We start from the raw sequence: 286,831 nt of genomic DNA, 5'->3' as shown, positions 1-286,831 counted from the left end.
CAGGAATGAACATACTTTTATTTGTTTGTTTTTCCTTTTTGGTGGGGGGTATTTGTTTGCTGTTTTTTTTTTTTTTTTTTTTTTTTTGTCTGAGACTGAGTTTCTCTGTGTAACAGCCTTGGCTGTCCTGGAATTCTGGAGACGAGGGTGGCCTCAAAGTCACAGAGATCCACCTGCCTTTGCCTCCCCAGCGTTGGGACTAAAAGCGTGAGCCATCACTACCCAGCAAATACACTTATTTTTAAGGAACATCTGCACCCATTCTTTTCACTATCAGCTATTGCAACAGCAAACCTCACCCAACTGCCTGCCTAGTTATGCATACTTCTTGCCTTTTGTTCAAACCTTCAGGTTCAAATCTAGAACCTGAAGATGGACTGAGAGTAGGAGGGATGTCACTAAGTCTCTATGTCCCTCTTCCCAACGTGTCCACCCTAAATAAATCGTTCTCTGTTTCTCTCTAATACTTTTTCTGTTTACTTTGCCCCTTGTGGACAAGTGTCTGGTTTGTTAGAACTGCCCGAGTTCAAGCTCTTACCCTAACTCTAGTAACAAACGTAAGACTTCCATTGTTGCCCTTGAGCTGCATCCAGAATCTCAAGCTAAAGCTAAAGCCCAGCAAGTACCCCACATTTTAAATTCCAAGATCTGCCATACCCCGGAGCCAAGCACGTGTTCCCAGGCTACCGTAGCTGAACGGTTCCTTCTACCTATGCTGCAGCCACCCCACTTCCTGCCACCAATAGGACTGAGAGGGAAAGTAGGGCAACTTCCCCTCCAGAGCCACAGGAAGGAAAACATTGCAGTTTCTCTGCCTCCAAGAAGAGACCAGCATTCCCATCCCTGTGGTGGAGATTTGCTTCCCAGAGGATCTTGCTACTTAATCCACGAGATGAAATGGGGGCAGAGACAGCATCTTAAGGTCCAAGGGCCATGCTGTTCTTCATTTGTCATTTTCTAAACTGGAACATGGATTCTTGTGCCTGTTGTCTTGGCTGCTGATGGATGAGGGTGGGATTGCCTTATTGGGTGCTGTCCACAATGCACGGCTGTGTACAGTGGGAAGAAGGAAGGAGGATGCTGACAGTGAGACATGCGCATGGCAGGCTCAGTACCACCAACTGGGAGACACCAAGGTTAAACGGCCAAACCTCACTAAGTGAAGTCACTACTGAAATAACTTAAATAAGCCCTCATTCGCGAAGGGCATTGAAACTCCTCATCAGCCTATGCAGACAACAAATGGAAGCCATAGTCAGTCAAGAAGAAGTCTAGATATTCAGCCTCCCAGGCATTGGGACCCCCAAAGCTGATCAGAAGGGGTATCTATTCCCCATTACCCCCAGCATGTTCCCTCGTTTGTACATCCATCCTCCCCTTGGCCTCATGTGATGGGAAAGTTCATGGCTTATTCTATTTATTACAGTTCTGAGATGGAGGGAGAGGGCTCAATGGATCAAACTTTTTTCTTTTGGTTTTTTTTTTTCAAAACAGGATTTCTCTGTGTAGTTTTGTAGACCATGCTAGCCTCAAACTCACAGAGATCTACCTGCCTCTGCCTCCCAAGTGCTGAGATTAAAGGCGTGCGCCACCACCTCCTGGTGGATCAAAAATTCAAAATCTGCGCACTTCTGGGTCAGCAGAAGCAAGCTCTGTCTCTAGTCACGCAGTTGCATGGGCATTAGCTCTCCAGTCAGTCAGAGTAGACGGTGCCGATGCGGTGAGAGGCTGGCTTCTGCTGTGTGGACACAGCTCAGCCTCCCTGCTGTGGGAGAGCGGCAGGGACAAGGGAAGGGAAGAACACAGCAGAATCTTATTGTGGCTGTACAACCCCAGCGCTCTGAGCACTGAGGCAGGAGGCTGGCCTAGGATGCACAGCCACGCACTGTTCAAGAGCTCAGGGGCTGGTGGTGAAGCTCTTGCCGAGTGTGTGAGAAGTGTTGCGTTTGATCCCCAGTGTCACAGGAAGTAGACAGAGAGAGACTGGGGTGGGGCATGGATCTTAGCGAGTGTGGTTGTAACAGAAATACTCAGCACATCACAGAGAGCTCACTTGCATTGTCTTATAGAAATTGCTATTCAGTTTTTGCATAGGAACTGTTAATCAATAAATATTTCCATTAAACTAAGTCTTTCTTATGATTATCAACAAACAGTTGCAAACACTAGGAAAACTAGTCAAATATTTGACATTTGAGTTTCAAAAAGCAGAAAACATGTGCCCAAGTAAGTAAAACAACACGGAGAAACATGGGATAAACACAGGTTGTTTCGGCAATATGTGTGTGTATACATAGGCACACACACATACATGCCAATATGTACACTAATAATCAAAACATACCAGGAGGATGAGATCTATAGACACACAATTCCATTTTAGTGACTGTATTCATTTCTTTTCTCATCAGCTTGGCCACATTCTTGACAAGAAGGAACTTAAGCAAGGGGTTGGGGTATTTTGGCTCATGGCTTGAGGGTACAGTTCATCATGGCCAGGAAGTCATGGGGGCAGAAGAAGCTCACAGTTGTGGCTGCAGGACCATGAGTGTGGCATCTCAAGCCTCAGAGAGCTCAGAGGGACAAGGAGCAGGGCCTGGCTACAAATCTCAAGGTGGGGGGAGGATTCCCCAGAAACCCACTTCCTCCAGGAAGGTTCCACCTCCAGAAGTCCCACAACCTTCAAAGACAGAGCCACTAGCTGGGGACCAAGTGCTCAATGCGTGATCATGTGGAAACAGTTTGTGTCTGACACGACAGTGATTTAGCATTTAAGAAAAATGTATCTACCAACTTAACTGCTTCATAACTTTGGGGAAGAATTTCCCCTACTTATGGGCATAATTTTGGTTCATTTATGTAGGAACCTCCCTTTGGGACTTAAAAAGGAAATTTATTCAGTGTTTCTAGAAAATTATCATAAACTAAGAAATGACATTAAGAGATGTAGTCAGTTTGTTCTAAAGCAGTAACAGATATAGGCTAAAGCATGTGTTAGTAACCAGCTGTGGAGGGAGAATCCACAAGCCTGCTTAGATCAATTAAGTCCAAGCAGAACAAGATGGAGACAGACACGCCCACCCACAACTGTTTGTCCTGGGGAAAAAGAAACCATGGGACCACTTGGTGCCACAAGGCAGCAGGCTGTTAGGTACCATGGTAAGCAAATATATGGTGGGGTATAAGAGAGAGAGAGACAGCATGTCCTGTAGGGAGAAACATATCTGAAGAGGTGGTGAGGAACAGGCTAATGTGGGAGATCTGCTTGCCACCTGGGGCCACAGTGACATCCTGGGCTGCTGCCAAGGCCTATGTCTGGGTCTGTGGCCCTACCACAGCCAAGGTCTGTGTTGATATCCATGGCTCCTGGTACCATTGAAGGCTGTGCAGATCCCGGAGGTCTGGGCTGCCACCTGGGGCCATGTTTTTGTCTGAGGGCCACCTTGCAGCTGTGCTGATGCTGATCTGAGTGGCCTGCAAGTGTCTGGGTCTGGGAACCTACTTGCGTGTGTTGTGGGGGCAGGGGGGAGAGGGGGAAGTGCCATCTGTGTTGATGTCCATGTCCATGGCCTGTGTTGCCTCCAGAGGGCTTCTGGGCTGCTGCCTGTGGCCAAGCTGGGGTCTGAGGGATATGCTGCTGCCTGAGTGGCCTGCACTGCCACCCAAGGCCATGGTGTCATCCAGGCCTGAGATCCTGCTGAGGGCCATGTCTGGGTCTGTAGCCCTACTGTGGCCAGGGTCTGTGTCAATGTCCATGACTCCAGTTACCACCAAAGGCAGGGCAGATGCCCAGGGTCTAGGACAACATCTAAGGCCATGCTGGTGCCCAGGGTCATGCTGCCACCAGAGCCATACAGATGGGGGTTACCTTTGCTACCACCCAGGGCCATGTTGAATTCTGGGCCAAAGCTGTGGCCAGGGGCTATGTCTGGGTCTGTGGCCCTACCACAGTGAGGGTCTGTGTTGAGGTCCATGGCTCCTATTACCATTGAGGGCTGTGTGACTGCCTTGGATTTGGGCTGCCACTTGGGGCCATATTGAAGTCCAGGGACCATGTTGCTGCTGGGCCCAGTCTGATCTGAGAGGCCTGCACTGCCATCTGGGTCCATGGTAACAACCAGACACAAACCACACTGTTGATGGCCATGTCTGTGTCCATGGTCCTGCTGCAGCTTGGATCTATGTTGATGTCTATTGCCTGTGTTACCACAGGGGCCCCTGCAAACCACGCATTGAAGCACCAGGGTCCTGCTGTGCTGGTCTCATCCTGCACTGGCCCAGGGACAGCTGGCCACTGCCCCCTCGCTGGAGAACTGACCCATCCCTTCAAGGGCCCTGGGATAATGACCAGATGACACAGGTACAGGAAAGCTGTATAGGAGAGCCACACCCCGACACTTGGGAAAGCTGGCCCTACCCCTTACCACAGGTGTGGGAGAGTGAGAGAGCTGACTCAGCCCCTCACCTGAAGTGGGTGGTCCCAGCGGCTGGGTCAGAATAGCCCAGCTACCAGCCAGACACACATCCAGGGCTTAGACACACATCCAGGGCTTAGACACACATCCAGGGCTTAGACACACATCCAGGGCTTTGAGTTGGCATTCCCACCATTTACCCCATCTGTGACCTACTGGAACGCATGATGGGATTGGCCTACAGAACTGTAGCCACAGGATCTCCTCACAGCAGGATAGCTGTGAGGTGTTTTGGTGAGTGTCCAGTATTGATGACGTACCAGAAGTCAGAGGCCTGGAACCTGACCCACAACTCACTACATCATGAACACTTACAGCTAAGCTGTGTGTTTACTTTTATCTTATTAGTATTATTTCTTTTTTAGTTTTCCTTTTGGGGGGTGACACTACCAAAGTGAAGCGCTGATACAGGGAGGGACTGGGAAATAAGTGGGATTTAGATGCATGATGTAAAATTTCTGAAGACTCAATTAAAATTATCTTAATAAAAAAATCAACTCTGTTGCAATAATAAGTAACTTCACTCTCTATCTCTCTGACCTTCCCCTTGATAAAGAAAATGAGGACGGTCCCAGATTTCAACAGACTTCTTGGATACTTCAAATAAATGTCTTAATCACGATTGTAACAAAAATACCATATGCATTTTTTATGTTTAAATTTTCTTCAAAGCTTTGAGATCTAACAACCAAACACCTAGATTCTAAAAATGGTCCTGTTGACCAGTTTTCCTCTGAGGTACAACAGCCTAAATCCAAGTCTTTTTGCCAGCGCTACACATATTTGCCTGACAGTTTGGAGCATGGCTTCTCTCCCCCCGGAGAAGGGCATTGTGGTGACACAGATTCTTCATGCCTAGCATGATGGTGGGCTCTCCAGAAGGGCACTATTTGATTTATTAACATGGTTCAGCTGTGTTTGAGTATGACAGAAGTACGTGGACATCTGGTCAGAGCCAGTGATTAAATCATAGAACCTTACGGAGGAACTGGAAAGAGGCTGAGTTCCCGGTGCCAGCTATGATGCAGAACTGTTTCCCAGTTTCCCCCAGGAAGCTGCAAAGTGGAACTTAGCAGCATTTGTTGGTCCCTCACTAAGATCAAACATATGTGTGTCACCCCAAACCAGCCTTACCTTTAGTTGACAGATGTTGAACCTGTTCCTGCCAACCCAGAAAAATGTCACAATGAGTGTAAAGAAAAGGGACAGTGGGCTGGCAGGTATGACAGAGACAGGAAGAGGGGAAGAGAGAGGAAATAAATCCACTGTGACACACAACTGTAAAATTCCCTCCTTAAGAACACTCAGAGCCTTTTTTTCCTTCACATAAAGGTACTATTGGGTACTTTTCCATTAAATTTTCAGAGGGCTTGGCCTCCTCAAGAAAAGTTTCTGACTAAAAGGGGTTTTCCTCAACCACTTGGTTCCTTCTCTGCCTGGTCCCACATGAATCAGTGATCCTGTATTTGGCCCCTCAGATAGTTGCCATGGACACGGGAGCAACACTTTCAGCTTTCAGCTTTCTAGCCTGGCTGTGGGAGAGCCTGCACAGAGTCAGACCGCTGGCAGAGAACCTCTCTAAGTAAAGTGTCACCTAGCAAGTAAGAGTTTCCAGGAAAATGGTGACACATGGGAATGAAAATAGATAGTTCAACTCATCTTTAAAAAATCCATTTTGATTCATAGACTGTCTGCATGATTGAAACATGAGAAACCATCTTGTCTTGATTCATACACAAACACCTCAGACGGCAAATAAACCCTCCCATTGTCACAAGGAGAAATCATGTTAACCAAAGGAAAACAAGGCTCTTGAGACCTAACAAAATGTAGACCAAAGAAAGGGGGTCAGATGGCGTTAAGTGAGCCATTGTGGTTTAAATTCTGAACAGCAGTTTAGAGGAACTCTAATAGCACATATCCTTGTAAAGAAATCCTGAAACTACAAAATCAAGAAAAAGTAAAATGCAGGGGATTCTGAGATATGATGTTGTGTAAAATGTGACATGAATAAAATGAGTTTATACTTTCTAGACATATACTTGTATAGGCAAAAAAATCTACAAGCAGTTTAAATACACTTACTAGTATACTTGCCAATTATGTCTGACTCAGTTAACACAGCAGGATTTTGCTGCTAATTAGAATCAGCCATGTAAGATATCTGGTGGGATTCTTTAACTCAACTTCATGAAGTGAAGGAGGCCTCAAAGGATGACTAATTATGCCAAGAGATTACATATAAATGTAATGTAGATTATGTGTAAGTTCATACTACAAATCTACTGAGAACATAGCACTGAGAAGATGATGTTAGATGTTATTATCTGTCACACAATAATAGATGCCTACCCAATGAGGATTTTAATGGGCTCTTGCTCAAGTTATATTCTTATCTTTTTCCATTGTCCATATTTGACTGATTTTCTAATATGTCCAAAACTGTTATCATAGGTTGCTTCCATCATCAGAACTTTTATTTATGGGGGAAGAATAAAGTTTGTTTTCCTGCTTATCTGACTACTTATTCAGACTTCATTTTAAAATCCCATCGTGGTAAGTAGATGTTCTGAAGGCACATTCTTGTCCCAAGACTCCCTATGTTTTCCAGTCAGATGCTGCCATGATAATTCCCTTCTAGCAAAGATGGTTTAACTCCATTTCTTTGGGAAGAAGGTATGTCATTGGGTTTAACAGTAATGTCAGTCAGGTAATATTACTTCTTGTACTCACATTAAATGCTGCTGTTGGATGTCTGTGGGTAGTACTATGGGGTAGCTATTTTCATTTGTAGATATTTTCTTCATCATTTTTATATGATTTGGCATTAATATATTCATGACACATGTCTAAGAGAAGTTTAAAAGTGCTTATAGGTTTCTAATAAAAAGCAATATAATGTCTGGCAGTGGTGATTCATACCTTTCATCCCCAGCACAGAGGCAAGAGGAGCTCTGTGAGTTAGAGGCCAGCCTGGTCTACAGAGCTAGTTCCAGGACAGCTAGGATTGTTACACAGAGAAACCCTGTCTCAAAACAAGTAATATAGCATATGTATGTATTTTTCTACCAGCTTAAAATTAATATAAAGAACCTTATGTTGGACATAATGTTATGAGTATATTTTTTATTTCTATATTGTTATTTCTTTTGTATATGTTAGATTTTTCCAAATTTACTTGTATATCCTCTCTCTCTCTGAGTCTGTCTCTCTATCTCTCTCTCTCGACAGGGTTTCTCTGTGTAACAGCCCTACCTGCCTACCTGTCCTGGAATGCACTTTGTAGACCACAGAGATCCACCTGCTTCTGCCTCCCAAGTTCTGGGATTAAAGGTATATGAGGTATATGCCACCATACCCAGCTCTAACTCTTTCATTAAATGTCGAAAAATATGTTTAATTGTCAACCAAAGTGGTATATTTGGAATAACACCAAATCAAATATATGCCTTTTGAAATTTATACTAAATAATAGCTTATTTATTCAAATAGTTCTCATCTTACTCCCCATTTCAAAATTAGAATAAAAAATGAACAGATTCTATTCTTTAAGCTTTGTCATATACAGTAAGAGAAAAGCCCTCTGTGAAGATGTGGTGTTAACACTTGCTTTTTGGGGACTGAATGTTGAATACCTACTAATGACATGTTGAGGCTATATTTCTCTATATCCAGGCAGATTATATGTTTAGACATTTAAATTTTACTTTAATAAGTATTGCTTTTTCTTTTTAACTTACAGTTTTAAAAATTATGTTCATAAAAATTCAAATAAAACAGAGGTGTGGCAAATAACGCTCAGACATTTCCCTTCTTTCTCAAATCACGTTCTTGTCAACTATTTGATATGACTCTTTAAAAGCTATATTTATATCAAATAGTTCGGTTCCTCCTACTTAGTCTGACGAAACATCAGCCATCTTTATAAGTGTGTTAGGAGGGAAAGCCTTCCTCAAACTTTCAAGTATTTTTCCCTGAAAATTCCGTGACTATAATTACAGGATAGGATTTGAAGAGAAACGGTTGACTTACATTTGCATAACTGATCAGTTATCAAGGACGTAGGTTAAAGGATAATACAAGTTACTAAATAAGTTATAGTTTTTGCTCTGGTCTGTCTCTAAAACCTTCATTGCTTTATGTAAAAGTATCCCAATGAACATAAATCAGACCACACCCTCGTTTGGCAAACTGAGACAGGACCTCACCGCCCTCTAGTGGGAGAGTCTGTTCCCCTCCATGCACGACAGAGCCACCAATTGCAGTGATGAAACTTGTGAGCATCTCATTGCTGTTGGCATCACTCTCTGTGGCTCGTTCTGACACATGATATCAAGTAACTCATATCCTTAAGAGTGTGAATCACTGGCCTTCATCTGTCCTGACGATTACTGGCCACATCACACCTCCCTACCACTGAATTTAGGAGTGCTTTTAAAAACTGCTTAGTTTCATTTTTTTCCACTAGTACTTTTCTGAAGTCTACCTTCCTTTATTGCTCCAAATAACAAAAACTCCGTTTTTTCTTCCCTTGAAAATGTAAACTATCAGCATTTTTCATTTGAAAAAAAAACTATTTTAGTAGAGTTAGGAGCCTGAAGGCAACAAGCTTGCCCGGTTCCCCACCCCCAGCATTCTCCTCCTAAACTTAGAATGAAAACAGCATCCAAATGGGATCGCCTCCAGTAAGACCTGAAAGGAGTGAAACTTCTGCAACACTGTCAGCACTCATGACGGGACTTTTCCTCAGAGTAAATGAAAACAAGGCAATGCGAGGGAAACTTTGAATGCAAACTCGTTCTCTAAACAGACATGGCGGATTCCTGCCTTCCTCGCTTGTTGGAACACAGTCCAAGAATGGGATCATGCAAGAATTCTGAGTGCTTCTGAGAAAACTCCAAGGAAACAGGCGTCTTGTGACCTCAGTTTCTTCAAAACATGGAATTGTTCTTGGCATGTGTTTTCGTGCTCCTCCCAGGTAAAGCAGATAGGAGTGAGTCTACTTCAAATCTTTCATTACAACTGGCTATTATTTGTTTATACGCCTCTATGGAAAACGTTTCACCATTGTGGCCTACCCATAATGCTCAGCTTGCTCTGGTGATTGCACACTCTACTCAGGGGACTCTTCTTTTTTTAATGTTATTTAATTTTTTTCATGTATTTTACATACTGACCTCAATCCATCTGTTCTGTGCCCCCCACCTCCCGTCTACCCCTCCCCCATCTCCCTATTCACTCCTACTCTGTCTCCATTCAGAAAGGGACAGGCCTCTCATGAGCTTGAATAAAACATAGCACATCGATTTCTGGGCTCCTTCCCCTGCATCAAGGCTGGGTGAGGTAATGCAGCATGGGAAACAGGCTCCCAAAAGCCAGCTCAGTGCCAGTGACAGATCCTGATTTCACTGCTAGGAGCCTTACAAACAAAAAAAGCTACACAACTGTCACATACATACAGAGGGCCTTGGTCAGTTCCATGTAGGCCCCCTAACTGTTGGTCCAGAGTCCATGAGATCCCATGAGCTCAGGTCATTTGTCTCTGTGGGAGCCCCAATCATGATCTTGACCCACCCCCCTGGCTTGTACAATCCCGCCTCTCTTTTTTCAGGAGGACTCCTGGAGCTTGGCCAGTGTTTGGCTGTGGATCTCTGCATCTGCTTCAATCAGTTACTGGATAAAGGCCCTCTGAAGATAATTAGGGTAGTCATCAATCTGATTACAGGAGATGGCCAGTTCAGGCACATTCTCCATTATTGCTAGGAGTCTTAGCTGGGGTCTTCCTCATGGATTCCTGAGGGTTTCTCTGGTACCAGGTTTCTCCCTAACCCTGAAATGCCCCCCTAACAAGACATCTCTTTCATTGCTCTCCGCCTTCCCCAACCTACCTCTGGCAACCAGCCTTACCAACTGGCTCCCTCAAGTTCTCCTCCCCGCATCATCCCCACCCCCTCTCCAGGAGATCTCTTTTATTTCCCCTTCCCAGGGAAATCCATGCATCCCTCTTTGGACACTCTTTTTATCTGGCCTCTCTGGGTCCTCTTTGTTATCTGGCCTCTCTGGGGCTGTGGATTGTAGGCTGGTTGTCCTATACTCTTAATATCCACTTATGAGTACATACTGTGTTCGTCTTTCTGGGACTGGGTTACCTCACTCAGAATGCTTATTTTTTTCTAGTTCCATCCATTTGCCTGCAATTTTCATGAGGTCATTATTTTTTACAGCTGAGAAATACTTCATTGTATAAATATACCACATTTTCTTTATCCATTCTTCAGTTGAGGGGTATCCAGGTTTCCAGATTCTGGCTATTACAAATAATGTGACTGTGAGCATAGTTGAGCAAGTATCCTTGTAGTATGATTGAGCATCCTTTGGGTGTATGCCCAAGATAGCTGGGTCTTGAGGTAGATGGATTCCCAATTTCCTGAAAAGCACCATATTGATTTCCAAAGTGGCTGCTCAAGTTTGCACTCCCACCAGCAGTGGAGGAATGTTCCCCTCACTCCACATCCTCTCCAGCATAAGCGTTCATTAGTGTTTTGATCTTAGCCTTTCTGACAGGTGTAAGATGTTATCTCAGAGTCGTTTTTATTTGCATTTCCCTTATGACTAAGGATGTTCAACAATTCTTTAAATATATTTCAGTCATTTGAGATTCTTATGTTGAGAATTCTTGGTTTAGATCTGCAAAATCTACTAAAACTGATTTGAAAAACACCCGAGGAAGGGGATAAGTGAGCTCCCACTGCGGCAGCATGGGGAAGGAAAGGCTGGGACTGGAGAATTTCCCCATGAAGGAAGCAGATTGGAAATTAGAGCAGACAAAGTGGCTTGATTTGAGAGGACAAACTGTAGAGACCAGGGACTAAGGGGAAGCAGAATAAAAACCAATTGTACTCATTTCTGGAGCTCTTGTCTTGCGGGTCCTATTTTCCAGAGTCCCATCCTAGGCATGTCTAATTAGCCAGCAACCAGAAGTGGGATGGAGAGGATCAGGCATGAGGAGACCATGAGCCCAAGGCTAAACTAGGCTAAATAATAAGAAAAAAAAAGATGGTGTTATATCCCAGACTTTGAAAAGAATGACATGAATCTAATTTAAGTTGGCTGGTAGGTGAGCCCAGTTAAAAAAAATTTAGACTGAACTCTACTGTGGGGTCCTTCTGTACACTGTGGATATGTATTACTCTGGTTGTTTAATAAAGAAACTGACTGGCCCATAGCTGAACAGGATGATAAGGTTAGGTGGGAAAGCCAAACTGAGAATGTTGGATGGAAGAAGGGCAGAGTCAGAAGAGATGCCAGAAGACACAGAGAAAGCAGGATATGTAGAAAATGAGATAACAAGCAGAAGATGAGCTGCATGGTAGGAGGTAGATAAGAAATATGGGTTAATTCAAATGTAGGGGTTAGCTAGTAACAAGCCTGAGCTATCAGCCAAGCATTTGCAATTAATTTAAGCCTCAGTGTGTTAGAAACTTCCCCCTACAAATGGCATTTCAACATGACCAGAATTTCCACATAAGACCTGAAAAATCTTAAAAAGGAATTCCAAACACACAAAAAATGGAGTCAAGTGTGGCTTCTCAGAAACTGGCTTTTCTCAGATAGACTCTGTTTGCTAAGGGAAGCAAAGACACAGCTCCTTTAAGAGACTACATCTGGTTTCCAGGCCACCTTCCTGTGCCCTGTGTACAACCAGGAGAGGCCTGAGGATTGCCACTGTGGCCCCCATCACAGCTGGAGCCAACCCACCCAGAGACTGCCAGTATCATAGCCTCTTTATCCAGCCACAGGACTAGGTAAGCCTGAACCCTGTTTCTGGGCCACCTTCCTGTGCCCAGCATGAAACCAGCTGAGGCCCTGGGGACTGCGGACAGCAGCAGATATCAGAGTATTGGACCTGCTTGCACCCACCAGAAGAGAACCTTGATCCTGTACCCAACAGGAGAGGAAGAGACTTCTTCTGGGCCCACTGGAAGAAGGCATGGGAAGGAAACAATATAAAAACACACCCAGCAACAGAAAAACAAATACGACACTGCCAGAGTCTAGAGACTCTACCCTAGCAAAACCTGAACATCCCAGTATAGATGAAGCAGAAGAGAATGACCATAAAAACAACTTCATGAAAATGATAGAGGCCCTGAACAAGGAAATGAGAAAATCCCTTAAAGAGATGGAAGAAAAAACATACCAAAAATGCAAAAAATGGAGGAAAAGACAAAGAAAAAATGCAAGAAACAATTCAAACAGTGCAAGGGTTGAAAGATGAAATAGAGACAATAATAAAAAACACGGTCTGAGGGAATGCTGGAAATAGAAAAGCTGGACAAATGGTCAGGTACTACAGATGCAAGCATAGTCAACAGAATACAAGAGATGGAAGAGAGACTCTCAGGAGCTGACGATAAACTAGAGGAAATAGGTTTACTGACCAAAGAAAATCTTAAATGCAACAAATCCTTAACACAAAATATCCAGGAAATATGGGACACCATGAAAAGACAAAACCTAAGAATAATAGATATAGAAGAAGGTGAAGAACCCCACCTCAAAGGCGCAGAAAACATATTCAACAAAATCATAGAAGAAAACTTTCCTAATGAAAGTACAAGAAGCTTACAAACACCACACAGAGTGGACCACAAAGAATAGTTCCCTGGCCACATAAAAATAAAGATCCCAAACATACAGAATAAAGAAAGAATGTTAAGAACAGCTGAGGAAGAAGGTCAAGTAACATATAAAAGCAAACCTATCAGAATTACACCTGGTTTCTCCATGGAAACTCTGAAAGCCAGAAAGTCCTGGATGGATATTCTACCAACACTAAGAGACCATGGAAGACAGCCCAGACTACTATACTCAGCAAAGGTTTCAATCACTATAGATGGAGAAAACAAGATATTACATGATAAAACCAGATTTATACAATACATATCCACTAACCAAGCCATACAGAAGATTCTGGAAGGAAAACTCCACCCCAAGGAAGTTAACTAAAACCAGAAAAACAAAGGCAATAAATAATCCCACTTTACCAACAGCCAAAAAAAGGGGGGGGTGGAAATCCACATACAATTCCACCACCACCAATTCCAAAACAAACAAGAATGAGCAATCAATGGTCATTAATATCCCTCAATATCAATGGTCTTAACTCGCCCATAAAAAGACACAGGCTAACAGAATGGATTCAAAGACAGAACCCATCCTTCTGCTGCATACAAGAAACACACCTCAGCTTCAAAGACAGATGTTACCTCAGAGTTAAGTGTTGGGAAAAGATTTTCCAATCAAATGGACCCAAGAAACAAGTGGGGGTAGCCACCCTAATATCTAACAAATTAGACTTTAAAATAAAATCAATCAAAAAAGATGAAGGAGGTCATTTCATACTCATCACAGGAGAAATTTGCCAAGATGAACTCTCAATTCTGAACATCCATGCCCCAAATATGAAGGCATTCACATTCATTAAAGAAACATTACTAAAACTCAAAACACACACTTATAGTGGGAGATTTCAATACCCCACTCTCAACACTAGACTGGACTATCAGACAGAAACTCAACAAAGAAGCAAAGGAAATAATAGAAGTTATAACCCTATTGGGTTTAACAGGCATTTATAGAACATTCCATCCTAACACAAAAGAATATACCTTCTTCTCAGTGTCACATCGAACTTTCTCAAAAATCGACCACATACTTGGCAACATAGCAAAACTCAACAGGTACAAAAAATTGGAAAAACTCCATGTATCTTATCAGATCACCATGCTTTAAAGTTACAATTCTACAACAACACAAATTGCAGAAACCCTGCAAACTCAGGGAAATTGAATAATGTGCAATCGCACCATTCCAGGGTCAAAGAAGAAATAAAAACAGAAATTGAAGACTTCCTAGAATGCGATGAGAATGAAGGCACAGCATACCCAAACTTAAGGGACACTTTGAAAGCAGTATTAAGAGGAAATTTCCTAGCACTAAGTGCCCACATGAAGAAACTGGAGAATAGTAACACTAGAAAATTAACAGCACAATTGAAAGCTCTAGAACAAAAAGAAGCAAACTCACCCTGGAGGAATAGATGCCAGGAAATAATCAAATTGAGGACTGGAATCAATAAAGTAGAAAGTAGGAAAACAATAAAAAGAATCAATGTAACGAAGAGTTGGTACTTCGAGAAAATCAACAAGACAGACAAATCTTTATCCAAACTTACCAAACGCAGAGTGTGAACATGCAAATTAACAAAATCAGAAATGAAAAGAGAAACAAAACAACGGACACTGAAGAAATCCAGAGAATCATCAGGTCATATTTTGAAAACCTGTACTCCACAAAATTTGAAAATTTAAAGGAAATGGACAATTTCCTGGATAGATATCACTTGCCAAAATTAAATCAAGAACAGATTAGCAATTTAAACAGACCCCTAAGGAAATAGAAGCAGTCATCAAAAGTCTCCCAACCAAAAAAAGCCCAGTGCCAAATGGCCTCAGTGCAGAATTCTACCAGAAATTCAAAGAACAGCTAATACCAATTCTCCTCAAAGTATTCCATGCAATAGGAGCAGACAGGTCATTGCCAAACTCTTTTTACGAGGTTTCAATAACCTTGATACACAAAGACACAACTAAGAAAGAGAAACTTCAGACCAATATCCCTTATGAACATTAATGCAAAAATACTCAATAAAATATTGGCAAATAGAATCCAAGAACACATCAGAAAACTCATCCACCATGGTCAAGTAGGCTTCATCCCAGGGATGCAGGGATGGTTTAACATACTAAAATCCACCAATGTAATCAGCCATATAAACAAGCTGAGAAACAAAAATCGCATGATCATCTCATTAGATGCTGAAAAAGCCTTTGACAAAGTCCAACACCATTTCATGATAAAGGTCTTGGAGAGATCTGGGATAACAGATACTTACCTTAATATAATAAAATCTATATAGAGCAAACCAACAGCCAACATCAAACTAAAGGAGAGAAAATCAATATGATTCCTCTAAATTTAGGAACAAGAAAAGGTTGTCCCCTCTCTCCATACCTCTTCAATATTGTACTTGAAGTTCTAGCTAGAGCAACAAGACAACAAAAGGAGATCAAGGGGATACAAATTGGAAAAGAAGGCAAACCCTCACTATTTGCAGATGATATGATAGTTTACATAAGTGACCCGGAAAACTCTACCAGGCAACTCCTGCAGCTGATAAACAACTTCAGCAAAGTGTCAGAATACAAGATCAACTCAAGAAAATCAGTAGCCCTACTATATACAGACAATAAAAGGGCTGAGAAAGAAATCAGAGAAACATCACCCTTTACAATTGCCACAAACAACATAAAATACTGTGGGGTAACCCTAACCAAACAAGTAAAAGACTCATATCACAAGAACTTTGAGTCTTTAAAGAAAGAAATTAAAGAAGATACCAGAAAATGGAAAGATTCCCCCCACCTCCATGCTCTTGACTAGGTAGGATCAATGTAGTAAAAATGGCAGTCTTGCCAAAAGCAATCTACAGATTCAATACAGTCCCCATCAAAATACCAGCACAATTCTTCATAGACCTTGAAAGAACAATTCTTTCAAGCCAAAACAACCCTGTTCAACAAAGCAATGTCAGGAGGCATCACCATTCCTGACTTCAAGCTCTATTATAGAGCTATAGTCCTGAAAACAGCTTGGTATTGGCATAAAAATAGACAAATAGACCAATGGAATTGAATTGAACACCCTGATATTAACCCACACACCTACAAACACCTGATTTTTGACAAAGCTAAAATTATACAATGGAAAAAAGAAAGCATCTTCAACAAATGGTGCTGGCATAACTGGATGCTGGCATGTGGAAGACTGCAGATAGATCTATGTCTATTGCCATGCACAAAGTTAAGTACAAATGGATCAAAGACCTCAACATAAATCCAGCCACACTGAACTTCTTAGAAGAGAAAGTGGGAGGTACCCTTGAATTGGTACTGGAGACTACTTCCTGAACATAACACCAGTATCACAGACACTGAGATTGACAGTTAATAAATGGGACCTCCTGAAACTGAGAAGCTTCTGTAAGGTAATGGACACAGTCAACAAGACAAAAAGGGAAAAGATATTCACCAACCCCACATATGACAGAGGGTTGATTTCCAAAATTTACAAAGAACTCAAGAAGCAAGTCTCCAAAACACCAAAGGATCCAATAAAAAAGTGGGCTACAGAAGTAAATAGAGAATTCTCAATAGAGGACCCTAAAATTGTTGAGAAACACTTAAGAAAGTGCTCAACATCCTTAGCCATTTGGGGAATGCAAATCAAAACAACTCTGAGGTACTATCTTACTCCTGTCAGAATGGCTAAAATTAAAGACACCAAAGACAATTTATGCTGGAGAGGATGTGGAGAAAGGGGAACACTCCTCCCCTGCTGGTGGGAGTGCCAACTCATACAACCACTTTGGAAATCAGTATGGAGATTCCTCAGGAAAATAGGAATCAGTCTACCACAAGATCCAGCAGTTCCACCCAAATACAACAAGGATGTCTGTTCCACTATGTTCATAGCAGCATTATTTGTAATAGCCAGAACCTGGAAGCAGCCTAGATGCCCCTCAACTGAAAGGTAGATAGAGAAAATGTGGTATATTTACACAATGGAGTATTACTCAGCAGAAAAAAATGGAATCTTGAAATTCGCAGGCAAATGGATGGCACTAGAAGAAACCATACTGAGCAAGGTAACCCAGTCATAAAAAGACAAGCATGGTATGTACTCACTTATATATGGATTTTAGACATGGATCAGGGGATTGCCAGCCTACAATCCCACTGCCAGAAAGTCTGGGAAACAGGGAGGACCCTAAGAGAAATATGCATGGTACCTCAGAGAATGGGAATTAGGCAGGATCTCCTCTGGGGATTGGGAGCATGGGGGAGGGGAGAGGGAACTAGGAAAAAGAGAGGGGGAGAAGAAAAGGGGAGAAGAGGACATGAGGGAGCAAAAAGGTTGATCAGGGGAAGAATAGATAGAGTAGGAAGAGAGATACCATAATAGAGGGAGTCATCATAGGTTTGAAGAGAGATCTGGCACTACTGTGATTTCCCAGAGATCTACAAGGATAATACCAATTGGCAAACTAAGCAATAGCGTAGAGGCTACCTTAAAAGCCCTTCCCCAATAATGAGATTGATAACTACCTTATATGCCATCCTAGAGCCTTCATCTAGTGGCTGATAGATAGAGAGGCAGATACCCACAGGTAAACAGTGAACTGAACTCCTGGAACCCAGTTGCAGAGAGGGAGGAATGATGAGAAAAAGGGTCAAGACCAGGCTTGTGAAGCCTACAGAAACAGTTGACCTGAACAAGGGGGAGCTCATGGACCCCAGACTGATGGCTGAGAGGCCAGCATGGGACTTATTGATACCCCCTAAATTTGGGTGTCAGTGAGAAGGCCTTGGCAATCTGTGGGGCCTCAGATAGTAGATCAGTATTTATCCCTGGCATCCATATGGACTTTGAGAGCCCATTCCACAAAGAGGGATGCTCTCTCAGCCTGGACACATGGGGGAGGGCCAAGGCCCTACCCTAGAAGAAATGATAGACTCTGGAGATCCCCCATGGAGGACCTTACCCTCCCTGTGGAGCTAAGTTGGGATTGGTTGGGGAGGTTGTGAAGTTGGAGGGGGGCAGGGGATGAGGGGAGGAAGAGGGAACTGGGATTGACATGTGAAACAAGCTTGTTTCTAATTTAAATTTTAAAAAAAGAAGAGAGAGACTACTTCCTGGCACAGCTCTTTTAAGAGACCCTGCTATTGAACAATTAAATGGGATTTATGAGCAGCAGGTAGCACACTACTTGGTGACAGCATGGACCCAAAAACTCCCCAGAGTTGGGGTGGTAAATGTGGCTCACTCCCTCCAGTACCTCCACCATGGAGGTAGGTTCTGAGGGAACCAAGCAGAGTGGAGCCAGTTGCCAAAGCAGAGGCTTTGGTCCTAGCTATGCCCATTAATTGTTTAAAGGTTCATGTAGCCAGAAAAAGATTATAGATTGCAATAAACAGCGATTTAGACAGAAAAAAAGAGCCCTGTAAATGGGTTACAGATACATAGGCCTGGGAGAGAAAAAAGAAGGTATAGACAGTCATAAAAAGAAATATATAGCCGGGCGGTGGTGGCGCACGTCTTTAATCCCAGCACTCGGGAGGCAGACGCAGGCAGATCTCTGTGAGTTCGAGGCCAGGCTGGATTGACAGCCTCCAAAACAATACAGAGAAACCCTGTCTCGTAAAACCAAAAAAAAAAAAAGAAATATATAGTTTTAAAATTATAGTAAAGTCCTTAAAGGGGGAATAAAGAAATTTAGAAGAAATAAGCCACATAAAGATGAAAAATACACAGAAAGTCTGGATCCTATATGTCATTGTGTTCTCTTTAAATTCTTTGACTGCTAAGAGAACTGGATTATAAAAAGTACTAGATTAAGCCAACCTATATATTTTAAAAATATCTTGACTTAAATATTTAAGTAAAAGTTTGTTGCTTTCAGGGTGAGGTTATGCTTTTATTTCCACGAAAAAAATAAAATACTGTGGATTCTTTCAAAGTTGAAGATAATCAGATTTGATCGATGAAGACCCCTGAAAATCCTGACTACAAACAAAGAAATAAACCTAGAAAAACTACAAAACATGTGATGCATATTTTACCCACTCAAACACATAACAAAAAATCATCTTTGGTTGACTCATGTACAATGCACAGTCTACACTTGTATTAATGAAGACATATATGTTACCTTTAAATTTTTATGTACTTTCAGAATGAGGAGACCAGACATCGATAAAAATGGATGGTCTCTGTAATCCATCATTCAAAACAGCTTCAAGTCAGCTGACTGAGATGATCTAGCCTCACAGAGTACTACAGCCAAGACTTAACCATTATCCTAAATTTTCTCAGGGTCAAAGATTACCAGTGCCCTCAGACAAGAGGAAGTAGTTTGGAGAACAATGCACACATTTCCAAAAATAGGTTATGGATATTTACCATTCAAGGGAGTGGGCTACAAGTTGTTATTGGTTATAGCCAAAAAGAAAAGGAAAAAAGCTAAACAAATGAGATGAAATTCAGAGATCTCATTCTAAAAAGAAAAGGAGGGCATAGAAATGATAGGATGAAAGGGTAGACTATTGATCTACTTTTAAACTAAAAAAGCAACTACTAATCTTAAATATTTTATACTGGAATGGATTTTGGTTTATTGATACAAACTTAAGTTTAAATTTTAAGTATGTATATTTCTACTCTTGTTTAGGGTTTTATGTTTATGCACGTCATTTAAAATGTATTGTATAATCAAGAAATACATATTAATAGTCATGTATATTAGTCGTGTTGGGTATGTTTTCAAGGTCATAACATAGATATATTTAGATAGATAGATAGATAGATAGATAGATAGATAGATAGATAGACATACAGATGGATGGTCTTCAAACACTTCAGAGACCTACAGAATATGGCATTTAATATTTTAATAACCTAAGGCTTTTCATGACAGTTGAGACATGTCTGCTCTTGGCAAAACCAATCTACTTCAGAGAATATGACAGGCATTGAAGAAACTCCGTATGGAGTTGCAAAAGCTAGCCATTTAGGAAAGAAAACTGCCCTTGTCTCAATTACTGACAGTATACTGTTCAAACTGGACCAGCAAGAAGCAAAAGAAAGTGATTGCTAAACTTTGCTAAGACAAGGTAGGACAGTCCTTCAAAGTTTCCTGCTTCTCAGAAATGTCTGTCCTTTGGCCAAAGTTGGATGCCCCAACATTATAGAAAAGCCTAGAGTGACTGTCTAGGCAGCCAGATGTCCCTGTCATTAGGTAACATTCTACCCTCTGGGGTCTTTGACAGAGTTGAAGACTAGATACCATAGTCAAAGTTTTCCTTAGTTATGATGAAAGGTAAATTAGGTATAAAACTTTAGACTCACAAAGATAATAGAGTATTTTCTCTAATTTTGCCAAATAAAAATGGTCTGGGTGTTGTAACTAATTCTTACTTAATAATTGTTTTGTTATTAATGATATAACTATGTTAATATTAAAACCTTTATTTTTAGTTAGACAAAAGGGAAAAACACTGTGGAATAATCCATCCATATACTGTGAATATGCATTATTCTGATTGTTTCAATAAAGAAGCTGACTGGCCAATAGCTGAACCCTGTAAGGTTAGGCAGGAGAGCCAAACTGAGAATGCTGGGAGAAAGAAGGGTGGAGTCAAAGAGATGCCAGCTGATACAGGGAAAGCAGGATGTATAGAAAATGAGGTAACAAGCCATGAACCACATGACAGAGGGTAGATAAGGAATATGTTCATTTAAATGTAAGAGTTAGCTGGTAACAAGCCTGAACATTTGTAATTAATATAAGCCCTAGTGTATTTATTTGGGAACTGCTGGCAGTAACTTCTGCCTATAGAACTCACCTGAGGAGTTTTCAAAATAGTTCTTAAGTGATCCTAACTATGCTTGTTCTTCAATTTTGTTCCCATAGCACACTATAAAAGCTGCACAGTCTTGTGTCATGGAAGCCCCTGATAAAAGGACTACGGTTATTCTGTGAAGATCTCACTGTGAGCACTCATGCAAGCCCCTCCCCCTTTAAGTAGGCTTAATTTTTAAAACTGCATTTATGGGGATTGGATAGATGACTCAGCAGTTAAGAGCACAGGCTGTTCTTCCAGGGACCTGGGGTTCAGTTCTCAGCACCCATGTAACAGCTCACGATTTTCTGTAGTTCCAAAGCCATCTTCTGGCCTCTGTGGGCACCAGACACTCATGTGGCACACAGACATACATGCAGGTAAAATACCCATACACATAATAATAAATTTAAATTACATGTATGTATGTGTGTGAGCCCACATACTGTAACAATCATGTAGAGATCAAGGACATGTGGGAGCTGGTTCTCTGTTCTCACCACGTGGAAGGTTGCCAGGCATGGTGACAAGTGCCTGGCCTGCTGAGTCCATGAGTCTTGAAGACTCTTTAAAGAGGTCTTAACCTCATTAATAAAGGAAGAACTCTAATGGCCTTATCTCTTAGAGAATCCTTTACCATATTGCCCGAACAAGGTTAGGGAGTCCTTCAAAGCACAGCAGTAACTACCAGAAGAAAATTAGAAACACTGAATGTCAGTCAGCTTTATTAATACTTTATATATTTGAAGAAATGATTAACAAAACAAGTTTATCCATTTTTTAAAGTCATACAAAAGGAAATAATGAAAAAATACTGTTCTCAGACTTTTTACAAACAATTTCATTTGAATGTGGGAGCCAAGTTTATTAAATTGAAAAAGAAATTTAAAATGTCTTTGGAATGTAGAGCCTTAAACTTAGCACAGGAAAATACTTTTTTGGAGTTCAAGGTTCAAATAAGCCATGCTTTTTAAATTCTTGCTATTACAGATTTAATAACACTGGTAGGGACACATAACTTCTTACATGGATTAGACCAAGGGTAACCTTAGTGTATAAACTAAAAATGGAAATGCATGAGCTGAAGTATTACATTATTGAACTGCTTAACAGGCAAGCTGTCAAAACTTCCTAGAAGGCAGGAAGCAGAGCTAATAAAGACTGGTCTTCCTCATCATCCTCAAAAACTCTTCCTCGTTGATCTCTCCATCCCCATCACGATCTGCTTCATCGAGCATTTCCTGTAACACAAACGTAACATGATAGACTGAAACCATTAAAAATGTGTAATGGTGGAAACCCAACAGGAATTTTTGTTTTTACTGTGTAAATACAGCAGTTACATAAACCATGTAAAATCACATGCACGTTGTAATTTTAAAATAAACACGATTTACCTGCAATTCATCTTCTGTTAAGTTTTCCCCTAGTTCCTTGGCAACCCTCTTGATATTATTTAGTGATATGCTGCCAGTAGCATCGTCATCAAATAATTTAAAAGCCTTCAGTATTTCTTCCTTCTCATCTTTTTCACTCTTAGAAAAGAAAATGTCACTGGTTATTTATTTGTTCTATCAAGCTGGACTTAGTAGGTCTATTAATTCTAGAGCTCTGTGTGCATACTTGCAGTAGGAGGCTGAGTTCTCAGCCTAGTGCCCTTTTAACAACTATTTCAACATGCTCCCACCTGCCCTTGAGGTACATAAGACAGCAAGCTCCAAGAGCCAGGGGTATTCTCAGGGACAGTGGCAAAGCAGGCACTCTGATTGTTAGGCACAGGACCTCGGGTTTGGGCTCCTTCCACCCTGCCAGATGTCAGTATGTCCTGACAACACGTCCCTACAGTCTTTACCACTCTGAAGACATCTGTTCTTTCCGTGCTATCATATCCCAGACACCCTTAGCTATTCCTCCATGAAATTCCTCCAGTTCTTCCATGAAATCTCTACCCACCCCCCCAGGCCTGATTACGTCCAAGGCTCTGACGGCATTTTTTTGAGAAGTGGAGTGACTATACCATTTTCACACTCATAATGGCAAGAAAGTCTTCAAAGCCAATGGTGCCAGTTCCTTGTTTGTCGATTTCCACTATCATTTGTTTAATTTCTTCTTTCTTTGGCTCAAATCCTAAGGCCCGCATTGCGATCTGCAACAAGAAGGGAATGTATTTTAATATGCCATGATCTCATCTTGAACTGTTAAATCACTAATAGCTTCTTTGTTCTCTAACATGATCTGAGTATAGAGTCAATCCTATTTGACAGAGTATGATCTTCATAATTCTGGGTCTTGACTTAGCTGTCAACCAAGGGCACAATTAAAACGTTAAAAGATAGTGTATTGTTTACTCAGGGTGGTATATGTACACACACACACACACACACACACACACACGCAGAGAGGGGGGTTTCAAATGTCTTTGAGATAATTTCAGACAGAACCTTCAATTCTTTCACATCTATGGTTCCAGACCCATCAACATCGAACAAGTCAAAGGCCTCTTTTATTTCTTGTTTTTTGACATCATTCAATTCAACTTTTGCTGCTTTCTTCTTCCATTGGTCTAAAGTTGTTCGATGGCTGGATGCCTGCAATAAGTATACATGTGGGTGAGAACTATATTACTAGAATTCACAAATGCAAGGATCCCGTTTCCTTCTATAGGATGAGCTCATTCCCTGCAATAAGTATACATGTGGGTGAGAACTATATTACTAGAATTCACAAATGCAAGGATCCCGTTTCCTTCTATAGGATGAGCTCATTCCCTCTCGTTAATGGTTTTGGTTACTAATATCCCCCCACCCTACTCTTTTGAGACAGGGTCTTCCTAAGGAGCTCTGACTGGCCTGCAACTCTGAATCCTCCTGCCTCAGCCTCCTGAGTATGATTATTAATCTCTTGATTGGAAGCGTGGTGTTATTTTTTTCTGCTTCTATTTTCCTCATAAAACCAGTGCCTTTGAAGAGAGAAGCAGTTAATGGCGTAGAACTGTGTGTTGTATCAGAATGCGGCTAGTCTGTGTAGGTAGTCTTGGTTTACCAGAGAAGTGTAAGCTTAAGGAATGTGTGCTTTTCATAAGTCTAACACGATGCATGCTGGGGGAATGCCTACTAGAACACAACTGTTCCTTCCCACTCTCCACAAGCAAGTCCTACACTACAGAAGCACTAAAGTGAGAAACCACGGTCTTGGTGAACAGCTTCCCCACAGATCTAGATGAGAATGTTTGGCTTAATGTGTGGAAGATAAAGATCCTCTCTGCTGTTTGCTTCTGTCTGTCACCAAGTTGAGCCAGAGAAGCACTATACATTCTTCTTCTCTCTGCAGTTAGAAGTCAGGAAGCCCTGGAGGTAGCTGTGGAGCTAAGTGGCCTGCTTTATATTAGTTATTGGCTGAGGTCGCTATGGATTCTTGGCTCTAGAGCTGCTAATTTTGATGCGTGGTCTTCCTAGACCCTAGGGCAGCCATCTGAGTCTGCATTTTCTCAGCAAGAAGAAGGCGGTTCCTTAGCTGTGAGTGGCCTGAGTTGGTGGACCCCTGACCATCAGGACTGAGTCAGTGGCCCTTCCAGTGAAAGAGTTACTGACTCTCTCTCTCATCATCAGTGGCTAAACAGGCGCCCAGCTTCCTGTCAGCGGCTGAGTTGGTGGCCAGCTGGCTGTACGCAGCCCGCAGTTGAAGGCCTCTGTCTCCTTCTTGCATCCCTGTCTTGAAGATCCTGCGGCTCCAGGGCGGTATCTTTACATTCCTCATAGACCGCTGGCGTCGATGGACAAAGGGAAAGGGAGACCCATCTTTGTCCCCTGGCTTAGTCACTAAGGGTATCCAAGGATCCTGGCACGAAAGTCAGCATACTGGGGCAAACACCCGGGTCCCGCAGCACTCACCATGTCCCCAACCCGCTCCCCCGCGCCTCGCAACAGCTGCCCTCCCCTTCCCGGCTGCGGGCGCTCGGGGCGGGCCGTTGCTAAGGCCACGCTCGGAGAGCAAGCCCGCCCACCAGCTTCTGTGATGGACGGCCATTTCACCCAATGGGAAGAAAGGACTGCTCGGACCGGGCGCGAGCTGCGGCCGGGCTGGCTGGGTTCCGGCGCTGCGTGGAGCGGCGCGCGGTGAGGAGGTTCGAGGGCCCCGCAGGCCGGAAGTGCGGCGAGGGTGGGATAGAGAGCTGCGTCTCGCGGGTCCTCAGACCGTCCACACACTGAACCAACCGTCCTGCGGCCTTCCCGCCTCACAGCCGCCCGAGGTGCTGCGTCGGGGTGGGGGGCGGCTGCTCGGCTCACCGCACGGCGTCCTCGCGGGGCGCAAGGTCCCCGTGGACCGTGGATGGCTTGAGCCGCAGGCTTTCTCCTAGGCAGGAAAAATGCAAAGCAGTCGCTTCCTACTGTACTGAGTAAAGCGCTGCACAGTTTCCCAAAGGCGCCGCCTCACCTCGCAGGCACACGTTGTAGTCCTTAAATCTCCTTAGGCTCCTGGAATAGGTAAGTTTATCCTTGCATTAGAAGCCATTTTTCCTGTCTTCAGTTTCCCAATGGGAATTCACATGATGCAGATTCAAAATATTTTGTGAATGAAGTAGTGTTAAATCATTTAGGTATGATCTGTTTGTTTTTCAGGCAGCTCTGGCTGTCCTGGAACCCCCTATGTAGGCCAGTTCCTCAGTTTGAGCACCGATCCCTGCGGGTCTAACTCAGAGAACCATCTGCCACCAAGACCAGCGTAAAAAGAAAATAATGGCAAATTCAGATTCTAATATCTAGATCTTGATTAGGATACCCCAGTCTTGAAAAGTGACTGTTGCTATTCTGTACATAAAACTTTAATAATAGCTGGCAAAATAGTGAAGCCGTACACATTATTAAATTACCAATTTTATCCAGCGCACTCTCCATGTCACAGACCGCGTCAGCTAGTGGCTGAAAGAAACTTAGTAAAAAGTAAATGTTTGATTTGGGGCACTTGATCATTTAGTTACGTTTCTGTTTTTTTCACAGCTAATTTAAGTATCATTTGAAGGAGGAGCTATTAAAATTTTAAAAGCAATTAAAGGGACCCAACTAAGGAGTCCAACGGTACTTGAAAGAGGAATACTAACAATACCATGTCTCTACTTCTTTAATGTTTGTACTTAAATTTGGAATAAGGTGGCCCTTAACAGGTATCTGTTGAATGCCTATAAGGTGTCAGACAGTGTTCTAGATACTTGGGATATTTCAGTGACTAAAATTGTCATCTGGAAAGTTTTTTTCAACAGAAAATGATGGTCTGTGCATAATAAATGTACTGAGCTCATTTTGTGAAGTTTCAGGGGATTAAAATAAAGTGGAGCAGATAAACAGTATCTGGCATCTGGAAGGAAAAAGGGTTTGTGGTTTGCAATAGGTTGAGCAGGGTGGACCTCCCTGAACAGGAAATTTGGGGAAGGATCTAAAGATTGTTAAGGCAGTAGATTTCTTGGAGAAGAGCATCCTAGAAAGAGGGCCACTCAGAAGTGCTGAGGTAGGGAGCACGCCTTGCCTATTCTAAAAGCGCTAGGGAGGCCTGCACAGCAAAGCAGAATAGACAAGTCAGGAAGGAAGAGGTGTGGGTTGTAGTGTATGTGAGCGAGTTCGGGATACTGTCAGATTCTGAGACACGAGAGGGTGTGACTCTCTTGTGAGAGCTCCTGCTGCCAGACAAAGGAGGGAAGACTTCTGAGAGGCTTCCGAGCAGTAGAATGGTGCAGTTAGGTATTCTTGTCAGAAGTAAACTGGAGGTGAACAGACATGGTGCTGAGGATAAAAATTCTAGGTATGTCCATCAAGAAATAAAATATAACTGCTGAAAAGCGTATCTAAGTGTTCTAACCTGGATATTTCACTGCCGTTGCCTTTTTCATACCCAGCCTCTTAGAAATCCAAGCATTCCTATTTTGAGTTTGTGTTAGTGACTAACCCATTGCAACCTCTTCAAAACCATTTAGGAATTCTTCCGAAGTTAGGGATGCTAAGACAGTTATTACTCAGACTTGAAATAGATTCTTCAGCTGTTATAAGATCTGAGTATTAATTTTGATATCTGCTACATATGACTTTTTCCTTGTAGATGGCTGAAATCCGTCCTTTGTCTAGAAAACCCTTTTGTAATATAATTCAATACAGACTGAATTTGAAATACCTGTGGGTTTTTCCTATTGTTCCAGGTTGTGTTTCACTCAGAGAGTGGTGCCTTTTAGTTTAACTGTGGTCTAGGAAGGAGACGATAAGCAGAACTCTTATCACAGCCCCCACCCCCTGTAAAAGAGATGCCTGCAAGTCAAGGGTCCCAGCAGGGCTTGGAAGAAGGCAGAGGGTCTGGGGAAATGAAGATGCTAAGGGAGAGGGCATAAGTCAGGGCGGGAGGGAAGCAAAATGTGGTCCAAGATCAACACCAGAAACTTGGGCAGGGTTATACGGGGCTTTACCTTTCTATTTAAGCTTAGGGGATTTTGTAATTACTTTTTCTTTTTTTTTCATTTTGAGACGGTTTCTCTGTGTGGCCTAGCTGTCCTGGAATTAGCTCTGTAAGCCAGGCTAGCTTTGCACTCACAGAGATCCATCTGCCTCCTCCTGAGTGCTGGGATTAAAGGCATGTGTCACCACCGCCTGGCTAATGTTAGGAGATTTTGTACGTGTTAACTGTCATGCTTGATTTTCCACAAATAGGTTAATTATTTTAGTTTCGGCCTTGTATTTTTGTTGTTATTGCATTTGGGATATATGTCAAGCATCTCATACAAGGTAAACTCTAATTTTGCTAGCCATGAAAAATAGCCAGACTTTTAAACTTGTCCTTTCAACAATTATTTCTCCATCAACTAGATTTTCATGAAGTGAGAAATAGACTGTCTCCAAAAATCAGCCTGTGGCAAATTATAAATGTAAAGAAGAGAACAGTATTTAAAGCAGAAATTTCATGGCTTCAGAACTTAACAGGCAGTTATAGTTTTGCAACAATATGGTGTTGGCATAAAATGATTACATCCTCTAAGGCAGTTACATTGGCAGCCCAGAAATAAACCCTTGTATGTATAGCAAGTTCATTTTTGATAAAGGTACTGAGAACATACAAGTGAAAGACTAGTTCATTTAACAGGAGGTACAGAGACAGCTGGATAGTCACATGCAAAAGGACCTCCCCCTCATACCATATATAAAAGTTAGTCTCAAATCAATCAGTAGAATAAATAATGTATAGAATTCTGAAGAAAACACTGGGTTATATATGTATGATTTAGCGATGCATTCTATATATACCACCAAGAGCATGAGCAACAGCACCAACAAATAAATGTTAAATTTTGCCAAAACTAAAAATTTTTATGAGTCAAAATGCCTTATCAAAACAGAAAAGACATCCTATAGAACAATAGATTGTACTTGCAAATCCAATAGGGTAACCCCTCAGTGTCCATAGGGGAATGGTTTGAGACTCCACTATGGAAAGTAACATCTACACATACATAAGTGCTTTACATAAAATGGTGGAGTATTTAAATCTAGCATATACACATGCTTAGATATATATTGTCCTTAAGATTACTATAATAGTAAACTAAGAAAATAAATGCTAGATTCATAGATGATACATTGCTTAAGGAATGATGACAGAATATGTGTTACATGTTCAAAACAGATGCAGAGTTCATTTTTGTGTTTTTCAAATATTGTCTTATCAGTGGTTGGTTGGATCTGTGAGTGTGAGATTGGCTGTTGTTTCATAAGGATTTACTATCTAACGTGTGTAAAGAATATGTACAACTCAACAACACAAACCTTTAATAACGTACTCTTAAAATAAGCAGAAAACTTCAATAGACATTTCTCCAAAGAAGATATACAAATGTCCAGTAGGCCTGTGAAAACATGTTTAGGTCATTAGTCATTAGGAAAATGGAAGTCAAAACACGATGAACTATCTTTTTACATCTGCTAGGGTGTTTATAATTTTACAAAAGCAAAACATTAATTGTTGAATATACTAGTGACTGAATAGCATGCTCTGTCTCTGTCTCTCTCTCTCTCTCTCTCTCTCTCTCTCTCACACACACACACACACACACACACACACACACACACACACACACAAGTCATATCCACCCAGGATATAGTCTTTGTAGATGGAATTAGTTAAGATGAAGTCATACTGGATTAGGGTAGGCCGTAAGTCCAATAACTGGGGGTGTAATTAACAAAAAGGACAATTGAAACAGGCAGAGACTAAAGTTATGCAACTAAAAGCCAAAGAATGCCAGGAGCAACTAGGAGTTGGAAGAGAAAAAAGGATCCTTCCTTAGAGTTATGAGAGGAAGCACTGCCCTGCAATGTCATCATCTCGGGAATATGAATGTGTATTGTTTGAGCCTCCTGACGATTTTAATTTTGAATAGCAGTCCTGGAAAACTAATGCAGTAAAAAATGTGGAGAAATCAAAACCTTTGTTCATTGCTACTGGCAATGCTCTACTGTTTGGGAAGACATCTGGGCAGTTCTCTAAGCTAAACATAGAATACCATATGGCCCAGGAATTTCACTTCTAGATTTATAGCTAAAAGATGTGGAAGCGGGTTCAGAAATGCACTTTTACAGAAATGTTCACAGCACCAACACAAAAGTTCAGTAGCTAAAAGGTGGAAACAACCTAAAAGTCTAGCAGTGGATAAATAGATGTATAAAATGTAGTACCTACCAAGGAATATTATTCTACTAAGAAAAGCAGTGAATTATTGTTAAATAATAAGTGTGGGAGAACTCTTTAAAAAGTACTAAATAAAATGTAGAAAGGTCATATATTTCATAACTCCATTTATATGAAATACCAAGAATAGGTCAAAACAGATTAAAAGCAAATTAGCAGTTACCATTTACAGAAGGAAACAGGGTTACTGCTTAGTAGAGTAGCTTTCAGGTTTTCTTTTGTGACTGTTAAATCTTTTGGAGCAAGGTAGAGGCAGTAGTTATATAACATTGTGAAAGTATTAAATCTAAGTTGTATTCTTTAAATTAAAATCACTTTATTTCATCAAGGTTATTAGTCTTACAAGGTAAGTAAGATAAAGTCAAAGAGAGGCAGAGTATTTGAGGATATGATGTATGGAATGATTGGAACCATTGATAAATAGAACTTAAAATTTAGTGGGGAGATGGTATTGCAGAAGGAGGTGAAGGACAGAAACAGTAAGACCAGACAGATGTCGCCTCTCAAGGCGGTAGTTTCATTATAGATGGTTTTTCAGTTAAAAACCTAGCTCCGATCCCAGTACTTAGGAGGCAGAGGCAGGAAGATCTCTATAAATTCAAGGCCAGCCTGGTCTTCCAAGACAGCCAGGGCTACACAGAGAAACCTGGTCTCCAAAAACCAAAAAAAAAAAAAAAAAAAAAAAAAAAAAAGAACAAGAAAGTACCATTATTTGAAAACTTTTTAGTATTGAACTAATAGTCTTTCTCTTGGTGGTATTCATTTTGATGTGACTTCTAAAATATTTTCTTGAATAATTTTAATTGCCCTTTAAATAGCACCCTTTTTTCCTTCATAATGTAATCAGTACCCAAATCTTTGTCCCCATTGTCTGACTTCATTTTTCTTAGGATGAAGTGGTCAGTCCAAACTCACCAGAATGGTAGTATATCTGAACACACATAAAACTGTGCTAGGCACTGTTCTGAGCACCGTCTTCCCCACACTAGCCGTGAAGTAGCTTGTGTATTAGTTGCATTTTCCAGATGTGCAAAGTGAAGGGCTACCCACCTGTTAGCTGTGGACCAAAGTTGAAGCCCGGGCTTCTAGACTCAGAAGTACAAGCTTTCAAACACTACAAGTCGTTCTTAATCTCAACACGAGTGGTTCCCATTGTCGGATAGCATGAGATGTCCTCATAATCCAACTCCTCTTCTGCTGGAGCCTCAGGTCCTTCAGCTCCTTGTCAAGTATGCTATATTCCCATAATACCAGGCTTCTTGAATAACTCCTATTTTTGCTTTTCTTTTTTTTAACATATTTGTACATTCACTGCCACTCCTTCGGCTTGCTGGCTCAGCTTGCACAGTTACTCTGCAAGATGACATGATGGAGCACTCCTGTAATTCCAGCACTCTCAAGGTGAAGACAGGGTGATCACAGATTTAAGATTATCCTGAGCTACATAGGAAGATCCTGTCTCAAAAAATCACAGTACAAGTATGTTCCAGGTCTCTTTCTTCAGATTGCCTTCTGGAAGCCTTCCTTGCCTGTCTTGTGCTCCTCTCCATTTCCTCTGCCATGTGGAGTGGTCAACCCTCTCTACACCACCCTGCCCCCATGCCCTTATGTTCCTCCTCTGCATCTCACGCTGATCATAGCAATTGGAACTTTATCCAAAACTGTTTTCTTCACTTTATGTAGCACTTGTCGTCATCAATCACCCAGTAAAGTTTCAAGTGTTCATTTATTTGCAGATAATTACCCGTGATGGCTCACAGAGTCATAAACAAAAGAAGACACGTGGGACTTCAACAACTTTCATCATTTGCACAAACCGGAAGGAGTTTCCTAGGCCCAGTAAAAGCCACCAAGTTTATTACAGATTCTGAGTGTCATGAAAGTGTGTTAATCAGCTCAACAGTCAGGCTTCTTGAAGGTTTGGATTTAACCTGTGCAGTGGGGCAGCTTCTCAATGAAGCAGTTCAAGCACAGAATGGCACATACAGAATTGGAACCAGCACTCTCTTGTTTCTTGTTGGTGCGTGGAGCAGAGCTGTTGAAGAATGTCTCCATCTGGGTGTTCCCACTCCAGTAATAGTGTCAGTAATGACCGAAGGCTTGACTTCGTGCATTGAAGCAGTAGTTCCCCTTCAAGTACCCGTATACAATGTATTTGACCACATGGACAGCACAAGTATAGTTGATGTCAGCTTGTGTCCTTTTCCTTCAGATCCTGGGTTGTTAAAGGAAAAGCGTGATTTCAAAGATGCTATATCTCAGTTATTATCCACTTACAGTCTTTCTGGGAGGCATGCAGAATCACCCAAATTCTTCAGAACTCAGGCTAAGGTTGAAACAGAAAAAAACACACCACAAGCTCTGCAAAACGGCCTATCTACAGATTCCTTCTGCAGAAAGTCAGCATTAACTCACAGTAGGCATTTTAGCAGGACAGATAATAGCCACTGGATAAACAGACCTGATGGATTTCTAGAACAATGTGGATTGACTCCCAGAACTTCTAGATGTAATGATTTGGTGGAGTTAGCAGTTGGCTTGAGCCATGGAGACCACAGCAGCATGACATTGGCAGAGGCCGCTGTGCGGCTGCAGTGGCAGAGTGTGTCCCTGCGGCAAGCCAACTCTAAGACACCGTTTATGTTTGATATGTCAAGAATCCTCACTTGCTGTCTCCCGGGCTTACCCGAAACCTCTTCTTGCGTTTCTTTAGGATATGTCACTGTTGTACCCATGTCTAGTATTGCTCTAATAAAGGAATTGCAGGGTCAGCCTTTCCGGGTGATTCTCATCGAGGGTGACCTCACAGAGAGTTACCGCCACCTGGGATTTAATAAGTCTGTAAATATTAAGACCAAGTTAGATAGTGGGAAGCTTCCGGAAGATAGTGCAGAAGAACTGTGGACTACAAGTGTGTTGCAGGTGTTAATCCAGTTCGATGTGAATCTCATCCTGGTACAAGGAAATGTATCTGAACACCTAACTGAAAGATGCATGCAGAGTAAGCGACTGGTAATTGGTTCAGTGAATGGCAGTGTGTTACAAGCGTTTGCAGAGGCTACAAGAGCAGTGCCAGTAGCCTATGTTACACAAGTGAATGAAGACTGTGTGGGCAGCCAGGTCTCTGTGACTGTCTGGACAAGTCCTCATGATATAAACAGGGCCAACAGAATGGCAATCATGTTAAAAACAGAAGGAATTAATTTGATTACAGCAGTACTCACTAGCCCAGTAAGTACTCAGATGGAAACCAAGAAAGACAGGTTTTGGTCTTGTGTGTATCGCTTATATCATGCCCTAAAAGAGGAGAAGGTCTTCCTTGGAGGTGGTGCTGTTGAATTTTTATGTCTTAGCCATCTTCAAATTCTAGCTGAGCAATCTTTAAATAAAGAAAATCGTGCTTGTTCAGGATGGCTTCCTGATTCTTCCTCTTGGATGGCCTCATCTCTGTCAGTCTACAGACCTACTGTGTTGAAGTGCCTGGCAAGTGGGTGGCATGAATACCTGTCAGCTGTCATGTTTAACACTGCCACTCACCCATCAGCAGTGGAAGCCAGCACGTTCATTCAGCATCATGTACAAAATGCTACCAACTCTGGTTCTCCTTCATCTTACATCTTGAGTAGATGTAGTAAACTAAGCAGTGGACTTTTTCATTCAAGTATTTCAGATAACCTGGAGGTAGTTCAAAAAGTTTATGATACTGTTACACCAAAGACTGAAGCATGGCGCCGAGCATTGGATTTAGTGCTCTTAGTACTTCAGACAGACAGTGAAATAATTACTGGACTTGCCCACACACAGATAAATTCACAGGAATTAGATGGAGTTTTATTTTTGTAAGGTTAGTTAAATCTTTGGGAAATAAACTATATTAATACATTTTCAAGTATGTGTGTGTGTGTGTGTGTGTGTGTGTACATATGCCCAAGGAGGTGGATCCCTTAGAGCTGTAATTATAGGTTTATAGATAGGCCACCCATTGTGGGTGCTGAGAACCCACTATGCAAGAGCAGCAAACACTCTTAATCTTTTAGCCATTTCTCCAGCCCTAATAAATGTTTATAGTGAAATTATAATTTGTAAATTACTAATGATTGCCAAGAATGAGTTGATATCTATCAATAACTGCAGTTCTGGATTTTACCCTATATAAGCTAACAAATTAGCCTGTTACTGTTTTCACAGGTGCTATAGGATACAGGTGCTATAGGCAGAGAGCTATTGCTGTTTGCAGCAGAATCTGCATTCAAAGTGTTGTATTTTTTTTTGTCATTTCCTTGATCTGTCTGTCCCACAAGAACAGCACAGAGGGCCAGTGGCAAACACTGAACTTGTGATATTTACTGCTTAAGCAAAAACAAACCCACTTATTTGTTCAACAGGAGTGATTACATCCTTCAACATTGCTTAAGTCAAACCAGCCATGGACAGGGGCTAGATAAAGATTGTCCAAGGCCTTATATTCTTTGCATGTACAATAAGTATAGAGATGTTGTCTCAGTTACTTCTCTGTTGCTGTGATAAGATTGTGACCAAGGCAACTCACAGAAGAGTGTTTAATTTGGGTTTATGGTTTCAGAGGTTTAGAGCCCGTGATGACACAGCAAAGGCATGGTGGCAGTAATATCTGAGAGCTCACATCTTGATCCACTAGTAGGAGGTGGGGAGTTGTGGCGGGGGAATGATACAAGTCTTGAAACCTCAAAGACCTCACTCAATGTAACACACCTCCAACAAGGCCGGCCACACCTCCTAGACCATCCCAAACAGTTCCACCATGCCTGCCTTCTTTCCATTAATTCTTCAAGCACATCTTTACAGGAATTTTTGTCTTTCCTTTTCAATCCCTACAACCAGTATAGTCATTATTAACGTTTAGGGGATGGTTTTCCAAGGCTTCTTAAATGTATATGCCTGTGTAAATACATTTTGACCCCAAAGAGGCATCACTGGGCATACCACCAAATTGTCTACTGTGGATTAATCTATTCAGCAATTTACCTAATATTCTTAAGAAGAGTTCAGTGGCGTCACTATCACTCCTCACCATTACCTGTTTATGTGAGGTTCTCTACCTTAAACAGCCAGTTCCCATTTGGAAGAACAAGTCTTTCTGTCCCACCAGCCTGCTCCCAGATGAAGACATGAGACTTCTTATTAGTTGTAAAAGCTGAGCCTATAGCTGAGGCTTCTTCCTAACTCTTATAATTTAAATTGACCCATGTACATTGATCTGTTCTATCACGTGGCATTGCCTCTCTGCCATCTTGCACCCCATTTCCTCTGTGCCCCTGGCTTCTGTGTGCCTAGACTCCTCCTCTTCCTTTCCCTGGAAATGCCACCTATACCTCTTGCCTAGCTGTTGGCTGGCCAGCATTTTATTATACCAATCATAGCAAATACTTTCACACAGTGTACAAATATCCCACAGCAGAGGATGAAGAAAGATCTTTGCAACTTTAAGACTTTGTTACAGTCTCGTAAAAGCTGTTAATTCACCTAGGCTTGTATATATGTAACTCATGTGGACTTTATCTTGGTAGACCATATGAATTAAGAACCTAAACGTTTGCTAAGTGTTTACCTACAGTATTAAGTTTTATCGCCCATTCAGATAATTTTTAGCAATGAGACGGAAATACTAGGGGCATGGAAGCTCACATTCTCATTTTTATCCTTTTTAGCTGGGGAGTCATAATGTTCAGCTACCTATTTGTTTATGGCCACCACAAATGCAGTACAGCACAAAACAGAGCAGTGTGTTAATGAAATGTTAACATAGCAGAAACATGAAGGCAGCCTCTCTTGTTACTCTCCTGAAGCTGTACTTAGAACACTTGATTCCATTGGTCCTTTGCTCTAACAAAAAACAAAACAAAACAAAACCCTAGTGAGGCCTTCTTTCCTTGGACCTGCAGGTGGCAGGCTTTCTCTCCAGTGGTCCCCAAATTTGCAGATCATGTTTAAAACCCTCAAAATGAAAGACTGTTTCAGAGCAGGGTAACACCAGTCTGCAGGACATTTCCTGCACAGGGGGCCCTGTGGGCAGTTCTTTCTTTGTTCCTGCACAGGGGGCCCTGTGGGCAGTTCTTTCTTTGTTCCTGCTCTAGAGACCTTCCTCGCTGTTAGCAAGGGTTGACTTGGGAAAGTGATTCAAGTTCTCTCAAACTACTCCCAGGCCTTTAAATGACAGTTGATTTGGCATCATTCTTAGAGTGATCCCCAGCTCTAATGTTGATTTAGTTATAGTAAAGCTCATTTAAAAGGATAAAAATGTAGCTTTGTTTTCCTTAAATAAAGCCAGACTTGAAAATGTGAGTGAACTTAATGCTGCAATATTTGGAGGCTAGGAGCTGAACTTGGGACTTCTGGAGAGTCAGAAGTACTCTTAACTGTTGAGCCCTGTGTGCCCCTCCAGCAGGTATTGGATAATTGCATGATATATTCTTACTATAAAATGGTCTTTTGTGTTAAAAGGTTTTGTCTAGCTGTAAGGTAATGCATACCTTCTGAGCATGGTTAGGCAGAGCTCAGTTATGGTTGCTAGCAGGTTAGATTTTTCAATGCATACAAAGCTGCCAGTTGCTGTAATTCATTAAGATGGAACCCATTGTAAGTAAAGGACATCCATCCTGTGTAAAGAGCTAAACCTTCCCTTTACTCCCATAGCAGCAAATGACAGGAACATTTCCTAAGGGCCGAATGCCAGCTCTGACTTCCACGTCTGTATTTGTCAAATGTGAAGTTGTGCCTATTAGTCTGCAATACCTCACTTAGTCTATTTCAGACTATCCTGACATTTGTTTGACTTTTCTGGATTTTTCCCCATCTTTCTTGGTAATTGCTTTAGAAAAAAATTACAGTGTGTATAAAGAAGAATGTCTATGAATTAAAGAAAACTGAGATGTCCCTGACCTAGTACAGTGTGACTTGTTGCCCCAAAGAGGGTAGGACTGTTTCCTGTGTTGACCTCTTGAGCAGGGGGTGGGAAAAGCTACTTCCTAATATGTTTCTACTTTGGAATTAATGTCAGATTAGAACTAAGACAAGCTAGGTGTAATAGTACAATTCCAGCCCTCAGGAGGCTGAGGCAGGGGGCACATGGGCTACATGAAAGATCTTGTCTCCAGGAAAAAAAAAGGATATAATACATTTCCTTTATCTCTTGGTCAAATAAAATAATCACAAGTTTCCTAAAGTGTCTCAAGAACAAGGCACTGGAGAGGCATCTGTCTCACTATAGATCTCCAGACCCAGAACCTGACTCTTGACAGGAGCCTCCTGGTCAGGTAGGGTTTCTGCAGCAGCTCAGGCATGGCTGCAGCAGGGTTACCTGGGGAGCTCTGACAGCTGCCCATGCACCATTGCCTTTCTTATTCTAGGGAGGGAGTGCACACCATTGATTTGGGGGGTTTGTTTCTGTTTGCTTTTAAGACAGAGTCTTGGGTATCCTAAGCTTCTTAAACTTTGATGAGTAGGTAAGGATGACCTTAAACTAATCTTGTCTCCCCCTCCCACCAAGTGCTGGGAATGTAGATTAAGTCTCAAATTTATCTGACCAGCTGCCATAAGGTCCTAAAAGAGAACTGATTTCAGAGTCGGCCCTTTATCTGAGTTCCAAGAGACATTCTGCAACCTTCTCGGTCAAACATTCTGATATTACATGTTATATACTATGAAAAGTTGCCCTCATGTCTCAGGAAACTTTGCTGTGTTATGCGTTAAGGTGGAATCTTGGTCAGTCTCTCCTTCGTTATCAGAGGAAGGTTGAATTTGTTTTAACTGTCTGTCTTTCCAAAGCACAAATCATGAATATTTGGGCAAGGTGATCTCAAAGTTAGTTCATCTTGTACCCAACACCCGGTAAGGACTTAGACCAGGCAGCTCCTAGAATTTGTCTTACTTTACTAGTTTCCTCCCACCCCAAGACAGCTACTAACACGGGCTAGCCCTTTGGCTCAGAAATAAAATTATAGAAATGGTCTCAGTGTGTTTATTAAGATATATTATATACTGTAGCATTCTCCACTTTAAATGCACAGTTGAGTGATTTTTAGCACCATTGAACAACCACCATTAATCCTAGAATGTTTCCATCTCCCTCCTCACCCGATGGAAGCTTGTATTTATTAACAGGTAGGCCATCATTATGGGGCAGGGCACTCTTCTGGGTGTTTTTGCCCAGCCTGAGGCTCCTGCACTCCACATGCTGTGTCAGCAGCCAACGTGTTTCAAAGAAAGCCCACAGAGCCCAGTGAAGCTTTTTCTAATTGTGTTTCCAAACAAAGTGCCAGTGGTTTTTGGTTGGTTGATTGGTTTTGTTGTTGTTTGGGTTTGTTTAAATGGTTTTTTTCTTCTTTTTGTTACACACTAGTATTAGCCACAGACAGGAAAAAAAAGTACTACTGTGAGATTATGTATATGGCTTAGTTGGCAGAGTGCTTATCTGGTATATATGAAGCTCTGGTTTCCATTTCTGCTTGTATCTATTTTTTCAACTCTATAAATCAAAACAAGAACAAGATAAAACTTGGGGATCCTTGGATTCCCACATCAAGTATATGGTTTATTTCTCTCATTGTTGTGACCAAAAGGCCTTACAAGAAGTATTTTGACGGAGGGTTTGATTCGGCTCTACCAAGGTGGAGAAAATACAGTGGAGTTCATGGTGTAGATGGTTGGAACTCATACCTTGCTGACTAACAGCCAGAGATACTGGCTAGTGGTGGGGTGAAGCTGTAACCCAGCAGGCTGGCTTCCCAACCAACTTGCTTCCTCCAGATGCGTTCTGTGTCCTAAAGGTTCCACAGCCTCTCAAAGAGCACTACCACCAGGGACCAAGGGTTAACCGACAAGCCTCACATCCATAAAGCATGGATTCTTGCTGTAAAAACTCTCAGCAAACTTTGTTGTGATTTAGTAGTACTAAACCACAAACTAATTCCCCATAAGTGTGCTTTATTTTTGTTTCTTTTATCTTATTGCCAATACCTTTTTCCACTACTGCTAGTACAACAGTCCTACACTCTGTGCGCTTCTTTCTTCACCGATTGCTTTTCCAGACGGTGTGACTGGTTCTTTCTACTTCCTTTCTTCCATGCCTCAGGATTTCCCAATTTAATACCGACCTTTTATATTTCTCTAGCTCTCCTTACATTTCCAGAAATGACTATATACTGAGTTCTGGAAAATAACTTCCTTCTACAGTATTTGTGAGCTAACAGTATGCTTCAGCATTGTTCAGTATCAACTCCTGCTTACATCTGTGGAGCTGACTCTACTTAGCATTGCCACTGATTTCATAATCTGTCTTAAATGCGATCCATTCCCTTTGAAATGTCATGAATTTCCAGAACTCTTCATCCTGTCAACAACTTGTGTTCTATACCTTTATATTGTTATATGTAAGTTTTTATTTATTTTATTAAAAAGCATGGTAATTTAAAACTTGCTCTGTTCCCACTGGCCAGGATTTCAACATACAAACTCATGATACTAACATTTTCTACCTGTTATTAACTTTTCCTACCTGTTAATTGTTTCAGTAGTTTTACCATTGATTGACAAAACTGTCAAATCTTTTATTAATGATACATTTTATTTTCACTTAAGGAAAACAAGATCACATAGGGAAGAGTACATCTTGTTTCTCAGATGCATGTAATGGATCAGATTGCCTCTGGCAGCCATATTTTTCTAGCTAGAAGAAACTAGATTTCCTTCTTTAATCTCCCCACTTTACAGATAAGAAAACTCAGGCTAGAGAAATCTGTAATTCCTAGTCAGGTCATTTTTATCCACATTTTTGTATTCCTTAATTGTATCTTTATCTTTTCCTCTAAGGAATATTAACATGTTAACAATATATCTAGCATGAGTAATCGGAAGTTTTCTTAAGGTTTACTGTTATTTAAAACTTGTTAGCAAAGTGCTTCTCTTTTGGTACCAGTTGTTCAAGCTAAGCACTTAAGTACCCTGTAATACAATATCAGCACAACTTTAGGAATGTTCTGTATTTAAACACAGATCTTTGGTGTATGTGAGTGAAAGAAGCTAGCAAAATCCAGAGCATGTCAGATGACCACAAACACAGAGTAATAGCTTGTGTCTAATGTGTAGAGCCCTGGTTTTCATCCTCCCTTTAGGAGTCTCAAATCACATATCCTGCACATCATGTATGTAAGTTATTTGTAACGGTAGCAAAATAACAGTTATGGAGTAGCAACAAAAATAATTGTATGGTTGGGGGGGTCACCACAGCATGAGGAACCTAGGAAGGTTCAGAACCACTGACTAGAGGATTCTTAGAAGTAATTCCAGAAAACACACACATTTTGTATATTAAACATGCATAAGGAGAAAGCCAGCATCTGAAATTGGCCTATTTCTATATTACTGAACTATTTCAGTAATCTCAGGTTTATGCTTTTCGTTCTGGTTCACAGAAAGAAAGCTGTTTTACATTCTACTGGAGATTGGCCTCTCTCTGACTGCTTTCTTGGTGTATATTGCTTTGAGAGCATTGAACAGGGCAGAGTTTGAAAGCTGTTGTTTGGTTGGGAAATATGCATTAAAAAAGACCCAGGGCCTCAGCTCATCTACACCCATTTTCTCTTTAAGCATGGAAAAACAATGCCAGTGTTCTCTTGCTTGTAATACTCTTTCCTGTAAAAGTCCTTTGGTTTTGTTTTACTGTTGTTTTCCTCAAGTCTGGTCATTTTGATCTCTTCAACTTCAAAAATCCACCAATGTAGACTTACACAGAGTCCACACTGGAGCAATCCTTGACACGATACGATGGCTCATATATAAGGCATTAGGCATTTTTGCTTATGCTTTGCCGTTTCTTAAGCCATCAGGAAGGCATTCTGGAAAGATTGGGGTTGTTGTCATCAAGATCTCACCTTCTAATGGTTCTGCTTTCTACTCTTAGGGTTTTTTCTTTTTTTTTCTTTTTTTTTTTGCTTTACTGTCTGCCTGGGATGGGAAGTAAAGGGGGAGGGACTCACCAGGAAATGAGATAAAGATGTTTAAAGACCACATAACAATAAAATGAAGTACACATTTTCCATCTGGATATTATATTTTCTGATAGCCAGATTTTCTGTTAGTAAGCCATGCTCATCTGCTTAATATTTCCTATGCGACAATCAATACTCTTGAAAAATGATTGGCAACATTCAAATAAAATGGAAAATGCATACTATTCTTGTATTTTAAACAAAAAATTATGAGCAGTTTACCAGTACTTCTCTCTCTTTTGGAAATTCTCATTAAAAGAACAGTTTGGGACGGGGGAGATGGCTCCTTGGGTAAAGTATTTGCTGTGCAAGCAGGAGGACCTGAGTTTGGATCCTTGGCGCCTACATAAAAGTTGAGCATGGTGTACATCTAACCGCAGTGCTGTGCTGGGGAGAGGGGAGGGATCACAGAGAGGGGCCTGGGACTCTGTGGCCACGCAGCCTAGCTAATCAGTGAATTCCAGATTCAATGAAAGGCCCTGTCTCAAAAAATAAGGTAGAGAGGAGTAGAGGAAGGGACCATATGACCTTCCAGCCTCCACATACTCAAACACACAGGGACTTGTACACATGAAATAGAAATCACAAAACAAAGGGCCAGTTTATCTTGAAATATGCTACATAGGAGAGAGAGAAAATCAGCATTATATGAGTGATATAAAACCTCTGCATTCCTGTTCATCAGTTGTTGAACCGAATGTGTGCCAGGGATGCTAACAGGAAATAGTCTAGAAGTTTGGGGTTTTTAAATAGATTTTTACTGAAAGCACAATTTGTTCCTATTATTAAGGATTGTACATAATGAGCTAGAAAATATGCTATACGTTACTTTTTAAAGCAGGGGTTTGAACTTTAAAGTTACAATACTTGATAAAAATAAAACTCAGATACCTGGAGGACAACTAAATTTGAGCTAAAGTAAAAAAAAATTCAGTCAGTTTCTTCTAGTGATAAAAAAGGAGCAGCTCGAGGCTAAACTGGTATTGATAGTCAGCCTCCATCTTCAAATAATGTGTGGTGTGGATGTTAATTCAGTTCTCCAAATATGTGTGAAGGTGTCTGTGAGAATATGAATCTTGCCCCTGTGTACTTGATATTTCCTGATTAAATTACCTTCAATCAGTGTATTGTGCCGTGGCCTGAGTAGCCAGTTATATAGAGGAAAAGGGTTATCAAGTTAATCAAGATACTGTTTCCAAGAACTTGCAGGGTAGTGATGGAAATGAGTAACTGAAACAGAAAGCTAGAATAGAATAGAAACCGCAAGACCTTGGTGTGGGAGCTCAAGGTGATGTCATTTTGTTGGGGAAGCAGAAAAACTCCAACAGATAAAGTATTGTTTAGTGTGGACTCTGCAGGAGGCAGAAGTTGGGATACAAGTGGCAGAAAAATTATGAGGCTTGGTGTGAGATCTGTATCATGGGCAATGACTCAGGCTCCCATGCATAGAAAAGCTACAAATGGTTCCTCTGTTCAGCTGCAGTGTTAAAAGTGGCAAGCAGCCGGTGGGCAGGAAAGGAGGGAGGAGTTAGAGATGTAGTGAAGTCCACTGTAGAGAGTCCTTCCTTTACTCGGAGACAGTGCAGATCCCTTGGAGATCCTCCAGCAGACACATTCTTTGAAGCGATTACTGCTTAGACATCATTTGACTACAGACTGGCTAGCAAGTACATATGTGCCTCACCTCACCCAGAGAGTCAGGGCAGGGAATAGAAAGCTAAAAGGGCCCTCCAGCTAGAGAAGCCCGCTCGCACACCCTGAGAGTGTGTTCCTAAGTACTTTTCTTCCTCTTCACCCTTTCTCTGTAATGAAAGTCTCTGCTTTATACTGGCTTGTCTTGAAATAGTTTCCTACACCGAAGCCAATGACTTGGTTCTGCCTGAACGGAGGTCCCTAAAAACATTGCGGAAGCCCTCAGGCTGCTCTAAGTCACGATGTAGAGCTGTGTCCCGTTACCTGCCCCTGACAGCTCCATGTGTGTTTTCTCCTCCCTATGGCTTTCTCCTAGGCGCACAGCATACGTGGGGCTCCAGTATTGCAAGCCACCTTCTTCCTCTCCAGTTCTCCAGTTATTGATCATATTAGCATTTAGAGGGGTTATAATGCTGACTGTGAATGTGGTCATTCATGTAGTGTAGCATTCCCATTTTTTTTTTTTTTTGGTTTTTACGAGACAGGGTTTCTCTGTATTGTTTTCAAGGCTGTCGGTCTGAAACTCAGAGATCCGACTGCCTCTGCCTCCCGAGTGCTGGGATTAAAGGCATGCGCCACCACCGCCCGGCTGTAGCATTCCCATTTTACAATGAGAAAAGTATGGAAGTTTAAACACTGCACTCAGGTACCAGGTGCCTTATTTGCAGCGTCTGTTATGATATATCCATATTATGCTGAAGATATACTGCTACATAAAAATATAAGCAAAAAAGACAAGTAGCATGCCTATTTTCTTAGGAAGGAACATAGAAGCAAACTTAAAATACGCTCTTGCTCAAAAATTAATTCCTAGGTGGTGACAAGAAGCCAGTATTTAGTGTGATCGCAGAGTCCTGCGAGGCTGTCTGTGTCTAAATAACTGCTCATGTTCTTCTTTTGTCTGTCCCTATTACGTAAATTGTGTTTCTTGCTCAGGTAACAACAAAGCAATGGAATAAACGTTGTCAGGCACGGTGGGAGCTGTGTCCGCAGGTGTCCACATGAGCACTGTTTCTTTCTTCATCGCCTGCCTCCTTTCTCCTTCCTTTCCTGCCTGTCCTCGTGTGAATACTGCCAGCTCCCCCAGGTCCGTATGCGGAGGACTTGGTCCCAACGAAAGGGTGGAAGCCTTAAGACCCAGTGGGAGGAGGTTGTGTTACCTTGGGAGAGATGAATGTACTTGTGAGGACACCAGTTCTTCTGGGACTGGACTGCTTAGGCGAGAGCAGGCCGCTGTACAGAGGTGTGACTTTCTCACCCAATAAACTGCTGCTTCTTTCCAGACGACCTCTTTGTCTCACGTACACAATTTGCCATGTGGTACCGTCTGCCATGAAGCTCTCACAAAACACTGATATCAGTGTGATTAACTGTGAGCTTTACAAATTATCCAGCCTTAGGTGTTTTGTGACAGTATCACAAGGCAGACTAAAGCACTGCTAAATATGCTCCCCCAGACTTTCTGGTGTGTGGGGGGGTCACAGTCAACCAGGAGCACCCCCACCCCCACCATGGCCCTAAATCAGCAGAGGACACAGATGGGGCTCCCACAGACTTTTTGGCCTGGGGGTGGGGGTCACCATTAACTAGGAACCGTCATTCCAAGGTTCCATCATACTAAGTGCTGCCTGGGGTCTCGAGACCCAGGCATGGGAGAGAGGAAAGGAAACAGCTCTTGCCGTCTCTCATGGAGAGAGGAAAGGAAACAGCTCCTTGCCGTCTCTCATGGAGAGAGGAAAGGAAACAGCTCCTTGCCGTCTCTCATGGTTGGGGCAGGAAGTACTCAGCCAGGCGCCACCTATGACCCAATCTAAAGCCCTGGTGCTGGGCTGTTGGGCACCATTGTGGTGAGACAGTACAGGGTGGGGAGGTGGAAGAGAGATGGAGGTGGAATGGTTTGTAGGCTAGGGAGAGAGGCAGATCTGGAGAGGTGAGGGTGGTGAGGAACAGGCTGACATGAATTGCCAGCTGGCCACCTGAGTCCAGGGGGATATCCCAGAGCAACTGAAGGGGCCTGCACTGATGTCTGTGGCTCCTGTCATCACTGGGAGCCACGCAGGGGCCTGTGGTCTGGGCCAACACATCTGAGGGCTGTGCTGCCACCAGGCCAATTTGGGTGGCCAGGGCTGTTATCTGGGGTCATGGTATTGTCCAGACCAGAGCTGTAGCCAAGGGTCATGTCTGTGTGGTCTTGCTGAGACAGGGTCTGTGTTGATGTCTGTGGCTTCTGAGACGTTGGAGGCAGGTCTGAGCCTCCACCTGGGGCCATGTTGGTGTCTGAGGGCCATGCTGGGCCACGGGAAGGGTTACACTCTGCACTGCCACCTGGAACCATGGTAACAACCAAACCTGGGCTGCCACCTGGGATCGTGTCTGGGTCCATGGTCCTACCACAGCCAGGGTCTGTATTGATGTTTGTGGCCCATATGGCCACCAAAGACCACATAGATGCCCAGTATCTGGACTGTAACCAGCGGCCACAAGGGTGTCCAAGGACCATGATGCCACCAGGGACACTGTCGCCTGGGGCTATGGTGTCATCTGGGCCAAGGCTACTGCAGAGGGTCTGTGACCCTACATTAGCCAGGGTCTGAGTTGTTGTCCAGGGTTCCTGTTGTCACCAAGGGTCATGTGAATGACTGGGGTCTGGTCGGCCATTTCAGACCATGAGTATCCAAGGACTGTGCCACACCCGTGGCCATGTTGCTCTGGGTAGCTGGTGTTACCTCGTGGAGCCATGGAGATGTTCGGGTATGGGTCACTGCCTAGTGCTATGTCTGGATCTGTGGCCCTTCAGCGGCTGGGGTCTGGGGTAGTATCCATGGCTCTAGTTGCCACCAAGGGCTCTACAGATGCTTGGGGTCTGGTCAGCCACCTGGGATCGTGTTGGTGCTTGGGGGCCATGCTGATATTGGTGGCCTGTGCTGCCACTGGGCTGTGGTGGTGTCTGGTATCTGGGTCCATGGTCCTGCTGCAGCTTTGGTCTGTGGTAATTTCCATGGCCCGTGTTAGCATGAGGGTCACTGGAACCATGCTGTGCTGAGTCAGCCCCACACTTCACTATCTCTGGGATGGCTGACTCCCATCCTTGCCAGATACTGCAGCAGGAGAGCTGCCCCTGCCCCTCAGGGGAGAACTTGACCAGGCACTTTGGAAAGATGGCCCCACCCTCACCAGAGAAACATATTAGAACTGACCCTGTGGCTGGGGACACAGGTGAGCCAACCCTTAAGAGCTAGAGAGCTGAGGCACCCCCACCTCTACCATGTGGTGGCATGGGAAAGGGAGATAACCTCCCCCCATTTTCACCTGGGGCATGTGAGAGATAGTTAGCCTTGGGATCATAGGAGTGGAAGAGTTAGCCCTGACCCTCACTGGCTGCAGCACAGGAGAAAGCAGACTCTGTTCCCCATCTGGGCAGCACACTAGAACTGACCCTGTTTGGGGGATGCAGGTAAGGCAGCCCAGAGGACATGAGGGCATAGAGCTGACCACCCCCATTCATCTGCCATGCAGTGGCAAGGGTGAGGGAAAGATTGTCCGCTGGTCCAGCAGACGAGTCTGTCCGTTGGTGCTTTAGAGGAGGAGTAAGGATTGAGGAAAGTAGTGGACAAGATAGAGTCGGGAGGGCATCCAGTGGATACTGTGATCAGCCCCAAGGTTATTACTCAACGTGATAGAGGCAAACGACTTCCTTACCATGATACAAAGAACAAACATAATCACCTCCTTAATACCCAAAATCACCAGGTAACTACACCCTAAACTAAATATACTATCTAGGCAAGACGCCCAGTAGCCACACCTTAGGCCAAACATCTGCTGTTTAATGTTGAAGGAATAAGAATAGGCCTAAACTCTCTGACCCCAAGTTGAGATGGAATAGAGCCACTTCTGTGGGTCTCCACAAAAGATGTCCTCCATGCTCTGCCCATTGCTACCTGTAACAGACAAGAGAGCTATTCCTGGGGTCACAAGAATTCGAGAACCAGCCCTGCCCCACCCCAGCTGCAGCACACAGGAGAGCAGGCCCTCGACCCTGCCTGGACACCACACCAGAGCTGACCCTGTTATGGTGGGGGTGTGCAGATGAGTCAGCCCTGAGGGCATGAGAGCAGGAGAGCCATCCCTTCATAGTCCCCCTACAGCAATCTGGGCAGAGGACCCTCCACGTTGCCTGGGCAAAACAGTAGAGCTAGCTGGGGGACCTGGATCTAAGGACCCGAGAACAGGAGAACTGGCCCCGCTCCTTGCTGCAGGCTGCATTGGGTGGGCTGTCTGAGGCAGTGCTGAAGAGCTCACCCAGATGGTGACAGCTGCAGAAAGCTGTCGAGGTGACAAACACAGCTAGCACCCAGGCCCAGAACCAGGGCTGAGTTAATCCACCCCATATCCACCTCATCTATGTGAAGAGGTCAAACCTATGGAGCCAAAAGAGCAGGATCTCCAAGACACGGGTCAACAGCAAAATATCTAAAAGGAGCCCCAGTGAGAGCCCATTGTCAGTGGTGTAGCAGAAGCCGGAGGCCTGGAGTCAGACCAGTGACTTGAGTTGAGGAACACTTACAAGTAAAGATGAATGGACAAAAGGGTAAACTGTGTGACTCAATGGCCACGCTATAGCCTCCACGACAAGATTCTTTTTGTTTTGTTTGGTTTCCGGTATTTCTTTTAAATTTGGTTTTGATTTGGAAGCGAGGTTGCAAAGGGCAGATGTGAGGAGACAGGAGATAAGTGGGATTAGAATGCTGATGTGAAAGCCACAAAAATAATAATAATAAATAATAATAATAAATAATAAATAAATTTTATGATAAGAAAGATGAAAAGTTCCCAAAACACTAGTGAACAATGAAGCTTGCAATGCTCTAAGTGGATAATGTGAATTACGCTCTGACTTTCTGTGAAATCCTGTAATTGTGTCTGGGATTGACGTCCTGTAATCAGCTCCTGATTTGGTCAATCGAGAGGGAAAGCGGGAAGTTCTGAGGTCTTGTTTCAGCAGAAGTGAACAAAGAAGCACAGAATGAGAAATACAGTCAAACCCAAAGTGTACAACGTTGTTCCTTTAGCCAGAAGTACACGGATATCATCATGATTAGAACTGGAAGACACTGTTGGTAGAACTCACCAGCATGTCAGATTTGTCCTATTAGCCAAAAGTCATGGAATTTGTGTTGGGGGTGATGTTACTGAATATCCATTCACAAAAGAACCTCCTCAGATGGCTAGAATCTAGCAGCTAGACTGTTTTGGGCACATTACCCAATACCCATTGCCCAAGTCCATATGAAAGGAAAAGTAGGGACATGATTTGTGGGGCTTGGTTAAATGGGTGCTTTGGGTGAGAGGCCCTTGAAGGAGTTCAGAAGTACCTGGAAGGTAGGACTTGTATTGCTTTATGGCTGCATGGTTGTTGAGGTAAGAATATACAGGTTCAACCAAGTGCTGCTTGCAAAGCAATGCTGGCCAGAGAGCTCTTGGGAGAGGAGTGTGGTCTCCTGAAGTGTGGGCCATGCAGGACCATGGACGTGGTGACTGCCTCTGGTCTAGAGGCTCTTAAGGCAGAGACAGCAAGAAGAACCATGGTAGCAAGCCTGGGGCAAGAGAAAGTATGTAAGAATTCAGGGCAGTGCTTCTCCTGGTGCTGGCTCCAGCTGCCTATGATACTACACAGGGTCCTTAAGTGAACTTTGGCTCTTACAGCTTAGGTGCAAACCACTGTTTGAAAGACTCTAGGCTGGAGATGTAGCTCCAGTGCCATGCACAAAGCCCTAGGTTTGATTCGCCAGTACTGCATAGATCAGGCGTGATAGAGCATCCTGTAACCCCAGTTACAGGGGACAAAGGCAGGAGGATCACAAGTTCAAGGCTACCCTGGGTCTATGTAGCATGTTTGAGGCCAGTCTGGGACACATGAGGCCCTATCTAAAAAAGAATCTAAAATCAGTAAGACTCTGCTAATATATGTGTGAAAAAGCAAATGCCATTTTACAAATTATGTACCTAAAGTACATAAACATTGGGAAAAATAACTTAAATGGCCAAAAATATCAAGGTGGGGAAATGAATTATACACATATTCATTTGATGAAATTTAATGCTTAACAAAAAGTTCTACCAAAAATCTACTGTCTTCATTGTGCACAGTACTGGGATAAATTAGGACATTTCCCCACAAATACTCTGTGCTTTGCACATTCCCCCATTCGCGGCTACCCCGGCCTTTATCCCCACCTCCTGTTGGTTCCCTTTCTTCTCCTAGAGCCGCTGTTCTCAACCTGTGGGGGTTTAACAGGGGTTGCCAAAGACAAACATTTACATTACGATTCGTAACAGTAGCAAAATTACAGCTATGAAGTTGCAACGAAAATAATTTTATGGTTGGGGTCTCCACAACATGAGGAACTATATTAAGGATCCCAGCATTACTTTAGACAATCTCACTTACTCTTTCATATGATATGTACATATATAATCTCACACTTTCATATGATTTGTGTATATATGGTTTTATATATTTGTATAAAGTCTAGAGACCATAAATGAGAGGCAACATGAGCTATTCATCTTTCTGAGACTCACTTAATTCATTTAATAGCAATATCTCCAGTTGTATCCATTTTCCTGTAAACAACATAACTTAAAATTTGATTCTTAAAATACTAATTCTACAAATTATGTAGCAAGCTAGGAAACTATAAGGCTAAGTAGGAGGAATACCAAAATATTTGTATAAAAATAACCTTAACCTTGGTTGCAGCAGTGTACAAACAAACAAACAAAAAAAAGGAGTAATTGGTGTCTTAGACCAGTGAACTCTGAGTGAAGTATTTATTGTATTCATTATTTTGTTCTCATGAAGTTGCTTAAGCACTAAATGAAATCAAACACTTAAAAGTAGGAAACAAGTGGGTGGAAGCCGCAAGAGCTATTAGAGAATGCTTAAGGAATTTTGCTGGAGAAGGAACCAGAAAACCTGGTCTTGTCTGGAAAGGGGAGTGGGCTGCCGGAAGGGAAAGGCTGTTTTGCGATTAGCAACTTGGATGCCTTTTGAATGCTGATGAGAATAGCCTGCTAGGAGAGAAACCTGCTGTTAGAGAAAGCAGGAGCCAAGGGCTCCAGGAATGGACAGGGACAGCGCAGTTGCAGGGTCGGCCCCTGGGTACTGAAGGGATCCAAGGGGGTTGGGTCCTTGACAGCAGAAAGATGAGGCAACTCTGCCCTGGCTGGTTCCATTGTCTCAGTGGCAGAAGCGGAGTAAGAACTTGACTGGGGTTGTAGCTGCTGGAAGTCACAGGCTGAGGCAGGTGGGGTGGGTTCCAGAGAGAACCAAGCAGCCTACCATCGCTGCTGTGCTGGGTTATGTCCTCTTGAACTGGAAGCCAGAATGATTCCTTCCTCCCTTAAGTGGTTACAGGAATGAAAAAAGAACCAATACAGTTCTCCTTTGGGTTTCCTTGCTGTTCTTGACTATCCATCTCAGGACCCATCTCTCTGCAGAATTGCCAGTCTTTCCCTTCCAGACTTCAAGTTAACCCTGAATGGTTTTAGAAGCGGTGCCTGTCTCTGAATGATTTTAGCCTGAAGCGATGCCTGTCCCTGGTGACTTGCTTCAGACAGCACTGCTTTGCCCTTCTGGGGGTAACAGAACAGTTTCCTAGAACTAGCCAGACTTAAACCTAGTAAATGACAAAACAAACATACATATATGTACAAGAAAAATGTTTGATTTGTTTCTGTGGTAATTTAAAAACCCGTATGAAAGCAATAAAGAACTGTCTCTGCTTGTGCGTGAAGCTATTCAAAGACAGCCTCTGGAACAGCATGAATGTCAAAGGAACATAGGAAGGCAACTCCACACTATGCTTTTGAACAAGACTTGAGGATACAGATTGCTACTAACTCAGTCAATGAATCCAAAGGCTTAAAGCATTCATTTCTTTAATCAAAAGTATTTATTGAGGGCCGGGGAGAAGGCCTAGTGTGTAAAAGTGCTTGGTGCACAAGCCTGATGATCTGTATTTGGACCCCAGGATCATGTAAAAAGCCAGGCGTGGTACCAGGCATTTATAACCTCAGTACCTGTTTGGTGAGATGGAGGTAGAGATAGAGTCATCTAGAAACTCACAGACCAGATAGCCTGGAGTATGCAGCAGCAGAAACAATGAGAGACCCTGTACAAACTCCATGGAAACCAAAACCAGCTTGTAAAAAAAACTGTTCTTGATCTCCACACAGGCATATGCTCACACTCACTCACTCACACACACACACACACACACACACACACACACACACGAAATATACATATTTATTTAATCAATGAAACTGAGTAGAAGCAAAGATTCAATAGTAAAGTTACCCAAAATGGTTTTTTAAAAAAATATATTTATTTTTAATTATGTTTAAGTGTGTGTATGTTAAGTGAGTGCAGGTACCCTCAGAGGCCAAAAGAGGGTATCAGATTGTTAGCTGTCTAATTTTACGCCGGGAATCAAACTCTAGTCCTCTGAGACTGGAAGAACATCATGTGCTTTAACCAATGAACATCTCCCCAACCCAGAAAACTATTCTATAATATATAGGATATATTCTCTTCCTAGTATATTGATCAATGGAAAATAAAAGTGATTCGTATGACTAAATTTTGTAGAAATAAAGCAAAATAAAATATACATGTATAGTTCTGTAATTTCCTATTCATCTAGCTATGATGGGTTGCCAGCAAAATGTATCAATGACAATTTAAGGCTAGAGATGTTTAACTTATTTTCATGATCAACTCATTTATCAGGATAAAATGCCTATAACTGGACATAAGAGAACCGGCAGTGACAGGAACTGAGAGACACATTAATAACCCTCCCCTTTAAAGTTATCTGAAGTCTGTCTTCTTAGATTAGATCAACAGAAAGTAATGTTCTTCAAACATCATTTTAATCCCCTGAAGTAATGCCGTTGCATAGCTATGAGTAAATATTGAACCCTTGGATTTTATTAAGATGAAATGAAGAACATTTTCTTTCTCTTTTGCAAAATCATAGTTATCACTGGCCTTTCCAGCACTCACTACTCTTGTACAGAGCTGCTAGCCAGGGTTTCAGGAGCACTGACATAAGAGATAACGGTTTAGTGAGCATTCACTGTAGAGCACAATCTTAGCGCACATCTTACATCCTTCATTGCCCGCCCTGCCTGCATTAATAATTGTAAAGAGCTGGTTACAGATATTGCATAATTAGGTACTACCCTTTTAGCTGATGAATTATCCTCACTCTTAATTTTACTTAACATTAAACTGTGCGAGTGCATGCACACACGTGTGTATGCATGTTGTGTGTGGCTACATGGGAGGGCATATGCATATTTGGGCATGTGAAAGTCCAAGGCTAATGTTGAAAGTCTTCATACTCACCTAGAGCTCACTAATGTGGCTGATGTAGCTAGCCACCCTGCTCCAGGGGTCCTCGTTTCCCCTCTTCAACCACCTCACGTTCACGCAGGTGATGGGAATCAAACTCCAGTCCTCACACTTGGATGTGCATGACAAGCAATTTATCCAGTTTGCCATTTCTCTAGTCCCTTGCTTCAAAATTATTTCTCTCAAATTATTTCTCAGATTAGAAGGTAAGTTCTGAGACTTCCAAAAGCCCTATAATAAATAATAAAATTGGGAAATTAACGCTTTTTAGCTGTTCACACGTATTTCTAAGATCTGGGTTTAAACAGTTGTCCTTGTGACCACCAGAATTTCCTGTATATTTATTATATTTATTCTCTTATGTGCATGAGCCTGGCCTATGACTTTCATTGAACTTTTCCTATACTCACTGCTGGAAACAGTAACTTTCCAAACAGTGTATTGTTTTGGGCACTTAAGTGACATGTATTTTCCTACCTAAGAGGAATGTTCTAAAAGGATGAAATTTTCAAATCTAGCCAAATCTCATTCCAACTTTTAGAAAACTACCACTCATTTCTTCTGAGGGAAGACATGGCCTCTGAGAACACTGAACTGAGTTGGAAATCTGTATTCTCCCGAGGACTGCAGGCTAAGGTGACTAAATGACCTTTTCCATTCCGGTGGGGAGTGGGTGACTGCTGTAGGTCAGGATTGAGGTCACTGGCTGGAAAGTTACAAACAAAGTCATAATTTTGGCTGAGGGAAAGTAAACTTGGACTACAGACAAAGCCAATGCTTCCTCAGTGATGAAAGAAAAAGTTCCCGTTTCCCTTGTGTCAATGCAAACACTGGGCATGCTCTCCTGTCTGGATGGTCAGGGTTTGTCGTCTTCCTGAGCCTGGTGTGCATCACTGATTGCCCATGTGTGGCCAGGGTGAAGCTACTGATGTCTGGGATATGTCTGGAAAAGCAGGCATATTCCTCAGAGCAGAACTTTGAGCTGTAGAGATGGAAGAAGCCTGTGGTGGCGAGGACCCTTGTGTCCAGGAAGGTCCAGCTCTGTAAGGGTCATGGTGACTGCTCATCCTACTTGGTGACCTGCAGGAGTGTTCCTTTCTCTTGCTCTGTGCAGCATCACTCAGTCTCTGAAGGAGACCCTGCTGGTACATAGGAGCCCGTGCACGCTCTTCATCCTGCATGGTGACAGTGTGGCTCCTCTCTGTTTAAAGCCATCTGTATTCCTGTACTGGCCGGGGATGTTCCTCGGCTGGTAGAGTGCTCATGGAGCATGCCAGAAGCCATGAGTTCATCCCCTAGCACCACATCAATCTAAGAGTGGTAGCTTATGCCTATAATCTCAGCACGTGGGAGGTGGAAACAGCAGGATCAGGAATGTAAGGTCATCTTCAGCAAGTTCATAATCAGTTCTAGAAACACGTGATCTTGTCTGAAAACAACGGTAATGAAGCTAGTTCATGTTAGCACTTTGTACAGTTAGGTGTGGCAGTTACTCCTGGTCTCTGTGTACCAGGAGTCTGCCATGTTCCTCTGGCCAATTGTCTTTTAACCTTAAATGTACAGCCTTTCTTAGCTCTACACTGTTAATTTTATTTTAACTTTCAATTTGTAGAACAGCCTTTTCAACTTTTTGTCATCTGTCTACTTAATAACCTTCTGAGCTTCCTAGTGTGGATGCTTGGGCAAGAATGGCATAGTTGCCTTCACTGTTGGTGGGTCTATGGATCAGTACAGATGTCTCAGGGCTGGACTTGACAGTGTTCTTAAGACTGAATGACTCTGCTGAGCAAAGTTTGGGGAAGAATATTCCACATATGTACACCTGGAGACTAGTACCAAGAACATGTGTAGCCTGCATGGGCATTAGCACTGGATCCTCAGTGTGTGGCCATGCTGTGTCCTAAGTACCTGGCAGGTAAAATGAGCCAAGTGGAGCCATAGGACCACGATAGAACATCTAGGTCAAGCTAGAGTGATGACAGCTGCTAAGAGATGCCACCAGCACTGGCCCGTATCCTTCTGAACACACACAGTGCTGCTTCTTTCCTGTGGGAGCAGGCACATTTGCAAACACGCAAAGGTGTGAGGTGAGCTTGAAAACTGGGCTCAACCAAAGAGAAGAGATGGATTTGAATGGAGTCCAAGGGCATCCTCATTATTTGTTAACTCTTGGGTTTTTGTTATTTGTTTTGTTTTGTTTTTGTTTGTTTCACCTGTGCAGATTTTAAGCAAAAATATTGTATCTTAAGTAACTAAAAGCTGGTTTAAAAGACAAAAATAAATCTACTCCAAGTTATCAACAAAGTTTTTAAACGGTTCCTTTAATAAAATACTAAATTCCTGGGATGCTGGAGAGCACTCAGTGGCTAAGCACTTCTCTTGCAGAGGACTCGTTTGGTTCCAAGCACCCACATACAGTGGCTCACAACTGACCATCTGGATACACATCTTGCGTAGACAGACATTCAGGCAAAGCACACATATACACAAAATAAAAGTAAATAAATCTTTCTAAAAAATAAATACAATACTAAATTCAAAAACAAAAAACCCATGTTAGAATACCAGGGACATGCAAAGGGCTGGGACACTGCCCACTTGAAGAGTCCCATGTGCCCTTGTGAAGGTTTTAGGCTGGGCACTAAGCCACCACACATTGTTTATTGTCAATGAGTCTTCCTTGTATTGACTGAGTTCTGGATCCATGTGCATTTCTGTTTCACCTCTAATTGTGGAACTGAAATCTGAACACACGAACCTCAGATAAGCAAGGCAAAACCCAAATCAAGAGATACACAAGTCTCTTGGAATATAAGGGAACTTTTTTGTTTTGCTATTTGAAGGATAAGGCAAAGTGCAGAAGTGACAAGTAACGAGAGAGAGGGGGAGGGAGGGAAGGAGAGAGAGAGAGACATAGACAGAGAGAGAGGAGGGGGAGGGAGGGAGGGAGAGCCCCTGGCAATTTATAGGACATAGCTAGAGTGACTCATGGAATGTGTTTTCTGGACCATCTGCTTATGCCCTTTTTCTCTCTCTAACACACACACACACACACACACACACACACACACACACACACACACACACACACACATTTCCTTATTTCCTTTGCTATCCTTCCAAAGCTTCATTTCCTAATTTAGTCTTAGATGACAGTGGTTGTGCCACCACACTCACATAGAGTATGCTGGATTCTGACGTACATACAGTCAGCCCACACAGGCTTCCCTCTGTAAAGGGAAGCCTTCCCGCCAGCCTGGTTCCAGAGGCACATCAGTCCCAAATAAACACACAGGAGGCTATATTAATTATGAAGCTGTTGGCCTTGCTTGTTTTTTACTGGCTAGCTCTGACTTAAGTAATTACCCCATAATTGTTAATCTAAGTATGTCTCTTACCGGAGAATAGTTCCAGGCTTCCTACCCCCATGGCGTTACATGTTGACTCTCTGTGTTTCTCCTTCCCAGAGTTCTCCTGGACTCCTAGTCCCTCCTATCTTGGTTCCCTATAGGCTCAACAGTACTTTATTGACAAATGCACAGGACTTCCCCCAACATCCCTCTACAATGCTGCTATGTTTTTCTTTTCTTTTTAGACAACCCCATAAGTACATTAGGGCTCTTGGTAGACTCCCTCCAGCTTTTCCTGAGCCCAGGATATTTGAGGGTCCTAGTACTCTCTAACCTTCCTGTGTATAATAAAGATTCCTGTAGCCAATCCATCCACTTGGCTTTTGCCGGAAGTCGTATTGTGTGGAGGTCTAGACTGGTCCTTTCTGAGTGTCTCTGTACACTGTCCCCTGGGTTGGGGGCTTTATCTTTTTCTTGAGGGTTTCATATCAGATTATGCTATATGTGCCCATGGGAGTATACAACAAAATTATATTTCTTTATTATTTGTATTTTAAAATCAGCTGTGGAAGTAGAAAGCAATTGTATATGTATTCAGTGCAGCTTTAAAAAGTCAAACAGTATAAACTCTGTTTGATGAGACCTCTTCCTCTGACTGCAGATGTCTAGAGGCAGGCATTCCTGGAATACAGTGTGGCTGTGTCTGTTGAAGGAAAATGGTCACTTCAAAACACAATTGCAGGATACCTTATATTTCCACTTGTTTCCCAGTTTCTCAGTACATATAGAAAATCATTTATTTTAAAAAACCAATAATTCATTGTAGAATTATATATGGTGATGACAGGCTAACAAATCTTCAAGTGAATTACTATACTCACTAATTAATATTTATTAAACGTGCTCTTATTGATAACCACTCATGCTTTACTTTTGATTTGTTTTCAACTATAAGCAATTTATCTTGGAAATATGAATTTTCATAGAATTAGTTTAACCATTTTCTACAATATGGTTGGGATTTTTAGGATATGGAAAGATTTGAATAGATAGCCTCCCTCCTGGCTTATGAGGGAACTAGGTGTGGAATGGAATGTAGTTCTGTAAATCCCCGGCCACTGCCAGCCAGTTAACTACTCATCATTGATGCTCCTCAAATTTTTGTAGTAGTTGCTATGCCTTATCTTGTATGTCCTGCAGATGTGGTGCTGGGTGGAGTCCTACTACACCTTCCCTAGGCCATTCTCAACATCTGGAAGGTACTGGGTGGAGTCCTACTACACTTTCCCTAGGCCATTCTCAACATCTGGAAAGGAACTGCTTGGCTCAGTGGATCCTCAATGAAGATGAGAGTAATGTATTCTGGAGACTCGTGGCAGAGAACTGATGGGGTTGAGGGGATGTTGTCCCCAAATGGTACCTCAACATTTAAAAAATAAAAGCAAGGCCATGCAGTGGTGGTGCAGGCCTTTAATCACAGCACTCAGAAGGCAGAGGTGTGAGGATCTCTAAGTTCAAGGCTAGCCTGGTCTGCAGAGTGAGTTCCGGGACAGCCAGGGCTACACAGAAACCCTGTCTTGAAAAACAAAAGGAAAGAAAAGAAAAGAAAAAGACAGAACAAGTGCTCTCAAAACCCCTAAGTCTTCTCTTACTCAGGTCGTAAAATCCGCATTTGAGAGGTGCCCATCCTATACCTACAGGTCAGGGAGTTCCCATCTCTGAGGGCAGGGACACAGAATCAGAACCACCAAGACTAATATTCCAAGATGTGTTCCATTCGTTTATGCTGTGGAACATTTGTTTAATGATGCAAGGATGTGTTTCATTCTTTAATGTTGCATTGGTTTACCCCTGTGAACCTGTGTTGCTTTACCTGTCTAAAACACCTGATTGGCCCAATAAAGAGCTAAAGGGCCAGTAGCTTAGCAGGAGAGAGGAATAGGCAGGGCTGCCAAGCAGAGAGAATAAATAGAAGAAAGAGAAGAGGCACGAGAAAAAGAGGAGGACATCAGGTGTCAGCCACCCAGTCACCTAGCCAGTCACAGCATAAGAAGGAAAGCAAGATATATAGAATAAAGAGAGGTAAAATGCAGTTAAAGGGAAATGGGATAATTTAAGTTAATCTAGAAAAGTTGGCTAGAAACAAACCAAGCTAAGGCTGGGCATTCTTAGTAAGAACAAGTCTCCTTGTGATTATTTGGGAGCTAGGTTGCAGGACCTGTAAAGAGTAGCAAACAAACAAAAACCCAACTACATCATCTTATGCCCCTTAGATGGCACACTCTCCAATCTCTCTTCTCACCAATTATACACAACTTCACCCAACCGAAAGACACACAGGCTCCTGTGTAGCTTCGTGCCGGGCCCTTGTTTCTTTCCAAGATTCCAGATTTACGTAAACTAAGTTAACATTTTTCTCATGTTAATTTTGGCATGCCATCGGGGCTTCAGCCATGAGCCTAGCAGGAGGCAAGGGATAAATGAACATGCACAGGCTCCTCTGATTGCTGGGGAAGAGGCTTGGTCTTAAAGCTTTGGGGAATTTACTAAATCCCGTCACACTCGGAGTCAAGACCTCCCTGGAGACTAAAAGTAGATACCCTCCAGGGTGACCGTTGACAGTGGCACTTCAAGAAGCTTCCCTAAGTCTACATTTCCCCAAGGTGGGGTACTCCGCGGTGTCTGAGTCCCGAGAGAAGTTACTCGTGTTCACCCTCCTGGCCTTCCCCTTTCTGTACCCGCGCCACATCTCCGATGCTTTGAGCATGGACACTTGATGTGTGCAGATTTTCCAACTGGTATTGTGGTAGTCAGCCTCACTGGGGAGGTGTGCCCCCAGCAGAGAAGGACCTAAGGGAGAAAGGCACCTAGAACACAGAGGTGCCGAGAATCTGAATGTACAGCCTGTTGGGTGGGATCTACTGAAAATCACCAAGCGCAATTAACCGCAATTTTGTGAGACTCTGTTCTTTCCAAGAAACATCTAACACCTGAGGCAGGGCAAGCGCCGGCTCCAGGCTTTTCTTTTAGGTGTTGAGGACTCGGAAGCCGTTTTTCATCTTCCCACGCTGTCTCGGGCTGGGCGCCCAGAAGGAAACCCAGGCGCCCCCTTCTCGGCCTCTGTCTGCTGCACCCTGTCCTTCCACAGCTTGCGCTCTGCGGGGACTGGAGATTTCCAAAGCCTGACTCCATCCCTCCCCAGATCAAACCCTTTCTACTGTTTTGGGGTGGAAGGCGCGTCGCCGGCGTTAAAAGGCAGACGCGTGGAAGGCAAGCGAGAAAGTTGCTTTTTAAATTTTAGCAGCTGCGTCACCGCAGTCGCCTGGAGAAAGCTCCGCCGAGCAGGACAGATTCCTTGCAGCTTTCAGGCGCCGGGCGTGGGGAGGAGGCGGCGCGCGGGGCGGGGGCGCGGGGCTGGGGTGCAGGCGGGGACTTGGGGTGACGCGGTCCCGGGCCGCTGTGCCACACAGGGCTTCTGGGCTCTGAGCAGAGTCCTGCGCGGGGCTGTGCGTGCGGCGGGACGCGGACCGGGAGGCTGGCTGCCCGCGGGCGAGCCGCGCTGGGAGGCCGAGGCCGGGGTCGGGGCCGGGGAGCCCCGCGAGCCGCCACAGCGGGGTCCCGGGGACGCGGAGGGACCATGGCTGCTGGCGGCATCGCCACGCTTCCCGCACTGACCGAGGACGGCGGCGCCGCCTTCCCGCCCGGCCACTTCAAGGACCCCAAGCGTCTCTACTGCAAGAACGGCGGCTTCTTCCTGCGCATCCACCCCGACGGCCGTGTGGACGGCGTCCGCGAGAAGAGCGACCCACACGGTGAGCCATCGCCTCCCACCCGCGCGCGTGGTCTAGACCGTCCCGTTCCCTCGCCCTCGGGGACCTGAGGACACTGAGGCGAGGCGCCCTTCAACCCTAGGCACCGGGGACCCAGGGACTCGGGAAGCAGCTCCATTCCCGTGGCGACAGGAATAGGGTCCCTGCCCAGCACCTCCTCCCGCAGCTCCAGGTGGGCTGGCTCCGTAGTCTCAGGCCCCTCACAGGTCACCTGCCGCAGCCAGGATGCTAGGAGTTTGAGGCGAGGGTTCAAGGCTCTTGTGGGGGATGGAGGTGGGTGTGGGCGTGTCTCCTCCAGGGCTCTAGAACTCCTTGACATTCTGCAGTCACCCAGGGAAACAGAGGCAGAACGAAAAGTTCCTCAGCCGAGCCCTGCGTTTCAATTCGGACTTGGTGACCAGAGAGATGTGGTCCTTACCCTCACAGCTGTCACACTCTTCCACCACCCAGCTTTTCCGGGTTATTCCAAAGAGGAAAGCTAAGGGAGTCAAAACAGACAAGAAACTAGCAAACCAACTTTGACTTCCTTGGCAAAGCTCGACAGACCTCGGTTCAGTGTGGAGTCAAGAGCGATCCTTTGACAACGCTGAAGTGGGGGTACCTCCCTTGCGGTGGATTGAGGGTGAGAGAAAGTTTACAGCTTTAATTTATGTAATAAAAGCATACCTGGTAGTGGATATAGAAACTGTCCTGAATCCGTAGACTCAGCTTTAAGGGCTCGCAGATAACACTGCAGCGCTTGCTGTAACAGGTTGGACCCAGATCCCGGAATGAGGGATGAAACACCGGCATTTCTGAGTTTGTATTCTCAGTCGTGTTCCTCCAGGAACCACTTTTGGAGAGCCACTGGCTAGAAAAGGCCCAGGTGGGCTAGTCTATGCTTCTAGGGGTTGGAGGTGAGGGAGACGACCCGAGGTTACAAACAAGTCGTTAAAACATCTGCTTAAAAGGCTGCATTCATCTTTAAGGGGTCGGGTGGGGGGGGGATCTGACTTTTTTTTTTTTTCTTTTTTGTCTGAGAGAAGAGTTTTTTTCTTTTTTGTCTGAGATGATGAGTTCCTGGGAGCTGAGGTTTTCCATTCAGGAGCTCTGTATCTTAAGATGCGCAGGGGATTCTATTCACTATGTAAGGAGCAAAAGACCAGAATGCCCCACGAACAAAAGGAGCTGTCCTGCATTTGCGACATACACTTTCATATTTGCTGAGTATTTTTTACAGCATAATAGAAAATTTAACTGACATATAAAATATAAAAGATGTGGATATTAATGAGATAGGGTGATTTTCCACACACTGTGTGATGTTTAAATGGATTTAAAAAAATACCTACCTCTCACTTACATTTTTTACGGTAAAACCTCATCCGGACGCTTTTTTCTCCTTTTAAACTGTGACACAGTGTTTTCTGGCGTCACTGCTGTGTCCTCACAGAGAAGCATTTTGTTGCTATCTCTTGCCTCATAGGGATCACCAAGAGATTGCGTGTCTATTGTTTCGGCCTACTGTAATTTGGAAAGCCTTTTCAGTTGAAAAGATGCTTGAAAGCTATTGCATGAGTTGGCACTGCTTCTCTATTTTAGTGTAGAGTAGATGTTTTAAAAAAGTATCTGTCTGTGAGATTTGTCTGCTCAGCTGCTAGGACAAGCTGCATTTGTATCCCAAGTAGTTTTATTCGTTCCCAAAGCATGTGTTGTTGGAAAACATGTCTCATGACTAAGGGCAGAAGAAATATCTTCCAATCTGGGTTCTGTTTGGAGCTTTACCTAGTGCTCTTGTTTTTGAGTGGTGTATTAGTTGCAGGATTATTTTTTTTTCTTTGAAGCTGTTTGCCTTATAGTAAGATAGAGGTGAGTGGGATAATTCTGAATTGCATAACATATTGCCACACTGTAAAAACAGCTGTTCATTCTTCCCAAATATCGAGTGGGTTCTTGTGCTTTTTTTTTTTTTTTGGGTAGGGCCTCTCTATGCTGGTTTCAAACTAGAGATTTTCCTGCCTTGGCCTCTTGCCTCTTGAGTGCTTATAGGATTATAGGCCTATAATCTTGGTATTGGCCTTGTGTCATGATGTAATTTTTTCTTAAATTTTACCTTTTAGATTTATTTCACTTTATGTGTGTGAATGTTTTGCCTGCATGGATGTGCACCAGCTGCATGCAGTGCTCGTGAAGACCAGAAGAGGGCGCTGGATTTCCTGGAACTGGAGTTAGTATTACTGTGAGCCATCATCACGTGGGTGCTGGGCTCTGAACCCAGGTCCTCTTCAAGAGCAGCAAATGTTCTTAGTTGCTGAGCCATCTCTCCACTCCTTCTCCAGTTTTGTAGTCAGTGATTCTTAAGTGGAGTAATCTGACAACTCTCTGAGACACTTGTAGACATCATAACCTAAAACGTTACTTCTGGTATTTACTGGGAGCACTCCTGGATGCTTAATGGAGAGCACTTCTGAGTGCTTAGTGAGGAGTACTCTGGGTGTTGACTGTCACTCTTGTATGTTTAGTGGGGAGCACTCCTGGGTTTTTAGTGGGGGCACTCCTGGGTCTTTGATAGGTAGGTGCCTAATATATTAAACATCCTGCTCCACTCAGGACACACACAACAAAAAATTCTAGAACTAAGGTCCAGGATCTTCCTGACTTTATCATTAGTAAAGACATGATGCTCATAGTTAAGATTAGAATAACTCATCCAGATGTGTGCGGACAACTAACTCTCGTAGAGGGCATCTTTTTCCCGACAAGAATACCAACCTAAAAGAATACCAACTACATCACTTGTATAGTCTCATGTGGGCATAACCTTATGTACGGCAGCATGTTTTCCTAGCTTGTGAAAGTACACTGATGGTTGAGCAGATCAGGATGAGGCTCATGGGAAAGATACAGGAGAGTTTAAGGAAGGACAGATCCTCAACCACACACTTCCCTAAACAAACCAAGAAATACACGCAGCAGCTTTCCCACTGCAGAAATGGCTCAGAATCTCAGCTCTTTGTGGCCTCAGTCTTCAAAGTGTCCAGTTGACGCAGAACTCTATCACTCAAGATTTACTCCTTTCTGTTTATATCTCTTCCAATGTGCAGGAAGCTCTGAAAGGCAGGTGTAATCCGATGGTGCCTCTGCTGGCTGGTGTTGACATGAGCTTGACAGAAGCTGGAGTCAGCGGTGTTTTCCCCTTTGAGAAAATACCTCCATATGATCTGGCTTCAGGCAGACCTGTAAGGCGTTGTCTTAATTAGTGACTGATGGGAGAGGACCCAGCCTACGGTAGGTGGTGCCATCCTGGGCTGGAGGTCCTGGGTTCTATAAGAAAGCAGTGTGAACAAGCCAGCAAACAGCACCTCTCCATGGCCTCTGTATCAGCTCCTGCTTCTGGGTTCCCACCCAGTTTGAGTTCCTGCCTTGGCTTTCCCCGGTGGACTGTGATCCAAGATATGTAAGCCAAATAAACCCTTTCCTCCCCAAGTTGCTTTTGGTCATGGTGTTTCATCCCAGCCATAGGAAGCCTAAGACAGTGACTCTGAATGAAATTGTGAGTGCCATGGCGTTCTGGGGAGCCGGCTTTGAGGACTATGGTCTATACAGCGGGTGCTGCCTAGTGAGTAGTGCAGTTCCGCTACAGAAGGAGGAGAGAGGTGGGGACAGGTGTGAAATGTCCTGGAAGGGAGGCCAGAGATGACAACCACACACGGGCGTTTGCAGGTTTGCAGAGTTGCTGATGGTCAGGGTGTCCACTCCTGGCTGATCCTCGCGTTCGTTTCACTCGCATGGGCCTGTTTTCTGCACCTTCTCGTTTATAGGCCGAGCAGCTCTCTCTTTGGCACGGGGGCTGTGATAAAGGCAAGGGGTGGCAGTCTGCTTCTCCAGCACACGTGCTGTGCACACACCTTCTCTTTGGCATCCCTGATCTTGATCTCAGCAAGCCTCTTCTGATGCCCCTGGGGATGGAGTGCCATGTGTCTGCTCCAAAGGCTGAGCAGGGGGCCATGTGAGATGTTCCAAGGGAGAGAGCATTTTTGTCCCAGGCAGCGTGTACGGCATGAGGAGGAGTGTGAGGTGTGGGCTGCTTGTGGGCATGCTCGCATTAGATCTATTCCAGATGCTCTTTCTTAGGGGAAGTGAAGGTAGTAGGAATGCCGGATCTACCCTGAGCTAACCCCGACTGCTCATTGGTAACAATTCTCTGCTTCCAGGCGTCGGGGGACCTGAGATTGGCAGAGGCTGGTGGTTAGCCCACACCGATGAAGAGTAGGAAGGATAGCCAGCTGAGGCTGCTTCCTGCGCTCTTTGCCACTGTACGCATTCCACACAGCGCCAAAAATAAAACAGGGATTGTGAAATTCACAGATCTCGTTTTATAGAAGCTTGAAGTAGTAGCCAGTTGCCTGAGTTACCACCACCCCGCCCCCACCCAGATTCACTGTCCTGACCCAGCTTCTTGCTCACCTGGCCTGCCAGGCCTACTTCTACAGCCTCCTTGCCCTCTCCCATTCAGGAGCCGTGGTACCTTCTGGATGCCTGTGGCCAAGCTTCCTCAGGACACTGAAGACCAGTTGCTTCGTGGGCTCCGTGAGCCCAATATTGCTGTTTTCTGAGAATTCTGGTCAAAGAAGTCTTAGCTTTTCCATTGCCCTGTGTAAATGCATTCATTCATTTAATGGTTCTAGATGCTTTGACCTTCCCCTCCTCTGGTCATATCTGGCAAGTGGTCCCTGCCAATTATCTTTAATAAGCATGGTATTTACTGTAATGCTGTTTGTGTGCAGTAAACAAATGAGGCCAGACTCTCAGAGCTTATTAATCCTGGAAATCATGTAATCTTTACAGAGTGAAAGGACAATTCATGAGTCACAGATATTACCACACCTTAGGAGTCTTTAAAGATGCACTCCGTGCCAAGTGACTTCAGCCTGGGAAGACAACATCCCCTTCTGATGTGCCCTGAGGGCTTTTGTTCGGTTTATAAAACATCCGTTATGTAACCAGGCCTCTGACACTATGACAATCTGAGTAGTCTCTGATTATGTCATGCAGCATGGACAGACAGGGTTTTAAAGTTCAATTTGAAAATAAAGTCTTGTAGATACAGTAAACAAACCAGAACCAAGCTTAGTATATCACAAGTGAAAGTCCAGAGTGAGGCTGGGGAGTATCATCAGCAGAGCTAGCAGAGGCCTTCAGGGTCCCTGCTACAGGAAACTACATTCCACACACACGAGACACTGACTGAGGCATTGGTGGCTGCCCATGTCAGGAGTCTTCTCATCTTTTCCCATTCTGTCCTTGCTGATTTTTCCAACACTCTTCCTGGGTCTCTGCCTTGTAGCACAATTTGTAAGGCAGCTGGTCCGGGGTAAAAGCCTATGACCAAGAAATGATCACATCTGGGGCACACATCTTAACCTCATTAGCATATTTTGCCCAAACAAGTCTCTCTCTCTTTCTCTGTGTGTGTGTGTGTTTTCTCTCTCTCTCTCTCTCTCTCTCTCTCTCTCTCTCTCTCTCTCTCTCTCTCTCTCTCTCTCTCTCTCTCTCTCTCTCTCTCTCTCTCTCTCTCTCTCTTTTTTTTTTTATCAAAACAATGAAGCTGAGAGTCCAGGCCAGTGGGATGCAATGTGCTTGATAATTAGGATGTCCACAGGAGATATGCCTGTCAGTTATGTTTTACTTTAGACTTTCTTTACACAAACAATACCATGTTATTATAAAGGTTATGGTGATCTCATGTAAACAAACAAACATCTCACCAAGTAGGGAACTGTTGGTTGGTCAGGCAGAAAAAAAAAAAAAAAACCCTGCAGGTTTCACTGGAAATCCTCTCCAGTGAGAATGCTTTGGAAGAAAGCCAAGTCCTTTAGATGTAGCAGGCCAGGAGGATGTCACCATTGGAGGTCCCAGAAGGTCCTTGAGAGGGCGGAACAAGGGGCTAGTGCTGACGGGTGGGCATGTGTGAACTAAACAAGCCAGAGTCACACCGTGGCCAGTCATAAAGTCCCCTTGCCAATGGGAACCCGCACAGGGGCTTTAGGTGTTGTGTCTCAGGAGCGTGGCAGTGCAATCCTGGGAGCCGTCTACAAAGCTCCAGTTTTTGTACCATTCCAGGGGGTATTAGCTTCGGAGCTACCAAAGTTCCCAGCTCGGGGCTGGTTCCTTAGCACACATACCGAAGTCTGTCTTGGACTTGTCTCATGCTGGAGCTGCTCCGTGGCTGTCTCCTATCTTGAAAGCATTACATTATCCCAATTCACATAAAATGGTTTTCAAGTTACATAAAATGGTTTCGCTCACTTTACTAACAAATTAGAATTCTCACACCTGCAGGACTCCAGTGAAGCGTTAGACAGTAAGGATTGGCTGTGATTTGGGATGTTTCCTTCCTCTGCTCACTGCTAGCTCAGCAACTAATTATCCTCCTGTCACAGTTATTTTAATAATTATGTCGGGGACCCTCTGAGCTATGTTATGGACGCTTAGGAACTTAGGAGAGGTTGCGAGCAGAGTGTGACTTCCCTTTTGAGCCACAGGCTCTTAGAAGTCACACTGAACTGTTTTTAACCCTTGTCTGATATTTTTAGTCAGAAGAAATGCAGCAACAGTGAGCCAGTATCCAGTGTTTAACTTGTGTCTCATCCAGTCACCTCTGTTTCTCTCCCTACACAAGGTGACTTGCCTGTTGTAACCCTGCCCACTGTTTATAGAGACCTGGAATGTGTGTGTGTTTTCAGAGGGTTATTGACCCTAAACTAACCTCTGTCTTGGATTATCCAATAGAATTCCTCAGTAAAAGTTCCAGGTTTTCAAGGTATCGTGGATATTAACAGTATAGAGGAAGACAGGTCAAGAGTAAGACTGGGCTGGTTTAACCCACAGAAACAGTTGACCTGAACAAGGGGGAGCTCAGATTGATGGCTCTGTGGAAAGCATGGGACTTACCCAGACCCCCTGAATGTGGGGGTCAGTGAGGAGGCCTAGGCAATCTATGTGGCAGGGACTCGTGGGGGAGGGCCTAGGCCCTGCCCTGGATGAAATGACAGTCACTGGAGATCCACTATGGAGGGCCTCACCCTCCCTGGGGATCAGAGTGGAGATTGGGTGGGACTAGGGGACCTGGTAGGGAGGGTGGGGGAGGGGGGAGGGAGAGGGAGCTGGGATTAACATGTGAAACAAGATTGTTTCTAACCTAAATTATAAAATAATTATTATTATTATTAAAAAGAGTAAGGGTTACATCCCAGATGTAACTGAACTATTAAAAAGAATGATCTTGATTTAATTAATGCTTAATATTAACTTATAATAGAAGTTTATTTGTAGTAGTTAAAATTACCCCCAAAGAGGTAGTTTATGTAAGAGAAATATTTGCAGAGGAGTAATGATCCAGCTGGGTTCCATGAGTTTATTGTTCTTTGTTCATAACTCAGGCCCTGGGAGGATTCTGGGAGTGTGGAGGGGCCCTGCCTTCTCTGTGAGATGAGTTTGACCCCATACACCCTGAGTGTTGGAGAATGGCAGAGGCATTCCTCATGGACATCTGCTCGGCTAAGGGTTATAGTCTCTGGTGTACATTCAGATACTTGCTTAGAGGTCATAATTATAGCTAACACTGCTACAGCTGGGGAGTTTAGGAACACTTGGAAGATGGTTTTTCTAAGGATAATCCATGGAAAGATGTCACTGCTCAATGAAAGTGAACCTTACAGCTTTCATTAGTTCTGATTTCTTTAAAAGCATTTACTATTTTATTTTAGATTTGAAAAAAATCGTGTGTGTGTGTGTGTGTGTGTGTGTGTGTGTGTGTGTGTGTCCCCGTCTGTCCGTCTGTCTGTCTGTCTGCCTGTCTTATAACTGCATGTCCATTGAGGCCAGAAGAGAGAGAGTAAATCCCCTGGAGCGGAGCTACAGATGTGAGCTGCTCATGCTGGGGGCTGAGCTTTGGGCCTCCGTAACAGTTCAGGTGCTCTTAGTCACTGAGCTCTTTCCAGCCCCAGCGTTTTGTTTTGTTTGAGATGAGACTCTTACCCTGTAGCACAAGCTGGTCTAGAACCCTTGATGATTTCCTTGCCTCAGCCTTCCCAAGTGCTGGGATCACAGCTATGAGTCACCACGGCAAGCTGCATTTAGGATTTTTTTTTTAACTATGTACTGAAGGATCTATTTTCCTCGGGGTTCTGAGAGCTGTTGATTCTTTCTCAGTGGTTCCAATCCTGGAGTCCTCTACTTCCTTCCACTTTACCTGCTTTTCATTTTGTGAGCTCATCCTGGCACTAGGGTTCTATGTCAGCCATTGGGAGGCTTGCTTCCAGTGCCCAGTTTGCCACTCTCCTCTGACGTGTGGCCCTATTGCCTGCCTCTGACTTCTTGGGGATGCTTTGCGTCCATTACCCTACGCTAAGGATGCCCCTGCCCAGCTGGTTTCCCTGCATGCTCTCCTCTGTCTGGCTTTTCACTTGCCTGTTCCCTGTCTCTCTGCTTTGGGCTCTCGCTCCCTTCTTCTATGTATGTTCTAGAATTTTCTTCAGTACATCATTTTTAGTCTCTTGTGATATCCTGCTCCTTCCTGTCTAAGGACAGGCACCCCACCGCAGCCTCAGTGTCATATGTCACTACCTCAGACTGGCTCCTTCCCACCAAGTTTCCATGTCTAGTTAAGCTGTCTTCCCTGAGGCCAGAGGCTGATATCTTTCCCCTTCCCCTCCCTCAGAGTGCATGTGTGCGTGGACACACCCGGGTCTCTGGTTCTTCTCTGCCCTACTCTTCGTTTCTTCTGCTGCTTTCCTGAAGCATTAACTAGACCTGTTGACATTCTCAAACACAGCTGTGTTAGTCTCATTTCTGTTGCTATGCTAAAATACCCAATGAAAAGCAACATAAGGAGAAAAGGGTTAGTTTAGCCCACAATTAAAGGTTATCAGGGAACTAAAGGAGGAAGGAACTTAGAGAAAATCACATCCACAGTCCAACAGAGAGCCATGAAGACATGCAGGTTTCATGCCCCACTTTCCTGATGGTCTGATACAGTCCAGGGCCTCGACCCAGAGAATGGTGGCCCATCCTCTCACATCTGTTAACATAATCAAGGTGATCCCACAGGCCACAGACATGCCTACAGGCATGCCCACAGACCTGTATAGTTCCTCACTGAGACTCCATTCCTAGTTGATGCCCAGGACCTTCAGCATCTTCTGTCCCTGTTAGCTGTCCACGCTTGGTGCCTTGACGCCTCTGACATGGTAGAGCCCCTCTTTCCATTGTTGGTCTTCCCCAGTGTAATTCTCATTGTCCAAAGACCCTCTTCCCAATTCCCCTCTCTCACCCTCCTTGCTCCCATTCTTTCTCTGGGAAAATCCTATGTAAACTATCTCAACAGTCCTCTGTGACCCTTTCTCTGTCTTCCCAGGGAGAGCTTATAGAATCTCTTTTCCCATAGTTCTTGGCTCCTTTTCTTTATCTGGTGGTTTGTGTGTCTGTCTGTTGAACCGGGAAGGAGTAAATCAGATTTTATTAATTCATCCTCACACACAGTGGTCACTCAAAAATGTTTGCTTGTGTTAACTGCCCACTAAGCCAGCCAGGGTTTTTCACCTGCCTTTTGGCTTCCTGGTCCTGACCCTTTCTTAGTTCAGTAGGGTGATCTTTGTAGCTGGAACCGGCTCCTTTCCCTCCTAGCCCTGGGTACTGTGCACAACTCAGTCAGTTCACTGAATTTCCGTCCCATGTCCCAGTTGGATTGAGTTGATTTTTAAAACGCAAAGGTAATCCTCGCTGTTCCCTAGGAGTTCCACATTTCTGGGAGTCTGACGTTCATGTATTCAGCAGAGGCTCTCTGTGGCTCAGCAGCTGAAGGCAGCATCAATGTGAGGAGTATGAGGGTTCAGCTAACCAATGGTCTCCCTCCCTCCCTGCTGCCTTCCCTGCCTCCATTCTTACCTCCTTTCCTTCTATTTCCTTTGTCTCACCTGGTCTCTTCCTCTCACCTTCACTTTCTTCTTTCTCTCTCCCTTTCTGTCTCATCTTTCTCTGCCTCATGCTAGGCAAGTGTTTTGTCACAGAACTGTCTGAAGTACTGAGGCATTCAGAAGCACTCCGTGGCTTGTGAAGTATATGAAATGTGAGTGGCCTGGACAGCCCCATCATCCTTTTGTGTGGGCACCTTCCCCATTAGTCTGAGGAAGCAATGCAGGGACAGCAGTTCCCTATCCCAGTCACTTGCTACTGAGAAAGACTTTCTCCCCAGCTGTGGATGAGAGATCCACTTTCTGTTTGATCTTGATGCTCAACTCACATCCTCTCACAGAGGGAGCCGGCTGATGTCAGTGCTCCTGACCAGAGCGCTTCCCCACAACCTCACTGAGGGCTGCAGACGGGGGGTGGGGGGGGGGTGGGGGGTGGGGGGGTGGGGGGGTGGGGTGGGGGGTGGCACACTTGACTCAGGCACCTTAATGCCTAAGTCACTTTTCTTCCCAGTGGCAAACCAGAACGACTTCATAAAGGAGGGCTGAGGACATCTGGCACCATAGCTGGTGGCACAGAGGGATTCATGCAGATTTATGAGCCAGTGTTCATCATAACAATCTACAAACTCTTGGAGGTGCCTGCCGAGCTGGTGTGAGAGTGAGTCAGGCTCTTTGTGATGGGATGTCTGCAGGGGAGGGTGGGGGAGAGAGGGCTGAATAACTGTCTCCTTTGCCTCCTCTCTAAGCTGAATCACTTTACAAACAGGAAACAATTCATAGGTTCTGTAATGGTTGTTATCCAAATAGGAACTGGAAGGGCATCACAGAGTGGAACAGCGCCTCCATTAAAAAGTTCCTTTTCAAGGTGACGGTGTGTGTGAGCAAATGCTGGAAAAGTATTTCGCATGCTTATTCAAATTAATGGAAAACAAAACTTACTTTGGGGAACATACTACCTGATGAGCAGACTTTGTATTGAGTTAGAAACAGAGTTAACTGCTATACATTAATATTATGTGTCTCACATATAGTGTCTTCTAAAACAGTGCCTGGCACGTGTCTTTTCTTCTTTATTTTTCTATTGTATTTTAATGCAGTTTAAAGTTTTTCTATAGCTATTTCAAGCTTTGGTCTCATTTAAAGGTGAACTGTGCATAGCATGCATGTGGGTGTTGCATGTGCTTGTCTGTGTTGGGGAAGGTGTCACTTGCTCAGTGGATGGTGGGGACTTGAGGAGAGAGGTTCCTTTGACCTTGGAAGTTCTGGTACTGGGATGGTGTGTTTTTGTGTTTTACATAGTTGGTGATTTCTGTTACCTTTCAGAAATAGATGTTGATAGATCCTTTGTATACGCCATGTTTACAACTTCCTTTTTGAATGTGAGACCTCTTAACCATATTTCTTCTTTATTTATATCAACTATTCAAAACCTAGTAATACAGAATTGGAATATAATTCAAGTGGGATTGGAAAGGTGGCCTTTGCTTTGGTGTAGTTTACTAATATGGGAAGAAACAATCTATAGAAGGTGCCAGGGTTAAAAATAATTAACCGCCGTGATATACACTCAGCTGTTAAAGGGCAGGGAAGTGGGGGCACATGTTGATTTCTGGAGGGGTTGATGTGAAAGCCATGATAGATTCATGGATCCAGCCCTGTTCAGATAACGGAAATTCCTAAAACGAGTAGCAGATCCCCTACATCCTACAGGGAGAGGAAGATCCAGCTTTCACTACTCTGTCTCAGGACCATAACTGAGTATTGGATGAAAGAGAGAAAGTAAAAAAGAAAGAAAGAAAGGAAAGAAAGAACGAATGAATGAATGAATGAAAATTTTGATGGCATGCCCTGTCCCATCTGTAGAAATAGACTCTTTTAAACCTCAAGTACAAACTTATAAGGCAAGGATCATTCCTCATTTTACAGGTAAGAAAAGTTTTGTTTTTCTTACTCTTGCCTTTCCAAGCCACAGTCTTGTCTATGATAGCAAGCAATGGAGCAATGGACTGTGCATTCTAGAACCTTCCTGTTTAGAATACAGGCTCACAGCACAGTTCCATGTGGTCAGAAATGTGGACAGAAACTGGGTTTGTGGTAGCAAGATCCAATTTCTGATTTTTCTTGACATACTGAAAAATGCATCATGCTAAAGAGCATGGCAAGTAAGAATCCAGGCTCAGGGGCTGGCTGAGGAGTGCTGCTGTCCTGAAGACCCAGTGGCCGCCCGATGAAGACCATAACGTCGGGCATGGGAACACCCTGCAGAAGCAAAGACGGCCTTCTCTGTTGAAGAGAAGTTGTTCTGTTTTCTTTTAGGTTGTCTGAGTTTGTAGAGGTTAGGGTACCTGGATATACATCCTTGGTCATCAACGTTTTGACATTTCTCTTTGGATGGGAGAAACTGTTAGGCTAATTTAACTAGTGGATCTATTGAAAACAATGGTTGGAAGTAGTTTTGAGGCTGTGTTATGCCCAAGTTAGAGAAGACGCCTGCTTTCCTCCCCATTTGGCTCTTGAGTTCTGTTTTAGTACTAAACATTTCTTCACTATTGAAGGGTTGTTTTCTAAAGAACTGCTTTTTTTCTTTTTAAGATAAGATTTATTGTTTATTTAATGTGTGTCTGTGTCTATGTGAGTGGATGTTCATATGTGTGTTCAGGTGCCTGCAAAAGACACATAGGACCCTTTGGAGCTGGAGTTAGACATTTGTGAGCTGTTGAGTGTGGGTGCTGGGATCCATGCTCTGGTCCTCATCATAGAGCAGCAGGCACTCTTAAACCCAGGCCAACTCTCCAACCCATGAAAGTGAAGCTTTCAAATGGTGTGTTAAAATTAGAAGTGACTGCCAATACTACAGAAGCGTGGAGGGAACTCTGAAGTCGGGATCTAGAAGATGAAAACACAGAGCAAGCTGGCCATGCAGAAATGTAGAGATAACTAGATGGCTGTTTTAAAAGCATCATAAAAGTCCTTCAAGGAATTTGAGATAGTCTTGCTATAAAAACATGATGCAAGATTTATAAGCAATCCAAAATGACTTGAAAGTACAGACACACTTGGATCCATCTCATATGGTTTCCTGTACTTACACAGCAGTGCCAATCAGTAACTGTGTTGAATGTGTTAACGTGAGGAAGTGAAGACCAAGACAGATGAACAGATATCAAGAAAGTGCCCTGCTGCCTACACCCAGAAAACTGCCTAAAGACAAATTTCTCTTTGCTCAGAGTCTCCTGCCATCCATGATGTCATTGCCATCTTCCCTGTGGATGACCCTCAATGGTGGTGTTTCCATAGTTCCTGCTTTCTGCTTCAGCCATCCATGTCTGGTCTTCATGGCCTTCACTCAGGCTGGCATTTGCCTGGTTGCCATCCTGGTTCTGTTCTAGCCCCAAATACTGACTTCCATGCTGTCCAGCCTGCCCCATCTGTGCTAGCATCTGAGGCCACAACACAACCCCCGCTTAAACAACGCACATTCATCTTCTCAAAATTTGTAAGCTTAAGGTTCGCAAGATGTTGGCTGATTTAGATTGCTCCCAGGACACTTTCCTGGGTGTGGGGGGTCAGTGCCCTCTTGCAGCCTCCACACTTGGTGTACAGATCTCTGTGCCCCTTAGATGTCCCAATTTCCTGTTACCAGGACACCATTCATATGAAAGCTGAAGACAAGTGTGCATTCATATCTTCTGGACATGGGAGCAGTCCATTCCCAAGCTAGCATCCTATCCCTCAGACCCTGCGAACAAGGCTTCCTGCTATGTCTCTCTGTTCTGCTTGCTCAAGTAATGTCATCAGTAGAAGGAGGGTTTGCTCACCTCCAAATTATCAGCTTCATCAAGACACGCAGGCACAGGCCTTCACACTCCGCTACTCCAGAAACAGACAGTCCAAGGTCCCCCTGAGCTATGCAGTATCTTCAAGACCAGCCTGAGCCATGGAACAGAGCCTTTGCTTTGGCATTTAATAACACAGAAAAAGGCTGCACATGTAAAGCTCGGTGGTAGAGCACTTCCCACGTGCTGTTGTTTGAATGTGTGATGTCTCCACAGACTCAAGTGCTGGAACGCTTGGTTCCCATCTGCTGGTACTCTTTTGGGTGGTTCTAGAACCTTTATGGAATGGAGTCTTGGTAAAGGAGGTGCATCCCTGGGAAGTGGGCCTTCCACATTACTGCCAGCCTCAGTTATATCCTGGCCTCTGTTTCTTGATCCACCAAGATAAGCAAGTAGCTTCATACTCCTGTCACCACAACCTCATTTGACTGTAAGCACTCCTTTAGAGGCCCTGTCTCCAAATGTAGTCACGTGCTGCAGTTGTGAGGGTCATAGTTAACATTTGAGCTCACAAATATACCTTAGCTCTAAGCAGCATCTTAGCAGCAGAGTTTTATGTTTTGCTGGAGGATGTGTTCAGATAGCTGTCTAGTTGTTACAGCTGAGCATGATTCACTCCCGTTCAAAAGAACAAGATGAGCTTCTCAAGGCGAACCCTGGTGCATAACCCTTAGCTACTAGTGGGTCCACAGGAGGCAGAAAACACAGGGTGGGAGACGTAGTGTGTGGTTGGTAGTAGTAAATACCAAAATGTTCTACATACAAGATTGAGAAGAAAGAACAGTGGCATGAGGAGTAGCTAAGGCTCTGTGGTGCATGAGAGTGACATCCACAAGCTGTAATGGGATAATTGCGTCCCTCATAGCTGTGCTCTGTAAGAGAACTATGTTTCCTTCAGGAGAGCTTCTCGTGTCAGCTTCTTAGGCCAGGGCCCACCTCTTTTGCTTAGATGTTGCCTGTGGCTGCTTTTTCATGGCAATGGCCTATGCCCATCAAAGCCTAACGTTTTTATTGTCTAGCCCTTTACCGAGTGTTCACTGACATCTAGCTCAGACTTTATTTCTATTTTTATTTTGACTTCTTGATCACAGTGTTTCTGTTGTTCCCACTATTAAATCTGATATGCTTACGGTTTTTGCTCCTCAGCCTTTTATCCATGGGCAAATTGCTATCTCCAGGCTGATCTCTTATTATTAAATGTTTGTTAATTATCTAATGTTATATAATACAATGGAGGCACATTTCCCACTAAATGACATAAAAGATAAAGTGGTCATACTAATTTATTTATTATACTAGTGTGTCTTAGGGTTTCTATTGCTGTGAAGAGACACCATGGCAACTCTTTTACAATTAACTTATTTCTTACACTCCAATCCCAGTTCCCCCTCCCTCCTCTCCTCCTGCTCCCCTCACCTCCCCCCACCCCATCTCTCATCTGCTCCTCAGTGAGGGTAAGGCCTCCCCTAGGAAGTCTACTAAGTCTGTCCATCATCTCGTTGAGGCAGGACTAAGGCACCTCTCCACCCCAACACCCCTGTGTCTAGACTGAGCAAGGTATCTCTCCGTATAGAATGGGCTCCATTAAGTCAGTTAGGACCATGGCAGATCTTATAAAGGAAAAATATTTAATTGAGGTGGCGGCTTACAATTTCAGAGGTTCAGTCCGTTATCATTATTGTGGGGAGCATGGTGGCATACAGGCAGACATGGTTCTGGAGAAGGAGCTGAGATTCCTATTTTGATTTTTTTTCAAGACAGAGTTTCTCTGTGTAGCAGCCCTAGTTGTCCTGGAACTCACTCTCTAGACCAGACTGTCCTCGAACTCAGAGAGATCCGCCTGCCTCTGCTTCCCAAATACTGAGATCCCTATATCTTGATCAGCAGGCATCAGGAAGTGAACTGAGGTCCTGGGTGTGGCTTGAGCATATATGAGACCTCAAGCCTGCCTCCACAGTGGTACACTTCCCTCACCATTCCACACCCACGTCAACAAAGCCACACCTCCTAACAGTGCCACTCCCTCAGGGGGCCATTTTCCTTAAATCACCGCAGACAGAATGATTGAACTCATGGCTTTGTGTGTACTAGATGTGTTGACTACTCACCAGATGGGAAGCAACCACAGAGAGGAAGGCTTTGTTTTGGAAGTCAACCCACCATGGCAAGGAAGCACTGTGGAGGGAGTGGCTTGTGGCTGTGGCAGCAAGAAAGTGAAGCTTATTGCAGGCACATGAGGGAAACAATGTTTAGGTTAAAATCCCTCACCCCACCCCGCCCCCAGCTACCCCTCACCCCACCCCGCCCCCAGCGACACACATTGTCTAATGATACTTCACCTCCTAAAGGTTGCCTAACTTCCTACCAAGGGTGTCACCAGCTGGAGACCAAATAGTTGAACACATGAGCCCAAGGGCATTCCACTTTCAAACCATAATCTACCCGTGGCTCCCACAGGCTCACAGTCATCTCATATCACAAAATGTATTCAGTCAAACTTAGTCATCACAGTCTAACTGCTCCAACACTGTGTAAAGGCCCAAGGCCCAATGGAGGAATGGACAGAGCAAGGAAGGACTGAGCTCAGGCAAGATAAAACCCAGCAAAGAGAACAAGTTGTCTGGTCTGCCACCCCCTGTCTGGCGTCCAGGACTGCAACAGGCTTGGGTGGCCCCGCCTGTCCTGCTCTGCTGCCCAAAGCATGTGACCTTTCTCTCGGCTACACTTAGTATCCCCTTGGCAGATGGCTCACACCCCTGGCATCTGTTACATGCCAGGGTATCTTCTAACACTAGTCTCCTCTCACACAGCTTTACACACTGGCCTCTAGGGGCTACCTTACAGGGACTCTGGCCCAGATAGAGCTTGCCTACCCTCTGTGACTTTCTAGACCTTTAGGTCTCTGTGATCTTGTAATTCTTGCATTTGACATGTCTGCCAAACTAGTGCCATGTGGTTAAATTCTGTTGCCCGTCCTGTAGCTTGACCTCCTTCACTACAGCTGTAGCAGCCATCGCATGCCCCATTGGCTGAACACTTACATGCGACTTGTTTTGATCTTGGAACCTCCACCGCAGCACTAGCACTTGGTGGGTGTAATCTTGCCCCAAAGGTGCCTTTTTTGTCTCAGTTCAGATTGAACGTATCCCCTTTCATTAGTTTTTTTAGTGGTCATTGCTTCTGTATCTACAGCACTTTATTCCCTGTCTTAAATTCAGCCACCCTCTTTTTGGTGCCAAATTGCTACTTTTTCCTTTATGTTCTTTCTTGATATAAATCTGGTTAAAAGCATTGAGCATTAGCTTATCAGAGCCTGGATGCTATGCTGTTTTGAAATTCCTTCCTCCAAATAAATTAACCTGCTATTTTTTTTTAATTCATCCTCACTTAGACTTTTTTAGTTGGGCATAAGACAGCAAGATACTTAGCCAGAATGTAGCATAAATGGCTTCTCATTTCCAGTAAGTCCTTGTCCCCTCTGAAAGCTCAGGAGCCTCTCCATGCCTACTTGGCAGTCTGGCTTTCCTTATCCTCATCAGCATGGCCCATTAAGTTTTGTTTTCAGTACTCTAGGGTTTCTTGGATTTACAGCTTCAGACTCTGCCATTTTATTCTCAAAACTAGTTCCAGAGGCCCGTGAACCACATGACCAGGTTTATCACAATGAGGACCCCACTTTTTTTTTTAAATGGGACAAGATTTTACTATGCAACCCTGACTTGCCCAGAGCTCACTGACTTGCTAGGTTTCCCAAACTGGCCCTGTAACCAAACTGTCCAGCAGTACCTCTGTGTCTGCCTCCTAGGTGCTGGGATTTCATATGTGACTACTCATATGTGCTCCACCACATCTGGCTAGGACCCCACTTATTAGCATCAACTTTTATATTAGTTACTTTTCTTATCATTGGGACCAAATATTTGACAAGAAGCCCCGTAATGGAGGAGGGGTTTATTTTGACTCAAGATTTGAGAGTATAGCTCGTCGTGACAGGGAAGGTATGGGAGAAAAGCTTAGAGGGGCTAGTGTCAAGGCTTGAGTTCTGTCCCATGCCAGGTCCACAGACTCTGGGAAGATGGTAGAAATCAGAAGCGGACTTTTCTCTTTTTCCTTGGCTTTTTTTCTCCACTCTCTATTCGTTCCCAAACTGAAATTATTCTTCCTAGGTTAGGCTTCCAATATTTACACACTGTCTGTTGTGGTTGGTAGTAACTGTTAACTCAGTGCCTAGGAGGCAGGCCTCCAGTACAGCTCTGAGAATGTCTGTGAGGGATTGTCTTGACAGGGGATCCCAGACTGTGTAGACTGGAGACGGCAAGCTGAGCAGTGCTCATGCACTTGAGTCTCTCGTCTTTGACTGGATTTGATGTAACCAGCTGCTTCCAGCCCCGCCGCTGTGGCTCCCCTGCCACAATGGACTATAACCTAGGACTGTGAGCCACACATAACCTTTGTCTCTTAAGTTGTGTTTTGTTTTATCACAGCAACAGGAAAAGAAAGTCAGACACTGGTGGAGGCTAGCCACCTCTCCTTCAATGGAAGCCCTTCTCATTCCACCAATCAGAAACCTCCAGACACCTTGCTAGGAAGTCAATCTGCACCCCAACTCCCTTCCCTCTCATAGCTCGTTCTTGAACACGGTGTGTGTCAGGCCTTCTCCTGGGTACAGTGAGAGAGAAGAAATACCCTTTCCTGTGGAAGTCAAAGAGAAGACAGGCTCAAAGCCCAGCCCCTTGGACATTCCGAAGACGGATCCCAGCCTGGAATGTCAAGGCTTCTGTGGAACATGGGGCAGCCCGTGGATACGTTGGAAGGAATGAGAATGCTAGGAGAGAAAAGACGGTAGAATAAGAACCCTTGCTGTAGGAAGAGAAGACACTGCGTGTCCTTACACAGCAGCCCGAGAGCACTACAGTTCGAATGGGCTCACAGGGAACTGATGTTTCCAGCTGTTACAGTTCTTACTGATGGTTGAACCTGGGCTCCCCACAGGCTTTAGGTTGCTATTACAAATCCAAGTTAAGGTTTTTGCTAGACTTTCCACCCAGTCTTAGCAGCAAAGTATCTAATATTCCTATGTAGGGCATTTCTTTAGTTACTTGTGTAATCATTTGTAATTCAACTCATTTTCCTTGGAAGGCACTGCAGGGGGTTGTGTTACCCAGGGTAGCTTTTCTCTCCATTTGTTCCCGAAATTTAAAGGAAAAACAGTTGGGCTATCTGTTTGGTTACACCTACTTTGAATGTTTCCCAGACCTGAGTTACTTTTGGCTGTGTTTAATGACTTAGAACTGGAGAGCTTTTGTGTTTCAGAGTTCCGGAGAGCCCGGGCCTGTGTGCCACTTCCACAAGGGGATGGGTGTTCTCAGAGCACTGTTTTTCTGGAAGGATCCAAACACACCCCTGGCTGACAGGGAAGTGCACGATCTGCCTTCCAGTGAGGCCAGAGAACATAGGTTGGTGCTGAAGGTGACCTGCCCCGGAGGCTGCATCTTCTCCCAGCTTGAGAAGCTGAACGTGGGTATACCTCAGGTCGCCTCAAGGCCTTGAATCCAGATGCAAGCTGTTTTTCTGAGCAGGTGCATCATATCTCACCAGGTTCTCATGGTCATCCATAAGTCCAGGATGCAGTAGGAGGAGAGGGTCATAGATGTGGAGAAACTGTCTTCTCACTAACCTGGCTAGCTGCCACTGAGAATCTCTGAAAATGAAGGAACTAGATTGTGTGTTGGTATGAACCTTCATGATGAATGAGTCCATGGGAAACAGCTCCAGAAAACTTGCTTCTCTGCTAATTGTGAGATGTCTGCCAGGAAGGATGTGGCGGGCCCTGACACTCAGGTAGAGTGTTCAGTTGCATGGAGGAGCAACTTCTAGTGTTCATAGTATATTAGGGTTATGGTGGCTGAGAACACATAGTGCCATCTTTCAGAATAGCTGGGAAATCAAAATTTATTGTCTTTTGTTTTTTGAGATACTTTGTAGTTCTGGTTGTACTGGAACTCACTCTGTAGACCTGCCTGGCCTGGAATTCACAGAGATCTGCCTGCCTTTGCTCTTGCTGGGGTTAAAGGCGTGCACCACCATCACCCAGCAGAATTTTGCATTCTTAATACAAAGTGATGGAAGGTGGGTCAAGCTGATGGATATACCAGTTACCCTGAGCTAATGCTACATGTTGCACTCATGAATAAAGACATCACTCTGCACAAGTTCACAAAAGCTGGAAATGTTTACAGCTGCCATCTCTTTCATAACATAGTAATGCTTCTTGAGGTTCCTGGGAAGAGATTATCTGTCTTTATAACCAAATCGGGTCTAGCTGCACTTCTCACAACAGGAGTCCTTTACCTGATGGTCTCTGGGAAGCATCTGCTTTAGCTATTGGCTGCCAGAAATCCAAGCATGTGGCTCATTCCCAGCGAGTGTAATGACACCTCTGGCTCTCCCAGTCTCCCATCCTTCCTTTTATTCTTGCCTTATTGAAAACTTACTTTTAAAAGTGTGGTATCAGTATAGTGTCAATATCTTTTTTAATTCCCCTTGAATATTATTTGGAACCAAACAAGTTATACCTCAATTTTAAAAAATACAAAATCAATTAGTTATTGTAGCCATAAATTGTCCATTGTATTATTGCATACATCACTGGGTGTTTGGGATTTAAAAATCAAATAATGTAAGAGCATTATGACTTGCATGTATTGTCTGGCAGGGCAAGAAAGAGGTGTTAATCAAGAAAGGTAATAAAAAATTTGGAGGCAGTGTTGTGTTATATAACTCAGGCTGACCTTGAACTTGAAATCTTCCTTCCTCAGCTTCCCAAGCACTGAGATTAAAAGTGCGTGTCCAGTTAAAACAGTACATTTCAGTAGGGGAAGTTAGGCATGGGTTCAGAAAGGAGCACCCTCTGAGCCGAGTGATAGAAGTCAGCAGGTTGTTGCCAGTTATGCAGGGTGGGTAAAGACATGAAGGCTCAGGAGGCAGGGTTAAGTGTGTTGTATTCCAGAAACCGTGATGCTTTGGGGATGCTGAAGTGATGTGAGAAGCAAGACCAGCCTCAGACTGGATTGGTTTGGGTCCTGCAAGCCTTGCTGAGTGACGTGGTGTTCGTCTTAAAGCAGTAGTGAGTCTACTCTTACAGTCTACATTGAGGGGTCTAGTCAGAGAGATGGCCAGTTAGATCTGGGCTTTTGGGTGGAGGGCAGAAGCAGCAGAGTTAGGAAGTTACTGCAGCTGTCCAAGTGAGATGCATATGTCTGTCAGGCCATTGCTTAGTGCAGACTAGTGTGTGTATTCACGTGCGTCTGCTGTGGAATGGAAAGCTCTCCGATTATGAAGAGAGGAAAGGAAATTGTTGATGAGTACTGAAAATACCACCCCTTTATGAAATGCACATAGGCCCCAGCTGTCTGCTCATGTGATAAATGCATAGAGGACACATGGAAAGGGCACATAGTGGGCTGAAAACAAGGTCGGGTAACTTTGGAGTCAGCTGGGATTAGGGTGAAAGGGAATCTTCTGTGTTCACGGCTGTGACTTAAGAAAACGTATCGGCACATGTTCTGAGAAGAAGGAATGGTGGGTGAGTGGTGGGGAAGTGTTATACACTAAACCCTGGAATCCTGGAATGTGCTGTGGAGAGCTAGGCTGTTGTGTTCCTGTCTTTGAACAAGCAGAGTTTTAGTTCGAGTCTTCTGCCCTTAGTTACTTGGTGAAGGGGACCAAGAGATAGACAAGAAGCCGTCCTCATGCTTCTTCATGTCTCCCATGTCTGGGCCTCTGATTCCCAAGCAGCTCTACCTACAGGAAGTCTGTGTTAATTACAGTCCTCAGAGAGAGGGGGCCAGTAGGAGACTTGGTCAGTCAACAGATTAATGGATGGATAGGTTCATTTTAAGAATGGTATATGAGATTATAGAGGCAACCTGGAAAGGAAACTAGAGGAGGTCTAATGTGGTCCAAGCCCAAAAGCCATTACTGTCAGAGCCTGTCCTTCTATTCAGATCTTTGACTGAATGAGGCCAGCCCACACAAGGTCAGAATAGACCTAGACCCGAGTGTCCCAAGAGGAAACTGAGTAAGCCCAGGCTCCTTGTGTTAGTCAGCTTCCTGTTCCTGGAACAATCAGACAGTCAACATAGGAGGGAAAAGGTTGGCTTTGGCTGACAGTTTTAGAGGTTTTGGTCCATAATGGGTTGGTTGATGCTGCCACTCCTGGTGCTGTGGCGGGCATGTGTGAGGAGCACCGCTGTTTGCCTTAGGCCAGGGTGAACAGAGAGCAGGCAGATGAGCTGTCAGGGGCAAGGTTCCTAATGGCCTGAAGATCTGTCTCCCACACTGCTAATCACACCATCCTGGACACCCCGTTACTATCCATATGTTTTTACTACACTCAGCTGTGCCAGTGTAGGACAGAAAAGGCCAGGTAGCCTTATGAACCCAGGTGATGATAGCGGGACATTGCGGCACTGAGGGAAAAGCAGAGGAATGAGAGGCAGCCCTCTGTGTTGCAGGGAGGGGAAAGATGGAGCTGGAGTCACACTGAGCAGGAGGGGGAGCAGACACTTCCCCTCGGAGGTAAGGGACACAGCTGTAGGAGGCGGCTCTGACCAGCAGCACCGTAGATCTGGAGTGTCATTGGCAGGGGTCTGGCACGGATCCTATTGGAACAGGCAAATTGTAGATTGCTTCCTGGTTTACAGGTTCTTCCCATGAAGTGCAGATCAGGGGTCTGGGCCCTGATGCGCTGACATGTAGGGTCAGGCAACCATCTTTTTTTTCATGTTTTTTATTAGCGTGTATTCATTCCTCAGAATGATTGGCCTCATTGTGACAATTTCATACATGAATAAAAGGTACTTTCCTATCTCCTGCAGTATCCCTCCTCACACACACACACATACACACATACACACACACACACACACACACACACACACATGCACGCACGCACGCACGCACGCACGCACGCCAGCCCTGGGCTCTCCTTTCAATTCCTTTACGGTCCTATTCTACTTCCACATTATTTTTGTTTTTCTCTAGATTCAGCAAATGAGAGAAAAATACAATGCTCACCTTAATCTGATTTATCTCTAGTTCAACTCATTTGCCTGCAGATATCCTATGTTCTTTATTATGACTGAATAATACCCCATCGTGTACATTTTCCATGTTTTCTTTCTCCGTTAATTTAGTTTTTGGTTATGATTAGTACTGTGATAGTGAGGGAGGATGAGATCATAGTAGGCAGTCAGAGAGAGCGGCCTGTGGTGAAAACAGTGTAAATGGATGTTAGGCATAAAGGGAATGTAAAGGTTAAAACAGTGGAGCAGGAACACTGATGCAGGTAGGTGTGAAATAGCCAAGTGGACCGCAAAAGACATTGGCTTTAAGAAGCAAGGCCAGTGATGGCAGGCTTGCTGGCTGGCTTCCATGCAACCTTTCCTTCTTTGGGAAACACACTCTGGGTCCTATTTTTTAATCACATATTCTTGCTTTAATCCATTGCTTCTGGGGCACTAGTTCAGTAGTGTGAGATGTAGTAAGGATGGTTGATAACAAGTCAGACCTATTTTAGGAACTCCAGACCATACTAGACAAGGCAATAAGCAAGAACCCTGCAGCTGCTTTTTGGTAGTTGTGAGACCAAAGAGCTTCACATAGCTAACAGCATTTGGGATACCTGCAATGTCAGAGAAAGCAACACCAGCCAGACTGGCCAGCAGAGAGTCAAGATCAAGACTAACAATGCCAGGCCGGGTGTTGGTGGCACACACCTTTAATCCCAGCACTTGGGAGGCAGAGGAAGGCGGATCTCTGTGAGTTCAAGGCCAGCCTGGTCTACCAAGCGAGTTCCAGGGCAGGCTCCAGGCTCCAAAACAATACAGAGAAACCCTGTCTCAAAAAAAAAAAAAAAAAAAAAAAAAAAAAAGAAAAGAAAAGAAAGAAAAAGACTAACAATGCCAGAGAACTTAATATTATTGGTTGACAGCAAGCCACCTGTAAAGTGGGAAGGGAGGAGCACTAACTGGGTGACTGACAGCCAACAGATAGTCCCAGTCAATAAACCAGAGTCGGAGATGGGCAGAGCAGACTGCAGCCAGCCATAACTGGGTAGGTAACACAGGAACAATGCATGAGCATGCCCTTGTTGTGCTGGGGGACAGGCCTACTATATGTGGACCCTACGTCGGTTCAGCCCACGACAGTTCAGAGGAAAGGAACAATCTCAGAAGAACTGAGCTCAGCCTTCAGGGAGCTTCTGCTGAGGTTCTACAAAAACCACCAGAGGAAGGAAATCCAGCAGCCTTCTCCTATCCCCTCCCACTCAGGAGTTGTTCTCATGTTCCTTTTGTTTTGTTTGTTTGTTTTTTCCTTAACTCTTAATAAAGCTTGTCCCCAGTATGCATGTACCCGTGACAGCCCTTCTCTCTAATTTTCATTTGTGTAAGAAAATGAACTTGAATCCACTGTCCCAGGTCAGTCTTTGGCATCTTAGGTCCTCGGTTCAGTGACCTGAGCTAAGCAGTCAACGATCCCCTTAGTCTCAGGGACCCTGCATCAGCAGCTTGGATGTGCAGAGCTTTCTAAGGGATGCTGGTACTGAACCCTTTAGGTATATGGTAGTTTTTTTAAGGTTTGTTTGCTTTTGTTTTTTGTGTGATTTGCTTTCTTACTAGTCCCTGTACTTACCGCCATCCTTTGTTGATATTTCATTTTCTTGGTTGCTTCTTTCTTCATGTGCAATGATCATTGCCTTAGACCCAGACAGTAGAATGCTCCAGACAGTCTTGGAAAAATAGGTATAGTGATACAAGGTGTGAGTTGAGCAACATTTTACATATGTGTTTATTTGTTTCTGGTCTTAGAGTAATATATTTGCAGGGGTGAGATGTCCTTTCAGGCCTGAAATACTTCATACTTCAACTCAGAGTATCTCTGACAGAACGATTTGGGGGTAGGGTAGGGTCGAGAGGTATTTTACAGGCTGCAGACATATTGTTTGGAGGAACCAGAAAGGATAATTTAAGCTGGGGATGAGCCGGTTAAGGGAAGCAGACCAGGGAGCAGATGGGGGATGGGGACACAGAAAACAGCCTAAGAACAAGCAAGAGAGATTTGAGTGGAAATGGAAATGCGCATACTCAGGCTTCTGAGCCTTCAGAGTTTGGCACTGACTTTACAGTGGCTCCGAACGTGACTGAGGAGAGCAGTGAAAGAAAACAGAATGATTTGTTCTCACAGCAGGGGAAGGACACCCCTACCCCCACCCCACCCCACCGTGGTTTCAGGCTCTTCAGCTAGGGTGGAAGTGTCTGTTCTGGAGCCAGAGGCTGTTTACCATTCTCCTGAGCCTATTTTATGGCATTTTAAGAACATTTTATAAGCTCCAGCAGTTGCTTCTCCACTCTAGAAGTGGAAAGAGTCAGGTCATGAAGAAGGCTGCCTCAGTGGGAGGATGCCTCTCAAGGCTTGGTGTCCTCATCCATCCTCCCAAAGCCCAATGCAAACGATTGCTTGGGTCAAAGTACACTTTCATATTTCTTTGTAGTATAATTCTTTGAAAAAGTATATTAAAACTGACACATAGTTGTGCACATTTATGGAGTAAATAGTGACATTTCAGTACATGTTCCCAACGTGAAGATGGGTAATGGTCATGAGAGCTGGAAGAACATGGATGATAAAGAGGATGGAAGGCATAGCTTCTAGGGTACCTGTGGCTGGCACAAATTAACTGCATCTTCCCAGTTGCCTGGCAGAGAAGATTTGCCTGTTCCTAATAGAAAGGAATGTTAACTATGTGAGAGGATGGCTTCTCCAGTCACTACTCTCCGTCTTACATTTCTGGTGTGTCACCCGCCTTGCTGCACAAAGTAAGGTCTACAAATGTCAGGATTTTGTTACCTGGATGTTTCATATATGTAGACTTTGCTCTCTATCTTTATCCATCCATCTGCCAGCAAACTCTGGGGTGAGTCAGCATCCTGCCACGGTAAACAGTGATGCGGTAGATGTGGAAGTGATGACATCTTCGGCACACCGACTCTTCCCATGGACATGGGTCTGGTGGTGGGATTGCTGCCTCTTACGGGGCTGTGGGTCTGGTGTTTTGGGACCTCCCATGCAGTTGTCCGTGTGGCTGAGCTCATTTACTTCCCTCCAGCAATATAAGAACTTTATTTTCTCTATACCCTTGATATTTTTTTATCCTTTTGATAGAAGCCAAGGCACGATTTTTGCAATTTCTGGTGACCTAATCCTTAATGGATGGTGTCTCAAGAAGGATACCATGGCATGCCTCGTGCTCAGCTCTGACCCCAGGCCTTGTGTGTGTCAATTTACAAAAGTGGTCCTTACTTCCTTGATGATTATGGAAAAACTCAAGACTGCATGACTCTCTGGGCCGGGTTATAAGGACTTTTGACTCTAAAGGCTCATAGGTATAGGGAAAGAAATAAAATGGGCACGGGAAACAAAAAGAGTATTCTTATGTTAGACAGGCATTGGGGCTGGCCTGAGAGTATTAAGTGTGTTTCTGTATTGGAAAGCCATGAAGATAGACCATCATTCAAACATGGGTTCATGGGCCTTTGACAGAGTTGGGGGAGGCGGAGGTGGAATGTTCTCCTTGGCTGCAGTGCTGCTCTGCCCCACCCTCACTTCCGCCCACACTCCGTCTGGCCTCATCGGCATTCCTCTGGCGAGGCTGTCACAGCTCACCTCTTCATCTGTGCAGCTACTGTATTGCTGTGGGTGTCAGCCATTAATAACCCTGGCGGTTTAAATGAGAATGACCCCCAGAGGCTCCGATGTGTGGTTTCCAGTTGGTGGAACTGTTTAGGAAGGACTAGGAGGTGTGGCTTGTTGGAGGGGGTGTGTCACTAGGGGTAAGCTTTGAAATTTCAAATGACTCACCGTTCTCAGTTAGCTTTCTCCACCCCATGGTTGTCTTACAATGTGAGCTCTTAGCTGCAGCCCTGCACCACACCTGTTTGTCTGCTGCCATGCTCACCATTATCATGGTCATGGACTCATCTTCTGAAACTGTAAGCCCTGTATAGATTCTTTCTCCTATGAGCCGCCTTCATCATGGTGTCTCTTTATAGCAACAGAAAAGTAACTAAGATAATAACCAAAGCAGATCACGTAGGCTGGTACTGTTGCATACTGCATACTTGATGGACTTTCGTTTATCCTGAAACCTCCCTTATGAGTCTTGTGTCTCATTGGTTCCAGTGCTGTATTTATGTATTGCTGTGTAACAGACATCTCTAATCCCAGTGCCCTACATTTCACTGTTAATCATGTTCCTCAGCTGTACAAGGTGCATGTCTGCTAGGTCAGGGTTCTTACACAGACACACACACACACACAGAGACACATGCATGTGCACACACATGCATGCATGCATGCACACACGCCTCCTCTGTGACATGAGAAGTGACTTTTCTTAGATCTGGCACCTAGGCAGGGTAATGGAGCCCGGCTCTCCTTGCTCATGAAGTCTTTTCGCTGAGGTAGGTTTGAGTGTCTTTACAGAGTGCAGTGGTTCAGGGAGGGAGTGAGCTCCTTTCATCCCTTTGACTGAATCCCACAGTGTGTCAAGACCACCTTAAGTGTGGGGAGGACCACAGCAATGCAGAGCCCAGAGCTCCTGTTCAGTGCAGCCACAGGGCAAGACTGTCAAGTGCCATTCAGAGGTCACCTCCCCTGTCTGTGTGTTAACTCCATCCTGGGCACTGCTAAATGCACAAAGGACAATGAGCGGTGCTGGCACTGGGCAGAGAGTCCGGGCTGTTCCACGTCAGTCTTGATGTGACCAGCATGAACTCCCCTTTTGCCTTCTCATTCTGTACCAAAATGCAGACCTCATGAGAGCTGGGCAATTCTTCCTGTGTTGGAGACTCTTTGGCACCATCAAAATCATGAGTGTTATCTAACACTGGAGAACTGTTATAACCCCCAATCCTTCAAATGCTTTCAGTTCAATGCATTCCTTTTGAAGAGCCTGCAGTGTCTTTATCATTCTGATTACCTGAAACTCACTCTACTATACCTCAGGAATCTCATTTGTCTTTTTCTGCTCCACTTGTAGAACTCAAAACTAGAGCCTGTCATCCATGTCCCCAGAGCCAGAACGGGGAGGTGATAGAATACCTCAGCAAAATGCAATGGAGAGGAGAAAGGGTTTCTTGGGGCATACAGTTTCACAGGGGACACAGCCATCATGGCGGAGAGGTCAGAGCAGCAGGGATGTGAGGCCTCACCAGGCAGTCAGGAGAGAGACATCATACCTCATCTGCACACAAGAGGCAGAGCCAGACTGTAAGACCTCAAAGCCCACCCCTAGTGACAGGTTCCCCAAGTAAGGCCCCACCTCATTAACATCCTATAACCTCCCAAACAGCACCACCAGTCAGGAACCAAAATACAAATGTGAGCTTATGGAAACATGGCACATGCAAACCACAACAGGAAGTTAACTTGAGAAAATTGAAGAGCGTCCGTGTTCAGGAATATGCTAGAACACAGTGATACCGTGAGGCTGGCTGAAAACTCTGAAGGCTGGGTGTGAAGAAGGTTCCTTGTGGCTTTTCATGTTATTGAGGATTAAGGAGGAAAATGGAGAAGGAGGTTAGAAGCAAGATGGCTCTGGCATTCCTGTGGCATTGTCTGCTGACTGCCTGACCCCTCAGTGGGTCTATTTCTGTAGCTCTCATTTCTTGGGGGAGTATACCTGGCTGTGCTGTGGTACCAAGCTAGGTACACAGAGAGCACTTTATGGATGCTGTGTGATTAGGCAAAACCAAATTAGGGTCAAACTCTAGTAAGCACAAGGGGATGACCCTGAGTCAAAGCAAGGGGAGGTTTCCTTGTCTGAATTCTGGATTCTCCTCATCTTCACACACCCCTGCTATGGTCTGGGTGCTGAGGTGTCCCTGAGTCCGTGAAGGCTTTGCTAGTGATGCTGCTGACAAGGAGGAGTGCCTCTTCCTGATGCTGTAGAACATGGAAAGGGAAATCTAGCATGTTTCCTCTTTAGACCTCTGAGACTTTTGCACCAGATGAGATTTTAAATACAGGACATCACAAGACCTTCAATAGTAGACCCACAGAAGCTACTGCGAGTCTAACAAGTTTAACCATCAGCCACTGGTCCCAGTCTGTGAGTGGCAGCTGTGTGTTCAGCTCAGGAGCTGCCAGTAGAAAGATGGTGCCTACTTTAAGGATGTGACCATGAGGAGTCAGCCTGCTGACAGTCAATCCTAGGCCACCGCAACACAGGGAGAACTATTATTTCCGCCCTGACAAAGAAGGGGCCATTTCTTCCTGGAGACTTTGAGGCAAGAAAGCAGTTTTCAAGCTCCCTACAGTGTCTCTTAGGAAAGGGAGGACGAAGGAGGTTTTCCCTGCAAGGCCCTCGGAAATCTTGGAACTGGACCTCGGGCTCTTGGCAGGGAGCAGGGTTTTCCAGAGTGGAGCCCGTCAGTGATTGAGGGACGTGCTGCAGGGCTATTTTCATGAGACTCAAATAAAACTCTCTTGTCTCCAGGCTGCTTTGGAAGGTGTTTTCCTAATGATTTCCCCAGTCACACAGAATGGCTGTTCAGTTGCTGGAACACTTTGGGCAGCTTCCCGTCTATCCTGGGCTCTGCCTGCCTCCTGCATACAGCACTCTGCTGTTCTGGAACCGCCTGCACTGAGTTTTGTAGATGAATGTTGACTCTTTAATCCAGGAAGAAGTGCCAGGAACACAAACAGCCCGGGTAACTGGCACTCACCCGAGGGGAGGTCCGGGGCCAGCCAAGCCACTTGCATTATCTCCACCGGGCCCTTACCTAACTCTGAGAGAAGACAGGCACTGTGGAAGTGTCCAAGAGCATTTCAAAAGGGAAGAAAGAGCTGCCAGGAACAGGCTGGAGTTGGGAGGCAGTCCTCTCTTGGGTACATTGGATCAGTTGCAGAAATACTTGCTTGCAGCTTACATTTCTGGCTAATCTCTTTCTGAACCACTAGGAGTTTAAGATATTCTAGCTTGGTTAATGATTTTTGTTGAAGGAGTTTCATATTGGTGGTCACAAGTTAAATGCCAATTTAAAGTGTGTGTGTGTGTGTGTGTGTGTGTGTGTGTGTGTGTGTGTGTGCGTGCGCATGTGTGGTAGGACCCTATCAGGGCTGTCTGTCAGCTGGGGATTGTTTTCTACAGTGTCACAGTTCTCCACTATGCATTCCTACTCTTCCGTCTTAACCACAAACATTCTCCACTGTTAAATGTTTCCTGTGTGGCCCTGTCTTTGCTTTTGTTACCCTATTTTAAATTAGTGAATTAAGAACCATTGTTTTTCTAGGAGAGAGTTTGGATTTTCAACATTAGGAGGAGCTAGAGACTTGCCCCAACTCCTCCCTCCATCCATAGCCTCTCCATCATTAGTGTCCGGCACTGCCCTTGTACCTTTGTCACAGGAAACCCACACTCACTCATCCCTGACACTGAGTCTGTCTTTCATGTCAGTGAAGCTGCTGTGCATTTCAGGGGTCTGGGAAGATGCAGTGTGACAGCATTTCTGTCATATATCACACGCAGTCATGTCACTGCCCTGGGAATCCTGAACTCTACACATTCACCCCAGCCTCCAGTAGCCACAACTTCCTACCTTTCCTGCATGGCTCTCATGCCTTTCCAGAGCTGGTCACTCATTTCTTTTTAGTCCTGAGCTTTATTCTATTTCCTGGATGATTGTTCTGTGATTAATAGAAAGATAATATACTTACAGCCAAGTTGTAGCTAAATAAAGTTGCAGTGGGCAGCCCAACATTTTCAACTTCTTTGGAGGTGTTATGCACTTTTTGTACAAGTACCTTCGGATCCTTGAATGCTGAAACAAGCAAAGGAGTTGGCAGGGAATTTTCAAGAATTCATTTATTTCATAAAATGAAACGTTAGAAATACCAGCCATTGTTTTCAGTGAATGTGTTCCTCAGCTGCTGGTATTGGCCAACCCTGACTAACATCCGACTTCACATGGCTTATTCCTGCTAGGACTAGGGCCTCCTGTTGCTGGTCTCCTCAGACAAGGGAGCCCGTGCCCGCCCACAGCTTCCTAAGGCCTCTTCCAGCAGACACGGCCTCTGGGTAGCACAAGTGTGCTTCATGAGGTACATGCGCAGAATGTGTAGGGATCAAATGTCTGGAGCCACCACAAGTTCCTGGGGTTGGTTACTAATAATGAGTTTCAAACATTTAGCTGTCTGAGGCACAGAAAGTCTTGTTCACCCTTACCCCCCAACCCTGCACCTTCTGATGCTAACATAGGGCAGAGAGGTATCTGAGCCACAGCTTCCCTCTGCCTGGCCCTCATTTGACTCAGGTGAAAGCAGAGATGGCAGATGAAGGAAACTGAGAATTCCTACTGAGTTCTGAATAATTGAGAGCTTAACAAGTTGAATAATAAGCTATCAGGGGAGTTAAAAGCCATAATGACTCCTATTAATTTTTGTACATATTCCTATGGTGGTAAGAAAGATGGAATCATTAACATTTATTTAATCAACCAAAACTTCTCTTCAGAGTTTTGTATCATATTGTGCTTTTATGACATAACACATATTTAAATCTAAGATACTGCATTCAGATTGCACAATCTGCAGGAGCAGAGACCATCTATCTAAACAGAACCTGGCTTAGGTCTTTGGGCAGCAATGGTTATAGGATGAGGAAATCTACAGGCCCTGAGGGCAAAGCCTTTGGTCTGTGTGTGGCTTTGGCCCTGATTTCTTAATTCCTTCCATTCTTATTCTACATGGAAACTGAAGCCAGCAGAGAGAAAAATAGCCCCTGGAGGAAACTCCCTCCTTCACATGACATAACTTCTTTCAAATAATTTGTAGAGCTTGCTGCACAGACTAAAAATGTTAATTATCAAACTAAGTACAGATTTTGAGTAGTTGACTGATTTTTTGTATTACATTTTAAACTTTGGGAGAGCTGAAGATTAACTCAGATGCAGCAGTATGAAATAATGTAGATTTCATCTCCCTTCTTCCAGCTCCCCCCATGTTAACATCTTACAAAGTTATATGGTTCATTATCCCAGACATGGTACTGACACCAACACAGTGAAGGCATAGACTACTCCTGTCTTAGTTCTGTTCCTGTGGCCCCAATAAAATACCATGAAACAAGCCACTTAAAGGAGAAAGGGTTTGTTTTGGCTCACAGTTTAAGGAGATACAGTCTATATGGCAGAAGATGGGGAAGACATAGGGGCAGGACCAGAGGCTGGATGGTCACATTGCAGCCACACTCAAGAGACAGAGGGTGAACAGGAAGTGTGGCCAGGCTCTAAAGTCTCAAGCTCCAACCCCAGAAACCCACTTCCTTCAGTAAGGCTCCACCTCCAAAGGTTCCACAACCTCAACAGCTAGGGACCGAGTGTTAAAAACACATGAGCCCATGGGGACATTGCACCCAAACCACAGATCCCCCATCACAGAGACGCTCTGCTCACTGCTATACACGTCTACTAACCCTCCAGCACCATGCCTGGCAGCTACAATCTGTTTTTCATTACAGTGATTCCGGGCCATGTATTTATAGAAACACTTTAGGAACATTTCTCCATTGAACACACACTTTTATAGGGGAAGCCAGGTGTTTATTTTTAGCTTCATGTGCTTGGCCCTGCCTTGTTTTGCCCTGCAGAAGACAGTGTGGGTCCTGAAGGCTAAATTCTTGAGGCATCAATATTATAGCCAATTTTGCCAAAAAAAAAATGCCCCTGCCAGAGACTGACAACACTTTCTCACTTAAACTATATAACCCCCACAAAGCAGGCCAGAGAGAGTCCATGGTGCCTGCATTTGGGGCTCTTATGTCTCTGAACTAGTCACCAAGGCAAGGGGGAGGGGAGGGGAGAGATGACTTGGTGGTTGAGAGCGCTCGCTGCTCTCCCAGAAGACCTGAACTTTATCCGCATGCCAGGAGGCTCACAACTTCCTGTAACTATAGCTCCAGGGAATCTGATGCCCTCTTCTGGCCTCTGTGGGCAACCGCATGTACAAGCAAATGCCCTCTCCATGAATCCATGTAACTTAAAAAGTAAATGTATAGAAAAGACAGGCAAAGAAAGGATTGTCCGTCAGCTCCCGACTGTTCATGAGCAGGGACCAGGGCTCTCTTGTCTGTCTCTACACTGTGTCCACTTGACTCCATGTTGCATCCAGAGCTTCGGAATGCCACAGTCTGCTCTAGATGATGCCACTAGGGATGCAAGAGCCTTTGACGTGTACAGACAAGCCACTGGGCTAGTAAAAGAATGCCACCACAGTGAGACCTTGTCTAAAGGGGAAAGAGGATGGAAGATGAAGGGTTAGACCTCATCTGACATGTTTCTAGACTTGTACTGGCCTTTCTTTGTAGATAGATAGCCCGGATGTGTCTACTGTAGGTAATGGAATGACAGCCTGACAGAGGTGCTCCGCTAGGAAACTGAATTTTTGTGGATTTTTATTGATCAGAATGGCCTGCAATGGTCCCATTCTTGGCATGAATCAGATAAACAACATGTATAGATTAAATGATGTGCCTTAGAAAAAGGATAATTATGGCAGGGGAGTCAGAATTTAAAGCACTAATTTCTATTAAATTTTACGTAATTTATTATCATTGACCGTCTCAAGATTCCTAAGTGAGTAGGCTTTCCTTTTCCCTTTCTCTGTTTTCTTTTCCCCTTCCTTTCCTATGTGACACCCAAATATAACCTTGTTTGCAAGCACAATTTTTAAATAAACTATATGCATGTCCGATACGATTGATAAAATTTAATTTTCTCGTTGAGTTATGGATAGGGTGGAGCAGGGGATTCTGAGTTTGGCATGGTAGACCATTGACGAGGATTTTAAAAGCCTTTTACTGAGAAGAGCCTTGCAAAGTCTCTAAGCCCATCGGCTCACACACATGTGTGTGGTTGGGCACTCCACACACGTGCAGAAAGTTGACAGCTTCCATCTGCAGCAGTGGCATGCTTCTATCACTCCCACCTCACGTGTTCAAGGGATCCCAGTGGCGGCTCCTGATCAAAGACAGAGTGGGTCTCCGGTGAACTGTGGTCATGCTGTAGAATTTGGTTACCAGGGACTGGTCAACTTTTGTTCCAGGGATACAAGGAAACCTGGTTTAGTTATCTATTGACTCAAATGCACTTCTGTTAGAAAACTAGTGCATGCCACCACTCAGTCAGACACAGTTAGTCTTTCTGAACCAGTGAGGAAAGAGTATTCGAGGATACTTTGTGTTATACTGCCTGTCGCTGTAGGTCAATACAGTGACCTTGAAGTATGGTTTTAGCTGCTTTCAGACTGTTTTTGTGTGCAGGGTGAGAAGTTTTTCTTGGGTTTCAAAGGCCTTGGCTGAGAAATGACTTTATTGCTGGCCCAAGTAATGAAAATAAACATGGCTACCCTGAGAATTGCAAGTGTGTGAAGGGAGAGCCTTCGTAGGTCTTGGTCACAACTTCATTTCCAGGTCTTGAAATAATTGCCAGTGCATGAGAGGTGTCTGAGCCGGAGCTGCTGAATGAATGAAGAAGTTAGTTATAGCATAATGAGCCGGAGGCTCTGTGGGATGGGCACTGCTTCTGTGACGGTTCTTTGGGGACCACTGAGACTGTTTTATGATACAGAGAGTGGGGCTTACTATGGTAAGATTATGTACAGGGGTGTTGACACTTAGTGGGGGATGGGAGAGGAGGAAGGCTCTTATTATGTAGCCCTGGCTAACTAGAACTCATTATGCAGACCAGGCTGGCTCCAAACTCACAGAGATCTACTTGCCTTCTGAATGCTGGGATTAAAGGCATGTACCACCACATTTGGCCAGGAATGAAACTTTAAAAAAGATGTCCCAGACATATTTTGTAGATTGTATTTGCTCTGTCCTAGAAAGTCTCTTGCCCCTGATTAAATACAAGGTTTCCTAACAAATAGGCAATTCCCCAAATCTTAAAGCAAAATAGGTAACATAGAGGTTATGGTGCTTAAAATCAGTTTCTCTGTCTCTTCTTCCCCTCCTCCCACCTCCCCAGTAGTCTTCTCCTAGAGCAAGTGTTTTATTGGTGCAGATGAGAGGGTACCACCGCCAAGGGGTAACCCTGCTGCAGAGTCCAGCATAGCGGTAAAACTCAGGCTTTTGTTAAACGCTGCTACCATAGTTTCAGCAAGCTTCCTGTGTCTGACATCTTTCCTGGCTATTGCTCCGACTGTTGCAGTCTGGTCTCCCCGAGGGTTGTTTGTGTTCACAGTTCAAAGGCCTTGCAGAGTCAAGGCCAGCAGGTGCATTTTAGCCTGTTACCCAACTTCTGGGCTGTGATGATGATGGTCTCTGAGGTCTTCCAGGATCCCAGCTTTGATGGGCTCCTTACAGCTGACTCTTATTCCTACTTCCCAGGTTGATGCTACCCTAGGGAGAGAATTTTTTTCTTTTTTGTTGTTTTGTTTGTTTGGTTGGTTGTTTTTTTTTTTTCAAGACAGGGTTTCTCTGTGGCTTTGGAGGCTGTCCTGGAACTAGCTCTTGTAGACCAGGCTAGTCTCTAACTCACAGAGATCGCCTGTCTCTGCCCCCTGAGTGAGCCACCATTGCCCGGCTGAGAATTGTTTTTAAGTAGCTATTTCCTCCATATAAGTCTTAGACACTGCTATTACCATTTTTACATTTATTTATGTAGCCACTCACAATATGCTTATGGAGACCAGACAGGAGGACAGCCTTTGAGAGTTGAAACGGGAAACAATGCATATATCATGAACTAAACCACAGTCTTATTTGGATGTCACCACTTTTCCCATTGGTGTCATTTTTTCTGGTCTAGGATCCAGGCCAGGCTATCATGTTGAATTGAGCCTTGATTTTTAACATAGAAAATGGTCCCATCTGTAAATAATCACACTTTCCCTTAGTTTCCAAATCTGTATACAAGAGCGTGATATATATGTGTGTGTATGTGTATGGTATGTGTGTATGTGTGTAAATGTGTGTGTGTGTGCATGGTGTGTGTGTATGTAAATGTGTGGTGTTTATGTATGGTATATATGTGATATGTGAAGAATGTGTATATGGTATACTTGTGATATGTATGTGTATGGTGTGTGTGTGTTGTGTGTGTGTGTGTACAATTGTGTGTGTGTGCATTGGGTGCACTGTGTGTGTGTGTGTGTGTGTGTGTGTGTTGTGCGCACTGTACTCTTGCCTAGGATGGAATGAACGACTTTTGTCTTGTGGGTTCAGCTTGCCCTGTTCCTTGCACACACGTGAGCACTGTGGATTACGCTCATGCCTGTTCATCAGCGGCTGCTTCACCCTCTCCTGGGAGGGGTCACCGACTTGACACTCCTGATCTGCTCTGGGCGCAGCCTGTGCTCCCCAGAAGCCCACTTCTGAGCATCTCCCTTCACTTGTATGTAGCATATCTTATTTCTCTAGCTGACCATCTTCTGGAAATTGCCATTTGGATTTCCTATAGGCACTCTGATTTTAGTGTGTCCATTGGGAATATCTTCCTGCTTTCTCTAGTTGGAATAGTGCTTAGCCATCTCCCAGCTGCCCAAGGTGGACATATCCCTGTGTCTCTCTTCTGAACTCTCTCTCTCCCCACCTCCCTGCCTCCCTTTCCCTTCTCCCCTTCGCCTTTCCCTCTGTTTTCACTCCTGGTAGCTATGTCCCGAAGCCTCTCATATGTGTTGACTACTGTCCAGCCTTACTGTTTCTGTCAAACTCTCTTTCTCTGATCTCATGCCACACGGCCAGGCTCTTGACACAGAACCCAGAGCAGCCTACTTACCAGTATACTCATGCGGCCATAGCTGACTGCCTCATACTCCATCAGCAGACCAAGCCATCCAGCTCTGTCCTTTCTGCTATGGATGTTATATAAGATGCTGTCTTGCTAGTTGTCTCTTTTCTTGAGCAACTGTTACTCCCTTTTCCATTCAGTTTTCCCTGTTCCCAGGAAACCTCTGATCTCTCATGTTAGGTGCATCTTTGGATGTGCTACGTACATATCTCTTAGTAACATCATGGCTTGGATATTAATCCCCCACCCGACTCCCCATAACCCGTGCATAAAATGCTTGACTACCACTTCACGGACTTCAGGAATGAATCCATGGCTGAGTGGACTGTTAGGATATTGGGGCCCAGTGACAGGAGGTTGGTCACATGTATCTTCTTACTCAGCCATTTCCCTGCCTTGCAGCTTTCCATTGGCATGGGGTGAGCAGTGCTATTCCATCCTGCCTTCTATGCCATGATACTCTGCCTCACCACAGGCCCAAAGCAGCAGAACTAACTGTGCTGGCCAGTGTTTGTCGACCTAATATAAACTAGAGTTATCCGGGAGAGAGAATTTCAGGTGAGGAATTTACTCCATTGGATTATTCTGTGGGGCATTTTTCAAATTAATGATTGACATGAGTGGTGCCATCTCTGGGAAGGCTAAGCAAGTCAAGGAGAGCAAGCTAGTAAGTAATGTGTGTCTGTAGTCCCTGCTTCAGTTCCTGCCTCAGGCTCCTGCCCTGGCTTCCCTCAAGGATAGACCATAAGTTGTAAACTGCAGTAAACTTTCCTTCCCAATGTTCTATTGCTGTGAAGAGATGCCATGGCTAAGGCCGCTCTCATAAAAGGAAGCATTTAATTGGGGCTGGCTTACAATTTCAGAGGTTTAGTCCATTATTGTCATGGTGGGAAGCGTGGCAGCATTCAGGCAGACTTGGTGCTGGAGAGGGAACTGAGAGTTTTCATCTTGAACCTCAGACAGCAGGAAGAGAACAGTGAGCCACCAGGCCTAGCTTGAGCTTCTGAAACTCAAAGGACACCCTCAGTGACACATTTCCTCCAACAAGGCCACACCTAATAATGCCACTCCCTGGTGAGCAAGCATTCAATTCTGTGAGTCTAGGGGGGGCGGGGGGGCATTCTTATTCAAACTACCACACTTAAGTCGCTTCACACTGGGGCATCAACTGACTCAATCCTTTGACTCTGTGAGCCAAATTATAATCTTTTCTGCTGGGAGTTGTGCTCTCATCTTTTTTGGAGACAGTCTCTCACTGGCTTGGATTTCACCAAGCAAAGTAGTCTGGCTGGCTATGGAGGCCAGGGACCTGCTTGTCTCCTCAGGACTGGCATTACAAGGACCAGCACTCTGCCCAGTTTATATGTGGGTTCTGGAGTTGGATCACAGGTCCTTGTGTTAGATTAAACTCTTTTACTGACAGTGTCACCTCAGCCTTCCATGTCACTGGATATCATGTTGATTTTAAGAATGAAACTTCTTGGGTAGGATCATTTATTTGGACCATGCAAGTACAGTGGGCACATCAGTAAGGATTGCATGCCATACTGGTGGGGTTAGTGTTTTTACACATCCTGTTGAAATAAATAGTTGTGGTGCTAGCAGGATAAAGATGGATTATGTGATGTCTACCCGATCTAAAAGGCCAAGGTTATTGATAACGCCATATTATTGATGAGTTTATTCTCTGTCAGTTTCTAATTCTTTAGACTTCTGATATACATACACAGCCTTGTGTAAAACGCCTGACCTCATTCCATTGTGGACTGTGCTGGTTATCTCTGGCTGGACCTCTTGCCTTGGTCTAAGGTGTCATGTGTTGCCACACCAGCCCGACTCAAGGAGTTCTTTTCATATTTTCCACATCTATTCTCACTTTCAGCTTGTCTGCATCTTTCCACCCTCACCATAACAACAAAATAACAGGAACCAGTAAACACTGCTTACTGATAACACTCAATATTAACAGCCTCAATTCCCTAACTCAAAGACATGGACTAACAGGTTGGATTAGAAAACAAGGTTTGTCTTTCTGCTGCATCCAAGCAACATACCTCACCATCAAGAACAAAAGACTAAGATATCACCTTCAGGTAAAAAGAATGATTATGGCTGTGCTTCAGCTTTTGTGAATGGATCATCTGTACATTGAATTAATATATTTCGGTTTGAATGCCTTTATGACATATCCAACTCTGGTTATTTTTTAAGCCTCTGCAATTAATATCCACTTCTTAGTGGACAAATGGCTGACAGCATCCAGGCATACGACACCTGAGGGATTGGTAAAGGAAGCTGGGTGAGTGACCCTGAATGAGACATTTAACCTGAGGCTAACACTGACCTATGTACACATTGATGCCCCAGTCACCGCTGGGACTGGAAATACACATTAGGAAGGGTGAAAATGAGGGGAAGGCTTGGAGCAGAGGTGACAGACTGTGCAGTTCTGCCCATGGCCTTGCACACAGCACAAGCTAGAGTGGCCTATATTCCACACGTCACCTATTCTGGAGTACCTTGGATCTGGCCTGGTGACTGGCACATAATAGTACCGAAATCTAGAGATTTCCTGCTCCTGTTTGTTTAGGTTCCGTGTTTTGATTGTGCTCTCTTCATTTTATTTATCTTTTAAGTTCAGTAGAAGAGTTTGGCCCAGGTAACTATTCGCTTTACACAGCCAATGATCTCTGGAGCCGGGGGTGACTTTCACAGAGAGATCTGGAAATGACATGCCCAGAACTCTTTTTTTTTTTTAAATATGAATTCTCAACATGCATAAGATAGCATAGAATCATGGAATACCATGTTTCACATAGATCTGAAACACATCAATTGTGTTTTAATTATCCTGTCTACCCCATACAGACACTTGTACTGTCAGAGTATTATAATGCTAATCTTATATGGTAGGTCTTGTTTTATATATATTATGATTTCCTGATAGGAAAAACAGCATGCAATAATCATTGCAGCATAGTTATATCTAGTAATTTTAATAATTATTTTAGGGTCTTTTGGAAGCTGTTCTGTGCTGTTTCCTTAGCTAATTGTAAACAGTAGGGAAATTAAATTTACCTTACAATCATATTTCACTGGCTTCTAAAATTTTGAACTGTCATCAGGGTTTTCTACTCCTGTGGGCAGTGCCCAGATGGGCCCATGTGCTATTTGTACTGGAGGACTTATGACTTCCTCTCTTCTGGGACCAAACACGTTTGATGAACACTCTGTACCGGACCCTGCTATAATGACTTACATCATAGGTTTTCCTGGGCAGAGTTGTGAGAAGTTTGGCAGTAAAGTTTGGTATTATTCTGAGTTTGAAATGGCCCTCATGGGCTTACATAGTTGACTATCTTGTCCCCAGCTGGGTGCTGTTTGGGGACTCTGCTGGACCTGGCTGTAAGAGTGGGTCACTGGAGGAGATAGTCTGGCCCTGCTTCTGGTCCCGTTGATCTACCAAGAAGGAAGGTGTGGTGTCACAATGTCCCCTCCCACTGAGCTTCCCACAGTGCCTTCCCTGCTACAGGGGACTGTACCCCGACACCCTGAAATGAAACAGACCTTTCTTCCTTTAATTTGCTTCTGTCGGGGATTTGGTCACGCTCTGGGCTTTGTTAAGAATTCACAAAATTCCTGGATGGCAGTGGCACATGCCTTTCATCCCAGCAATTGGGAGGCAGAGGCAGGCGGATCTCTGTGAGTTCAAGGCCAGCCTGGTCTATAGAACGAGTTCAAGAACAGCTAGGGCTACACACAAAGAAACCCTGTCTTGAAAAACAAACAAACAAACAAAAAGAATTTACAAAATTTATTTGACCTCAGGACTTGTTTTTATTAATATTTGTTATCCAAAATACATTTTGGGGAAGATTGTCCTAGCAGGGAAATGCTTCCTCAAAATAGCAAAATACAAATGTTTAACTTCATTTTTACTCTCAATTAATTAGATAATTTTTGTCTAAATTACATTTATAATCAGGTAACTTGTGGTTTTGTTTTCCTGAATTCTAAGTAATATAATGTAGTATAGTAGGTTGTACTTTGTAGGTCTCACTGCATGAGCAAGCCATGTGTATGTTGGGCTTCTACAGATATTTATAAAATAAGAAAGGCTAAACAGAAAGTCCTTCAAAAGGAAAGACAATACATTGGAAAAAAGGAAAGATAAGGTAGAAATTAGAGACGAGGAAGCCAGGGAGACAGCTCCACAGGCAGCAGTGGACTGGACTGCCCCTTATTTGCGAAAAATTGGCCAAACATAACTTTAAAAACATTTAAGCAGTTGCACAGACGTCTTACATATGTCCTCATTTCCAGGTAGTCTTGAGATACATTTAGTTTTATTAACAACAAAAACAAAAAATCACCACAATTTTGTTGTAACTAACACATAAATAAAAACACCGCACAGCTGGTTTAAGAAAGCCATTCAAATGCTTTCCCAGGCCCAAGCTCAGCCTATCTCAGTAAACTCAGTGAGTGGTCAGGATGACCATCCTGAAGCCATGGAGCTCAGTGGACGTCTGTGTGGTAGGAAGGGCATCCTGAAGCCATGGAACTCAGTGGACGTCTGTGTGGTAGGAAGGGCATCCTGAAGCCATGGAGCTCAGTGGACGTCTGTGTGGTAGGAAGGGCATCCTGAAGCCATGGAGCTCAGTGGACGTCTGTGTGGTCAGGATGACCATCCTGAAGCCATGGAGCTCAGTGGACGTCTGTGTGGTCAGGATGACCATCCTGAAGCCATGGAGCTCAGTGGACGTCTGTGTGGTAGGAAGGGCATCCTGAAGCCATGGAACTCAGTGGACGTCTGTGTGGTAGGAAGGGCATCCTGAAGCCATGGAGCTCAGTGGACGTCTGTGTGGTCAGGATGACCATCCTGAAGCCATGGAGCTCAGTGGACGTCTGTGTGGTCAGGATGACCATCCTGAAGCCATGGAGCTCAGTGGACGTCTGTGTGGTAGGAAGGGCATCCTGAAGTCATGGAGCTCAGTGGACGTCTGTGTGGTAGGAAGGGCATCCTGAAGTCATGGAGCTCAGTGGACGTCTGTGTGGTAGGAAGGGCATCCTGAAGCCATGGAGCTCAGTGGACGTCTGTGTGGTAGGAAGGGCATCCTGAAGTCATGGAGCTTTGCACAGTCTTACACTTTCCTCATCAGCTGCACTTTTATTCACTATCTACCACAAAGAAAAAAAAGACTATGACAGAATTGAAGCTAGAAGACTTGCATCCATTGCCTGTGTTCTGCCTTTCCTCATCACCCAGCACCTCTTGTTCTTCTCTGTAAATGCCATGCCCAGCTTGCTCCTGTTTGTACATGCGCACAGGTATGCGCTAGGACCAGCATGTGAAGAAGAACATGAGAGTTTTGTTCTATTTTTGAGTGTGGGCCACTGATTTAATATTATACTTTAAAACTCCACCTGTTTTCCTGAAATTTTCATGACTGTTTCTTTACAGTGGAATAATACCCATTTATTTGTTGAGGATAGCTCGGCTGGGTCAGTTTCCTTGCTGTAGTAAACAGAGCAGCAATTTGTGCTTGGGCATGCCAGTCTGTCTGTGGTAGGGTGTAAAGCCTTCTGGGTATATGCCCAGGAGTGGAACAGCCGGAGCACACGGTACCTGTTCAAAACCATGCATGGTGAACAGGGCCACATGGGGCCAGCAAGGGTACTTGATCTCCAGCCTTTCCTCCTCTGTCTTCTATGGGCACAGTGGGGCATGGCATGAGGGCTCTGCATCTGCTCCTTCTAGCTCGGCTCAAGTGATGTCCACTCCGTTCCTTCTATACCTTGCTGCCTGCACACTGATCAGCACCTTGCTAGGCAGGGTGTGTGTGTGTGTGTTATGTTGTGTGTGAGTTTGTGTGTGACATGTGGTGTGTGTGAGTTTGTGTGTGATGTGTGTGAAGTGTGTGGTGTGATGTGTATACACTGTGTATGTTGGTGTGTGTGGTGTGCTATGTGTGTGGTGGGTGTAGCATATGTGTAGTATGACATGTGGTGTATGTGTGGTGTGTGTTTGTGGTGTGTGTGTATGTTCTGTGTATTGTGGGGCTGCCTCTCTGCTCTCTGGTGCCATAAAGATCGTTTTTCTCTGTTACTTACAGTCAAACTACAACTGCAAGCAGAAGAGAGAGGGGTCGTGTCTATCAAGGGCGTGTGTGCCAACCGGTACCTTGCTATGAAGGAGGATGGACGGCTGCTGGCTTCTGTGAGTAGAGTCTCTACGGGGTTTCTTTCCTTTTACTTTGTGCAGTTCTTCAGTAGCATTTACTGAGTCTGTTCTGGCTTTAGGTGTATCACATGACCTTCATATTCCTCTAGGTAACAGCATTCTCTGTACTTCTTAGACTTAGGACTCAAGTAGGGAGGGACACACAGTGCATGTAAGGTCACGGCCAGGCATTCTGTGTTCACAGTGGCTCCAAATCACTCCCAAGCTGGATAATTGACAAAGCTGGGTGCAGGGCCCATGATTTTCATTTGGTAGCTAACAACACTCTAAGACCCTCTGCAAGAGAAGCTCATGCTCATCGTGTGCAGTATGCCAGATGTGCTGGACAGCAGCCTTACAAAGCTCAGTATCAAGTGTTTTCTGACCCTAATGGGTCCACTGTGCAGGAAGGCAACCAAAGTATTAGTGTAGTGGGTGGGTATTTTACTGGCTTTCTTCTGTATTTCACACATGTATAGTATACACACATGAGAAAGTTAGAAGGCCTTCGTGGCCTTGTTCTGTGATAGAGGACTCCCTCCTAGGCTTTACCTGCAGTTTTCTGCAGTCACAGGGCCACATCTGGACCAGAGTTTGTGCCTGAGAAAGGAGCTGCAGACTGGACCCTACCAAAAACACAAACAGCATTTGCAGGGTTGGCCTTGTTTTGGTCATAACTGGCTGTGGACTGCACTAGTCCCGAAGCCTTGAGGCTACGTCCTTTCTGGATCACAGTGAGTCTTCAGGGCAATCAGGAAAGGAACTGGTCTCAAGAACATAGGCTGAATTGCTGGTTCATCTGCAACGATTAAAAGGCTCCAAAGAGAGAAGCTGTCACCTGCCCACCACTATCTTGTGGTGACTTGATTACAAATGAGAGGAAACAAGTTAAAGATGATGGAGGTGAGAATAGAGCTGTCTAGGTCTTTTTAGAGGTCAGACCCTTTCTCTTGACAAATAGATGTCAAGCTTCATAATGTACTAAAAACTAAGTGGTGTTTCTGGTCCCTTCCTCAGTGCAAGGTGAAAACCATCTCATCCTGCCCTACTGAGTCTTACTGGGTTTCTGTCCCCTTAGTGCATGCCATCTCTTCATGATGCAACAGATTGCCACCAAGTTGATGAGAGTAGAGTCAATTTAGTAAAGCTTAGAAATGTGTCACAAACTCAGCTACGACAAAGCCCAACTGTTAAACACACACACACACACACACACACACACACACACACACACACACACCCCATTCAAGAGTTATCAGGCTCTTCCTAGGAGGGCACCAGCCAGATCAGTTGTGATAACAGCTGGTGTGTGTTCCAGCCCCCATCAGAGAGGACCCAGTCCTTCCAAGTTACGAGCTAATCTCTGGACTCAGCATCTAGTTTGGATGGCTGTATGCTGGCTGCCATGAATTCTCAGCAAGTCCCTCTTCTCTGCTGGTCAGGGTGGACTGACAGTCTTCTAATGAAGAAGTAAGTGCTGTTCCTCACAGCACGAGAGGTGCCCATAGCCTCTCTAAGGGGCCTTTCTCCAAGTCAGATCTGCCAATGTTGAGCTGTCAACAGTAGTGACTTCTGGAATAACTACAGTGTTCCAATCAGGAGCCATCATTTGGGGATGTAAATGTGCCTCGTGTCTGGAGAAGCTGTTTGTAAGTGTGTACTTACCCAGGCTTAAGTCTGTCCACCTTCTAGTTGACCTGACATCACCCTGTGTGTGATGGCTACACAGGATTTCTGTGACTGTTACCCACTGAATGAAAATGAGGACATGACTGTGTCTAGGTATGATTGAGGAGAAGGTGTATTGTAGATGTGAGGCAGAACAGCCAGAGGCATCAGAAGGGTCCAGACTGAACATGGCCGGCAAAATAGACCAGGCAATATGAGGAGGAAGGGCAGAGGGCAAGCAAGGAAGAGGAGGGGAAGTAAATGAGGGAACCCGGAGGCAAGAGTCGGGGACCAAGTGTGGAGAACCAGGAGAACCAGGACCAAGAGGACCAGGAGAACCAGGAGAACCAGGACCAAGAGAACCAGGAGAACATGGACCAAGAGAACCAGGAGAACCAGGACCAAGAGAACCAGGACCAAGAGGACCAGGAGAACCAGGACCAAGAGAACCAGGACCAAGAGGACCAGGAGAACCAGGACCAAGAGAACCAGGAGAACAAGGACCAAGAGAACCAGGAGAACAAGGACCAAGAGGACCAGGAGAACAAGGACCAAGAGGACCAGGTAGACAAGGACCAAGAGAACCAGGTAGACAAGGACCAAGAGAACCAGGTAGTCAAGGACCAAGAGAACCAGGTAGTCAAGGACCAAGAGAACCAGAACCAAGAGGACCAGGAGAACCAGGACCAAGAGGACCAGGAGAACAAGGACCAAGGGGACCAGGAGAACCAGGACCAAGAGAGCCAAGAAGGAGGCCAAGAGGCCAAGTGGACCCAGAGAGTACATGTCAGAAATGGCTGGGTTTTATGTAAAAGAGAAGCTGGGGGAAGAGAAAGGAATAAAGGAGCTGGGGAGGTTTAGAGTAGGGGTAAGAAGTGCTGAGCGGAGCCAGGATAGATACTTGTGCTGAGAGAGCCTGACAGGGTCCACTTAGATATGGCAATGGGCTCCTCAGTCTTTTGTCTTAAGTTTCTTTGGGACCTAATACCCACTCTGTGATTCCTGTAGTGGTCCCCAAGCACATTCATCCTCTTAGAGACAACAGTACTTCAGAGAGTTGTGCTAGTTTTACTGGTAGTTGAAGGTAAAAGAAAGGACCTGTGTGTCCTATAGCACCTTTACAGGACAGTGGTCTGAACCCATTTGGGCTAAAGATTGCTCATGATTTAAAACCATGTGTGTGTGTGTATGTGTGTGTGTGTGTTCTCATTTGTATGGATACACGTGCTGTTGAGGCCAGAGCTCAACCTTGGTATAGTTCCGCAGACGCTGTACATTTCACTTTCTTTTTCAAATTTCTGTTTATTTACATGTGTGTGACTGTTTGTATGTGTGCCACATGTGTGCAGTTCCTGTGGCGGCCACACGAGGGCAAAAGATCTCCTGGAACTGAATGGAGTCACTAGGCGGTTGTGCACTTTGTTTGTTTTGCACACCACGATCTCTTGCTAGAGCTTGCCAAGTAGGCTAAGCTGGCTGAAATGAAAGCCTCAGGGTCCTTGGTCTTCACTTTGCCAATGCTGGATTGCAAGCACATGACAACACACACTTTTTGTCCTTTTTTTTTTTTTTTTAAGATAGGGTCTTACTATGTAGCCTTGACTGGCCTGGTACTACCTATGTAGACCAAGCCGACCTCAGAAATCCACCTGCCTCTTCCTACTAAGTACTATGATTAAAGAAATGTCCTCAGGTCATCATGCTTGCATGGCAAAAACTTTTCCAGCATCTCCCCAACGTTTGAAAACATTCTTAAAAAGAGACTTTCCTCTTTTCAAAAGTAGGGAATATGAGTGTCCAAACAGCGGCTGTACCTCACTGCAAAGACCTGTATTTGGAGGCTAGAGTTGTAGTTCGTTGATGTATGACAGCCTTCTTATGCAGTTTCTTTTTGTTTTGTTTGTTTGCTTGTTATTTTGTTTGAGACAGTTTTTCTGGGTAGCCCCAGCTGTTCAGGAACTTGCTCTGCAGACCAGGCTGGCCATGAACTCACAGTGATCCACCTGCTGCCTCTTGAATTCTGGGATTAAAGGGACCTGTGCCAAGCATATTTGAGGGGTTTTAGCAGTGAGATGAATTCTACACTATAGAAGTAGTGGGAAGTAGTGTTTTAGGGTTCAGTATGCAGCTCGAAAGTCTGCACTGATCAAATGTGTCAGAACAGAGCTTTAAGAGAAGTGGCTTCATGGTAAGATGATGAAATGCTAGATTGAATGCAGAAAGTATGGCCAAGTGAGAATTACTGCTCTTAGAAACCATCGCCAACAATTATCCATAGCCTTTTTATAAGATTGAGACCACATTGGCTCTTAACTGTTCCCATTTGTGGTTTTTATTTAGTTCTAAAATGCTCAACATGGACACTTCCATCACATCTGTTTTTAATTCCCAGAAGGGGTACGATCAAATGCATTTTGAGATTCTTATTGAGCAAACTCCTTCATAAGCCAAAACTGCAGAAATCAAAGTACTGTAAATGAGTAAATAACTCGGAGAACTGAGTGTGCAGAAGTGGCCATAAGGATCAAACCTAAAACTGAGAAGAGGACCAGTGCCAGTGCGTGCACAGGGGGGTGCTGGGAAGCCGTGGGGCGTCTTGCTGTGCACAGACTTTTCTAACTGTGGGCGCCATCTGATCCAGTGAGGCCTAGAGAAGGGACAGAACTTGGTCAGAAATCGTGCACATTAGTTAGGGGCGAGGCAAAGCTGAGCCCAGGCTGCCTGACTGGCTGGAAGCCATCGTGGACATCCTCCAGTCAGGGTGGACTCTTGGAAAGGGCCATTTAAGTTTCCTCAGAGTCTGTAGTCAGTACAGTTAAACCACAGACTATAGTTCACTCAAAGTTGGATTTCTCTGGCCCTGTTTCTCTCCTACTCACATTCTGCAACATAGTAGCTTTAGCCTATCTAAAATATTTTATTTGCTTATTAATTTAGCAGATGTTTATTGATCGCTGATTATATGGCAGGCATGGGTACCACAACAGATATACTAAACTGCCCTGGCCAGCAGGGCACAGTGAGGGTCCAGCCCACAGGAACCTGGAATGACGGGACAAGAGACAAGAGAAGGTGGCAGCAAGACAGCATGGCTGATCAAACTGCATTTAATGAAAATTTCGTACGAGGTTAAATAGGGAATTGAGGTAGGGAGGTGTGGCAGAGGAATGCAAGACAATGAGGGAGGAGCCGTTGCCTAGTAACCAGGCCATTGAAGATAAGTAGGTGTAGGCAAGGTTAAAGGGTCACAGAGGGAGGAGTTAAGTGATCTAATTGTGAAATGTTTCCTTTTTGACATCTGCTATTACTGTGAGCCCAAGTTCTATTCATTAGGAAGCTGGGGAGAGGATGGACTATTCTTAAAAAAGGCTGGCAATATTTACAAGAGGTTCTAAATAACAATGATCGCTCTGACAATTCCTCTTTTTTTTTTTCCAAGTAAGAAGGTGAGCTATTGACACTATCTCACCACGAGTGGGAGCAGGGATCCTGGTCCTCCTGATGGTTATGTAACATATATCCTGGCACATGCTAACCCAGCCTTTGCAGGCAAGCTTGTTCAGGCCCATCATGATGTCCTTTTGTGGAGGGAAGGGTTTTTATGACATCGACCTTCATGCAAGCAGGTAGACTCCCAAGAAGCCCAGGACAGGCACCTTTGGTGGCCTCTTCACTGCACTCACAGGGTGCACCGCAGTGGGAGACGTTTTCATTTTGTCAATAGCAGGAGGTCTCCCTGAGAAGTGGCCCCCTTGATTGTGGGTTGTCGCCTTCTAAAGGCTCACCGTGACCATGATCCTCGAGGTCAAACCTGTGATAGAGAATTTGGATAGACTTTGCCATCAGGGAGTCGATCTGTTGGCAGATGAAGTCAGTTAACCTCTTGATGGCCCAAATGCGAGCAAAATGAAATTTCCACATGGGATTTATAGGATGCCACCACGCAGCAGTTCTGTCTCTCCTTCTGTCTCTCTCTCTGTCTCTGGTTTTTTGAGACAGGGTTTCTTTCTCTGTGTAACATCTCTGGTTGTCCTGGAACTTACTCCGTAGACCAGAACTCACAGAGATCCACCTGTCTCTGCCTCCTGAGTGCTGGGATTAAAGGCATTTACCACCACTGCCCAGCCAGTTTACTCTCTTATTACACTAATTTTATTAATTCTTTGATATTCCCTTACATTTTGATCATATCCAATCCCCATTCCCTTCCCCTAACTTCTCCAAGATCCATACCTACCTTTCAACCCCCTCCCAACTTCATATTGTATTTTCTAAAATCCACTGAGTTCAATGTATGCTGCTCACATACTCCTGGGCATGGGGTCGTAAAATGGGGCACATTTTATCAGGTGCCTCACCCTTTGGGGAAACTGACCTCTCCCCTAGAAGTCATCAACTGTCAATTAGGGGTGGAGGCTGGGGAGCCCCGCCCACCTCCTGCCTGGAATGCTGACTGGCTTGATCTTGTCTGAATCTTGTGCAGGCTACAACAGCAGCTGGGAAAGCAGTTCACTCTCTAGGAATGATGCATTTAAGGACACACACTAACGGGCCATACACAGATAAGCAGCTTGTGTTCCTGGGTGGTGGAGATTTAAAAAAAATCAAAGACAGCTTAAAAGCCAGCAAGTTGCTTTTATTTTATAGCTAGAGATTACATACAGGCCCTGGAGAGATTGTTTTCTGCATGTGTGTGTGTGATGGAGGTGGTGGGGTTGCAAATGCACACGTGCATGGTGCAGGTAGCAGCAGGGTTGCAAATGCACACGTGCATGGTGCAGGTAGCGGCGGGGGTACAAATGCACACGTGCATGGTGCAGGTAGCGGCCGAGGGTTGGCATCGGGTTCTTCCTTGATCACTGCTCACCTTGTGTAGCAAGGCAGCGTGTCCTGGCAGTTCTCTGTCAACTTGACACAGACTGTAGTCATTTGGGAAAAGGGAACCTTAACTGAGAAAATGCCCCCACCTGAATAGTGCTCATGGGTAACTCATGGGGTACTTTCTCGGTTGTTGATTGATGAGGGAGGGCCCAGCTTACTGTGGGCAGGGCTACCTCTGGGCTGGTGGTCCTCGGTGCTCTATGAAAGCAGACAGAGCAAGCCATGAGGTGGCAAGTTAGTAAGCAGCTCCCTTCCATGACCTCTGCATCAGCTCCTGACTTCCCTTAGTGATGGACTCTGATGTGGCCATGGTGTATGATCACAGCAATAGAAACAATAACTAAAACACAAAGTTTCTTGCTGAATCTGGGGCAATTTTGGCTAGTTTGGCTAGGCAGCCTGCTCTGGGGATTTCCTGTCTGTCTTCCATGTGCTGGGCTTACAGGTGGCTACCACCCAAACCTGGCATTTATGTCGGTTCTGGGAATCTCAACTTTTGTTCCTCATACTTGCGTAGCAAGCATTTTCTCCGCTAAGCCATCCCTCCAGATGGAGGGTTCTTTTCTTGTAACATTAGCAGTTCTCGGATCAGTCTTTTTGCATTACTTGTGTTTTATCTTTGCCATGCAGTTTTACATATTTAGGGTGAACAGTGCTTGTCTGGTGCAGATATATACTGTATATTGATAACAGGATAAATTTTAAAAAATACCATTTGCTTCTATAATAGTTTTAAGTTTGCAGGGAAGTCAGGAAGATAAACACAGCTGCCTGCCTGTCTCACTGTGATACCAGTAGCTACAGTCCACACTGACTTGTAACACTCTAATTTTTCCCTGAAGATCCTAAGCAAGGCCAGCTTTGGTCATCCTGTCTCTGTAGTTTCCTCTAGACAGTGACCATATCTCAGATTTCATTACTTTGACATTCAAGTATTTTTATGCATCTCCAGTTTGGGACTGCCTGGTGTTTTTCTTGTGGCTAGACGAGTTCTAAAAGTTTGAGAGGACAACCACAGAAGTAGTTAGTCTTTCCTTTCCTTGGAAAGGGAGTCACTGAGCAGGAGTTCACTGTTAAGGGATGGAGCATCATAAGGAAGCCACCATCTAGTTGTTCACACCTAGGGGATGTTGTCGCAAGTAGGAAGTCACCATACAGCTGGTCACACCTAGGGTATGGTGTGTTACAGCTAGGACATCACCATGCAGTTTTCACACCTAGAGGAGGTACATTGCAGGAAGACAGTCGCCATGCAGCTGTTCACACCCAAGGGGTGATATGTTGTAGGAAGGATGTCACTTTCACACCTAGGGGATGGATGGTGTGTTGCAGGAAGGATATCACTAAGTAGATCACTCTTACAGGGTGGAATATGGTGGTTTTGCTTTATGTCATTGAGGGTGAAATGTAACTTAGGTAAGTTAAAGTTTCTTTATGTAGGAAATTTGTCTATTCTCCATTTACTTTAGTTCAATCGTTTTTATAAGTATTTAGTCAAAGACTTATTTTGTTGCTGAAACATTGGGAACTCTTATACTTGGCTCTGTGCTCTTGATACCTCTCAATGTGTTTATTTTGAGCACTCCACCACTTCTAGGGCACCAAGACTCACATGCAAATGCCCCATGGTAGCCTGGAGTGATCCATTTCTCCAAGGAGTCTTACTCTTTTTGTTAGAAAGTGGAATCGTACACGATTTAGTGTGCTTGCTGTTTTTGGAGCTGCTTCTTCCCAGTTCTGTCAGAGATTTGTACATTACTAACCTTCTTACACACATACGTATAAATATCTCCCTAGCCACCTGAGTCTGTGTTATACTAAATAAGCATGGGCTAGTATGTCCTGAGGCCACCATCTCACCCATCATCTTTTGGTGTCCTGGAATATTTTTAGCCTTCCTCCTTGCTTGGCTCTCATCTCCCACTCCATAGTGCCTTGGTCATGGCCTCTCTTCACAACAGTATAACAATAACTAAGACAAATGGCTTCTTGGAATTATTGTACGTAGTACACTGTAGCATTCAAAATTCACTAGTAATAGATGTGTGTCAACCAAATGGGCTTATATAAAAAGCCATATACCTACTATGTATATTAAGGGACAGCTGATTCTACTTTCCTTTTAGTTAACAATGTTAGACTGATTCTTCCTCAATAATCTTGTGAATTACACATTATAAATTGTTTCCACTGTTCTGAGAATTGACTAGCCATAAGATGTTTTGTGGTATGTTAACTGCCTGACCCATTCTGTTTTAATTAGTGAAGGGAAAGGTTCAGTGGTTAAGAGCATTTGTTCTGTTAAAAGACCAAGGTTTGGTTCCCAGTAACATGTGGTAACTCACAGTCAATGGTTGCTTCAGTTCCAGAGGATATGATGTCCTTTTCTACCTCTGTGGACACATATATACATACAGGCAAAACACTCATACACATAAAATAAGTGAATCCATAAAAAATATTAACGTGGAATTCAATATATTCATCAATATACATCATATATTTATATATTCATACATCCTGAATTTTTTGTGTTTTAAAATGTACATGTTATGATGCCAAAAAACAGGAACTAACACAGAGATGTTGCAAAGTAAAAATTTAATAATGGCTGGGCCATATTTCAGTCTCTCATAGTAGGAGAATGAAGATAGCCCGGATTAAAGGCAGAGAAGCAGTCTCTTTATACCAATGGAGCAAGTAGTTAAAATTGGAATTTTGCATTCATTTTTAAGATCATGGGAAGAAACACGTTTATGGTCAGATAATTAACATGCCATGAAACATCTTATGGCCAGTCAATTCTCAGAACAGTGGAAATAATTTATGATGTGTAATTCACAAGAGTATTGAGGAAAAACCAGCCTAACATTGTTATTTTTTAATCTTTTTTTTTAATTTTAGAAACAATCTTATTTTACATATCAATTCCCCCATTCCCTCGTCCTCCCATCTTTCCATGCCCCCCAAATGACTCCCCCACCCCTACCCACTCTCCAAAAATAGTGAGGCCTTCCAAAGGGGATCATCAAAGTCTGTCACATTATTTGGGGGAGGGACTAGGCCCTCTTTCGTGCAATAGTATCCCTCCATAGGGAATGGACGCCCAAAGTCCATTTGTGCACTAGGGATAAACACTGACTCCACTGTTCGAGGTCCCATAGACTGCCCTCGCCTCCTAGCTGGCACCCACATTCAGAGAGCTTGGCTCGGTCCAATGCTGGTTCCCCAGCTTTAAAACTAGGGTCTCTGTACCCTCACTAGGTCAGGTCAACTGTTTCTGTGGGTTTCTCCAGCATGGTCTTGGCTCCTTTGCTCATCCCTCCTCCTGCTTTACAACTGAAGTCCAGGAGTATGGCTCAGTGCTTAGCTGTGGGTGTCTGCTTCTGCTTTGATCAGCTAATGGATGATGGTTCTAGGAATGGTAACCAAGGTAGTCATCATTCTCATTATAGGGGGAAGGGCATCACAGGCAGCCTCTCCACTACTGCCTAGATTCTTAGTTTGGGTCGTCTTTGTGGATCTCTGAATATTTCCCTAGTGCCAGATTTATCTTTAAACCTATACTGGCTCCCTCTATTAAGGAATCTCTTCTCTTGCTCTCCTCTATTCTTCCCCTGACTCAATCTTCCTGCTCCTCATGTCCTCCTACCCCCTCCTCTTCTCCCCTTCTCTTTTTCCTACCGCCGCCCCCCCATGCTCACACTTTGCTCAGAGGTTCTTGTCCCTTTCCCCTTCTTCAGGGGACCATGTATTTTTCTGTTGGGGTCCTCCTTGTTTCCTAGTTTCTCTGGTGATGTGAATTGAAGGCTGGTAATCCTTTTCTCTATATCTAATATCCATACATGAGTGAGTACATACCATGCTTGTTTTCTGTGATTGGGTTTCCTAACTCAGAATGTTTTCTTCTAGTTCCATCCATTTGACTTTGAATTTCAAGATTTCATTCCCCCCCCCCCCCCCACTGAGTAGTACTCCATTGTGTAAATGTACCGCATTTTCTTCATCCATTCTTTGGTTGAGAGGCATCTAGGTTGCTTCCAGGGTCTCAGTCAAACATTGTTAACTAAAAAGAAAATGAAGTCAGCTGACCCTTAACATACATGGTAAGTATAAGCCCAGTTGGTTGACATATATTTATTAAGAAGCAGTGATTTTTTTCCTGTTTTCTTTCTGGTTTTGTTTTTTTGTTTTGTTTTTTGAGACAAAGTTTCTCTGTAGCTTTGGAAGCTGTCCTGGAACTAGCTCTTGTAGATCAGGCTGGTCTCAAACTCACAGAGATCCTCCTGCCTCTGCCTCCTGAGTGCTGGGATTAAAGGCAATCGCCACCAACACCCTGCTTCCTGTTTTCTTATAAAGTGAATAGCTGATTCCTCATGGCTCAAGGTTACCCTGTGAAGTTGATTTCTGAACATTTCCCTAAACAATATGATAGCTTTTCAGACTCCATTACTTACAACATTATTTCCAGACCCAGCTATTTGAAAGCTATTTTGTTTTTCTCATACAGGAGAATAGAAACCAAAAGGCAGGGTCCCTTCCATCCTGTTCAGAAGGAGAATTGCAGAAACCAGAATGTTCTAGATTGCTTACTCCTCAGAAACCAGTACACCCAGCTGGGCAGTGGTGGCGCACACCTTTAATCCTAGAGGCAGGAGGATCTCTGTGAGTTCAAGACCAGCCTGGTCTGCAGAGTGAGTTCCAGGACAGCCAGGCTACACACAGAGAAACCCCATCTCAAAAAACAAAAAACAAAACAAACAAACAAAAAAGGAACCAGTACATCCTGAATTACTTATTTTCCAAAAACCCGTGTTCCAGATTGTGTATTCTTCAGAAACCAGTAGGTTCTAGACTGCTTGTTCTTTGTTGCTGGCTGGCATTTGGAGATTGTCAATCTCACACCATTCTCTGTTTCAGGGTATTTTTGACATAAGGCAACCTTAGATGTTTTTCTATAGAGCAAACTACAAGCAACTTTAGCCAGTAGCCAACACCTGTGACTTCAGGGGACTTATTCTGTCCCCTGTTCTTTGTGGGAAGAGTTCTCAGGGTTATCCTTTGGACACTGTTTCCCTTAAGCCCCATGAGAAATGTAAAAGTGAAAATGCTTAACTGTGAAGTTGCCCCAGGGGTGGGGTAGGGGGTGGTGTATGAGCTGCACCTGGAGGAACTTCGCTCCATGTGGCCCTCGGTAGAGCGTGTGACCCTCCTGCAGGTCCCTGAACGGTTAGGTGAGGTTGTGAAGCTCTGAGTCCGGGATAGTATGGTCCCTTTGCCTCCATGTGGGCTACTGCCCACCCTGCTGTCTGTCACAGGGCTGGAACGGTCCTAGGGCTACTGCTGTCCAGGGGGCGCTGTGCTACTGTCTGGTCACATTTTGACCTATAGTCTTGCTCATTTGCTTATCTTGCTGTCTTCTCACCGGTGTTTCACACAAAAGGCATAAAAACAAAATGTCCCTTCTTTTTCAGAAGTGTGTTACAGAAGAATGTTTCTTTTTTGAACGCTTGGAATCTAACAACTACAATACTTACCGGTCCAGGAAGTACTCCAGTTGGTATGTGGCACTGAAACGGACTGGGCAGTACAAACTCGGATCCAAAACGGGGCCTGGGCAGAAGGCCGTACTGTTTCTTCCCATGTCTGCTACGAGCTGACTCGCTTCAGAATCGTTAATGAGAGAAAAGAACGCACACAGCTAAGTCTGGACACCTGGTTTGATCGCTCATTATGTAACAAGACACTTAACCATTACCTCAGTAAAGAAAAACAGCAAGTTTTGGAAAAAAAAATTAAGACTTCCCCCTTTTATAGTATAGAGCTTTGGTTGTGACCCGGTGATGATTAGAGCCACAATCTTTTTCATCTATTTTCTTTATTTGAAAAGAGGATTTAAAAATATGTACATTCGTAGATTCCCATCATGGAAACCACACAAGCGAGAAAGCTGGCGCCAGGTATTAACGGCAGATGATGGCCGTCTTTGGTTCACTCCCGTGTCTGCGTTCAGTCCACTCCCGTTGTGGCTCTGTAACTCTCGGGCAGTCCCCTGTGATAGAGTTTGTAGAACAGGCCTGTGTACACTGACGGGAGTTCCTCCATACTGAGGTCAATTTTGTCAAACCCTTCCCTGTGTCCATAAAGCAAAAGCCTAGCTACCCTGCTGGTGATGGGGGTCGTGTTTTCAGTCCTGGCAAGCTTTTCTAGATCCATCCATTCACACTTCAAGCATTCCTGCTGGCAGAAGTTGATAGTGAAGGAACATGGGTGCAGGCGGCAGATCAGGTACATGTCTGACTTCCCAAAGGCTCCAGGGTTCCTGTGTTGCTGCCGGATGCTCAGCAGGGACCTGAATTCTGACTTCACACCAGTCTCTTCGAAAACCTCTCGGACTGCTGTGTCACCTATGTGAAAGAGAGAAACAAACACAGAGATTTCGTTCTTAGAGATGCCATCAAAGGTTTCCAGATGCAATCTGGAAGTTAAACAGCAAAGCTCTGTCTTCAAACTGCTTTCTGGATGTTGTGCAGTGCACTTTGTATTTAAGATGCTTTTGAGACACTGAAGGTCTCCTTGGAGGCCATGCATGTGTCCCGTGTGGGAGCCACATCTTCTTAACCTCTTTCTGCTCTATTTCCCAAAAGAACACATTTGCAAACAAAGCTGCACTAACATTCTGATCAATCCTTCCTTCCCCTTTATCCTGCCCCAAACATCCATCAAACTGCCTGAGTTTATGAACATTAAACTGAGGGAAAGTATCCATCCTTTGTTACAGAAGGCTGTAGTGCTGAACATACTTGAGTTAGCTGTGAAATGACTCTGACTTCTTTGTGATCTCAAACCTCACAGGACAAAGTCTTTCACCATGGCTATACCCACTCCTAGCCAGCTGCTGGTGGATCCCACCGTGGTTATGCTCCCACCCCCACCCCTGGTGGATCCTAGCCTGATTTGAAAACTGCTTTTACTTGAGATCAGATTGTGTAGAACTTGGGATTCATTCCTTCAACATAAAAATACAGTAGCTGTTTCAGCAAACATTTTCATAAGGCTGGAAATGCATATAGTTTTATAATGTAACAAGGTTTTTCACATTTTTGTAAGTATTTTTAATTAAATACAAATTTCCATGGCAAGACTTTCATCACCATTAACATTGCATTTATGTCCAGTTTTTCTAAACACTGATGAAGAATGCCTGAATGGACTTCACTAGTTCTGATGCTCTATAGCTGCCTGCCTTGATCGCTTTTCTGGTCATCTTTAGAATTGTTATAGGTTGTTTAATGCCTTTAATGCCTCTCTGGCTGTTGGCCAAATAGCACCTAAGTTTGCCTTGCCAGTAATTCTACTGATAACACCTATGCATTGAAGAGCTATCAAAAGTACACAGTTCCATACACTGTCTCTCCTGCCCCACTGGACACAAACCAGCCCCTAAGACATGCTCTTGTTTCTAAGAAACAGTTCTGGAAAAGTTCACAGGAACAGTAAATTGGTCAAAAACACATGACATCTATCTATCATTCTTTAAGTGTATGCTGACTTCCCTTGTGGCTGAGATTTGTTCATAGGTTAATGAGCATGGCCAGAAATTACATTTCAAAACTGAAAGCACCAAGACAAGACATACAGCTCACCATGTCGATGCCTGCCTCAGCATGCTGGGTTCAGTTCCTAGTTCCACATAATGAGGGAGGGAACAGGGGCATCAAAGAACATTATAGGCTCACAAAGTTTCTCTAGTAAGAAAATAGTTTTCATCTTGCATACAATACATTATTAAAGTTATTAAAAATTGTGGCACTAGTCTTCAACGTTTATATAGTGGCCTCTGACTCTTGTGTGTGTATATATATATATGTGTATATATATGTATATATATGTATGTATGTATACCACACACACACACACACACACACACACACACACACACACACACACATAAACACTTTTCCCATGCTCTGGAAAATAACCTTGGGGATCCTGCTCAGTTCTTAGCACCACTAGTCTGACCAGCTGTCTGTAAGTCACGGAAACAGGCCAGGGTAAACAAGAGTGAGTGTCCTACTTAGCAGTCATTATAGTGGTGGTGACAGGATGAACACTGCCTGGCTAGCCGGGATAGTTTAACAAATCAGTGCATCACCCACTAGCTAAAAGCAGGAAATGCAAGCCAGTGCTTTTGTTTCTAAAGTGTGGGACATCCTCCCCTTCCACTTCAAATTTAAATTTATCAAGATAAACTGCTGTTTCTTTCCAATTATTTTAACAGACTTTAACCCAGCTGAAATAACAATTTCTGTGTGTGAAGAATCTAGAAGCTCAGTTTTGCTGCTGAAGAGGTATGCTGAACGTCAGGCTGGATTACTGAACAGTAGGACAGTATGAGGTTCCACGTTCCTTCTGTTTTGTAGGATGTCATGGTAGGATGCCATGAGATGGAATAAAGGGATGGGAGACGTTCAGCATGTGGGTTTCCTTGAGCTCTCTCTGGCACTGTTCAACATCCCTGGTTAGCTGAAGCAAGATATGGTTTTTACTGAGAGTAATGTCATATAGTAGGAAGGCATTTTGTTCCTTTGGATCATACAAGACACCTTTAGGCTCAAGCCTTAAGGACTTCAATTTATTTTGCATTTTCAAAACTTAATTTCTTACAACTCTCAGCATATCAATGTTTAACCTACCTTGCACTATCAGAGATGAAAGATTCCAAAAAAAATGAGCTTTTGAATTCACTAGTATTTATTTACTGGTATTTAATAACAGGCTAATTAACAGCCAGTAAATGTCAAACTGTTCAGGATGGCAACATTCCAAAAGTGTATTTCGTGCTTTCCCAAACAAAGGTTTCAAGAATATAATTTCCAGGTGGTCTAAACAATCTGGCTTCCTCATGAGAGTACTTTTGTTTTGTACTGGCTATCAACAGAAACAGGTTGTAGAGGATCAGGTTCTAAAGCTAATGGTGAATGCCATTGTCTGCTTTTTAGTTCAGATAAGTTATTTTGATAACCACAGATACTAAAAAAAACAAAAAAAACAAAAACTAGAAGTACATTTAAAATGATGTAGACTTAAAGGAAAGATGGTGGAATTATACCTAAAACTGAATTTATATACACTTTGCTTGAAAATGTGTTTTTTCATTTACATCCAAGTGTGTCTGAAATTCTTAGGATTTACTGAAGTTCTAAAGGAAAAAACCCCATCTCCATTCATTTGAAAAGGTATGTCTCAGGAAGGAAAGGCACATGGGGCTTCAGATGGCTTCCCCTCAGAGGAGGGAGAGAAGGCTAGACCTGAATTACCTTGTTCACATGCCCTCACACACCACATAGTTAATAGGAGAACATTAAGAAGGTGGCCTCTACTCTCAGTATTTGGCACCCCTACTAAATACAGATGTCCCTGAAGACATGGTCTAAGTAGCACGGAGTAGCCGAAAACACCATCCTCTTGCCTCGGCTTCCTTAGTACTGGGGTAAATAGGCATGTGATATCACACCAAGGTCCCCAGAGTACACACTGACAACAGACCACCCCCTATCCTGAGAACTAAGCAAACAATCAGTGAGAACATAACCCAAGGTCTGTTTTACGTATCTGAATGTCATCAGCATGCTGATGGGTTGTTAGGAGCTGGCCATGTAAATATAGACAGGGTATTTAGATCTGTGTAACATTTAAAAATTCAGACTTCATGAACATACACTCAAATATAAATAAACACAGTAGCTGGTTAAGGAGAAATGAGAATGTTAAAAGGTCTTTGAGAAATAATATGAATATCTAACGTATTATTTATAGATCAGGGTGATATTGAGTTTAACCTAATTGTTTAAGGAACCGCATAATTCTATGCATTGTGGATCAGTGACTAAGTCCTTAGCTCCCAGCCTTTCTCCCTATAAGATGATTTGGTGGGAGATGGGAGGCATGCCATTTCCCACTTGAGACTTCCTCATAAGATATTTTATTATGCTTTGGACTATTCATAATAAATATGAAAACCTTCAAAAGAGAATTAATTATATCACTATCTCCTTGTGGTTGGCTTTATTATACTTCAAAGTTCATTTAAATTTTTCAACCATATGTGAACATAATATGGTCAAGAATTCAAAATGTTAGCCTTAATTGAAATATTTATAATGAACTTTACTGGTGAACATCTCAAGTCAATGCCTTTTAGACGACCTCAGAGCATCCCTGGAAAGGGGTGTTAACACTCCCTAAGGACGGGCTGTGCTAGAAAACTCATGCTCACTGAATAGCAGCCCTCAGAATCTGCTGGAAATTTTCTGACTTGGTCTGAAACAGTTAGAAAATTTAAAGTCTTATTCTTAGCTAGAAAACCAGAAGGAAACATGAAATTTCCAAACATTTTCAAGCTTATCAGAAATATATAGATACATACCAATATCTTCTCCAGGTTCTGACAGGCCTCCTGGAAACTTCCACACATTTTTCAGCTGCAGTGCAAGGGAAACACACGGTGTCATGATTCACTCTCATTCTCCTGTTTCTGTCCGCTTCTCCCCTAGCCCACCCACAGCTGCTCACGGTAGCAAAAACTTGTGTTTAGCGATTCTACTCTATTTCCCCCAGCTTTCGTATTACTTCATCTTTTCTCTTTTGATGGAGATGGTGACTGAAGAAATAGTTTCCTCTTACTCTTCACGAAATAGAATTGGTGTTATTTAGCTAATGTGATACAACTTGTATTAATGAAACTCTGGAGGGAAGTATCTATTAATTTGTGTACTTTACAGAACCTGGCTGCTAGTTAAATATGAACAAATAGGACCTTACAGATGCTGCTATAAGTAGAGTACAGGAGAAATGTAACCACCGAGGTATGCTACTCTAGAGTTTTACATGCATTTACTGCGTTTTGTTTCTAATCACAGATATTATTCAAATTTTCTTCATGTTATGAGTTTTGTGTAAAATGTTATTGCTTTTTATGAGTAGTGTGAATAAAATTAATTTGGTTTCTTGGCTATCATTTCTTTGTATTCTCTTTGTATTATTTCTATTTGGGGGGCAGGGGTGGGAGGATGCTAAGGAGGTAAACCTGATCTCTGGGAGAAATAAGAATAGAGCAAAATAATGATGAGCTGGCACAAGACAGTTTTCTCATGGCTGACATGACTTGTCTCCTTGTAGAATTCTTCTGTATGTGTTCATCATACTATAAATCTCAAGAATGAGAAGTGACCTCATAAACCTGCAGATCTCATATCCTTCATTCATAAAACCTTTGTGGACTTCCGCTGTGCACTGTGACCCTTCATCTTCCTGAAAACGTGCTGCTGGGAGCATGCATCCCTGTCAGCTATGTGGACTTGGAGGCCAGTGGCAGGTTCCTGCTTTCCATACACTGTTGATTACTCAGTACAGAATCCAGGCTTTCCACCCTTCTGTGTCCAACTCAGGCTTCACACTAATTTATAAAGCACCTTATGCCTTACTTTACTAGTATAGAAATCTATGTCATCTGCAAGGACACACTGTCTTTTGGTTTATACTTTGACATGGTTCTGGAAGCTTTGTTTCTCTAGAAATTGGTAAGATGTGGGCACTACCGTCATAAACTCTGTAATAAAATGGTGTAACAGGGCACTTGAGAACTTGGTATTATTATGATATTAACCTGCCCGTACACCATCATTCTGTTATCACAGGTCTGTCAATAGTTATGATTTGCATTTCAAGTCTAAAGTCATGTCTGGCTCCCAAGAATCCTCACAGTGAGTCCTACCATGATTGTCAAATCACATTCCCTACTCTGTAGTCACTATCATTGAATGTATATGTTTGTGTCCCAACCCAAACATAAAACTTACTAAAGTCTAGGCACAGTACTACCTTAGGTGCTGCATAAGTTTATGTTGATGGTAAAAAGTTTGAGTCAGAGACATGACCTTAAGTTAAGCCTCGTACGTTACTTAGATAGCATGTCTGAGAAATTACGTGTTGTAAGTATGTAGTAAAATGTTTAATTTTGTCTAGCAGTATTTAACAAAAGGTCAGAAAATAGAAAGATGAATACTCTCGCTGGACTCTAGCTCAGAGACAGCACTAGCCCTGACTTGATTCCCAGCACCAGAGTAGAAAAGGCATTCTCCTCCACTTTGACACCAATGCCGAGCATGGAAGCATCTCTACTATGCCCTTAATCCCTGCTGTTTCTAGTAGCCTGGACTCCACCTTTAGCCTTTAGTACTGTTGCCAGTCTCTCAGGTCAAACCCCACGGCGATGGTTCTGCTTGGTGGCCAATGCGGCAGCCACTGGTTGAACTCTGCGTCTTCACACAATCAATTCTAATTTCTCAGTTTATTTTTCTATCCTTTAAACTTTTAAAATTGTTTTTAAGTTTTATTTATATGTACGAGTGTGTGTGTGTGTGTGAGTATGTGTGTGTGTGTGTGTGTGTGTGTGTGTGTGTGTGTGCCTGCCACATGGATGAAGGCGCTTGCAGAGGTCAAAGAAGGCATCAGATTCCCACAAGCCAGAGTAGAGGTGGTTGTGAGCCTCCTGACATGGGTGCTATGAGCCAAACTGGATTGAGTAGCAAGTGCTTTTAACCACTGAGCCATCTCTCGAGCGCCTCTCCTCACCTCTTCCCTCCCCTCCCCTCCCCTCCCCTCCCCTCCCCTTGCCTCTCCTCTTCCATAACCCGGTAAGAAACTCTGCTAGTCTGAGTTTGAAATGTCCCTTCCTCAGAAGCATCTCTGGAAGCTCTCATGGCAAAGAATCCATTCTATGACTATCCAGAGACTGAGCACAGGACTGTTGGGGTGGCATGTTTTCAATCTCTGTGCTCTCCATTCTGGGAGCCGAGCTCCTGGCAACACCAAGAATGCTACCTCAGTAATATGTCTTCCCAGTTAAACACTCATCTGTGATATTCTACAGTCAGGAAGTAAGCATGGCATTGAGGGTCACACTGGTGGTTTCAGGCCTCTATCACAGCTTCATTTAAAGAAGTATCTAAGTGTCCCGTAGCTGCTTAGAAATAACTACTAGAGTATCTTTCTATATTCCCTTAGCCATCCAACATTTCTACATGCTATTTTTCTCTAGGGAAAATGTCTGAAAAGCAATCTATAAGGCAGGAGCAACTTACTTTATTTCGATCTTGTACAACCAGCACTTTTCTGGTGCTATCATCAAATACAGCACCTTTTTTGAGGGAAAAGATAATTGCAAAATATTAATTTCACTCATCTTCAACTCCTCCCGTAGTTACTTGTGGTCATTAGAATCCCACATGCATTTGAAGGCCTGGTCCAGATACCTCAGACAAGAAGACTGTAAAACATCTCTCCACTAAGGAGGCCATTGCTCAGTTGGCAGTTTGCCTTTTTTTTCTCTTCTCTCTTCCTTCCTTCCTTCCTTCCTTCCTTCCTTCCTTCCTTCCTTCCTTCCTTCCTTCCTTCTTTCCTTCCCTCCCACAGCAATTTGGCACTTCCAGGAAAGATACAGCATATGTTAAAATTCTACAAGAATCATGTGCATAAACCTTTTCTATAGGCTGTCCATGCCTCATGGCACAGATGAACATATTTTTTTACACTTTATTTACATTTTCTTTGGTGTTCAAACAGTTGTGAGTACTTGCTGCTGTCTATCCGGCTTTCTAAAGAGACACTGCCTATTGAGAGCTTAGAACATTTTCTTCCTTACAGATCCAGAAGCTAAGACGTCCAGAATCAAGACGCTGATCCATGCAGTGTCTTTGAGGGGCTAGTTCTCAGAGAGAGAGCACCCCGGGGGAAGGGTGGACCCCTTAGGCTTCTGCTAATAAGGGCTCTAATGCCTTGTTAAAGCTCTGTCCACAGGACCAAGTCACATGCGCAGGCCTCACCTATTAATGCCGCCAACCTGGGGATTATGTTTCTAACATGACACAAGCATTCATACCTCAGAGCTCAAAACACTAAAGACATGACTGAACTTGTTGTTCAAATTCTTACTCCTTGAAGCACAGTGCAGACCTCTGCTTCCTGATAGAGACCCCTACTATCTCAGTATCCATTAAGACCTGTCTGAGGCAGCTACACTTCCTTACTGTGTATGAATATATTTCACAGCACACTCACACAGTGGAAGGCTTTATCTTGCAGGTGCTTAAGGCGTCGATCCAGCTCTTTCATTTTCTCATTCATCATATACACTGCTCAGTACACTGTGGTCTTTGCTAGGACCAAGCCAAATCTTTCTTGAGTATTTAAAAAATAAATCCCCCTTTTTATTCGTATGGGTGCTTTGCCTGCTTGTGTGTCTGTACCGCGTGCATGCAGTGCCTAAGGAGGCCAGAGAGGGCAGTGGGTCCTCTGAGACTGCAGTTACAGATGACCATGTGTGTGTCAGGAATCGAACTCAGATCCTCTGAAGGAGCACCAACTGCTTTTAACTGCTGAGCCATCTCTCCAGCCTGTTCTTAGGTTTTGTTTGTTTTTTTGGGGGGGGGGTTTCAAGACAGGGTTTCTCTGTGTAGCCTTGGCTGTCCTGGAACTCCTCATTCTGTAGACCAGGCTGGCCTCAAATGCACAGAGACGTGCATGCCTCTGCCTCCTGAGTGCTGGGATTAAACGTGTGCACCACTACCACCTAGCTAGCTTTTAATATTTTTGTTTGGGCAATCCTGGGTCAAAAACATAAATACTATTTTAAAGATTTGTATTAGATTCCTTGAAATGGGCTAACTTAAACATATCCACATAAGAAGATATTTTCTATATACTTACCAATTCTTTCAAAATTCATTGAGTCTTTTCATGTAACATACGGAAGTCCTTTATGTATTACCTGAGCTCCTATTATGTATGAGGCATTTTACCAGATGCTGGGGATGCAGTAGTAAACACAGCAAAACCTCCAGTCTGGGATTCATATCCTGCTGTGTGTGTGGTAAGTTACACAGAATGCCAGAAAGGGGTTAAAAAAGAAATAGAGAGGCAACGAATGTGAGAGAAGCTTATTTGGAATCGAGGGGCTGGAGAGATGCTCACAGCTTAAGAACCTATATTTCCTTGCAGAAGACCTCAGTTCAGTACCCAGCACTCACTTCAGATGCCTTGTAACTACATGTAACTCTAGCTCCCAGGATCCGATGTCCTTCCCTGGTCTCTATGGATGCCTGCACACAGGATAGGCACACACACACACACACACACACACACACACACACACACACACACACACACACACACACGCTCATAAACAGAACTTATTTGAAAAATTCAAACGTTAAAAAGTACCTGAAATGAAGCACTGCACTCGGTACTCTGAGGCAGGAAAAGACACCCATAACTGTAATTAACTCCAATGGAGGAGGTATTATAGGATGCAAGTCTAACTGGACTTTCCAAGGGATTAGAATGCCAAGAAACCTACTTTTAGATTGGAAGGCTTTGTGATTACCTAGCATCTTTTTTTCTTTAATGTGTTCACAAACAGCATAAACTAAGGCAGAGTGGGAAGATATTAGCACAACTGGAGCGACCCCTGCTGGTCACAGTATAAAGCTAACGCAACACAAGACTGGAGTTAAACAGAAGCTCCTTCCAGCACATTAGGCACCGAGTGGCTCCATGTGCCTGTCACAGGGTCATGTGAGTGTCATAAGGAGTGACTGAGTTCACAGAGCCGTCAGGGAGAGAGCTGGGCTTAACAGCCAGGCTTCAGTCCAAGTGGGCACTTAAGGACAGAGCTGCTCCATCAAGACACAGCAGCTGTTCCGTATCTAAAGATGTCATTGTCCACACATCTGTACGCCCTCCCTCCCTCCCATGGTATTCTGGGTGCCTACTTTGTATTTAGCTTGAGAAAACAATGGTGAACAAGACACAAAATGTCTGGCTTCAAGGAGTTTGCATATCAAGTACATATATATCATTGGGTGTGGGATACTACAAAGAAAAGCAGATCTGGATAAAGAATCACAGACTGGTCAAACAGGCATGGAGGAGGCCCTTATCTTAGATAGGAAGTTGGGGGGCTTTTCTGAAGTCAGTAAAACGCTTCCTGTGCAAGCATGTGGGACTGAGCTCAGGTCCTTGGCCTCCACATAAAAAGCCAGGCACAGTACATCTGCAGACCCTTGGCTTGCTACCTCACCAGCCTAGCCAAAGCAGGCGCTCTAGGTTATGAAACACTAGGCAGATGGCACTTGAGGATGCCAGGCACGGTTGTGCTCTGGCCTACACACACACACACACACACACACACACACACGCACGCACGCACGCACGTGCACACACACACCATAGCTTTGCAGAACTTCTGATGAAGCATCAAATGGCTGGTTAGAATCCTCTGAGGTGGAGCCCACAGAATGCTTCTGAATGTCTACTTGCTGCAGGGAAGAAGGCTACAGAGAGAGCATAGTACCAGACACTCCCATTAGCTCATCTATAACACTTTAGATACACAGACCAGACTAAAACCTCACATAAACTACATGAAAATCCCCACTTAACTGTGGTCATAATTAACCTGCATTGTTCTATTTTAAGTGTGTGTGTGTTTTCTGGAAACCTAAGAACTTCCTTAACCCTGGCTCTCAAAAGATGGCCCTGAGGGCAGCAGCAACAACAGCTGGCACAGAGAAATGAGCAGGAATCAGAACCTTGGGGATGGAAGTCGATGTCCATTCTGGCAAGCCCTCTAGATTCCAATGCCCTCAGCAATGAGAATTTCCTGTTTCTGAAGGGTAGTGATAGATTATTTATGGCTTATTAAAGTTAGCCTGAGGATTCAGAAAAGCAAAGTCAGCTTCAAGCTGCAGATGTATCAGGCAGTGGTGATTCACACCTTTAATCCCAGCAGCCAGAAGCTAGGAGGTGGTGGTACACACATTTAATCCTAGGACTCAGGATTAAGAGACAGATGGATCTCTGTGAGTCCAAGGCCACCCAGATCTACACAAGAGTGAATCAGTCTAAAAGAGAATTACAGCTCACACCTTTAATCCCAACACTAGGGAAGTACAGAAGACAGAAGCAAGGTCTCAGTAGAGGCATTCTTTCTCCAGCCACACTGAGGAGAGGAAGACACTTTAGTCTTAGGATTCTCCAGCAGCAGTCTGAGGTTTGGTGGAGCCAGGATCGCCTTTCAGTCCAAGGTAGAGTAAGAGCTAGAACCCCGCTGCTTTGTTTTTCCAATCTTCAGCTTGAATCTTGAACCCCAATATCTGTCTCTGGGTCTTTTATTTATCATGCAACACTGAAGCTAACTGGGGAGATCAAGGCTCTACACTAGTTATACTGTTCTATTTTAAACCACTTGGCACAATAACCATTTAAAGTCGTACGAAGTAATAGTCAAATGATTAAATGGTTAGTTTGCCTCATTTCAAGTCCAACCTAAAAGTTTTCCTGTACGACTCTACACACTTAGTACCTATTTAGACTAGTACATGTGAAACAACCATGAGCTTTGTCAGAATCAAAATGGGTTCCTTATGTCGATCTTAACAACAGGAAATAAAGTTGAGAGATTATGAAGACAAGTCCTTAATGTGAACACCTGATAATAATTACTACAAAGGCCTCCTGAAACCACAGCTGGCCAAAGCCAGAACAAAGGGTACTCCATGAGGACACGCTCAACTTTTGACTGATGCCAATACTACCCTTAATGTCTGTGTCCAAGGATTACTCTTTTAAGAACCTATTATAATATTGTTTTATCTTTTAAAACTTATTCTTGTCTCCTTGAACATGTTTCAAGTTTACTATGTCATACGTGTGCTGATTGCAATACACTTGAATCACCAAAACAACAACAAAATCCCCTTACTTTCTGGAGATTTCCTTATCCCAATTCAGTGTCACCACTGAGAAGTGTTTAATCATCTGTGTGGAGCATGCTAAGTGCGGCCTTTGGGAAGCCCACTTCTCCACTGGTTCTCTGTGACACCCTGGGAGTCCCGGGACAGACAGCCTTTGTTTTTCAAAAGCTGTATGTTACAGTTGCACAGTGCTCACTGACAGCTCAGTGGCAAGAAGACACGGTAAACCCGTGAAACGTTATTTCCGGTGGGCGTGGGTCTGAGACTGACCTGCAACCCCTACTTGGTGTGTAGCATATCCTGGCAGTCTGCTAGGTCCTTCTCCCAGCCACAGAGTCAGCGTCGAGGAATGGGATTCTGCATGGTGGAAGCAGAAGCCCAGGGCAGCGGCAGGCGCGATGAAGTGACTCTGCAGGATGGGGACGTGTAGCCACGCAGCCACCCTTCCTTCGGATCGCCACCGTTGTACGGCAGCTGGAATGCAGAGGGAGGAAGAAGACACTCTGTAAGCTCTTCAGTGGGGTGAGCGGTCGACGCCTCTCTGCATTACTATAGCCCAGTGAGGTGATCCTCCGCCCATCGCAGTGCTGGTGTTTATAACCATGCCTCCTGAACATGGGACCAGCACTCCACACTGCTGTGCAGTGGACAAAGGAACTGGTTGAAAACAACTGCGGGGTTACTGCTTTCTTCTTTGCAGTGCTGGGATCACGGCGAGGGTCCTGCCTGTGCTACGGGGTACTCCACCACCGAGCCACGATCCCAGCCCACTGTTTCTTTTCATGCCTTAGCTTTAATATTCACGATGATGAAGAAAGGTGCTCTTGTGTTTGTTTTTTAACTCTTCCTGTGAGAGTTCTGATGTTATTTTTGGTTTACAAACTGCAAGGTGACTAAAGAAGTTAAAAAAAAAGTCAATTCTCTATTACTAACCTGAAGAAACTTTTAGATTTTTTCCTTGCGATTTTTGTCATTAACATAGTGTCTACAGTTTATATTATGCCTTTAACAATACATTACATATTAAAGTCTATCATTATAACTCCTTCAAATAGCAGCAGCCTCCCTCATGTTCCCTGCACGCTACCCAGCCAGTTTCTACTCTAGACATTTATATTATTTAAAAGTTCATTATAACATCATTCTGAATATAAGATAGGTTTTCTATCTTAGAAATCTTTACATTTTCTTAGTTTGCTGTGGGATTAAGCCAGGGGGGAAAGGTGCTCATTTATTTGAGCCTTAGATATTTCAGATGCTTAACATTATTCAAGTGTTCGCACTGTGAGAATTTCCGCACCACAGCTGAGCATTCAGCAAAACCTCGCAGTCACGGATCACTCTCCTATCCTTCTTCCCACTCTCTCCCCCTTGGTGCCAAGTTACGCACTTCCTGGTCACCTGCCTTTCTCTTCTTTCTTAGCCTTGCCTAGGTAAGCTCCTCCCTGCTAAGGACCACGGGCTCCCCATCTTTGGAGGTCAATTTGCCTACCACAGTGACAAGTTGTTGGTCCTTAATAGATGTCTTGATTTGATCCAGCATGCACTGAGGCTATTAGGAGCAGATACTTCCTACCTCACTTTCTCTAGCTGAATCCTTCTGGGCTGAGGTAAAATGATGTAAAGATGCACACATCCCAAGTGTGCATTTGAAGACACCCATAACCAACACCTCCACTGAGACTCCAGAACATTCCATCATGCAGGGTCTTCTGTGGTCCTTCCCAGGCAGTCCTTCCAATCAAATGAGAAGGCTGCTTTCTAAAACACGGGGTCCGATTTTGCCTTTAAACTGTCCACCTTGGACCATTCATGTTACCACTGTGTCAACTAAAGCGTGAGGCTGCTCAGTTCTGACCTCACTTAACACTTAACTTCACCTCGCCAGTGGCTACTGCAAACCACCTCGGCACTGAACCCAGTGTCCACCCTAGCTTCATCCAGAGGCCTGTTGATGTTCATTCCTCATAGTGGAATTATCCTAGACCCAGTTCTATGAAGAATTTCTTCCTTTCCCTTTTCCCCCTCTAAGTAACGTGGTCCCTCCCCACATCCCCATGTCTTGTACCTGGTCCTGGAAGACCAGCTCCTGTATGACCTCATCAAGTCTCTTAACCACTGCACAGGTGCTACTACTATGTGAACTTAACATGTGCTGTCTGTGTGACTCACTGGAATGTGTCACACATCACCTAACCTGCTAGTTAAAATGTCATGAATCTGCAATCCTCTCACTAGAAGCAGGGCGATTTCACCGCCATTGTAAACTGTATGTGATGCCAGGCATGGTAATTATTTCTGTAATTCCAGTGATCTGGAAGCAGAGCTAGGAGGGTCACACGATTAGTTTTGTGTGATCCTATCACACCAGAATTAGACAGTGGCTTGTAGAACAGTGTGGACAAGTACTGACCCAGAGCCGGGGGAGATACCCACTGCCTCTGTGCCTTCATTAACGGATGAGCACGTACTGTTCAGGTTATGAAGACAAAATAAATTCATATTTCTTAAAATGGTCATTACAGTGAAATGTTTTATTAACGATGCGTAAAACGCTGTAAGGAACTTCATTCAGGGTGGCTTTGATCATAATTATTCAGTAACTAGGGCTAGCATTATTCACCTAAGAAGTCTTTTCAGCAGTCATTTGGGTAATGCCTGGCAGAGTCTGGGACTTGAACCCTGGACACGTTTCTAAATCCAGCACTTTCTGGAGCAGTGCTCAGATTAGCATTGGTCACCGGTATGACAAACGTGTGCTGTCCACATGTGTATACATATCAGTGGATGAACAGATTTGCTTCTCCTCCAGGTGACATTGCTGGAGTCTGGGCGGGGCTTCTCAGCACTTAAGTGAAGTAGACCAGTTTGAAGATTAACAGCACTAGAGGCGCTTACTTGTCATGTTGCTCAAAGGGTTAACCGGTTATGTGAAAGGAACTTTCCATAGCTGAATCTCCACGCTATGTCTTCAGTCTGAGAGACAGGCTGCTCTAATAAACCACTTACCCTAAAGTCACTCAAGCTTCCTCTCGGATAACTGGACCCTGCGTCCAAAGCTAGTGATGTGTTCCTACTGAAAATGCAAAGCTCTGCGGGTAGAAACAAGCACTGGTTCTTGACCTGCCAGCTCCTATCTGTCCCGATTAGGAGAGTTGTGCCTCTCAAACACTGTGGCAGAATCTAAGCGCCAACAAAACTAAGGCTGCAAGGTAGCAAATGTGAGGTTATCGGCGTTTAACTAAGAGTTAGATGTGTGGCCGACACCGAGGCAGGCGCTGCGAACCCGCGGCAATAGCACGGGCGAGGATTCAGGTTTCGACCCGGGCATGGCTGAGGGAACTTCCAGGTCACAGCTAGAGGACCGCTGCGAGTCCTTCCAGCTTTCACCTCAGAGCCCGCATGCTCCGCCCTGGTTTCCGGGACCCGAGCACCCGCACTTGCCCTCCAAGAGCCTCCGGAAGGCGGCAGCGTCCAACCCGTGCAGCGCGCGGTGCCGTGCCAGATGCACCGAGACGCCCCCAAATCTGTCCAGCTCGCCTTGCAGCTCGCCCGCGTCTTGCGGGATGCCCGAGGCCGTGCGTGGCTCTGCCCGGAGCCCGGCTCCGCCTGCACGGAGCAGCGCTGCCTGCAAGCAAACCGGTCTCCTCAGCCACCTCATTGCGGCGCCTAGCTTTTCTGTCGCTCCTTAGGTTCCGGTTCGTCTCGCCCCGCCCCATCTCGCTCTGCTCCATCTCGCCCCGCTCCGCCCCATCTCGCCCCGCCCCGCCCCATCTCGTCCCGCCCCGCCCCATCTCGCCCCGCCCCGCCCCATCCCGCCCCATCTCGCCTCGCTCCCTCTACGTCTCCTGGCTCCGCCCAGTCTCGCCTTCCGCGGAAAGCCCCGCCCCTTCTCGCCCTCCCCTCCCCCTGCCGTCCAGCACAGAGCCTCGCCTCTCCTTCCGGCGATCGCCCCGCCCCGCCTCGCCGCAAACAATCTCGCGACGTCTTCCGGCGCTCACTCCGCCCCTCTTCGCCGGGAGGGGGGCTGACCGTAAACTCTCGAAAAGTGTCACCTCCCGCTAAAATTGAGCTGGGTTTCCCATTTGGCAGAGAGCTCTGCGGAGTGTCTTCGGTGGCTCTGGACAGAGATGAGAAACTTCCGGATTTTTTTTGGTGTGTTTTGCTGTGTTAAGGCAACCGACACTTGCTTCGGGTCTAGGCAAAGCGGCGTAGTAACCGAAGTCCACATTTGAGGGGTTCATAACGGGAACGGAGGTTCCTACGGCCAGCCCGTCTTACTTCGCGAAAGCGTCTCGAGAGACCGTCGCTAACCGCCTCTGACTCGAGCTCTGCGCTCCACGTGGGGGCATTACGGCGTGCGCGCCGAGCCGCTGACCTCTGACCCGGAAGTTTTCTCCCCGAGCCGCGCACGTTGAGCCGGCTTCGGGTCGGCTCTTTTTTCCGACAGCCTGCGGTCATGTCTTCCAAGAAGAGCAGAAAGCGGCAGAAGGAGGGCGCCGAGGGCGCCTCGCCCTCGCTGTCTGCGGCGTCGTCCCGCGCGGGGACCCCGGCTCCTCTTGCCCGGCCGGACGTGGCGGCGCCGGGGATGCTGGTGGTGACCAACTTCCTCGAGAAAGGTGAGGGAAGCGCGGGCGGCGAGGCTGAGGCGCCCGAGGGGAGCGCTGCCCGTGGAGGTGGGCGTGACGCGGGAGCCGGCGGCCGCCCGGCCGGCCCTGGGGCGGAATGCTCCCGGCTTTCCCTTTCCCGTTTGCTCTGCCTTCCCTTGCTCCGTCCGTTCCGGACATCCAGCCGAGTTAGGGCCGCGCTCGCGATGGCCCTGGGGGACTGACTGCCCGTCCCACCCTGCAAAAGTGTCTCTCACGCAGCGGCCTTCGCTCACCCCGAAGAGCTCAGTGTTGGTTCCTGATGGCGCAGCCGTGCGGCCCCCGGCCGCGCTGTGGCTCTCGGAAGGACGGAGGGTCTCCGTCGGCCGCTCGGCTTCCGATAGTTAGCTGCTGCCGTCTAGTTAGTTGCACGCCAGTGTTAGCCGTGAGTCAGCCTTGTCACATGCACGGCTCGTTTAGCTTTCGCAGGAGCGGTGACAGGTGAGTGCGGTCTTACGGAGTAGAGAGGGCGAGCGGGCTTTCATGTTTGGGTTCGGATCTGCCTTATTCCAGAGCCGTTGTCTTACAGCAGTTTGGTTGGCTTGGGTGAATGAACAGACTTATGTCTGAAACATCATTTTCTTGATAAGTGTCTTAGCATGCTTGACGTGTAATTGTTTCTAAAAAAAAAAATGGAGACTTAACTAGGGGCCTGGTTTTTATGTCCAGTAAGACTTTCAGCGTTAGCACAGTTTTGGTTTTTTTTTTTTCTGTCTTAGAAGCCAGAATACAGCTTGTTCTGGTTCTGTTCTGCATACTCAACTCCCTTGGAGTAGATCCTGACCAGTGTCATTTACATATGTTAGTCTTCTGTCCCAAACCACCGCGAAAGTTCCACGATGTCCCTCCCTCTCTCCACCTGTATGTGGCGTGCTCACTAAATGCACTGTTTGCTGCCTCTTTGTCAGTCACTTGCCCTGGTCCTGTTTGACTCGCTTGCCATGTCTACTGGGAACGGCTTCGTGATGGTCACGGCTTGTCTCTGTTGGCAAACCAGTGAGTGGTTTTCATTACTCGCCTTTGGATGCCTTCTATCCTTTGGCGTTGTTGATCTTTTCTTCCTCAAAACATTTTGCCACTTAATTTATTTATCATTAGACTTTTATAATTTTCTCCATGTGCATTGGTAATCATTTTCTTTGCACGTTTACCCTCTTTCATCTGATTCTGAAATATTGAAGTTTCTTCATTCTTAGTTTGATATCCTCTTTTTTCTCTAAATATAATTTGTGGCAAGAATATCCAAAGCTAAGTTTATCATTTATATCATCATCAATTTTGATTAATTTCCGTAAATTGTACTGTTTCTGAGGACAGGTGTTGGTGGCGGATGCCTTTAATCCCAGCACTCTGGAGGCGGATCTCAGTTCCAGGACAGACTCCAAAGCAATACAGTGAACCGCTGTCTTGAAAAACAAAACAAACAAAGGATACTGTTTCTGATTCAGTTTTATATCAGAATTTCTCAAACACTTTGTTTGGCAAAGTTAAAAATGGCCAACATATTGACAGTTTTGTAAGATAGTGCAATTAGAAAAATAAAAAGCAAAATAATGACATTTACTGGGCTCACAGACACAAAATTTTATCAGCTTGCTGTAAAAGTCTAAGTGATTCTTAAATACTGAACCGTATTATGAACTTGTAACAGTAGTTTGTAGACTGTATCTTGAATAGTATTGCCCATTACCTCTTCCCTTTAATTTTTCAAAGCCACTTTAGAGCCAAATTCCTAAGTCTACCTCTTCCAGTAATACCACTTTTAGTCCTTAAAAAATGTAGAAACCACTGGGGGCACGCTTCCAATCCCAGCACTTGGGAGGCAGAGACAGGCGAATCTCAGAGTTTGAAGCCAGTTTGGTCTGCAGAGTGAGTTCCAGGATGGCGAGGGCTACCCAGAGAAACCCTATCTGGAAAACAAAATACAAACAAATCAGAAATCTTAGGCATAGCGCAGCTCATTCTCATGTCTATATCTGCTCCACTACTGAGTCATTTATTATCCAGATGTTTTCAGTGTTCCTTTTTACAGCATTCCTGCTGCTTGTGTTTCAAACTCAAGACACCATCATCCTTCATCCTTCACCTGAACTACTGCAGTAGCCATTGTTTGATTTCCCTGCTTGCAGTTTCGTTCTCTTACTCTTTTTTCTACTTTATAGTCAGAATGACCTTTTAAGATGGAAATCTACAGTGATACTGCTATTCTTCCCTGTGAACTTCCATTGCTGTCAGGGTTAGGACTGGTATTTTGGTACAGTACGTTGCCCTGCATGGTTTTGCCTCCCTTAAGCAACTCTCTTGTCTCTATAGGTCTTTTAGTCTCTGAAGGATGCATCACACACCCGTCTATCCACAGCATCTGTGCATACTTTTTCTGTTAGAAGTAATGAGTTCTGTCTTTCTCTTCCTCCACACCTGAATTTTAGCAGTACTTTCTTTTGAGTAACATTCTCTAATTCTTCTAAATTAGGTCAGATCACACAGAAGAGACTTTGCTAGGTCTCGCAGTCATTTTGTTGTTATATAGTCTTAGTTTGTAACTAAACAGTTATTCTGTACTGGTTGGATAACTCATGCTACTAGATTATAAACTCCATGAGGCAATGAAGCAAGGGTGGATGGTTGTTTGAAATTGACCTTTTGGGCTGGTGAAATGACTCAGTGAGTGAAGATCTTGTGGCACAGACATTAGGACCAGAATTCAGATATCAAGCACCCATGTAAAAAGCTGGGTATAGAGGCAGGGAAGATGGTTTAGTGGGTAAGAACGCTTGCTTTGCAAGCATGAGGACCTGAGTTTGAATCCTCAGTACCCATGTATGGTTGGGTGTCATATAACCTGATAATTTGGGAGCTAGAGACAGGTATATCCTAAGAGCTCACTGTAGCCAAAAGGTATCAAGCTTCTTTCTGATTGAGTAAGACACATAGTACAGGGTTATGATATGGTTTGTATACCTGTGATGCATGGGGAGAGAGGCTGTCTTAATTTCCTTTCCATTGCTGTGATAAAATACCCTGAAAAAGCAGCTTAAGAGAGAATGGATTTTTTTTTAAGCTCACAATTTCAGGTAATAGTTTATCGCAGGAAGTCACCATGGTAGGACCTTGAGCGAACTCTCCACTTTACATCCACAGTCAGAGCAGAGAACAATAAGTTCTTGTATGCATTCATTGCTTCTTTTTGATTGTGAATGTCATATGACTAGTTGCTCTAAGTACCTGTTACTGTGGGTTTGAGTTTGATCCTTGGAATCTGCGTGGTATAAAGTAAAGAATGGATTCCCTGAAATTGTCTTTCTACCACCATATACATGCATGCATACACTAAATGTAAAGTCTTGGAAGAATTCTGTCCAATGCTTGAGTAATGGCGGTATATTGAGAAACAAGAACTTGGGTGAAAATTTGTACAAGATCTCCATTAACTGGGAGGTGTGGAGGTTTTTTTTGCAAGGTTTTAAACTCTTGGATTTTGTGGTTCAGAAGCAGAAACAAGCCTCGAGAGATAGATGTTCTAGTTGTAGTCTTTGAAACCTGGCAACTGACTATCTTTCTGCAGAAATTGCAGAGACTGTTGGAAGTATAGTTTTTGTAGTTGGTGCTGTCTGTGACAGTGCTGAGGACAGCACCCAAGGCCTTGGCCATGCTAGGGAAGTGCTCTACTCTGACATAATATACCTCAGCCACAGTATGTCCTTAATGAACCAAGAAATTTCTTTAAACTTTGTAGGTTATACAGATTATACTCACACATTGCCAGTAAACATTCCAAAAGGTTTGGTCTTATGTTACTTTGTTTAAAAAAGAGAGTTTCTTCAGAATATGATGAATTCATTGGAATGATTATATGAATGTAGGATTTTCAATTATCTAAAATGTCTTAATTTCAGTTATAAAATAGTGTAAAATAATTCTTTCTTGTTTTGTAGTAGATGGCAAAGTTCCTAAGACATTCCAGAACTCCCTTGTTCATCTTGGACTTAGCACTATGAAGTCTGCAAACATATGCATAGGCCGACCAGTGCTCCTTACCAGTTTGGATGGAAAGCAGGAGGTAAAATTCTTATCCTTTATTAGAAGCATTGGAAATCGTTCTGATTTTAACTTGAAATACAAGCAGCAATCAGTGAGCAGAAGTTTTTAATTGTGTATGTGGATCGGGAGTTGATTCTTACCTTCCATGATGCCTGTTTCAGGAGTCATACTCAGGTTGTTAGGCTTGGTGGCAAGTGTCTTTACCTGTGGGACCATCTTGCTGACTCAAAAAAAAATTACTTTTAAATTAAAGATAGTCGTATGGGTGCTAGAGAGATGGCTCAGCAGTTAACAATGCGCACTGTTCTTCCAAAACGTCTGAGTTCGGTTCCTAGCACCCCATTGGGTAGTTCATAATTACCTGTAACTCCGGCTCCAGGAGAACTTGGCTTCTGTGGACAGTAGCACATGTGCACATACTTTCACACCACACGTGCACATATACATAAAGTAATAAGTCTTTGGAAAACTAGTAAGACTGTCATGTACATGGTAGTCACTTAGACACTGTAGAGAAAGGACCATTGCTTTTTTTTTTTTTTACAGGGAGGTAGTGGCACATGTCCCTTTAAGCTTTGTTTCTTTTAGTTATTAAATACATTTCTGTGCAGAAATGTGACCTTGAGGTAAGAAGAGCATCTGCCTTCCATACAAATACTTACTTGTTCTCTCTGGGTTTGGCTGTATGTCATGTGAAATCTGAAGACTCCAAGACCAGAGCTTTTACCAGATTTTTAGCAGCTTGTCTCTTATTGCCAATTCCGGCTTCTGCCATCACGTTACCCCTCCCCCCCAATCCATGGAAGGCGTTTGTGTGCTCTTTTATGGGTCTGTGTGTAGATGTGTTCATATGCATGCAGAGACCTCTGATGTTTCTTAGGTTCCCCCCACCTCCCTTTTTGAGACAGGGTCTTTCATTTGGTCTGGAACACATGGGTAAGTCTGTGCTGTTTGGCTTGTGTGCCCCAGAGACCCAGCTATCTCTGCCTCTTAGTACTGGGGTTACAAGTGTGAGCCACCACACCTGGCTTTTTTCACGGGTCCTGGAGGTTGGTTGTGTAGCAAGCACTTTATAGACAGAGCCATCTCTCCAGCTCTAAGACCCCCAGGTATTAGAGACTCTTAACTGTTTTGCATTGTATTATGGATAGGAAATACCGGGTTGCATTCATTCCAAGTTATCTTGCTTTTTATATTTTTCTCCTTTATTTCTTACCATCTATTAATGTCTTGGTCTTTTTTAAAGTCTGCTCACTATGAGCTGCTTCCTGATCTTCACAGTAGATACAATATTCATTAAAAGTAATTTGTGAACTTACATAGGATTTAATTTTATATTTTTGAACTGTAATTTACCCTACTACAGGTTGTGTCATATTATTTGGGAATAATGATTCTGTTTTGTGTATTAGATATGCTTAACATTATGTTCCTTATATGTATTGATTTTCTTTTATTGTTATTTTCTTTCTCTGAGTAGGTTTATACAGCCTGGCCAGTTGCAGGATTTCCTGGAGGCAAGGTTGGCCTGAGTGAAATGGCTCAGAAGAATGTGGGTGTAAGAGCTGGTGAGACCATCCAGGTCCAGCCTCTTTTGGGAGCCGTGCTTCAGGCTCAGGAAATGGACTTGGCACTGAGGTTTGGCGCTTTTCTTTGGTGACTGTCTATCTCAAAGCTGCTCAGAGGATGGAGAGATGACACTGTGGTCAAGAGTTCATGTTCTTGCAGAGACCCAGTTTTGGTTCCCAGCACCCACACAACGCATCACAGCCATTCGTTACTCTAGTTCCATTGAATCCAGAGCCCTCTTTTGACTTTGCTGAACACCCTCTGAACCATCTCTCTAGCTCTTTGGAGACTGTTTAGAAGCAGGCTCTTAGAAGAAGGTGTAGTGATGTTAGGTACTCCCTGTATACAGCTCTTCTGGTGGTGTTGGTGATTACTAGGATGATCCCAAACAGTTCCACCAACCAGAGACCAGGCATTCAAATATATGGGCCCTATTTTTTCTTAGGCATATTCCTCAGAATCCGTTTCCGTTGCAGTCAGTACTCTTTTTCTACTTGCACCTCTTCGGGTAATGTACGGGATTTGATTTTTCTAAGACCTAGTGTGTAAATTATACAAAGGGAATGAAGTTGGCTATGGATGTAGCTTTTCTCTGTGCTAGGCAAGTTCAAAAAGGGGGGTGATTAGGCAAGTGTGTTTTCAGATGTATTTGACTGATAACCACACAGAAGCACCCTTCTTATTGTGGCTTAACATGTATAGAATATGTGTCATAGGTGTTTCTAGATAGACAGATATCTATGCATACGTATGTATGTGTATTTATCTAAATGTACATGAAGTTTATATGTATGAGAAGCTGTTTTACAAAGCAGTATTAACCATTTCTATGCAATGTACACTGACATTTCATAAAGGGTTAGTTCTTACGGTTTCATGGCCTCCCAATGAATAGTACCTTATGTTTTGAAGATCAACACCTTACACCTCTGAAATATCAAACTGAAGATATTTTCCTGCAAGAAATATGTATCTGGAAAGTGTAAATAATTTAAACAACTTGTTCTTCTGGTCTATAATAGCTGTGCATGGCACTTGGTTTAGTTTTTACTATACCTAATGTTGATTTCTGTGTTTTTCTTTCCTCTCCATAGTGACAAAGATAAGGAAATTAATGAAGAAGAACTGACTGGTTGTATTCTAAGAAAACTAGGTGAGACTGGTATTTTAGATTGTTTTCAATTTTAAGCAGCAAAAGAGCAGCAAACAGTGCTTGTAGATTATATTTTAAATAGCTAAGCGAATATTCTCTTATATTTTTGCTTGTGAGCCTAGCCTTTAATGGCTGAGCCATCTCTCCAGGCCAGAATATTCTCATTCTTCAAATACCCATTTGAAGATAGAGCTGGTGGTAGAAGTAAAGCTCTCTCTCTCTCTCTCTCTCTCTCTCTCTCTCTCTCTGTGTGTGTTCTTACAGTTGCACATACGTGATACCCCCTCCACACATACATTTGTGGGTGTCCCAATGATTTGAGTCCTGACACCCTAAATAAGTGAGGGAATGAAAGTCAGAGACGTAAGAAAAGCTGGGGTCAAATGGGAGTGTGCTCACTCTGAAGTGGCACTTAACTATTATCATCAACTAGGAACCTCAGCATTTTATTAGGTACAACAAAGAGGGAGGGGTTAACTAGTCTCAGGAGGAAGTGTCTGTAGGTAGATAGTCTTTCAGGCTGTAAACATATGGGAGGAAGAGGAAACTGCAGTTGCTAGTTTTTTATACACTGTCTCTTGGACCCCCTAGGAAAGCTTGCTCTCCTTCGTTTGAGCCTGGCCCATATGCTTATTTATAATGGGTTTGCAGTTTTGGAGTCCTTCTCATAGCTGTGCACATGTCTGCAATACACATTGACTGAAGACTTCAGTCACTCAGGACTTTCCTCTCCATACATGAGTGCGTGCCTGTGTGTGCTTGAGTGGACATGGAGACATCAGTATACCTGGGTTTTCAGAAGGGTGCTAGGGATCTGTGCTCAGGTCCTTGTGTCTGTTCAGCAAGTCCTTTACTACCTGAGAACTGAGACTTTTTTAAATTAATTTATTTTGATTGTGTGGGTGTGACTGTCTGCATATATGTATGTGCACCACATGAGTGACTAAACTGAGACTTCTTAATCTTTGTGCTTGCACTTTTTCCAGTGAGTAACACGGCTGTGTTGATTTGAATGTGCCATTTAAGTTTGGTTGATAAAAATGGACTTTTGTTGCTATTGTTTATAGAATTTTAGGTTTACTGACACACAGGATGTGGAAGAATGAGCTTTTTTATATATTGCTAATACTGTGTTGGGAATATGTCACCTCTATTTTTTGAGATAGTTACTTTATAAGTGTTCTGGTTTTGTTAATAGCAAATAAATTGCTGTTAAATCTGTTAAATGGGAAATTATGCTAATGTATATTTAATCAATTGTTTTTAGATGGCAAGATTGTTTTACCAGGCAACTTCCTGTACTGTACATTCTATGGACGACTCTGCAAGTTACAAGTGTTGCAAGTAAAAGGGACAGATGGCACAACATTGGGAAAGCCTCAGAGTGCCCCTGGTACTGATACCCAGGGAATGGCCTCTGAACAGTCTAGCATGGAAAGCAGTGACGTGGATCTATCCTTCCAGCTAAGCCAGTTAGATCTGAAAGAGCCTCAGAGCCCAGCATCACAGAGTACTCCCTATAAATCCGTTAAAGACAAAATTATGAATAAAACTGGTGAAGTTTCATTGGATGTTACACAGAGTCCCAGGGATGGCAGTGGACTTGGACTAGAGGAAGTCACAGGTCTTAAGTGTAGTTTTGATTCATCTAGAGAAGGAAATACTCATCCTATCAATGAAGAGAAACTACTGAAGTCTACTAATGCAGGTGCAAAGAGCAATACTGATACTTTTTATTTTATTTCTTCAACAACAAGAATCAATCTTAAAAAAGTTTGTACAAATTCAAAAGAACAAGACAACCAGTTCAAAGTAACTTATGACATGATTGGAGGCTTAAACAGTCAGCTGAAAGCAATAAGAGAAATAATTGAACTGCCTCTCAAGCAGCCTGAACTTTTCAAGAGTTACGGTACGTTACCTTTAGTTTACTGTATTCATGTTACAGTCAAAAGCAATTGGTCATTCTCCTGTCCTTATTTTCTATATCGTGTGTTATAGTTGCTTTGGGAGATGATAGTTAAATGGGTCTTCTCAATGCTTGGTCTTTTAAGTTACGATTCATCTGAGTGGCAGGTGTGACTCTTATGATAGCATATTATCCACTGTTGGTGTCATGCTAGAGAAGCGTAATGTCTAAAAATACAAACCAACGATAGTCATGGTTTAGTTAAAGCTTGTTAGGAAATGCAGTTGCTTGTGTGTCTGCCTTGAAGCGAGTGGTTTAGGAAGTAACTTGACTTCCTGAATGGTTGCTGTCCAAATCCTCTGCTTCTATTTTTTATATATTACCCTCCCTTTTCCTCTTTTTCATGGATCTTTATGTAGAAGGAACTGATGGATTTATGTATTTGTTAGTAATTTTTTGTGTTCCTTAAGACTATAAATTGTAAGAAATTATGTTGTGTTCTGATTGTTGAACTGTGCTATCTCTATGGTACAAGATGGGCTCTTTTTTTAAAAAACAAAAACATCAAAAAAATTATACATACTTTGGTTTGTGATCTATAGAGGTAGAGAAAGTCATTGGTGGGCTCACGATTTGGGGTAGATACATCTTTCTGGGAAAGGTAGAATTCTCATTTTGTTATACAAGGTAAGTTTCCATTTCTAACTTACGCTGGAGGTTGTGTGCCAATTTAACAAAAAAATTAAGAATCATACTGACTGCACTGGTTTTTTTGTTTGCTTTTTTTTCTTGTAGGAATTCCAGCACCTAGAGGGTTGTTACTCTATGGTCCTCCAGGCACTGGAAAGACAATGATTGCTAGGGCTGTTGCTAATGAAGTTGGAGCTTACGTTTCTGTAATTAATGGTCCTGAAATTATAAGCAAGTAGGTATCTGACTTAATAAGTAAACACAGTTTACATATCTCAAGTGTGTCTTCTTAAATGATTATGTTATATTCTGCCTTAAACTATTTTGGAGTATTTTAAATTTGCCCTTTTTGTCTGAGGCATGGGCTTTCTTACCTGTATAGCTTAGCCTCACCTTTACTTTCAATCTTTTTGCCTTTATCCCCAGATGCTAAGATTATATATGTCCTCCTAAGTTTGCTTTATAAATGTGTACAAAATTTGAAAATAAGTTTTGAAAGTAGTTTTAAGTATTGTAGAAAATTCAAACCACCTTTTATAGAAAAGGTTTTGTAAACAGTAAGTGTAAAACAGTACGTGTTTTTTACTCATTACAGGTTCTATGGTGAGACTGAAGCAAGGTTACGTCAGATATTTGCTGAAGCCACTCTACGGTATTGTTAATATTTGATGATTTGGAATTTAATAATTGAGGCTCTGTTTAAGTGAAAAATAGTGGCACTGTATGCAAAGCTAAGGAGTAGCCCAAAGAATGATGGCCTCAGCGATTGATGGGAGATTTAAGGAAATGTTATCTAATCTGTGGAAGTTTGATAAGGAAGTTACTAAATGACAAAGTAGAATTAAGACATTAGTGGGAAACTTAGGCTGGGTGGAGAGTCATCTCTGAAAGTAGAATGCATTTGTCAGTTCTTGGGATCATTTTCCATGCTATTAGAGTCTTTTTCAGAAAGTCTTTGTCTGCACTGCATCTGAAAAGTGTTTGCCCAGGATTTCAGATCTAATACTAGTTTTAGAAACATTTGCATAAGTTTGGTTTAATGTGAGAAATATCTTCATTCTACATGTGGATATTTACTTTTTCTAGCATCATTTGTTGAAGAAGGTTTTTCCTCCAGTGACTGTTTTGGACACCTTTGTTAAAAATTAGGTTGCTGTTGCTATGTCCTTTATTCCATTAGTCTTTGTGTCTATTTTTGTGTCAGTACTATGCTGCTGTTGTTGTTGTTGTTGTTTTGTTTTTCGAGATTTATTTTTTATGTGCATGTACCTTTTGCCTGTATGTATGTCTGTGTACCACAGGCCAGAAGAGAGTGTCTGATCCCCTGGAACTAGAATTACAAATGTGGGTACCGAGAATCAAACCCTGTTCATCTGCGAGAGTTACCAAGTACTCTGAATTGCTGAGCCATCTCTCCAGTCTCCCTGCCGTTTTCTCACTGTGGTCCTGTAGTAGTTTGAGATCAGAAAGTGGTAGCTCTAACATCCTCTTTTTGCTTACTATGGCTTTGGATGTAATGTTGTGCCAAAGGAATCTGTCCTCATTTTCTTTTTGTTAATGTGATAAAATACTTGGATAGAAAGCAACTAAGTATGGCAAGGTTTTGTTTGTTTTCTCAGCTCACAATTCTAGGTTGCAGTCTGTTACTGTGGGGACTTCAAGGCCGTAGCAACTTGACACAGCTGGTCATGTCATATCCATGGTCCAGATCTGAGAGAAATTAGTGCGTAAATGTTCACTTGGCTTGTGCTCAGCTTGAGTTTTCCACTCTTTAACAGTTCAGGACATCTAGGGAATGGTGTCTTCCCTATCAGTTTATTGAGACAGTCCCTCAGAGACATGCCCATGGACCAACTCAAAGTAGACAGTTCCTTATTAAAATTCTAGCATGATTCTGGGTTGTGTTACGTTGACATTTAAAGCTAATTTTTATAGAGTCTTCTATTCTGTATGAATTCTGGCATGTTTTTTTGAGGTCTGTGAAAAATTGTCACTAGAATTTGATAGGGGGAGTACATTAAATCTATAGGTTGCTTTTAGTGACTTTTGTAATGATTTTAGTAGTATTAACTGTCAATCCATAGCATGGGAAGGAGGCCTTTCATCTTCTCTTTCCTTCTTTATCTTTTTCAGTGTCTTGAAGTTTTCATGTAGAATCTTTTCACCTGCTGAGTTAGATTGGTGCCTAGGTTGTTTTCCTTTGTTTTTAGACACTGTGAATGGATGTGAGTGGGATGATTTGCCCTGATTTTTTTCTGGGGAAGTTTGTTAACATTACATAGAAAAGTTACTGATTTTCATGTTAATTTTGTATTGTTATTTTGCTGAACCTGTTCACCAGGTCTAAGTTTCCTGCTGTAATTTCTGGGTTCTTATATACAGGATCATGTCATTTGGGAGTGGGGATACTTGGAACTTTTTCCTTTCTGTTTGCACCTATTTTTCTTTGTTGTGAATACTGAGGATTGATCCTAGGACTTCATGGATACAGGTAGACTACCACTGAGTTACAGTCCCACCTGCCTCTTTTATTCTTCTTGCCTTACTGCTGCGCCTATGATTGAGTACTGTATTGAAAAGGAGCGGTGAGAGTACACTGGTGTTCCTGATTTTAGAGGAAATGCTTTCAGTTTTCCCACATTTTGTATTGTGCTGACCAAGGGCTCTCTAGGCTTTCCTATGTGCCATAAGTTGGTGTACTTGGGCTCAGGGCTATGGTATCACATGTCAGATTTACTGAGTTTTAAGTTCTACTCTTGGCCCCAAGGGCAGGCTTGTCTTTCTCTGTGTACTCCATTGCTAGAGCAGGACTTCCTCAGCTTATATTTGACCTCTTAGGACTTTGTCTCACTTTAGGTCAGTTTCAAATAATAGGTTTTCTCTCAAGATCTTACCCAGCCTTTGTCCTTAGTGTCATACATTAGATGGGATTTCTCTTTGCTGACTCATCTCCTGGAAGAAATGCTATCTTGCTGAAAACCACTTTGAGGCCTGTGAGCGCTCTAGCTTTGTTTCGAGCGGGGGACTTGTGTGTTTTCACTAGTCTGTCTTTGTGAGTGGGGCTGGCAGGCTGTTCTTCTTGCCTGGGGGGACTGGAGCTGTGCCATTTTATCTATGCTTTTGTAGCATCTTGCCACTGCCTTTGTCTTTGGAACCTTTTCTTTGGAATAGTCTTTTTTTTTCCTTTGGAATAGTCTTTTTTTTTTCTTACTGACTCTTACCCTTCCACAAGTCACACAGAGGCATTTTAGGAAGGCATCTGCTAGATGTGAGGTTGATAAATTTGCACTAGAATTAATCTAGGATTTTTTTTTACTTAGCATTTTAGTGATTTTGTTTTTAATATTGATAAAATCAAAATGTAATATGTTTGTTTTTAGGCACCCATCAATTATTTTTATTGATGAGTTGGATGCACTTTGCCCTAAAAGAGAAGGAGCACAGAATGAAGTAGAAAAGAGAGTTGTAGCCTCACTCTTAACACTGATGGATGGCATTGGCTCAGTAAGTACAACACTGGCATTTAGAGTATGGAATAGCAAAGCCTACCAAATGTGTCTGGGTCTGAGTATTTCAGGATGAGGGAAAATCATCAAGGAGACTATGTTAACACTCATAGTAATGTGCTTCTTTATTACTTAACTGAGGGACCCATATAGTTCGGCATGCTTTTCTGTTATATAAAACAAATTACCATAAGGTATTTGTGTGTGTGTGTGTGTGTGTGAGAGAGAGAGAGAGAGAGAGAGAGAGAGAGAGAGAGAGAGAGAGAGAGAGACAGAGAGAGAGAGAGAGAGAGAGAGAGAGAGAGAGAGAGAGAATATTAATTTAAAGCCCAAGACATGTAAATAAGGAAGATTGCCTATTAAATTTTATTGAGTCTCCCTGGGTATGATGGTATATACTTGTAGTCCCAGTGTTAGGTGGCTGAAGAAGGAGGATCATTTCAAGTACATAGTGAGTGTGAGGCCAGCTTTGGCTGTGTGAGATTTTTGTCTCAGTAAACTACATTTTAATAAGTTCATGGGCCTTTTTCTTTTTTCTTTTGCTTTAAGATAGGTCTTGTACAACCCAGGGTGTTCTAAAAACAGTTATTTATGTAAGTCATGAGTCTTTCTCTTCTTGAGGTAGAGTCTTGCTGTATAACTCAGGTGTCCTATAACTCAGTTATTCTCTTGCAGCCTCTCAAGTGCTGTGACTACAGCCAGCTTTATATTTGTGTCTTAGTATAACCTATGATATGCTAATTATGAAAGGACTACTACAGAACAGGTGTGGAGGACAGTTCTCTCAGACTTCTGACATCTGTAAACCAGAAAAGTGTACTTCTTAGAGAAGGTTGAAAATGACCGAAGTTCTTAGGCTCACAGTATATTAGCACCAAGGGAAATTTTAGAAAGCACATAGTCCCACACCTTCCTTTTGCGTGGTAAAAAGCAAAAGGAGTGTTTGGTTTTATTTCCCATTGGTGGGAAATGAATATGAATGTGAAAATAATGTGAATTTTTGGTATTCAGTCAGTTAAATGTTTCTTTAAGCAGGCCAGATCTCTGATTCTGGATGACTATGATACAGAGAGCTGCATTATAATTGGTTCTAAGGTCCTTGGTAAGAAAGATGAGTTAGGATCAGTGTTGGAGAATGTTAAACATCAGGGCAAATGGTGACTTTTTCTTTGCCACTGGTTTTAAGCCTTTTTATGGATGTGTTCTTGTCTTTGTCGGAACTAGAAATACGTGACACTGATATTTTAATCTGAAAACATTTAAGGGGCTGGATGTGTGCTTTTAATTTATAAGTTCATAGTTTACACATTTTCTGCTGGTTTATTCATAATTGATGTTGTTTTAGTTGCCTTATGAAAAGTCACTAGATTGTACTAATGCTTATCTCTGAAATTACAGTTGGATCATCTGATTAAAACATTGGATAATGTCTGGAGGTCACTAAACATGATCATAGTTTTTTTATAATTTGCTATTCCTAACCCCATCTTCAGGGAGTAAAAAAATCTTTGTGTATTCAGAGATACTGGTTATGGTTTCATATTTTCTGGAATTTAAAAATTCATTACAATAAAAAACCAGGTTTGTCAATATGGCTCAGCAGGTAAAGACTAGCCTCCAAGCCTGATAGCCTGAGTTCCATCCCCCAGACCTACTTGGTGGAAGGAAAGACTCATTCTTGTAGGCCACACTTAGTTCTGTGTCCTGGTAGCAGCTCTCAAATAACCACACAGATTTAATTTTAATTATAATTGCTTGACTGATAGTTTAGGCTAACTCTTATGACTTAAACTAACTCATTTCTATTAATCTGTGTACTGCCCCAAGGCCTGTTGACCTCATGTTCTTACTTGCCATCCTGCTCGCTCTGCATCTCATGGCATCTACTCCTGACTCCCAAGACTTTGTCCCTCTTCTTCCCAGCTTTCTCTCTGCCCCGAAAATCCTGCTTAGCCATTGACCAGTCAGCTCTTTATTAACAATGAGAGTAATATGTGTTTACAATGTACGAAATGATTGTTCCACAACACAGTCTTTTGTATGAATACTATTTAGGTTATAATCTTCACTTCTAAGTAGTGGGAAACTACTTAACCCCTCTACTGCAAAGCTTTCTCAGGTAGAAAGCATTTAGGCTAAACTTTGAAATAGTTGTACTAAAGTTAATGTGTTACAAAGAAAATTTGAAAATTGGTTAGTAGAAATAATAAGGATTAATGCTTAATACTCTAGTCCATCTATTCATTCTTTTTCACAGTCAGTTTTCACCTCTACTTTTTAAAAACCAATGTATAATTTTCTTTTGTCAGGAAGGAAGTGAAGGACGGGTGTTAGTCCTTGGGGCCACAAATCGCCCTCAAGCACTAGATGCTGCCCTCAGAAGACCAGGGAGATTTGATAAAGAGATTGAGATCGGCGCTCCTAACGCCCAGGACCGGCTTGATATTCTTCAGAAGCTGCTCCGAAGGGTGCCACACTTGCTCACTAAAGCTGAGCTGCTGAGGGTGGCAAATAATGCCCATGGATATGTTGGCGCAGACTTGAAGGCCTTGTGTAATGAGGCAGGTGAGAGTGACTGCTTCTGATGAGTCTGTATTGACAGTTTATGTATATACTGATACTTTTGTTGCTTCTGAATAGAAGTAGATTTATTTAGTCATAAATATATGCATTAAAATGTCTGTAAGTTAGAAAACTCTGAAGAAGGTAAACCACTGTTTGTACCTTTTTAAGTTCTCTACCTCTAGTAGAACATATTCTCAAATTTTTCCTCAGCACATGTGTGCATGCACACATAACCAGATGTACAGGTGTCAATATTGATGACAGTTATATTACTGTGTTGTGGAACTTAAGAAATTACAGTTTTATTTACGGAGTAGTCTGGTGTTTGTGTTGGAACCAATGTAACAAAACTCAAGAATGTATGTTACAGTGACATCATAAGGGCATAATGGAACGTGTGTACACAAATACCAGAGTGCATGTGAGAAGTTCAGAGGATGCCTTCAGGTGTCTGCTTCTTGCTCTTCTTGCTTGAGATAGTCTCCTTTTTTTTGCTAGAGTACACCAGTCTAGACTGCCCTAGAGTGTCTGGTATTATCCTTTCTCTGCCTCATGCTGCTGTAAGTCCTGAGATTGTATCCATGCTATTGCATCTAGCTGTACATGAGTTTTAGACCCAGACTTGGGTCCTTGTGCTTGTGTGCCAAGGGCTCTACTGTACTTGACCATCCTGTGCAGCCCCTGTGCTTACGTTTGAAGCTCTTGACAGTATTTCAGAGTATTTTCAGCTATGGAAAAGTGAGTATAAATCAAGGTAGCTTATATAAGCCATTGAAATAGTTGATTCAGTAAATAATTTTTTTGTTTTCCTGAAGGATTGTATCCTTTTAAATTTTTAAAGATCAGACATGTCTGTAATCTTAGATATATCCCTAGTCTCTATATGGTGTGTTTTTATGTCCTTTCATGTGCTGGGCTCTCTTTTTCTCTATTGTGGCATTATGTTGATTACAGTTTGTCATCTTATATTTTCTTATGACACTTTTTAGAAGGTTTAATTCTTGTGGTAATGGAAGACATTTGTTTTTAAATAAGAAATTTCATTATCTAGAGCCTTAATTTTGAATGGCAGACAACTTTTGTGGACAAATAACCAATTTATATTTGCATAATTAATTATGCTTTGAAGACTCTTTAATTCTTTCAACCTTTTTAAAGAAAGAATTTATATTTAATTTTGTGTATGTGTGCTGGTGCCCTCAGAGGCCAGAGAGGGCATATGGTCCCTTAGGGCTGCAGTTATGAAGTTACAGGTGGTGATGAGCCACATGATGAGATGCTGGGAGTAGACCTGAGGTCCTTTGTAGCAGATGTAATGCTGAGCCATCTCTCCAGCTCCTTGTTTTATCCTTTTTATCTGCTCCCTGTAAGTATGGGAAAAGGAGGAAATACAGGAAAATAAATTCAGATGAGATATGTAAGAATGCTTGAATGTCTTTTGATGGAAAAATAATATTTTCATTTTCTCACAATTACCATAATTTCCAAGTTGGAGCACTACTGGGTGGAGCAGGTGGTAAATGGAAACATTCTTTAGTATAATAGTCCATAGGGATAGGTCATTTTTTTTTTTTTTTTTTTGCTTCTTTCTATGCTGCTTTTAGCTTCATAGGGAGTGATGGGTCTTGATGTAGAAATAAGTTTCCTGTGATCCAAGAAACAGATGTATCTGTGGATAACTTTGCTTCTTTCTTCTATTAAGTGGTAATTAGGAGTCTGGATTACTGTGTTGATCTGTGGACCTGCCCATGGTGCCCAGACACGGTCTAGTCTTCAGTCCTTTAACAGATATTTTCTGACTTTATCCTGTATTCTGGTGCACTGAGGCTTTATGATTCTTGTTTTCTATTAAGAGGCTAGCAAAGGAGAGAGATGTGTAAAGAGCTGCTAGCTCAATAATGAAGTGGTCACAAAAATGGGAGAAATACTGGGGTTTTTCTAAAGGGAAAGAGATGTGGTCATATAGAAAAAGTGGTTTCAGTGATGCCTAAAGAGAAAGGAGGTGTTTCAGATGGATTGACAAAGAAAAAATGTCTCTTCAACCCTCTCACCAGCCCTGTGAGAGAAGCATGTGCTATTTCCTCTAAAAGTCAAGTAATAAAACGTGTTTTTCAGGATGATGTGTTACAGTTTAATTATAGAATCTGTATAAAGAAAAAAAATACACAAGTATTTTCTGATATGTCTTTCCCAGGACCTGATCTGTTTCATGCTAGGCTATTACTTTCTCAATTGTGAGAAGACAGATTTTAGAAAGATTGGTGGTAGAATTAGTGTCCAGTATATTGTCCTGAATGCTAATATATGTTACAGTATTGGTATCATTGTATTATCTTTGTATAGCAGAATACACAAACTTTAAAGAACAGGGTTTCAGAATGTTTCTATAAGGAATTTTCTTAATGAGGCAGGATAACAGCTGAATAGCTTTTTAGTTTTTAAGAATGTCTTTATTTTATATGTATGAGTATTTTGCCTGCATGCGTGTTTGTGCATCACATGTGTGTCTGGTGCTGAAAAGGGTTTTGGATCCTTTGGGACTGGAGTTAGAGACAGTTGTGAGCTGTCATGTATGTGTTGGGAATCAAACACCTGTCTTCTGGAAAAGCAGCCAGTGCTATCACCAGCATTGTGAACAGGTTTTGAGGAAGTGTTGGGTAGATTTGCACAAATCAGGTTTGTGATCTTGGTCAAGTTTGAGCCTTATTCTTCTCCATTTGTGAATTAAGTAGCTTGGGGGAGATGGCATTGGCTTGCTGTTACAACCATGACTTTGGTTGGATAAGAGAAAGGGAGAGGATAACAGAAATACCCCCCAGTTACTCACCAAGCCTGTTGTGGCCTCATCATACAGAATCCCTGTAGTGGATAGATGTAGCTGGTTAGCTTCCCCAGAGTGTGGCTTTCCAAGCTGTTCGAACAGTTTGTAGGACTGAGTCTGCATCTATTATGGTGTCAATATGCCACACTTGGTCTAGATCTCTGGTCTAGTTCTTCTCTGTATCCGTCTTTTAAGTTTGTTGCTATGTAAATATGAAAATTGGAAATAGTACAGTATTATATACCTAACAGTTGGATCTTTTGTTGTCCATCCAGTTATAATACTTAATATTGATAGTTGGGAGTCAAACTATTTCAGATGTTAGATTTTTGAGGTAGTGTGATATGTTGTGCACAACTTACCTGGAGAATTCTGTTTGGTAGCAGCTCACCTTTGGAAGCAAGAAGCAGCTTTCTGAAGTATTTTGTCTCAAATGAATAGATAGCTACTTACAACCTACGCTGTCTTATCCTGATGCTTACTCAGTGTGTATTATCTGGACTTCAGCCTCCTTTCTGACTAGTTGAATAATCTTTTTATCCCTTCATTTTATGTTTTAAAGTAACAGCAAAACAAGCAGAGTGAACTCTTTTGGAAACCATGAAATGTTAATTATGTAAGCTATGCTGAACATTGTTAAGATGCTTAGCAGCAGTGTTTCCCAAAAAGAGGAATTTATTATAAATTTACCTTTTAGGACTGTCTAATTATATTGTGAAATAGAACTTGATTTCTTCAAGGAGTGGGCTGTGCTTTTGGTTTTTGGTTTTTTGTTTTGTTTTTACAGAGAAAGGAAGAATTTGCTTTGTATTGCTGAGAATTTATCTCAGAATTCATGTTAATTACACATTGTTTCAACATATTCATATCAAACTGTGGTCTTTCTAAAAGAGCATCACAGAGGAAATTCAAACTTATTTACCTATTGATTTTATTTTTGTAACACTTAAATTGGTTTAGTAGCAATGTTAAATCTGATTTTTGTGACTCAGCTCATACTTGGCACTTCTTCCTGCATTCCCAAAGTATGAGATTTGTGCATGTGTGTATTTTATCTGCATACCTACCTTTTTTTCTGCTGAGAAACATCCATAGAATTTTTAATTTAGTTTGTTAGTCTCTATAACCCCGTAAAATGTTTTGAAAAGGAATATTTTATTCTCTCTTTATAGTGCTGGGAATAAAACCCAGGAACACTTACTTCATTAGGATGTAAATTCCTCTGTTTTCTATGTATAATATTGTGCTATAGTTTTCTCTATATATAATAAATAATATGGTTTATTTTGCTCTTTAGTCTCTACAACATTATTTCTTTTCTCTTGACTGTACTAGATACTAAAACCTCCAAAGTAATATTTAAGAAAAAGTTGATACTAGTTATCTTACTGACTTATGGGGAAATGTTGCCAGTATTTGTTATTGGCAATATTATTGCTATGTATTTCTAGATAAACTTACAAAGGAAGTTCCCATGTAATCTCGTTTTTAAGAATTAGTTTTTGTTAAGTTATTCTCTGTATCTGTTTACATAGTTGTGTGTCATCTTTATATGTTAAATTGGAGAATATGATATTGATTTTTCACATGTTGATGAATCTTTCTGGTTATGGATATTGCTTTTTAAATAATATCTTTTTTAAAAAAGTATTTATTATATGTACAGTGTTCTGTATGCATGTATCCCCTCAGGCCAGAAGAGGGCACCAGATCTCATTACAGATGGTTGTGAGCCACCATGTAGTTGCTGGGAATTGAACTCAGGACCTCTGGAAGAGCAGCCAGTGCTCTTAACCACTGAGCCATCTCTCCAGCCCCTTGAATAGTATCTTAAAATTCAGGCTGATGTTTTGTTTAGAATATTTGCCCAATGTTCATCAGAGTGATAGCCTGTAATTTCTTTTACTTGTAATGGTTTTTCAAACTTTAAGGAGTAAGATTACATTGGCCTTGTGAATCAGGTTATGTGAGATGCCAGTTATCTTTCAGCATTTTAGAAGACAGTAAAACAAATTTGAAAGATAAGCCTAAAACAAATAGCTTCAAGTTTTTAGATAGCAGAACAATCTATTTTTAAATGTTTGTGTACTGTTATTTATATGTGTATGCATATGCATGTTTGTATGTGTGGAAGTCAGAGATAGATAATTGGGTATGTACATACGTGTTTGTGTGTGTAGAGGCGAGAGGTAGATAATTGGTATGTATGTACATGATTGTGTGTGTGTGGAGGCCAGAGGCATATATTAGTTGTTTTCTATCTCTTTCTACTTTATTGTTTTAGATAATCTTTCAGCAAACCTGGAACTTGCTTGATTCCCCAGACTGGCTAGACAGCAAGCTGTAGGGATCACTCTGGTCCAGTGCTGAAATTACAGAGGCATTCCATGACACACCTTTTTGACATGGGTGTTGGAGATCAAATTTAGGAAATATAAAGTGCTTCCATTCGGTGCCCAGAACTAAGTCTACAATGTATCATGCTATGCAGTACAGATAATACTTCACAAATTCATTATGCATTGACTTTTGAATTAAACTGTTGCATGTTCAGATATCTTCATCATTGCCAGATTTTCTTTGTTAACACCACATTCAGTTGTATGACCTTATATGGAGTTACTGTTCACAGCTAAGAATTTGGGCTCTAGACTCTGCTACAGCTCTATGCACCTGAAACTTCATACCTGGTATTTGAAGGAGGTAGTTGGACATTCAGTCTTGCCAATGTTTGAACTGTAAGCATATTTGACTATTCTGGTTAGAACCAATTTTTAAGCTATTTTACATCTCCCTAAATTTTATTTTCTTAAGGGTCCTTTGGGTTTTTTAAAGTGTATTATTATTATTTCTCTCCTTAAAAACAAAAAGCCAAACAAGTTCTTTCTCATTCTCCAAACTATAAGCTTTCTTCAGCGAGCCTTTTGCTTCATTTTTCCATTTCCAGTCTTCTTCAGTACTCTCATAAAAGTATGATTTGTTACAGACTGTATGTGCATTTAACTCTCAAATCATCTTCTCTTGTGTTCCGTCTCCTTTCAGATCTCCTGGTCTCTAAACTCGTGACTTGGTTTTAGTGCATTCAGGAAAAGGACAATTGCAAAAACACATTACTGTTGCATTTCTTTTAATGACAGGCTATCAACACTATTGATAAACTTTGATTTTCTTTGCAGATGTTGTTCGTAAATTGTTTTATGTTTGCAAAATACTTGTCTTCTAGTATATAATTTCAGTTTGTCATCTCTCTACTGCCTACTTGAGTTGTGCTTTAATCTTCCATATATTTGTGTCCCTTTCACGATTAATCCCTCTCTATTTCCCTAACCCTAACCCTGTAAGTACAAAGTACAGTAAGTGCTTTAATACCCACAGAGTTTGTGGTTAGTAGTATTGTTACCTAGCTGATATTTATGGGATAAGTGATCAGTTTTTGTGTTATTTTCCTCTTTTTAGGTCTGTATGCCTTGCGAAGAGTCCTGAGGAAACAGCCTAACCTCCCTGATAGCAAGGTGGCTGGCATGGTGAAAATTACTATAAATGATTTCTTACAAGGGATGAATGACATCAGACCTAGTGCTATGAGAGAGGTAGCAATTGATGTCCCAAATGTAAGTAATTTATACTTTCTGCCAAGACTCCAAGTTGACTGACTTGATAGGCTAACCTTTTAAAAATATACATGTAAAGTAAAACATTCTCCAGACAGTTATAAATTCAGTTCTAAGGTAACTGAGAGACACCCTATGTTGTATGTCCTTTGCCTGGTTTTCTCTGGTAACAGCATCCTGCAACACCAGATGGTGTATGCACACTGCTACATTCTGCTGCTTTGACTTGAACTTCCTCACTTTCAATTGGACTTTCAGTATTTGGTGTATTTAGGCATGTAGGGTTTTAGATGAAAAGACTTGTGCTTATCATATTCAAATTATCACCACAGAGTTCTCACACTGTGTTTCATTATCATACCCAGCTCTGTCCTCATTCCACTTCTAAAATTTTATTATTTCAAAAAGACATATAGCACTTTGGAATTAGCTTTTTTACTTAACACAATTCTCTGGAAATTCTTCTAAATGAGTAGGTCTCTGCCTTTGACATTTGGGGGTCAAACCACCCTTTCACAGGGGTTGCATATCAGATACCCTGCGTGTCAGGCATTTATGTTATGATTCACGACAGTAGCAGTGTAGCCTGAGTTTCTGTTTTGCCTGGTCCTGCAGCCGTTTAGCCTCAAATAAACACAGGGACTTAGTGCATTTAGTTGGGGCTGAACGACTGTGTGACCAAGTGGGATAGTAAACTCAGTTTACATAGCAAAATTATAGTTAGGAAGTAGCAACAAAAATATCTTTATGGTTGGTGGGTCACCAAAGCATGAGGGACTCTGTTAAGGGTCCTAGCATTAGAAAGGTTGAGAACTACTGCTTTAAATAGTTTTATTTTTCAATTTGTTCTTTTTTTATTTGCATAGTTACATCACAAAGGATGTCCAAACTCAGGTCCTCATGTGCATGTCATATATACGTGATCTATGTAGCCAGCTCCTCATACCTTGCCTCAGGTTTTATGGTTTCATTGTTTTTAGATCTGTGATGAGGCAGAGTGGTAGAGAGGGAATTGCAAGTAAGAAAGATGGGGCCATACTCCACCTTAAAGACACATTCCTTGTGACTTAAAACCTCTCATTAGACATGTAATGTTTCCACAACTGCCCAGGTTGCTTAATTGGGAAAGAAGCCATTAATACATTGGCCTTTTAAGGGAATTTTAAGATCTAAACTGTAGCAATATTCTATAATATTTCTTCTTCTTATTTCTGTGTCTATCACAGGTTTCTTTCTTTCTTTTGTTTTTTGTTTTTTCGAGGCAGGGTTTCTCTGGCTTTGGAGGCTGACCTGGAACAGTTCTTGTAGACCAGGCTGGTCTCGAACTCTCGGAGATCCACCTGCCTCTGCCTCCAGATGCTGGGATTAAAGGCGTGCACCACCAACATCTGGCTTAGGTTTCTTTCTTTTTTGTGTGTGTGATTATACTTACGTCTGTTTTCTAATAGCTCAAAGATGACTTTAAACAGATAAATGCAGCTGCACACAAACTATACCTTTACATCTTTGTAATACTAATGTCATACTTTGCATCATTTATATATTGTCTGTCTTTAATGTTGTGACCAAACTCTGAACCCCCAAATCACCAAGAGACTTGATCCGATGTAAAAGCAAAGAGTGGAGTAGGGAATATATTGAGGTAGAACAAGGGGAGTGTGTAGGGGTCCACTAGTTGCATAGCAACAGTCTCAGGATTGGTGCACCTCTGGGCTTGGATGACCTGTCTTGTGTTGATTGGCCAACTGCAGCTGCAGGAAGGTTGCTATGCCTAGATGCCCTTCCAGGGTGGTTGTTACACTCTGCATTCCACTGTTACCTTAAAGCACAGCCAGAGCCAGCCAGCTAAATTCTGATTGGTTCCTCGCCTCATGGAGGGCAAGTCGGGAGCCCAGCACATGTTGCTGAGTCGGAGACCTATGTTTTCCTGGGTCTTTCCTGCAGCCTGTCATGGCTGCCAAAGTAGGGGCTTGGGTGAGGGTCTGGTCCTTGCATTTACAAGTTATTATAGTTACTACTAATACATTTGTACTTTAGGTTTATAGTAAAGATGATGTATGTGCCATTGTTAACAGTTTATTTTATCTGAATTTTAGTATGTTGTTACCATATTAGGAAGTATATATTTTATTGTTAGCATCCTTTCACTTCAAATTGAAAAAAATCCTGATTGCCATTTCTTGCAAGACAGATTTAGTTATTTTTGCTTGTCTCGTTAAGCCTTTCATTTTTTCCCTTTTTTTAATATAGTATTCTTAGTGGACTAGTTTTTAAAATATATCTTCTAGCTCTGGGGATCTGGCTTGTGATGTTCTATGAGTTGTATAGGCTTTTTTCACTGCTTTTCCCCAAGTTAGGCAATTTCAAAAGATCTAGTCTAGTGTGTCACCTGCTTGATGAGCTAGCTATTGACATTTTTGTTTTGAATTTTTACTTTAGTAACTGTTCTTCAGCAATAGCATCTCTTTTTTAATTTTTAAATTGAAATAGATTCTTACACAATATATCCTGATTATAATTTCCATTCCCTCTACTCACAGTTTTTCTAGCCCCCCCCCCATTCCCTCTCATCCACTCCTCTCTGGATCCACTCCCTTTCTGTTTATCAGTAGAAAAGAACAAGATTTCTAAGAGATAACAACCAAACATGACAAAAATAAAAAATAGTAAGATGAACCAAAACCTGTCATACCAAAGTTGGACAGGGCAACCCAACGGAAGAGTCCTAAGAGCAGGCACAGGAATCCACTTGGTCTCACACTCATGAGTCCCATAAAAATGCCAAGTTAAAAGCTATAATATATATGCAAAGAACCTGGTGCAGACTCTGTGTAAGTTCTGTGCTTGCTTGTTCAGTGTCTGAGTTCTGATGTCCTGCCTTAGTTAATTCAAAGGTCCTAGTTCTTTTTCCCCTCTGGCTCTCACACACCTTCCACAAGGTTGCTTGAGCTCTGAGGAGAGTGATTTGGTAGAGACATCCCATTTTTCTCTAAAATACTTGACTGTGGGTCCCTGTATCTATTTGCTATCTTAGGAAGCTTCTCTGATGATTACTGTGTAAGGCACTGATTTATGAGTATAGCAGAATATTATTAAGAGTCATTTTATTGATACTTTTTTTTTTAAGACCAGTAGTGTTTGGTTTTACCTTAGGTCTCTGGGATATCTAGTCTCTGGTTATTGGTCACCCAAGCAGTATTGGATATGGCCTTAAATCAAATCAGACATTGCTTACTCCCATAAGTTCTATGCCACAATTGCGCTAGCCTATTTTGCAAGCATTACAGATTGTATGTTAAGGTTTTGTGGCTGAGTTTACATTTATTATTTGTTTACATTTCTCGTTTGGTAGTGTGCAGAGTACTTTGTTGTACCAAACACACTAGAAGGGATGAAGACTCCATGTAGGTACCCCCTAGACTTCTTCGTGTTCAGTGAGTTGTGTGGATGTTATCTTCAGCATTGGTGCCCTGCTGTCAGTTTGTTGTTGTTTGGGGATTTCCATGTGACCCCTTGTTTGATATCAGGGATGGCCAGTTGATACTCTGTATCCCCCATTATTAGGAAACCTCATTAGGATCACTTTTTATAGTTCAGGAAGTTTCCACTGCACTTGGCTTCCATATCATCCTTTAAATGTCCCTCAATTCCAGCTGTCTCTTCCCGCATCCTCTCTCTTTCTCTCCCCTCTCTTTCCTCTAACTCCCCATTTGATCTTTCTGGTCCCTTCCCACTTGCCCAAAATCTATTCTTTTTCTCCCTCCCAGAGAGATCCATGTATCCACCCTAGCCTCTTCCTTTATATCTGTCCTCTCAGAGTCTAAGGATGGTAGCTTGATTATTCGTCACTGTTCTTCAGCCTTAGTATTTCTATTCCGTTCTTTTCTAACAGCTTCTCTCTTGAATTCCCTTAGTTATATATTGCTGTCCTTGTACCCAAATTCTGAACCCCAAAATCACCAAGAGCCCCATTCCAATGTAAAAACAAAGAGTTTTTTTTTCTTTTCTTTTCTTTTTTTTTTTTTTTTTGGTTTTACGAGACAGGGTTTCTCTGTATTGTTTTGGAGGCTGTTGGTCCAGCCCGGCCTTGAACTCACAGATCCGCCTGCCTCTGCCTCCCGAGTGCGCCACCCACCGCCCGTCGAGTTTTTCATTATTTTAATGAGTTAACTGTATTAGCTCAGTTCCTCCATCTGTCCAGCATAGCAGTTGGCGCTAGAAGGACCGGAAGGAGCCTTGGATGTCCTTTCCTGAGTTGGTTGGTCAACTGGTTGCTGTGGCCTATAGGCCCTCCAGGGCGGTTGCTATGTTCTGTACACCACTGTTACGCCACTGTTACCATAAAGGGTGTCCAGACCCCACCAGTTAACTTCTGTTTGGTTCCTTGCCACATGGAGGGTATCTGACCTCCTAGTGACTGAGGAAGATCCATTAATGTCAGAAGGCTAGAAACTCAGTAACATGTGCTGAGTCAGAGTCTTACATCCTGCTGGGCCTTTTCTGCAGCCATTTATGGCTGCTAAAGCAGAGGGCTGGGTGAGGGTCTGGTCCCTTCATTCCTGATTTTATGTAATTATTTACCTATGGTCCCTTGTGATTAACTGATCTTTTTAAGGTGACTATTTTGCGGGTTTTGCTCATCAGTTTGTAGTTTCCCAGTATTGTTATTGCTGTTACAGTTTTGTTTAATGTGCATTTGTTTGTGTATAAGCACCTTTATCAGATAATCTTATTAGCAGCTCTTTCCTGCTTTAAGAGTTTGAAAAAAACAGTTTAATTGACTGTCTTATGTTTCATTCTCCATATACCCTTAGGATGATTGAGGAATCTGCTTTATATTTCTAAATACCATGAACCTTCTTTTCTTTCTTTCTCCCTTCCTCCCTCCCTTCCTTCTTCCCTCCTTCCCCCCCTTTTTCTTTTCTTTAAACAGACTATGGATGGAAGGTTTTTATGACACATTGCTAAGTAAGATTTGCTTTTCTTGGATCAGGTGATGCAACCTGTAGAAACTGTTAAGTCTATGCTGATTCTTCGCAGACCTTTTAATTTCATTTCACTTGTTTTGACTTTGCTTCTTGTCTAGACAGCAGAAAAGTGTCTTCTATCACTCCCAAGATCTTAGTCTTCCTGGCAGTTTGTCTCATACTTTTTTATGGTTTTAAGTAATAAAATTGAACAGGAAAGCACACTTGGGAAATAGATTAATATTAATCAGGAACGCTGCATTACCAAAAACAAAAATGTAATTTCAATCTTATGAAATATTTTAGAGTTTAATACCTTCATTCTGTTTTTTTAAATATCTTTTTAGATGAAATCAGAGACAATACAAAAGTTAGTGGAAAAAAATTGTTACTGTTGCTTGCAATCTTGGTTACTATGCTAAAATTAGATAGCTTTCCTTTTATAAGTGGAAAACCTAATTTTTAATACCTGGTAGTTATCCCTTATATTTGTACAAGTGTTGAAGTGCAGGTGTCACATGCTACCCCTGTATGTATATTCACAGTACTCTGCACTCACAGTGCTCTGCACACATACTTTTAGTGACTGTTCCTGAGAGAGAGAGAGAGAGAGAGAGAGAGAGAGAGAGAGAGAGAGAGAGAGAGAGAGAGAGAGAGAGAGAGAGAGAGAGAGATTGAGAGAGTCTTGCTTTAACTCTGCTGAAGTATCTGGAGATTCAGTTGTTGTTGCTTCTGGGATTCAGAATTTAGGTTTGTTGGTTTTTTTTTGTTTGTTTGTTTGTTTGGTTTGGTTTGGTTTTGGTTTTTACGAGACAAGGTTTCTCTGTATTGTTTTTGAGGCCGTCTGTCCAGCCCAGCCTCGAACTCACAGCGATCCCGATCCGCCTGCCTCTGCCTCCTGAGTGCTGGGATTAAAGGCGTGCGCCACCACCGCCCGGCGGTTTGTTGTTTTTTGTTGTTGTTGTTGTTTTCTTTTTTTTTCACAAATATGTGTGTTTTAATGTTGCAAAGTTAATGTTGGCCCACTAAGAGCTTTGGGACAGGCACAACCTATTCACTGCCTGTCTTTTATATTTATGTTAGCACTTACTAGTGTAATATAACAAAGTGTAAAGTACTTTTGTCCAAATATTTTCTGTAAAATACCACCTTGAAGAGCATTTTTATGCCTGACATTATAAAACTTGGCTCCTGGTTAAAGATTGGCAGTCACTCTGGAGCTGACAGGGTTCTTTAAGGAACCCCCAAGGTTATGAAGCCACTTTTTAAGTTTTCATTTCCCCTTTAGAACTTGCCCTTTAAATGATTTTATTTATTTTATGCTTTTAATCTGGTTATTGAGTTCTTAGGCTCCTGTGGATATGTAACTAAAATGTTCTGCTGGAGTACTCATCTAGGAAGAAAGATGTTGCATTTTCCTTGTGAAATTTTCTCTTACTTAATCTGCTTGTTTTTCTTGTATTTTTTGGTCTTTTGATATCTAGTTTCTTGAGTTGTTTGTATATTTTGGAGATCAGTCCTCTGTCAGATGTGGTGTTGGTGAAGACCTTTTCCCATTCTGTAGGGAGTCCTTTTGTCTTGTTGACCATGTTCTTTGCTTTATAGAAGCTTCTCAGTTGCAGGAGGTCCCATTGTTGCTCTCAGTGTCTGTGCTACTGGTATTATATTTAGGAAATGGTCTCTTTTTACTTCCCACTTTCTCTTCTGTGAGGTTCAGTGTTGTTGGTTTTATGTTGAGGTCTTTGATCCATTTGGACTTGAGTTTTGTGCATTCTTCTACATGTTGACATCCAGTTATTCTAATACCATTTGTTGAAGATGCTTTTGTTTTTTCCATTTTATAATTTTAGCTTCTTTGTCAAAAATCAGTCATTCAGAGATGTATGGACGAATATAAGGGTCTTCGATTTGATTTCATTGATCCAGCTGTCTGTTTTTATGCCAGTGCCAACCTGTTTTTATTACTGTAGCTCTATAGTAGAGTTTTAAAGCAGATATGGTGTTGCCTCCAGAAGTTCCTTTATTGTACAGGATTGTTTTGGCTGTCCTCGGTTTTTTGTTTTTCCATATGAAGTTGAGTATTTTCCCTTTTGATGTCTGAAGAATTTTACTGGGATTTTGATGGGTATTGCATTGAATCTGTAGATTGTTTTTGGTAAGTTTGCCATTTTTACTGTTAATCTTACCTATCCAAGAACATAGGAGATCTTTCCATTTTCTGATATCTTCTTTAATTTCTTTCTTCAAAGTCTTAAAGTTCTTGTCATACAGGTCTTTCACTTGTTTGGTTAGAGTTACCCCAAGACATTTCATGTTATTTGTGGCTATTTTTAAGGGTGTTGTTTCTCTGGATTCTCTCTCAGCCCATTTACTATCTTCTGGGTTTTTTTGTTTTTGTTTTTTGCTTTTTTTTAAAAAATTTAATCTTATATCCTGTTACATTACTGAAAGTGTTTATTAGTTGTAGTAGTTTCGCAGTAGAATTTTTTTGGGGTCACCTAGTATAATATCATCAGCAGCAAATAATGAAAGTTTGACTTTCTCTCTTCCAATTTTTATCCCCTTGATCTCCATTTGTTATCTTATTGCTGTAGCTAGAACTTCGAATACTATATTGAATAGATACGGCGGGAGTGGACAGCCTTGTCTTGTTTAGCGGGATCGCTTTGAGTTTGTCTCCATTTGGTTTGATGTTGGCCTCTGACTTGCTGTATATTGCCTTTGTTATGTTTAGGTATGTTCCTTGTATCCCTGCTCTCTCTACGACCTTTATCATGAAGGGGTATTGAGTTTTGTTGAAGGCCTTTTCTGTATCTAATGAGATGGTCATGTGACTTTTTTCTTTCAGTTTGTTTATATGGTAGATTACATTGATAGATTTTTGTATGTTGAACCATCCCTGCATCTCTGGGATGACGCCTACTTAAATCATGGTGAATGGTTTTCCTGATGTGCTCTTGGATTCGGTTTGCCAGTATTTTATTGAGTATTTTTGCCTCAATGTTAATAAGGGAGATTGGTCTGTGATTCTCTATCTTGGTTGTGTCTTTGTGTGATTTGGGTATCAGGGTAACTAACTGTATTCTTATAAAATGAGTTTGGCAATGTTCTTTCTTCTGTTGTGTGGAACAATTTGAGGAGGATTGGTATTAGCTTTTCTTTGAGTTTCTGGTAGAATTTGCACTGAAACTATCTGGCTCTGGCCTTTTTTTTTTTTTTTTCTTTCTTTGTTTGGGAAAGTTTTGATGACTATTTCTATTTCCATGGGGGTTATAGGTCTATTTAATTTGTTTATCTGGTCTTGATTTAATTTTGGTATGTGTATCTATCCAGAAAATTGTTCATTTCCTTTGTTTCCCAATTTTGTGGAGTACAGGTTTTCGAAGTATGGCCTGATAATTCTCTGGATTTCCTCGATGTCTGTTGTTATATCCTTTTCATTTCTGATTTTGTCAATTTGGGTATTCTCTTTGTGTCTTTTGGCTAGTTTGGACAAAGGGTTTTTGTTTTATTGATTCTTTGTATTGTTTTCTTTGCTTCTATTTTATTGATTTCTGCCCTCAAATGATTATTTCCTGTTGTACACTCCTCCTGGATGAGTTTGCATCTTTTTGTTTTTCCTCTTCCAGTTGTTCTGTTAATTTGCTAGTGTGGTATTTCTCTAGCTTCTTCATGGAGACATTTAGTGCTATGAACATTCCTCTTATCACTGTTTTCATTGTGTCCCATAAGTTTGGGTGTGTTGTGCTGTCATTTTCATTGAATTTTGCCAAGTCTTTAATTTCTTTATTTCTTCCTTTCCCCAACTTTCCCCAGTGGTGATTTAGTTGTACATTGTTCAGTTTCCATGAGTCTTTCTACAATTAGTATTGTTATTGAATTCTAACTTTTTTTATTAATTTTTTGTTATTGTTGGATTCTAACTTTAAGGCATGGTGATCCAACAAGATACAGGAGGTTAATTCAAATTTTTTGTATCTGTTGAGGTTTGATTTGTTATCTTAATTTCTGTCAGCTATCTATAGTCAGGCAAGAAAATGGACATTAGCATTATTTTTAACATTCTGACTTCTTTTAATCTATACAGGTAGTTTTCATCTATACTTTTTCTCATATTTCACAATTGCAAAAAGTTTTAAGCTGGTTAGCACTAGAGTTAAAACAGATATTTTATTTACTTAAACTGAGTGTATCTTTAAGGGTACTTTCAACTTTTGCTTTGCAGAGTATAGATTTATAAAGATATTGTGCCCCTGTGACCCTATCCATTACATAGCCAGCTGTTCTGTATTAACCTTTAAAATCTTTTATGTACTTCCTAAATTTGCATAGGCTGTTGTTCTGCTGCACTGCTAGGAAACTTAATGTATAGTAACTCCTGTGCTCCAAGGCATGGGAATCTGCTCCTGGAATATGTGTGTGTAGTATATTTCTTGATGTGTCCATATAACTATAGAGCCAAATGACTTGCGGAGGGTTCAGAATCCAGTATCATTTTTGTTCTTGCAAGTTGATGAAGTTGCTTCTGTGACTTCCACATCTATGCTATAATACAGTGTAGCTAATTACTGTTCATACTCCAGAGGATCGCTTCTCTACCAAGTGTGCACAAACGAGCAGAGGCATACACAGATGGATGTATTTCACTGGTAAAGCATTGGACTGAAAAGCACTCTGATGAGGCCACCGTTTGGTGCCTTGCTGCCATTTAGCTGTCCATTCTCCTGTATCCTCTGTAATTTGTGATCTCTAGTTCATTCCTTACTACCATTTCAAATTCTTCCCAGCTAGAAAAAAAAAAAAGGTGAAATCTTTCTACCTTCTGTTTTAAAAAAATCAGCAGGACACTTAACAACTGATTATGTTAGTATGTGTACTGTTACGTGTATAGAGATGGTGTTCAGGCTGGAGAGATAGATGGCTCAGCTGTTAATGGCTTGGCTCACAACTGAAAAATCTAAGAGATGGCGTTCACGGGCTAGAGAGATGGCTCAGTGGCTAAGAGCACTGACTGATCTTCCGGAGGTCCTGAGTTCAATTCCCAGCAACCACATGGTGGCTCACAACCATCTGTAATGAGATCTGGTGCTCTCTTCTGGCCTGCAGGGACACATGTAGACAAAATACCGTATATATAATAAATAAATCTTAAAAAATAAAGAGATGGTATTCGCTATATCAGATATGGGAAATACTAAAGCTGATGAATCATTTATAGTATAGCTCTTGTGTGTACTTGGTCATTTTTCAAATGTTATTAGAATAAAATTAAAAAGAACAAATCAAAGAAATGAGAATGTACAAAAAGAACTGTGCTTTGGTGTTTCTGCCAATGCACACTGTTCTTTGACATGGTGGAGAGTATGACTGCACTCAGGTAAGCACTGGAGCATATCTGAGAGCTGTGTCATGATCTATAGGCAGCAGGCACTGAAAGAGTGGACCTGCCATAGTCATTTGAAACCTCAAAACCCACCCCCAGTGATATACTTCCTTCAGCAAGGCCACGTCCATTCAAACAAGGCCACACCTTCTAATCCTTCTCAAATAGTGACATTCCTTGGGGACTGAGCTTTCAAATATATGAGCCTATGAGGGGCCATTGGTATTCAAACCACAACATAGGGAGGCATGAAGCAAGTGCTTGCTTTTGAACTGGGAGCATGCAGACAGCCCAGAGGGTTGCTCCTCTAAGTCCAGCCTCATGGATGAAATTGGTTTGTTATGGATTGCTTATGGGGCATTACATGCCAACATGGACTACCAAGTTTTTATTTTATATGACTGCATCTACAGTGGATTCCAGCACCACCTGCTATTAAAATATCTAGTAGTGACTACACACTCAGAAAACATAAGGCACAGATTATAAACAGACTCAGACAGCTATGTCCTTGCTTTTATTGGGGCTTTTACTGACCTCAGCAAATACTGTCCAAGCGTGGGAAACATCTCTGTTGAAATCTGGCATGTATAACATACTGCAGAAGGTCTAGGAAATCGATAGTCTCACCAAACTTAATGATACTCAAGGTAAAGTTACTCAGTTTTGAAGCCACTAAAAATGTGAAATTAGAAAACTTATATATCAAGCACGCAAATGATTATACATTTTAGTCAAATTCAAACTGTTCTTTTTTTATTCCACCACACCCATCCCTCTGCACTTTGTTGCTTCATGGATGAAGTTTGTAGTTTTCCTAAAGCGTAGATAAGACGACATCTCTGTGTGTTTGAAATATATTGATCGTCTTTAGCCTTTAGGATCCTCTGCTCTGGACTATTATTTCTTTCCTCTTCCATCTGAGCCTTTCCCTCCTCCTTTCCCTCCCTCCATCCCTCCATCTTCTTTCCCTCCCTGTTTTCACATCTTACCCCTCATTCAAGAGTTGGCTTTCAAACGATCTTCTAGCGGGAATTATTGTTTTTTTTTTTTTTTTCTGGGAGCTCTGAAGTTTCTGATTTTTTTTTTAGTGTACTTACTATTGTACATATATATATTTCCTAGTTTTTCAAACTATATTTATATCTGATTCTTCTACTTCCTTTGTATATTTTCTAGTACATAGAGTGTATTCTAAACTGTATTTATATGTAAGTTTATAAAGAATACTTTGTCTAAGGATGGTGGTATATGTCTTTAATTCCAACACTCTGGAGGCAGAGGCAGATTGATGTTTATGGGTTCCAACTTAGTCTGGTCTACATATTCAGTTCCAGAATGGCCAATGCTTTATGGTGAGATTTGCTCCCTCCTATTCCCCTGCAAAAAAACCAACTTTGTTCCAGAGGCATTTCTTAGTTGAGAAAAGAAGCAGGTCTGAAAATACTTTATTCCAAAGGGGAAAATCTCAAGGATTTACAAACTTTGTACTCACTGGTTTTGTGTGTCTACTTGACATAAACTAGAGTCATAAGAGAGGAAGACACCTCAGTTGAGGAAATGCCTCCATGAAATCCAGCTGTAAAGCATTTTCGCAATTAGTAGTCAGTGGGGGAGGGCCCATGGTGGGTAGTACCATCCTCAGGTTGGTGGTCTTGACTTCTATAAGAAAACAGGCTGCGAAAGCCAGGAGAAGCAAGCCAGCAAGCAGCATTCCTTAATAGCCTCTCTGTGAGGTCCTACCTCCAGGAGCCTGCCCTGTTTCTGTTCCTATCCTGACTTCCTTCTAAGGTGAACAGTGCTGTGGCACTATAAGCCCTTTCCCTCCCAACTTGCTGTTTGATCATGATGTTCATTGCAGCATTAGAAAACTTAACTAGGGCAGAAATTATTCTTTAAATTTCGTTAAATTTTCTTAAATTTAAAATTGCTGCTACTTTGTGCAGTGACAGTACCAATTGATACATGCTCATATGGGTGGGGGAACTCTCAAAGGATCCACCCCTAGGTGAAGCTCTACAGGCAATTAATGGCTATTGGAGTCTGCTTGGAGATAATCCCCCTGATAGACTATCCATTAAATGATCAGCCCTAAATAATATGTATATTACTCACACCAAATGAACTCAACAAGTTGTATTTACAAATTTGTGTATGTATATATAATGATAAGTAAAGAATAAGAGGCTGTGAATTTGAGAAGTGTTGGGCATGGGGTGGAGGAGAAGTTGGAGGGTAGAGAGGGAACGGAGAAAGGATATAACTACAGTACTCATGCAGAATTCACCATAAATAAATGAGGTATTTTATTTTGAGCAGGAGTCCTGTGTTAACTTACTTGAGATGAGTATCATAATGGTCATGCTGTACTTACTGAGCACATTTTAACCTAATGTGGTGAGCATAACATTTTTACTTAAAGAGGCTTCATTTGTCCTTCAAAGACAAATTACAGTTAATGAAAAGAAAGAAAACAATTTTGTTTTGTAGGTATCCTGGTCAGATATTGGAGGACTGGAAAATATCAAACTGAAATTGAAACAGGCTGTGGAATGGCCCTTGAAACATCCTAAGTCTTTCATCAGAATGGGTATTCAGCCGCCTAAAGGAGTTCTCTTGTATGGTCCCCCTGGATGCTCCAAAACAATGATAGCAAAGGCTTTGGCCAGTGAAAGCGGCTTGAACTTTCTAGCTATAAAGGTATGATATTGGAGTTTCAGGGATAACTCTCTCTTCTGACTTCTTCCTCTTGTATCCTGTATGATATCTGTCTTGAAGGAGCAGTTGATTTTTATTTCTTTATCTGAGGTAGATGACAGTAAAATATAGGTAGAGAATCTAATTAAACTGTGTATTTGTACCAACTTACTTCTTTTTAAATTAGAGATAGTGTAGTACAATCAAAATTCTGAAGAGACTGTCTCCCTCCCTGCCTCGCCCAAATGAATGGTTGGGAATATATATTTTTGAGAGGAATATTTAAATTCCCTTCCCTTTCCTGCTAATCCCTCTTCTGTTTTGGAGCCTGCCTGCTTTAGACACTTGCCTGCAGTGTGTCTGCCTCATGCTTTATATTTCCTGCTCTTTGAGGTGTTTCCCCAGAATGGCCTATGTATGTGGATGCTATACTTGTGTAAAGCATAGCTCCACACCCTATCACTTTACCTCTTGCTAAGGTTTTGACCTATAACTCAGCTACTATCTCCTTTTATTTGCTTCAGTAAAACCTGCCTCAGTGAGGTTGAACTTCACGAACCTCAAGTAGCCTTCCTTGGTGATGAAACTGCTCTGATATTTTGAATTGTAGAGCATCCCTATTTTTGGTGCCTGCACTATGCCTGGTATATCATAAAACTATCCATAAGTAGATAATCAGGTAGTGAACAAATTGTTATAAAACATGTTTAGTCACCACCTTTCCTTTGTATTGATTTGTAGCTTTAGAACATGCAGTGGCTTTAATCTTTGAGGCATAAGTAACATCCAGAGGAAATAAGCATGCTGTATAAACTAATTTAAGTAAAATATTTTTTGGCTTACTGTTTTCTTTGTGTTTTTTTCCCTCCTTATTAAAAAGAAAATATGGCTAACTGTATGAAGATACCAAATCACTGATTTCTTTCCTAACAGGGGCCTGAATTAATGAATAAATATGTTGGTGAATCTGAAAGAGCAGTTAGAGAGGTAAGAAGAGAACCACACTTCCATCCTTAAGTATAGTTTCTACTTAATTTTGGTTAATGGAAAGTGATATAATTTTTCTATCTTATGATTTAAAATACACCTTTGAGTACTTGTTAATATTTTGTGTTTGTTCTTATCTATCATACTATCCTAACTTTTATTTTTACCCAAGATTAATTTTAATAACTACCATCCCTCCCCGTGTTTGCGAAAGGAAGTGTTTATCTTTATGAAATTAAAGTTAGTCTTGTATGAAAATTTGAACTTTTACATTCGATAGCTGTTTATCTTACATAAGCATCATATTTGAAATTTTCACCTTACTGACTTGGTCTTAACTTCTGCCTGGTGGTTTAGACAGTGTATCTTCCTTTTGTCTAATAACGTTTAAAGCCAGACCTTTAGTGCCAGCTCCTGACTGATAGTGCTTCTTCATTCTAGCTGTTAAAGTTGGGGCAACTAAAGTCACTACTTGATCACATGCCGTGACTTTCCTAAACAGATACTAACTGCCACACACAGTGTGTTCATAGAACACAAATGGGATATTGGCTCGTATTTGTGAAGACTTTAGTGCTAATCGGGATAAAGGGGTTTTGATAATTTTGTCACAAGAAACTACTTAAAATTATGTTTTGTCTTTTCTGCTTTAAAATGTAGATGATCGTAATTTTGTAAAGATTAGTTGGAATGACAGCATGAAAAATGGCAGTATCTACAAATATTGAACTGGCCCCTGTATCTTTATGTTCATGTGACACATGAACAAAAAATTATGGCCTAAGTTATAAGAGAGACATATCTGAATATTTTTCTGCTCATGCTGCCCTCTTCCAAGCTCATTTTCATACATTGTTTATTGGCTGTTCTGTTGGGTTAAGACACTGACTTTTATGGTTTGTCTGGCTCATATTCAGGCCAGTCTATCTATGGTCCTATAACATCTGAACTTTTTTTTTGCCTGGGTTTTATGTAAAAAAATGATTATGACTTTGAGATATATGAGTGTTTAATATGGGTTTTATTTAAATGTGTTTTATGATTTTATTATTTATTAAGTTCCAGGTATTGGGCCAAGTGTTTTATGCTCTGTTTGTTACTTATTTCCTAATCTCCCGAGGTCTGTATGAATTGTTGCCACCATCCTTTTCTAGATGTGGAAATTGAGGCTGAAGAAATAAATTAGCCTATTGAAGTTCATACTATACTTGCTGGAGCTGGTATTTAGCTGAATTTCTCTGATTTCTTAACTGGTGGTTTTCCTCCCGTACTGTATTAAGTGGTAGTCTATTCACCACTACAGAAGTTACTTTTAAACACTACAGTACTTTGGGCATGTGCTGTAAGGTATAAATGAAGTGATCAGGCTGACAGGTTTGTACATGATAGATTTGATTCTACATGGTTTTCAGAAGAAAGCCAACTTTGGAATTTTCTAGCATGTGTTAATCTTGTCTCTGTGGTATTCTTTCCACTAGATATTCCGTAAAGCAAGAGCAGTGGCACCTTCCATTATTTTTTTTGATGAACTTGATGCTTTGGCAGTTGAAAGGGGCAGGTAAGAAATGCTAAATATTAGCATGTTAAATAATAGCAGTAAATACCATTTTACTATATTTTTCTAGAAACTATTTTTGAATCTGCAGTTAATTTCTCGTTTACCCACTTATTTCATCTAAATCTATTTGTATAATCATTTCCTATACAATTGGAAAAATGATAAAATTGAAGCATTTGAGTTAATTTTATTTATCTATAATGATTCCTTAGTACTGTATTAGAAGTAATAGTATTGATTTAAAAATATAGTTAGAAGTGAAAACAAAGTTTAAATATAATTAGTGTAGTAGAAGCAAATTATGAAAGTTGTTACTATGTGACCCACACAAAAATCTTATTTCCATGTTTCTATCTCTGTGTTGATAAAACAAAATGATTTCATCTTTAGGCAATGTGAAAATATAAAAGGCTTGAAAGAAAGAAAAAATATTATGTAGATTTTAGGATGCTCTAGAATAGACTCTTAGAATAAAATAGAATGTAAATTATCTAAAATGATTGAACCAAAAGTGCTTTAAATTTTAGAATTTTTTCTTTAAGTTTTGGGATGTTTTCTTAGACCTTGGTGACAAGATACTCAAAGGATTTCAAGTAGTCCTGGAACATTTCAGGTGTAGTATTATTGTGATATGATCTGGTTTTCAAATACCAGCATAGTAATTATCATGGGAGTGAGCTATCTTTGAAGATAGATTCAGTACACCATTTCTGCTTTTTCTTTTGGTGCTGTGGACCAAACCAAAGACTTTGGTCTTGCTGTTCATGTGCTCTACCACTGAATTAATTCTTTCACAAGTGTTTTCTGTAATGGACCAGTTAGTAAATTTTTTAAATTTCTGTCACAGCTAGTTCTCTGTGGCTGTGATGCAAAGACGTCCACAGCAGATACATAATAGTGGAAAAGTGGTTGGCTAGCCACATCATCTGTGTATAGTTTGCCAATTTTTGTTTTGCGTTTTCATCTAACCTTTTGATTATATTAAATGTCTCATGGCATTGTGTGTCTTTTGAGAATAATTTGGACAAGGGTCTTGACTTATGAAAAGAAAGAGGAATTACTATATTATGAATGTCTAACTAGTGAATGCTCTGCTGCCTTTCTCTAGCAGATAGTAAAGTTTTATGACATTTCATTATTTCAGTGATTTAAGTATTTGTATTTATGCTTTTTTTTAATGTTGGCTTTGATTTCCTAGGATGCCAGTTTTATGTTTTTTGTCTCCTACTGATGTTTTGAAAGCCAGCCAAGTTGTTTTCTTGACCTATGAAATGTTTTCACCAAGTCATTTTCAAACTAGTTGTTATATGGAAATAAAAGGCAAAAATGGTATAAGTAATCAGAATGAAAGTATTCCCTTCTTAATGTTAAACCACCATTTAAAAAAAAAAAGAAATAATGATTAGATATTTAACCCTTTCTATGTAGAAGTGACAAGAGATACCAATAAGTTTCTAAATATATGAACTTTAATTGAAAATGCTAAGTAATTTCCCATAGGTACTGTATAACAGCCTAGAGCCTCAAAATTTTTGAATCTGAAAGGACATTAAATCAGTTTCTTAGATTATAATTGCTAAATCCTCAAGAGCGCCATAGTGTTTTAGTCTTTTGCAGGTACCCAGAACAGTACACACAGACATATTGGATAGTCAGAAATTGACTAAAAAGAATGAGGGGCTAGAGGTCAGAAGAGCTGGTGATTCAGTCTGGTACTTAGGAGCAAGCTTCTGAGTCCAGCTTCTGCTTATATTCTGTCATTGGTAAATAGATTTTCTGTTGTATTTAAACTGTCTTATGAAATTAATCGTCAGCATTTCTGTTTTCCATATTTTTTTTAAAGTATAGACTTTTAGAAGTTTTGCAATAGTTCACCCTGACATAGGGCTTACAAAAAGCACACCTTTAATCCCAGAACTCAGAAGCAGGCGGACCTCTGTGAGATCCAGGCTAGCCTGCTCTACAGAGCTAGTTCAAGGACAGCTAGGGCTGTTACACAGAGAAACCCTGTCTTGAGTCCCCCTTCCCCCCAAAAAAAGAAAGCTAAGCAAAGCTGAAAAACAAAACAAGAGCAGTGAAAAATTCCAGTTTTTGAGCAAAACTAAATTGAGAAGTGGGCCTTAACTGAAAATCTTTGTCACTGGTGCTAAGGATACAGAAGTGATTGGTGCTCTTTCTATGTAGCTACTAGCAACAATAAAGGAAGGATAAAGGTTTACAAGGAAATGAGGACTGGGCTCGTTTTAAAAACTTATTTGAATTATTTTTAAATTATGTGTGTGAGTGTGTGTGTATTCGTGGGTATGCACACATGAGTTACAAGCAGTTCTGAGCCTCCTGACATGTGCATTGGGAACTGAACCCAGGTCCTGTGTAAGAGAATACACACTCTTAAACTCTGAACTGTTCTTCAACCAGAGCACCGTGCTTCTTGGGCTGATGAGAAAACATTTCAAAAAAGATGGCTTCCAGTTGTGACTAGTACTAATTCATTTTGTAGAAAAGGCATTGTGTTACTTTCTACCCAAGGGCCTTTCTTTTATACTTAAAAATATTTTTGCTATAGAGAAACCTAATAGTTCCCTTTTCTTTTCTTTTCTTTTTTTTTTTTAAAGTGGGTAAGTGCTTAAGTAACTTGGTCCAAATGTTATGTATCAAAGCCAATCTCAAAGCTTATGGGTTATGATCCTCAATCATCACATACAAATGCTGGGTAGAATTCCCCTAAAAATCTACGTTCTTTTTGAAAACACATTTCACTCCCCCAGTTTTTATATAACTAAATGAAAAGAACTGTTGATACAGATCCAAGAAGCTAAAGGAATAGGGATTTTTTCAAAATTTAGTTTATTTCCTAAAAGAAGCATTTTTTTGTGCCTGAGTATACAGTTTTATAAAATGCTGTTGAAAATACTTTGCCAGATTTGGAGTAATTTGCTTTTTAAAAATACCACTTTTATGTTGCAAAGCTCTCTGAAAAATATATCATATATGTAATTCTTAGCTGTTCATAATAAATCATTCCTTGAGGACAAGGCATTTGGGCACAAAACAAACTGTTGAATCTAAATGTAAGTAACTCTACAAGTATATGATGGTAGTCTTCTGAAACACCTAGGAACAAAGGCCTTTTAGTAATATAGTGAATACAGGCTGATCACTTCGAGCATGCCTGGTTGTATAAAGAAAGTCAGAGGAGCTATTCTTAGTACTGGATTAAACTATTCAGAAAAATTAGGGGGATGCTTCCTACTATTTTGTAATAAGACTGTGTAGGGAACTGGCAATTTTTTAAATTTTATTTATTTTTTCATTTTTTTGAGACAGGGTTTCTCTGTGTAGCCCTGGCTGTCCTGGAACTCACTTTGTAGACCAGACTGCTCTGGAACTCACAGAGATCCACCTGCCTCTGCCTCTTGAGTGCCGGAATTAAAGGCATGCACCACCACTGCCTGGTGGGAACTGGCAATATTGATTTGAATATATCTACCCCAAAGTGTGTTATTTCCAAGATTCGGGAAAATCTTACATTATGTTCACCCCATTGCTATGACCCCTTCTTCCTTTCCTTCTCCTTTCTCATCCTCCTTTGCCTGTCCTGTGTGCATGTTTTCTGAAGATCAACCCAAGCTCTTGGGCATGCAAGACGAACACCCTAGCTGAGCTGTATCTCCAGCCCATCGCAGTTTTTTAAAGTAAAATACTTATAGGTCATACTCCATTTCAGTTCCTTGGGGTAATTTTAGAAGATGACATGTATCTTTATTATATTGTGAGAATGATAATTATAATGATGGTGCTTGTAACTACTACCTACTGGTACTTCCTTTGTGCTAAGAGCACTGCTAGAGCCCTTCTATGTTTTACTCAATTTTTAATTAAATAAATTATTCCAGTTGGTACGCTGTAACAGAATACCCAAATAGGTTTTGTCTTGTTATTAATTTATGTGTATGGGTGTTATTTATATTTTTAACTAAATTTGTATTTTATTGATTTTGTTGATTTTTAATTTTTAATTTTATTGACTTATTCTTTTTTCTGCCTTCTATTTATGTAGTAATTATGAACCCTTAGAACTTTTGCTAATGCTGCTATTTGATTTCTAAAGACTCAGAAATTGTGAAGGATATAGACTGTTTATGTTCAAGTTTACTTTAGACTGAGTTAGATAACACCTCTAATATACCTAATGGTTAGCTGACCTGAACGGATTAGGGCACAGGCTTTCCACATACTCTGATCTTTTTTTTTCTTTTATCATTTTTATTTTAATTTTAAATAGCTTGTTTTACATGTCAATCCCAGTTTCCTCTCCCTCCCCTCCTCCCACACTCCCCTTCCCCCTCAGCCTCCCACCCTATTGCCACATAGGGGATATCTAGAGTCTGTCATTTCACTCCGGGTAGGGTCCAGGCACTCCCCTAAGAGTCCAGGCTGAGAGAGCATCCCTCTTTGTGCTATGGGCACATGATGACTGTATTCTAGGGATAGACACTGATCCACAGCTCAGGGTCCCATAGGTTGCCCAGACCTTCTCGCTGACACTCACATTTGGGGGGTCCAGATCAGTCCCATGCTGGCCTCCCGCTGTCGGTCTGGGGTCCAAGAGCTCTCCCCTGTTCAGATCAGCTGTCTCTGCTGGTTTGCCAGCCCATTCTTTGCCAATTTGCTTATCACTCCTCTCTCTCTGTCACTGGGTTCAGTTCAGTGATTAATTGTGTGTTTGCCTCTGCTTCCATTAATCACTGGATGAAGGCTCTCGGATGGTTGGGAAAAGATCTTCCAATCAAACGGTCCCAAGAAACAAGCGGGTGTAGCAATCCTAATATCTAACAAATTAGACTTCAAATTAAAATCAATCAAAAGAGATGAAGGACACTTCATACTCTGATCTTAAAGAGTTTAAATATTGCAAAGGACCACTTCAAATCTGTGTTGATATATTATTTACGATTTTTTGAAGCTTGCCTGAGGATTCAGAATGCAAAGTCAGCCAGAAGCCATAAAAGCCAGGTACACACTTTTAACCCCAGCAGCCAGAAGCTAGGAGGTGGTGGTACACACCTTTAATCCTAGGACTCAGGATTCAAAGGTAGACAGATCTCTCTTGAGTTCTAGGCCACCCCAGGGATACTTGAGATTGAATCAGTCTAAAAGAGTAACAGATCACACGCCTTTAACCCTAGCACTACAGGGGTATAAAAGATAGAAGCAGGGTCTTCAGTATTCAGTTAGTAGCATTCATTCTCCAGCCTCAACGAGGAGAGCTTACAGTCTGAGGCTTGGTGATAGCTCGTGGAGACAGGGTCAGCACATTCAGCCTGAGGGAGCGGTAAGAAGCTAGTGGCCGGCTGCCTTGCTTTTTGGATATTCAGCTTGAAGTTTGAAACTCAATATCGGTCTCTAGGTCATTTATTTTTCATGTTACAAAGTCAACTTGACACTTGGCATTGCCAGGTTTTAAGTTGTGGGTCAGATGATTCTATCCTGTGGATGGTCTGTCAAGGTTTTAAGCTTCCACTGTATGTTGAAATCTGAGTTCTGTCAGTAACTATACATGGTGGTTGTACTAGGTGTCCTATCACAGGTGCCAGTGTGAAGATATCATGTATCCTATCACAGAAAAACCCAGTGTTCTTCTTTCCTGTTCCTCCCAAGTGCATTTCCCTGGGTGCACTTGAATGAGAATTGTTATCTTGTGATCTTGATGAAGTGTTCTCAGAGTTTTCTTACTTGATTTAATAATTTTGTGTCTGTAAGGAACTGGCTTTGTGAATGACTTCATGTATGAGCCAGTTTGTTCAGAAATGAGGGCTGTGGTGACTACCCACCTGCTGCTTTTTTTAAAACTACTTGATAATTTCCATGTATCTAGAGAGATTAGAGATTTCCCATTTGTTGGGAGATAGGCAGAATTTTTCAAGTAACTCAACCTTCCTCTGAGCAATGAGTCTATAGCATAAGGTAACTTTCTTTCACTGCTTATCCCTGTCAGTATATGACAGATGTTAATTTTGAGTGTCTTTAATTCTTTATGTGCTTGAAGAATTGGTTGAAGTAATCTTATGTCTCAAAAGCTTCCTAATCCTAGTGTCATTTACCATTTTAGTGTTAGAAAGATCAACATGTTTGATGATAGAGGAAAGGAAATTATTTGAATATGGTTTTGATATGATAATTCAAGTATTAATGACTTGTCAAGCATACATTTGCAAGCATACTTTTTCTCTTATAGAATAAAATGCTTTTAAAGTAGTAAATAGTATTTAGAAAGATAGGAAAGAAGAATTTTTTAAAAACTTGTTTCCAAAATATCAGTTCTTCAGGTGCTGGGGATGTTGCAGACCGTGTTTTGGCCCAACTATTAACGGAGATGGATGGGATTGAACAGCTAAAAGATGTAACAGTTTTGGCAGCTACTAATCGCCCAGACAGAATAGACAAGGTAAGAAAGAAGGGGGTGTGGGTGTTGTAGTCATTGTGTTTGTGTATTTTTATTGTTATTGTTGTGCTTGTTTTGTCATATCACTTTGTAGTTTTTCATAAGAAGATGTGGGGGGATGTGAAACAGGCTCACTGTTATAGTTACATGTTACAGACTTACTGCTTCCTGTTGCAGGACAGGAAAAACTTAATGTTTTTGGTGACCCGGTCTCCCAATGTTAAGGAAACTTTTGAATGGAGTGTTGTCTGTGCATGACCCATCTGTACCTCTACTGAGGGTACTAGAAACAGGCTACATTCTCATGTAGCTGGAACGGTTGCAGTGGAGTCTTTGAGTGCAGATGAACTGGAGTTGGAATGGAGTAGCCAGCCTCTTCCTAACTCAGAATGTCATACCCTTTTATTGAGAATTACAGTGGGAAATGGAGAGCATGGCTAGGTCCAAGGCCACCTAGGGAACTACCCTGTTAAAGAAAACATTTTGTAACTTTCTAGAATCGCCCTTCCCCATCACTGCTGCCAGAAACTTGCATTGTATTTCACTAGAAAATTAAATACTCAAGACTTATGTTTCTATTTAGTTTAGGCTTCTTAAGAATTTTTTTTTAGCATTTTCATTTATGCCATGATAAATGACTAAGCTATTTCATACTTGAGAGAATGTCTCCTACTCTAACTTTATAGAAGCACTGTCCTAACCATCACTTTCACTGTATTAGAATGTTTTCCCAATATGTACCTTGGCTGTAATTCTCTGTATGGATGTATATGCACTCTTTGAATTGTGACATTTAGAAGATTCTTTTGAAGAAGGATTCTTTCTGTTAGAAGAAAATTTCTGTTTAGTTCAATTAGGCATTTGGCTGTGTGGTGAAGGTTTCTTGGTCAAAAGCAGGTAAGAGGACTTGCTTTCCCTTATGGCTGCTCTGCTGTGTTTATACAAGCCAGCTGGGGTCTGAACATTTGTAGAATGTGGGTCAGTGCTGAAGATCTCACAGATGTGTATGAAAGGTAGGAATAAATTTTATCAAGGAGTACAGAAGGTGATGATGAAACCCTCAAAGGTTACCTCATTCAAATCCATCCCCACTCCCGCCACCCCCAGTAGGAATACTGTGGTTTTTGTTTATTCTGTTAAGGTTTCCATTGTTTCAGTGCCAGCTCTCATGAATACCTTTGGTTCCCTGATGTTGAATGCCTTCAATGTTAACTCTGTTTCTTGAAGTAGGATTTTGGGTGTTTGGTAATTTTTCTCTGTATTCTTCTAAATCAAACTAAATGACTTAGGCTGGTGACTGTCAAAGACACAGTTTACCTTCCCTTTTTCTTTACCTCTGTCATTTCTGTTTAGAAGTTATAAGTCTTACATGAGGCCTTTAAAACATTTTATGTTGAATAAACCAGTTTTTATGAATCATTTAAATGTATGTATTGCGTATGGTCTCTGGAGCTAAATGATGATTTATATGAATAGTAATTCACTGCTAAACTTGTAAGCTATCACAGTAGAGTAGAGTGGCTGTGGTAGGAGTCATTGACATAGTGCTGTACTGGATGGCTGAAATAGTTTCAAGTTTACTACACCACTTCTTGAAGTTCTCTTAGCACTCATCTTTTTACAATACAGTTTCTTAGACTAGTTGTTCGACTGGGCAACTCCTCAAAATCCTTACATCTATAATTTTATTATGGAACAGTATAAATATTTACAATATTTACTAATGGCTTCCAAACTTAGAGTGGCATTGGGACTTAGATTGGGAGTTGGTGAAATTTATTCTTTGACATATGTGATCACTGAGATTTTGGCATTTAGATATTTAAGTATAGAGATTCTTTGTTTAGCAGTGTGTCATGATGTCAGCGTATGAACAGAGGTATATTTAAAGACAAGGTTAAGTGTAGCTATTCTGATGCACTGAGCCCTGATGTAAAGTTCCAACGTATAGCTCCACCCTTCTTTTCTAATTTACATTGGTAGGTGTTCATTCATGTGTATATTTCACCTCCTGGACTCAGACTACTATACTACTAACTGTGCTTCTACTACTGCAGGACCCGTGGCTGTTTAATGTCTGAGAGCTTCTGCACAGAAGGCCCATTCTTTTTAAGAATGTGTTTATGTCCTTCATCCACTTTGTGTGAATTGTTCTCACTGACTCACTCCTTTTCCCTTCTTTAGACTGTGTTGTTAGCCAGTTTTTTTTTCTGTTTAATATGCTCTCCTAAAAACTACAAATATAAAAACAATTGTTCTTTGGATTAAAGATATCTAGTTGTATAACTGTTTAAAGTTGAGTCACTTTTAAATTTGAATAAAACTCCTTTCCTTTTATTCCAATACTTTTAGATTACTGAATTTTAGAACTGATGTTGGAATTAGCTAGAAACCAAAGTTATATATTGAATATTTTAGAAGCATTAGTAGAATTAATTTGATAATGTTTTAAAACTTATTAGAATATCAATAGTAATATAGTGCCATTTTTTTCTGTGTGGTACTCACTGTTTATATGTGTGTATAGAGTATTTTAAGTAGTATAGGTGAACATATTTAAAAAGCTTTTAATATGTACAGTCTAATTTAAGTATCTATACATTTTAATACACTGCAATCATAAAATGTTAGGGATCCAGACTTTGCAATATTTTAGTGATATGTGCATCTGAACAGATCAGTCTGTTCCTGGCAATGGATTTGGTGTTGCAGTTGCTCTTTTTTGACACAAGATGGTGATGCTCACCTGAAATGCTTGGGTGGAAGTCTCTCTGCTTTCGGAATAGTCAGGTTGATGTGTACATTGTGTAATTTATGTGACAGAAAGTGAGAAGTTTATAAAGGAGAAAGTTGAACAGTGAAGTGATTAATCAGTTAATCCCATGTTGACTAAATGAAAGAAGATGTAAAAGGCACCAATGTATTGTTTCTATTCATGTTGCATTCTGAAACAGCAGAACTTTGGTGTCAAAAATTAGAAGGGCATGGGAAGCTGCAGAGATTGCTGTTCTTCCAAAGAACCCGCATTCAATACCCCGTACCCAGGTTGCAGTTCCAAGATCTGTAACTCCAGTTCCAGGGACTCCAATGCCCTCTTCTGATCTCCAAGGTCTGGTGTATATGTGGTGCACATACACGAATGGGGGAAAACACTTATGCATATAATACAACAATAAATAAATCTTTTAAGAAAATATAGATATGGGAATTGGAGGCAGAGGCAGGTAGATCTCTGAGTTTGAGGCTAGCCTGGTTTACAGAGCTAGTTCTAGGACAGCTGGGGCTGCACAGTGAACCGTTGTCTCTAAAAACAAAGAAATAAGAAAATCTGGGAGTCTTAAGAGAATTTGCCACAAAGTGGTATTCCAAACCTTTGTAAGATTATATAAATATTCTGTGACTTGGTGTGCAATAACTTTCAGGTGGTGTGTATATGTCAAAATCCTTACATTTTTGCACAAGAATGTGCAGTTTCTAATAGTATAAATTATATCAATAAATTTGATCAGTAAGAAAACACTCTTGAACAAAAAGAATTCTTAAATCGAACAGTCAAAATTTTAGCAAGTTGGGTGGAGATGAGGCTCTGAACTCAGCTCTCTCCAATCCTTTGATTATTTTTGGTAATTTGTTTACCAAGAAAGACCTCACATTTCCCCTGTCTTTTTGAGTTCAAAGCCACATCTACAAGAAGGGTGCTTTCTTTCAAACGATACTACCTGGTATTTGCTCTCAAGTAGGAAGAGTTGTCATGCTGCAAAGATTCTTAGACCGGTGTGCATTGTTAACATATGAACTGAACCTAGAGATTTTTACCAGTCTTTCAGAGATGTTATTCACTATCATGAGTCAGTTTGTTTAGGTTTGTTTTGGTTGTATTCCTGTGTGTTATATGTGGTGTGATCTCTAAAGTATCTCTTTTCTCTCCCCCACTACCTTACTGCAAGATTATCTAGTTTTATAGAACAGGTTGGATAAGTGAGCCAAAATAGTGAGTAATATTGTCACCTTCCATGGCTTCCAGTCTGTGATCAAGAGTGAAGTATGTGACCTAAGGTTACACAGTGAATGATTTGATAGCGAACTTACTCAGAGTGATATTTTGTTCTTAAAAAACAAAAAAGCAAAAAACTAAGCCCGTTGTAAGATTACCTTTTAGATGTCTGTTCTTACCCTCTTCCCAATTTTTACTTCGTATGTTAAAATGCAGAAAAGTATTTATGATAGTACATAAAAACAGATGTGTTATCTAATTAGAAATGTGAACCAAATAGGAAGCACTGAGCAAAGTGAGCAAGATATTTTCAAGTATATTTATTGGATTTTTAAAGTTTCTTTTCATTAACACCATATTTGAGGGCTTGACATTCCACTCAACTTCCCCTTAATGAAATTTCTGCCCCCTTTTCAGTTGTTGGCTGAGGCATGACATTTTATGAGTGTAATAACTTTGTGAGGCTATTTCTTCTGTATTTCTTCTTATTATTTGCTTAATATTTATCTTTTTGAGATGCATATCTGAAATTCATAGTGTGATCTTTGATACTCACATTAGAATACTTGATGACCTCCATACAGTGTGAGGCAGAGGAGAAAAGAAGGAGAATAGGGAAGGCAGAGGGAAGGGTAAGGTTGAGAGGGTGTTTTTCTATCTCTGTGACTTCATGTATTTGGTAATTTAAATAAATAGAGTAAGCATTTTCAAAATAGTTGATACTTTTTTTTTATACTCCCAGGGAAATATAACAGAAGCCTGAGGGCAGTGAGCTACGTATAAAACAAGCTAAGTAGAAATTGGCACGCCACTGTACTTGGTGCCTATGTTTGTGGTATTTTTGGAGCCCAGACACACCCGTGCATACACCATTGTATCTGGCTTTCATTTATCATAACAGTGATGAATAGTCACTATATATACTATATAGCTGACAACTAAAGTTACATAGTCGCTTGTCCTTTAAGGAAAAAAAATAATATGTATATCATTTCCTGAACCAAAGAAAGTGACGTCTTGTGGACCATAGCTGTTTGGATGAAATGTTCAGTTTTTCACTATTATTAGATCACTCACCAAATATCTGTTTAGTACGTATGTACCATGCAATAAATAAGGTTATAGAGAAAGGAAGCCTACAAAAATGTCCAACTTTTTTACCAGTTACAGTAACTCACAGAAAGCTGATACTTATGGAAATTGCTGGGGCATGCTCCCATAGCAGCGCTTCCTTATGTAGATGCTGAAGCATGTTTTCTCTCTCTGGTTCTCTTGGTTTGTTTTTTTGTTTGTTTTTTAAATGGTGTTCAGACATGTTTTCTTACATTCTTTTTTACCATACAGGATATCGCACTCCATTGGAAGGATGGTCATCTCTTGTGTTTGTTGATCTGTCTAGTACCTTAGACACATAGCTGTAGTTAGTATGAGAGAAACCTGCCTTTCATGTTCTTCTTAGGTTATCATTGCATTTGTAAAGCATTTGCTTTCACATATCAACTAAATTTTAGCAAACTAAATTGTGTCAGTCTTTAATTTTTGTTAAATGTACTTCATTGGAAAAACTAGAATTTATTTTTTTTTTTACTTCTTCCTTTATCAAGTTTTATGACGTGTGTGTGTGTGCGCGCGCGCGCGTGCGCGCGCACGTGCATGTGTAGTGAGTTCCTTGGATATTGTTTCGTATATTATGCTTTGAGTAGTTCAGAAATACTGCATTGGGTGCTGATGATTAAAGCTCATGTTAACTACTCTGATGGCTTTGAGGAAGTAATGTAGAGAAGAATCTTGCCACTTTTAGGTAAGAAGTGTCTCATGATAGTTAGCTTTCTTTCCATTACCTTCGTTACTATTTTTTGATGTGATCCATCACTTTGTTCACATAGCTGCCAAGTTGGTAAGGAGAACAGTATTCTGCAGCCAGATTTTGATAAATTGATGTTTCATGTTCACCTTTGTGGTCTAAACCCATGTCTTTCAAATAGTGAGAAAAGCCAAATGTGCTGTGCTGGTTAGTGTTTTGTCAACTTGACACAAGCCAGAGTCATCTGGGAGGAGGACAGCTTAGTTGAGAAAAACACCTCCATCAGATCGCCAGTAGGCAGGTCTGTGGGCATTTTCTCAATTGATACAAGATGTGGGAGGGGCCAGGCCACTGTGGGCTCAGCTACCCCCGTGCAGATGGTTCTAGGTTGTAGAAGAAATCAAGCTGAACAAGCCCAGAGCAAGCAAGCCAGTAAGCTTTGTCCCTTCATGGCCAGTTCCTACCTGAGTTCCTTCCCTGGGTTCTCTTCATGATGCACTATAAGCTGAAATAAGCTCTTTCCTACCCATTGCTTTTTGTCATGGTGCTTGTTGAAGTAATAGAGTCCAAACTGAATATTATGTCCCATAAGTAATCAGAATTTTTGTTACGTAATACAAGAATGCAGTTTAAATAAAACTAAAGTGTATTATTATACATATATTAATAGTACTTCTAACACAGCAAATTGAATCCATGAAAAGAATCAGAACAATCTAGAGATATTACTCTAAGATAATAATTTGTTACTACTTTCGCTTGCACGTCTACAATATACCAACTAATGTACATTATATTGTATTATCTCTAATTCTAATAATTCTAAAGTTAAACTTGTTTTTCAGTTTTGAAGATGAGAAAATTACTGTTCAGAGAGCTTAGTTTTCCATACTTAAAACTATTAAGTAATGAAGATAATGCTGTAAGGTGACTTCATGTCTTGAAATTTGCCTTATATTTTAATCATGGTGTCAGTTTCTCATATATTAATTACTGTGATGCTGCTTTACTTTTTAGCCTTCACTTAGAGATTGCTTTAAATTTTAAATTTCTATGCTTAACATAGTTTTGAACAAGATGAGAGTTGTACAGTAGAAATGAGTTACTAATTCCAGAGAGTAATAAATTATTTTGAAGTCAGTGCTTCTTAAGGTGAGCTGGCAGATCTCATTTGTGTTTGTCTTGTTCATCCCCTTAAGGAGCTTGCAGTTAAACTTTAGCCATATTTACACATGCAAAAAATAATCAAAACTGATTTTTATTTGGAACTTTTTATCACTATTTTGTTCATATCATTAACAGGGATTAGCTTTCTGTGTGAGCCATTTTGTCATCTCTCATATAGGATTCCCTTGTTTTCTAATTCAGATGTTTTAGTTCAAGTGCCACATTTAATAAAGTTTTGTTGTTTTAAGATACTGTTTAATGTGTTTCTTTCCTTGTGATGTACAGGTATGTGGTTGTTATGATCTCCAAGTTTTTAACTCCCCCAGATTTCACGTTTAACAGGATATATAGAGAGGATTCGTTACTGCTCATTAAGAAAATGAGGGAAAACCACAGAGCAAGATATAAGCTAGGATTTCTGGTCATGAAGTTTGTATATCAATGTCTGTGGCAACATATGAAAATGATACAATTGAAAACCTAGGAGTTTTATTTCAGTATTATGCTTAAATTCTATTTTTAATCAAATATCTTCATTTTTTGCATTTATTTTTTACAAATTTAACTTTTCATAGTAGAGTTTACCGCCAGAAAAGTGAAAAATCAACTATGATAATGTAAGAGTCTTTTCAGTAGACTCACAACATTGACACTGAGTTTATCATAGTATTTTACAGATAGGAACTTGTAGACACTGTTTATAATACCAGAGATCACCTTAAGGTCCTCATTTGTTGACTAAGTAACTATATTCAGAGCTTGGCCAAAACCTAGAGTACCCTTTAAAGTGGAAAATTTCCTCTTAATTTAGAAACAATAAGTTAAAAGATAACATTGTGTGTGTGTGTGTGTGTGTGTGTGTGTGTGTGTGTGTGTGTGTGTGTGTGTGTGTGTGTGTACACTTGGGCACACACATACTTCAGGCTGGTATAGTCTTTTTTTCTTGATTTACTTTGAAGAGTCTTAATCAGACAACACTGATGGTTCTTTATTTTAAGCAGGTGCTAATTTGGTTTGTTTGTTCTTGAGATGTGTTAATGTTCTCCTTTAAACTTGCTGTCTACCTCTTATAGGTGTCGGTTACCAGGAAAGACTTGAAGTTTTTTTACACTTCACATATTTTTTTGCATACCATATTTGCTTCCTGTGTAGTTATTTCTGTTTTTCAAAGTTAAGTTTCCCTCCATGCAGAGACTAATGATAATTGTTTTGTTTGAGTGGTAGGCTAAAAGTATACCTACTGAATTAGGCTAAAAACTTACATACAAAGCAGTATATTTTCTGATTCCCAAGCATTAAGATATTTATCTTTTATACAGTTTTAAAAGGCCATCTCCTAAAACCTACAGGGCATAGACATTTCCTTTTGATTTATTGGCTAATTCTTTGAGTTTATGTAACCCCAGAGGAAGAGTTAATAACCCCTGAATGATTTTAATTCAGGCACAGAAGCCTGAATCACTGTTAGTTAACCCAAAATCTTTTGAACAGGGATAACAGCGCACTTCTACTTTGAGAGTCCAGATAAACTGACCAACATGGAGCCAGATTTGAATGGAGTATATTTTGCCATGAATTTAGATGAGAATAAAAACATTGAGGATATACCATGATAGGCACATTACAACTCAATGATATTTTGTGGATACTTTACTTTTGAAAAATTTATAGTTTTTACTCTGTAAGAGTGGTTGGAAGAATAGCTTTAAATACACAATATTAAAATACTTGGTAAATCAAAATTCCTTAGAACCGGCTTCAATTTTAATCAGTGACTATCTAAGCTCTCCAGGAAGCCAGGCATCTCTGGATGCAAGGGAATACAGTAAAGAAACTTGCAGAAATGGCTGTTCAATGGTGTGGTTAAGGGGAAGGTTTTTATTGTAAATAGAGAGAAAGTATCTAGAAGATACAAGGAGTCCAGAGCAGAGAAAAGAAGAAAGTAAACCATGTCAATATTTGAAAGAAGCAAGCGAGCATGTTCATCTAACCAGTAAATTTAAAGCATGCTCTAATACCTGGTGTTGTAAACACTCAGGTCTTGAATACAGATATTCAACAGTTTTTCTATTAATGTGTAACACTGCTGTGTAAGTGTGATGTCTTCTGTAGAACATGGCAGCCCAGCCTGCTTTGTGTTGTTTTGCTCTTTTCTTTGCTCCTGAAGACACATTTTCCCCAAGATGAAGTATTTTGTTTACTTTTTGTAGCTTATGCCCATTTAAATATCTTTATTTTTCTAACTGTATTAAAAGTGTACTTGCAAAGACACCAGTGATTACAGAAAAATTCAGTTCTGCTTGCCACCCACCTCTAGAATTGTTAGCTCCAGTGGCACTGTTTTCTGTTCTGTGAACTCTGCTCTTTGATGTGAATTGAATTGATTATTAATCATTATGATGTAGGAATTAGACACAAATTTGAATCCAGTCAGGTCAGTCACTGTGCTTTTTAATTTAAAACATACTCCATTTTTCCCCATTATGCTGCTGTTCTAGTTCAGTTATTTCCCAGGGTTATTGTGGTTGCTCTGAATTGGTTTCTCTGACACTGGTTTCTTCCTCTTCCACTTTATCATGACTCTGTTCTTGCTGAAAGGATGTCTGCCATGACAGCATTGCCTGCTGAAGAATTGAAAGTCCTCCTTTGACTGCTCAAGTGTAGCCCTCCTGGCTCTCACCGTTGACAGTGCCTTGTCCTTGCCTGTGCCGTAGCACTTGTGTCTGGCAGGCAGGGTTCCTGTGCCTGCTGTGCTTATTTATTTACTCCCCATTTGCTTGAAGACCGTTTTCACCAGCTGTGGCTCACACGGAATAACCTTGGCATTACCTCGCTTCTGTCCTGAGGTGGTGGTGTGGCTTTGCTGTTTTTCTTACTTGGTGCATCTGTTTTCCACCTTGCTTCTCTGCTGTATTGTTTAGTCAGTGATTTTTTTGAAGTTGTTCATCCCTTAGTGTTTTTTTTTCTTCTGTCTGATAACTTGAAGTCAGAAGACATCAAATCACTTTGAATAACTCTCAGATAACAGCTGTTATGTGGCTATTTACCTACTGAATGAAAAGACATACAAGCATTTAAGTGCTATTGCTACCATGTTAGTTTTTTTAAACATGAAATATTTAACCTTTCGATTTTCTTAGGAATTCTAACGAAACCAACAATTAAGAATTCTTTCAAAAAAGTCTCCTAATGTTCTCTTTTATAGTTGTAGAAATTTTGTGTCAGCAGGGGGCAGTCAAACCAAATTTCATTCTGCTAGCTTATGAAAACGTTGAATTTTTATTTCTGTAAGAGTTTTTACATGTTGTACATGAACTGCATTTATAATGCATTTATAAGCAGAATTCAAAGCTCTTCATTGGTGGGTCTTTTGGAATTGTAATAAACATGTTTAGCCATAAACGGTAAACCGTCTTTTTTTCTTGTTAAAATTAAAAAAGGAAATTGGCTCATTGTTTTTTTGGGTTTTGATGTTGGTTAGGTTTTTTTATTTTTTGGTTTGTTTGTTTTTGTTTTATGGTTTTTTTTTTTTTTGGTAGGTGGCCACTTAGAAAACTTTTTTGTATGTAGCTTAGGTATTTTCCTTCTATTAAGCTTTTTAGTTAAAATTATTATACAATTTGTTTTGTACTGTGAATTTGGGGATAGTCTTTCAGAGTCTGAGGCATAGCACTATAAAATGTAGCTGATTCATTGGTCACATTTGTTTTGTTCCAACGGCTTTCCTGGCAGTTGTTGCCTATATAGTGCCTTCCATAGTGTTAGCTTGTCTCTTCTGAGGGAGAGAGTCTATTCTAAACAGACTTTATCATGTACTGGAGCTTTCACTGGAGCTCCTCTTTTGTGTCGGTAATAAGAAGATTCAGGAAAACTACCTTGTGTAAACACTTGAGTGGCTCCCAGACAAGTGCAGTCCTGTCTGTAGTGGGCAGGAAAGAGCAGTGTCCTGGAATGTTGCTGAGAAGGAAATCTATTTGTGTTCCACAAATGATATCCTTAAAGTTTTTAAGAATGTAATTTTAAAAGGACAGCTCTGTGTTTGTGTTCCTTCTGTTTATTAACTTTGTATGCACTTAGTTAAGAAGTGCATTTAATCGGGAAAAAAAAAAAAACATTGTGTTTGAAAACACATCTTTCTGGTAGTTTTTTGGAAATTTGTAGAAATGTCAGGGTAAATATTAAAACATTTTAGAACACTGTTTGTTCTTTTGGCATAAACACTTAAAGTGAATCTCTGCAGACTTAAAGAATACAGCTTCTACCACTCCTCCTGAGAACTCTCACTGAAGAAGTAACATGGAAAACTGGTTTTAGCACAGATTGTATTTTTTTCAAGTTACATGTGATGGTGTTTTATTTTGTTATTAAAATTAGTTGTGTAAGCTTAACTTTGTTTAATGACTGTCTTTTTATGTGTTTAATTATGATAGCCAATAACTCAGTTAGAATTATATTGAAATTTCTCTTTAATGACTGAAAAATAGTTATGACTAGACTTTTAAAGCAATTAGCAAAAAAAAAAAAAAAACAATTATAGACTAGAATTATGTCCAGTTTTCTGCGTTTGTGGTTTCTTTTCTTCCTTATGAACTCTCATCATTAACTACCTCATTACTCAAAAATGATTCTGTACTTCAACCCTTTCTTTCAAATCCAGCAAAATGTACCCGACCTAGTGATGCTCTACATGCTGAGGCAGGAAGGATCTTGTCTCAAAAATAGAAAACAAAACAAAAGTGCAACAAAATACTGATTTTTAATAATGTCAAGAGTTTCACGATTAACTCTGATGTGGCTTAGGCTCTGTATGTTAGCTGGTTACTAGGTTGAATGCTCCTGGTTTGCTGAGTTTTTATTCATAAGAGAATTTTGAATTTTGTCAAGTGCTGCTTTTTAAGTGTCAGATGATTGTGGAATTTTTCCTTTGAAGTCTTATTAATGGACAATATTGATTGATCTTGAAATGTTAAATTATCCTAGAATTCTTCTCAGGACAAATATTACTTAATTGTTTCATTGCATAAATATGTGTGTGCTTATAAATCAGTTTGCTAATACTGAAGATTTTTGTATCAATTCTCAGTATTTTTTACGGTTGTCTTTTATTATACTTCCTGTAGTTTTTTCTCAGAGCAGTGGGTTTATTGCCTTTATTAGAAAATGGACTATTATGATTATCTTTCTCTTCTTATAAAATAAATTTTGTTAAATTGTATCTTTCATGGGATTTAGCCACCTCATTTCACTTATTAACACTTACTCCCAGAGTTGTCTGTCATCAGTTGCTATTGTTTAAGCAACTGTAGTGTTGTCTCTCCTTTCTCGTATTTGCAGTTTCTGTATCTTTCCTGTTGAGCCAATTTTATTAGACCATCCCCTCAAGGGTCTTCGTCATAGATTTCTTCTGTTGATCCTTTCAACACTATACTGTGGTATCACTGATTGTTCGCTATTGCTTTATTATATTTAATTTTATTTCTTATTCTTTTATGTGTATTTTGTTTTTATTCCCATTTTGTGGCTGACACCTTGATTATTGACTTTCAACTTTTCTTTTTAAATGCTGTAGATTTCCCTCCAGGAACTGCTGTCATTACATTTTACAAACCCTTAGGTATGTTTTATTTTTTATTTTTTGTCAGTTCAAGTGTTTAACCAATTATTTAGACATATGTTACTTAATTTTTAAATATTTGGAATTCTCCGTATACCTTAGTTGTTTGGGGAATTAGTTTATTGTTATGATTAGAGAACAAGGGTTGTATTTCTGGTTTTTTTTTATTATTTGTTTTTGTTTATTGATCTAACTTGTGGAACTCTCCTTGAATATTCCCCTCAGCCTTTGAAAGTGTCTGTGGGGTGTAGTGCCCTGCCAAGGTTATGGGATCACTTTACTTAATGACACTCTTCTTGCCTCCAGATACTTTTTGAATCTCCTTTTGGTCTACTACTTCCTGAGAGAAAAATGTGTCAAATATGATTCAAAACAATATCTTGTTTTGTTTCATTTTCATCAGTGTTGCTTCCCGTACGTTGATACGTTCTTCTTAGGTTCCTACTCATTTGTCACTTATTGCATCTCCTTTATTCCCTGTATTCTTAGTCACCCATTTTTTTAATCAGTTCTCAGTATTTTAGTATAGTTGTGTGTTCTTTTACATTGTTCTATAACACATCCGAGTTACTTTCTCCCTTTAGCCTTTCATAGGTGACATTTAATTGCATCTAATTGCATACTAACCTAGTAGTGGCAGTTTTATTGGTGTTATATTAATGTTTAGGATATTTGTCTGTATATGTCTAAGATGGTACTACTTCTGCTTGTTCCCTTATTTCATATTTTTCTGTTTTCTACTTTTTTTGTATGACTTCAATAATTTTCATCTCCCCATTGTAATTTCTCAGTTATCCTTTTTTTTGTCTATTTCTTTGTGTGTGCTTTTATTAGTTTTAGCAATTATGTTCATAGTTAAGCTTTCAAGGTCTACTTAAAATTAAGAATCTATTATTTGAAATAAAGTATAAAACCCTTACAACTATCTAGGTCAAGAAAATTGGAAGAGAACCTGTGAGGAGAGCTAGGTGTGTTCTGTCTACTGTGCTCTTCAGTCTCCCTTCCCTGGCTTTCTATTCGCGGCTGTAATTCGTGTGGTTTTACTTTCAGCCTATAGTATAGACACACATATATGGAAAATACTTTAGATCCATGTCTTCCGGCTTAAGATTTTGTGTTTAATTCAGTGTGAGATTACTATTACAGATGAGAAATCCAGACGGAAAGCTTTTGTTACTGCAGGTCCTCCATCTAAAATGTGTAAGATCTAGGATTTGTACTGTGGCATCAGGATGTGCACATGTGAGGAAATCCTCCTTTTGTCACCTGCCCTCACTAACATTCTACTTCTCAGACTGACTCTGCTGTTAGCTTCTGTTGTTGGGAATGCTAATTCTACATGATCATTTGGATTTTGCTGTTACAAGTCTGGTTTCCTTTCTCTTCATGTGGAGCTCCACAACAAAAAGTGTGAATGGTCCTTAACTGATTCTCATAGGACTATGATTTAAGTCTATTTTCTCGTAACTTCCTTAGAGGATGATTGGGATTGAGGAACCCTGTTTTTCTTGCATTGAAGTGTCACTATATACTTTATAAATAGCCAGTCTTCATTCTTGTGACCACTTATTCACCTAGTCCCAAAGAACATGTAATGCTCATTCTTCATTTAGATTCCTCTAAATGCAAACCTCCTAATAACTAAATAGCCAAAGCTATTATGAATAGTATAGCTTTCCATTGCACAGCATTACCTAGCTTCCTTTGCTTGTTTTCCTCTTATATAGATAGCCTGCACTTGAAATGGGTTTTCAGTCATTTGAAGTTAGATTCTATTCTAGTTTGCCCTTTCTTGTGTGAGAAGAGGATTACTATCTATAAAATAAGAAAAGCTCCCTGATAGAAGTGTTAGAAACTTTCAGTGAGCTTGGAAGTGCATACACGAGACAAAGTAGTTATTGATTCTCTCTGGAGGAGGTGAAAATATCCTGGGAATGCCTGATTTTAAATTTGTTTGAATTTTAGCATCCCCTTCTCCCAGACAGGGGTCTGTCTTGAAACTCGCTCTATACACCAGGCTGGCCTCGAACTCACAGAGATCTGCCTGCCTCTGCCTCTAAGTGCTTGATTAAAGGTATGTGCCACCACTGCCTGGCTTTTTTGAATTTTAAATTGTACTTTTAGTTATCTTGTGTTTCACTCTCTCTTTTAGTTGTGTTATTGAAAATTTTCCTCTTGGTGTGCATAATAAATACATCAGCCTTTTTTATTTGGTTTTTCAAGACAGGATTTCTCTGGGTAGCTTTGGAGTCTATCACTCTGTTGACCAGTCTGGCCTCAAACTCACAGATCCGCCTGCCTCCACCTACCTCGCAAGTGTTGGGATTAAAGGCATGTGCCAACACCCGGCTACATCATCTATTTTCATAACAATCACTGTTAGTAAATTTAAAATATTCCTGTGGGACCTGTCACTACCTTTTTCTCTCACAATATGATAGTTGATGATAGGCCTCTTAGATTGTCTGAGATCTGGAATTCCATGTGTTTGGTATTTACATGGTTCTTTATTATATCAGAAGTTCAGTTTACTTGAGCTTTTCAGTTTTCAGCTAGTGCTTCAGTGGTTGTTTCTTCTGATTACCTTAACTTTATGAGTAACTTTTTGTTATTTTTAACTGGTCTGTGTTGATGTGAGTCTGTTTTGAGTGGTATGTTCAGGATTAGGTGTAAGTAGTAATGGGAAGTAAACATTTTGTAACGTGTACATTTTCTTAACTAAACAGTGGAGGTTGATGACTAAATGATTCATCTATTTGGAGAGAAAATTCAGGGAGCTGTGGTGTTGTCCTTTACCCGTTTTGAGGACAGAAGGGCAAGAGTTTGGTTAGTAACTAGAGATAGTACAACTGAGGAGACTCTGTCAGGGGAAATGCATAGATAATTATGTTAGCACACTCAGCTACTGACAGTAAAAATGTGCATAGTTACAAAACTCAAAGTAAGCTGTCTGTTTAGTAACAAATGTCAACCAAATCAAAAAGGTCCTGATGAGTTGGGAAAGAACAGAATAAAGAACATTGGTTATTTGGCCCTGCGTCATCTGGCCATGATGAAGACTTTCTGTGTCACTTTAACCAGGGCCTAACTGTTTGTTTTCATTGAGATGGCAGTCACTGAAAGTTTTCTTCAATTAAAATACAAACATGGCTGGAAATATAGGGTTAGGAGAATGCTTGCCTGGTATGCATGAGTTTGGTCTCCAACACCTCTTAAGCCATGTGGTGGTGCATGCCTATTATTCCAGTAGTAGCGAGGTGTTCAAGGTCATTTTTCCCTATAAGGTATATCAGAAGGCAGCCTGGGCTACATGAGTCCCTCCCCTCTTTTTTTTAAAGTGGAAACAACAACGGAAAATATGTCTATTAAGAATAAAAGATTCATTTACCTCATTGTGAGACTCCATTTTGAACAACACAAGGTTGGAAATGAATGCCATTTGTTGAGGCATAGCTGGGAAGCAGTTGACACAGTCTGCACTGTTATACAACATTGTTCCTGTGAGGGTTGTCTGTCAAGATGCCCTTAACACTATTTTAGCTTCAGACTTTGTTACATTATGAAGTATTTTTCCTTCCTTCCATCTGGTAATTTTAAGATCTATAATGGAATGAACTTGTTGTACTTCTAATGATGTTTTTGTTACAGTTTCACTCCTTTGTTACCTTCATTCTGACGGTTTAATTTGTTTAAGCAAGGATGCTTTCTGTGTGAGGTATGCATGACATACACAAGAGTGATAGCTTAGAGAAACAAATTGTGGGAAAATAGAAAAAGGAGTGCTTCCCAGGAGCTAAGGGAGGAGGGCCAGCAGCAGTACAAGCATGTTTAGTAGTACAGCGGACTACATTGTATGATGCCATTACTGGTTATATGTCACTATGTGTTGTTTCTCCACACCTGTAGACTACAGCTCCGAGAACATCCCATGTAAATGTCCGCTTCTCTGGAAGGAACTGGTAATGAGGGAGGTTATGTGACTGTGGAACCTAAAATTGCTCTGAGGAAAAAAAAATGCCCTAAATACCCCTCTTTTTGACAATAATTTTCGTAGTATTCATCTAACTGCAAGTCACATATGAAGAAAGAAACCTAGCACCATGTAAAATTATATAGTCTTTTTAAAAGTTTGTTACGTTTCTTATTCATTTATCGGGAGAGGGCCCTGAGTACACACACCCAATGACACATGTAGGGGTCAGTGAACAAATTGGCAGGAGTCAGTTCATTTTCTCTTTCCACCATATGGATGCCAAAGATCTAATCCTGGGTCATCAGGCTTCAGCAAAGCACCTCTACACACTGAACTATCTCCCTGACCCAGATCTCTATCACTTTTAAAGGGAAGAGAAGGTAGGAGCTGGAATGCTTTGGGTGTGAACTGTTAGGTTGTATTTAGGCACATATGTAAAGAGAAAGCTTCTTTTTGGCCAAATCACCCAATAAGATAAGACAGCAGCTGGCATTTCATAGATAAAATAATAAATTTATGGGATAATTTGAGAATTTTAAAAGCACTCAATTACAAAAGACATTTATAAAATATGCTTTCCTAAATAACTTAGAAATGTTGGATTGTCCTCATAGTATTGACTATATACCTGTCTGACTTTCTAGGATATTCCCAGTGTTCTTCCTGCTTGCTTTTATCTTTCAGAAAATGAATTGGCTTTATTTTTTTCTGAGCAACTAAGTGAGTCCTGTCTTAGCTTCCGTGTGTGTGTGTGTGTGTGTGTGTGTGTGTGTGTGTGTGTGTGTGTGTTACATTAATGTTAATATACACGTTCACATATGTGGGTGAGTGTATGCACAGGGTCCATTGTGCATGTACAGGCCCAAGATTAATAACAGGTACCTTACTCAGTCACTCTGTCTTCAATATTGAGGCAGGGTTTCAGTTGAAACCAGGTTCACTGATTTCAGCTAGTCTAGCTAACCGGCTTTCTCTGGGGATCCAATGTGATTGCAGGTGCTCAACAAGCCTGTCTAACCTTTACATGGATGGTGACTTTGAACTCCCACTCTGATGCTTGGCTGCCAAATGGTTTACCCAATGAACCTTTCTTTCCCTCAGCTCCTGCTTCTTTTTATTAGAAACCGAGTGTGCTAAAATATCTGCCGTGATTCACCTTTGTGTCCGTGTCAGGATCATCTCGGCAACTTCCTGTTACACCTTGGAGCAAGCACACATCTGGGTGACCTTTGTCCAGTTTGTGCTTCTTATGCATAGCAGCCAAGGTTTTCATGTTGGGAAATTACACTCAGAACTTTATGCTCTGAAACCTAATGGGAGTCCTTTAAAGATGTGTCAGTCGGATTTGCTGGAGGAGCTTTGACATCAGCATAGCATTTAGACTGTGACATGGGTATTGTGGATTAGGATCATGGTGCAGACTCGAAGCAGGACAAAGCAGAACATAGATAAAGCAAATATAGAGTCTGGTGCTGACGTGGGTGTTTGCTGTTGTTAAAGGGAGTAGAAAATCAGACCAAGTTCTGTCAGAGACCTCAGGAAGGGGCATCAAAAAGTATGGCTGAGCACTTCAACCCTTCACAGCCTGAATTCTTTTTCTCTTCACTGATCTCTTCTGGCTACATTTCTTCTTCCTTTCCTTAAGCCCGCTTGATGTGTGAAACCCTAATCTATGTCTTTTCTGTTAAAAGTAAAAACTAATAGAGCGAGGCTCTTGAGTAGATTCCAGATCCCAGGAAAAGGGTGTAGGGTTTTCTGAATTTAGCTGTGCAGTATTCTGTTTCTGGCTATACTTTTCAGTATCCAGAATTTTAAAAGGACATGTTACAATAAACAGGTGAAGAACTCCTGTGAAAGAATGTTCTGGAAAGAAGGAATAAAGCACTTTTTACAAGAGTCCTTTTGTTTTATTAGAAAGAGTTCTACTTTTCCTGCTTGATGGGCATAGAAATGAACTCATTGTTTTGTCAAGCTGTTGTTAAAATTAGGTCACCCTGAAAAGAATTCTAACTCCTGATTTATATAACAAAGTATTACTCATGCATCCTATTAACATAAATCTAATCCCTAGTCAAGCTCACACATTCCAACATCACAGGCTATGTAGTTTTTAGTAAAAAGGACAGTTTCCTTTATCTTCAAGTGAAAATAAACACTACCCATCTATGAAGGAGCAAAGCCCATTCATTCATCGTAAATAGTGAAGTATGCTATTGTGGAACGTCCTTCCCTGTCAGTCACAGGAAACTGGCCCTGAAGTAGTCCTCAGTGGTGGAAAAAGTGTGGAGTTTGAGGGCCATTCACTATTCTAGGTTTATCAGGTACACCTGGGGACTTCATCGACACACAATCCAGCCCCATCATAGCCTTCTCTTTCTCCACAGCACTGATAGGCCAGTAACTGAACAGCAGTGGTTATGGGTGATGTTGCTGGCATGTTACAGCAGAGAACAGGTTGAAATTGCTGCCAGCCTGAATCCTCATTTTTACACGAATGTGACAATTACAGCTTTGAGAAGATGAAAGGACTTGTCTAAAACCACTTTGGCAAAGAAAATGACTAACCTGGATCATAGATTAAATTCTGTCCTTTATCTATCTCCATATCTGTCAACTTTTGACATTTCAATTTGGGGAGTCTCTTCAGAAGACCAAACTTGGGTCTTGATACACTTTCATACAAACAGGTTTATTGGGATAAATTAACTTCCCTGTAGTATGCTAACAGTCAGATGAGTAAAACATCCTTTCAGCTTCTCATCTTCAAATTCAAGGTGTTCTAATAACTATTGTGTAGTAGCTTCCCAAAGATGGCTGGGTCAAGAAATACAGTACACAGAATATAAACACAGACAACATTTTAGCACAGTAAACCTCCTAAAGAAAGCACTGCCTGTTATAACCTGCCTGCCACAGTCAGGAAGGAAGTCAGTGAGGAAGAATGCCAGAATGTCTCAGCACCACAGCACAAAAGAACCAGATTCCTGTAGGAAAACTGACTTCAAACTCAGCTGTTGAAATTACAAAGGTGTAGATAGATTTCAAAATCTATTTTCTACCAGTAAAGTAGACAATAGTGTTAAACGTTAGAAATCCTATTTAGCCCTTCTGTTTTCAGTTGATATTAGCATTGGGCCCCGAGAGTGTTGTTTGCTCCCTGCTTAAGCATTCTGTCTATTGCACTGTGGGAAGAAGAGTTGTTCTGACAGATTGTTTTCAGAGTCCAGACAGTTGATTCTCCAGCAAGAAGCAAGTGTCCTTGGCATTTACTGATAGCTGTTCAGTGATTCTGAGGAGATAGTTCTTAACAGTTTATAAATAATTTGTTAGTAGGTCTGTTGTTTGTTTTTGTTTTTTGCAAATTTTTAATCCATTTGAAAACTACTAAATTCATTACTCACAAAGTCTCAATCGCCAGTTTGACCTCAAAGAGAGTAAGTACAATGCATTTTTGATCCAGATGTTAGTAACCATGGCCCAGGAACAGGGATTCGGGTTGCCCAAAGGGCATGTTCCACTGTGCGAGTGGTAATATGAGATTTATTAGTTACATAACAAAGTCATAAATCTAGGCATTTACCAAATACATTGGTAGGGACCACCTGTGTGGGGTTACAGCAGAGCAAACTCTTTAGGTTTCAGGTGCTACCTGATGGCATTCTTAGCTGTTAGATTGGCAAAAGCTTATGTTCTGCTAAGAATACATTTTATAGGTTTTGATAGTCTCTATAATGTTAGATCAGACACAGCAGGGGATAATGATTAGCCTTCATTAAGAAAATAAGATAGATAGCCAGAAGTAGTTTGGCTCTTGTCTGCAGTTTTTAACTCTTCATAATCTCCAAGTTCACTCATTTGACTATGAAGTATCAGAGGTATTCCTTTTAATTTTTTTTCTGGTAACTTCAGTGTATATATTTCCAGCTTTGATAAGCAGGCATGATTCTATGGGAAACTGTTGCAAGAGCTTCAGACCTATCGAATTGAAGTTATCATCCATTACTTATAAAGTACACTTTTTATAGATGATAAAGAAAAAAGCCAATTATACCATTGATGTGTTGTTTACACAATATGTGTATGTGTTGATTATAAGACTTGAGTCCCAGGTGCTCAGAAATGAAGGCGGGCTCAAATCCTTTCTGAAGGGAAGGCAGCAGAGAAGCAACAAGAGCTCTCAGTAAATAGAACAAGCTTTTCAGGGAACACAGTAAGATAAATGAAAGGTTAGGATGTTGGGCTAGGAGGTGCAGATAGTGAGGGTGTAGTAGTTTGAAAATATGTTACTCCCTCCAGTCTCATAGGGAATGGCACTATTAGGAGGTGTGGCTTTGTTGGAGTGGGTGTGACCTTGTTGGAGAAAGTATGTCACTGTAGGCAGATTTTGAGGTTTCCTATGTTCAGGATACTGCCCTGTGTCTCAGCCAACTCCCTGTTGCCTACAAGATGTAGGACTCATGTAATACCATGTCTGCCTGCATACCACCATGCTCTGCACCATGATGATAATGAACTAAAACTGTAAGCGAGTCACCCAATTATTTCCTTTTTAAGAGGTGCCGGTGGTCATGGTGTCTTCACAGCAATAGAAACCCTAACTAAGATAGAGGACAAGGGGCAGAAGAGGGCAAGATGTTTGGTGCTTCAGCCTTCTAGTTCGGTTCAGCATTGAGCACAGCCATGTGTCAGAAGTCAAGAGCTGGGGCTGTAGTTGAATAGATTACTTGCCTAGGCTGTGAGGTCCATTATTAATATTACTACCACCACCCACATACACACAAAAGAAATAGAATGAACAGTATAAATGGGAGAACAGTTACCAAAATCTTGAAGCCTAGAAGCGATGTCAAGTGATTTGATGCCTGTTTAAAGCACTTAACCTTTCTTTATTCGATAACTATGAGCTTCTAAAACGAGTAACATTAAGTAACTTCTTAAGAAATTAATCCAGCAAACATGGGTATGTAATTTCCATGAGGTGATAATGTCAGCAGCTGTCCATAATATGTTGTGTTGTTTGTGCTTTCAGGAAGAGGCATTGTATGTGCCTGTAGAAAGGTTGGTGGTCATGGGGCAGATCTTTGCTCACTCAAAGTGAATCACTTACTTATTTTTGAATGGTGTAACCTAATTTATCATGTTGTATATTAGCACTGTGTCTGCTAGTTAATGGTAAGATATAAAGAAAGAGAAAATAAAAAGTTAATCACCATACTATCACAAAAACAAGAAATGTGTTTAGAGAATGGTGTATATTCTGAGTTTTGTGGGTCAGAATTGTTACATATTAATAACGGATAAAGCTGAGAAATAACTGCAGTCACATTGTGAAACAATTCAGAATTTAGTAGGCCATGGGAAAATAATGTCTGAACTAAACTCACATTTTATTGAAACTATTAGTGTTTGTACTAAACTAGAAGAAGCAGAAAGTAAAAGCTAAGAGGTAAGCCTTTAGTAGTTAATTTAGAAAACAAAAGGAAGTTTATAAAGTTAGAAGTTAAATAAAAACAAGAGGATAAATTTGAGTGATTTTGTAATGTGTAGTGTCTCCTGTACCACATGCTGGTCAACTCACATTTCATCTCTGATTTTAAGGGAAACACCAGCAGCTCAGAGTAAATCCAAATGAAAGTCATCAGTATTTGAGTGGGACAGTAATAGCATCTTTACTCTGGGTAAATGAGCAATTCTTGGATATCTAGAAAGGAGAAAAAACCTGAAGAAAGAATGTGCGGGCAGACTCAGGTGTTGGGACAGTTATCTAGAAGAGATGGCACCCTCCTCAGTTAATTCCAGAGAGCCAAAACGAACATGACAAGTGGTCTGTGCCAAACAGGAAGTATTTTGAGAGGTTTAGTTTATGATAAAGCAGACCATAAGAAATTTGGATTCTTTAGATACTTGCAATGTCTGCTATGTAGAAAAAGACTTAAATACATTAAACTAACTTCATACATAAAGATCTATTTTGTAAGCTATATGTACCCTCCCTCCCTCCCTCCCTCCCTCCCTCCCTCCCTCCCTCCCTCCCTCCCGAGTATATTGTGTGTGCATGTGGAGGTGGGATGTGGAATGCCATGCACAGAGGCCAAAGGAGGATGTCCAACATCCTCCTTTATCCTTTGAGGCAGAGTCTCTCATTGTGCCTGATCATACCTTTTGATTGATTGATTGATTGATTGATTGATTGATTGATTGATGAGTCTGAGAAACACTGAGCACTTGGCTCCCTGTTGTCGTCATCCCTGTCCCCCTTCCAGTGCTGAGGTTGAAGGTGTGTGTGGGACTGTGCCTACCTTACTGTGTACCTGCTGTGTGTGTGCTGGGGTGATTCTGATCCTTGTGCTTACACAGCAAACTCACTTAACTGTTAAGCTACCTCTCTTATCACATCGTTTTAATGTTAAGTATTCACTATCAATGCGAGATGACTATCAGAAAGACAGGAAATGTATATTAGAAAAGAATGTTGACAGTACTAAATGTCTCAAAATGTTAAACTATGAATGTGTTGGATCTATTGGTAATCCTAAAAATATAGGGAGGGGGGGGAAGGGAGGAAGGTTGGTGGGCCACTAATAGCTTTAAACTGACTTGTATTATTGCATGGACATTTCAAATTTATAGTTCTCTAGTTATAAACATAAAGACATTAGAATTTTAGATTCTCCTATATTTAGTAGTAAATCTGTCTTAAATATCAAGTAATAAAATCTTCATTTATAATTGGTCATCATGGCATAGTTTGTAAAACAGTTGGCTGACCTCAGGCATACCTGAGTTCAGACACAGCTCTGCCACCTACTGCTCTAACTTTACCATGTTATTTGGGCAGTCTTGCCCCTGCCATTGATAAAGTAATACCCTTAGCTGACTTTGAGGAATACAGTTTGGCGTGATGCTTTGAGGATATTGAAGGGGTTTCTAAACCTCTGGTGCCAATTAAATAGATTATTTCAAAGATCAGCTGAATCATATAAGTAACAAAGATCAGGTTGAAACTGGAGAGGTCACTTTAAATTGTATCTATTACAGTTTTTCTGTGTTAAATCTGAAATGTCAGGCAGAGCAAATAATTATGCCTTAATGTTGACAATTCCCAATCTAATCAGTCTTACTGGTATCAAGCCTTTTTTTTTTCAGTATCCAAGCCCTGGCTTTATATGTGTCTTGAGCATTCATACAGAACAGTGGGTGAGCAAAAGAATCAAATATCCTTGAAATATTCTCCTCAAGAATGCTCAGGAAAGTATTTACAAAGAGACAAAGCTGAAAGGTGATTTGGTGGGAAAGTTGGTGAGCTCCTTTCAGCAGTTATGACACTTACTGTTTTTAGTAATCATAATATAGAGTTGCATCCGTTCCCTCTTCTAATTACAATGTGCAAAGACTGGTTGCATGTGCTCTGACCAGAGTCCTTGGCACTGAGAACCCTAAACAAAGCTGCAGGCACTAATTACCTTCTTTCCCTAATCTGCATTTGATGTGCCTTTGAACTAGTGATTCTTGTGTATTCTGAGAAAACTTCCCAATCATTGGGAAGGCTTTTACTTCATAATGCAGGAAACTGGATCTTGAATTAATGGTTTTTAGAGGTGTTTTGGTGCTTATAACCATACAAGTAAATATTTTTTATGAAACTCAATAAGCATTGCTTCTGTATAAGGAAGCAAGTTAAATTGATTTGAAGATACTTTTGTAATTAGTTAGAAAATGTAAACATTGTAAAGAGGATTCGTTTTGTCAGATTCAACTGCAAAGAACAAATCATATGACCCTGGATCCCTTTGACATTCTGTTACCTGAGTTTTTGTGGCAATCCTAACAGAAGATAATAAAAATGAATTTAGATGAGAAAGTGATTCATTAATCTGTTGTGCATCTAAAAAAGAACAAGTAACACAAAAAGAAAATACCAAATCTTTTGACTGTTGACATTGAATTGATTAGATTTATTTTTCTTCAGAGTCTTGACCAGGAGAATGTCATCATCTAAAAATAAAGATTTCTATTTTTCTCTTCTTGAAATGGAATTTCTTACTTTTTCACTCCTTTTCCAGCTGTTATGGGAGGAGACATCCTTTAGCTTATTCAATTACTGTATACTTACGCTGAGATTATATCCTGTTACCTGTCTATTAAATGAGTACATAGTGAGGTTTAAATGAGATCATGGAATGATGAGTGATATGGTCTCCAGATCACCATAACCATAACATCGTAGCTCTCCCTTTTGTGACCATTCTTTGTACTTCGGTTTCTCCATCTATCACATGGAAGTTGGGTTGGTGTCTGTCTTGTAATTGTAATGTTCTACACTACAGAGGTAAGAACATCCCAGCAACCAAAGTCAAAAGCCAGTCTGCACTTCCAAAGAAAAGGAAGGTTTCTGTAACCTAGCATCTGCTGCCTTTACTGCTTCCTGCCTGTTGGCCAAGAGGAGCATGCTTTCAGCTTTTCCTAAATCTCTCATTTCCCCTAGCAGGAATGAGCTGCAATAATGATAGCATGTTGGTGCTTGTTGAAATAAAACATGCCCACCAGTAAAAAATGAGAGCATTAATATTTCATGTGGTAACTTGACTTAGCTTCAACCATACTCAAAACCTTTGAAAGTTTAAAATCAAATAAAGAGAGAAGAATAAACCAACTCAGCTTCAGAGAAACATAGTTTATTACAACCCAGCAAAGGATCTTTTCATAATATTTGAAATTAGTGCTTGTAGTCATGTTAGGTCATCATTCACTTCTTTGGAAAAACTTGTCTGGTCTTAGGTGTGATTGTCTAAGACTAAGGTTCCAATGTCTCCAGTGAATTGCCTTTTGCTTCCTTCATAAGTAATAGTCAGGATTAAAGACAGTGATTGTATTGCTGCTTCAGGAGAGAAAGAAATCTTAACACATCTGCTGAGTTCCTACAAAGATAACATAGTTTCCAGCACTGTGACTCCTCATTGCCTTCCCTTTGACTTTCTAGTGTCTCAGTCATGTTCTCATAGCTGGCCTCAGGAACAGTTCGTATTCACTAACAACCAGGACTGCCTTCCTGGAGTATCTTGCTGTTATTCTTCATTGGTGGTGTTTTTCAAAGGGTGTACTGGTACAGTTTATGTGCATGTGATGTGTGCATGACAAGGAGGGAGGTGTGCATACCTGTGAATGTTCATGTGCAAGCCAGAGGAGCATATAGGGTGTCTTCCTTTATTGTTCTCTAAGTCTCTGGAGACTGTCTGTTCCCTTGACACAGGACAGGGCCTCTCATTGAACCCACCACTTGATAGTTTGGCTAGTTAGGCTGGCCATTTAGTTCCTGGGCTTTACCTGTCTCCACTCCACAGTGTTGGGTTGTAAACACAGCCCCATCACAGCCTTCTTACATGAGTGCTTTAGTAATGTCTCTTTTACAAATGAGGGTGCCCTTGTATTTGGGACATAGCTACTCAGAATTAATGAATTTTTCCTGTGACAAACATGAAATGACCTTCTTCATCTCCTTTGACTAATTTAGTTTGAAATCTATTTTATTAGATATTAGGATAGCTATACTAGCTTTTTTTTCTTAGGTTCATATAAATGAAAAATCTTTACTCTTAGGTAATATCTGTCTTTGTAGTTGAGGTATGTTTCTTTTATGCAGCAGGACAGAGTCTCTTTTCGTATCCAGTCTGGGTAGCCTGTGTCTTTTTATAGGCGTATTGAGTCAGTTGGTCTTAAAGGATAATAATGATCAGTGACTGCTAGTTCCTGTTGTAGTGACCAGTCCCCCATTTTAGCAGCCATTACAGGCTAACATGTGCTTGCATGACCTTGCCGCTCCTGTCCTGGTCACTAAGGTCAGATGCCCTCCTCGTGGCAAGGAACCAATCAGAAGTTAGCTGGCAGGGCTAGCTAACTTTACGGCTCTGGGTGTGCTTTACGGACAGGGCACAACAGTCACATGCAGAACATAGCAACCGCCCTGGGGCGGCCTATGGGCCATAACAACCAGTTGACCAATCAACACAGGGCAGGTCACCCAAACCTGGAAGCACACCAATCCTGAGACTGTTTCATACCCCTAGACACTTCCCTTACGCTGCCTTTAAGATCCCTGCCTCGAGGTTGCTTGGGGTCTTTCTCCAGCCGTTTGCCATGGTGGCGGGGTGAAGGGCCGGAGCTAATGGGGTTAGCTCATTAAACATCTACAATAAAAGACTCTTTGCTTTTGCATCGAAATGGGCCTACTGGAGATTTTGGGGTTCAGAATTTGGGCACCTGTTATTTTTATTTTTGTTGGTGGTGGTGGTATTGTGTGTGTGGAATTTTTCTATTGCCTGTTTTTTTTTGTGGATGTAGCTGACTTCCTTGAGTTGGAGTTTTCCTTTTATTTCTTTCTGTAGGGCTGGATTTGTGGATAGGTATTGTTTAAATCTGGTTTTGTCATGTAATATTTTGTTTTCTCCATCTACAGTGATTGAAAGCTTTCCTGGATATAGTAGTCTGGGCTTGCATCCATGGTCTCTTAGTGTCTGCATAATGCCTGACAAGGACCTTCTGGCTTTCGTGTTACCGTTGAGATGCCAGGTGTAATTCTAACAGGTCTGCCTTTATATGTTACTTGGCCCGAGGCTTTGATGGTCTCTCCTCAGTGTAGGTGGACATAAGACTTCAGTGGTCATTCCTCCAGATGCAGGCTGTGCTGTGGCTCCGGTGATTGCTCCTCTAGGTGCAGGAGGGGCTGAGACTCTAGTGGTTAGATAGTTTCTGGAGGTCATGGCTAGAGCTGCTGCCTGCTGTGGCACTGATTCTGTTTCCTTATGAGCCTGGACCTGCTTCAGTGTTGATGCTGTCTCCAGGCGCTGTCTCTGACCCTTTTGCTCTGCCACTGACGGCCTCTCCCTCTTCCTAGCTGACTCATTTACTTTTTTTTATAATCCTATACAATGGAGTCATTTTAAACTTGAGCATGCTATAATATGTTTCTAGACACTCGTTTTGAAGCCCTTTTCTCCAGACTGATTTTGAACATTTGGTAGGATTCGCTTCAGCTTCACTGACATTTTTTTTGAAACTGTCTCTTCCAGCATGAACATTATAATACTTGTTTGTTTTCATCTCCATTCTTTAGATATGCACTGTTAGTTTTCTCACAGTTACCAAATATGTGAGAAATACTTGCACAAATCAGCCCATAGTACATTTTGTCTATGTAGTCATCTCATTGTCTCCCACTTAAATGTAAAGAAAAAGGGAAACATTTGGATAGAAGAGGTGATGCAGGAAAGTATTAGAAATTGCTTGCCCAAGCATGCATAGCACAGGTCTGCACCAGATGGTGTCCCAGAGCTGAAAGATATCGACCAGTTAGTAACTACTTAAAAATGAAAATTTAGTTTTCTCCAAGGGAATCTTACTGGGGAAACAAACTACTCTTAGTGTAGGCTGCATGCCCAGTAGATGGTTTCCTGTCCTTCTGCCCAGATCACTGATCGTGGCTATTTCTCTGACCCCTCCTTCCTTTGGACTTCTAACTACTCTCCTTCTGCACTGACTTACTGCTTTGCTGGCTTCTGTTAGTTTGATTTGAGTCTGTGTTATTCGTTTACTAATATTATTGAATATTAGAAATAAATTGTTCTTGTCCTAAGATTTTATCACCATATTAATTACTCATTCTCCATTCAAAAGTACATGTTGATTGAAATGTTTAATAGCAGTTCCAAGCATTGTTCTATGTAGCACCCGTGCTGTTAATGTGGGAGATTACACTTGGCTACATACCAGCATTAAAATTAATTCCAGAAAAGTAGATGTTACATTTTTTTTGTCTTAGCACTAATGATAAAGGACTTAAAAATAAAGCAATCCACTTTCTTTCTCTAAACGCACCTGATTTCATAGTCAGGCCAAATTTCACAGAGGTTAATAGAGGACTTTGAAGTATCCATTTCCTGGTTAGATTTATATCTTTCCTGTGTTTGTTTAAATAGAACAAGAGAATGAGACAAGCCTAAGGGGTGCCTCTGTCTTCTCTCTTCTCCAATGAAAGGACTTTCTCTCTTGATAAGTGACCAGCTGGGGTTAATAATTACAGTCTGCATGGGTATAAAAGAGGAATTGGCTTGTACAGATGAATGTATCAGTCAGTCATGTTTTCTGTAATACACAGTTTTTATGGAAGAGTCTGTTAAGATTTCTCTCTCTCTCTTTCTTTCTTTCAAGTATCATTAGTAATGAGAAGAAAGCAAACCAGTTTGCACATGAAGACAGCTGGGTTTCTTGAAGACCCATGGCTCATAAGTCACAACAATCCCTTCTCTGCCTGTTGCTTATAATTCTACTCGTTATTACCTGAAATCATCTAGGAAATGAGACTTTAAAATCAGCTGCCTAAAAAGCAATGCTTTGCAGAAAAATTACCCTAAGCAGTGCTTTCACCTGGCAGTCTCAGAAGTGCTTTTCATGAACTTCTAACTTCTCATGTAGCTGCATCAATTGTAGGTAGCTCCATAGAGACTTAGATCAATAAATATACGGTTAAAAGTGAGAGTACATTGTTGTAATTCATAAAAGTGGCGCCATGCAGAGCAAATATAAGCCTGTCTTCGCATTAACCAGTTCCATTCTTTACGTACCAACTGTGAGAATAAATGTTTAGATAGGTGATTGTAATGGGACATGTCTGGAATTCCAGCACTCAAAAGGCCGAAGCAGGAAGGTCCCAGATTTGAGGCTAGCCTGGACTACATAGCATGACAAATTGTTTTTTAAAAATCTTCTTAATTGATGGATTCATCATGCCCATTTTGATCCATTGTTGGCTGTTTCTGGAGCTACCTAAAGGCAGAGAGGTTCTCTTTGTAGCTCTGGCTGTCCTGTAACTCGTTTTATAGATCAGACTGTCCTCAAACTCAGAGATTCCCCCTGCCCCTGTGTCCTCATTGCTAAGATTAAGGCCATGTGCCACTACACTTGGATGGCAAAATAGGATTATTTTTTGCTCCCTGTCCTTAAACATTACCTATTCTCTTTGCCATTTTTATTTCCATCTTTCCATTGACTTTTTCTATCAATTTGTAATTTTTTCTCTACTAATGATTAGTCTTTTTCAGTCATACATAGTAAATGTTTCCTTGTATCCTATTGTTTCTGCTCTTTGTTTAATGTGGTCTTTTATTATAGAAGAGCTCATCATTGTATTTACATTTAGCAATCTTTTCCCTTATAATTTGTATTTTTGTGTTTATAAGGGATGTTTTTACATTAAAATTATGCTTTTTAACAATTCTTTTTTATCTATGATTCTATGTGTGTGCGTGCATGCATAATGGTATCCCCATAGAGACCCGCAGAGGATATTGAATACTCTCCACCCAGAATTTCAGACAATTGTGAGCCCCTGAATGCGAGTGTTATGAATGGAACTACAGCCCTCTGAAAGCCACAAAAACAGTCCCAGAGTTAGACAGCAAAGCAAAGCAAAACAAACAAACAAAAAAAGTAGTACCTTTTTGTTCTTAATCAGTCTGGAGATTTTTGCTACTAACTTACATACCTTCCCATGAAGATATGGACTGTGGAATACAGGGGTGTGGCTGCCACTCGGTGCAGATCCTGTGAAGGCTTCTCTATTCCTGATTGGGACAGGGGTACCTAGACAGCCTTCTTGGGCTGCGATGTCCCTTCCTTTCTTCCTGGGCCTGGAAATGTGTTGAAAGGGCAGCTAGTTTGCCATCTTTTAATTGTTCCTTCCAAAAATTAGAACTGCTTTCACACAAAAGGTAGCACTGAACTCTAGTGCTTGATACAAGCCAGCTTTCTTATTTTGTTAATTCATCAGGGTTTGTTGTTATTGTTTCTTTTTTATTTTTGTTTTGAAACAAGGTCTCCATGTAGCCCAGACTAATCTCCAAGTCCTGCAAATATAACTGAGAATGGCCTTCAATGTATGTGTTACCTTGCTCCATACTGCAGTGCTAGGATTGCAGATACACACCACTGTGCTAGAGGATTCAGCTGGGACATTTGAATGCTGGCTAAGCACTCTAGTTAGTGAGCCAGGTCCCCAGCCTGAAGTTTAGATTCTGTAAATTAGTAGTTAACATCATTAGCAATTTATGAGTCTTTTTTTTAATTTATTTTGAACATACTCTAAATTAGATTTTTAGGGGAATCTTAAATTCAAATTCAGTTTTGTATATTACCTTTGATTGGCCTTGTCTAAGAAAACATTTTAAACAATGTTGAATTCAGCATTAACTTCAAACATAAATTGTAATGTTTGTCTTGTGTTAGTAAATAACACATTATCTGGAAAGTGCATACTTCATTTATTTTTATATGCTTTGCTTGCTCAGTCTTTAATTCTTCCGAGAATACCAATAAACTCCATGTGAATACAAGAGGTTTTGGAAAGCCAACGCTTTTAGTAAAACTTTGCTGAAACCTGATTCTATGGAAAGAGTTATAAGATCTGCAGATAAGCACAGTGTTGCTGATTTTTCAGTAAGGCTGTCATTGGTGTAAATGCACTTACGCTTTTATTGTGCCTAGCTTTTAACAAGCAGTGTACTTGGGAGTGCTCATAGAGTGCTCTTGTAGCATGTGCTACCCTGTAAGTTCAAGCTCGGTCATTGCATAAGGCAATAGTGGTGGCCCACTCTGTAATCCTGGCCCGCAGGAGATGGAGGCAGAAGGATCAAGAAGTTCAAGGTCATCCTCAGCTTCCTAGTGAATTTGGAACCAGTGTGGCTGAAAACTTGTTTCAAGAGAAAAAGTTACGCCAGATTAGTTGGCTCAGAATTTACCTGCTGTACCCAGAAAACTGGAAGCAGTATTCTTAAAGCTTCTAAGTATCTATGACATGAAAGCTATTGTGTATTTGTCCACATGAAATGATGAGCTACAATGTAACTGATACACAAAATGTAAAGATTACCAGTACATTATTAATTGATTATTCCTAATGATTCTTTTTGTTCGTTTTGTTTTTTTCAGTGTTTCTCTGTGTGGCTTTAGGGCCTTTCCTGGCACTCACTCAGTAGACCAGGCTGACCTTGAACTCATGGAGATCCACCTGCCTCTGCCTCCCAAGTGCTGGAATTAAAGTTGTGTGCTATCACTGCCCTGCTCCTAATGAACTTTTATATGTTGGATGTTTTAATGAGCTTACTCTTTAAGTACCATAAACAAGAGAGAGAAAAGCTTAGCACAGCACTCACTCATTTAGCAGATGTCACTGTTAAATGAATTTAACATCTTTAAAATATTTAATGGGATTGAGACATAGCAAGGCCATTTTCTAGTGTACAACTACAGAGAGCTTCATTGAGTCAGAGTAAAAGCAAAGACTGAATTTAATGTCTAACATGCTATGTTAGATTATCTGTTTCTTAAAGTGTGGAAAACCTCAGAATTTAAACTACACTTTGACATCTTCAGGTTGCACTTCAAGAATTGGGCACAAATAATGTCACCTTGCAAATAAAAAAAGTTACAGATGCGCAGCCCACCTTAGGTTTTCCTGGGAAGAGACCACACAAACACTTGGAGGAGTTGAAGCCCAGAAGGTTTTAAAATGAAAGGGAGGAAAAGTCAGTGGAACAAAGTAGACATGCTTCCATACTTTCCCTTCTTCCTTGGGCAAGGAAAGTGTTTTCTGTTCTAGTGAATCATACGGCTTTATTGCGCAACCGTGAAGTGACTTCAGTCATCTGCTTGCTACCATAGTAAACAGCAGGTCTTGGCTGGGGGTTGGGGGGAGTAACTTTGGATGAGGCCTGGAGAACAAACTCACTGAAATCCCTGTGATAATTTTTCTAGTACCTTTTTTAGGGTACTGAGATTGTGTTCAGTTGAGCCATTTTGTAATAGATTTTGCCCTTGTGAGGAAATAAAGAATACATGAGTTTTGGTTACATTTTCATTACAGTCTGTTATTTGAATTTGTCAATAATGCTTCAGTTTTGAATGCGTATTTCAAAGTGGATGATGATGCATTATATTAAACACACAGTCACCTCTTTTTATGATGGTGGCAAGACCAGTTTGTGTGCTCTGAGGACTAGTTGTGGAAGTAGTGAAATGGGAACTCTGAGCTCAGTATATTGTTCTTTATTACCCACCTGCTCCCCACCCTCTCTCAGGACACATCCTGTAACACTGGTATTTCTAAAGAACAAATGGGGAAATAATCCAAAAGCAAGTAGCTTTATCTTTTCTCATTCTTTCATTCATTTGCTACTTTTATTTATTTCTACTTTCTCATTTCTAAGACATCATATGGTAGCTTGAGTACATAGTTAAGAAGCTAAAACAATTCATGAATGGTTGTCACAGTTCTCTAAATCATGCCAATTAGTCAAGTAAAAGCAAAGAAATAAACATCACAAACTGCTGAGTGAGTATTTGATCAAAACTGTTCTTTTTTCTTACACTTGCTTTCTGTCCTCAGAGTGTATCTCTGTTATTATTATTTGACAAGATTCCCTCTACAGCCTGTCATAAAAACAAAACTCTGTCAAGTCAGTGTTACAAATTTCTAGTATTTTTCTAACATTAATATAAATTATTTAAAACTTCTATTAAAATTGTAGATTCAACTCTTATGTAATGTTTGCTAGATGAAAGAATATCAATAGATATTTTAAAATATGATATATGTAAAGAAAGGGAGTATATGTTTACTGTGTCCAAACAGTTTTATAATCTGTGTTGCAAAACTAATAAATTAAGTTGAACAATCTTAGTCCTCTATGGAAAGAAAACCTAAGCACAATCCTGCCGCCAGGGCATTTGGAGTAGGATTTCCCTCTTGCTGCTCTCTCTGCATCCGTCCTCTTTGCTAGAGCATCACTAACTCTTCGTGTCATTATTGGTGACAATAGCCAGTCTGACCTGACAAAAACCCACACTCACTCTCAGCCTGGAAATGCTGGTAATTTATCTCACCATCCCCAGTTCCTCTGTGCCTATCTGAAACACATAGTCCCTCTTACATGTACATGGGAGCTGTTGGGAATCCTTACAATAACTTAGTATAGTTTTCCTGAGCACATCACACACACACACACAAAACAGTTTTCCATGTAAGACCATTATCTCTAAAATCCAAATAATTTCATGTGTGAATGCTGTAAGTAGGATCGTGTTTGTTTGCTCAAAGAACAGTATGGCAATTCCATGAGAATAAACATGGAAGTGGTTTCTCTGTCCCTGAAGTAAGTCTGGCATTGTCTTCATCAGCCCTCGTGGAAGCATTGCATCATGAAGGGAGTTGCAATGCTTCCCCAGCTTCCCTGAATATCATCTGGGAGCCTGAGGGAGTTGCTTGTGTCTGTTACTTATTGACTCATATTAAACAGTCCTTACATATCCTGAGTTGACAGAATGGAGAGCATCTGAGGGGCTGATACATAGGCAATCTATTAAAATGTTTCTTGCAAATGTGTTTGCCACTGGTTACTCAACTGAGAGTGTTAGGCCCTCAGTCTGTTGTGACTCTGGGTTTGGAATGGCTCCTTCATTGTTTGACTTGGGTTGTGATGAGAAAGCAAGCCTGTTAGTTCATGTATGAAGAAAGTTCCTGCCCAAGCACGCTGCACTCTTGACAGAGGCTGCTCTTTGCCTGTCTGTAGCTTGGATAACTTGTTAACCTCTGCAAAGCAGGGGAACTGTGACAAGATGTCAGTTACCTTCAAAAGTAAATAAATCACAGGCTTTGAGTTTCATTTTAATAGCAATGATCCAATAACCTCACATGACTTTTCTCATTCCATAATTTTGAATCATATGTTTTTTGGTGAATGTCCTACCTTCAATGTAGAACATTTTAAAAGTACAGTTTAGACAGGCCTGGTACCCAGAGGAAAAATATCAATTTACAGTAAAAGAACACTGAGCTATCATTACCAAAATGAGCCAGGGGTGGGGGGGTATATGAAGATATCTTTGGAATTTTACCTTTTACCTGTATTTTCTTTGCCAGATCAGGAAATACAAGTCATAGTGTGAGCATTTTTTTAAATATATATTTGAGAAGTAAGTTTAAATGTTTGAAGAAACCCTGCCATGTGTTCACCCTTGAGTTAGAAATTTGGGGAAATTGTGTTAAATTATGTTAAATCTGAGCAGTTCCTCAAGAGTATAGACACACCTTCAACTTAGCCATATTAATTAACTAATATTTGACAGTAATCTATATTAGGCTGATTCTATCCCAAACTTTATTTTTTCATTAAAGAAATAGAATTGCTCAATCACAGGCTAAATACAAACACTATTTTATCGAGAATAAAATAGTCTGTAAATATGTTGCAGTTGAGTTTGCCAATGTTCATTAATTAACTCAGGGCACTTCAAATATGTTTTTGCAAACTTGCTTTGCTGAGCATAAACTGGGTGTTTCATTTCCATGTGTTTTACTGATTTCCAGAACTGTTGGTTGTATCTTGAGTCATACAGACTGCTTTAAAAAAAAAAAAAAAAGCTACATGGTGGCTCAGGCCTTTAATCCCAGTTCCTACAAGGCTCAAGCAAGAGGTTTGTCATGAGTTTGATGCTAGTCTGGACTACTAAATGAGACCTATTTCCAGAAAGTAAAATAAACACACACACACACACACACACACACACACACACACACACACACACACACACACACACACTACATTATACTGACACTACTCATAAATTTGATGAGAGTGGAGCTTTTTGGTTTTTTTATAGTTCTTTGAACATTTCATACAGTATGTTTTTGTCAACTCTTCCTAGGTTCTCCCTAAACTCCACCATCCCCCAACTTCATGTTCTATTTTTTAAAAAGAAAAAAAAGAAGAAGCCTCTAAAAATTAATGGAGTCTGATTAGTATTGTCCAAATACTCCTGAATGTCGAGTCTGCCCTGGAATGTAGTTGATATACTGAGTGCCACTCTGTTGAAGAAAACTGACTTTTCCCTCTCCCAGAAGCTATCAGTTTCAAATAGCATCTTCACTGTAGGTGGGGCCTTATGTCCATTTCCCCTCCTCTTTGTTGGAATTTTGTCTGACTTTCACAGTCTGAGTTCATACATGAATGTGCACTGTTTCTGGAAAATGCTGTTTCCTTAAAATCATTCACCACCTCCAGGTCTTAATTAATGGAAGAAGCCCCCTCCCCTTCCACATAGATCCCTAAGCCTGAAAGAGAGGTGCAATAGGCATCAGAACACATGTCTAACAGCTTAAACAGCATACTTCTTAGTTCACAACTTGGGATTAAATAGACTCTTAAGTTTTGTTGAGTCTTTGGCTAGACTATATACCTCCCTAGGGCTTAAGAGGAGAGTCTATTCTTTCCCTTTTCCTGCCCCTCCTGAGATCACTGAATCCTTGACTAGAGGCTCCTTTCTCATCTTCAGAGCCAGCAAAGTCGCATCTTTTTTTTTTTTTTTTTTGCATTTTCCTTCTTTACTGATCTCCTGCCTTTCTTCCATCTTAAATTGTTTTAATGTTTTGTAAAATAGTAAATGTTACATTTGAATTGACCCACCCAAAAAGGATGAACCACTGTGTCCACTTATATGCAGTCGTAATTTCATCTCTAGTCTTCCTTCTCTTTTACTAGGCAAGGTAGTGTTCCTAGGTTTTAGGAGACATCAAGTGCTATTTTTCCTAGTATGTGTGATAAATTTATGTTTAGTTGATTTTTTTTTTAAAGACAGCTCTTCCAGAGAGGCTGGTTAATTTCATATTCCTGCTAGTGATAAAAGAAATTTGCTTGCTTTCCTTCCTTGCCAGTATTTAAAGTTCTAGTACATAAGCAGTGATACCTTATATTTCAGTTCTAGTGGTTTCTCAAGTACCCATTCACCACTTATATTTCCTAGTTGTTTAAATGTCTTTATGGCTTCGGCCCTTTTTCTAATTAAACTGTTCTTTCATCTACTGTTGTTTTGAGAGTCTATTGTGTATTTTAAGTGTACACTTTTGGCTGCATACTTGCAGGTTTTGAATATTTCCATTGATACTTTGCCTTATCTTTTTTTTTTTTTTTTTTGGTTTTTCGAGACAGGGTTTCTCTGTGGCTTTGGAGGCTGTCCTGGAACTAGCTCTTGTAGACCAGGCTGGTCTCGAACTCACAGAGATCCTCCTGCGTCTGCCTCCCGAGTGCTGGGATTAAAGGCGTGCGCCACCAACGCCCGGCTTTGCCTTATCTTCTAAACCAGTGGTTTTCATCTTTCCTAACACTATGACCCTTTAATATAGTTTCTCATGTTGTGGTGACCTCCCACCATAAATTATTTTTATTGCTATTTCATGACTAATTTTGCTACTATTGTGAATTAGAATGTAAACATCTTGATATACGACCCCTGTGAAAGGGTTGTTTGGCACTCCCCCCCCCCCCCCCCAAAGAGGTCATAGGTTAGGAACCACTGTTCTAAACAGTAAGAGCTCATTACTCATTGGCCAAATACTCCTGAGGGCTTATAGACCTTCCAGTTGCGTGGGACGTTGTCATGACTAGAGCTGTTTGAGTTTTGTAAATATCTGGATGTATTTTAAATTGAACCCAATTATGTGCTTAAGCAGCTTCCTCTATATTGCAAGAGGCACTTTTTAAACTTACAGAAATTCTACAAGTCTTTTTTTAAACAGTTAACCATGTTGGGAGGAGTATTGCACATTATGAGAGCTAGCACTCATTCTGAATCAGTGCTATCTTCCATACAGTGAAAAACATTATATAGTAAAATAATCATAGCCCTGTGCAAGTAGAAAGAGCCAAGAGCTGTGGAAGGAAAAAAAAATTGAAGGGCTGGACAGATTTCTCTGGCTGTTCTTCCAGAGGATCTTGGTTCAATTCCCAGCACCTACATGGAGGTTCAGAACTATCTATAACTCCAATTCCAGGGGATCCAATTCCCAATTCTGGCCTCCAAGGGTACCACACACACATGGTATACAGACATGCAGGTAAAATACCCATACACACAAAATACTAAAATATAATTTTTAAATGCAGAAAGAAGGAAATTGGAGTTTTTTCCCCTTTGTCAGTGCCCATTGAGGTAAATATCGTGGATAATTTATTGCAGTATTCTCGTGATTTGTGGTTTGATTGACTTGTATTTGTGTTTTTTCAGTTTTATTCAAGATGATAATTTTTAGAATATAATACAGTTTAGTAAGTACTTTAACTTTAGTGGTCTATACATTAGATCATGAACTTCATAAATCAGATACTCTTGATTCAGTTTCCACACTAATTGGGTAGCTATGTGACACGGGCAATAATGTCTCAAATGTAAAATTGTGGTGGTGGCAATGTACTCTTCACAGACTATGAGGCTTGTATAGGGGTGGTATTCATAAAGCAGTATGTCATATTGATAGGAGCACCTTTGAGGTTGTGTAAAATACAGATCTTAAGTGTAAAGGAACATTTGCTTGGTAGAATTCCAGTGGCCCAACCTTTCTGATTCCATTGAGAATGTAGCTTGAGATGTTTTTCTATATATCCTTTTAAAATGTTATATTAAATTTGAGGAATATAAGTATAAGTGTTACATTGAGAGACATGTATTCTCTGGGATATTGCTGTTAAGCTCAGGTGGCATTCTCTCCTGAAGATAACAGGACATATACTGCATGAACTGTTTTGTTGTATTCTTCTTCACTTACCAGATGAAGTACAGTAAAACTGAAGAAAAAAAAAACAATACCTGAATAATGTTGCGCAATTTCTATATGCTGTGAATATATGTTTCTCTTATTGGTTGATGAGCAAACTGTTTCGGCCAACAGACAGGTAGGATGTAGTGAGGCAGCAAGTATAGGTGGGGCTACCAGCCTAGGAGAATTATGGGAAGAGGAACTCAGAGAGTGAGTCCTGAGAGAAGATGGCCACATAGCTGCTGAGGAAGCAGGAGATTCAGGCATCACTGGTAAGCCCAAGACCACCTGGAGATATACAGATTAATAAAAATGGGTTGCCGGGCGTTGGTGGCGCACGCCTTTAATCCCAGCACTCGGGAGGCTTCGAGGCCAGCCTGGTCTACAGAGCGAGTTCCAGGACAGCCTCCAAAGCCACAGAGAAACCCTGTCTCAAAAAACCAAAAAAAAAAAAAAAAGGGTTAATAATTAAAAGAGAGCTAGCTAGTAGGAAGCCTGAGCCATCAGCCAAACAGTTTGTAATGAATGATTAGTCTCTCTGTATTTATTTGGTACTAAAATGCTGCACGACCAGGTGGGACAGAAACTTCCATCTACAGCATAACTGGAAAAAAAATTCCTGAATGTTACACTATTTAAGAATGTGCTTTTTCTCATGAAATCTCAAATGAGAAAATAGAAGCTGTGACCTTTAATTTTGCAAAAATTTGCACGGTTGTGTGTTGCTCTTGAAGTCTCCTGTAATGGGTAATAGTATGGAAGAGCTATTAGAAAACTTGAAACACAGCAAAGGAAACTTGATGCAGTGTCTCAAACAGATCCAACATTGTATACAGTAGATTAGCGTCCTGCCTGCCCCTCTGCCCTACAGGAGGCTTTACTCCCTGTCTTTGTCAGTGCCATTGTGTGACATAGAGTTAGCAAATTCTTACTCTCTAGTCTGACTTAAGCTTTCTTCTCTTATGGTGTCCAGTCATTTACTCCAACTATGTATTTTTGCCTATTCTTTTATAAATGTTTTATAAAAAACATTTAACTTGCTGAAAAATGATGATGATGATGATGATGATAATAATGGAAAGTATTGAGTAGTTATTAGATCATTTGTCTTTTACTGCTGATACATTTCATGTACTGAAGAACTTAAAAGGAAGTCTACTTGTCCAGCCACGCATGTCATCTGCTGGAGGCAGAGGTTACAAAAGAAGTGAGTCTTTCAACATGTGTTAATGGGGAGATGAGGTGGTAAGGGAAGTGAATTAAGACAGTGCATACCAGAGAGGTCTATTGAAAATTTGCTTCTGTTTCACTTGTGCATCAAAAGTTCTAGATTAAAACAAAATAAAAACATTATTTTGTCCAGTATCAAGTCACATCTAGCCTTCGGGTTTCTTAGATAACATTTACTCACAATATTTTCATTTGTGTTTCTACATTTAAGCAATGAATAATTTGAAAATACAATTCAGAAAACATGGGTTTCTAGAAGTTATTTGGGGGATTTTGTTTGTGTCTTGCTTTATTGTTGTTGAGAAATGATATCATGTAGCCAAGTTTGACCTCAAAGCTGCTACTCAGGAAACCGAGGTAGGAGGACCACAGATTCAAGTTCAGCCTAGCAACTCAGTGAGACCTGGTCTCCAAGTTGTAAAAAGGCAAAAAGAGCTCTATTGAGTCACTTGCCTGATATGCATAAGACTCTAGGTTAAATCCCAGTACTATCAAAAAATAAAATAAATACCACTTACAGTAATAAGAAAGAAGTAAAATATACAATAATAAATTTACCCAAGGAGATCAAAAGATACCTGTGTAGTGAGAGCTATCAAAACATTCCTGAAAGAAATTGTAGACTTAAATGGGAAAATGCCCCACATCCATGGATTGCAAAACTTAGTAATAAGATAAATGTACTACCAAAATGATGATGCTTGTTGCAGAAATAGAAAGACTGATCCTCAAATCAGTATGGAATATAAAGGTGCCTATATGATCAAAATGATATGGCAAACAAAGATCAAAATTGGAGGATTTATATCTTCTAATATTAAAATTATAACAGCACTACATTGGGCTATTGACATAAAGATAGACTTTGTATGGACTAATGAAATAAAATTGAGTAGAATATTCAGTTATGCCCATTAATTGCATTTTGAAAAGTGTTATGGCCGTTTAATGGGAAAATATTAGACAAGTGGATTTTCATGTTTGAAGAAAGTTCATTCCCTTCTGTTACCACCATATATAAAACTAGCACTCAGAAGAAATTATGAGGATAAGTCTTTTTTGGTTTTGGTTTTCAAGACAGGGTTTCTCTGTGTAGCCCTGGCTGTCCTGGAACTCTCTCTGTAGACCAGCCAGGACTCAAACTCAAAGAGATCTCGATCTGTCTGCCTCTGCCTCCTCAGAGCTGGGATCAAAAGTGTGCACCACCACCACCTGACACAAGGATAAATCTTAATGGCTTTGGGTTTGAGAGTGGATTGTTAGGCATGACATCAAATGCACAGAAATGAATAGGTTAGATGGATCCTCATGGATCATAAATTGTGTACCCGGACCACAGTGTTAAAACTATTATTTTTCAAAAGCAGATTAAGGTTAGCAGATTCTATAAGTAATTCAAGTAAGTATTCTGAAATCAAAATTATAGCTATTTTTCTCATTACTAATTCATCTGCATCTGGGAACTGTTAAGGTTTCACAGGACTAACCATTAGTGTGACTGAAAGGTCCCAGAGTTTTGGGGCAAAGTATTAGATCAACGCAGAGTATCCCAGGCAACCCTCTTGATTCTCCTGCCTCTGGTTAGAAATTCCGAAATTACAGGCATGTGCCACTATGTATTATATCTACTTACTTTTATCCAATAATAGTAAGAGATAGCTATTGTTTCTGTGCTGCTCTCCTCCCACTCTCAAATTTACAGTTGCTTTTATGAATTTTACATGTGAATCTCTGTAAGAGGTCAAGGTTGGTTGGGGTAATCCTATAAATTATAGTTTTGGATTCCATTATGTTGGGGTCAGCCAGTGGGGAGTATCAGCAGGAGACTAGAAGGTGACAAAATATCTGGATGTGTCTTCTGTGCATATAACCTTGTCTTATGAATTCAATTCTGGCATTATCTGTGCCCCTTGTGACCTTGTCCTTAAAGCCCCCTCCTCATCTCTCCAGTGTCTTTTAACTGTCTCTGGTTCTTCCCCTTTATTCTTTCTGCCTCCTCAGCAATAAAAGCTTCCTGTAGTTGCTACACATTGTTATTCTCTGCATCCCTTTCTTCACAGTTCCCCTTGTTCCTCCCAGCCTGTCTTTTCCCGTGTTTGATTAATAGTCTTCCTGTTTATTTCATTACTGGCTCACCACTCCCCCTGTATATTGCCTTTCTTTTAACCAGTCCAGTTTTACTCTTGTTCAGTGCTCTTAGATATTTATTGTTTACAAAGAACCCAGATCTCAAAAAAATGTACCCCAGAAAGATGATAGGCAAAGTGAGCACCAGAGAGAAAAGCAAATTTCCACTGAAAGGGGTTTACATAACAGAAACATTGGCTTCCAGTCTTAGATTGGGAATGATCACGTTTAATGTTGGTAGATGTTTTTAATATAAATGGAGAATCATTCAGCAAGAAGTCAGTTATAGGTTGCTGTTTTAGTCCCCAAAATAAAGTGTGAATACACAAATATGTTTTTCCAAGATAATCTCTATATTACCCTAGGCAGGAGAATTGTCCCCCAGAGACCCATTTGTATATAATAACACCATAGCCTCTGCAGCCCGTTGCCTGCTTTGGATCCATGCTATTTCACTTAAGTGTTGACTACTGTAATCTTGAGTTCAGTATCCTGACTAGGGAAATGAGGGAATGAAGAAAGGACAGCACAGAGAGGCATGCACAGAAAAGCTGGGGTGTGCTCACTCCGATGAACTGGCACCTGCTACCCCTGCTAGCAAACCCTAGCATGTTTATTAAGTATGTAGAAGAGGTTGTCTGGTCCTATTAGGACATTATGTGTCAGTGAACACTCAGCAGCTATAAACAGCATGGAAAGGTGGAAGACACATTTGCTAGTTTTTGTACACAATGGTCACTTGCTGGCTCTTAGACTCCAGGGAAAGTTTTGCCATCTCTTTTGAGCCTGGTTCATAATAGGAATGACTTTTGCCTGTTTATTGTAGGTCCCAGCCTTTGGTCTTTGTTATGACTGTGCCCATGTCAACAATATACATTTGTAGAGGACTTCCTTACTCAGGGCTTTCTCAGTTCCCTGCACTTGACCCTGATCAAATCATTATACCTTTTTGAGCCTTAATTGTATCATATCATCTCTGGGTTCAGTGAGAGACCCTATCTAAAATAAGGTGGTAAACAGTTAAGGAAGCCACACATCTGGTTTCCACACATAGGCACGAACAAACATGTACAAACATATAGTCATAATGCATTTATGTAAAATTATGTTTAAATGGTTTGGAAAATTCTCAAAATACTAATGGAACCTTTTTTTTACTGTTAGTGAGATGGCTCAGGGTTAAACATGTTTACAGTACAAGTCCAACAACCTGGGTTTGTTCCCTGAAACTCATAAAGGTGAAAGTAGAGACCCAACTCCACCAATTACCCTCTGACCTCTATGTGCATACACTCACAGAAAGAATAAATAATTTTCCTGTACTCAAGTGAACATACACAAACACACATATAATTAAAAATAGATCTTTAAAATGATGAAAGGGGGCAAAGAGATGGCTTAATGGTTAAGAATGTGTTCTGCTCCTACAGGAGACTAGAGTTTGGTTCTCAGCACCCAGGTCAAGTGGTTTGCAACTGCCTGCTTCTCCAGTTCGAGGGGAATCTGAAGCCTCATGCCTCTTCTGGTACCTGTACCCATATGCACATACCCTGCAGATACTTTTTTATTGCTGTGATAAAACTCTATGACCAAGTCAGCTTATAAAAGAAATTGTTTAATATGCATAGCCTTGCTGGTTATTAACAATGTGACTTTTAACTTCCATGCGTGTGAGAGGAAGGTACTCACTGAACCACCTCTTCAGACCTGTCTGCAGTTTATCATCTTGACCTCGAGGTGCAACGTAAACTGTCTTACTGAGGTCAGAAAAGAAAAGCATTCAGAGTTTCATTTTTGGAAAGTTACAGAGGAGAAAACCCCTTGCTTAAAAGTGAAATAACAGTTTAACAAAATCGATACTCAGATTGTGTGCTGGCTAGCTTTCTGTCATCTTGACAGCATTTTTACTTTTATTTTCTATCTTATTTTTGAGATAGAGCCTATCACTGAACCTGAATCTCTCCCAGGGTCTCAGAGCAGAGATTTGTTGAATAAATTAACAGCCACAAAATCTTCAGGAATAGAGGTTCTTCAGCAAACATTACACTGGATTTATATGAGGGAAGTTGTGTAGGCACATTAGAATGAATTGCACACAACCATTAAAAAAGATAAATCTTTTTTAGTTAACCTATTATAATCAAAATCACTTGATATGAGGTCTAACTTTAAAAAAATTAAAGATTATGATATGGTGTTTATGGCTTCAGGGACAGTGCATAGTGCATGTTTTGTTTAACTGAAACTTTGTGCCTGTTGATTACTTCATGGTCCTTCTTCCTTAGCCCTTGGTAACTGTGAGTCTCTTAAAGTGGCATTTTGCCTTGTCTCACACAAGTGAAATATGTTACTATTTGTCCTTGTGTCCTTATATGCATATTTGGGAATACCTAAATGATTAAATAATCTTTGAACACAAATTTTCAGAGGTTGATACCACTGTGGCTAGCCTCTGTCCTTTAAAAATCTGGAGCCCTCTAAACAGAGGGAAGACTTCCCCAATGGATTTAAAGCAAAATCGGAAGTATAAAATAAACTATTGACCAAGCACAAAGTATGGTACAGAATAACACTCTATTCATCTTTTAAAAGATAGAGGTTATTACAGTCATATAAATCACCGGAGGTCTGCATTCAAATATTATTTAAGCATTCTGAACAGTCTAATGAGCAGTACTATATTAGCTATAGGGGATGTGGTGCAAAATTAGACACCAGATAGATATGAGAAAAGAAACTGGAATTAAGATGGTAAAGATACTAAAATTCACAAAGTTTGGGTGTGGAAAATGAAAAATAAAATGCACAGTCCCTGATTGGGTTGATTGAAATGACAGCTTTCTAAAAGGGGAAAATGGAGATAGAAATGGCACAGATTTAGAGAGAAATTGTGAGCTGTGTGGTTATAGTAACTGTGCAATATCAGATAGGCAGTTTGACACATGTCTACAATTTCCAAGGAGAAGTTGCATTGGATGGGTGAAGAGTATAGAGAAAGCTATCACTTAGTCACCTCTTAACTGTTAGTGTAAGAGTGGGTTGAGCAGTAGCTGAGACAAGATGAGGTGTTAGACCAAGTGAGCAGTAGACACCGGTAGAGAAAGATCTGGAAAGCTGAGAGCTGCACAGCCAAGGGAACTGAGTACAGAATCGATCTGGTAGTTGGTGGGTATATAAAGGAATGCTTTTAATAGAAAATGTTGGAGTCTGTAAAGGTAGATAAATACTTAAAGCTGTAGTCTGGAGGCCAGTTTTTAATATCACACTGATGCTATAAAAACCTTATTTAAGCCAACCAAAAGAGTAAATGATCGCTGAACTGACATCAAGAAAAAGCATTGAATAGTGAAAAACAAATCCATTCATGCATTTCAAAAGTTCTGAGGGGAACTTTTATATCCTTAGTCCTATTAATTCTAATGTTCCAAGCAGTGTTAATCTAATGGCCCATGTGGAAGTGTTTTTAAATGCCTTGTTAGGAGAATGTTTTAGGTTTGTAACACTTAAAATTTCAAAGCTTCCAAACCTTTTTTAAGATTTGAAGTATTTGGCTTGAGTTCTCACACACACACACACACACACACACACACAGAGGGGGGAGGGGGAGAGAGGGTGAAGGGGAGAGGAGAGGAGAGGAGAGGAGAGAAGGGGAGAGGAGAGGAGAGGAGAGAATCACTGTCTCCAACCTCAGATGTTTAAATGTCACTACTTCTATCAGAATGGCACTGTCCTGTTGCATCTGTCCCTTCAGGTAATCCTTATCTCCCTTTCTCACTCTTCTCTCTCCTGCCCTTCCTAATTTTTGTTTTATTTTAAAATTATCTCTCCTTTTTACTTAAATTAGGATAGAAGAAAAATAGTTATTAAAGATCATCTACCCACACAGCACCATCATGCCATGTTGAATATTTAGTTTGGAAGTCTCCCTTCCCAACTGCTTTAAAAACAGGAAACATCTCTGTTAAAAGGAAGATAGCTCCCTGTTTCTAGAAAGGAAAGATTCGTTTTACTTCTGAGTACATTTTTATGCAAAAAGATGATTTCTCCATTTTTTTTTTACAAAGGCTGTGCTTCTGTATCTTTTGTTATTGTTTCTGCAATATATATTACTGGTGTATGTTAAAATACTTGAAAAGAGCCAGGAGGTGGTTGCACCTGCCTTTAATCCCAGAATGCAGGAGGCAGAGGCAAGCGGGTCTCTGAGTTCCAGGACAGCCAAAACTACACAGTGAAACCCTGTCTCGAAAAGTCCCCCTGCACCCCCAAAATAAGCTTCAAAAGGATTTAAACATAGACTCTTTTTAAGCCTGCCCAAGTACGTGAAAGTAGTAGCCCATAGGTTCGCAACAGGTGATCCATTGCCAGACACTTCTGGATCTGTCTGTATTCCACACTTAGGGTTGTTGCCTTTTCTGAAAGTGTTCTTTTACTAGCTCCCACCTTTTAAAAGGGTGCAATATGCAACTCCTAATGTACAGGATTTCTTAGAAAAATGAGAAGACAGACTACAGACAGTTGTCCTCTCCCCCCCTTTTTTTTGAAGATCATATATTTTAAATTAGCTTACAGTCAGTCTAAGGTGATAGCAGCATGTAATGAAGAAGGTACAGTTTAGTAAGGACTGAGGGCACAGAATCAAAGTATATTCAGTTTCTTGCTCATATCCTTCTGACTTCTGGCAATTAACCTCTCTAGGCTTCCATTTCCTTTCTTATAAACCACTTTTTAGTGTTATGGAGAAAGGTGCATAAATACCACATGAAAAGAGCTTAACACGGTTGTTATATGCAGTGGAAGCTCGGTGGCATTATTGTAATTATTGCTCATGTTTGACCTACTCCACCCCTTAAATCAAGTGTGATTAGCTTTGCCTTCTCAGTCAGTATAGAAAGCTTCTTAGAGTAAGTAATGCCCTGTGGTTCTATAATACTCTTCATATCAAATGAAGGAAAGGAACTTTCCCTTGAGTTAAAGATTTCACTTCTACTTGTGTGAGAGTCTCTGTTCCTTTGGCTTTGAGTCTTCACACATTTGTATTGTGGTGCAATAGTTAATTATGGGCTCTGTAGCAAGACAGACAGATTGCAGTTCTTGCCTCATCAATTACAATATCATCTAAGCAAGTGAGATACTTTGTAAAGTGGGAATAATAATACCATCTTGTCCTTGGGGCTATTAGCTGGATTAAATAATTTTTTTTTTTTTTTTTTTTGCAAAATGCTTAGAATGGTATCTGGAGTCTGGAGATTTTCATACCCATATACTAATTTTGCTATCCATCATCATAACCATACAAGCCTCTTCCCTCTTAATCAGAGCATATGAATATGATAGAGTATGTGGATCAGGGCATGTCTCTACTAGACACAGAAGTGACGCCATTTGCTCTGCTCGGTACTTCACTTGGAAACTGAGTCTTGGATGTGCACACAGAAGGGTAAAGAAAAACATAGAGGCTTGGGTTTGTGATTAGTTTAGGCAGCACCCATTTTAATGTATACCTCTTTGTTATACACAGTATGTTACTGTGGGAACATGCCTGTATATTTTCTGAATAATTACAATAAAGCTAAGAAAAAAGCTCAAATTACTTTTGTTAACATAACAAATGTTTGACATGAACATTAAAAACTTAAATTATTAGAAAATATAATGTACTAACATTTAGTTCAATCAAACTTTGGGAGCTGGAGCCCAGCCAATAAAGTGCTTGCCACAGAAGCACATGAGGCATGGAATTTGATGCACAGAACCAACAACAACAGAATTGCTGGACATGGTAGTATTTGCTTGCAGTCCCGACACTGGGAAGGCAGAGACAGGAAGATTCTTTGACTTGGTGGCCTGTCAGTCTATCTGAATTTGTCAACTCCAGGCCATCAAGTGGATGGCTGTAGTCAAGGACATCAGTCATTTCTATCTCCAGCTATATGTGCATATGGACACAGAAATCAAGACCCTGTAGGAATGCTGGTATTGGAGATTCATGCAACCTCATCCCTTGAATACATGTTCTCCAGGAGGGGCCTTAGAACATGAACAAATACAGTTCTTCTGTAACATGTACAGTAGAAATGTGACTGATGTGTAGAAGAGATTGAGAAAATGAAAAGCAATTTCTTCATGTATACATCAGTGGTTTGGAGGAGTAATTGGAGACTGTCTGAAGTACAGGACATGGAGTATGGACAGTACTTCTCCAGCAGAGACACCTGTGAATGTATTTATTTGAAATATCATAAGACATACAAACATGAGGAATTTCCCTTCTCCTTCCTACCTTCTGGAAATCCTTTTACATGGTGAAGTTTATAGGGATGCTTGAAAGATTAGTTGCATTGTTTTCCTCCTTCTATAGCTTTTCAAAATTTGGATTCCCATTTTATAAGGGGGAGAATTAGAATAGTTCTAGATAAATGCTACCTGGCTTCATAAAAGGACCTGTCCTTTAGATGTAGGTAAGGACATGTCAGACTAATAAAGGAAGATAGGAGGCTGAGTTGTTCTCGTTCAGTTTTCACCCTTAAGGCTGCAGTGCTCTGAGGTGCATTCCTTCTGAACACCTGCTCTCGCATGCATCAAGTCTTTTCTTGCACAGTACTATGGGGTTTTACAGACCTGAGCAAGCCCAGCATTAGACAGAAACCTGAAGATTGATTGATTTATTTGTTTTAATACAAATACATGCTCAGGTGTTGGCCCATAGAAATCCTTTTTTAAAAATTGTTTTTCAACGAACTCCGTAACCCTATCTTCTGATGCTGTGCACAGGAGTGGCACAATGTAGATGCTCCGCAGATTTGCTTTGGGAAGCTTCAATCTGGACAGAGCTATTGCCTGAAGTACAATGAAGCCAAACATGAATTTAAGGACTGGTTAAAAGGAAGGAAGCTTCACTAGCATTTGAAAGTGAAGTGGCTAGTAAGGGTTCAGGCTCTGATTGGTAGGCATTCTCTGCAGAATTAGAAGCCCATTTAACAGGGAAAAAAGAAGGAAGGAAGGCTTGTTTGTCTTTATCTCCTTTTGGCACAGTGAAGAAGTATTGTCAGAAGGAGTCTCTGGTAATGAGTTAAGCCCTGTGCCCTGAAACACTGTTGTGCTTCATTTCTGTATTTCTTGTATACTGCATCCAGAACAAAAAAACAGACCTCTCACCTGAATAAAGATCTTCCAGTTTTCTATAAACTGCAAGATTGCCTAACATGTGCAATGCCATTCATGCCTGTGAATTTTTTTCCACCTGCCTACAACATGTCTCCATGTTCCTGAGGGTCCAGCACCAATATTTCCTAGACGTGCTCATCGTCATAGATAGAGTAAAAATCGGGTGAAATCACCATCCCTTACTGTCTTGGTATTCCTGAAGCTGAAGGAAGCGTTGTCTTGGGAGTGGTCTGCCCTACTCTGACCATTGTCAGTGTGGACTGTCTCCCAGAATGGATTGCTTGCTGTTGTACAAGTTTGCTCACAGTGTCTCCTCTGCTGCTCCGCATCTTCCCAACATGGTGAACTTCATTCGTGATTTAAGACCTAACCCCTTGGTATTTGACCTTTTTGTTTGAGTGTTTGTTTCCAGACTACTTTAAATAAACAAATAAATCTTAACTTAGAAGTTTTTACTTTCTGTTTTCTGAGCCAGTTATAATAATATGGCTTTAATGTTACTTACTATACCAATAATGATTTTATACTTGTTAAGTTTTTATTCTGTTTGTTTATGTGGTGGTAGTGTGGGGGGTGGGGGTTTGAATGAGAATGATTCCCATAGACTCATACGTTTGAATACAATCCCCAATTTGTGGAATTACTTGTAGAGTGTTAGGAGGGATGGGCTTATTGGAGGACATGTGTCTCTGGGGGTGGACTTTGCGGTTTCAAAGGACTGTAGACATTCCCAGTGTCTCTCTCAGCCTTGTAGATGTGAGCTCTCATATCTATATACAGACTGCTCCAGTACTATGCCTTTTAACATGATGGTCATGAACTCTGACCTTCTGAAACCATGAGCCTCAACTATTCTTTCTTTTATAAGTTGCTTTGATCGTGGCCACAGCGATGGGGGTGGGGTGATAGGGAATGTGGACATATGTGGAGGGCAGAGAACAGCTTACGGGAGTCAGTTTTCTCCTTCCACAGTATAGGACTCAGGGATTCTCAGTCTTAGTATTTACAATAAGCACCTTTTCTGCTGAGATGGCTGACCTAATTTTGGACTTTTAGAAAAGGCAAATAAAATTGCAGTGAGCAGTGCTTTGAGTTATAAAAAAACGTCTTTATCTCACAGATGCTTTCCATTATTTTTGAATATACTCATCTATAAGAAAAGTACAAACACGTATACACTCTAATGCTCTAAAGTTAGACTGTGGCCTCAAGAAGAACTACTGACCCGAAGGTTGTAAGTGAAGAATGAGAAAGAGGTTGGAATGAGTTTTCTGAAGATATAGTTATTAAATGATTCAACTAGATTGTTAGGTGGATCTTTTACCTTCACTTTTAATGTAGTGTGCCAAATTATAAGTTATATACTCACAGAGTTTCAGGAAAATCTTTTAAACTGGAGAACATTTAACATTGAAAATTGAGCTTTGAACAAGAGATGTGATTGCATGACATGGAGGAGGGGTGTCATTCTGAGTAGAGAAGTGTGTGTGTGAGAACAGGGAGGCAGGAACCCTGTAGTGAATTGTGAACTTGGTATTTACATATAGTGGGAGCTTCAGTAGGAGAACAGGAAAGGAGCTGCAGATTGGGATTTGGTTAGAAACAGGAAAGTTATGTTTCCAATAAAAATGATCACTTTAAGCAGTGATGGATATAAAGAGAAGGGGAAGATGGAGAAAAAAACAAGACTGCCGGCAGAAAAGTGTCCAGCAAGGCAATTAGTATTCCAGAAGGCTTTATTGACTTGTTTAACTAAGAGAGCATTTATTCAGTGGCTCATGTGTGCCATGGTTGAACAGATGAGTGAATGTGGTTTCTGCCATTCCTTTCAGCCTGCAGTTTGTTGGAAAAAGCCATAATTAAACACACAAATATAATGAAGGACCCAGCAGAAGCCATAATGTCAATAGAGACTTGAGAGTAGCATTTAACTACATGCACTAGTCTGCTAGTTTTAGAAGAGACTAGGATGATGCTAAGGTTTCTCTGAAACAGACTAGATCTGTTACCAAGCATTTATCTTCTCCCCTGTTCTGGACGTTTTCTCATGAATGGTGGGTGACTCGTTGGTCCGTTTTGATTGAAAGGTGAAGGCCTGGCTACCTTCTGTACTAGAGGAGTGCACCCCATGCTTACATGCATTTTTCCCATTCAGTGAGCCCAAGCCAGTGGGCCCTGGTTCTTCTGCTTTTTGGTTTAGTTTCATTTTGTTTCATGTTTTCAAGACAGGGTCTCCACCTGTAGCCCTGGCTGCCATAACTTCACATCGATCTTCGTGTCTCAGCTTCCTGAGATTACAGATGTGATTATTCTTGTTTCAGAGTATTTTAATACTTTGAACCACGTGCATATTTCTAAACTGGTTAAATTAAATTTGGATGTTTGATAAAATCCGAAGTTGCAAGTGTTAAATTTTAGAACCTGTGAAACATAAATAGAAGCCCTGTAACTGCCACTAGGCCACTCAGAAATACTTGCGATGCTTTCAATTCTTTATGTACAAGTCAGCAATGGAAGGAGTATTGGTTTTATAAGGAACATACTGTCTTTACTTATGTAGGATGCCTACTAGACTCTTAGAACTGGGATCTTGGAAGCCTCTTTTAAAGGTTATCTGGCTCTGATAGAGAACCATTGCTTAACATGTGTAAGGTCCTGGATTCCATCCATGTACTACAAAATACACATACATACATACATACATACATACATACATACATACATACATACACACACACACATATACATATATATATATATCATAATGCATGCATACACACAAATACAGTACTTAAAAACCATTTGTAGTTCTACAGAAAGGAAGGCTTTCTCCTGCTCTTTTCAAAGCATGACTTCACTGACAAGATCAGACCAGAAAAGGCCTCTCTGGCTGTAGGCCCAGAGGATTTCACATATACTCAGCCTGCATTGCCCTGGAGCAGCCTCAGCAGAACAGAGCACAGGTGCATGCTGGGTGATCCAGCACTAGCCAGTGTTTATGTACTGTATTCTTTGTTGTGTGTTTGTTTGTTTGTTTTTAAGCATTAGAAAGGAACTTTACTAAGGAATTTATGGGTTTTTCTAAAACAAATTTTAGACCAGCTTATTTACAACTGTATCCCCAAGAACTAAACAAGGTTCATTCAAAGTTGTTATTTGGGCAGCGGGGAAAGACTTACTTATCTTTGTGTTCTTCCCTTCCCATTCTCTTCCTTCCCTCTCTCATGTCCACCTATAACTCCCTCTTCTCAACTCCTTGGACAACTGCACTCACATATACATATCCACACAGAGGCAGAAAGTTAAAAATTAAATATTTTAAAAAGTAACATAAACCTTTAAGGTTTTTTCTGCCCAGTGTTTAGCACCACGTTTAACGAAAGTCCCATACTCCTATTAGCACTAACTAGACTGTTTTATTATCACTACGATGAGACAGGATGCCTCTGACACACACACACACATTAGCAGACTTAGTGTTAGCATTGTGGGTTAATTGAAAATTAAGAAGTGCTTACTATGGAATTGCAACAGTTATAATAGCTGTCACTTGTATTTAGAACCAAATCATAGTAACTGCTCTGTGACAGCTTAGAAGTTGTCTTCTCTTATGTGATTATTATGTAAATTCTGAAACTGCTTAAAGAAAACTGTCTTTTCAAGGAAAGGAAGAAAATTTGGCAATATCTTTATTGCCAAGAAGTTCATTAATTTATAAATACTGAGCATCTAACAAATGTAACAGTTCCTGTCTTTACATCAATTTTACTTTGTTACAGTGTGCATAGAATAAAATGAATCTGTTATTGTGCTTGGTTCAGTTTATGTGTAAACTTGTAAAACTGCCTCTAACCAAGTTAAAGAACATTTCACTTGCACTCACCAAAAAGATTGTTTAGCTGCTGGCAGTTCATCTCTCCCTTTACCAATCGGCATCAATTTTGCTTTGCTTTTTGTTACTTGAAATTGAATTTTTATGATATTTAATGTAAATGTAATCATATAAATAGTATGTGATTTGGATGGTTAATATTGTCAACAGGATATAGAGTTGTCTAGAAGACAAACCTCTGGGTATGCCTATGAGAGCCTTTGCAGATTTGGTTAATTAGGATGGGAAGACCCACCTTAAATCCCAGACAAAGAAAAAAGATGAAAGACAGCTGTGTATTCCATCTCTGCTTCCTCACTGGGGCTGTAATGTGACAACTCTCTCAATTCCTGCTACCAGGATTTTTCTTTCTTTCTTTCTTTCTTTCTTTCTTTCTTTCTTTCTTTCTTTCTTTCTTTCTTTCTTTCTTTCTTTCTTTTTACCATGACAAACTATAACAGCGGCATCCTTCATATATAGTTCCTTCATCATTTGCTTTCAAAATCAGCAGATCAGCATGGGGCCTTATACCCTTCTATTCTCTACGGTTGTAGCCTCATTCTCTCTCACTGTCTTGTTTCTTTAGCCAGTAAGGTCTTACAAGTGTTACTTTGAAAAACAGATTAATTCTGTGGTGGACACTTGCCTAACGCTTGCATGACCCTAGATGTAACACCCAGCACTGTAAGGGTAGAGTTGTTCTCAGTACCCTCTTAGATTTATGTATAAATGTCAGTTATCCCCTCCCTCCCTCTTTCTTTGTTTTATCCATGCAGGGTTTCTCTTTGTAACAGCCCTGCTGTCCTGAATCTTGCTTTGTAGACCAGGCCAGCATTGTATTCACAGAGATCTGCCTGCCTCTGCCTCTGCCTCCTGAGTACTAGGCTTAAAGGTTTGCACCAACACAGCCGGCATCAGTTTCTTATTTAAACTATATTGCAATTGCATGCAATCTATAGATAAATTTTGGAATATTATCTTAGTAATATTGACTATTCTAATCTACAAATGTAGTATAGCTATCTAGATCTTCTTTAATTTCTCTCACAAGTGTTCTGTGTTTTTCAGTGAAGAATTCTTTGCTTAGTTTTATTTCCAGTTTGAGTTTTATACTGTTTTTCAAGTAAGAGAGCTTTTGCTGTTTATTATAAAGTAGCAGTAGATATTTTTAAATATTAAACTTGTACTGTGTGGTCTTGGTATAGTTTTATGCTTTTTTTTTAGGAATTTCCATATAAACACATCTTCTGAAGATTTTTTTTAATATGCTATTTCATTTTACATGTTCTATGCTCCCTCTTTGTTCCCTACTGCTTGCTCTTTTAGAATCTCCCATATAAGAGATGGTAGATAGCATTCAATATTTCAGTGATGAATGTGTTGCTGGCCACAAGTGTTCAGTAAGTATACTTTTTGACATATTGAAGAAGATTCCTTCTCTCTGTTTTCTGAGAATTTCGCATCATGTGTAGGTCTTGAATTGATTACAAAATTGTCATAGTTGTTCTACCTCTTAAATCAATACAGTGATGTACTTCGATTACATTTTAAATACTAACCCAGCCTTTGTTTCCAGCGATAACTCTTGGTTTTGATTTATTTATCCGTTCTGTAAATCAGATTCTGTTTGCCAGCATTTTGAAGATTTGGGGAGGGTCTGTATTTATTAATCCCATTTTTCTGTAATTTTCATTCTTTCCTGAGTTTGAAGTTACTAACCTAACCTTCTAAAGCAATTTAATGAGTCTGAGTCTTTCTATTGCTGGGATGTCTGACATTCATCAGAAGATCAGCTTTAACATTGTCCTTTCTGAGTATACCAGCAGTAAAAGTGATATTTTTAGTGGTTTTGAGGGGGGCGGGTCTGAATTTTTTTGGAAATGTTTGGTTTCCAATGCCTTTCATTTCTTGCTGATTTTGTTTTCTATTTTGTATCATTAGCTTTTAATCTGAAAGTTTCTTGGCCATTCCTATGACGTAGATCTCCTGGAACCTTTCTTCTTGTTGTTTTTCTTTTATCTGAAAATAACCTTGTTTATCCTTCCTTATTGAAGGCTACTTTTGTTAGGAATAAGATTTTGTGGTACATATTTTTTGCTTTAGCACTTTAAAAATGTTACTCTCTTGATAAATGCCTATTGGGGGAACTTTGAGGCCTTTAGTTCTACAGATTTTTTTTTTTGCGTTCCAAATTTTCTTTTCCTTCTAGAACTCTGATTATGATATACAGTCTTTTTTTATATTGTTCCACAAGAAGGCTTTTTATGTAAATTTTATCACTTCATTTTTCTACTTCCAAGCTTCAGCAGTAAAACACTTCCTACAGTTTTTGTGTGGCCTTCTTACCTCCCTTGTTACCTCGTGCTTTCTTTCTCACTGTTTCATTCCGCTCTGTTGGGTTCCTTCTTTCCCACCATGTGCCGCTTGTTTTCCTTTGTACTTGCTCTTTTCTGTACCTTGAGTGGTCTTCCCACATCTCTTTGTTAGACTGTTTCGGTATCTGTATAAATTACCTTTGAGCAAGGTTTTTCTGATTGTCCTATCTACCCCATTCCCTCAAAAGACATATTTTTTTCAGTTTCTTTATTGAGATAAGTCATATACCAAAAAAAATCCATCTTTATTGGTTCTTATTCATAGGTCTGAATAAGTTTTACACATGTATGCTTTATGCATTTGTTATTTTTCCTAATACTAAAGCTGTCTGGTGAGTAACATGTACTCAGTAAACTTTATGAGTAACTTAGTTCATAATATATTGGAGGCACTAGCTTCTTAATAAACCGCCAAAATAAATCTGGACCTATTTCTTTATCATATCTGTGCTATTTTTAGGGCTCTCTGAAGCAGCAAATAGCCTAGTAATGCATTTTTTTTTTTTTTTTTTTTTTTTGGTTTTTACAACACAGGGTTTCTCTGTATTGTTTCGGAGGCTATCGGTCCAGCCCGTCCTCGAACTCACAGAGATCCGCCTGCCTCTGCCTCCCGAGTGCTGGGATTAAAGGCGTGCGCCACCACCGCCCTGCCTAGTAATGCATTTTTAAGAGTTATTGAAGGAAGTTTTTAAAAGTGTGGGGTTTTTATGTAATAAGTACAAATCATGCATATATTTCCTTAAACGTTACCATTTTCTACTTACGTTGGCAGTTGTACAGAAAGAGAACTACTGTTTTCCTTTCTTCAGAAATAAACTAGACATATTATAGAGTGTCTAGTACTTTTCTTTGTTAATTGAGGATACTAGTTATGTGGATATCTCTGGGAAAAAAAAAACGAGGTGTTCTTTTATATGGAATGTCAGTTCTGAGCCTTGCTGTTCCATCTGTATAGGCTTTGATGAGGCCTGGAAGAATCGACAGGGTCATTTACGTGCCCTTACCCGATGCAGCAACAAGAAGGGAAATACTGAATCTGCAGTTCCACTCGATGCCTATCAGTAGCGAGGTTGACCTGGATGAACTTGTTCTTCAGACTGACACTTATTCAGGAGCAGAGGTAAGATAATTCCCCAAAGTGCAGGGGTAGCTCAGAGATAGACCATGTTTAGATTGCAAAGGGTCCTGGGTTCAAGCCCCAAGCGTATACCAATGTCCCACACCCCCCACATACCCAAAAAGAGAAAACAATGGGGTGGAAGTTTAGCAGTGGCTCATAAACAGAAGCTGCTTGTTAACACCTGTTTTAAATTACTGTGAACAACCAAATCTTAAAACAAGAAACTACTAAGTCATATTCCACATGATCTCTGTTGAATCTCATTTTTTGTTATCTGACTCTGATTTTTCAAACTAGTCTTCAATGTGCCACATAGCACAGTGGGAGGAACACGGTACTGGAAGAAGCTCCATTAGACTTCCTGACTCCATTTGCTAGCTAGTCAGCTAATATACTGTACTGAATGTTGGTTCCTTTTGTTAAATTACCAATTAGAAGAGTAAAAGAGATTTTTCAGCTATTTTCTTGTAGTTATTAGGATATCATAAACAAAGTATTTTGCAAAGTGGTAGTATTATTTTTTATCATTGTGGACAGTTTTAACTATTCTCATCTACTTTTGATCACAAAGATTATCTCAAAAAACAGTGAAAGGAACATCTGCCTTTGTCCATAAAGAACTCTTGAAAGATAAGCATTTTTCTCTCCTTAGAAAATCTCCCTCTTAACCTATTTTTGTTACAAAATAAAGTTCCATGAAGTAATTGTGTAACTTTCTACATGTACCACCACCGGTACTGGGAATTGAACCCAGGTCCTCATGCATGCTAGGCAAGGACTTTACCACTGGAACACACACACATACACACATCTTATGAAATATAATTCTATCTTATGAAAAGTATATACTGGTAATTTAGTATTTTAAATAAGAAATTGTACACACTTTTGATTGTGGGTTGCTAGTACGCAGGGGCCCCATACTCTATTTTACCTGCTGTTTTTATCCTTCTGTAAAAACCAAAGTGATAAACTCATAATCAGGCAAATTTCCATAGAGTTGTCTTCAGTATCTTAAGCAGTCATAGCAACTATCACCGTAAATGTCACATCTGCTTACTGCTTTGTCTTACGAGCTTTGGAAAGCAACTTAGGAGGTAGTTGGAGTGCACTGACCTTTTAGTCCCATTTGAAACAACAGTCTTTATGATCATCTCTTTGGTATGGTCATAAAGTCAGAGTGAGTGAACATGTAGTTAATATGATGGAGTACTCCAGCATTTCTAAAGTGGGTTTTTAATGTGAGTGTAGGTGCTGGCATTGAGTATATAACATGTCAAGTTATAAAAAAAGAACAAGAAGAAACTATAAATCCCTCATTTGAGCAAAGTGGAGGAGTAGTTAACAGAGTGTTAATGTGCCTTTCATATTGAACTAATTCATGATATTCACACTTTAGTGCAAAACAGAAATAAATGTTTGAGATTTAATCTGACTAGAAAGAGAAAACTCATTTGGTGCCAGCAATTGCACCAGGTAGCAAGTTCTCATATAGTGCATGTCTTATTCTGTCTAAAGTAGAAGCACATTTGTCATCAGTTTTTATATCCAATTTTCTATATATTGCCACAGAAAAACAGTAATAAATTCTGTTTCATATTATATCCCACAGTGCTCAGGCTTTGGGGAGGCCACTCTGACCTCATAGTGTATAATTATAACTTCTGAGTATTAGGAATTTCACCTCACAGCTGTGCCCTCTTAGCTCAGAGATATACATTTCGGAAGAGACTGGCTTCTTCCACAAAGGGGTGTTTGGTGGGATGGGAAGGTTGGTTTTCTGTCTGTCTTGTTGGTTGGTTAAATAGTTGAATAGTTCACAGACATATTTAAAAAAGAAATATTGTTTTTAAATTTTAAAACTGATAAACAGGAAATTTAACAGTCAAAACTTAAATTTAGACCAAAATGTAAGATCTCATCTTTCTCTTTCTCTCTTTTTTTGTCTGTCTTTTCATCAGAATGACAACAGTGCTACAGTGTTTGAAGGCCAAAATTAGGTTTGATTTTTTTTTTAATAGTAAAATGAATTTAAGATGATAACTTCAGTCATCTGATACTGCAGACAGTACTTTGTGAACTCTGTTGTGATTGATTTTCTCCTTAGGGTAAGGCCATGTCCATCAGTACAGAATGTATTTACAGATGCTTGCTAAAGTGGGAGGGGGAAAGAAAAGGGTTAACTCACAGTTGGGAAAAACATGCTTCCACTTGTCAACAGGAGCTGCCCAATGAAATTTGAACTTATATAAGGTTGTATTTGATTGTAGTTGAGTATGTTAACAGCCACATGAAAGGTGGAGATGAGAAAATTTCTGGCACTTAAGTTGCATTTTTGAAAATGTTGAAAAACTGATAACATTTTCTTTTCTTTTTTTTTTTTTTCTTTCTGTTTTTGAAGGGGGGTGGAGGCGTTTGAGACAGGGTTTCTCTGTGTGACTTTTGGAGCCTGTCCTGGAACTTGCTCTGTAGACCAAGCTGGCCTTGAACTCACAGAGTTCTTCTCATTTCTGATTAAAACTGTATAGCTGTGATTGAAGTGAAGATGATTCTCTTCGTGCCTGGAATTGAATGAGGTTACTTTTAAACAAGTGTCTTCATTTGCCCAACCAGTGTTGTTCCATGAAAGCCTTGTCATGGAGCAGACCCTGTAACTCCTCTGAGACGCTCGATTTTTCCTCCTGGAGAGGACGTATTGTAAGCACCAGGAGTATCTTTGAAGAAGAGCTAGCACAGCAGCTCTCACTCAACTCCCTGGACTCCTTTGTGGGTTAAATGATGCTTTCATAGGGGTCCCCTAAGGCTATCAGAAAACACAGATATTTACATTACAATTCATGACAGTGGCAAAATTATGGTTATGAAGTAGCAACAAAAATAATTTTATGGTTGGGGGTCACCACATGAGAAGCTATGTTAAAAGGTCACACCGTTGGGAAGGTTGAAAATGACTGTGCTAACAGAAGGAAATGGGAGAGTGGTGAACTGTTTGGGTTTCCTCCAGAAGGGTATGTTTTTTGACTTCTGATTGCTCTGGTTAATGGGATAGTGGAATAGTGTTTCCTTAAGCAGAAATTGAGCTCGGGAGGAAGAAAGCCTTTTTTTTTTTCCCCTGTGTGTATCTGGGGGGCGGAGTATTGTTTTGATTTTGTTTAAAGTTGAAGTTATTCTGGCTACTTTTGGAAACCTTTTATTTCTGACATGTAAACTAGAACTAACCTCTTTGCTGTTTGTGATAGAGATGATTTCCTCTGTTTGGAGAAATTGATAATGCAGGCTGAAAGCCACTGGCTCTATGGCATTTGGGTTGAATTCATATTTGCTTTTAGATGTCACTTTCTTTTCAGTGGCTATCTCAGTAAAGGGGCATTTGTAAAAATGGTTCCCCAAGTTAGAATGGCTTCTCAAGGTTTTTCAGCTTGATTGATGGTGAAAAATGATAAGTGCTAGGTAGAAGCCTCAAACCATGCTCTTAGACTTAAGTTTTGATTATTTATTCATTTGCTAATCTACTATGTGGTTTTGGTCTTTTGAGAAAGGATCTTGCTATATATATCTGGTTGGCCTGGCCTGGAATTCATTATATAGCCCAGGCTGGCTCCAGGGCATAATAATTCTGCCTCTTCCTCCCAGTGCTTAAATTTTAAATGTGAGCCATCACTCTGCACTGGACTTGGTCTTTCCCAAGCTACAATTACCCTCTCTAGGGCGCTGAGCTCCCAGTAATCCTTTCAGATAATAGGTTTAAAGTAGTGATCCGTGGAGTTTCCAGCTGTTAACAGGCAACAGGTTAGGTGGACTGTAGGCAGGAACATTTTTTTCAGCCTTATCAGATATGACACTGTGATAAGTCAAGGAGCATCTGTATTTCTTAGAGTCAGGTATCAGCTATTCAATTTGTAAATACTATAGACAGTCAGTGTTTATCAAGATTTTAAAGATTCAAGTTTCCTCAGAGATAATAAAGTGGCAGTATGGCTTGTGGATGTTGCATATGAGTTGACCCTGGCTTTTCCAGTTGATGTTATTAGCTCTTTGTTCCCTCATATATAAAACTTTTATGTGATTGAAATTGTTTTGTGGGTTTAATGGGGTAACAAATATAAGAGCACCAAGAAGCAAGCTGGCACTCTCTAGAGGGCTTCCTTTTGCTTGTTCTGCTGCTTCTCAGTTTAGTGTGTATCGACCACTAAAATGTCAAATGATGTTGTTACTAAGTGGTAGTATATGTTGTGTTGACACAATAACTAGATAAACTTTTCTGAATACAGAATAATTATTTGCATAATGCACGCCATAGTTTTTTAAAGCTTTAACATCTTACAAACTTAATCTGTTGTCCTTGTTTCAGTATTTAAATGATATCTCCATACCTACTTGACATGGGTGGGAGCCTCAGTCGGCCTCATTAATTCAAGAAGGTTCTGTTCATCTTAGATGAGCTGTGGTAGCTGCCAAAATGAGCACCTTGAGTTACTTTCTGTTTCACTAATGTTCCTGTTAGCATCTTTCCTATAGAGTGAAAATAGGAACAGTTAACTACCAGTCAGAATATCTGAAGTCTCCTGTAGTAACACTGCTTACTACACTAAGTCAAATCTTACGCCTTTACTGTTCGTCTGGGCAGGAAAGTATTTGTGTATCTCAGGCTTTCCACTTGTGTTAGTAGAAAGCAGCTGACTTCAGAGCCCATCTCCACAAATGTGCAAAACCCATCACTGCAGCAACCCTCAGCCCTCTGAGTCTTTCCTCAACCTTGGGAAAGAACCCTATGAAGATCCACTCCCATGACCAACTAGCTTTCTATTCAGATTTGAGATCTCCTTTAATCCTCTCTGCTTTCCTGGAGCTTTTGTCCTAAAGCCCAACACCAGAATTGCAGTGTTCCTTCCTTGCTTGGTCTACTAGCATCTGTGGTTTGTCTTTTCTCACACATTATCTGAGTACCCTAAAGAGATGGCTCTGGTTAAGAGCACTAGCTGTTCTAACAGAGTACCCAGGTTCAGTCCCAGCACCCACATGGCAGCTCATTGCTGTCTATAACTTCAGCTCCAGAGCATCTGACACCCTCATACAGACATGCATGCAGGCAAAACACCAATGCATATGAAATAAATAAATCTTTAAAAAAGAACCAGAACTAAGCAAAAGCAACCAAAATTAGATCTTGCCTTCCTTTTGAAAGACTCATGACCTCTTCATCCCTCGGCCTCAACAGAAGAATCTCTGCAGCTGTTTGATTCTATTTTGGCCTCTCCAAACATTAGCTGAACTTTTGTCTATTATTGTGATAGCAATTTAACAAACTAAACATATATGAAATTAATTTACTCTATACTATATGAACTTATGTTTCTCTTTCTAGTAATTATCTTTACCTTTTAAAAATCTTTTCCAGAAGAAAATGTGCAGCCTATTTGAAGTTGAGAATCTATGTGTTTCAATTCATTTATTTATTATTGTGAATAATATTTGCAGTTTAGAGAAAAGGGAATATAGAACTAAATTCTGTACTGACATGTTTGTGTTTCCATATCCTGTGATGTGCTTGGTGAGTGCTATAGGAGTAAAGAAGGGGGGGACTCATAAGCTGGGAACGAAAGGGACAGTTGGTGCCCAGTGGGAACATTTGATCTGATTCCTACTGTCAGTTTCTAGTGTTTCCTTCAGTGATTCTGGCAGACATGTGGCTAACAGTCTAGGTTGAACATAAATGGAAGAAAGAATTATATGCAAGGAGTAGGAGATGGGGCAGAAAAAGTGGGTCAGACTTAGAAGTGAACGTAGATGTAGTCTACCTGGTGGAGGGCCTTGGGGAAATGTGGTGAGTATTATCACATGTATGTTACTGTTAGATCACTAGCATAAGTAGCTAGCTGGCCAAGCATCTCTATGTAAATAGAGCAGTGGTTTGTGTATTTTTTTGTTTTTTTTTCTTTTTCTTGGTGACAACTTCCTTTAAAAACAGAAAGCTTACCTATCACTTAGTACATTTAGAGTATTAAAATTCTTTCACTCCTTAGCTGACTCCTTTGTGTAAGCACAATGTTCATGTGTGGAGAAACCTGTCCTTTTTGTCTTGTTCAACTTCATGTCAATCATACTCTAAGCACACTACCTTGTATAAAAATGATAGGTGTTAATTAAGCAGACAGGTTTTTATTTTAGGTGGATAAACTACACTCTATGGCTATAAGATTTGACTTCTCATCCCTTGGAAGTAAAGAAGTCATAAATATATTAGCACCTCACAGTAACCCAATGGATTGCCAGTTTATTATAGAACATGTTTATAGAATGTGTGTAGAACACAACTTTGAGTATAACTCATTGGGCCAAGGCTTTATTTACAGCCTTAATGTAAAAGAATTACAAAAGCATCCTTCAGTGCAGGAAGGCAGCACTTTGGTGTACTTTGCATACTGAAGGTAGATGTGTCAGATTGACTTTCAGCCAGCTCCCCCACTCTTCACTCTTCTGCCATACTTTATTATGGTCTACATATTAAGCAAACATGGTGAAAATTAAGACCCATCTTAGCTGTTATCTATGGGTTTAACTAAATCATTTCTTCTAAGACTCACTTCTCATCTTTTAATAAGGAGAGTATGATGTGGTCTATATGATCTTCTTTAGTGTTAAAAATATGATTCCATGATTGTTATAGATTATCATTCTTGTGTAGGAATCCGTTTGACTGGAGGATGTTTGACATGGCTGTGATTTTCTTAAGATGCTTTTGGAAACCAGTGCTCTAAGTGCTTCTTGTGTGGTTTACTTCATGGCACCATGCCTCAAGAGACAGTACTCTACACTCAGATTTCAATGAAAGTCTCCTTAGGAAACTTAAGCAGTGCTACACTAGAGAGAAATGGTCTATCTCACCTACCCTGGGGCCAGGTCCTATTTTGAATGAACAGTGTCGTTTTGTTCATTTTGTGTCCTGAGTGCTTTGGTGGTTCTGCTTTTCAGCATCCTTTGGTACTTGCTGATCAGGTTCATAACTATGGTTTGGAAGATACTGGAATAAACTATGTTGTAAAATAGACATATGTAGCAGGCAACTTTTTCCTTTATAGTCCCTTAGTTAGGAAGCAAATGAAAGTTATATTGTTCACTGTAGCTTTGTTTTTTTTTGTTTTTTTTTTTTTGTTTTTTTTGTTTTTTTGTTTTTTTCGAGACAGGGTTTCTCTGTGGCTTTGGAGGCTGTCCGGGAACTCACTTGGTAGTCCAGGCTGGTCTCGAACTCACAGAGATCCGCCTGCCTCTGCCTCCCAAGTGCTGGGATTAAAGGCGTGCGCCACCAACGCCCGGCTCTGTAGCTTTGTTTTTAAAATGTATTGTGATATATGCCCAGTTCTCAGAGACATTTTTGTATTTCCACACCTCAGTTTTTACTCGATTTGGAAAGAACACACCGGGGCTTTCCTGGGGCTGTTCTAGATATGTGATTGTTTACACCACAGCAAGTCACCTGCCAGAACACTTTGTGCTGCCATACCTGTACTACGGATTGCTTGGCAGGTGTTTAAAACTGCTGTCATCTTTCAAGAAGCATTAGTCAGAAAGGAAGTGGATGCAGAATGAGCAGCAAGCTTAAAGCAGCATTTTATAACCAAATATAGAAGCCCATCTGTAGAAAAGTCTATCCTAGCAACAAATTAGTCAGGACCTACCTGACAGGCTGGTACCTACCTCAAGGCTTGTATCCAAGGTAAACCTGTGTCTGTGGAGGATTAAACTTGTGGTGATAATGACTTAGCTTTTTAATGCTCACCCTTGTTTATTTTGTGCCCAATTTTCTTTAGGCTAGGTCTTCAAAATTCTTAAACCATTTAATGCATACTTGCTTCTCCATCTTCGGAGGAACTATAAAATTTGGTAATTCTTGTAACTTAAGAGACCCTATGATCTCTTTTTTACAATGTATAAAGTATGTTAACTGTGTCACACAAGTGGCTTGTATGATCAGTTCTTATTATTTGGTTTTCTGAGGTGATGGGAAGCTAACTTCCAATGATATTTCTCATCTTTTGATATGACTAACATGCCCCTATTTTATATGAAAACTGATCCTTGTGTTAACAATTTTTTGCTATGTGAAATTGCATGATGTGGGTGGGGAAGGTGTAAGACCAGATTCCAACCCTGCCCACAGGGTCCTTGTCAGATTCAACAACACAGTTCATATAGATGTACTTTTCTTTGTAAGCAAAGGACAAGTATTCCAGGAATAATGTTTTTATAATCAGCAAATCACATTTGAACTCTATAATATTAAACATTTCTGACTTACATAAAGTTTCCATATTTTATCTTAGAATTTTTAATATTAATAACTTTATATTTTTTCAGTTTTAAGTCACTAAGTTTGTATTTCATAATTTTATGCAGTATTTATTTCAACTATCTTGTCAATACTTGTGATGCCTAGTTTAGTCTTTCCTTGTTAAAGACATGTAATAACTATTTCTCAAAAGTAAAAGTTAATGTTTCCTTACATGCTATTAAATATCCTCCTTTCAGCATATTTTCAGGATTTCCATTTTCCTGATTTGGAGCTTAATTTTCTTCTCTTATGTAAATTTTTCTAAACTAAGAAAAATACTAAAACTAGTAACCTTAGAAAACCAAGGATTTCTGATTCTATTAAAATAGTTGTTTAGAAAATAAGCATTCAGTTACAACACCCTTCCTTTAGACTGGGATTGAACCAGAAGCAGGTGCAGAGTTCTAATGCTGAGGAGAGAAAGCATCCCATTGTGGCAGTTGTCCATTGTATATGGGGCAGGTTCTCATGTTTGATTTCCAACAGGCTTGAGCTTTCATCCCATCAGAGTGTAGTGAAGCTTTTACAGTGGGTGCTTGGAGTTGTCATGTGTTTACTCTAGAATATAATTTTGCCTTGAGCTTACATTTCTTCTTTGTTATTTATTTAAGTTATTTCTGATGTTCTTAAACACAGGTTGGTTATCCTTGTTCTTAAATGCTTGGGGAGCTTTGGAAATTTCAAACATTATTTAGTTTGCAATAGTTTCTGTGTATTAACTAGACCATTAGATTCAATGCACATGCTGCTTTGCTGACATGAGAAGTCCTCATGAATGAGGTATTTCGCACTCTTTTCAGAATGCAAAAGTTGTTACCCTTTTGGCATTTGAGCAAGGTATTCTTTTAGTTGTAGAAAATGTTACCCCTTCACATAATCTCACTCACTTGAAAGGAGCCACAGAAACTGCACACAGGGACTTAGTGATGCGGCACTTCTGTACTAGGCACAAGGCCCAGTCTGATTCAGTCCTAAGAAAGTGAAAATAGATGGCTTTCTTTTTTTAAGAAAAAGCAGAACAAATATTAGTTGTTTACATATAACAATTAATTGAAAGCTTTACTATGATCCATGCACTGTGATCTGTAGTATGTTGGATTGTTTTGTTTACTCCAGTGATGACCTGAAAAATCCGTACATTCACTGGAATCTTATCTGTCTATACAGCTCTGTCTGAATATAGCTCTGTATGTCAGCTGTCCTTATAAACTGATTACCCAGGAAGAGCATATGTTTCCTTTTTTAGCAGTAAACACTTAGATATAGATATATGTCCTTCATGTTTATAGTTATATTGTAGACACACAAAAGCAGAGTAAAGTAAAAGAGAATGTTTTTGTGGTACTTCACAGAGAAAGCCACATGGTGAGTAAAAGAGGTTTCAGTACCTAATGACAAAGTTTTCTTGCCTTTTTTCTTCCTAATGGCAATTGCTTCTAGGAATTCTCTATTGACTGAATTGAACCCTCACAGAATTCAGACTGAAGAGCTTCTCCCCTCTCTTAACCGTGTTTAAACATAGGACCTATAGAGAGGTACCAAAGTTAAATAAAGCCATAAGGGACATCAAAGCAGCACTTGGGAGAACACAATGAGTAAGTACCTCTCTACAAGCCATACAGAAGGCCTGACCAGAATTTGATCATACTCACACTTGATCTCAGTCTTCTGACCCCAAGAAAGAAATTAAAATTCATGCGGCAGAAGTTATCTTGGTAATGATAGGCAGCTCTTGGTATCTGCAATTTGGAAAAACAATTCCAAAAGGTAAAACTTGAACTTACAGTGCTCCGGTCACTGTGCTCACTCTAAAAGGAGTGATAGAAGCATACCTGCTATGATCTGCCCCTCCACAAAGCCTCCGTCTTCCCCTAGCATTTGTTCCCCTGATGTGCTTTTGGGAAGTTGCCCTGAATGCTTGTGAATGGACCTGTTCTTGAATCTACACATTTGACTCTTGTAGGTGGATGCTAAGGAGTCCCTGGTTGTATGAGACAGTGGGACGGTTGTTTCTTGTTAAAACTGTCCCCCAAAATTCCTGCACCGTTTTGCATTTTCAGCAGAGGTGATTGCTGCTCTTCCAGGTCTTCAGCTTTGCTGTGGTGGTGACTGGGGTTGTAAGTGTCTGAGGAGTGCTGTGGCATTGTGGGCTCTAGTTCTCCTGCTTCCTTCCCATCTGTGTCTTCTTGGGTTAAGTGTTGCTTCAGAAATTTTGCCTGTTCTTTTACATTACATTTTTTTCTTGTTGAGTTTTAGATTTTATATTTCATATTCCAGTTCTTCATCAGGAATTTATAATGTACGGATTCTATCCTAGTCTGACTTCCTTTATTATCTGGTCTTTCACAGAGGGCAAGTTAATTTCAGTATCACTGTAGTTACTCCTTAGTTTTTTTCTTCATTTATAAATGTGATAATTTTTTAATGTCATGGAGGCTGAGAAGTAAGCTTTCACACCTCCCTCTTCTCCCTTTTTAACTAACATTATGCTACTGTATAAACCAAGCATTCCTACCTACCTAAGTCACTGGGTCTCTAAATTAGGCAAATGTGAAGCTTTGTGTGTAGATCACAGCCTGCACAAAAGCAACCATGTTTAAAATACAGGGTAATTGTTCTGGTGGGCAACAGAAAGAGTATTTTAAATTAAGTACACTATAGTGTGAGTGTGTGTGCGCGCCCACCCGCCGAGAACCATGTTGTGGTGAAACAATGGAGCTGGCACTCTATGGATTGATTCATAGCTATTAAGAGCTGGTAACTTTTAACACTGCATTTCAGCTTCTCTGTCTTAAATAAAATCATCCCTGAGAACCATTAAAGTTCTCATGGTTTTGTTTTTTATCAGAATTTTTATTACTGCTTTTTTCAAATTTCCTATGGGAGTATTTATATTCATTTTCATCCCTTCCTTTTTCCCCTCTAAGTCACCAGTTTCCCCCCCCTTCTTGAATTCATGACCTCTTTGACAACTATTGTTACATATATATAATGTTTTCTACCCTGTATTTGATTTTTATATTGTGTGTTGCTTATTTTTTGTAGTAATTTCAGAGCTAATGTTAGGGGAAATGTCTACAAAAATTCTAGCTATACCCTTTTTTAAGATAATAAGGTCAAGCCAAGTGTTGTGGTGCATACTTAAAATCCTAGTATTCAAGTGAATGAGACAGGGAGAACATGAATTCAAGATGTAGGCACATAGTGAGTTCGAGGTCTGTCTGTCTGTCTGTCTGTCTCTTTCAGAAATAATAATAGTAAGAAAGAAAGGAAAAGGGGTACTGATATTTAAAGGAAGTACTTTATCCTCTGCTAACTGAAACCTAAAGATAATTGAGAAGTTTTTAGTGACAGTACCCCTTAAAGACTTTTTGTGGGTTTGACACAGGGGTCTCATTATCTGAGGTTGGACTCAAAATATATTATCCACCTACCTTAGTCTTCTGAGAGCTGGAACTACATGCATGAACCACCACAGAACTCTTTAAATGTGTGATAGAATATATCTCTGTGGGTATAAAGAAGCAAAACTCATTTTCCTTGACTACTGTGCCCACATTAGAAAGTTTCTTTTTGCCTCCATGAGCAAGAGAGGGGAGAGCAGATTTAATAGCCAAGAAGCAAAAGACAAACAACATCCAGCAGGGATAAAGACATGTTCTAACTGCTGGATTCGATTTTATTCATGTGCTGTTGTGACACATTGTTCTTTATTTGGTTTTAGCTGGAACTATACTAATAATACAACTTTTGTAACTAGAGCTAAAGTTCACTTAATATACACAGGGACTCAAACATTTATCGAATAAAAAGTCCTTGTCACCTATGATACTCTAAGATGCTATCTCTACAAACCTTTAATAAGTGTTTGACACCCTAACAGCCTTCCCACCCCAGCACTCTTCCAATTTCTCTGGAGGCTTCATAACTACTTTCATTGCTCCTCCTCTAACTTTGTCTAGGATTTTCAAATTTTAGTTACTGCCTTAAAAAGATAACTTTCACTCACATGAGCTCATTACTTTTAAGGCAATCTTCACTGTGGATGAGCATCATGATTCCTCTGTTTTCCTGTAACATTTTAAATTATGTGTACCACTACCCTAATCTACATATGGTTAGGTTTTTTATTGGGTGAGGAACACAGGGATATTTAGAGACATTGTAGCTTCATGGAACTCTGATTTTCACACACACACACACACCCCCCGCACCCATATCTTCCCTCTCAGAAAGCAGTCTATGTTCATCTCCAGTCCACAATAGGTACCACTACTCATCATTCTTTAATGCTTCCATGATGTCCCCTGAGCCATAGATGCAGGAGTTGTGCTATGGGTGTATCCATTAGGACCGGGCTCCCCACAATCCATTGATCTTTGCATGGTGTCCAGTTGTGGTTTTCTACAGTGGTCTCCATTTGCTGTAGAGAGAAGATCCTTTGACAAGATTTGATAGCTACATTTACTTGTGGGTATAAGGATGAAATTTAGAGGGTAGTTAAGGAATTGTACTGATCTAGCAAAGTGGTGGTAATAAATTCTCTTCTAAGATCCATGACCGTCCTAGCCCTGGGGAGCTGGCTATGTTTCTAGGACAAGGAATAATTTCCTTCCTTTTGAATGGGCCTTAAAATTTTAAGTCTCCTTAGACAGCTGGTGGTTACCACCAACACGTGTGTGCCTCTGTTGTTCCTTAGTGGATATCTTGCCATACTGGTCATTGTAGTTGTTTGTAGTTATCACAACTCAGTAGGACTATTCATTTCTGCCCTCCCTTGGCAGCTTACACAGTACTGTCTGGTACAGTGGAGGCTATCCCACAGAAAGGAGGCTTTCATGTTAGATAGAGTTCTGATCATCCAAATCCTATTTCCTAAGTCTATGGTGTCCTCAGCAATAGGGGCTTACCTTCAACCTCAGAGGGGCATCTAAAAGCTACATCCAAAGGCCCTATATTGTTTGAGGAGTCATTTGAACTACTCTGACCACTTGAAAGGCAGTCTCTCATGACTGATACTGGGGTTTTTTTTAGTCTGTGGTTATTGTGGGAATCATTGTCATCCAAAGTGGCACAACTTCATTTAAGCAATAGATGGAAGCAGGAACACATGCATTTACATGCATTGTCTATCATTTTAGGTAAATATAAAAGTTATATGATTCCTTAAAGTTTTATCAAACAACCTTGTTGTTACTTGAGTTTTTGCTCCCTCTCCACTTTTCTCTCTCTTTTTATATTACCTGTATCCTGCCATTTCAAGCCCTCATCTCTACCCACCTTTGTCCCTTTATAGTTTTCTCGATATCTGTGGTTACTCCCTTGTTCTGTGAGAATTTGGATCTATGAACCACAGATGAGAAAAAAAAATGTGACATTTGTCTTTCTGGGTCTGTGTTCCTAACTTGGGATAATATTTTCTAGGTCCATCCATTTACCTGCAGATTTCATAATTTCATTTTCCTTCATAACTATATAGTATTTCATGGTGTATATGTGCCATATGTTCATTATGCACTCATCTGTTGAAGGACATTTAGGACAACTGTAGAAGACATTAGGATATATGCTGAAGGATGTTTCCTAGCTATTGTTAATAGAGCAGCAGTGAACTTGGATAAACAGTTATCTGTAGAATAAGATGTGGAGTCCTTTGGACATATGCCAAGGAAATGATCTAGCTAGACCATGTGGTAGATTTATTTTTAGTTTTTGAGGAGTCTGCATACTGAATTCCATAGTGGCTATATCAGTTTGCATTTCTAACAGTGGGGATAGGGGATTAGTCTCCTTTCCCCACAACTTCACCAGTATTTGTTGTCACTTGTTTCGTTGAACTTAGCCATTCTAACTGATGTGTGATGAAATCTCAGAGTTGTTTTAATTTGCTTGATTGCTAAGGATGGTAGGCACTTTAAGATATTTCTTAACCACTTTTTATTTCTTCTAAGAATTCTTTGGAAAGGTTTTGTTGTTTGTTCTTTGTACATACTAGATTCTGCCCCATTCTGTAAGTTGCTTCTTCACTCAACTGATTTCTTAGCTGTGTGGAAACCTTTTAATTTTATGAGGTCCTACTTGTCGATTGCTGCCTTAATTCCTGTTCAGAAAGTCATTTCCTAAACCTATCTCTTACAGGCTACTTCCTATGTTTTCTTACAGCAGATTTAGTGTTTCAATTGAGGTATTGTATACATTTGTAGCTAATTTTTGTGTGGTGTGATAAATATGGGTCTAATGTCGTTAATCCTGCATATGAAAATACAGTTTTCTCCACTATTAAATGTCTTCTGTATTTTCTCCAGTGAATGCAATAGAAGCAAAGTAATACAAATATCAATAAATCTAAGAACTGGGGCCGGGCGTTGGTGGCGCACGCCTTTAATCCCAGCACTCGGGAGGCAGAGGCAGGTGGGTCTCTGTGAGTTCGAGGCCAGCCTGGTCTACAGAGTGAGTTCCAGGACAGCCTCCAAAGCCACAGAGAAACCTTGTCTCGAAAAACCATAAATAGATAGATAGATAGATAGATAGATAGATAGATAGATAGATAGATAGATAGATAGATAGATAAATCTAAGAACTGGTTCTTTGAGAAAATAATATATTCTATAAGGAGATATTAGGGATTTTCTTTGGTCAAGTAGAGCCTCTCCCAGCTGCATTACTTCTCTTCCCCCTGTAGTGACCTCCAAAAACATAACTGTTCAGGGGCCTAGAAATATGTGTCAGCAGTTAAGACCACTACGGACATGGCGGATAACAACCATTTGTTACTTTAAATTCCCAGGGGATCATGCATGTGATACAACATTTTTACACTCAGGCACATAACATATACATAAAATTCATTGACTATTTTTAAAGTGTTGATATAGTTTCTTTTGTTGTTTCTCAGAATCATAACAGGATCATCTATTAATCCCATGAATTCATAAAAGCAGATAATGTGGTATTGTATAACATGTGAGTTTACCTATGCATGTGAAACATACACTTAAGTTATATTTTGATAAATTTTCATTTACTAGGAATAATGAAATAGATTTGCCAAGTTTCAGATAAAAGATACCTTAATCTGAAATGAGTAATCCATTTTCCCTTTTAAAATGACCTAAAATGAACACAGAGCACCCAAATAGCACTGTATTGAGGTGAAAGAACCTGAGTTTTCAGCATCTAATATGTCCTTTAATCTTTTATTGCCATCCCTATGACACTTTTATAAAAGCAACATTAAAAGATGCATAGTTAGAAATAATTTCCAGTCACAATCTTCTCTGGTAAATAAAATTAAAACATGCAGTTAAAGAATTAAAAAAAAAAGATAACTCAATGCCTTAAACTTTTTTGTGCTGTGATCATTCTGAGATGTCTTTCACATTATAATTGAACCTGCCTCTACGCCTTGGAAATACAAAAGCCACAGTAGTAGTAGAACTTGACCGTGCTGTTTAGTTTGAAAAGTGTTTTGTCATTTATATTTAAAATGCCAACTTTATCACCTCCACTGTCTGTAAAGAACTTAGTGAGAAGTAAGCTACCCAACTATTTTGTCAACTTGTTAATAGTTAATATTTATTTATTAGGCATCAAATTTGAGTTTATTTTTTTCTCCTCAGAGTCTTTAAGTAAATTTTGTAGAGCACATCCTTCATGAAGTTATAGAGGAAAAGAATATTTGCAACACTTTCATGTCCCTGCCTGAAATCTTTGAGAATTACAACCTTGGGCAAGTGCTTATCTTGGCAAGCAAATTATTTTAACCTGAAGTTTGCTCAAAGTACAGTGAGAACACTGAATCATAGCTTGAGATGTTACTTTCTATGTTAAAGTGAAAAGCGGAAGTCCAGATTAACATTTCAGTCGAGGATAAACCTCATTTTAAATACCATGAAAAATTGAACACATAGGAAAAACAACAACCTGCATATTTTTGTCTTTCCGTCTCTCTGGGACTAAGTATTTGGAGAAACACCGGTGAAGGAATTATATCAGAAAGCAGCCTGCTGTCTTAGCATCAGCATGGGTTCTTTAGGGATCTCCACAGAACCCTCTGGGCCAACAACACAACCAAATGCAACCCAGTCTCAACCACTGGAAGCCTTGCCAGGCTACAAAAGATGGCCAGTTCAGACCCTGTAGTCCTCACCTGGGTCTCCCTTGTCCTTCCAGGAAGTTCCCTCTGCACTAGGTGTCCTCATCACTCCCCCAATGCTTCTTCCCACTCCTGTCGCCACCAGTGCCCAGCCTTCCTGCAAAATTTATTCTATTTCTGATTCCCAGTGATATCCCTGTATCCCCCCTACAGCCCTCCTCTTTGCCTAATCTTCAGGGTCTGTGGATTGTAGCTTGATTATCATTACTTAACAGCAAATATGCAGTTATAGGTGAGTATATACCATATTTGTCTTTCTGAGTTTGAGTTGCCTCACTCAATCATTTTTTTTCTAGTTGCATCCATTAGCCTGCAAATTTCATGATGTTAATTTTTAACAGCTGAGTTCATTGTGTAAATGTACCACATTTTCTTTATCCATTCTTCATTGGAAGTATATCTAGGTTGTTTCCAGTTTCTGGCTGTTATGCCTCAGAGTGTTATAGTTATATCTTGAGGTAAATCAAGTCCCAATTTTCTGAGGAACCACCATTTTGATTTCCATAGTGGCTATACAAGTTTGAACTCCCACCAGCAATGGCGGGGCGTTCCCGTTGCTCTATATCCTCACTAGCATGAGCTGTCATTTGTGTTTTTGATCTTAACCATTCTGACAGGTGTAAGATGGAATCTCAAAGTAGTTTTGATTGCATTTCCCTTATGGCTAAGAATATTGAACATTGAGTGTTCTTCTGCTATTTGAGTTTCCTCCATTGAGAATTATCTGTTTCGATCTGTACCCCATTTTTAATTGGGTTATTTGGGTTTTTTGATATCTAATTTCTTGAGTTCTTTAAATATTTTGAGTGCTAAACCTCTATTTGATGTGGAGTTGGTAAAAATCTGTTTCCGTTTGGTAGGCTGGCTCATTGTCGAAGTGACCATGCCCTTTGCCTTACAGAAGCTTTTCAATTTCATGAGTTCCCATTTATTAATCAATGATCTTAGTGCCTGTGCTATTGATGTTGATGTTCAGTGCTGGTGCATTCAAGGCTATTCCTACTTTATCTTCTGTCAAGTTCAGTGTGTCTGGTTTTATGTTGAAGTCTTTGATCCACTTGGACCTGAGTTTTGTGCAGGGTGGTAAATACAGGTCTAGTTGTATTCTACATATTGCTATCCAGTTTGACCAGCACCATTTGTTGAAGATGCTTTCTTTTTTCCAGTGTGTATTTCTGGCTTCTTTATGAAAAATCAGGTGTCTATGTGTGAATTTATGTCTGGGTTTTCAGTTCCATTGATCAATATGTCTTTTTATGCCAGTACTTTGTAGTTTGTATTGCTATAGCTCTGTAGCCCAACTTGAAGTCATAAATACCTCAAGTGGTTCTTTTATTGCTCAGAATTGTTTTAGCTGTCTGGTGTGTGTGTGTGTGTGTGTGTGTGTTTCCATGGTAAATTAGAATTGTCTTTTCAAGATCTGTAAAGAATTGTTGAATTTTTGATGGAGATTTCATTGAATCTGTAGTTTTTGATATGATGGTCATTTTTACTATGTTAATTCTACTGATCCATGAGCATTGGTGATCTTTCAGTCTTCTGATACCCTCTTCAATTTCTTTCTTCAAAGACAAAGCTTTTATCGTTTAAGTCTTTCACTTGTTTGGTTAGAGCTACTCTTAAGATATTTTGTATTATTTGAGGCTGTTGTAAAAGTTGTTGTTTCCCTGATTTCTTTCTTTTGTCATTTGATTTTCTTGAGTTAATATTGTATTCAGCCACTTTATTGAAAATGTATATCAAATGTAAGAATTCCCTAGTGCAATTTTTTAGGGTCACAAATATTATTCTTTGACTTCTTCCTTTCCAATTTGTATCCCTTTATCTCCCATGGTTGTCTTACTGCTCTAGCTAAAACTTCAAGTACTGTATTGGTTAGATAGGGAAAGAGTGAACAACCTCTTCATTTAATTTATGTTTGCTAGAGGCTTGCTATGAATTGCCTTTATTATGTTTATGTATGTCCCTTGTATCCCTAATCTCTCTAGGACTTTTATCATGAAGGGTTGTAGGATTTTGTCAAAGGCTTTTTAGGCATCTAATAAGTGATTGTGTGATATTTTTCCCCCCGCTTATTTATATGGTGGTTTACATTTACTGGTTTCCCTATGTTGAACCATCCCTGCATCTCTGGGATGAAGCCTGGATGATCTTTTGATGTTTTCTTGGATTCTGTTTTCAAGTTTTTTAATTGAGAATGTTTGTATCTTTGTGTTCATAAGGTAAATTGCTCTGTAATTCTCTTTCTCTGTTGAGTCTTTATGTGGTTTGGGTATCATGGTAACTGGCCTCCTCCATTCCTTGTTATTATTTGTTGTTTCTGGTATTGCTCATTCTCCATTCCCACCAGTGCATTATGTAACTACAAGACTAATTTGGTGTTGCTGTGCTCTTAACTCAGAGCTTCCACTTAGCAGTTTCTGTCATTCTCTAGTGGGGAAAAGGCTTCAGCAGATCCTGAACTTCAGGAATAAGAGACAAGTACAAACAGAAAGAGCCTATCCACTTGCCAGATCTTAAAATAGCTCATGAGATAAAAAACATCCTACATGAGTCACAATGACATCCACTTGAATTCACTTATCTGATTTTTGTTGGAAAACGCTGTAGGCAAATCCCACAGTCACTGAGCTCCATGTTTGTGTTGATGATAGATACTACTGATGTTTATTGCAATCTTAATGTACACTCGTGTGTATTTTGTAAATTATCCAACTTACTGTATTGGGATACTCATTTTATAGAACAGGAAACTACAGCTCCCATAGCTAGCTAGTAGAACAGGATGTAAGCTAAGGTCTAATTCCAAAGCCTGAGTCCAGAAATCCACATCTTCTTGGCATGCATTATATATTTAGAATGGTTATGTCTTCAGTTGACAAAGGTACTAACAATGGAAACTTTCCTTCAAAATCTCAAAGACAGTGATTCCTAACATAGTATTAGGTAACTAGTTCTGGTTCACATAACAGTTGGAAAATGTCTTCTAAATATTCTTAAGGGACAAGATTATACCTTACAGATAAGAATTTCTAGAATACTATCTTTAAGGGCATATCTGAGCAAGAAAAAAATTATTGTCAGACAGACTCTATCTGATTGATTCAGTGTGTGTGTGTGTGTGTGTGTGTGTGTGTTCTCTTCCTTGAACTTACAAGTTCAAGGCAGTCCCTGCATGAAAGCCCTGAGAGACCATTATATGGAGTGATAGTGAAACATGGATTTGCAGTAGAAATACCTAGATGCTGGAGATGACAGAACATGGAGAGCTGCATCAGGGAGTAAAACCAACCATAGGGAGAAATGGATGTTGGCAAGCAGCAAAGCTGGAAGGCAAAGACATCTAACTAAGTCCCTTAATGCCAAACATGAAGCTATAGGGCTTAATCCAATATTCCTCACTATGCCCACTTTCCTAACTTTTGGAATGGTAATGTACATTCTGTACCATTGTGTGTTGGAAGTATGTAGTTAGTTTTTGGTTTTGTTTTGACAGAACAAAAGGAGCACAATTAGGAGATTGCCTTGAGTCTCAGAAGAGTCTTTAGACTTTTAAACTATGTTGATACTGTGAAAGACTGATACAGACTTTTGAAGTTGGGTTGAATGTGTTAGTTTTGCGTATCATTTTGTATCATGATATGGCTAAGCGATTATAGGATCCAGGAAGTAAAAAGTGGAGGTTTGAATGAGGAGTCCAACAGACTCAGGTATTCCCAGTTGGTGGTGCTGTGTAGGAAGGTTTAGGTGATGCAGGCTTCTTGGAAGAAGTGCATCACTGGAAGCAGGCTTTGGTATTGAAACTTCAAGCCCTGTTCAGAAAACAGCTCTCTGCCTTGTGTTTGCATTTGAAGCTGTGGACTCTAAGCTTCCTGTTTCTGCTGCCATACCTGCGCCTAGCTGTTTTTGCTCCCTGCATTGATAGACTCTTATTCCTCTGCAACCAAAGCCAAAATATATGTGTCTTCCCTAAGCTGCTTTGGCCATGGTGTCTTATCACAGCAACAAAAATGTAATGTGCACTACATCTTAAATTGCCCCTTCCTTGAGTTATATTTAGTCAGAGTAACAAGAAAAGTAGCTAATACACTTGTTACTCGATAAGTAGCCATAATATTCTTCTTCCCAAGCTAAGGAATAACATCCCATAGTGATACCACAGGATTGTTGTTCTCCAGGTCAGTAATGTTCTGGTGGTTCTCATTTGTTCATGACTCTGCTGATTCCATCTTTCCTTGGAAGATGCTGCTGAAATTGTAAATTTAACCATCACCAGTACTGTATAAGAGGAAAGAAAATCAAGTGGAAGAAAATAAAATGCCAAAGGGAATATTTTTTTAAAGAAAAGAAAGTAAAAGATAGGGTTTAAGATTTGTGGGTACTCGGGCTACAAAGCAAGAACCAAGTGCTAGAGCCTATGCTTGAAAGTTCTGGCAGTGGGTCTATAGGATTTAAGATGTGCTTCCTCCATTAACAATCAGTGGACCTCTGCCTTTGGTGAACATTTAATACCCCCATCCAAAAGGAGAACATGGCAAAAGACTTCTTTAATAAGATACAAGGAAGAAACAGACTTTCTTCCTTCATTCTCCAAATACTTGGTAACCCACCTTAGACTAAATTTCTTCTTGTCTGGCCTTGAGGGTCAAGAGTAACCACACCTCAGAGCAAGTCTCTTGTTATTTAGATAAGGCATCCACAACCGTGACCAAATATCCTGCAGTAGCCACACCTTAGACCTTTAACCTTGGACAAGTAAGGATAGTTTTGAACTCTGACCTTAAGCTGAGATGAAATAAAGCCTTTTTTTTTTTCTCCTGGTTTTTGAGACAGGGTTTCTCTGTGACTTTGGAGGCTGTCCTAGAACTAGCTCTTATAGACCAAGCTGATCTCAAACTCCTGCCTCTGCCTCCCGAGTGCTGGAATTAAAGGCATGCACCATTCCCACCCAGCGAAGTGAAGCCATTTTTATGGGCCCCAACAAATGTCAGTTGTATGTTCCTAGTACTGACAACTGCATAAGTACATCACCTTGATGGAGCCCAGGTTTACTCAGGGAAAATCCATGCTCTGACCTCATATATATCCTGCCTCCCTGCCCTATCCTCCTTAGAGAACCCCCGTGTATAACTTTCCTCATTACAAAAGCAACTTTAAAAAGAAAGTGGTTTTTTTGGGGGTTCACAGTTTGGAGGTTCAGTTTATCCTCCTATTCAAAGCAGGAGGCAAGCAGCAGGTCACATCGCATCTGCAATCAGAAAGCAGAGGGCAGAATGTGCTGGTACTCAGCTCACTCTATCCTTTTTATTCAGTCTTGGACCCTAACCCATAGAATGGTGTCACCCACACTGGTGGTAGATCTTCCTACTTCAGTTAACTCAGTCTAAAAATACCCTCATAGACATGCTCAAAGATTGTAGGCGGAAGTTACTGTTCACCAGCAACTCCCAAATACCCAGCAACCACTTCCCAAATTACCACACCGAGGCTTACATTAATTGTAAGGCTTATTACCAACTAGCTCTTATACTTCTTAAATTAACCCATAGTTCTTAACTATCTGTTTAGCTACGTGGCTTGGTACCTTTTCTCAATAGAGTATTCTCATCTTGATTACTCTGTATCTTGCTGGCGATTCCTGATTCCACCCTTCTTTCTATCATTCTTAGTTTGGTCACCCTGCCTATACTTCCTACCTGGCTACTGTCCAGTCACCATTTTATTAAACCAACTTGGGTGTCAAATCTTTACATTGTCCGAGAGGATTATTCCACAGCATTCAATGATTATAGATCCTAAGTCGGCCTTAGTAACTGTCACTCTCAGCTTTAGCATATGAGTAGATCTTACAGTCAAGATTACCCAGCACAACACACTGAACACAGTACTTGTTCATTATGTTCTATAAGCTTATATGTTATAGTTAGGAAATGTGATAGTATTTTAAGAAGTTATTAATCCAGAAATTCTTTCATGGATATAAACATGGTTTTACCTTCATTACTAATTGTTTAAATAGATATACAAATCTAGAAATAGTCACACTTAATCTTTGATTATGTTTCTTAAACTTTCGTAAGTACTATGCCTTTTTGTAGTTGGTTGTTTTTATTCTTTACTCTTTTCGGGGCCTGCCAAATAAATTGGTTATAAATGTCTAGCCTTAGCTTGGCTTGTTTCTAGTCAGCTTTTCTTAAATTAACTCATTTACCCTTTGTCTCTGGGCTTCTAACTTTCTTTTACTTCTGTAAATTTTACTTTCACGCTTATTCTGTGGCTGCCCCCCACCACCACCACCATGTCCTCTCCTTGTTTTCTTGCTCCTTCTTCCTTTTTCCCAGATTTCTCCTATTTATTTTCTCTGCCTGCCAGACCACCTATCCTTTTTCTTGCCTCCTTATTGGCTGTTCAGCTCTACTATCAGGTTTGTTTTTTTGTTTGTTTGTTTGTTTGTTTGTTTGTTTTTGGTTTTTGGTTTTACGAGACAGGGTTTCTCTGTATTGTTTTGGAGGCTGTCGGTCCAGCCCAGCCTCGAACTCACAGAGATCCGCTTGCCTCTGCCTCCCGAGTGCTGGGATTCAAGGCGTGCGCCACCACTGCCCGGCAACTATCAGGTATTTTAGACAGGTAAAGAATCACAGCTTCAGAGTTAAACAAATCCAAAACAAACACAAGCAACACAGCTTTACATCATTAAACAAATGCTCCACAGCATAAACAAATGGTGGAACACACCTTAAAATAATATTCCACAACACCTCTTAAAAGAATAATGGAAAGGAGAAAGAATATAATCAAACTGTATGGAAAAATAAGTTTTGGTTTTTTTCATAAAATAAAAACATTTTCATCAGTTCACAGTGCTCCCTATTTTATTTTTTGGTATAATTACCAAAATTTGTAGAATACAATAGTAGCATCAAATTTCCTCTTTATATATAGTTCTTACATAACCATAAAATAAATCTGATTTGCAGTTAATCAGCAAACCCTGTAACTTTTTGCCCATAAATGTAATGCAGTGGGTATGTTACTTCTTTTCTGATATGGACTACTTTGTATGAGAACAGAATGAATGCACTAATTCCTGTGACTTGTAACTTTGCTTTGACCAATAGTAACATAGCAAAAGCCGTTGACCCGAGGAGACTTTAGAAGTAACTGGAGAAAGATATCTAGGAGTGAATGAGGTAAAACCTGCTAAGCATGCAACTAGAAGGTTGGAGGCCTTTGTACTAAGCCGTCTGCAGGTAGTTCATATCTTCACTGAAAGCTGTTCCTGTGGTGCAGTGAAGGGAAAGTCTGGATTCTAGAGAAATGAAGTGAGCACAGAAGGTCTTTGTACAAGAATCTTAAGTGAGTAGGTTTGGGAAGATGGCTCTGTTAGTAAATGCCTGTTGCCTGAGAGTGAGAATCGGAGCTGAGATGCCAGCACTCATATGCAAAGCTGGCATATGGTCCTATGAATCTACTGTAGCCTTTGGAGAGGGGGGGTGGCAGGACGAGCTCTGACAAATGCTCACCAACCATCTTGCCAGTCAGTGAGCAACTGACCTTTGACCTTTACACATGCTCATGAATTAAATGCACACACATATAAACAAAAAGAATTAAAATTTTAAGCTAACTTTTAAAAAAATTTAAGACCTGTGAGTCATCTTACAGATGATTTCCATGCTCTGTATATGTACATGTGTCTGTACAGGTAGGGGTGTGTGTGTGTGTGTGTGTGTGTGTGTGTGTGTGTGTGTGTGTGTGTGTGTGTGTGTGTGTAGGAGGGGCTTAAGGATTATATTCATGACTTTATACCTGTTAGACAAGCATTCTATTGCACTTATATCCCCAACATTCGTTTCATTTTCCCCTATTTGTAAATAAAATCTACAAGATTTTAGTCAATATATAGATTTACCCCATGAAGAGAAAGGAGAAAACAGTCCTGTGTACGTTGGTGGCAGTCTACTGGTGGGAGTTGTTTGAGTAAATGTATGCTGTGTTTCTCTATGGTTAATTAGGAGTGGATGATGTATTAAAAGGACCAGACTTGGGCATTATTTAACTGCTAGTTCCTCAGGGCGCCCCTATGCTAGAGCCCTTGTCCATGTAATGCTTATGAGTGACCTTCTACAGTCATCTGAGAACCATTTCCACATTCCAGACCTGTTGTCTTTATGATACAATGCTAATGTCTCAGAATCTTCAAAGAAAGTTGATTGATCAAAAGAAGTGGTGGTGCTGTAATTCATTGTGGTAGAATACTTACTTAGCATGCTAGAAATCCTGTGTGTGTTCTCCCTAGCACCACATAAACCATCCACGGTGGCTCAACACTTGTACTCCCAGCAAGATGCTCCTTTATTTACATAGCAAGTTTAGTGCTGGATACAAGACCATGTCTTTAAAAGGGAAGAGGAGACAAGACAGATGTGTAGCCCGTGTTTTGCACTTCATGAATGTTTGATGATGAGTGGGTGAGTGGATGCAGCTTCTTTTTTGTGAAAGTTTCTCACTAAAAATTACAATTTTGACAGATGTGGTGGTACACTTAAGAGGCAGAGGCAGACAGATGTCTGTGAATTCAAGGCCAGTCTGGTCTAGATAGTGGGTACCAGGACTATGTAGAGACCCTGTCTTTTAAAAAAGTAAATTAATTAAAAAGACAGGTGTTTGAACTCCACTTGGCAAGAAGTACTGCATGTTCGTTTTAGAACATCTACAGCCATTCACTTTAGTTTTCTGTCATTACAAATACCTGAGGTGCTCAGCCTAACAAACAGATTTATTTGCGCTCACAACATGGTAGTTTCAATCTGTTTGGCCATATCCCTTTGGGGCCTGTAATGAGACAGGAAATCATGGCAGAAGCATGTGGCAAAACCAAACTCCTTTACCTCGTGACAATGAGGTAAAAGAGAGGAAGAGACAGGCTTTTACTCTTTCTGTTATGAACACACCTTCACTGACTTTATGGCTTCCTAGTAGACCCAACCTTTTAACCATGCTGCTGCCTCTTAATGCCTTTCTGCAGACCATGCCACTAACACTGGGGCCTTGTCAGATACTTGGCATCCACACACAACATTCCTGTATCTTTACTTATTCTTTTGTGACATCTGGATACTCACCAAGGCTGGAGAGGTTTTTAAAAAGTGAAATAAAGCATAGTCACTCCCTTTTACCTTGGCTATAAGTTCTGTTGATTGATTATAACAAGTTTGGGTAATTGCTGGCTTGGGCAAGGTTCAGATCAGTTATTTAGAAGAGTTTGTGATTTGTTAAGCCCTGGTGTATCCTATTACTCAGTTCTCTGGCCCAACGCTTCAGATACTGATTTAATCTGGAAATGGTAGTTAGACTCTTATTAAATGGCCCATGTTCTAAGAGGCTGTCTGGTAATGAGAGGATATCATTCCTTTATGAATGACTGTGAGACAAAAATTCAGAATGTAGATTCATCCGTTTGTTTGAGCAGTGTTCAGGAAGCACTGATCTAAAACAGTGGTCAAAGTCAAGTTCACTGATGATTGTGATTTTTAGTAAGGAAGAAAGAGACCATCTAATGGATAGGAATAAAAACACATTCATACACTTTATGTATGAATACAGCTAATCAGGCCAGCTCTTGAGGGCAGGGTTAGTTGCTGTTGTTGTTTTGTGTTGTACAGATACCTGCCTCACAGCCAAGTGTGCTAGAAACCATTTGTGTTTCAGCTGAGTTGTGTTTACCTTTCTGTGCAGTGCTTTTTTTGTTGTTCAGAAGAACGTTTGTATGGTTTTCTTTTTCTTTAACCCCCTCCAGTTTCCATTCTTTCCTGTAACGTGTTTCAGTTAAATGTGAACAAATTAGCTGCACTCTGTACAATTTTCTTCTTCTTCCCTAGAGTTGTGCTCATTAATTTGCAGAGAAACCAAATATTGAGTGTGCCAGAAGTGGTTACAGACACTGTTTCCACAAAATCCTTATAGCTTCCCTTTAGTGTGTTCTATTTGTTTGCACCTATCTTTTTAAGTTTTCTATTTGTGTGTTTTTTGCCTGCTTATATATCTGTGCATCACATGTGTGGCTGTGCCCACAGAGTCCAGAAGCTGGAGTTACAGGTAGTTTTGAGAGCCACCATGTTGGTTGGAGCTTTGCCCATATCCTATGAAAGAGCAGACAGTGCTTAGCCAACTGTCTATGCATTCATGTTGCTCTTTTCAGCATGCTGGCTTTGATCTCTTTGGGATCAAAAAAATGAGTAAGAATGAAAGTCATGTGTGGTTCATACAAGAAGACATACAGTGCTGAGTCATACTGTCTTACTAGACAATGAAGTTCTGTGCTAGTCTTTTGTCTGGTGGAAGTGTGGACAGTGGCATTTCATGCACTGCATTCCTGTCCTAGCTCTGCTGCTTACAAGCTGCAATGGGTTTAATTTGGTGAGTTATTGCTGACACTGTAAAATTGAAATACTATTACTTTCACAGGTTTTAAAGATTATAAATAACATATAGGATGTTTAATGAAAAACAGCTGTTTTTATATGATTAGTCCCATTGTTGAGAAATGCTACTGTTTTCATTTTAATAAAGTTAGATTCACAAGTATATAGATGTTTTCTATTCCTACTATAACAAGTTACACAAAATAGCTCCTCAAACAATGCAGGTGTTTTGATGCTGTAGTTCTGAAAGTTGAAAGACGGGTGTTTAGGGTACCACTGAACTAAACACAGTAAATCTGCAAACCTTTTTGTTTGTTTTATTTTTTGGTTTTGCTGTATTTAAGAGTCTTGAGGCTCCCTGCATTTACTTTGCTGGCATTGTTCTTACATCTCTCTCCCTTTCTGACTTGTGCCTCCCTGTCACCTCAGAGGACCTTACTGATTATAGAAATATATCCACATAAGCTGGGCTAGTCCTACTGTCAGATCAGATGATGAACTACCTTAGTTCTACCTGAAACTGGGATCCCCTTGTCTTGGATAATAACACAGTTAATAGGCTCTAACTCTTGGGAGCTGTTTGTGGGCAAAGGACATAATACTCTCTCTCAGTAGTCAAGGAAGACAACTGTTGAGCTTGCCATCTTGAGAGACTTGTAAATACAGCTGGTGCCACATATCTTCGGACCTCAGTGTTTGTATTTTCATCTTTGTTCTTTCTTTATGTTGCCATCATTGTAAAAATTCACTCTCTTGGTCCCAGTGGCTCTTATTTGCTTTTTACTTAGTGCCATCTTTAAAGACTTAAAGATACAATTGCATAAGTGTTAGTGTGAATAAAACTTTGAATATTTATAGATAAAGACAAGATTTGGATCTTGTGTTTAGCATCAGTTACAAAGCTAATGGGAACACATCTATTAAAAGACACAAGTCTTTTTTTTTTTTTTTTTTTTGTGAGACATGGTCTTATTGTGTAGTCTTGGTTGGCCCAAAGCTTGCTGTGTAGACCAAGCTGCCTCCACCTCTACCTCCCAAGTGCTGGATTAAAGACCGACATTACCAGACCTAGTCTCTAACTCATTCTTACAACACTGGGTGCAGAAAAAAGCCACATGTCAAAACTCAGAGACTAGTAGGCTTACCAGCAAGGGGAGAGGAATGTCATGAGGTGTGGTTAGGCCCAGCTCAGACAATTACCCTGTGAAGAGAGCAGTTCTGTGGGCCTGGGCTCGTTTCCTCAGACCTGCTCTAAAGGTTATTAAGAATGTCTCTACATGATTCCCTTTTATTACACACTGATGACAAAGCAAGAATAACACTAAAAACAGTAGAAGCCACAAAGATGTCCTTTAGCGGGTGAACAGATATATAACCTATGATACATACAAACAATATACAATATCATTATACAGTATACATTTTACGTAGGTAAATTATTATGCCAGGAAATACACAGAAGAACCTCATGGGCACTGAGTAAGAGATGCTAATCTTAAGAGGCTATACTGCATGATTCCAAATATACAGCATTCTGGAAAAGTTAGAGGCGGGAAGGGGTAAGAAGCCAGTACCGCCAGAGGCACTGGAACCAATCAGTGAGAGATGATTGGGATGTGTTTTTAATCTATGGGCAGGTTTACAGTCTGATGACATGGGAGAGGAAAGGATAGGGAGTAGAGACTGGTTAGAAAGACATCACCTGAGGTTGAGTTGTTCCCTAGCCCATTCCTATCGGTCTCTCTGCTTCCTGGCTACCATGAGGTTTGTAGCCTCTAGTCACATGCTCTTAGCCCCACGATGATGTGCCTCAGCACAGACCTGCCTTACCATTGACTGAACCTTCCAAAACTAGGTGACAAAACAAATGATTCCTTCTTTAAATGATTTCTCTTAGGTGTTTTGCACAGGGCCAAAAAGTTGACTAATAGAAACAATACAGCTAATGCTGTGAAATAGTGAAGCCTGTTGTAAGCCATGGGCCTGGGGAAAGTCAGGATAGTCTCAGATGTAAGCAGTGTACTAATGGACAGGGTCGATGCTAGAGAGTGCTGTGTGTAGGGCAGAGGATGTATGAGGATTCTGTACTTAGTGATTCAACTGTGGGCTTAAACTACTCTGAAAAGCACTTTTTTCTTTTTTAAAATGTAGGGGTGGTGAGAGACAAAGTTAAAGACATCTCTGAGCCTGTTCACATCTCTACTGCCAGTTTCCCACAGTCTTCTCATTCAGAGGTTTATCTCTTCAGTGTAGTTGATTAAGCCAGCTTTTTCCTGCCCTTTGGGCTCCTAGTGCCACAAAGCAGATAGATGACTGAAAAATTGATTCTGATGGAATCATATCTTTTTATAATTACTATCTCATAACTGAGAGCTGCATTCCTGAGGAAGAGCTTGCTATCATTTTAATGTATGGTCTACTTCTTCTGGAATGCAAGTATGCTCTACACATGGAGGTCCAGTACGCCATGAGTGATTGGCCTATAAAAACAGCTCAGGAAAGTCATTCTTCATTGTTATCCTTCAGATGCCATTAGCCTGGGCCAGATGGTCCTACAGAATCTTTAAGAAGGGTTGGAGGACAGTTTATTAAGGAAGGCAGCCTCGTTTGTTCAGGAGCTAAGAATTACTAGGATTATTTACAAATAAATGAGTGGAGGTCAGAACAGAAAGGGTTGGGGAAAGGAGGGGAGGGAAGAGAAAGGGATGAAAGGAGGACAACTTGTTTCCTGTAGCATGGTTTGGAGGCACCTACTGGAGTGCTTTACAGGATTTTCTACTTTGGCAGAGTAAGGAAAACAGTGTTATGTTTGTTAATCATAGACAGTGTATAAAAATTATTTGTTTCCTAAGAACCATAGCCACATAGGTGTGTCATAGTCTTACATTTGCTTGGTTTCTGAAGCCAGCCCAGGTGGTCCATAAAGGCTTTACCACCCTGTAATCGGCGCAGCATATGCTCAAGAAAATCTTTCTGGTTTCTGTAGAGTGAGACTCTAGGTATTATTCCTACTGAGCACTAGGCTACAAAGAATGAAGAATGCCAGAGCATCAAGCAACATGAGATTCTGCTCAAGGGGGGAGCATTTTTACATCAGTCTTGGTCCGGGAATGATGCCATGATATTAATGGTTAAGTAGTAGTTCGCTTCACAGTAATCCATATATTTGATGCTTCTGTTAGTGTGTAGAGATGCTAGAGAACTCATATGTTTCAAATAATCTTTTCCTCCTGCTTTTGCCATCTTTTCATTCAGCTAATTTAGAAGAATTAAAAGAAAAATTTTTCTTATGCAGAATCCCAAATGAAGATCAAGTAAGTTTCATAAGGAGATTTTACTACATCCAGAGGAGGTAACCAGTCTAAGGAACAAATATGGCCCCAAACCTGTTTTTGTAAAGCCCAAAGGCTATATACAGACTTACATTTTTAGATAGCTAGGGAAAAATCAACAGATTTTGTGCCTTATCTTTGTTGGGGTTTCTGTTACTGCAACCAAACACCATGGCCAACAAACAAGTTGGGGAGGAAAGAGTTTATTTGGCTTACACTTCAGCATTGCTGTTCATCACCAAAGGAAGTCAGGACAGGAATTCAACAGGGTTGGATCCTGGAGGCAGGAGCTGATGCAGAAACCATGGAGGGTGCTGTTTACTGGCTTGCTCACCCTGCTTTCTTATAGAACATAGGACCACCAGCCCAGGGGTAGCACCACCTACCATGGGCTAGGCCCTCTCCCATTGATCACGGAGAAAATGCTATTTAGCTGGATCTCAAGGAGGCATTTCCTCAACTGAGGCTCCTTCTTCTCTGATGCCTCTAGCTTGTGTCAAGTTGACACACAAAACCAGCTAGGACACATATTTAAAAATATGTGAAATTCAGATTTCAGTATCATTGGGAAAGCATCACCCTTGGTCTTTGCACCCTCATCCTCTAGCTTGACACACCGGAAGGCCAGATCTCCCTTATGGGATAATCACAATCATTTTGTTGCCCACTGATCTAATCCTTTTCACCATTCCTACCCTCACCTACACGCTGGATTTTCCTTCTCCCCTCCCTCTGGCTTCACACATGGACACGCCTCATTCTTTTTGCATTGTTTACAATTACAGTGAAATCCTTTTGTGAATGAGTCTGCAGTAAGTGCTCAGAGAGTTGTCTGCCTCCCTCCCTGTGGCTTCCCTTCCCTTTATCTTTATGGAGAATTTCTAAGGTGACTCTTCTTTCCTGGCTTCTTTTTGTTTCCAAGGTGGGAGTTAGATCTGGGTAGGCCTTCCCTTCCATGGAAAGTTCTGTGTTAGTATGTGGTCTCAGTTTTAACCTACTTGCAGACGCCGTAGTTATCTGAGATCGCTTTCACATGGGCTGAGGTTAAGCTTTATTTCTTTTGGCTTGTCCCTCCCTCAGCAGACACTTCCTCTTTGCCTTGAAAGGACAAAACGATGTTCAGCTGTCTGGGCTTGGGCCCAGTATTTGATTTAAACATTATTTAATTTCCTCCTGAAAATTGGAAGCAGGGCTCTCAGGAATGGAAGTGAGTAGTTTTCGTTTGTTTAAGAGCACTTTTAGATTTAATATAATCAGTAGTAGATGTCAACATGATTAGGGGCGACTCAAAGTGAAACAAATACAAGTGAATACAAAGGAAAAGTATGTGACAATAGAGAAGAGCTGGGATTTCTGAATCGCTGCTGTGTTTGTCTATAGCACACTTGGGGTGTGCTCACTGCATACCCTCTGGCCTGGGTTAAGTTCCAGTTCCAGAGCATTTCCTCAGAACCACTGCTGCCTCTCCCTCTGCAACTGCACATGCCACTGTGTATGTTGAGTGCCAAATGATTGGAAATTTTTATATTAGTGAATTCAGGAATTTAAAGATTAACTAGAAATAATATTTTGTGTTTCATAAGGATTTGGGTGGTGTGTTCCTTTTGACATGTTCCTCTGAGGTTACAGCGTACTTCCTCTTCCCCGCCTACATTCCTAAGAATCTGGCATACCTGCTGCCTGCACCTCCTCCTGGGGACTGTTTGCTCAAACCTCCCTCCCGTACTGCTGATCCCATCTCACTGGAGCTCTTTCCTCCTGGTAATGAGCCCTAACTAACTAACTAACCAACCAACCTTAGTTTCCCTGTTCTTTTCACCCTATCTGCCACATAACCCTTCTGAAAACCTTCAGACTTCATATTCCTTTGTCTCTTCTTTTCATACAGAACCCCCATTTCCTAGTATGGAGATGAGCTTAGATGTTTCCAAGATTGTTTCTTGGACCTCTTCTCTCCCCAGTGTGCTCAAACTTTTGACATTATGTCGTGGTGTTGTCATCTACAAAGTTCCCACTTTAAAACAAAAAGAATGATAGAGAACTGGGGAGATGGTTCAGTCAGTCGTGCAAATATGAGAATGGGAGTTCAGTTCCCTGGCACCCATTAAAAACTAGGTTCAGTAGTGGTATGTAGATGTAGTGCTAGCTCAGTAGGTAGAGCATGGGACTCTTAATCCCAGGGTCGTGGGTTCAAGCCCCACATTGGCCACCAAATGAAGGTGGGTCCACCAGACCCACGATAAATGAAAAATAAGTATTTATTAGAGAAGCACTTACACAGGTAGGAGTAAATAACCGCCACCGTCTTCCTGCTCTAGAAGATGCAGTTTCTGATGCTCTCTGCAACCCAAGAGAGCATGAGCCAGCTTTTCCTCTACCTTATAATGGGCCATTTCTCTATCTGAAACCACACCTAAACAGTGTGGCCACCACTACCAGTTCACTGGCAAGGCAAGATGCCCCTACAGTGGCACATGTCTCTAACCCTAGCTCTGGGGAGGCAGCAACAAGTGGAGATGATTGGCCAACCTGGTTAGCTAGTTGGTGAGCTCTAGGTTCATTGAAAGGTCCTACCTCAAAAGTGGAGAAGTGAGGAAGACACATATAGTATGTACGTATTTTCACAGCATGTATACATCATACATACAAAATGGAAGTATTCTAAGGTTTACAAGTTTATTTTGAGCCCCACTTGTAGCAGTCTGACTGCATGTGGCCTGTCACCCACAGATTGGACACACCAGTATGGGTGCTCATCTTTTCTGAGTGCCAGCACCTCAGAAGGTTAGAGGGCTGTAGACAAGCATGTTGGTAAACTACTCCAGTCCTAGCAGGCTGCTTCTGACGCCCTTGAAGGTGGTCTATCCTCGGCTATTTCTGTGTCTTCGCACAGAGCAACCTCCCTGGGAGTGAAGCTGCACACCATCATGGTCCTTTAAAGCTCAGGCCCAAAAGAGCTCCAGGAACACTGCTCAGCTCCCAGCACATGCTCTCTACTCATCTACCTCAGGGCAGTTTAATGGGCTAGATAAAGAAGTTACTGTGGTTGGGCATGTGTGCAGCTAAGCTACACTTAGCTTTTGTATAATTTGGGGCCATCTGCTCAAATACATTAAAATCTGGTTTTTGGTTTTTGCTTATTTTGTTTGGAGAAGATGATGTCTGCTTGATGGGTTGTTAGAAAGCCTAAGTAAAGGCCCAGGGCCCTTGAGACTCCTCAGCCCTGTGTACTGCATGGTGGTGCTATCAGTAGTCCTAACTGTCATCAGTAGTATTCTCCCTTGCCAGCATTCCACGTTACTCTGGTCAGCTACATCACTGCACATTCTAAACAGGCATTGGTGGTTTATTTTCCAATCTGCATTCCATGAATGTTAGTTTTCCTTCTAATCCATTTCCCATGAGTGTAACACAATGACTTGTCCCAAAAATTTTCGTAAGTTCAGATAAGTAGAATAACTCTTCTTCTCCCCTAAGGGAAATGCTAGCTGTATATGGTGTTTATAGAATTCAAAGATGCAAAGTTTACATATGTTAGTACACTAAAGCTTGATACAAATCAGCTTTTTGGTTTTTCAAGACATGGTTTCTCTGTATTGCTTTGGAGGTTGTCCTGGACTCGCTCTGTAGACCAGGCTCACCTTGAACTCACAGAGATCCACCTGCATCTGCCTCCCAAGTGCTAGGATTAAAGGCATGAGCACAAATCAGCTTTTTAATTTACTACTCTGTAGTTCCTGAGACTAAAGGACTTGTATGTTTATGTCTGGTCAGAGTAATTTTTTTTTTCTTTTGAGGCAGACGTAAGGTGAAGCTCTAGCTGTCCTGGAACTGCTCTGTAGACCAGGCCAGTCTCAGACTCAAAGAGATCCTCCTCCCAAGTGTTGGGATTAAAGTGTGTGCCATCATGCCCAACTGGTAATTCTTTCCTCTAAAATAATGACTTTGGTACCCGTTAGATGGCTCAGAAGGTAAAGGCACCTGCTGCCAAACCTGAGCACCTAAATTTAATTCCTGGGACCCACAAGGTTGAAGGAGAGACCAATTCCAGCAAGTTGTCCTCTGACCTCTACTAGTGTGAGTCTACTCCCCACCCTAACGCAAGTGCGCGTGTGCGCACATGTAGTTGATTTATAAATGTTATCAGAAGTGAAATATTTGAGATAAGATATATCCAAGTATTGTGTTACTTTTTAGGTTGGTTTTTTTTTAACTTTTTAAGGTCAGCCAACAGCAACGTTTTTCACTTAAAATACCAGTAGCTTTTCCTTCTCCACATTTCCTTCTTAAACAAATATTTCTTTTTTCTCTTTAGCATATTTCTGAAACATAACTTTTCTGCTTTTGAGAAGTAATGCTTCTTCAGGAATCACACATGGCCAGCTGGCCTGTCATCCTAAAAAGCTAAGTCTGTAGATTAGTCCCTACTGTTAGTTTGAAGGCTCATATAGTGAAAGCATGGCTCTGGTCCCCACAGTCTGAAGTTTTGTCTCAGGACAGAGGCACTCTGGCTTACAGACCAGACAAAAGTTAAGAGCCTTAGCAAACAGTACCTCTTTACTTGGAATACCCTCTTAAAGTACCAGCATGCCAGCTGCTGAGGACTGCCCTGATCAGTGCCCAGAAAGGCTACTGCACTCAGTAAAGTGATGGGTCAGGACATGGGGCCTACTCAAGGCGCACGCTGAATCCACACTAGAACACTGAGAAATATTTATATCCACTGTGGAAAATAAATTTCTGTCAGAGATTTTTATTTAACATTCATTTAGTCTAATCCTATTTAATCACTAGATTTTTATTTGGTTTCTATGTTTAATGCTACCCAAATTTTAGAACTCTTGTCGACCACAAGCATCAGATAATTAGTCACAGGCAGCTCTTCTTAACGTAAACTTGTACACTGTTGTACAGGTCAGTGGTACTAAAGGCTGTGAGTAGTTATTTTAGTTTTTGCCAAATCTCTCTTTTTAAATTACTTTTATTATTTTGTGTGGGTGGGTGTTTTGTCTATATGTCTGTGCCCACATGCCTATCTGTGGTTGATCACATCTGTGGTACAAAAGTATCACATTGGGGAATTAGAAAATACACCTGCACTTACCGTGTGCATGGTAAGCTAATGTGGCAGTACCACACTGGTTCTCTAAACAAGACTGTTCTGACCTTCCTATTGTGGCTTCCTAAGCCCATGGTTGCTGCTGGAGAACTGAGCTCAGACTGAGCTGACCTGAGACAACCCCGAGCCTCTTTAGCACAGCCCCTGCAGCAGAGCATTTGCAGCCGTGGTGAGCCCCAGAAGACTGACTAAACTCTAGTAGCTGTGCTAGGAGAAAGGCCAAGTCAGTGGCACACATCCATGCAACTCCTTGGAGAAATGTAGAGGCAAGCTGGGCCTAGATGGCAAAGGTATGAGGCCTTGGAGAAGTGGTGACAGTAAGAGGAAAATGAAATGGGGAGGGCGTATGAGTTTTTAAATTTACCTTTTCTAACATTTGGATGAACAAAAAAAGATGCAGGTTGGGAAGGCTTCTGTGACAACCCCAGCACTCCCCCCCTCCCCCCGAAAGTAACAGCCTAGACAGGAAGCCACCATATAGAACTCTGTGATGGAGATGCTGAAGAGTAGCTGGCCTCTGGCAGAGGTGTGGGAGGGGAAGGACTAAGTTCTGTTTAAAGAGCAGCCACTAAGAATTTGACCATGCTCCAGCAAGTATTTAGACGGCACAAAGTGGACCTTTTTTTTTTTAAACATCTTTGGGGGCGGCCACAAGGGAGTCATACATGAAAGGTCTGTGAAGGGATTGTGCTGGGTATGTATGATGTGAAACTCCCAGAGAATCAATAAAAATGTTACGGGGGAAGTGCAGGTTGCAGGGTGGTGATGGTGCAAGCCTTTAATCCCAGCCCTCAGGAAGCAGATCTTTGACTTCTTGGCCAGACTGGTCCACAGAGCTAGTTCCAGGATAGCTAATGTTGCACAGAGAAACCTGTCTTGGAGAGAGGTGGAGTGTTATGCAGTTATACTCATATTCAGTGAAAGAGGATATTTAACTAGATTTGGCTTCTTGTCAAATACTTTGGCATATTAGTAAAGCCTTAAGATAAAAGGGAAACAAAGGACCCGAAACAACTCAAATACCTTTTACATGGAACTGGGTTGGATAAACTGCAGCTGTGAAGGGAATGAGAAACAGTTCTATATCTAATGTGAAGTGGGCTCTTGGATACATTGTTAAGTGAGGGCGAGGCACAGGAAAGTGTAGATAGTGTACTAGCATTTACCTAAGGAGTTAGGAATAGGAAAGTTTCCCTTTAGAGAAGATGGCCAAAAGCTAGGTATCGTGGCATACACTTGTACTTGGACAGTGGAGGCAGAATCTGTACAATGCAAGCAGAGAAGTAACTCCCAAAAGTTGGCCTCTACGTATTTGTAAACATACATGTAAAAATAAATACATAAATCTTAAGAAATGCTGAAGACATGAGAAAATGCATAGGCTATGAACTTAGACACAGGTTGATTGCTAGCGAGGAAAACCAAGGTATTTGTGTAAAGACACTCCCCCTCCCTCTCTTCCGTGGTGGTGATGGGCGAGGATGGGTGTGGGTGTGTTGGGGTATGGGTGTAAATTTTCCATAGTTAAGTACGAGGTTTTCATAGAGTGTTACTATTCTCTCCCTAAATGATCATTGGTAAGTTAAGTCTCCTCCATCCTCCTTTTCACCTCTTCTTGAGAGAAAGTGGGTTATATAGGCAGTGCCTTTCTGTGTCCTGGCAGTTGTAGCACAAATTCTAATTGGTCTTAATAATTAAAACCGAGAGTCGGATATTGGGGGATGAAAGCAGAGCAGCCAGTCACTAGAGTTCTTACCTCTACAAAGTCCTCAGACCAAAAAAAGACGCCACGCTCCTGTCACCTCCAGCCCTATATTCCTCTTTCTGCCCAGCCATATCACTTCCTGTCTGTCTGTATAGACCTCCCGACCTCTACAGTTAAGTAGTGGCTAGCTCCACCCTCTGATCTTCAGGTAAGCTTTAATTGTTAGAGGACAAACAAGACGTCTCCACAGGAAGTTGCTTAATGTTAATTATAAATGCTTGGCCCATAGCTCAGTCTTGTCTCCAGCCAGCTCTTACAACTTAAATTAACCCATTTCTATTAAGCTATGTGCTGCCTCAAGTATTATTTACTTCATCGGTGAACTTTCCATGTTGCTTCTTCCTCATCTGGCTTGAGACTCCCCAGATTCCAGCATTCTTTCTGCCCCAAAAATCCTGCCTAACTATTGTGCAATCATCTTTTTATTAACAATAGAGCAACACATTTTCACAGTGTACAGAAGGATTAGTCCACAGCAGGGTCAGCTTCTGGAGTGGGTAGATATTTGCTGCAATTCTTCCCTCCACTCAGACACAGCATGCAGTCAAAGATCTTTATCTTGTGATGTCCATTCCATCCTTCTTTTCAAGCCCTGTCAACATGCATTTCCAGTTACATGTATAATCTTAATTGGCTTTAGAGACTGTCTCCGTATAAAATTTCCATATGCTTCCAAACTGAAGAGCAGAGCCCCACGTTAGAACTTTGGAATCCATCTTCTGACCCCTTCCCCATGAAAAAGATAGTCATGTTTGCTTTCTATGCAGACATCTGTGGTTGCCAAGAAAAAGAATGAATTCAGCATAAAGAAAGCTGCTACTAACTGGCTGGGACACATTACTGGAATTGATTTCAAAAGAATACCTTAACTTTTTCTGTATCCTCCTTAAGAATTTTAAAAGAAGTTGTTCATTTTTGTCCCTTGAGAGTTTTCAGCCCAATATAAAAGATGGACTAGTTTAATAGGAATACAGCGGCTACTGCCTCTGAGTTGAGGGTGAATTTTAGGACATACTGTTTATCTAGTTCTAAAAATGTAAACATTCAAAATTAAGTGAATTAGAGTAAATCTTATATGCTCAACAAGCTTCCTTAGACTTCCTCACGGTTGGATCTCAAACCAAACCTTCTCATTAGGATTCTTGCAGAGTTTGAATAGGCAATCAGGGAAGACTGCTTAGTTTGGTGTGCATTAAGCAATGGACTCAGTAACCAAAAGAGAAAAGTGTTTTGGTTCAGGCTTTGATGATGTCCCTGAAGCTTGTGTTATTATGATCTTTGAAATTATGTCATAGCTTTCATTTTTATTGTTAAAAGCTAGAACTGAATTTCACGGTTAGTTTCTACTCAGTGAAATTGGAGACTTCCTTTTTCCTTTCAAGTGGACATTTAGAAAATAGAGTTTAAAGTTTATGTGACCTTTTAACAGTTTCAGATGAGACTCTGAGTTACTAAATGTGTGTATCATGTTACCAATTGGCAAGACAGGAATGTATGTCTTCCCCCACAGGTTATCTTTAATTACACATAGTTAATGCCTGCCACTTGTAAATTCTAATCTTACCTTGGCCATTTAGTTTTATAATTCCTTTACTATATATAATTTGTAGTCTTAATGTCTTATTGCTCTAGCATTTTTATTTGAATAAAGATTCAAATAAATGCACTAAGAAACAGTAAAGATCCAAATAAATGAACTAAGTTAAGTTCTATATATGAACAATTGTAGACATTTGTTGGACACAGAAAGTATAAGCTGCAAAAGGAAAAACTACTCAACTAACACTTTTACTCTGTACTCCCCAACCTTAATAATTAAAGACATGTGGATTCTGGCCCCAATGGGGTAGAGAGATCTTATGAGTCAAGGCAGCAGAGACAAGACATGGATAGTGCAGAGTTGGTGTTTATTAAGAGAAGTTTTAGGAAACTGGGAAGATGTTTTAGTCTGTAAAGGGCTGGACAAGTAAGAATAAGATATTATATTCAGATCCCCAGCAACCGTGTAAAAACTGACTACAACAGCACATATTTGCCATCCCAGTGTTGTGGAATAGAAAGAAACAGGCAATTCTCTGGAGCTCACTGACAAACCAGCTTTGCTGAATTGATGAGCTCCAAATTCCATGAGAAAAACTTGTCTTAAAATGTATGTATGTATGTATGTATGTTGAGGAGTTGGAGAGTTGGCTTGATGGTTGAGATCACTGGCGGTGGTGGCGCGCGCCTTTAATCCCAGCACTTGGGAGGCAAAGGCAGGTGGATCTCTGTGAGTTCAAGGCAAGCCTGGTCTACAGAGTGAGTTCCAGGACAGCCTCCAAAACAATACAGAGAAACCCTTCTCGAAAAACAAAAAACAAACAAACAAAAAAGATCACTGGCTGTTCTTTCTGGGAACTCAGGGTCAATTCCCAGCTCCCACATGTTGACTGGGCTCACAATCTGCTGCAACTCCAGCTCCAGGGAATCTGATGCCCTCTTCTGGCCTTCATGAGTACAGAACATAGCTTTACATACAGGCAAAACACCCATTCACCTAAAATATAACTTTAAAAATTAGTGTTGAATTGTAGTGTAGACAGATATTTTTGGAGGGCTGCCAGGTCCACAAAAAAACTACACAGATTATTATTAGTTATGAAAGCTCATCCTCTAGCTTAGGCTTGTCCCACTAGCTCGTATAACTTAAATTAACCCAGTTGTATTAATCTACATTTTGTCTGATGGCTTTTTACCTCTCTTTCTTTTTGCACCTGTTGTTTCCTCTCTGTCCTCTAGTATCTCCCCCCTGCACCTAGATTGATCCCCTCCTTCTCCTTCTGTCCATAAGTCCCAGCTAACCCCTTCCTACCTAGTCATTCAACTCTTTATTAACCCAACCAGAAGGCATCTTGACAAAGACACATCTTCACAGAGTACACCCAGTGACAGCCTCTGCCTCCATGGGTACATGCACGTACAAACACCCACATGAATACATGTATCATTCATACACACAAAGAAGTTCTAGTACAGATTTTAAGAGCAAGGGTTAAAAGAAAGAGGGGTGCTCTGAAAGAAAAAAAAGGCACACCCCAGAGTATGGTGTTGGTTTCTCAAAGATGAGTCCCACTTCACTTCTGTACAGTAGTCACATACAGGATTTTGGGAGATTTTTGTTTGTGGTTTTGAAACAGTTATCTTCAAAGGGTTGCTGAGGAATCACAAAATGGTCCCTGTGGTGTACCTGACAGGATTACAGGTGACAAAGCAAAAGTCTAGATCATGAGGAAAGAAACGTTAGGAGTCTTCTCTGTGAGCCAAGTACATAGCCTTGTGGAAGATTCCCGTGAATGTCTAGGAGAGGGGTAAGGCCATACTTTTGAAGGTCATGTAGGCTTAGGCCTTAAACCTAGTATATGAAATCAGTATTTTATCTCAACCTTCACAGAAAATTTTAATTCTCTTAGCTGGAGAAAGGCTCCAACCAGACTCAAGGATAATAAGCTCCTTTTCCTTCCTGTGTCCCCATAATTCTCCCTGACTTTCTGGTGTGACTCAGTGAGGTTTAGGAAGTTTGAAATGTGGTTATTATAAAATAGTGTAGTAGTTCTTAATGCTTTTAGGTCATGAGACCTTTTTATTCTGTGATGACAGCTTTGAACACACTGGAGTCTAGACAAGTAGCAATGTTTATTGCTATCGGGTGTTTTCACAGGTTTCAGCTATATGCTAAGACCCATATAGATAGCCATGAATCCTACAAGACTTCAGTATATGGTCAATAGTAGTACACAGAACTGTGAGATACCACTTAAAATACTGATAAGTGTATTTTTAAAAGAAGACTATTATTTGAATTTTAAGCAGTATGGTGTCAACTTCTTTATAAATGTCTTGTATTACTAGAGTAAAAACACCTCAAAGGGGCCTCACCCTCCCTGGGGAAATGAGGGGATATTGGAGGGGTTGGTAAGGGAGAGGGACCTAGAATTGATATGTGAAGCAACCTTGTTTCTAATTTAAATTTAAAAATAAAAGTTAAAAAAAAAGAATATGCTGGAATAAGGTAGGAGTAAAAGACCACTAAGATTCAAGATTTAAAAAAAAAAACAAAACACCTCAAAGTCCAAAAGAGAAGTTATATGAAATGTATCCTGGATATTTGAGACTATCTTATCTATTGAAAAGTGTGAACTTTCACATAATTTAGCTGTATTTCTATGCTGGGAGGGCATCATTTCTTTCAGAAGACTACACTGTCAACATGAAATATAAGGAGGTGGTATTGTCTCTAGCTCCCCGTTAGCTGACTGTATAAGAGTTATCCAGCCTCTCTCCTCCTGCTTAGCACAAATAGCCATAAATATCAGACCATGCTAAAAATGATTTCAGGGTAGGGCAACATAGCTCTCTAACCTCAACACTCAGGATGCTGGGCCAGAAAGATCACCATAAAGTTGAGGCCAGCCTGCTGTAGCTCCATATAGCAAAGCTGTCTCGAGTAAGTGTGATGAGTGATAACCAGTCAGTTGCTGATCATCAGGCAAGAGAATGACAAGAAAGATGAGAACACCATACACACAAAAACTCCCTCTACAGTAGCCCCTGCCAGAATAGTGGCATGGAGAATCAGACCTTCCAGATGTATAAGGGAATCCTGGAGCTACATACGGAGATCCTGTCTCAACAACAAAAACTGTAGTGCCTGTTTCAGGGTTCTCCCAGCTAGCAAGGTCTCATAAATGACACAGCATCATAGAGTGTTTGTTGTGCCCAGGATGGTGGTGCTTTTTTACTCTAGGTAATGAGTTATCTTGACAGTTCCAAATAGGGGTTGGGGGGGGCAACTAAAAAGGCAGGCAAAAGCTAGCTCATGTGTGTCTTCAGAAATCAACTTCAGCAGGCAGTGTAACATGCTGACCTAGTGTGTCTGCGTAGAACAGGACTGAGCCTGCAAAGCCTTCACAAAACTCATAGGGAATAGCCATTTAGCACAGATAATTCTAAACTTTGACATTGTGGTAGTTGAAAACAGTGCAGGCAGCAGGCAGTTAGTTGGACTCTGAAATCGGGTGCATGTGTGGGCCGTGAAGCACCTGATAGAACTGCATTAACGTAAGATTTGGGTTTTACTGCTCGGTTCCCTGGAGCCTTCTACTTGTAGGCAGTCAGATTCCTTGAGTGACCAGAGAACAGAGCTCCTGCCATCTTAGCACTGCACTGGAGTGGTTCCTGCCATGTTAGTTCCCATGACAGTTTTCTTTTCAAAACCAATAATGGTCTTGTTATGATGGTTCCATTGAAGCGTTAAAGAAAATAAAAAAACTTAAAATAACATAGGAACAAATAATATTCCAATCTTTCACTTCTACAGGATAGTTGATCTGTGTATAAATGTTCTTGTGTCTTGAGATAGGGGTTTCCCCTGTAGCTCAAGCTGACCATTCACTGTGTAGACCAGGCTGGCCTCAGCCTTTCCAAGTGCCCAGATTATGTTTAAACTTGAAAAAGCAAAAACTATTGTAGGCATTTCCTCATGAAAAATAATGAAAGGTTGTGCTCGAAACGCAAAGGTATTTAACCATGTCCCAAAGACCTCAGAGTAACTTTTAATCAGCAAAATTAAACCACCAAATGTTCTCCCCATCTCTGTCACCAGGTATGAAAGTGTATTTACAGCAATTTTTATTTGAATGGAGTGCTATGCGTGGCAATCTGGAGTGTATGACTTTAAGCCCAGATGGAGTAACTGGTGAAGATTGTTTTGCAATGGAATTAAGCCTGAGAGCATAGTTAGGTAATAAAAGCTCTAAACTTCAATTCTTGCCTCACCATTTACAAGTCTTTCAGTGAAGAAACATTTTAAAAGATAAATGCTCCAAGCGACCCTTAATTAATTAATTCCCTTCTGCAGCACAGCGTGGCTCCCTGAGCTGCTAGTGGTAGTGCCAGGCTTGCCTTCCGCGTCTGTAAAGCCCACTTCATCTGCCCCTACTGCTGCGCTCACCAGACCCATCTTTCAAACTCGCTTTTCAGTTGCAGTTCAGCAGCTCAATGGCCCGCCCTCCCTCCCATCCACAGGAGCATAGTCTCCCAGGTAGCCTCCTTGAAGCACCTCCAGAGCATGCTGTTCAGGAACAGCAAGACACCACTCTCACTGGGTTCCTAATCCTTCCACACACCGGGGAAGGAGGTCGGGGCTGTGAGAGGGAAAAGAAAAGAGAAGGGGCGGTGCTCCAGCGGCTGTGCCACAGTTGGCGCCAGCTGCAGCCCAATTAAGCTCAACAGGTCACAGGTGTTCCAGACAGAGGACGCTTTTAACAAAACCACTTTCAGAGACTACCTAAGAAATTTTTAAGCACCGCGGCCCGTTTCTTTGGGTGGATTTTTAAAAAGCTATTTACTACACTTGAAATACAAAGAAGCTGAGATTAGGCCCCCTGGATGGTGTGCTTTCTTCCTGTCAAACAGCAGGAGCAGCACAGACAGCTTCTGGGCCATTGTGGGTTCAGTGTGCAGCTGCAGGGAAATGAAGGCTCCGTCTTCAGTGCAGCTCACCAGCTCCAGCAAGGAGCAGCAGTAGTATGTCTGTGCCTTTGCTCTCTGAAGTCACCATCTCTCAGGTGCACAGGCAGGTAAACTATAGCGTTTTAAGCCGTTCTAGGGAGTACTGTTAAGTAGGGTGTGAATTCAGTTGTCACGAAATACTTTACAAAAGACAAGGGCAGTGTTTGAGATGTAGCTCAGTTGGTACAGTGCTTACACAGCATGCAGGAAGCCCAGAGTTTGGCCCCCAGCACAACTGGGCATGATGGGCTTTGCTTGTGACCCCAGCACTGTACTGGGAGGTGGAAGCAAGTGAATCAACATCATCTTCAGCTACCTGCAAGTTCAAAACCAGCTCTCATAGATAAGCCCCTGGTAGATGGAGGTTCGTTTTTGATGGACTAGAGATGTGTAACTTGGTGGTAGAACATTTGAAACACTGGCACTCCATTCCACCACCAAAAAAATAAGTTAAAAAAAAACAAAGTGCAAAACAAAGGAACTAGAGAGATGGCTCAGTGGTTAAGAGCACTTGCTGCCATGTTTGGTTCCCAGCACCCACAAAGATCCAGAACTCCAGTTCCAGGGGGTTCCATCCACTCCCTCATCTGATTTCTGGTGCACCAGACAAACATGGTGCATATACATACATGCAGGAAAAAAAAAAAAAAGGTAACAAGGTATGGTGGTACATGCCTTTAATTAATCCTAGCACTGGAGAAGGAAAGGCAGGGGCATTTGGATCTCTGTGAGTTCTAAGCCAGCCTGGGTGTTATTCACAGAGAACCCCTGTCTGGAAAAAAAGAGACAAACTGGGGGGGGGGTTCCCCATCTAAAGTCACCTGTCCTACTGGCCCATTTGAACCTGACTCTGTTATCTGTGCATCTGTCTACCTATTCTCTGCCTAGTCTAAGGTCTGCAGGGTGGCTCACCTGTTGATTGTGTACTTTGAGGATCTCTGAGGTAGTTTACCAGAAAAGTTAGCTGGAACTTAATGCTTATAGGCAGGAAGCACCTCTTTGCTCCAGCCCCCCAGGTGTTTGCAGCAGCCTCCCACCTCCAAGCTTCTTCTCACTTTTGTGCATGCTTCTCTGTTGTCAGTTACTATGCTTGTCTGTAGCAGAAAGCAGATTCACCAGGACAAGCCTGGAAATGGAAGCAACTACTTAAATTACCATTTCTGTTAGTAAATGCACTAGAAAAGAACCCAGTTCCACTGTGAAGCTGAAACAAACAAGAGAAGGAAATACTTCATCACCCAGGGGATAAAGTCCAGGAAATTTCCAAGCATGGCCAAGTTCTCCTTCCTATTGACTACTTTTTACTAGATAATGATGTCTTGACTTAGCTTCTCACATTTTTAAAAAACATTGCTGTCTGCCAGAAGCTGTGTTGGTTTTAATTTTTCCTGTTGTCCTGTTTCTGTTTTTGCTGTGCCGAGACACCTGTTCAAACCCTGCTTCTCTGGTGCTTTGGAGAAAGAACCATAGGCTATATAGAAGAGGTTTCTTTTTTCCCCCATGGTGAAGTACAACATTGTTCTTTCTTTCAGAATTCCACACAGTTGCCTTTTTTGCCCTTTTGCATTTAGAAGCGAAGTAATTATGTTTCCCAAGGCTCAGTGGTCAACAGCTGTCTTATCCTGGAGCATTACTTCCCCATGCAGCCTGGTGCAGAGCACACACAGAAAAGGAAACCCACACTCGCATGAGCCTGTCTCCACTGCTGACTACCTTCCTCACTTACACAGACTCATCCTCTCAGGTGTCCATCACCAGTAAGGGCCAGCAAGATGGCTCATGGGTAAAGGTGCTTGTTGCTAAGCCTGACAACCTGAGTTCTATCTACAGGGCGCATATAATTGGAGAAAAGAACTGACTTCTACCCTTTGTTCTTTGACCTCCACACTTGTGTGCATGCACACACACCCTCCAGAAATAATCAAATATAATAAAAAGTATTTTCCAAAGGAAAATGAAAAGGTCAATAACAAAACAATTTATTGGTGGTATATTAAAATTAGGAGGGGAGAAGAGTTCTGTGGGAAACATTGGGTGTCTTGTCTGATCCCAGGCACTGTCAGATTGACTGGCTAATTGATGGGCAATACCCAGTCACTGCTCACAAATTGGGTGCCTGTGGAACCCCAAACCAGGTGCATGGATTTGATCCTCCAAGATGGAGCTTTCTGTGTCTTCTTGTACTAGAAGGGTTTAACTAACTCCAAGTACCTTCCATGCAGGTGGAGATAGAGTGGAATCCCAGTGCTACTACCTTGGAGCTTAGGCTCCAGTATGTGAGTCTTGGTGTCTTAGAGTTCTATTGCTGTCAAGAGACACCAGGACCACAGCAATTCTTATAAAGAAAAATATTTAATTGGGGCTGACTTACAGTTTAGAGGATTAGTCCATTATCATCATGGCCAGAAGTGTGGCGGCATACAGGCAGATATGGTGATGGAGAGGTAGCTGAGAGTTCTACATCTGGATCCATAGCCAGCAGGAGGAGAGCTACACTGGGCCTGGCTTGAGCATTTGAAACGCCCCAGTGACACCCTTCTTCCAACAACGCCATACCTACTCAAACAAGGCCACACCTCCTAATAGTGCCACTCCCTGTGGGCCTATTGGGGCCATTTTCATTAAGACCACTATACTTGGGGGCAAAACACTAAGATAAGTGAGTTAGAGCAGACTGAGCAGCTGTCATTGCTAGACTGCCACGTCTATCAGCTTCCCTTCTTCTACCTGTTCCCTGAATGGAACAGATGTGTTTTATGTTGGCCTAAACTTATTTGATCATGGAATACTGACCATTGATATCACCCAAGGAAATGTTGGCCTGGTCCATGGGAGCTGCATTTTTTTTCTTGAGAAATATGCTTTCTTGGAAGTTTTGCCAGAGTGGTGCCTAGAACACAAGGAAACCCTGGTAATGAAGTACACCCATTTCCAGGCCCATCTTTTTATTTGGGTTAGAAGAAAAGAGCCAATAGTCACATAGCACTTCTGCTTTGGATTCCTACTAGAGGTCTTTTGTGAGGAACAAGTGAAAACAAGGAAGACCCTAGTGCCTGCTCTGTCAGCAGGTTGGGTTCAGGACTTCAGGGGCTGGTGTGTGCCACCAGTTTTGCTGCTGTTCAGAAACCCTCGTCAAAGTCTTTCTAATTATCATTTTTGGTTCCTGAGGCCAAGCACACACGTGAAAGTCAGAGGACAAATTTTAGAAGTCAGTCTGTCCTTCCAACATGGGCTCTAGAAAGGGTGATCAGGCTTGTGCAGTGAGACTTTTACCCGCTGAGAGACCTCTCCAGCTGTCTTTGCTCGCTTTTATTCAGTGTAATCAGATGGAGAGAGAGACAGACAGAGAGAGGAGAGACAGAGAGAAGAGTGTCTCCACACAAATACTTTGGTTTTCCTCCCTAGGAACCAACCTGTGTCCATCTCCTGCTGGTATATGGGGACAGGAAGACAGGTAGAGTTTTCACACCCTTAATCTTGTAGTTGAACTTCTGCAGTCGCTGCACAGAGCAGCTAGCCCATTAGTATTGACTGAAGAGTGGAAGCCTGCCTAAGAAATCCATATTGCCCTACTTTTGGTTTTATATTGCTAAGTAAATTTGAAAGGAAAGCAGAAGTGTAATTTTTGACAGAAAGGATTGTATAATTGCTTCTTTCAAGCATTCCCTAACGTGATAAACAAGGTGAAGGCTGTTGAAGTAAGTGCTAAAGTTATCAGTAGGAAATACAACCTCAACTCCTCCAGCGGTGTCCAGTTGGTGACATTGTGGTAGTATTTTATCTACAGATGAACTGAGAGCCATGAATTGAATTATCATAACATCTCATAAAGCTTGCAGTTTACAATTCTGTGTTGGACCACATTCTTGGTTTTCTGTGGCAACATGTGGCCTGTGGGCTGCATGCAGGTTGGATACAGCTGTGAGGAAGGCTCTGACAGGAGGCCAGTATTCAGCACCTCACATTTATCTTCCTTCAAAGGTTCTACAGAACATCTCATCTAATCCAGATAGCCCCACTGTTCCGTCTCAAAGTTCTATCCCACAATATAAATTATCTTATTAAATTCAAGGCCACTCTCGGATGTTGATACATACTTCAAGCAACCAGTGTAGTCATTTTTTTTTTCTGTCCCAGTTTAATCACTACATGCTAACAGGAAGCCTGACAGACCAAACCGTTGGTTCCCTTGCCCCTATGTACCACAGTGCTATCCACCCACCTTTCTGACCATGAGAACCCAGAATTTACAGGTTCCAGGCATCCTTTTGATCATCTCCTTCCTTACCAAGTCCCCCTCCCTAACACCACATTACATGTGCTTCCTGTGGTTAGCACATGCTCCGGTCAGAGTGCAAAACCTGAGCATCAGTAACAGAGCAAATGAATGAGTAAAGAATTGGTGTGTGTCTAGCGTTTATGGGAGATAGTCAGAAAATAATTATATCCTGGACTTTGTATTCTCAGGCAAAGGTATGAAAAATGTGCTATTGGCCCAAGGTCACACTTTGCTCTCTCCCTTTTCAAAGAGAGAACCACACTCAGGTATATTTCCCTGTGCTATGGAGTGTGTGGAAGGGATACTCAGCACCCAGCACTCCCTGTTTCTCCAGGGATGCTTCAAACCTTGTCAGAATGAAAGGAGGTGCTCCTTAGGTGAAGTGATGGAGGACTCATCTTCCTTTGTGGAGGCTCTCAGGTTCCCACTGGGAGCTCACCATGGAGCCTTTGCTGTGTTTCCTGCCTTAGCAATTTGGTGGCCACTCTAGTTTCAGAAAAGCATTGACATCATTTTACCACTAAAGTTAGCTTGTGTGCTCATTGCTGAAGCCGGGAACTAATAATTACATTGTTGGAATTTGACAAAAAGCCCCCCCACCGTGTGTGTGTGTGTGTGTGTGTGTGTGTGTGTGTGTGTGTGTGTGTGTGTGTGTGTGTGTGTGTGTGTAAACATGCTGTTAAATCTCCTAGAAAGCTACCGTTTTGGCACCATGCTTAACAGAGGAACCATTTGCAGTAAATGAGCCGACAAAATGACAGAATATGCTGAAACCTTTTCACCTGGCCTTTCTTTCACCTCTATAGGGTACAGTGGTGTTGCTCATTGTTCTCCCTGTTGCCCTGAAGATCGAAAACCTTTTCATCCAGTAAGCTTGTTCACCACAACAGTACTGTTTGAAATGTCAGTTTAAAATGGCAATGACTTGGACCTGCTTCAGCTCTCTGAAATCCAGAGAACCATCCTTCCCTAGCATTTCCCTCCTACATGCTCTCCTTCCCTCCCCAGACTCTTCATTCTTCCAGCTTTCCTCCCTGAGGAAACAGTCTGATATTACCAGAATGAGTCAGGAGCTTGTGAAAGAGACCCAGGAAAGAAATGCTTCACATGCTGTCCTACAGCAAAGATTGAAAGGACTGTGTGTGCAAACTCTGTGCTGTGGCGGGGGGTGCTGATTATTGATCAGCAGGGCCTCACTGTGCATCATAGTACCTCTGCTTAGGGCTCCTCCCTCCAATACTCACAGGCAGCCTGTCCTCGGGCCATCCTGTGGTAGGAGTGGCATATCAGATCCACACACTTAACAGCACATGCTCTGAAGAGCTTGCATGCTTGTGATTTTTGTGATGGTTCTGGTTTGATCTAGAAAGAACAGCTTTGTATATGGTTGCTTTTTCCATTTGTAACCTTAAAGTAGAGAGTTTGCCTAGCATGTAAGGCCCTGGGTCCATGTATCACACCACTAAAAATCCAAACCTTAAGTTGAATAACTCCCACAGGGATGTGCTCGTAATGTAGAAGTCACACTACTTGTCATAAGCTACACTTAGTATGACGTCTCACCAGCGTGGCTTCCTGAACAAGGACAACAACTATAAGCATGCTAACATGGAAAGCCCACAAGGTCTCAACCCTACACACCAGCTAAATAATGTTGAGAGCACACCAGTTGGTCATCCAGTTCCAAATGGTCAATCCTGAAAACATACATACAAATAAAACTACACAAACTGAGCTACAGACGGAGCAAGTTGTAAGTACATATTTAAAACCACACCCCCACTCCACACACACACACACACACACACACACACACACACACAAAGAAATAGAGACAATAAACTTGAAAGGGACTAGTGGGGCACAGGGAAGGTTTTAGGGAGAGCAACAGGAAGGGGAAAGATGTAATTATAATCTCAAAAATAAGAGATTCTTTTAAAATGTCACCCCACTGATAAATATGTTGAAAATAATTTGTTGACAAAAAATGCTAATTTCTTTCTCCCTCCTTTTACTTGTTCAATTTCAGATCATAGCCGTCTGCAAGGAGGCTGCTCTCCTGGCTCTGGAAGAAGACATTAAAGCTGACCGCATTATGAAGAGGCATTTCACTCAAGCCTTGAGCATTGTGACACCTAGAATCCCAGAGTCACTGATGCGTTTTTATGAAGATTACCAGGAAAAGAGTGGGCTACATGCAGTCTAAGAAATACATACTTATATGCCTATATTTTATAGAGAAAAGTTTGCAAATTTAGTCTTGAGAGTGTTTACAGTTTCTTAATAGGTAAATGTTTGAAATATCATCATTGGTGTTGAAGAACCTCACCTAAATGTTTCTGAATCATTCAAGTACAATAAACATATCTCTGGGCATCAGTTCAAACCAGCTTTACATTTGATTTTCAACAACATATATTCACCCCTTGTATTATTTCCTCACTCCATAATTCACTGGGTCTTTGCTTTAAAGACAGGGTTTTACAATTCCTAGATTAGCCTCCAGCTCTGTGTATAGCTGGAGGTGACCTTAAACTTCTGACTCTACTGCCTATGCTTCCCAACTGCTGGGATTACAGATATATTCCGCTGTATTGTTGATGCAGTGCTGGACCTTGAACCCAGGGCTTGCTAGGCACGTTCTGTCAGTCCTCTCCCACGTCTGCACTCTGACAGGCCAGCCAGTTTTAGTCCCAAATATATAGCTCTCATTGCTGTTGGCATTGCGTTTATGGCTAGAAAGCGTGAAATTATCACATACAGTGATAGGCTTAGAAAATTGAAAGTGTAGGGCCAGCTTGAGCCCAGAACAGGGCCCTCAGCTTTGCTACAGAAGTGTAAGGAAATCAGAGTGTGTGCCAGTTTTACAGTTTTAATGTGTACCTGTGTACAAGTTGTCAGTTAATCTTTTGAGTTAAAAAGAAAACCTAAAAAATCAAACAGGACTATTGTGATGGCTTAACATATAAAAACATTTACCACCAACCCTAGCAACTGGAGTTTGGTCTCTGGTGCACAGAGAACCATCAAGTTGTCCTTTGACCTTCGCATGTACACCCTAACATGAACACACACATAAATGTAGTTTAAAAATGAACAGAAAACACTAATTTTACCTTCTGCTGTATCGTGTTGTATTCTAGATATGTATGTTTATGCCTCTAGTTATATATCCTTGAAATTCCTTGACGCTTTCATATTGTGTAGACCTCTTGAAAACAACTGGCCAGGCTGTATTGGTGTGATGTTAGTGAAGAGAAAGGAGTTGGAAGGTAAGAGTTTTAAAAGATTTCAGAGCCAGGCAATGGTGGCACACATCTTTAATCCACACTTAGGAACCAGAAGCGAGCAGATCTCTGAGTTCGAAGCCTGCCTGGTCTACAGAGCTAGTTCCAGGATGGCCAGAGCCACACGGAGAAACCCTGTGTCATAAAGCAGAAAAAAAAAAGCTCCACCCAGGTGATCCCCTGACCAATGAAGACCTAGCATCTAGTGTTTGAGAATCAGAAAGCCAAACAGTTCTATGGCTGAAAATAACCTGAAATGTGAAGAAGTCACATCACAGCTCATCCTGCAAGACCACATTGGTCACCAGTTCATAATACCACTTAAGGAATGAAAAATGTTACTATTTAATACTGTGCTGTCAAACGTGTGTTTAAATGAAATAATATCAAAATGTTTTTAGGCACACTTCAAATGTGACCCTATAGGAAATCCCATCATTCAGATAGTTTGGTTAATACTGATAACTTTATAATTGGGAGTGTGGTACATGCCTACAATCCCAGCATTTGGGAGGTAGAAGTAGAGGATTATGAGCTCAAGGACAACCCAGGCTTCATATTAAGTTTGAAGCCAGCCTGGAGAGAGAAATTAGGCTTACACACCGAGATAAGCAAGACCTCAAAACTACTTTTGTGCTCCCCACTTTCATTTTAGTTATTTGTAAATAAAATTATGAAAAGGAAGAACCTCACCTTCTGCCCATGTATGATGCAGAATACAAGAAAGTAAGAGAAAAGGCAGACAAGGACTGGGCAAGAATCCCAAGAGAACACTTTCCTCATGGAGCACAAACCAGAACTTGAGTCAAGTGGGGATGGTGATGATTTTGGCCAACAAAAGAAATTGGGTGTTGTCACCATATGGGAAGCTGTGGTTGAGCCTCCGCTTTACGTACTGCCCAGTTCTGAGCTGCCCACACACACCCTCAGTGCAAGAGCAGACTAGAAGTGCTTCCCTGGCAGAGGGGCCCACAGGAACCTCATGCCTGCCCTGTGCTTTGGATATTTGAAAGAGGCTTGCTAGGAATTATGCCCACAGACTTACCCACAGTGTTGAGGTTTGAATTCACACTACAAATTCCCACAAAAGCATGAATCCATGCAATAACTGTCTTAGGGCGTCTAGCAGCCTCGCTAGTGAACATAACTACACCCCAGCTACTGGAGGTTCTAAGCAGCTGACATCCCAGAGAAGCATCTGTAATCCCCCAGGATGAGCAGGGGAACCTCGGACAATGCCATGTAAAGAGGTACAGCCACGTCAGAAAGCAGCTCAGGAATGCTAGGTCTCTGGGTGTGCACAGTGACTAAGTTCAAAGACCTTTAGAAAAGTGGGCCTCTCCATTTAAGAGCAGTTGAGAAGACGTAAGGGAATTCATGCACTAGAACACAGTGACAGTTGAGGATACATGAGACAGATTTAACTCAAATCTGAAATGAAGCATCTTAGAAGACTGTTGAAGCATGAAGCTGATTGTAAGCTTAAGCCTACACAGCAAGACCCTGTCTCAAATAGAATTATTTGATGCTTATGGGGACTGTACAAGTGAAAATGAGAGATACCAAATATGGGCTTGGGAGAGGCCAAAGCTGCAGTTCTTACATTGTGTTAGTTGCTTCAGTTCTTAGCTGAGTGACGGGAATCCAGGTGTCTTTTTTTTTTTTCTTTTTTCTTTTTGTAGGTATGCTTACATGTGTGTGCTGATTTTATAAGTAGACATTAATGAACATCACAACCATTTAATCACATAGACTTGCATCTCAATCCAGAGTGCCTACACCCTGTCTAAAGACTCAGGAGCACTGTGTTTAAAGATAAAATGCAGAGTAAATAAGATGCAAGACAAGATGGAGACCTAGGAAACCAATGGAAAGAAATGTTGATGGAAGTTAATGTGTTACAGCTTCAAACTTCCTGGAACTAGGATTAGATCTGTTTCTGTGGTGGTGTGGTGTTGATGGAAAGAATGGAGTTGGAAGGTAAGAATTGAAAAATATTTTAGAGCCAGGCAGTGGTGGTATATGCCCTCCAGATTTTAGAGCACCAGCTGTAGAAAACAAAGTTCTGAGTAACTGTGTATTTTTGACATGGCCATGACAAAGATCCTTAAGCTTTGCACCCATAATAAATTGGCAAAGCCATTCCCCATATGGGCCAGGCTCACGAAGAGAGGCAAAACTTTTCTGGGGGTTTCAGTGTCAGCTAGTCACCGGTGTGTACAAAAACTAGCAACTGCAGCTTCCTCCTCCCTGATGTGTACAGCCTGAGCCTGCTCACCTGTTAGATGCCTCTTACTAAGATTAGCCAACCCTGCCCCTGTGCTGTACAGAATAAACAATGAAGTTCTGGGCTGCTGGCAGTAGTAGGTGGCCTCCATCAGAGTGTAGCCCCTGCCTGACCCCAGCTTTCCTGCACATGTGTCTGTGTGTGTCTTCTCTTCAGTCCCTCTTCACCCAAGCTCCACACGGGTTGCAGTAACCCACCCCAAAGCTTTCGTTCTAACATAAATCAAGCTGTTCTCTTATTCGACTTGTGCCCTTTTTATACCAATACTGTTAGAAAGCACACAAAAGGCCAGGACAGGATCAACACTACTTGTTTGTGCCAGCTTTGTCTTAAGGGTATCATTTCTGATCCCAAAGGCTCATGTGTATGGACAAGTGGTACATGATCCTACTACTTGTATTTGTTGTGATGGAATACATACATAAAACAGGCCTATTTAACAATTAAAAAGACCAGCTTCTTGTCTCCATATGGTCTACTTTTTGGCATCTGGTTAGGAGTTTGTCTTCTACATTTTTTTTTTTTTTTGCCATTTCAGGGTTATTGATACTGATGTCATCATAGTGTTCCAAAAGGTTTAAATAATTTCGGTTTAGTCTTTTTTTTTTCTAACATTGAAATGTTGAAGAACGGCTTCCACCTTTTATCACTTCATGGCTGATAGATAACTTACCCTTATCTTTCTTGAAAATGCTTGTTTTATCTCTGATGTTTGAAACAGTTTTCAAAGGAAATGTATAATTTTTGTTTCGTTTTTTTATACTTAGTTGATGACTAGGTCTCACTCTGTACCCAAGCTGGTCTTGAATACAGTTAAGCAAGGCAAGCTTCCTGTCTCAGGCTCCCACGTCCTGAGATTACAGGCTTGAGTATCTGCTGATGAGAAGACAACTAGAGAAAGCTAAAATGAAATTTGTCTTCTCATCTGTCACTAAGTAACTTTCTGAAAGTGTAGCCTGGGGTCCTTGCTTATTCCTCCTCCTGTAGTCCTGCCTGGAAGAGCAAACACATACCTGGTTACTCTCTAGAATCAGGTGTGGCTTACGCTAGACTCGTCCAGGGATGTTTGACAGCTTAATGCTCTGTTTATTTGCTTGCTCCTCCCAGGCCAACCTGGTGTATCTCAGAAAACACAAATAAATTCCTTATTTGAAAACCACAGAGGACTGTGATACTTCTGTAGTAGTGACGTACATCTCTGGACAGCAGAAGCATTAATATTAAAAGTGCATATTAAAAGTCAGCTGGATGTTATCTAAGTGAGTAGAAGGAATACCTGAAGGATGGAGCTAAAGGAGTAGACTCAAGATAGCAATTAAAGTACTGTACCAGTACAATCATGATAAGAGGTGTGACAAATGGAGTTAAGATTATCCACAGACTGAAATCCCCCATATGGACTTAGCAGTAGAGACTATGCCAGTAATCAGGAAGGGATTTTTAAAAAATATAACACTGGGGAGAGGGCATTTTTCTGATAACAGGAAAAATATAGACTAAGGATGGGAATTAACAGATAATCCCTCCAGACGCTACGCTTTGATTCAGAAATCCTACTCTATTCTACAAATCCTTGGGGAGGGATGGCTAAGGGAAAGCTTCCAACCTTATTTGCATAGTAACAGTATTCGAAATAGCTCAATTACCTAACATTAAAGGGTGATTAAAATCCATATCTTATCCGTACAGTAAAATATTGCACTGCTATTACAAAGGTAAGAAAAGTTCTCTGACTTGATACCTTGTCCCGGTGTAGAGTAACAATCCGTGGTTTGAACTGCAGACACAGTATCTCACAGTCATGTGCAGTCTGAAGCATGGTTGCTTGCAAAAATGATGTAATTCACAATCCCTGTGATTCATGCTTTCTAACTATAGTTAGAAACCCAGTATAGAAACAATGCATAGACAAACAATTTAAAGGACTCCTTGGTCATAGAAAAAGCCATTATGTTGATGGGAAAAAGCATGCGAAGATCAGTGAGTTCGGTGAGCACGGCACAGTGAATGACATGATTAGCTGAATTGAGCATTCTACTGGGGGGGACCCAAATTAGCCTCAGGGAAAATATGAACATTAAAATAGAAATTACATGTGAAAAACAATAGAAATGACAGCCATCAGTTCAGTCTTTGGAAGGCAAAAACCCCAAACGTGCACCTCTGTTAGAATGAATTCCTTGCATATGTGTCTGCCTTCTAACCCCTAAACAATGTGTGGCATCACTTTCGCATGGCTCAGGTGACAACCCTGGACTGCTTAGGTAGACCCGCCATAACCACATGGGTCCCAAGAGGAGTGAGGAAGCACAGCTGGCAAGCCAAAGAGAGCAGGGCTCCAGAAAGGGCAAGAAAGTTCTAGAGTCTCCAGATTGCCTTAGTAGCCCGTCAGGCAATCATAATGCCACTTAAACA

At 41.3% G+C, this 286,831-nt stretch overlaps 5 protein-coding genes, 1 long non-coding RNA gene and 1 other non-coding gene across 15 annotated transcripts; 5 read left to right on the top strand and 2 right to left on the bottom strand.

The window, feature by feature from the left end:
* Nucleotides 1-21,706: 21,706 nt before the first annotated feature.
* LOC101840906 (centrin-4) lies at nucleotides 21,707-24,984 on the bottom strand. 2 transcript variants are annotated; one of them, XM_013113072.3, is made up of 5 exons: nucleotides 24,889-24,984; nucleotides 23,440-23,586; nucleotides 23,016-23,144; nucleotides 22,396-22,533; nucleotides 21,707-22,239 (listed from the first exon to the last, which is right to left on the bottom strand). In XM_013113072.3, exons 1-5 carry the CDS (start codon nucleotides 24,889-24,891, stop codon nucleotides 22,150-22,152), a joined length of 507 nt encoding a protein of 168 aa, XP_012968526.1. In that variant the 5' UTR covers nucleotides 24,892-24,984; the 3' UTR covers nucleotides 21,707-22,149. The 2 variants fall into 2 exon arrangements, with proteins under 2 accessions (XP_012968526.1, XP_040610408.1); XM_040754474.1 differs by lacking the exon at nucleotides 24,889-24,984 and adding an exon at nucleotides 24,589-24,615.
* A 62-nt stretch (nucleotides 24,985-25,046) lies between these two features.
* Nucleotides 25,047-33,605, top strand: Bbs12 (Bardet-Biedl syndrome 12). 4 transcript variants are annotated; one of them, XM_013113103.3, is made up of 3 exons: nucleotides 25,086-25,482; nucleotides 31,056-31,195; nucleotides 31,453-33,605. In XM_013113103.3, exon 3 carries the CDS (start codon nucleotides 31,466-31,468, stop codon nucleotides 33,557-33,559), a length of 2,094 nt encoding a protein of 697 aa, XP_012968557.1. In that variant the 5' UTR covers nucleotides 25,086-25,482; nucleotides 31,056-31,195; nucleotides 31,453-31,465; the 3' UTR covers nucleotides 33,560-33,605. The 4 variants fall into 4 exon arrangements, with proteins under 4 accessions (XP_040610407.1, XP_012968557.1, XP_005069753.1 ...); XM_040754473.1 differs by having other exon boundaries at nucleotides 25,047-25,113; nucleotides 31,056-33,605; XM_005069696.4 differs by lacking the exon at nucleotides 31,056-31,195.
* Nucleotides 33,606-58,664: 25,059 nt separating this feature from the next.
* Nucleotides 58,665-119,470, top strand: Fgf2 (fibroblast growth factor 2). Its single transcript, XM_005069694.4, has 3 exons — nucleotides 58,665-59,018; nucleotides 101,795-101,898; nucleotides 113,925-119,470. Exons 1-3 carry the CDS (start codon nucleotides 58,844-58,846, stop codon nucleotides 114,108-114,110), a joined length of 465 nt encoding a protein of 154 aa, XP_005069751.1. The 5' UTR covers nucleotides 58,665-58,843; the 3' UTR covers nucleotides 114,111-119,470.
* LOC121143208 lies at nucleotides 59,034-62,501 on the top strand. Of its 2 annotated transcripts, XR_005880391.1 has the most exons (3): nucleotides 59,043-59,658; nucleotides 61,136-61,242; nucleotides 62,120-62,501. It is a non-coding gene; the product is annotated as an uncharacterized LOC121143208 (long non-coding RNA). The 2 variants fall into 2 exon arrangements; XR_005880392.1 differs by lacking the exon at nucleotides 61,136-61,242 and having other exon boundaries at nucleotides 59,034-59,658.
* Nucleotides 114,310-129,963, bottom strand: Nudt6 (nudix hydrolase 6). The gene is made up of 5 exons (XM_005069647.4): nucleotides 129,711-129,963; nucleotides 126,537-126,740; nucleotides 121,596-121,651; nucleotides 118,880-118,934; nucleotides 114,310-114,857 (listed from the first exon to the last, which is right to left on the bottom strand). Exons 1-5 carry the CDS (start codon nucleotides 129,925-129,927, stop codon nucleotides 114,460-114,462), a joined length of 930 nt encoding a protein of 309 aa, XP_005069704.1. The 5' UTR covers nucleotides 129,928-129,963; the 3' UTR covers nucleotides 114,310-114,459.
* A 482-nt stretch (nucleotides 129,964-130,445) lies between these two features.
* On the top strand, nucleotides 130,446-281,228 carry Spata5 (spermatogenesis associated 5). 4 transcript variants are annotated; one of them, XM_005069693.4, is made up of 17 exons: nucleotides 130,459-130,885; nucleotides 134,848-134,972; nucleotides 136,434-136,591; nucleotides 137,617-137,675; nucleotides 138,943-139,587; nucleotides 140,380-140,509; nucleotides 140,870-140,926; nucleotides 143,655-143,778; nucleotides 146,090-146,345; nucleotides 152,623-152,777; nucleotides 165,618-165,827; nucleotides 166,758-166,811; nucleotides 168,290-168,369; nucleotides 174,691-174,817; nucleotides 230,726-230,890; nucleotides 232,852-232,890; nucleotides 280,872-281,000. In XM_005069693.4, exons 1-16 carry the CDS (start codon nucleotides 130,726-130,728, stop codon nucleotides 232,888-232,890), a joined length of 2,544 nt encoding a protein of 847 aa, XP_005069750.1. In that variant the 5' UTR covers nucleotides 130,459-130,725; the 3' UTR covers nucleotides 280,872-281,000. The 4 variants fall into 4 exon arrangements, with proteins under 4 accessions (XP_021082561.1, XP_005069750.1, XP_005069749.1 ...); XM_005069692.4 differs by lacking the exon at nucleotides 232,852-232,890 and having other exon boundaries at nucleotides 130,496-130,885; nucleotides 134,851-134,972; nucleotides 280,872-281,228; XM_005069691.4 differs by lacking the exon at nucleotides 232,852-232,890 and having other exon boundaries at nucleotides 130,498-130,885; nucleotides 280,872-281,228.
* Trnak-cuu lies at nucleotides 263,270-263,339 on the top strand. The gene has a single exon. It is a non-coding gene; the product is annotated as a tRNA-Lys (tRNA).
* Nucleotides 281,229-286,831: the final 5,603 nt, after the last annotated feature.

Source organism: Mesocricetus auratus, unplaced genomic scaffold (genome assembly GCF_017639785.1).
Source record: "Mesocricetus auratus isolate SY011 unplaced genomic scaffold, BCM_Maur_2.0 Super-Scaffold_100011, whole genome shotgun sequence".
In the NCBI taxonomy this organism is placed as follows: domain Eukaryota; kingdom Metazoa; phylum Chordata; class Mammalia; order Rodentia; family Cricetidae; genus Mesocricetus; species Mesocricetus auratus.
This window is presented reverse-complemented; position numbering and strand designations above follow the sequence as displayed.

Excerpts from the sequence above, each read along its gene's own strand:
- LOC101840906 (XM_040754474.1), bottom strand. Across the intron at positions 23,145-23,439 it reads TAGATGTGAAAGAATTGAAG|ATCGCAATGCGGGCCTTAGG; the intron begins GTTCTGTCTGAA and ends TTCTTGTTGCAG. Across the intron at positions 22,534-23,015 it reads CCATTATGAGTGTGAAAATG|AGTGAAAAAGATGAGAAGGA; the intron begins GTATAGTCACTC and ends TTCTTTTCTAAG.
- Bbs12 (XM_040754473.1), top strand. The coding sequence starts at position 31,466 with ATGGCTCACAGAGTCATAAACAAAAGAAGACACGTGGGACTTCAACAA.
- Fgf2 (XM_005069694.4), top strand. The coding sequence starts at position 58,844 with ATGGCTGCTGGCGGCATCGCCACGCTTCCCGCACTGACCGAGGACGGC. Across the intron at positions 59,019-101,794 it reads CGAGAAGAGCGACCCACACG|TCAAACTACAACTGCAAGCA; the intron begins GTGAGCCATCGC and ends TGTTACTTACAG. Across the intron at positions 101,899-113,924 it reads ATGGACGGCTGCTGGCTTCT|AAGTGTGTTACAGAAGAATG; the intron begins GTGAGTAGAGTC and ends CTTCTTTTTCAG.
- Nudt6 (XM_005069647.4), bottom strand. The coding sequence starts at position 129,927 with ATGAGGTGGCTGAGGAGACCGGTTTGCTTGCAGGCAGCGCTGCTCCGT. Across the intron at positions 126,741-129,710 it reads CTTCCGGAGGCTCTTGGAGG|CTGCCGTACAACGGTGGCGA; the intron begins GCAAGTGCGGGT and ends TCTGCATTCCAG. Across the intron at positions 121,652-126,536 it reads ACACCAAGTAGGGGTTGCAG|GTGCTGTATTTGATGATAGC; the intron begins GTCAGTCTCAGA and ends CCCTCAAAAAAG.
- Spata5 (XM_005069691.4), top strand. The coding sequence starts at position 130,726 with ATGTCTTCCAAGAAGAGCAGAAAGCGGCAGAAGGAGGGCGCCGAGGGC. Across the intron at positions 136,592-137,616 it reads GAAATGGACTTGGCACTGAG|TGACAAAGATAAGGAAATTA; the intron begins GTTTGGCGCTTT and ends TCCTCTCCATAG. Across the intron at positions 143,779-146,089 it reads TGATGGATGGCATTGGCTCA|GAAGGAAGTGAAGGACGGGT; the intron begins GTAAGTACAACA and ends TTCTTTTGTCAG.